Here is a 288358-nt window from a genome sequence, read left to right as displayed (position 1 = left end):
CATGGCATCCTCTAATGGGAATGGCGGCCATACCTATTTAGCTGGGAAAAAGGGACCATTCTAATTTATTTGGGGGTATTAGGCCAATTATTAGTTTATAAGGTTGGAAATGACAGGTGTCCATCAAATTCAATCTGTGTTGATCCAGAGGAAGGCAAAAAACCCTCGTAAGGCAGACGACAATAGCTTCATCACAGGGGAAAAATTCCTTCCCGACTCCATAATGGCGATCAGAATAATCCCCGGACCAACGTGACCCCTGAAATAGGAATAAGGGACAGAATTTAGATAATGTAGAACCCCAATGACGTGTGGTACGCCTTGAAGCGATCCAATATGCAGAGGCCGGGGTGATCAGGACAGGCGTCACACTGGAAATGGTGTCCTTCCTGATCCCCCTGTTACGCCACACTCTGCACTTCTTCTGGGGTCTCCTGTTCTCCAGTGTGGGGGACGTCACCTGGAAAATGTTGTCCTGGTGCGATACGGGGTCCCTCATATCCAGAAGCGCTGGGTCCGCTCCATGGCTGCTAAATATTAGGGCGCTATTACTACTTCTGATATTTTCGTATCGTGCCGCAAGCTACAGTAGCTCGGGCAGCGAGGGACCGGAAGAGGGGGTGCTGGTATAAATGTTATCCCCGTACAGGTGGTGGTGACCTTTATCCAGCAGTGGGAAGATCAGTTCCCGGACGACCTTCCCACTTGTTCCGAGGATGGGGGGGGAGTGGGCATCTGGGGGCTGGATTCGGGTGTTCCTTCCTACATACACTCTAAGGGTACATGCACACTGCGGAATCGCGACAGATAACCCTTCGTGCATTCCGCAGTTGGCACCCGCCGGCGGACTGATGCAGGCGCACGTCTCCGTCCGTGTCATAGACTCCATTCTATGCACGGGCGGATTCCGCTCTCCGTCCAACGTGTTCATTCTTTGGATGGACGACGGAATCCGCCCGTGCATAACATGGAGTTTATGACACGGATGGAGACGCGCGCCTCCATCAGTCCGCCGGCGGGTGCCAGCTGCGGAATGCACAAAGGGTTATCCTTCGCCATTCCGCAGTGTGCATGTACCCTAAATCTGTAAGTGTACCCTGAGGTACTCTCACACTGTTTGTAGAATTTCACACCATACCGTCATCTCTTATTGGGACGGTACTGGCGGAAAAGACGTGTCTGGGGGGCAGCGAACGCTACGCTACCCCCAGACACATCACTGGATGATGAGGATGAATGGAGGAAAGAACGATCCCCCCCATTCATCCTCACTGGCTGTTTCGGTGTCGGAGGCAATAATAACGTATCCCTCTGACACCGAAAACACCCTGGGGGCCATCTTTATATGGGGACTAGTATATGGGGTATGTAGTGGTGTAGTGTCAAACTTTATTCAATGTAGTGTGGTGTAATGTAGTGTTTTTTACGTGTTTTTTTTACAGTAAGTATAAAAATAATCTACGCCAACAAAGGAGTTGCTGATAAATGCCGCACTTATGTGCGGCACTTATAAGCAGACCGTGGCAGTAGAATATAGAAAAAAAACACCCTACGCCAAAAAGGAGGAGTTGCTGATTAGCAGCGCACTTTCGTGCGATGCTAATCAACACTCAGCGGCGATAGGGTGCGGAAAATAGAAAAAAAAAAATTGGGGAAAAAAAAAACACTTTTTCTATATTCTGAATATCCCTGTAGCTGCTGATAAGTGTATTACACTTATCAGCCGCTAGGGGGCAGCAGAGCGCAAAATCCGGAAAATGACGAGGCTGGAGCCGAAAATAGCCGAAAGAAGACGACGAGGACCGCCGGAAAGACCCGAAGACCGAACGGAATGACGGAGGACACCGCGAACCCGGAAGCCGCCGATCAGGAGCCCGGGACAGGTGAGTAATGTACAAATACCTGCTCTGGACCCCTCGGCTACCTAGCTGAGGGGTCCAGGGCAGGTATTTACTATTTTGTGGGACTCTGATCGCCGTGCCACCGGCCCGATCGCCGTGAACGGCCGGCCGGCCGTTCACGGCGATCGGGCCGGTGGCACGGCGATCAACATTACTTTTTACAGTAATGGCGGTCGGTGCCGTCCTCGGACAGCACCGACCGCCATTTTTTTCCGGGTCATCGGGTCACCGATGACCCGGAAAGGTTCCGATCGCCGCTATTGGCTGATCTGAATTGATCAGCCTATAGCGGCGATCGTAAGCACGGGGGGTGTTAACCACCCCCCGTGCCGTGAAGCTACGATGGCCTGCTATCATTTATAGCAGGCCATCTTCCCCGACCGCTGTGTGTGAACACACAGCGATCGGGGAAACATCGGGCGTAAATTTACGCCCTGATGCGCTAAGTACCAGGGCGCCAGGGCGTAAGTTTACGCCCGATGTTGTTAAGGGGTTAAAGCATCTATATGATACGTGGGTAGTGTATTTGGTTGAATTTAGGGCTCTACATGTCAGTAACATCATTATCTTTTCAATATCTCAGTCAATTTTTTTTTTAGACTTCAATATTCACCATTACAGGGTCTATGCAGGAAATTCACCAGTACAGGGTCTATGCAGGAAAAAGGTCACAAATACAGTGAAGGAGCAGTCTCTCCACTACACTCTCGCAAGGGTCCAACTATAGTACTTGTATATCTGTATAGCACTTTTTTTTAGAGTTTTATTCTTCACACATGCACAAGGTATATTTGTGTCTTAGGATAACAGGTATGTCATATACACTCTCAAAAGGATCCAACTTTTGTTCTTGAAATATCTGTAGAGCACTTTTTTTAGAGTTTTATTCTACACAAATGCATGAGGTATATTTATGCCTCAGGATAACACCTATGTCATATACACTCTCGCAAGAGTATAGTACTTATATATCTGTTTAGCACATTTTTGTTCTGTGCACCCTTTGCTCTCCTATGCCTAATCTATCTATCTTTCGCCCTCTCTATTTTTCTCTCTCAATCAATATATGTTTCTCCTCTTCGCTTTCCTAATAATCTTTTGGTCTTTGCTTTTGTACAATATCTTCTCAGTAGTCAGTACAGCAGCAGCAGTGTTTTGTCACACAGTCTTCTTCCTCTCTCTCTACACACTGCGTGGTGCGGTCATGTGACCGCTCCTCTTAAAGCAATACCAACGCCACACAGGGTGTGGGCTAGTGCAAGATCCCTGCTGGGCATCATGGGAATGCGCTTTTCCCGCCCGGAACACTTCCTGCTTTCTAAAATGGTGGCTGCCATTTTAGAAAGCAATGGAAAAAAATTCGGAACAGACTTCCAAAAATCCGAATCTGACCGGACTCGGACTTTTGGAAAAATCGGAACCGGATCCCATACTGGCTGAACCAGTTCGCTCACCTCTATCTGTCAGTGCTTTCTTTTATATATTTAAATGGCATTATCTTTTTTTTTAGATGTTTGTCAGGATTTCCTTTCACCTGTTTAAGCAATGTTTCACAAAGCCAGAAAGTTCCGCTATGAAACTAACATTGCTTTATATCATGTTTGTGTATTTGCTATGAAGTAACACATCCAAGTGACCATCCTCTAAGTGTGAGGGATTCCATATATTTTTTGCCACTGGTTGTTTACCACCCCCTTGACAGGTATCATATGAATTGTTATTCATTTCAGCTGTCAGTGGTTGGCTTGACTGCCTTATACAGTAGTATATAACTCTGCAGCTTTATTACTTTTTTAGCTCTTCTGACAGATTTCCTTGAAACTGCAAACAAATGCTGAGCAAATGAGTTCTGCCTCACAGCAGCAGGTAAGGTCTTCAGGGAACCATAACCAAGGGGCCCACAGAGAAATGGCTGGTAAGACATATAGGCTATGCGTGCACTTCCCCCAAGTACGGACACATCACGCTTGCTTTGTGCATCAATACCTGTTAATTTCACTAGTATATCAGTGTTGGTGAGACAGACGCTGCTGGTGTGACACTGGTACAACACATAGGAATATTTACTTGAAAATAATAGTGTGAATCCCCTTGGGGGTTAAGCTGAGAATTGGATTTAATGTAAATTCTCTGCATAATTTCATCACCATCTGACTAACAATAACAATGTAATCGAATCAAACCCTTTGTGCACTGTGTGATGGATGTGTTTAAGCAAAATTACCATAGAACTACAACATGGAGGTAAGGGATAAGTTATGTCAAGGCGTCCCATGCAGCCTGCTATATCATGTATGTAATATATATGATAATTTAACATCAATGCAATTTAGATGCCTTACATGATAAGGTATTTTCGTATACAAATTTTGCTGAAAAGCTGTATTTCCTATTCTTAATGCACTTCAATATTAATGTAATTAATACTGCCCCCTATGTACAAGAATATAACTACTATAATACTGCCTCCTATGTACAAGAATATAACTACTATAATACTGCCCCCTATGTACAAGAATATAACTACTATAATACTGCCCCCTATGCACAAGAATATAACTACTATAATACTGCCCCCTATGTACAAGAATATAACTACTATAATACTGCCCCCTATGTACAAAAAAATAACTACTATAGTACTGCCCCCTATGTACAAGAAAAAAAATACTATAATATTGCCCCCTACAGTATGTACAAGAATATAACTACTATAATATATATAACTACTATACATATACTGTGTATCAGATACCGGCACGAGGTACATGGGGCAGTATGGCTTGATCAATTCATACACAAAATTCTGAGTGTTTTTTATTTAGCCTAGCGGCACTAGTATCAGCCATAGGTGTGAGGTGCAGCACTCTGTTTCTTCCCTGAACCGCATAACTACTATAATACTGCCCCTATGTACACGAATATAACTACTATAATACTGCCTCCCTAAGTACAAGAATATAACTACTATAATTCTGTGGGGATTGTGGTCGCTGACCGGCACAGTGATGTTTTTTGGTTATAGACTCATGTGTATCAGAAGACCTGCACGTGGTACATGAGGCAATATGGTTTGGCCAAATTATATACTAACTTCTGATGTTGGTTTTAAATGTAGCTAAATTAGCTTTCGTGTCAGCCATGGGTTTGGTGTGCAGCCATTTCTTTCTTTTTGGCTTGTGCATATAACTACTATAATACTGCCCCTATGTACAAGAATATTACTTCTATAATACTGCTCAAATGTACAAGAATATAACTAGTACAATACTACCCCTAAGTACAAGAATATAATATAATACTGCTGAAATGTACAAGAATATAGCTCCTAAAATAGCAGGCCAGGTGAGAAACAGAGACCGGCACTATCATTACTACCTCTTTTGATTGAATAACGGCCACAGAAAACTGACATGTCAGTTTCCCATGGCGCCGCTAGGGATCCCGGACGGAGTGTATACCATGTTTTCTGTACTAATCACGGCTGTTGCAACAACGTCCTTGATTACTGCGGAACTTACATTGTGTGAACATGGCCTTAACTTGCATTTGTATATTGCACTGCCAAATGTGTTTACAGTCAGTGGTCTCTGGAAGTATTCCTGAGTCCTTGAACTGGTTTCCAGTACAGAATCATTCTTGGTTTTAATGCAGTGCCATCTGAGGGCCTGCAGATCACGAGTATCCAATATTCACCATTGTCCGCATCCCTTGTACACATGGATTCTCCAGATTCTCTGAATCTTTTGATGGTAATATGTACTGTACATCTTGGGATATTCAAAGTCTTCACAATTTTTAAATATTGTTTCACAATGTTTAAGTTCAGTTTTCCTCGGATTTGTGAACCTGTGCCCTTCGTTGCTTCTGAGAGACTCTACCCCCATTACGTGATATTTTTTATACCCGGTCATGTAACTGTAATTTTCTCCTCCGTCTGTTTTTTTATTAGTATCACTTATTGTTCCAACCTTTTGTTGCCCCTGTCCCATGTGCTTTGAGATGAGTTGCTACCATCACATTCTAAACGAGTAAATTTTTTTCATGACATTGTTCAAGGTCTTACTGTCAACATCTGATGTGTGTTCTATTGTGAATAAAATATACATCTGTGAGACTTGCAGATCATTGCATTGTGTTTCTATTAGATTTATCAACATTTTACACTGCACCCCCAACTTTTTTGGAATTGAGGTTATAGCTTTTATGTGGAGGGGTGGCATTACACACATTCTCCTCACCAGTCCACAAGGTTAGCTGGGGCCCACTTTTCCTGTGGCACCATCCATAACATCTGCAGGGGCCAACTGCATACCAAGAACATCATTGTGCATTGGTGTTCTGGGATTGAGAACAATATTGTGTCCATCCAGCATCTTTAAGACATAATTCTCTAGTCTCCAGCTTTTCCTGCTGACCCATCAGTGCTCAAATTGTCTTATGCTTTTAGTGTCCCTCATGAGCCTATAAATTCCATCTTGCACTAATCACTTTATAATATCTTCAGCAGTTTGCCAGACGCTTTAGATTGGAGCAGCGCATTCTCTCCTTAGACTCAGGAAGTGCTGAGTGCAGATGGTGTAGTAAGTGATGATAATAGAAGACAGTAAATTATTTCAGGAACATAGTGAATATTTTACTTCCAGGTGCCAACCAGCTCTTTATTCAGAGTTTATAGAAGGTAAACAGTTCTACATGTATGGGATAGGTGTCACAGGATAAAATCCTGCAGGTTAGGAGCCTTGGATGCTGCAGGCTAGGAGCCTTGGATGCTGCGGTGCCGCAGGAAAAAAGTCTGTGATGCTGCTGAGGCAACTGTCAGGGCCAGTGTCACCTTGAATAATAATAGAAATATCTACATGATGATAAGGTACTGGATGTATCCATAAATCAGGGTGGACTTAAGTGTCAGGCAACGGGATAATACCAACCTGTGTAATACATGTCGCCATCTTTCTATTGTTTAAGTTTGTATAGAAGGTAAATGTTACTTCTTATATAAAAGACTGATTGGTATGTTTCCATTAAAAGAATTGTTCAAAGCATTTGGGGAATGTGGGGAATATTTAACTATGATTATATTATGCAGCCTTGGTTATTATTAAATAATAAAATATAGGCTCTTCTGTATGGCGCGTATGTGCATGGGTTGTCTGCCATTTTGATCCCTGTTTACATGACTGTCCTAATACTGATCATTACCTATAACTTCACTGTCTTTGCAGAGACAGTCAGGGCCGTATTAACAGCTGTTGCTGCCCTAGGCACTACACCTGCAGACGCCCCATCTTCACTCACCAATTAGCATCAAGATTTTCTAGTTTCTGAACATTCTGATCAGTCTTAGGCCACGTTACCACATATACTGTACGTCACCACATGCAGTCAAAACCAGACCCTCATGCAGTAACCAATAGGCAATAATAGGCCAATAATCCTGGTAATGGCCCATGCATTTCTCTACATGGAGAAACATGCCAGACCTGAACATTACCGCCATACTGTGACTGGATAACACCGCCATACCAGACCTGACCAATCCCACCATACTGTGGCTGGATAACACCGCCAGACCTGACCAATCCCACCCAGGCCCGCTTCTGCCATGCCATGAATTTGCGGTCCGGCAGGGGGCGGCATTATGTCCCCCCTGCTGTCATTTTTGTTAAGTATCACTTGACAAAAATGACAGCGGCCGCTCACCTGTCCCGTCGCCCGCGCTCTCCACATCCCGTCAGGTCCCGCGATGTCACCCTGCAGCTGTCACGGACCTCCAGGCTGTAGTGAGTGCCCGGGGTCGCTGGGGGACGCGCTGGGGTGATTGGGTCGCGCGGGACCGCCCCGCGCGACCCGATCACCCCACTCACTCACCACAGCCTGGAGGTCCGTGATAGCTGCAGGGTGACGTCGCGGGACCTGACGGGATGTGGAGACAGCAGAGATCGCGGGCCAACTGCGGTGTGGGACAGGTGAGTAGATGGCTGCAGCGGCGGCGGCGGGGGGGGGGGTGTTCCGGGGGGATGCCGGCTATCACTCGGGGGCGGCCGCCTGAGTTTTGCCTCAGGCGGCAGAAACCCTTGAATCGGCCCTGATCCCACCATACTGTGGCTGGATAACACCGCCATACAGAAATGACCAATCCCACCACTGTGACTGGATAACACTGCCATACAGACCTGACCAATCCCATCACAGTATGGTGGGATTGGTCAGGTCTGTATGGTCTGTACAACTTGTCCACTTATATTCTTCAAGTCTAGGTTAAGCCATTTGCTACTAGTGAGGAACTCCCTGATTTTTGTTAATTCAGGTTTTTTTGTTTCTCCAAGAGTAGCCAAAGCCTCCAGATGTCTGGGAGAGTGTAAAATAAGGAATACGATTATCTTATTGATCGGACAATAATGTGATTTTTCTCCGCCTGTTAAACACAATTGCCTCCCTGGGAATATGTATCTTCCAGATGCGAGAGACAGTTTAATTAGCAGTGTGCTGCACGACCACGTTGCTGCCTGTGCTACATCCAGGGTGATAATATACACAGGGAGCAATGAATCCATTACACTCCACATTAACCCCTTCAGTCCCAGCTGTCTAGAAATTGCGCTTCAATTTTTATCCAATAGAAAAAGATTTCAGATAATTAGTTGGCCCACTTTCTGCTGAATTCTGGTCAAAGAGGGAAAAGCTTGACACACGGTTTTAAAGAATATCAATAATAGAAACCTTGCATCGTGCTCTACCCTTTTCAGCTCTGCACAACACACAGGTTTAATTATATCTTAAAGGGGCTCTCTAACTTTCTTCTTGGCTATAAACTCCCTATGGCACCTTAGTTAATTAGTCAGTTATCTGTTATTTGAAGTTCCCTGCCATTTTGGCTTTGCAAAAATCCAGAAAATCCATTCATGTGATTTCCAGAGCAGTCTTATAGTTCTCTTCCATATCAGGTGCTGTCCATCCATTACATGATTTACACTGTCACTGTATGTGATGTCACTGTCATCTTAGGTCCTCCCATATCCTTGATGGGGGGGTCTACAGCCTCATTATTTTATATCTGTCTGTTCACAGTAGAGATGAGGCAACCTCAAGCACACTTGAGTTCATCTGAACCCAATCGTGCAGCATCTGATCTACTATGGTGGCTGCAGAAGTTAGATGCAGCCTTAGGCCATGTTCACGCAACATATAACACTTTTATGCATATAACACAACATGTAAACTGGTATATGGAGAGGTTTCGCCGGCACTACTCCTAGCACTGGGTTAAATGGTATAGCTGGACGTAAAATGGACTAATGTAACACAATGCCGGGGGTGCTCCTTTCTGTGTTCAATATACACCGTTTTACAGTTCAATAGAAGGAAAAGAAGCCAAGGGCACTCACCCGTTAGTTGTGTTGATTCTTTATTTCATAGCGCAATAAAATCACCGGATTTTACACTGATTTTACGCTATAATATAGGATGGCGTCTGCTCTGATCAGTGTAAAATCTGGTGATTTTATTGCACTATGAAATAAAGAATCAACACAACTAACGGGTGAGTGCCCTTGGCTTCTTTTCCTTCTATTGAACTGTAACACAACATGTAGTTACAGAACTGCCGGTGTTACTGAAGATCATCCCTGATGATGAATTCGGATGCAGGCGCATCCGAATTCACAGCTTCTTACTATGGAGCGTGCAGCCAGTGTCACACGCTCCATTGTGTGAACTGACAGGTTCAATGAATAGCGGCCGTAGAAAACTGAAATGTCAGTTTTTTGCGGGGCCGCTAGCGATCCCGGCTGGAGTGTATACTATGTGCATACACTGTCTCCGGGATTCTCTCTAGATGCAGCACAATGTAGGTTAAGTAATAATCACGGCCCTGTTAAAAATCGGCAACAACGGCCATGATTAATACTTAATTTACGTTGTGTGAACATGGCCATAGGCTGTATTTGTGCTTTGCAGGGCTCTCTATGGCTGCATCCAACTTCTAAAGCCACTGGTAATCAAATGCTGCTTGCCTGGGCTTGATGAACCCAAGTGTGCTCGAGATTCCCTCATCTCAAGTGCATTAACAGTGCACGTACAGCTCAGGCAGTATATACTGCCTATTTCATAACATATATAACCTATATTAGAACATCAAAAATTGGTTTTCATCTAAAACATTATATAGGGTCCTTCCCAACTTATTCTCCTATAACAACCCCATAAATAATCCACAATTATTATTTTTTTAATCCAAATTAATTTTATTTATTCACAGCAACCCGTAGTCGCCTAAAAACATAATCACAAATAGACATATTAAAAACAGTCAGGACCATTATTACAAATACACATGATTAGTTCCATTCAATTATTGTGGTATATGTAACATCAATGCACTAAACAGCATCTATACAGTATATTGCACAAACTGAAGTCAGTAGCAGCTGTATACTGCACCCAACAACAAATAGCAGCAACTATATATTACAACAAATTTTGTTCTATAGTCTATAGAAATAGCAGCAACTGTGTATTGCACCAAAAATTACAATAATAGCAGCAACTATCTATTGCACAAATAATATCCCAACAAACTATAGGTATTGCATTCAAATAAAGATAGCAGCACTCTATATTGCACAAAAAGTAATCAAGCTAATCCTATTACACTAGCTATATTGCACAAAACCCACTACCACTACCACAGGAATTGCTGTTGGCAGTATCTAGTATCCCTCAAATAATGTTCAGGGACTGCAACACTCACCCTGCTTGGGCGTCCTGACTCCTCCACTCCACCCCTCCTCCAACCTTGTTATTTCATAACAGTTCATGAACTGTTATAAAGAGGTGTGTGGGGTGGAAGACATGAAACAATGTGGACCTAAAGCCTAAAAGGCACAGCACATGATATTTCTATTGAGGGATCCAACTTGCTAAGGCGGCAAACAGGTCATGGGGTTACGGGACAGAGACATAATATCACTGCTTTAAAAAAACATTAATAAAACCTCATCTGGACATGATAACCTTCTAAATATATAAATGGCCCGCTTTAAAAAGAAAAGCTTATTCATGTACAATCCCCTCAAATGACAACATTGCACTCCCTCTGTCAATAGGAAAAAAGCTACAATTCCCAAAGTCAACTAGCTTTCTTTACTATAAGAATAGGGAACATGACGTACAGATACCTCAGGAGCTGGTCTCAGAAGGAGCAGTTGAGGGTTTCCAAAATGGCTTATATGGTTAAGGAGAAGTCTGGTAAAACTGAGAAAAAGGTGCAGGAAAATGATAAACAAAGTGCTCTTACCTATTCTCATGCCCCATAGTGCTGATCGCTCGGGCAATCGCTCAGTCGGGCAGTGACATTGCAGCTGGAAGTGCCAGGTATGTGATGTACCTGGATTCCAACTGAAAATGACATCTGGCAGCCGGCAGCTGGACCTGGGAGCTGTGCTATGGAGGTACGGGGACAGGTGGGTTTACTTTGTTATCTTCCCCCACCCCCCTTGCCTTTCTCCCTTTTTCAATTTTACAGAACTTCTCCTTTAACCAAATAATGTAACGCTTATGTAGACAGAGTGGATAAAATTTTTTTCTTTTTAGGGCAAATTGTGTTTATTCTTTTCATTTTCCAGTTCAATATGTTTTACTTTATTTTATTGCATAAAGCAAAAGCAAGAAATAAAAACAATGAAAAACAACTCAGAGGCATTTACAAGAACAGGTGCACATGTGGTTATGAGGCAATAAAAGAGGACATTGAGCCAATCTGATATCCTGTAGGAGACAAGTAGAGACTGACGCAATAGAAAAAGATTAATACTGAATATTAAGCAAGGGGGGCATCATCTGGGAGGACAGTCCATTCATACTTGTAACTGTAGCTAGGTGACAAATATTGATCTGTAAAATCTACAGGCAGTGATGGCATAAACTCTTCCAGGTGTAAATGAATGTGCACCGTAAATTAAAGGGTTTTCTAATTAAACTTACTTTTCCCCTATCTACAGGATAGGGGATATGTAAGAAATTGTGGGGTCCAACCTCTATGACCCCTGGTGATCCCTAGATTGGCCTCCCACTCCTTTGTTTTGCATGGAGCCATAGGTCAGCACGTAACCTGCGGCTCCATTCATTCTCTGTGGAGAGAGACAAGTAAAGTATGATCAGCTCGCAAGGGTGCAGTAGTTGTGCAAAGATTAGAAGGCTGAGGAATTTGACTTGTCTGAACATTCAGCTAGGCTCGGACTGGCCCACAGGGGAGCAGGGGAATCCCCCGGTGGGCCCTACCCCTTGGTGGGCCCCTGATCAGGAGCTGGGCCTCCCTGTTTAGCAGCTCCAGGATGACATATAATCCCCCAGCTATGCTGCACACACCTGTCACCCGGTTGTTCATTTTATCTTATTATATATTATTATATCAAGAAACTTAAGTGGCACGCTATGCTGTTTGCATAGAGTGACTAACAAGTTACTATCAGTGAGCTAGCATCACCATTCACATAAACAGCTCCATGCAAAGTCGCTATAGTAATGTGAAAGGTTTGGTGCCGGTTATATCTAGTATATGTAGGGTGGGCCCCTAGAAACAAATTCCCTGGTGGGCCCAAGGTACCCCAGTCCGACCGTGCATTCGGCTATTTTATGCCTTAGAAAAATGGCCCCAAAGAATGGTTAAGGCACTGCTATAGGTGATCCCTGGTCAGCAGCATCCTGGCAATCAGCCCTCTCCATATGTAAACAACTCTTCATTTAAAAGGTATAGGCTACTGATGACCTGAAGTGGTTAGTGCTGGGGAGGTACAGGGTAGAGATGCATACAAGACTAAAGCTCCTACAAAGGAAGACAGAGTGGATTATGTTGCTGGAGTCCTTGAGCCCTAAATGGTTAAATGGATGTCACAGTCTAAGGCTGGGTTCAAACTACGTATATTTCAGTCAGTATTGTGGTCCTCATATTGCAACCAAAACCAGGAGTGGATTAAAAACACAGAAAGGATCTGTTCACACAATGTTGAAATTGAGTGGATGGCCGCCATATAACAGTAAATAACGGCCATTATTTCAATATAACAGCCGTTGTTTTAAAATAACAGCAAATATTTGCCATTAAATGGCGGCCATCCACTCAATTTCAACATTGTGTGAACAGATCCTTTCTGTGTTTTTAATCCACTCCTGGTTTTGGTTGCAATATGAGGACCACAATACTGACTGAAATATACGTAGTGTGAACCCAGCCTTAGACTGTGACATCCATTTAACCAATGTGTAATGTGTTTATAGGATGCTATTGTTCCTGAGTATCTTTGTATGTGTATTTATACTTATATGTATACTGTGTATAGCAGGGAGCATATGTGATATTACAAATTATATATTATTTTTATTTTTTTTGTCTATAAAATTTGTGATAGCTAATTGTAGGCCTCTGCTATAGGTGATGGGTTTTCACAGCCACGTATGCATGAAAAAGGAGCAGGACCCCCAAAACGTTGCAGCCAGAGGCGTGGTTACTAGAAATGAGCGCATGCTTTACTCTGATCATTCGGCATTTGATTAGCGGTGGATAAAACATGGATAAAGCCATAGTGGTTACACTATTTTGTCCACCTCCATGGAATCTCTCTGAAAGAACTCATGTGGTACTCGACCAGTGACGTGCTAAGGTGTTACTAGTGATACCACTTCCATGTTGTTTGGTCAGTTCTGTTGTACAGCTCAGTCAAGGGTGGTAATGTCATGACGCCAGTGCTAGTCCAGCACACAGGTGTGATGTTAGTACCTGCTTTGTATTGGTGGCTGGCTGTACTCCCCAAAATGGTCGGTGACCTGCCGGGTTGTGATGGGTCCCTTGGGCTCTTGTCATAGTAGTCATGAGTGGCAATCGACCTACCCGGACTATAGGTACCGCCACCCACAGAAAGGGAAAAAGTAACCCAAGGTGTGCGGCTAGTGTGTATAGGTGCTGATGCTGAGGAAAAGATGACTGAGTCCCAGTGATGAAAAAATAGAACAGCTTTACTGTACAGTCTGTTGATAGTAAACAGCACTTTGGTAGCAAATAGATAAATCTTTGAACGGGCTTTGGTGCTTGAACTCACTTGTGCTAAGGAGAAACCTGGAAACGTAGAGTAGAGGTAGCTGTAACAGTGCTTGTATAGTTGAAAATAGAGTAGAGTAGCCAAGAGGAATTTGTCAAGGGAGTCCGAACCCAATGTAGTATTGTACTCTGCCAGTACTTGAGAGGATACATGAGAGTGAGAAGTACTTGTGAGTGAGAAGTTTACCTGTATACGAGTTTAGACTATAGTCTGACCATCTACGGCCCTACAGTGTCGAGGTACTTGTCCTGATCAGATGATACAAGCACAGCAATGGTTACCTGGGTGAAGCTGCGTTGCCAAGGGTGTCCCAGGTTAACCTGCACTGTGAGATAGAACACATAGATCTTCTGGTAGCTTTGTTCTATCTAGGCTAGTTGCTCTTGTGCAGTAGGATACTGCTCTGCACTTTGTAGAGTGGTTCTCGGCGTAGGCTAGGATGATCACCGACTTTTCTCCCTCTTGTAGTATCTACAAGACTCTGCATAATAGATATGGTAGATAGACTGGAAGGACTGAGCATCTCTGGTTGTTTCTGCATACTCGTGTCTTAGGCTTAGACAAGACTGTCCTGGACAAGGGTCCTGGCAGAGCCAGGCCCTGGCTTGGCTACAGCAGGGACGTCTGCTCTGTGTGTCCTCTCTCTCTGAGAATCTGGAAAAGACTGAAGCTACACCTCCTTGCAGGGGATATGTAAGAGACCCTGTGAGTGGTGGAAAGGAATGTGTGCAAGAAAAAGAAGAGACGTGATAGGTCATAAAGAAAGAGCATCTCCATTGGACAATAAAAGTACATAAGACATAAGAAATTGTAACCCTTTGGTAGCTTCAGCTGTGCCATACATAAGATCATATACATAAAATACTGACATCTTGTGGTGAAACTATAAAATACCTTCATTACCACTTAACCTGGAATAAAGAGCTTTTGAGACAGGTTTAAGAAACATGAAACACCCATGGTGGGACACCACACTCATGTCCAAGTAATGCTAATTTTGTGACATATCATAGACTTTTTTTTTAAAAAATATGCAAACTATGCAACACCAAATATACATAGAGATCTAGCCGTATCTTGATGCCACTGGTGCCAATTGCCGAACAGACCCTAGCTCAGCACGAAGCTCAGCACGTATTATGGCAGGTAATGCTGTGTTTCAGTGGTGTTTCCCTTTATGAGGTTAGCCGGAGTGTTTCCCTTAATATATTCTTATGCCTTTAATCCTAAGATTCCATTTCTCTCTTATTGATGGCCGAGACTGAAAAGCTAATGGATGAAAGTTATGAAGATATTTGTCCGGTCATACAGCACAAGCTCAGAGCTGCGGAGCCTCCAGACTGGATGGAATTATGTGTGTGAATAATTGCCTGTATATATTTAGAGGCTTCTTGTCCTGGAAATACATCTGAGTTGCCCTTCGTTTTCTGTGTACATTGAGAGACCCTGTAGAGGAGCTGCAATTACAGAGCTAAATATAAACTCAACTGCATACATGAATATAAAGTGACATTAAACATGGCCACAGGTGAGCAGAAGCGTAGGCTCTAAAGGGCTTTTGCTCAACCTCTTCAGTTCATTTAAAGGACAAGAAATGTATTTAAGGTGTACCTAGTGTTAGATTTTTTTTTTTTTTTTCTAAGCAGAGTGCATTATATGGAACAGTCTTCTTACATTCATGATAAGATGCACTGGGCGCTGTACCTCTGTTCCTTCAGGAACACTAGGGGGTGAACTGTGCAGCTCAAAAAGGGTGCATTCAATGAATATCTGTTTACAGATCGCCACCTCGTGTTGAGATTTGTGTGAGAGATAAGAAACTGTCTGTATATTGTTCAGAATGCTTAAGTTCGGGTTGTCCAGTAGTAACTACGTGACCACCATGTGCATCCATCATTCATCATGTGCTGCACATGATCCTGTCTGTCCATGTTACCCAGGACTGTTTAGGATACTCCCAAACAGCCTTTTCACAGCTCCGGCATAATGTCACAATTAGTGAACGAACTTGAAGAACTTTTCAGGTTCGGCAATGTTCTCCAGATCTTCTCGCTCGCCATTTGATTCCCGGCATCTGGAGGAGTTGGATGCTGAAAAACATGGATACAGCTAGAGATGAGCGAATTTAGAATAGTAAAAAAAAATGAAGGGATTCCTTTGCTTGGCTGTTGGCTTGTCAGCCTGCTGCTCTAGAAATCCACTGCCACATACTCCTGGTGCGTGGAGAAGCTGGATGCAAAAGTGGATTTTAAGAGCAGCAGGCTGACAAACCAATGGCCGAGCTTAATGGACCAGTTTGTTTAGTTAAATTTGCTCATATCTAGATACAGCATAGTCTGTTTCCATGTTTTTCTGGCACACCCATTGTGGCATCCAACTTCTCCTAATGCTGGGAGTCAAATGCCGAGAGTCCAGGTTTAGAGAATGTTGAAAAAGGTTGCCAGAGGCAGCATTGCACCGCCAGCCACAAGAGCCCCCCTCCCCCAACATACTTACCTGGCCTTGTGCAGTCCTCTGACATTAATTCTTCCAAAGGAACACCATGGGACTGCATCGGGTGAGTATTTGAGTGTGTGTGGGGCATACAGGATTCATGGGGCCCTGTACAGTTTTTTGCTATAGGGACCCATAAATCCTAGCTACGCCACTGCAAACACATGTGGATCAAAATGCCTAGCTTTCCTCAACTCAAACATGGAGTTAAATAATAAAATTCTGTCTGCCTGTGGCCACCAGCAGGGGGTAGGCAATATCTGTATCTATCTATCTATCTAGCTATCTAGCTATCTAGCTATCTATCTATCTGTACTTTTATGGCTGCAGCTTGGGGGGGGGGGGGGGGAATAAGTAGATGGGTGGAAATGTATAGTCAGAGGGGGAATTTATCAATGAGTTTTGAGTAGGTTTGGTATATATGTTCACACTATGTAAGAGACCGGCCGTTCCGTGACCCGGCCGTTCGGTTACAGAACGGTCGGTCTCTGCGAAGATCATCCCGGCCGGTACTGCAGTACCGTCCGGATGATCTTTATGGACGTAGTGTTCTGATGCGGGCACATCAGCGCGCGACCGCATCAGAACTCCCCATGGGACACAATGAAGCAAGCGGCCGCAGCCGCTCGTTTCAATGTGTGAACTGACAGGGTTTTCTACGGCTGTAATTCACTGAATTGTGGCGGCAGAAAACTGACATGTCAGTTCTTTGCAGCACCGCACAGGATCCCGTCCGGAGTGTATACTATATCCTCCGGCCGGGATCCCATAGAACAATAGGTATTGTTCCACAACGTGCAAAACTTTTACATAGTGTGAACATAGCCTAAAATTGCTTTAAAATTTGTGACTTTTCCTGTGTTTTGTGCCATAATTTACATTGTTGAACTTTTCTACACTGTTTTTTGGGGGGTGAAAACATTTATACCATCTTCTCATAATGTATATACAGTAAAATTCTATCAGCCTGACAATGGATTGTGGTATAGTAGACAACAGTTGTCCTTAGGAAACTTGACCTACTTCATGTTTATTTTATATTCCGGAATGTCCAATAATTTGTCACCCATTAATTGCATCTTTATAAATGACATTTCTGTTATTTCTGTCAGTTCTTCTGCTATTCCCAGGGATTCCATCTTTATGAAGACAAGGATGTGCTTATTTTGCATAAAAGATTTATAGAGAACTTCAGACCTTGTCATTGAATCGTTTTCTCTCCTGTGATCGGGAGACATTTTACTTATTATATTATTCTCACCCCTTATCGAAGCCTCTTAGCAGCTGCCACATGCACGGCAGACTCATTTAGGAAATGAGAGGGGTAATGTATCCTCATAGTGTGAGGCGCAATGATAATGTGGGAGTTATTGTTATTCATATTGGATCTCCCTCTATAAGCCATTTAAAGTTACTGCTCTGAAGCCAATATTGTGAATAAGTAGGATACTCTGTCATCTCTACAGATCCAAGTGCTCAGGCTCGCCCTGTACTTCATAGCAAAAAATATGGCTAAGGGTAAAAACAATGCATCCTGCCATGCATAAATACAGAAGAAAACAAACAATTTCAATTTTTCTGGCCATATGGCTTGTAGGTGGCACTTAGTATATGACATCCCATAGTATATCATTACAATTAATACTAAAGTTTTTACACAACAAATGAAGAAATAGAATACTAAAGATATAGCCACACAATATATGGAAAACCTTGGTATAGCTCACCCAGCTTTTTTGGAGGTTACACCTAGTGACCCAAAGTCCAGGTGGACCCAAGAATAGTGCGCGGACACGAGTCACATTGTCGGCCAAGGAATATCCAGACGTGCTGTAGATAGTCTAGCACTCTGTTAAATAATAAAACTTTATTAGATCCATTGAAATTATTTTGTGGTACGGTGGGCACAACACAAAGTAGTAAAAAGTAAACAAAAAAAAAGATACATTTTGCTGATCCAATGTTATTTTTTATCTTATGGTGAATAAGTAAATTTAAAAAGCAATAATCAAATGACAAAATAGAATTTTTGTCTATTTCCCCCACAAGAAAAACGTCATAATGCCAAGCAGGGAGTATAACATTGTTGTCACTAGTAAGTGGCTCATGCTTACATTAATATAGATTTTTACAAAAAGGCCCCATAAGGCTGCGTTTACACGAAATGATTATCGTTCGAATTTTCATGATAACAATCGCATTTGAGCGATAATCGGCTTGTGTAAACACAGCAAACGATCAAGCGACGAACGATAAATTGTTCATCGTGATCTTTCAACGGGTTCTCAAATCATCATTGATCACTGGAAATTCGCAGATCGTTTTGTGTAAACAGTCTTTCTACAATTCATCCGACGTGTGAGATGGGCTTAAGCAATCTTACAACGATCGCAATAACGATTTTTCCAAATGATATATCATTCCGTCTAAACACTAATTGTTACTTCGAAATCGTTAATCGTTCGATTGGGCGAATTATCGCTCCGTCTAAACGCAGCATTACATGGGCTAATTATTTGCCCAATCAGACAGATATTGCTCCAAGGTATAGGAACAGCAATCAGCTGAAAAAGAGTAAACACTCACTCGTCCGCTGATCATTCACTTCTGACAAGTCAAAAATTACCTTCCATTGGCTGCCCATCTCCCCATGTAATAGGAGATGTTTGCCCGTTGACTGATTAACACTAGGGCCACACAAACAATCTAATAATTGTTTGTGCAGCTCTAGCCAAACAATTATCAAGCTGTAGGCTCTTTAGGTGACTGCTGATCTAGGGGATCAGCGCATGTGTACAGCCCAGCTTGGGCCATCTAATATGTCCTTTAGAAGGGGCCATCTCCCAGTATTAAAATCAGATCTGTCCACAATTGACACTAAGGGCACCCAACAGACCGCACCTATTTATATTGGGTTCCATCATGGTATCCTTCATTTCAATAGAACAGTATTGCATGCTGCACTCTCCTGTATGTCAGATGAGAAGGTAGAAGAAGGCATGAAATAACCTAACCTGGACTATAGGATCATACAGTATGTCCTCTTAGAATTTCAGTAGCTGCCGGTATATTACTACTTGGCAAGTAAATATAACTGTTTTGTTCTCTTTTTGCCATACTATTTGTAAAGTAAAAAAAACATGGATGCTTTATTTTCAGATCCTGGTGTATGCTGAGGATATAATGGAAAAACATGGATGCCGATCCCCAGGGCAGCTGTAATAAGAGGGAAGCTTTTCATTTTTGATGATGCTATAACTGCAGGTGTTATGTGTCCGCTCCTCTCACAGCGCACAAACAGCTTATATCTGCAAATTTCTTAATGAGTTTAGACATAAAAATGCAGAAAATAAAGGACAGGAAAAAATAACAGCACTGACACCAGAGCTGCATAAAAAACTGTGAGGTGACATCATTGGTAAGGGTATGTGCACACTAGGGAATTTGCGGACAGTGGATTAAGCTTCAGAATATCATTAAGTCAATGGGACAGAGAGAACTTCAAGCAGATCCCAGACACCGCTAGAAATTTTGGTACAAATTTCGCAGTGTGGACATACCCTTAAGCATACCTTAAATGAATCCCTCTCTCTCTCGCGCTCTCTTAATATATAGATCAATTGTTTCACTAGTAGTTAAAGGGAAACTCTTTAACATGGAAACACTTGATTCTTTACCAGCTTAACCAGAATATAAATATGGTACTGCCATATTAAAGGGATAGTTCAGCTAAAAAAATCTCAAGTATTCCAGTACTTATCAGCTACTGTATGTCCTGCAAGAAGTGGTATTCTTTCCAACTGGATAGTAGGATAGGTTTTCTATGGGGATTTGCTACTGCTCTGGGCAGTTCCTGTCATGAACAGAGGTGGCAGCAGAGAGCACTGTATCAGGCTGGAAAAAATACACCACTTCCTGCAGAACATACAGTTGATAAGTACTAGAAGACTGTACAATTTTTTATTAAATTACAAATCTCTGGCATTTTCTGGCACTAGTTGATTTGAAAGAATTGTTTTCTTAGCTAACCTACCCCTTTAAGTAGCCTGTTCATTAGACCCAATATACAGCTTATGTTGTATTGTGTGAATATTGTATGCTATTTCTGTTGGTTGGTTGAATGGTTGGATTTGTTGTTTCTTGGTACCTACTTAAGGTTCTTTCTGAATAATCTTTAGCACTGCAGAGTTCTGATGTGGGCGCATCCGTGCGCGCCCGTATCAAAACTCCCCACAGCACACTATGGAGCGTGTGGACAGAGCAGCTCGCTCCATAGTTTGCACTAACGGTTTTCTGTGTTGGCTGGGATCCCATAGATAGCAAGGTAACATATATTTTTGTAATAATCACGTCCGTTATACAACAGCCATGGTTTTTACGAAAATATACGTTGTGTGAACATAGCCTATAGCTGTTTTCCAGGCAGCCTTAGAGCTGCATCCAACTTCTCCAGCTGCCAGTAATCAAATGCCGCATGCTGGGGTTCAGTTCTTGAGATTCGCTCATCTCTTGTGCTGATTAGTGTAAATCCATGCAAGAACTTCCCCTAGTGGTGCGGCTGCTAGAAAGCAGAGCTTCATCGCCTGACTATACAGTTCTGCTGATCATTTTTTATTTGCTTCCGCACAGAATATGTATATATACCTGGCTTTAGAATCCAACACAGTATGTGATACAGTCAAAAAAGTAAGAGAACTACATACTGTACCAGTACTTTTATGTGACGATGTTACTGAGGACTAGACTTCATGGGATTGAAAACAGGCGGAGATCAGACCAAGATTTACAAAGTGGAAGGAGTAGAGTGCACAGTATACATTTTACAGAATTAAAGATTAACATCAGTCACAGTGCTGTAATAGAATTGTATATTAGTATAAATGAAGCAGCGATACCACAGATTAATGTCCGGCCACCTAACTGCTGAGGTGTATCAATGAAAATCCCTGTGTATCCCCTGACTTGAGGAGTAACAAAGTTGTTTATTGCAGTAATTTGGCTGCGGGTAATTCTGCCCCTCAAGGGAATAATTACAGATTTACAATATTCGTGTTCAGTCTCATTCTCTCCCTGTCGGTGACCTAACATGAGAAGTCCTAATGAGATCTACCTCTTAGCAACCATAGCATTTGATTATCTTAACCCCTCTCCTGCTGGCAGCACCAGTACGCAAGGTATTGTCTTCTTCCGTTCTGCAGAGTACAATGTGGTTCTTTGTATTTCTGTATTTCTTTCTCTTTGTTTTTCTGTATGTCTACGAACACAAATAGATGTTTGAGACAAAATGTTGATATTGGAGTTTCAATCAGTTGGAGGACATAGTCTTAGGCTGGAAAGACATTTGACATTTTGCTGCATCAAGTTGATGGCTGGGAGCCAATGGGGAAATATGAAAAGTAATACCTACCTGGCAGTTTTTTATTTTGGCTCAGCTATGGCTTTGGTGTTTTTCTTTTACTCATTTTGTAGTATTTTTCTATCTGCAGACCTTTATAGGCTGAACACCTATAATAATACTATTTTTGGGGAAAAAAAACACCAGAAAAAACTGCTTCCTGGAGGATGGATTGTCACGGTCATGTTGACGCCTGTGCTCTGGGCCCCTGCCATGCCGCTCTGTGAAATTTAAAGAGAAAGTCCCTAATTGGTGCACTAAATGCCTCCCTATAAATTACGGCTTGCCCTGACTGTTGGAGCCTCTGCATGCTTCCCATAGCGTGTGTTCCCAGCTGCCTGTGATTCCTGCCACCTGTGGTTCCTGCCATTTTCCTGATGCCTGCAGTTCCAGCCGTGTGTCCTGCTGTGTTCCTGCCTGCCCATGTGTTTCCAGCTGCACCTCACTATCAAACCAAATCAGGGGTAGCAACCCAGGGGTCGTCTGCCACAGCAAGTCCATTAAGCCTTGCGGTAGGCACGGTTGAAGACCAGCGTCCCCTTAGACTCCGCTCCCTGGTGGGGCTTGCGTCATGGCTAGCAGTGGTACAGCAGATCCACAAATATAGTGACATGGAGCATTTTTTGTGGGTTATTTTTAGTGCCCAATTTGGTGCAGACAAAACTGTCATAACTGTCATTTAAATGTAATTTTTCAGAAATCAATAAATATCAAGATAATGCACAGATAAGAAGTGTGTGTGTGTGTGGGGGGGAGGGGTTGGGAAACAGCTTTTCGAATACAGAAAGAGGGTTTTTCATAGTCCACAATTGGGACAGACTGCATCATTATGATATACATAATTTGTCAGGCTCCATTCATACAGCAGTTGTTTTTTTCTTCTCTGTGGATAATATTAGCGGATCTTTTATACCTCTCCAGCACTAGAATAATTTTAAGGCACAGACAGCCTTTTAATGGTCTCTTCTTCTTTAACAAGTTAATGATGCTTAGACGTGTGACAATGAATACACTTTGTTAGATGTACACTTAATGGTTGCTGACAGCTCATGCATCCAAAGGTGTCTTTATAGGAAGTGGCAGGTCAGTTCTAGAGGCCTAATATTTTATGACATCAGGTCATATTGATTGATCGGTTTGCTTTTCTTTCCCTCCTATGTAATTAGTAAAACTCAGCTCTTTGTTGAGAGTCAAACTCTAGGTTACAGAGGAAGCTATCAGATATTCCCATAAACCGGCACATCAAAGTTCCCAAAGATTAAAAATGATATATACTTTACAGTACTGTGTATGGTCACTGAGATCTCAGTCCCCAGCAGTAAAGGTTGAATGATGAAATGTTGGTTTCCTGGAATCACCACTAGTGGAGCTCAATGATTTAGGGTTCTATAGCCTATAATGAACTTAAGGGGAGCTGTATACATCTGCGTGCAGTAAATTCCCCATTGGAGGTTATTCATATTAAATTACATAGATTAAATGGGTTATATAAAGTTAAATGGTATCCTATATTTACAGGATATATGATATCTAGCTGATTAGTTGGGGATCTGACCAATAGAACTCCCATCATCTAGACAGTGGAGGTTAATTGCCGCCCTAGTAAATGTAGCAGCAGAGTACATGCTTGACCGACTTAAAGTATACCTTGCATTATTAATTTTAAAATCTAAATTAACAGTAGATGTGATATAAAGAAAGTTTGCAATTTACACTCATTATTTATTTTTTAGTTATGGAAAACATGGCAATTCCTGTTTTCTCAAAAAACAGGAAACAGGCCATCTGAGCGCTCACAGAGAGAAGGCAGTCATGTGACTGATGGACACATTGAGCAGTGACTCTCTGTACTGGCCGGAACTCCTGTGTTTAGTCTCTTCTTTTTAACCAGCACAAGTCAGAAAATCTGCCTTCCGGAGACTGGACCTGGATTTCTGGTAAGTTCAGCTTTGTTTTACAGCATGATAACAACAACAAAAAATATTAAATGTATATTGCAAATTTGCTTTATATCTACTGTTGGTTTAGATTTTTAAAGTTATATCGAGAGTGACATGGGGCAAGCGAGTGCCGACCTGTCAGGTGAGAGCTCGCTTGGTCCTGATTCCTCCTCCCGCTGCTGGCACTATTACATGCCGAGCGAGGAGAAGTGGGTAAGAGCTAGGGGGGCTGCGGGGAGCTGTGGGGGGGTTGCCCTGATGATCATCAGATTGTTCGGGCAGCCCGTAGGAGACAGCGGCGGTCTGCTGCCACCAGGGCCGCTTTAACCAGAGGGCACATGGTGCACGTGCACCGGGCCCACTGGTTAAAGGGGCCCACCCTGAGCAGGGCCGGCCTTTGCTCTGTGCGACCATTGCGGTCGCACATGGCTCCGGCCACCAGCCTGCCAGGGGGGCGCCATCGGGATGGGTAAGTTACCCATCCATGGCGCCCCCTGCAGGGCCCCCCCTGCTGCGCTCTGCACTGTAGCTATGAGCGCTCGTAACGAGCGCTCATAGGTACAGGCGGCAGCAGCGGCACTGACAGGTCAGGAGCTATTGGCTCCCTCCCTGTAAGTCATCCCTGTGGCACAAGTGGTATCGGCGCTGAGTGACGTCACTCAGCGCCGACACCGCGAGAGGGGAGAGCGGCCTCTTGTGACCGCAGGCAAAGCACTGCCTGCGGCCACCAGGATGAAGTGATGAGAAGAGGAACGCGCGGACCCAGGTGAGTATAAAGTGTTTGTTTTTTTATTTGCTATATGGGAGGAGGGAGCACAAAGGGGGGCTATATAACGGGGGGCAGCACACAGCGGGGGGCTATACTACTAGTGGTGCCTCAGGAGGGGCCTATATACTACTAGGGGGGAGCGCACAGGGGGGTATATATAACAGGGGGAGCGCACAGGGGGGTATATATAACTCGGGGAGGGCACAGTGGGGCTATATACTACTGGGGGTGCACAGGGGGTATATATAACTTGGGGAGTGCACAGGGGGGGCTATATACTACTGGGGGGTGCACAGTGGGGTATATATAACTGGGGGAGTGTACAGGGGGATATATATAACTGATGGAGCGCACAGGGGTATATATATATAACTGGGGGAGCGCACAGGGGGTATATAACTGGGGGAGCGCACAGGGGGTATATATATAACTGGGGGAGCGCACGGGGGGTATATATAACGGGGAGCGCACGGGGGGTATATATAACGGGGAGTGCACAGGGGGGTATATATAACTGGGGGAGCGCACAGGGGGTATATATATAACTGGGGGAGCGCACAGTGGGTATATATATATATAACTGGGGGAGCGCACGGGGGTATATATATAACTGGGGGAGCACACAGTGGGTATATATATATATATATATATATATAACTGGGGGAGCGCACGGGGGGTATATATAACGGGGAGCGCACGGGGGGTATATATAACTGGGGGAGTGCACAGGGGGGTATATATAACAGGGAGCACAGAGGGGGGCTATATACTACTGGGGGGTGCACAGGGGGGTATATATAACTGGGGGGGGCGCACAGGGGGTATATATATAACTGGGGGAGCGCACAGGGGGGTATATGTAACTGGGGGAGTGCAGAGGGGGGCTATACACAACTGGGGCGCACAGGGGATATATATACAACTGGGCGGTGTATGGGGGGTATATATAACTGGGGGGCGCACGGGGGTATATATAACTGGGGGCGCACAGGGGGTATATATAACTGGTATATATAACTGGGAGCGCACATGGGGGCTATATACTACTCGGGGGCGCACAGGGGATATATATATATATATAACTGGGGGATGCACAGGGGTTATATATAACTGGGAAAGCGTACTGGGGGGAGCACAGGGGATATATATACTACTAGAGGGTGCACAGGGGGGTATATATACTACTGGGGAATGCACAGGGGGACTATATACTACTGGGGGAGCACAGGGGATATACATACTACTGTGGGTGCACAGGGGGAGTATATACACTACTGGGGGAGCACAGGGGATATCTATACTACTAGGGGCTGCATGGGGGGTATATATACTACTGGGGGATGCACGGGGGTATATATAACTGGGGGAGCACAGAGGGGGCTATATACTACTGGGGGCAGCACCTAGTGGTCTATAGTACTGGGGGAAGCACACAAGGGGTCTATATACTAGGGGCAGCACAATGGGGTCTATATACTACTGGGGGGTGCACAGGGGGTATATATACTACTGGGAGCAGCACACAGGTGTCTATATACTACTGGGGGCAGCACACAGCTGTGGGGGAGCACAGAGAGGTGTAACTACTATATAGGGTTACATAGGGGGGTAACTACTGTATAGGGGTACATAGGAGGGTAACTACTGTATAGGGGTACAGGGGACCTTACTACTGTATGTGTTGGAGCCTAAAATGTTTCTCTGGCAGATTCTGGAGAGAAGATTGACAGCCAGGAGAAGACTTCATGGTGGCCCAGGCTGGATGGAGAGAAAGAAAAGGTGACAGACTCTCATCCGCGAAGACGCCCCCTGTGAGTAAATGGATGTAACTGTTATAGGGCTGTAGTGATAGTGGTCATGGTGTGGCGGTATTATGTAATGGGATCATTGGTGATATCGTTATGACGTAACTACCGTATGTATTGGGGCTCTTAATACAGTGTGGGGACATTTTCAGGGGATCATACTGTGTGTGGAGCTCCGATTCTGATAACGCTGGGTTGGCGGGGGGGGGCCCACTTTTGAGGCCTGTGCACTGGGCCCACCAATGTATTAAAACGGCCCTGGCTGCCACCACTCCAATTGCGTGGAGCGACAGCAGCAGATCGTTGCCAGGCTGATTGTTGGTGTTTCAGCCTTTTGAAGGACAACAATCAGCCGACATTGTGCATGTTGGCTGATCATTGTCTTCTATGAAGTGATTATTGTCCGTAACGGCTCTAAGCTCAGCCATGTTCAGAAGGCTCATAGACAATGAATGGTGTGGTGATTGAGGGGATGGAGGAATAACCCCCTTTAAATCACACCTCCAATATGCAGCATATTATAAAAGGGAATGTGAAGCTAACCACATGCTTCTCAATATGACAAAATGATCTCTGGAATATTTTCATCTTCCTGCTGTTGTAGTGAAGCGACATTTGTTGCCTCACCTCACAAAATGGCAGCCACCTTTAACAGCTGTAGGTCTGAACTAGTTGACGTAAGAGGTGAAGAAGGCCAATGGCGGAATCCATCCTTCATTTTACATAGTAAAATTGCTGTATGGAGAGAGCCCTGCAGGAAACAGTTGTATCACTGGAAATCCTGTGGGGCCATGTGCTGCATCCTACTCCAGACCATTAACATGGATGCAGCAGGCAGGGTGCATTTATGAGTCACTATAACAATAATAAAATACTACTACTAATATATATATATATATATATATATATATATATATATATATATATATAGTACATACAGTATACATGATAAGAATTACACTGGTCATATTTCTCATGTTGCTCCCAGTATTGCTACATGCAGTTTTCCCCTAAAGCCTACAGGTGTCATTGTTGCAATAGCTGCTTAAGGTGATTTTAAATGGACACTGCATTAAAAAAAAAAAAGTCATAGAGACATGTCAAAAGTTTCAACCATCAGGTACTCCCAATGTATGTCTACACCCTGACTGACTAAAAACTTTTCATATATTTCGAGGGGTATACTTTAAGTGGATGGCCAAAATTAGAGTGACTCTTGCAGACATTGTAATGGTTATAGACACCTCTAGGATTTAAAAAAAAAAAAAAAAAAAATTTTTTGTTGTATTTACTATTCAAAGATTTTGCAGAGTTTTACCTAAATGTTTTCACATACATTGCGGTCTGCTATATCCCATTTACAGTAAAATCTATCAGAGGATTTGACTTGACTGCTTCCAGCTGTCCTCTAATATTGCTAATTTATACCAGTTAACACTCCTTATAATTTGATTTCATTCTATCACCATTGAAGAGGTTATCCCAGGATTATCGTCTATCTGCAGTTTATAAGTGTCGGAGCTAGCTATAGCTGTACTGGGATTGCACTACTACTTAACTACAAAAACCCTGTACAACTAATTTCCAGTAGGTGGCAGTGCACAATACTTGTTTTCTGGCCCTGTCGCATGGTATCTATTTTTGAATCAGAAGTTTTTTATTTGTCTGTATAATTACTTGTGTTATTATATCACTGGATACGGATCTATGGAGGCACCTGTGCGAGTGTGGAAAGAAACCCCCTGCCTATTCAAATGTGGAGAATGGTAGACATCTCAGAAAAGTCTAAGAGTACTATATAGTGTCACAGAACAATGCCATACAGTGCCATTTAGTTCTATGAGCTGTACTGCTGCTATATTTACAAATGGGATTGATTTTGTTCTGGTTCCTGTTCTTTTTAATATGTTTGTGAGTAACATAGGAGAAGGTTTGGTGGTAAGGTTTGGCTGTTTGTCAGCATAACAAAATTGTGCAATAGGGTTGATGTCCCTGGATGTGTCTGTAATATGGAAAATAAATTTATCTTTAATAGATAAGTGGTTGAAACAAGGGAAGCCGCAGTTCAATGTTTCCAAATAAAAAATAATGCGCCTAGGGAGAAACAATCCTCTATCTGAGTATTTTAACAGTTCTATGTTAGCGAAGAATTCAGAAGAGAAGGATTTAAGGGTAGTGATTTCTGACTAGTGATAGCTAGTGATAGTGGAAAGTTAATGGTATGCTGGGCTGTGTAGCTGGAGGTACAACCAGTAAGAAGAGGGAGATTGTGATCCCGTTGTATAGAGCTCTAGTGATACCACATTAGGAATATTGGGGGAAATTTATCAAAAGGTGTAAAATTTAGACTGGTGCAAACTGCCCACAGCAACCAATCACAGCTCAGCTTTCCTTTCAGCACTGCCTAAAGCTGAGCTGTGATTGGTTGCAGTGGGTAGTTTGCACCAGTCTAAATTTTACACCCTTTGATAAATCTCCCCCATTGTGTTCAGTTCTGGAGATGTCACCTACAAAAATGGTAGGAGGTCTTCACAGGCATAAAACATATCAGCAAAGAGTGATATTGAAAACAATGAGACACAATCTGAGGTTAGTTTTGAAAAAGATCAGAAGCAACATGATTAAATAATATTATACTGAAAGAGTAGTAGATGCTTGGAACAAACATCCAGGAGATATCGTTAGTAAATCTCTGGGATAACTATACACTCACCGGCCACTTTATTAGGTACACCATGCTAGTAACGGGTTGGACCCCTTTTGCCTTCAGAACTGCCTCAATTCTTCGTGGCATAGATACAACAAGGTGCTGGAAGCATTCCTCAGAGATTTTGGTCCATATTGACATGATGGCATCACACAGTTGGCACAGATTTGTCGGCTGCACATCCATGATGCGAATCTCCCGTTCTACCACATCCCAAAGATGATCTATTGTATTGAGATCTGGTGACTGTGGAGGCCATTTGAGTACAGTGAACTCATTGTCATGTTCAAGAAACCAGTCTGAGATGATTCTAGCTTTATGACATGGCGCATTATCCTGCTGAAAGTAGCCATCAGATGTTGGGTACATTGTGGTCATAAAGGGATGGAAATGGTCAGCAACAATACTCAGGTAGGCTGTGGCATTGCAACGATGCTCAATTGGTACCAAGGGGCCCAAAGAGTGCCAAGAAAATATTCCCCACACCATGACACCACCACCACCAGCCTGAACCGTTGATACAAGGCAGGATGGATCCATGCTTTCATGTTGTTGACGCCAAATTCTGACCCTAACATCCGAATGTCGCAGCAGAAATCGAGACTCATCAGACCAGGCAACGTTTTTCCAATCTTCTACTGTCCAATTTCGATGAGCTTGTGCAAATTGTAGCCTCAGTTTCCTGTTCTTAGCTGAAAGGAGTGGCACCCGGTGTGGTCTTCTGCTGCTGTAGCCCATCTGCCTCAAAGGTCGATGTACTGGGCGTTCAGAGATGCTCTTCTGCCTACCTTGGTTGTAACGGTTGGCTATTTGAGTCACTGTTGCCTTTCTATCAGCTCGAACCAGTCTGCCCATTCTCCTCTGACCTCTGGCATCAACACGGCATTTCCACCCACAGAACTGCCGCTCACTGGATGTTTTTTCTTTTTCGGACCATTCTCTGTAAACCTTAGAGATGGTTGTGCGTGAAAATTCCAGTAGTTCAGCAGTTTCTGAAATACTCAGACCAGCCCTTCTGGCACCAACAACCATGCCACGTTCAAAGGCACTCAAATCACCTTTCTTCCCCATACTGATGCTCGGTTTGAACTGCAGGAGATTGTCTTGACCATGTCTACATGCCTAAATGCACTGAGTTGCCGTCATGTGATTGGCTGATTAGAAATTAAGTGGTAACGTGCAGTTGGACAGGTGTACCTAATAAAGTGGCCGGTGAGTGTATATATCCTAAGATAAAAAATAAAGGGCAGATGAGATGCACCATGTGGTCTTTTATTTTTCTATGTTATAACAACTAACAACACCCAATAGATGTGCTACATAGTGATATAGGCCATATACTGCAGCACCACAGTACCGCAATGCTTACATAATAGAGAAATATAGCGCTCTACAATATTTTCATAATACTATTATGTAGTGCTCAAATGACAATGCTGTATATTGCCATATACCCTAACAACATCACGCAGTCATGAAATAGCATATCCCCACAGCAGTGCCTTATAATAATAAAGACAATACTCTAGTGATTTATAACCTTATTACCGTGGTACACTACCACACTTTTTTTCCATTCCTAGAGGAGCTCTGCTCATTCTCAGGAACCATGGTTGGGAAACACTGCCTTTGCTTAATAATAGCCAAGCCCTGTATGTACTTGTCAATAGTTTTGATTAGGCCAGTACAATCCTGAGGTGACGTTTCAGTAAACGCTGCCATAAAGTGGGCATAAGTGGCATTACAGGCTTGTCCCAGAAACTAGAATTTGAAAATGTTGGTGACTATGTATTACTATGCAACATATACCATTGTCCAACTATACAGAGCCCAACCTCAGTACCATTTAGTGCTTAATACCATATATCCCAGTAATATCATATAGCCGCCTACCTCAGACCATATAGTGCTCAATACTATATATCACAGTGCTAAATAGTGCCATATAGTGCTTAATACTTAAAGGGAATCTTTTAGCTGCAATTCATGTTGCAAACTGCTGACACAGTTAGATAGCTGTTAGGTCAGGGAGACACCTGCTATCTTTCATATATTTGTCTGTGCTACTGCAGTGTCCCAGAGCGGGTGTCATAGGCTATTGTAGCAACACATATAGTTCGGTGTTATGTGTTATAGGCTCTGGGGCTGAAGCCTTTAGAATACTGCTTTGGCCACCAGAAGTAACTGCACTGTTTGCACGGCTGTAGGTAAAACTATGAAAAGGGCTAACTGATGTCTCTATTCATTGTGTGTATTCTGTGCCACTGTCTGGTGATTATTAACTTGCCAATCCCTGAGCTAGGTACCTCAGAGGTTATATATAGTCACACTATACCAAGAGAATCTGCCTGAGGCCAGGACCCTGTTGCAGAACTATTCTTTATTCTTTATGTCTGTCGATACTCTAGCCATGTCCAGCTAAAGCACCTCGAGAAGGGACTGCGGTGAAAACCAGGACTAAACCTGTTCAGGCTGAGATGTTGTTTCTCTAGTGGCTACACAAGTTTACTAAGGTATTGTACAAGCCAGTAGTTAAGCTAAGTGCAAAGGCTGAGTCTCTAATGCCAACATGCTAGGTTCCTAAGGGTTACCCTGATGGCTTGTAATCCCTAATCGTGTGTAACTCTGTGCCTACAGGATAGCTCAGGCGGATGTTCATTCCTGTGGATACAGGAGACTCTTCTTATGGCCCCAGCTGGGTAACTTGTGTTATTTTTGTGACGGTCTAATCTATTTCAAGTGTCTATAGTGTACAGAGACTGTGTCAACTCTTATCTTTACTTGTACCAGCATCCACGTTGTGCCTGAAAAAAGTATCCTCTCCTATCTTCTTGTATGCCAGCCAAGCCAGCTAGTAACTTCTAAACAAGTCCAAGTACAAATGTTCCTAAACTGTGAAAGAACTGTTTATTGCCCTCACAGGAACTTATGGTAAAATTAAATATATATATATATATATATATATATATATATATATATATATATATACTCTGACCTGATACCTCTGTATTGCACTACAAAGTTCTTTAGTAAAGAGTTTACCTGTTTAAGTGTCTGGACTCTGTGCTTATAGGTGTGCGACAAATTGCACACCACCAAACTCCTACCTAAAATAAGAGTTTGCGTGTCAGTGTATCCAGGGGTGGCAAAAACCGACCACCCTTGGCCACCGTGACAAGTGCCCTAGTGCCCTAGTGGCACTTCAGCAATCAGCCACATAACACCTGGCCCCCCCATGGTCGCTGAACTTCCAGAACGTAGAAAATGCTTCTATTCTATTTTACAAAGAGGCTTTCCTGAGCTCCCAAAGTGCAGAAAGCTGTAATACCTCCTTATTACCCCTTTCTTACCCAACCCTGCTTGGGACTCAGCTGCCAGGTGTCAATCAAGAAAAGAGGGGGAAAGGAGGACACATTCCACCTTGCAGCTATTCAGGAGCTTGGAAAAGCCTCTTTGACTCTTTGTTTCATGGAATAAAATAATTTCCCTACATTCTGGAAGCAAAGAAGAATATATTATAGGTACTGTGTGTCTCCTTTACCTAACAGCTATCTAACTGTGTCAGCATTTAAGAATGTTAATTACAGTTGACAGATTCCTATTTATCATTTGACACCTATTTATATGGACAATGGACCTAACCCCTTTAGTTTGCAGTATGGCTCTAACAATAATCCAAGCACTGTAACCAATACATGCCACACAAATATAACATTTCTAAATTCTGTGTAACAGGGGGCAGCTGAATCTAAACGGGCGCCTGATCGAGAAATAGGAAAGAGCCAGGAGTATGTTTGAAAAGCAGAATCTGAGCTCCGCTCCAGCACCACAGAGAGAGATGTTTATCTGCAGTTTACGTCAGTATCTGCAGCCAAAAACATAGAATCAGGCGGTGTAGTTACTTTTTAAAGCATTTCCCGACCTTACAAATAGCACACCACCCTCTTGAAGGCGTGATGGAGAAACACAAATAATTCACCACTGGACCTTCACAGTTAACCGCACTATCCTCTAGTGATGCCTGGCTTCCAGTGCCAAAACAACAAGTGATTATATTCTAGTAATAGGCTATTTGCGCAGATTTTTCCTACAGGGGAAATTCCAGAAGTGTTCCACTGATAAGATCCACGTTATGTCAACAGATCTGAACCTGACCCTGGACCCTGAGAAAAAAGATAGAAATTAAGATCCAATCAACAGAATCATTAATAGTTCTGGGCACTGAGTCCAGGCAGACACAATAAAAAAAGAAGTTGGCCGTAGTTTATAATCCTGTTATAATTCTCTGGTTCCATGACCACTTTACTCGTACTGTTTACAACTGAGTAGAGAGGATGGGCTGCCAAGTTTGGTTCTTGCTGTTTTTCATGATGTGTTGAAGCTGATGTTGCTGTGTACTTCATTTTGGGGGTCATATGAAAAAAGGAAACTGTGCTATTTAAGAGGTTGTTAGGTATAATGGGTGATCTGTTAAAGGGGTACTCCGGCCCAGGGGTATTTTTTCAGCTATGGTCGGGGATGGGGGGGTTATGGACAGCGGCGGTCCAGCGCCGGGTCCCGGATTCCTGGTGTGAGGTGCCGCATGAGACGTGACGTCTCAAGGCAGCTCAGCCATTCAGCGGCCGTAGCAAAGTCCCGCCTCGGCTGCTGAATGGCTGAGCTGCCTTGAGACCATCACGTCTCATGCTGTAGCTCACACTAGCAAGCAGCCACCGGACGGGTGGAATGGGGTAGGTAAGTGACCTCCACCGTCCATAACCATCCCATCACTGGCCATAGCTAAAAAATACCCCCGGGCCGGAGTACCCCTTTAAGGGTGGTTATGCGTTCTTGTCATTATAGAGAGTTAAAGGGGTTGTCACACCATTAAGAACTATCCCCAACCATAGAACAGGGGATAAGTGTATGATAGCAAGGAGTCTTGATCCTAGGACCCCCTTTGTTTTTGAGAATGGAGTCCTGAGTCATACATGTGCGCCGCCACTCCATTCACTGTTTATGGGAGCTGCTGGAGATAGCCGAGTGCTCCATTTTGACAGGAGATTCAGGACCTCAGTCTCAAGATTTTTAGGCAGTTCCAGCTGGGAGACCCCCTGTGATTATAAATGTATCCTCTATACCAGGGGTCCTCAACTGGCGGACCGCGGTCCGAACCCGGACCGCGGAGACCAGCTGTCCGGACCCCTGGTCAGACCTCCTAGCCGCCCCGGATCCGGTCCGTCCCGCTCCCCACCGCACTGCCTCCCGCCCCATAGTCGTACTGTCCTTAGGTTGCAGTACGCCTGTGGGGCTGGGGGCAGTGTCGGTCCGGCCCCCGGCTGATACGCGATCTCTGGGGATGTCCCGGGGATTCCCCAGCAGAGCGCGCACCACAGACCTCAGTGTACGCTGCCGGCCTGTCCTTCCCGGAAGTGCAGGCTGGCGGCGTACGCTGAGGTCACTGATGCGCGCTCTGCTGGGGAATCCCCGGGACATCCCCAGAGAGCGCGTATCAGCCGGGGGCCGGACCGACGGGAAGAGAAGAAGACAGCCGCAGCGGGGAACGAGGTGCTAGGTGAGTTGTTTTTGTTATTTTTTTTTTCTGTCTGGGGGGCATCTACAAGGGGAGAGCGCACAGGTGGACTATATACTACAGGGGGGACCTCACAGGGGGCTATATACTACTGAGGGGGCTAAATACTACTGGGGGGAGCGCACAGGGGGGCTAAATACTACTGAGGGGGCTATATACTACTGGGGGGAGCGCACAGGGGGTTATATACTACAGAGGGAAAGCACAAGGGGGGCTATATACTACTGGGGGGGACCTCACAGGGGGCTATATACTACTGGGGGGAGAGCACAGGGGCGCTATATACTACTGGGGGGAGCTCACAGGGGGCTATATACTACAGGGGGACAGCGCACGGGGGGCTATATACTACAGGGGGAGCTCACAGGGGGCTATATACTACTTGGGGGGAGCTCACGGGGGCTATATACTACTGGGGGGAGCTCACAGGGGGCTATATACTACAGGGGGAGAGCACAGGGGGGCTATATACTACTGGGGGGAGCTCACAGGGGGCTATATACTACTGGGGAACAGCGCACAGGGGGGCTATATACTACTGGGGGGAGCTCACAGGGGGCTATATTCTACAGGGGGAGAGCGCACGGGAGGCTATATACTACTGGGGGGAGCTCACAGGGGGCTATATACTACAGGGGGAGAGCGCACAGGGGGGCTATATACTACTGGGGGAGCAACAGGGGGCTATATACTACTGAGGGAGAGCGCACAGGGGGGGGGCTATACACTACTGGGGGAGCAACAGGGGGGCTATATACTACCAGGGCAGTCACCCCCTTTGTACCTAATATCAAAGGCCTGGTGAGAGAGAAAAAAATGCCAGTTTTCCCGCTAATAAGCAGCAATTCTGTATATAAATAATTGAACGTTTGTGACAAAGTAACAAAACACGTTTCCTACTGATGTTCAGCTCGGACCTTCACCTGACAATAGACCCCGGTAAGTGGACCTTCACTAAAAGTTGTTGAGTACCCCTGCTCTATACTGTAGATAGGGAAAAAGTCTTAATGAGACAATCCCTTAAACCATACTACCATAACTGCTTAGTCAAGAGGTTGCATGTAGGTAAGCTGCTGCTGATGGTTCTTTTTATTTATTTCTACACTGAATATGGCAAAATGCAACCAAAAATTATTGAGACCTGAACATTTACAGTTTGGGCCTGTATACACTATGGAATCGGCACCGAAATTCTGCCTGCTATCTGTTTAAATGAAAGGGCTTGTGCTCCTCCACTCTCCACTCAAGAATTCTTTGAGTGGAGAGGCGCGAAGAGTGGAGGCGCACAGAATTTTGTCACCGATTCCACTGTGTGAACGGGTCCTTTGGGTGACACCTGTTTTTTTTTTGTGTTTTTTTTGCTAGTTAAAACTATACTGTGAATCCCACCTGCACCCATCTGCTCGAAGTATCCCTGTCTTGGAGAGAGAGGCAGAAGTAGCACTTGGCTCAGTGCATCACTCCCTTGCTCACCTTATCTTCACCTGCTGCAGGAGACAGGCTCCATGGACTTACAATGGGGACAGTCTCCTGCTTAACAGAGTGGGGTTCTGAACACACAGAACTCAAATAATCAAAACTTTTGATGTGTCTCTAGCAGGGCTGTATTACCAGCTGCTGCTGCCCTAGGCACTAAACCTGAAGACACCCCATCTTCACTCACCAATTAGCATCAATAGTTTCAAGTTTCGAAACATCATATTGATATCTGATCAGTCTTAGGCCGCGTTCCCACATTTACTGTACGTCACTATAAGCAGAGGAAACCAGACACCCAATACGCATATGACAAATAATCTATAATACCCCCATACCGTGACTGGATAACACCACCACACCAGACCTTACCAATACCACCATAACCCCCCTCTCTCGAAAAAAAAACACCAGATTTACTGGTGAGAATGAATGGGAAGTGGGAGACTAAAAAAAAATGAAAACAGAAAAAAAGTTGTTTTCTTCCTCTGCTCCCTGGTGGTGCTGCCCCTCTGCAAGATGCTGCCCTAGGCACCGGATCACGGGTGCCTAGTGGTAAATACGGCCCCGGTCTCTAGTGCCCATTTAAATTCCATAAACATTAAACCTTTTTACGCTTCAGGGAATAAAAAGAGCGCTGCACCTCACACCTATGGCTGACACCAGTGCCTCTCGGCTGCATAAAAAACATCAGAATTTTGTGTATGAATTGATCAAGCCACATGGCCCCCCCTTCCCTGCTCATGCACGCCTGTGGGGTTGGTAGCCACTGAGCGACACAGTGTGGACTTAGTATAGGGACCCATGTGTATCAGATACATGCACGCGGTACATGGGGCAGTGTGGCTTGATCAATTCATACACAAAATTCTGATGTTTTTTTATGCAGCCGAGAGGCACTAGTGTCAGCCATAGGTGTGAGGTGCAGCGCTCTTTTTCTTCCCTGAACCGTATTAAACCTTTTTAACTAAGAACTTGTTTGGTGCATTAAAAAGGATGGATCAACTACCAGGGCATACCTATTTTTGGTAAATTTCTCAGTTATTCCTCCTAAAAATGTGTGGATAAATTAATAACTGTCAATGGGGCATGTCCCTACATACTCTGACACTACAAAATCACATTTTAACACCCTGTTGTCAATTTATTTCTATACATCTATAAGAATTTATTTTTGCTGTTGCAAACATCAGTTCTCAGTATGCTATTGGTGGCCACAGGGAGTTGTTGCAAAAAGGGGACATTTGCTATAGTAACATTGTAGTAGGGAATTTCTATGTAAGCAGTTGCCTGCTCTGTTCCGCACTGGGCTTTATTTTGTCACAGTGGGGGATATTCCCAGCTTCACTGCTTTTTGGTGACAAAGAGCCCTGTTGTGATGGCCCACTTAAGATGTGAAACGTTACAACTTGGCTTCATGTCACAGAGTTTTATACACAATCCAAGTTCCGGATGGTTTTTATACTCATTCAAAACACGTCTCCTTGTCTCCAGCCCCAGAGAACACAAGGTGTATATATATTTAAAGTGTCAGTGACCCCTCCGCTTCCCTTATTGGACAGAGTCTTATTTTGGTGACAAGTGAGGAAGTTGTCTCTCAAACAGCACAACATGTTTTCATACATTATCCATCTGCAGGTCAAATGTGATTCCTCTAAAGGAGCAGGAAAACAGAAAATAAAATGTCACAGAATGAAAATACGCTTACTTTCCAAAACAGCTAAAACACCAGGCGCCAAAAACCTATTTGTGTCAGTTGTTTTTCACTTTTTGATTGTTTTTGTTTCTTTTTTTTCCTTTTGTATAATTTACAATGAAGATAGAAACATCTGATTACCTTTTAGCTACTTTATATCTTACAGGAGCCTTGCTGCTCTAGATGAACCCCTGAGCGTGGAATGTTCCAGAATGGCTTCCATTTCGTTTCATACATGGATATTATTACTTTCTTACTTCTGCAGTCAAATTGCCTTCCATCTGTTCCCTGTTTCTTGCTAAACTAATGAATATTCGGAAGACATAGAGACAGAAAAGAGGAATTACGATAGTGGAGTTAAACTACTCGAAGTTTTATTTGTAGCCTATTACCATGGAGACACTTTGATCTGCATAGGTTTTTTTTAATAAGGATTTGCAGATTTGCTACATTGTTTATTGTAATTCGAAAGACTGAAAAAAATGGATGTAAAGTCAGACATATCCCAGATCCTATTCATTGAGAGTATACAGCTGTCATTGGAGCAGGATTCCTTGCTCCCACCACCAGAGGAACTCATTTTGAGGTCCATCTATACTTAACAAGGCTATGTTTACACTATGTTGTTTTTTTTTTGCAGTAAAGAAGTTGATTGCAATAGAAACAGCATCTGTTCTTTACTGCAGGGGTGGCATTGCATTGAAGTCAATGCAATGATGTCCACTGTATGCACACATTGTTATTTTAACGCCTGTTCTTTAGAACGAGCATTAAAATAATGTACATGCCTATTATTTACAGACGGTGTCTACCAAACAGCACCCAGAAATAATAGCTGTTCACACAATGTAAAGTCGGCCGGCGGCCTCACTATACATTGGAGTAGAGGGCTACTTCATTTGCGGGCACACCCGACAGTGCCTGCAAGTCAATTGTGAAAAAAGGACGTTCCTGCAGCAGATACAGAGGTATTGGCGGCAGGAATGTGCAGAATGCAGCCCGGCGGCTGGCAGTTTAACAGCGTCCGTTGCTATGCAATGGACGCTGTTAAGCGTAGTGTAAACATAGCCTTATATTGTATATTATATTGTATATTAGCCTAATATTTTCATATTACAGAGATTTAGGCTCATGGACACATCTAAGTTTATGGAAGAAGCCCAGGTGCATGGAGATGATCCAGATGTCTCCTGGGGGTCGGGTTACTAAGTCAATAGACAGCTAACCGGGCCCAAGAGAGTAGATCCCATGTCCTGTGACCACAAAGGGAGGGGGGAAGAGGGAGCTGAGCACGGTCAGTGTGGACCCAGAATAGAGGAGGACAACAAGAGTTGATGAGAATGAGAAAAAAACAGGGAAAGGGTGTAAGATAGGTTATACAGGTTATACATTTCTAGACATAGGATGGTATTGGAAGAGGAATTGTTTAGAATATTTTTTTTGTTACCTGGATAACCCTTTTAATTAAAAAAAATTACTTCTATACTGTGCTACATGTGAGCTCCAAATACTCTGTGGCCATTTCATCCTTATGCACCTGTTTATATAATTCTGGGGTGACTTTAAGGCTATGTCCCTATGTTAATTTTTGGCGGTTTTGCTGCCGTGTTTGTGGACGGCCTTCATTTTGGCACCAAAATGCGTCAGTTCTATGCAAATTACATACATAATGTGCATTTTGGCACCAAAATGACGGAAATAAAAAAAAGGCAGCGAAGCAGCCCCAAAAAAACCCATTGTGGGAACATAGTCTAAGCTTATCTTCATGTACCATTGATTGTATGTCAATCCTTTAACAATAAATAATGGTCATTATTTTAAAACAACGGTCGTTATTATTCATATGTTTAACTCGTGGGAACATAGCCTTAAAGAGCATTAACAGACCCTATATACACAATACTACAACACTGCCCCTATTATGATGCTCTGTATAATCAAGAATATAGCTACTATAATACTGCCCTTATATTTAAAAATATAACACTGCCCCCTATAATATAATACAATAATATAATTACTAAAATACAACCAGTATGCACACTAATGTAATTACTAAACTACTGCCCCAAATGTACAAGAATATAACTACTATGACACTGCCCCTATGTACAAGATGATAACTACTATAATACTGCCCCCTATGTAGAAGAATAGAACTACTATAATACTGCCTCCTATATACAAGAATAGAACTACTATAATACACGAACTGAAGAGAATGGAACGGCTGCACATCCCATCTATGGCTGATACTAATGCCGCTAGGCCTATATTAAAAATCAACACCAGAGTGTCTGTATATGAATTGATCAAGCCATATTGCCCCGTGTACCACCGCGCAGGTCCTCTGGTCCACACGGGTCCCTACGCCAACTCCACACCGTGTCGGTCGGCGACCGCCAACCCCGCAAAGTGTGCACATGCAGGGAAGGGAGGCCATGGAACGGCCCTGCAACCCCAATGTCACAGGACCAGACCCAAAAAGCCCCACCAGAACCCAGCCGGCACCACCGGCGGGGAAGGCTGCCCCCAAACGACACCAGTATGGATATGGTATTACACTTACCATTGCTGCTCTCACAGAATGGGGAAGACATAGGGTCCAGACATGTGAGCACAGGCATATCCTGCTAATTTTGGTCATGTGGGTCTTATAAAGGAGTGCGAGCTGTTCAGAGAGGGAGAACTGTGAAACACGAACTGAAGAGAATGGAACGGCTATACATCCCATCTATGGCTGATACTAATGCCGCTAGGCCTATATTAAAAATCAACACCAGAGTGTCTGTATATGAATTGATCCAGCCATATTGCCCCGTGTACCACCGCGCAGGTCCTCTGGTCCACACGGGTCCCTACACCAACTCCACACCGTGTCGGTCGGCGACCGCCAACCCCGCAAAGCTCGCACATGCAGGGAAGGGAGGCCATGGAACGGCCCTGCAACCCCAATGTCACAGGACCAGACCCAAAAAGCCCCACCAAAACCCAGCCGGCACCACCTGAACCGCATTTTGTTTCTCTCTTTTCTCCGTGTTTTTGCACTCCTCCTGGTGAGACCCACATGACCGCAATTAGCAGGAGACACCTGAGTGCACATGGTTTTAATCCCTCCTGTTTTTTCCCATTCTGTCTGTAGCAGCTATGGTGAGTGCAATACCTCATCCAGACTTGTGCTGTTTGGGGGCGACCTTCTCCGCCGGCGGTGCTGGCCGGGTTCTGGTGTGGTGTTTTTGGGTCTGGTCCTGTGGCATGGGGGTCGCAGGGCCGTCCCATGGCCCCCGTTCCCTGACTGTGCGTGCCTGCTGGGTTGGTGGCCACTGACTGGCACGGTGTGGACTTAGTGTAGGGACCCATGTGTATCAGATACCGGCACGAGGTACATGGGGCAGTATGGCTTGATCAATTCATACACAAAATTCTGATGTGTTTTTTATTTAGCCTAGGGGCACTAGTATCAGCCATAGGTGTGAGGTGCAGCACTCTTTTTCTTCCCTGAACCAGAACTACTATAATACTGCCCCTATGTACAAGTATATAACTACCATAATACTGCCCCTTTGTACAAGAATATAACTACTATAATACTGCCCCCTATGTACAAGTATATAACTACTATAATACCGCCTCCTATATACAAGAATAGAACTACTATAATACTGGTCCCTATGTACAAGAATATAACTACTATAATACTGCCCCCTATATACAAGAATATAACTACTATAATAGTGCCCCTATGTACAAGAATATAACCACTATAATACTGCCCCTTTGTACAAGAATTTAACTACTATAATACTGCTCCTATGTACAAGTATATAACTACTATAATACTGCCTCCTATGCACAAGAATATAACTACTATAATACTGCCTCCTATATACAAGAATATAACTACTATAACACTGCCTCCTATGTACAAGAATATAACTACTATAATGAATACAAAAAGAAACAGAGTTTTGCACTCACCGACTTCAAGATGCAGGGGGTTTATTGTAGACACATTGGAGCGAGGTCAGCGGGGAGAGGGAGGGTGTATAGCAGGTGCGTTCACATGAGGAGCAACAAATGTTTCACTCCTACTAAGGCGCTTCGTCTGGCTTGGAAGGTTCCAAGACTTAGTTCCAAGCCAGACAAAGCACCGTAGTAGGCTTAGGAGGCATATTCGAGCAAACAACAGGCGTTGTTATGAAATACCCGTGTTTTTTACGTAGTGAGAACCCGACCTAAAACTGCCTCCTATATACAAGAATATAACTACTATAAAATTACTCCCTATGTACAAAAATATAACTAATATAATACTACACCTCATTGGAATTGGACTGGACTTTCTTTTTTAACCTTGACGGAACACTTGGAGGAATCTTCACAGCATCTCTGCTCTTGGGGTAACACTACATAATGTATTGCTCTAACAGATAAGGCTCATTTATTTACTGAGAAGATTTCATTTACATGTAACAAACAAAGGGAAAAAACATGCAAATAAATAAATAAATAACACCCGAGTCACAAGCAAGGTTGGAGGCTTTGGTGCTACAATTTACTCTTATTTACCAACCCGGAGAGAGCAGGGCACCAGGAGTTAACTCATGTCTTCCAGGCTTGCCTGAGAAATGGTTCCTGGCCTTCAGGAAACCAAAAGGGCCATTTCCTGTTATGAAGGTTGCAGGGTTACTTCACTCCAATCATACATTGCGGACATGGGCAGGAAATGGTGACAGTGCAGGCTCAGTGCTGGCGCTGCAGATCTGGAGGTGGTGGCTGCTTGTAATCCTATCAGTAACTACAGCAATGCATTACCAGGAGCCATATTAGATACAACGTTGGGTGGTTTCATTTTAGCCCTCATTTAACTCACAGATTGACAATTCCTGTACCAATATAACAGTACTGTACAATGTTGACATAGAACTATTAGGATACTACTATACAATACCAGCGTTATAGTAACATGCCAAATAACTACCATATAACGCCTATCTATATACAGTAGTAGAACTATGCCAAATAAATACTGTAAGGCATCCACATTATATTGCCATGCTAACTAAAGACGCCATACACTACTTATCTAAACTTTATTTATTGTTCACCGTTCCCTCCCCCCTCTATGGAGAGGGCGATTATTCATGTGCGTTTTCTGGGATTGTTCTTGTGTTTTGGCAATATTCAGTATAATTGTTGGTCATTGTGTCACTATAAGAGCTGACAGGTGACAAGAACAGCTGCCGCTGCCTAAGAGGTGCATCGTCCAGGTGCCCAGAGAGGCTTAACCCTTTTCTCTCCCTACACTCATATCCTGTAAACTCTGTAAAGGGAGTGTATCATCAGGATTTGTCTTTACGGAACACAAGCAGATACTAAAACATATTCTTTTTAGTCTAATCTGTTTCTTCTTCTGAATTATTATTATTTTTATTACATTTTCTGTACATTATGATAGGGAAGCCATCTTGCCTGAGATATTTTAACAGCATTTTGGAGATGCTTTACATCAAGCCCCATGGATCATAGGACACAATAGACAGGACCTGTCCCCTTCAGATCACCTTGTCCTCAGTCACCTGGTGAACAGCAGCTATTGTGTCTTCCTGTGTTATCTATACACTGCTGTCACCTGTCACTCCTGTCTGTGTTGGTAATGAGGGCACTGCTGGGAAATTATCTGTACAGAATAGCAAGTCCCAGCTTACTTATAGGCTTAGTGGCAGAAAAAAACACTATGGAAACTATAAGATTTTAAGATTATTTTAAAATTTAGATAGTAAGATGCAACATTAGAAAAAAAAAATGAACATAAAAATTTGATTAGAACAAAAGGTACATTTCTAATGACAAACAATGAGAGAGTTAAGGGCACTCACCATTGCGTGCATAATCTTCATTCATGTGATAACATTGGTGAAATGCGCATACACGCTAAACAGCTGTCTAGGCCCATGCTGATGTTTGGCATCCCCGTCTGCAATGAGATGCTTTGTCTGCTTTTAAAGTTTTCACAAGAATAAAGACTATGCTTCTAGTATATAATTGTATATGCATACATATACTTGTATATAGAAATGCAAAGACAGCAGCTCACTACATAATCTAAAAATTGGTGATAGAGAGGCAGACATTGACCATAGGATTCCCAATACAATCTATACAAGACTGGCTTCAGCACTCCAAAAAAGTTGCAATTAATCCAGTGTTTTATTCATCCAAATGTATTACAGGCAATGCTTCACATCACTCCTGAGGCTTTTTTTCAGCAATAGGTTACCTGATTTATACTATGTATACTCAAAGGGGTTTTACCCCTATAGACAGATAGGGCATAAATGTCAGATCAATAGTCTGTGATCTCAAGAATGAGTCTACTAAATGGCACTCTGAGGGGAGTAGCAGTGCCCACACTCAGCTACCACTCCACTCATTGACAACAGGACTGTCCAATAGAGCCGAGTGCATCAGTCATACTGGATGACCTGAGAATCTTCTGGATAATAATGATATATGTACCGCTAGTAAAAGTAATATGTATACTTGTATATAGTTATATGGATGATGCTGGTATATCTTTTAGTATACAATCATGGATGTACAGCTAGTATAAGTTATATATATTTTTGTATACATTGATATAGACCATGCTGGTATAACCTGATGATTTTCTGTCTCTTCCTGTATATAGTGATATACACCATACTGCTCTATCCTGATCATCTTTTAGTATATTATTATATACAGTATGTACAGCTGGTATAAGTTATACATGTTTTTGTATACAGTGATGTAGACCATGCTGGTATAACCTGATGATTTTCTGTCTCTTCCTGTATATAGACACCATACGGCTATATCCTGATCATCTTTTAGTATATGATTAGAGATGTACAGCTGGTATAAGTTATACATCTTCTTGTGCAGAGAGATATGCATCAAGCTGGTATAACCTGTGTATCCAGACATAGCTAACTGTATTTCCACTATGCTGGTTCTGTTGATAAGGGGTTAATATCTTGCCCATTGCCATTCAATCAGCTCTCTAATTCTTTTACTTGTTATTATTCTGCAACTTGTTAGTAAATGAAATATTTATGTCCACTATGTCGGAGGTGACTGATTTGATCTGGGAATTAGCTGTTCAGCTTCAAGTCACTAGCAAGAAACAAGTAATGTAATTCAATGCCCTGTCATTTATAACATATGGGGGGGGGGGGGGGGGGCGGCTTTCAATTAATTCCACCCACTCTCAGTCCCTAACAATATATGATAAGAGCGCAGGCTCCACTTTCCAATCTTCTGCCCAAGATGCAGCTCTGGTAATTACACAGGACCCTGGAAAACCAGACAGAGCTCATATTATCATTTCACCAAGCGACGTCTACATTGGTCTTGTATTCTGTACACAGCACAAAATCATTCTCCAAGGTCCAATCTCCCGTCTCAGACTCCAACACAATAAATGTTACAATATCCGACTGCAACAAAGTTTTAAGTATTCTTCCAACAGCACGACAGAAGTCTAGGTGAAGGGGTTATACTCCTTTACCCCACAGATTTATGACATATAATCAATTCATGTACCTGACTGTAGAGAGCTGTAGCTTTGCACCAGCTGGAAGTCACAGGTTGGAGACCCCCATTGTGGAGCGACAGAAACTGAAGGCAGAGGCATAAAAAATTATATTGAAAAAAACATTTAATAATGGTCACGGGCAACTTTAAAAATATTCTTAATTTAAAAGTTCTTATTGATTTGCATGTACAGTTCTACACACATAGGTGTTTTTATATGTTCATTATTTAGACGGTCATAATCAATTGCAGCTGTTATTCCGAGAGTTGAGGGAACTTCAAGCACACTCGGGTTCCTCCAAACCCGTCCAAACTCGAATTCAAACCCAAGCGTGCAGCCTTTGATTAGTGGTGGCTGCTGGATGCAACCCTAGGGAGTTCTGGAAAAGATGGATACAGCCATAGGCCAGGACTCCCTAGGGCTATGTTCTCACCTTGTCTTGAGGGGGGAGGCACTTGAGGCCAAATAACAGGCATTATTTCATAATGACATCCATTATTGAACAAATTATGGCCGACATTGTGAAATAAAGGCTTTTATTTGGCCTTAAGCGGCCTCTCCAACATGGGGAACGTGGGAACATAGCCTTGAGCTATGCTAACACAACGATTTTCAACGTCCGTTATTTTCAGCACCATATAAGGGCGGTTATTTAACATACTTCGGCGGTCGTCATTGCAAAGTTTAGGTTAAATGATGGCTGCGTTTGTTGAAAAGACGGTCAAAGGATGGCCAAAAAAAAAAATCTGTGTGAACAACTTAAAATAACTGCCCATAAATATCCTGAACATTAATTTGACAGCTGCTGCGAACAGCGTACATTATTCTATGCATTGTGTGAACTAATGGACATTGTTTCTATAGAGCTCATTGGAAGTTATTTTACAAAAAAAAGACAGTGTGTGAACATGGCCTTAGGCTGCATCTAAATTCAGCAGCCACCCCTAATCAAATGCCACACGCTCAAGTTTGGACAACTGTACTGTGTGTGCATTGCCGTGTTCTGTACTGTGTGTGCATTGCCGGCCAATTTCCAACGGACGTCAATGAAGCACATTATTGTATTGAAAATATGTCCATATTTTGACCTTAAAATTAGGTCCATATGTTGCCTTTATTTTGAATATAACCATGTTCACACACTGTATTTTTTTGCAAAACAACAGCCGTTTTTTGGAGGATGCAACAATGCCCGTTGTTTACGAACAGTGCTTAAGTGAATGGCAGTATGCATTGTATACACTGCGGCCGTTGTTCACTGTGGCTGCAGAAAATAATTCTATTTTTTTAAGGCCGCAGTTCGGTGAACAGTGCTCATAGTGTGCTCACAGTGCTCACAGTGCTCACAGTGTAAAGTATGGCTTCTGGCCGTACTTTACACTGGGGTTAATGGTGTGCAGGCACACTGCAGTATCGGCAGGCTGAACATATAAAACAGTGGCCATTGTTTGGCACGGCCGTTGTTCTTGCATAGTGTGAACATAACCTGACGCTCTATTCCCACAATGTAAAAATATGGGAAAGTTCACACGGAGTAAAACTGGCAGAATTCCCCTGCCAGCCTCAGTGTCATACAGGCAGTCTATGGGAGAGCTGGCGGGATTCTGCTGCGGAGAGTTCCGCCGTGGAATTCTGCCAGTTTTACTCTGTGTGAACTGGCCCTAAGGGCAAAAAGCGACTGTTGATGCAACATAACAGACATTATTAATGATCGTGATCATGAATAGCATCCATTTTTTGGGGGGCTGTTATTTTCAGCGTGGTAACATAGCCTCAGGCCACATTCACATGTTCCATAGTTTTGTCTTTAATTTCCCTAGTACGGACGGTAATTGCGGGACAGATTCTCCCATAGATCATCAATATGAACGTCCATAATTTTTTGCGGATCTGTAATTTTTTTTTCCCGGAAGAAACATCTGTAACATAAGCAAATAAAAAATGCGGATGAGTAATCATTCTAAATCATTACCACTTATTTAACTTCACTTTTTTTTTTTACTTAATTATCACCTTCCCTTTTTTTTGCTTATCCACACAAAATATGGATTACGAATGTAACACGGACAAATGTTTTTGCAGATTGCGGATAACGATTCCGGACTATTACAGACATTATATACGGTCTTGAAGAACTACTGAACATTTACACATTCAGGCCATGTTCACACGTTGTATGACACCGGCCGTTCCGTGTCCTGGCCAGGTCATGGAACGGGCGGTGTCAGAAAAGATCATCCCGGCAGGTACTGCATGCCCACATCCGAATTCCCCACTGCTCACAATGCTCCGTCCGCACACTCCATTGTGTGAACTGACAAGGTTTTTTGCGACCCTATTCCCTCACACCTCCTCCAGTCCCTCTCTCCCGCTGTCACTACTCATCTCACTAGAATATTCAACCTCTCACTCTCCTCTGGTAGATTTCCCTCCTCATTCAAACAATCTATTATAAATCTATTACTAAAAAAAAACCTTCTCTAGATCCATCCTGTGCAGCCTGTCCATCTAATCTGCCTTTCATCTCTAAACTCTTGGAACGTCTGGTATATACTCGCCAAACCCGCTATCTCTCTGATAACTCTCTTCTCGACCCTCTACAGTCTGGATTCCGATCCCTTCTTTCCACTGAAACTGCTCTTACCAAGGTATCAAACGACCTCCTGAAGACCAAGTCACAAGGAAACTACTACTTGCTGATTCTCTTGGATCTCTCAGCGGTGTGTGACATCATAGACCACCAGCTCCTCCTCTTCATGCTCAGCTCTCTTGGTCTTAAAGACTCTACCTCTCTGACCGCTCCTTCAGTTTATCCTTCTCGGGCTCTTCTTCTTCTCTCTTACCTCTCTCTGTTGGGGTTCCCCAGGGGTCAGTCCTGGGTCCCCTCCTCTTCACCCTCTATACAGCCCCCATCGGACAGACCATCAGCAGGTTTGGCCTGCAATACCACCTTTACGCTGATGACACCCAGCTATATACCTCCTCCCGTGACATCTCCCCTGCCTTCCTGCAAAATACTAGTAACTGTCTATCTGCTCTCTCTAACACTATGACCTCTCTGTTTCTCAAACTCAATCTCTCTAAAACTGAACTTCTGGTATTTCCTCCCTCTAACAAACCTAAACCCGACATCTCCCTCTCAGTCTGTGGTACTAGCATAACTCCTGTGCATCAGGCTCGATGTCTGGGGGTCATGCTAGACTCCGATCTATCCTTCACTCCCTATATCCAAGCGCTTGCACGCTCCTGTCATCTTCATCTCAAAAACATCTCCAGAATCCGCCCATTTCTCACCACTGACACTGCTCAGACTCTGACTGTCGCCTTGATCCATTCCCGTCTTGACTACTGTCACTCCCTACTAATTGGTCTTTCTTTCTCTAAGCTCTCCCCTCTCTAGTCTATCCTAAACGCAGCAGCCAGACTCATCTTCCTGTACAGCCGTTATACTGACGTCTCCCCCCTGTGCCAGTCACTGCACTGGTTACCCAGTAAATACAAAATACAGTTCAAGCTCCTCACCCTTACCCATAAAGCTCTCCACAACTCTGCCCCTCCATTTATCTCCTCCCTCATCTCCACCTACCATCCTTCCTGTGCTCTGCGTTCTGCTAATGATCTCACACTAACCTCTTCTATAAGCAGAACCTCACACTCCCGCCTCCAAGACTTCTCTTGTGCTGCACCTGTTCTCTACAACTCCCTACCCAAAGACCTCAGACTTATTTCCAACACCCCCAGTTTCAAGCGTGCCCTGAAGACTCATCTCTTCAGGCGCGCTTATAACATTCCCTAATCTCGTCTTCCTCTCTGCTATCCCTTCTCCATCCACTCTATATCCTCCTTGGTGCCAAGTATTTTCTACCTGAAACAAGACAATGGCATTTGACTGGCTTGCCCAATCACCTATAGGCTCTTTGCGATTATGTACAATGACTGGAACATTGGCAAAATAAAGCACTTACTGCCTCTTGTGTCACCTCCAGTCATCCTAGTCTGTAAGCTCTCGTGAGCAGGTCTCTTACTGTTTGTATCACATTCTATTTTATTTTACTTACTTATAGTATAATGTATTATAAATATTACCTGTTTTGTACTTACATATTTAAAAAAGCTCTGCGGAATCTGTTGGAGCTATACAAATAAATATGATTATTATTATTATATTATAACTTTAGGCTCCTTTCATATTAGTGTTATCAGTTTGCTGTATGCTTTGAGAAATCTCCTGACACATACAAAACCCATATCCGTAAACCCCAATCCACTTATGGAGGACAGAAGTGTGTCATTTTGGCATATATGCGCTTTTCTGCTGGATAGAATAGTGCAGACTTCTGTGTTATGCCATAGGGCAGGATCCTGTAAAAAAAACAACATACATTCCGCAGCATGCTAAGTGCATGTATGATGCATGGCATCCATCATAGCTATACAATTGTATATACGAAGTATACCCCTGAGGGACACCATGGTGTGAAAAGAGTCTTAATATAATCCTTGTATTACAGCCACGTGAATCTGACCTTTAGTCATCACCTAACACAGTAAAATAAATGGGCAGGTGAAAACTGCAATGACTGCAATATGTAAGCAAACCAATACAAAGAACTGAAGGAGGTGATACAAGACAATACTGAATATTTCAATCACTTTAAAGTCCATTAGGAAAACATGGATGCGGCCATAGTCTATGTTCATATACCATCAAAATGGTGTTTTTTATTAGACGGTCGATCTTATAACAACAGCCGTCCAATATAAATGGCGGCCGTATTGACAGTGTGTGATTATAGCCCTAGGCTGTATGCATGTTTTCCAGGACTTCCTAGGGCTGCATCCAACTTCTTCAGCCATCAGTGATCAAATGCCGTGTGTTCGGGTTCATACAATTTACACAGCGTTTTTTGGCCGTTATTTTTATATTGTTATTAGAGATAAGCAAACCTCGGGCATGCTTGAGTCGATCCGAACCCGAACTTTCGGCATTTGATTAGCGGTGGCTGCTGAAGTTGGATAAAGCCCTAAGGCTATGTGGGAATCATGGATATAGTCATTGGCTGTATCCATGTTTTCCAGACAACCTTAGAGCTTTATCCAAGTTCAGCAGCCCCCGCTAATCAAATGCCAAACGTTCAGGTTCTGATCGACCCGAACCCGGTTCGCTCATCTCTAATTGTTATATATATTTTATATTATTAGTGGCCGTCTATGTAATGAGACAGCAGCCTTTTCTTCTGCCTACTTTTTATAAATTTTGATTCTTCACAAGAAAGGCATATACAACATGTTTTCAACAACATGAAATAGCATGTATGACCTATTCAGGAAAACATGTATGATAAGCATATAATGAGAACATACAAGAAGGTGGTTTGTCAAAGATAAAGAGAAAAGTAAAAATTGAGACACTTTCAGATTGCCTAGAGTTTCTTGCAGGTCTTGAGTACAATACCATTCTGTGTATTTAACCCTTTAAGGACATGGCCCATTTTCGTTTTTACGTTTTCGGTTTTTCCTCCTTGTGTTTAAAAGGTCATAGCACTTGCATTTTTCCACCTAGAAACCCACATGACCCCTTATTTCTTGCGTCACTAATTGTACTTTGCAATTACAGGCTGAATTTTTGCATAAAGTACACTGCGAAACCAGAAAAAAATTCAAAGTGTGGTGAAATTGAAAAAAAAAACGCATTTCTTTTATTTGGGGGAAATGTGTTTTTACGCCATTCGCCCTGGGGTAAAACTGACTTGTTATGCATGTTCTTCAAGTCGTTACGATTAAAACGATATATAACATGTATAACTTATATTGTATCGGATGGCCTGTAAAAAATTCAAACCGTTGTTAACCAATATACATTCCTTAAAATCGCTCCATTCCCAGGCTTATAGCGCTTTTATCCTTTGGTCTATGGGGCTGTGCGAGGTGTCATTTTTTGCGCCATGATGTGTTCTTTCTATCGGTACCTTGATTGCGCATATACGACTTTTTGATCGCTTTTTATTACATTTTTTCTGGATTTGATGCGACCAAAAATGCGCAATTTTGCACTTTGGGATTTTTTTGCGCTGACGCCGTTTACCGTACGAGATCAGGAATGTGATTAATTAATAGTTCGGGCGATTACGCACGCGGCGATACCAAACATGTTTATTTATTTATTTATTTGTTTACTTTTATTTAAAACCTGGGAAAAGGGGGGTGATTCAGACTTTTATTAGGGGAGGGGGATTTTTACTATTAACAACACGTTTTTTTTTTTTTTTACACATATACTAGAAGCCCCCCTGGGGGACTTCTAGTATATACACTTGGATCTCTCATAGAGATCTCTGCAGCATAGATATGCTGCAGAGATCCATGAGATCGGCACTCGTTTGCTTTCGGCTGCTGCAGCCGGAAACAAACGAGTGCCGAGCCGAGGACGGCGCCATCTTGGACGCGTCCCCGGCCGGCATCAGACAGGGAGATCGCTCCTCCGGGACAAGGTCCCGGAGGAGCGATCTCCCCCACTAGACACCAGGGAAACGTTGCCTCCGGTAATCGGAGGCAGCTGTCAACTTTGACAGCTGCCTCCGATTAGCTAATTAGCGGGCACGGCGATCGGACCGTGCCCGCTAATAGCGGCGGTCCCGGGCTACACGCGGCACCCGGGATCGCGGCACTTCAAAGCGGGGCCGCCGCGCGGCCCCGCTTTGAAGTGCTAATGAGGACATAGGACGTACCGGTACGTCCTATGTCCTTAAGAGGTTAAAGGGGTACTTCAGTGATTTTTTTTTTCTTTCAAATCAACTGGTTTCAGAAAGTTATATAGATTTGTAATTTACTTCTATTTAAAAATCTCATGTCCAGTACTTATTAGCTGCTGTAGAAACTGTCCAGAGCAGGAAAGGTTTTCTATGGGAGTTTGCTACTGCTCTGGACAGTTCCTATCTCGGACAGAGGTGGCAGCAGAGAGAACTGTGTCATACTGAAAAAAAGAATTTACCATTTGCTGCAGGACAAACATAACAAATCTATATAACTTTCTGAAACCATTTGATTTAAAAGATAAAAATTTGTGCTGGATAACCACTTTAAACCTATTCGTCAACAAATAACTCTAATAAACATGTACCAATAAATGGTCTCTATCTCCTTCCAAGAAAGATTTAGAAGCACTTTCTAAATTATGTGGTGTATGAGAAAAATCAAACTCTTTAAGCTCCTTAAGTAAATCTTCCAATTCCAATAAGGTCAGAACATCTTGAACTAACCAATGTCTCAACAAGCATTTCTTAGTAGCTAAAATAGAGAGATTGGAACCTTGTGATATCATATGTCCTTCTGTGGGGTTGTCCCAGGATGACAAAATGAAATAATAAAGAGACAGATCACGTGAGTTTCCAAGACCTCCCTACCCCATACCTTTTTAATAGAGGACAACACCTCAGACCACAGGGATTGGACCTTAGGACAGCTCCACATACAATGGAGTAAGTCAGCTTTAGGCAAGGTGCATTTAGGAAAGGAGATGAGACAGTATAAAGGCCCTATTCCATGAAAAGATTATCAGCCGCATTCGGCCGATAATCAGCCCGTGGAATAGAAGGCAACGATCAGCCGACATCGTTCATGTCGGCTGATCGTTGAAGTCATTTGTCTTTCAACATGCTAAAAGACAAACAACTTATACAGCAGCGATAGGAGAGGTGGCAGCAGACTGCCGCTATATCCTATGGGCTGCCCGGACGATCAGCGATCACCCGGGCAGCCGCCCCGCAGCTCCCCCTGGCCCTCCCCGGACTCACCTGCTCGCTGCAGCTGGGTGGAATAATGGCAGCGAGCAGGGAACGAGGAGCAAACGAGTACTGAGAGCGCTCGTTTGCTCCTCAGAGTCGGGCCATGGAATACGGCCTTAAGGCTATGTTCACTCAACATCTTTTGAGCTCCGTTTAAAATGACGCCTGTTAGTTTGAGTCCAAAATAACGGACGTCATTCAGCTGTCTAGCCTTCCCTTTTGGTACATTATTCTAGTTTGGGTTACTAATTGGCCTTTGGGTGTGTCTTGATTGAAAAGTCTATTGAATTTAATAGTAAAAACGGAGAAAGAACGGTGGAAAAAGAAAAACTGTGTGTGAACAACTAATAAAAACGACCGCTGTTTGCAAAAGACGTCCGAAAATAATCATCATGGACAATATTTTGACGTCCGTCTTCCCGTTGACTTCAATGCATTGCGATTGCTGCCAGTTAAAGTGCAGCAAAAACGGAGGTTATTTTAAATATCAAAATCAGCCGCCTTTTCTCTATTTTTGACGTTGTGTGAACATAGCCTAAGTGGCATCTTTATATGGCATATTAAAAGCTCGTTTTACCCAAGCGAAATAGAGTTGAGTCCCCTCTCAGTCAACCTTGCCCGATATGTTCCCGAAGTGGGAGCATAGCCCCATTCTGCAAACATTGTAAAAAAAACCCACAATCAAACATTTTTACAATGTGTGCACAGAAGGCTGTTTTTTCATTGACTTTAATATAGCACATTCTTAAATTAACCCTATTTTTTCTTTATTTTACAGTCATATTTTTCTGTAATTTTACCGTGTGTGAACCTAGCCTTCGGGTAACAACACACAATGCAGTTGCGTTGTAGTCACCCATGTGTAGTAAAATGTTGCTGTTATACTATGTTCTCGTTTTGGGAACATATGAGGGGTAGACAGACATCTCGTTAAATAGTCGGCCGCTAATAATGTTTATGTTCTTTACTTGCGTTCGTCTATTGACGCCTTCCCCTGATATATATGTGGGAACATAGCCAGGCCCGCTTCTGCCATGAGGCGGAATGAGTATTCCGCCTCAGGCGGCAGATTTTGCGGTCCTGCAGGGGGCGGCATGCCCGGCTGATAATCTGGCGGACCGGGCAAATGCCCACTGGGCCGCCCAGATTATCAGTTGTAGGGCCGCCTGCCGGGCCCCTCCAGAACATACACTACCGCCCCCACCTCCCTGGAACACCCAGGGTCCGCGGCCGCCGAAGCTCTTCAAGGCGGATCTGCCCCTTTAAAAGCAGTGGGCTCCGCTACCACTACCTGTTCTAACCAGTCCATTGAGCTTCCGGGACAGGTCACCTGATGCACGCCGGCCCCGTAAGCTCACAGCTCCAGCCCCGTGCGCCGCACCTCTCCCGCGGTCCTGTGCGGTCAGCTGTTACATGTATGCCACTGAGCAGGAGACTAGAGAGGTGCGGCGCGCGGGGCTGGAGCTGTGAGCTTACGGGGCCGGCGTGCATCAGGTGACCTGTCCCGGAAGCTCAATGGACTGGTTAGAACAGGTAGTGGTAGCGGAGCCCCCTGCTTTTAAAGGGGCAGATCCGCCTTGAAGAGCTTCGGCGGCCGCGGACCCTGGGTGTTCCAGGGATGTGGGGGCGGTAGTGTATGTTGGTGGTGGGCTTGCCGCGGGGGGGGGGGGGGGGGGGGGGGGTTCGAGTGCCAGTGAGGGGGGCGGCAGCCTGAGGTTTGCCTCAGGCGGCACAGACCCCAGAATCGGCCCTGAACATAGCTATAACCTGCGTTTTTTTATTACTTGCCAGTTTTAGCCATTTGGTAGTTATGGTCTTGTTACTTAAACTGGCAGGTATTTAAAAAAAAATAATTATTAGTACCGTCCACTTATATTACGAATCCGCTGCCTTTCCCCGCTATGTTCCCGAAGTGGGAACAGAGTCTCAGTTTGTGTTTTCACTCTTAGGGTCCTTTTATACAGAGTGATTTTGAAGCAACAATTTTGTTTTTATATCGATCAGCGCTTAGACAAAGAGATAAATCGTTTGAAAAAATCTTTATTGCGATCGTTTTAAGATCGCTTAAGCCTATCTCACACATTAGGGTGAATCTGTGAAAGACTTTACACAAAGCAATCTGCAAATTTTCAGTGAACGACCAACAAAGATTTGAGAACATGTTGAAAGATTACAATCGCAATCACAATCACTTGATCGTTCGCTGTGTTTACACAAGCCGACTATCGCTCAAAAGCGATCGTTATCACGAAAATTCGAACGATAATAGCTCCATGTAAAAGGACCATTAGTCTATGTTCCCACAATGTTAAATTAAGGGCAAATAATGGCCATTGTTGCACAACATGATCATTAATATATATATATATATATATATATATATATATATATATATATATATATATATCATAGAAGGTAGTATATGATGCATTATGGAATCCAGTACTGAAGGGGACCTGGCTCATGATCCAGTGATGCAGTCCCTAATTTTGGGAATCAGTAGTGGCTCCAATAGTACTAGCATCTGAAATGCATGGAAACTCCTTTTAAATCATTTCCCCATATCCATCCCCTAAATCTCATCCATTCTGATAAATGATTCAGGCATTTTAGGACTGTTGATACATGTCCCTTTGCATTACTGGCTGTGGCTGTTGATAGGGGTGTATGAGTAATGACATAGCAGAGCACAGTGTGTATTGTCTGTAATAAGCTCAGCCTACAGTTAATGACTTCTCTATCTACTCACTACATTGTTGTGCTGCTTCATTTTGGGGGGGTGAAGCTCTGACTGTGCAGTGAGCCACGTGATTCTCCAGCTGCTGCATCCAGTCACTAGAAGAAGGAGAAGAAGAAGTGGTGTCCCTTTAAATCACAGAGTCCTTGTGTGCAGCAGGAAGGGACATGCCTGTTCCAGCAGCTCAGTCCATAGAGGAGCTGATGCAAGTGCCAGGGCTGTGTGTGCCCAGCAGATGCCAGGGGACCATGTAAATGCTGGGGACAGCTCTGTAGAAGTTCTCTGGAGCAGGGAAGATGAGCACAGGTAGGTGCACAGCAGAGTCTTGGAGCTGACATTGAGATAGAGCTGGATGTGTTGTATACAAGGTGTAGTAGTACCTGTGTCTGTGGTGTGCTGGGCATTGTGTACAGCAGTGTGGGGACTTCTATATGCAATGGCATTATATGCTATTGAATACTCCTGTATATCAGGGCTGGAGACTGGTGCAGATGGCTCACAGTTTGGTACAATGTGAGATCTAGCAATAATAATAAGCTATCATACTGTGCTTAGTATTTATCACATCATCTTCTGAATTATTTTAGTACATTTAGATTGTCAGCTTTGCTGGTTAGTATGTTCAGTGATAGTAGTGTCCATCACTCTCATCCCAAGTTACACTCTATGACTGGTAATAGTTATAAGGACTGTACAGGGGGAGGCTGCTATGTTCTATTACTGCTTTTGTTTAACAGCTTGGATAGGTGTGGAGTGTGCCTGATGCCAGGAGTTTGTAAGATGTAGCAGTGCTGAGTTTGTACAACTCATCTATCGATTAACATAGGACTGCAGGCAAAACCTAGATTGCTTTAACTAGTTTTCAGGGTGTGTATTGAGCTTTACTAGATATCTACACATTGTGAGCTCAGTTAACTGGTGACATAGAAGAGTATATTTTTACATTAAATTACATTGCACTTTAATGTGTAATGGGGACAGTGTGTATGTGTGTGTGTGTGTGTGTGTGTGTGTGTGTGTGTGTGTGTGTGTGCGTGTGTGTGCGTGTGCATGCGCGCGCGCGCGCTGGGGAAAGGGGGAGGGGGTATTTTTATATATTTTAACTCCCAGTCTACAAAACATATAATTCCCAGTAGGAATTTGGGATCAGATTATCCTGGAAGGCAAATTGTCAAAGATAGGTAAATAGATAAGCAGCTAGAAGAATAGAAAGAGAGGTAGGTAATTACAGTAAGTAGGTAGATACTGTAGGTAGGATAGATAGATAGATAGATAGATAGATAGATAGATAGATAGATAGATAGATAGATAGATAGATAGATAGATAGATTATTATATGGTTCATGTTATATTGCTGGTGCTTTAAACCAGGAGGATGCTTGCAAACTATTTTTCTTAAGACATACTTAACATTTTAATTTATTTTTATAAACTTTAAACATTGTATTCTTTCTGGTGAAAGGATACATTATACTTCATATTCCCCTTGGAGATCTTCACAACACAGCCTGGTTTATCCAACTGCACATAGTGAATGAATTCTTAATGACACAGGTGCACTTTGGAAGATAACACCATTAATCCCAATTTCTATAGTAATATCTGGCTGCAAGCATGATGTGTGGCCAGCAGGGGGCAGTGGGACAGCTTTGCAGCATGATTGTACAGTGTATTTAATGTCCTGGGGACAGAGCCTCTCTCTGTGAGTGTGTCCCTGAGATTTGGGAGTGGGTCATAGTAACAGGATGTGGCCTACAGATCCATTTCTTCCTTCCTGCCATTGCTAAAAGTCTCTGGAGTGTTTTTAACCCTGTAGACGCCAATGGTTTTCAAAGTGGGTAGACTATTGTTATAGCGTCTATTTGGGAAGGTAGGAACACATTCTAAAAGCCACAAGTTCTTCCCAGCAGTAGCAACAGACAGATGTGCAGGAGCAAGTTCTCAATATTAAAAGACCATGGGACCCTTTTGTGTATTACATATATATATTTTCCCCTTCTATATGGCGGCATGCAGTCCCTTGGGCTCTGCTGGGACCCCATTCTCTACCATACAGGCAGTCTATGTGCATTTTTGCTGTGTGCAAGAGGCCTGAATCTAACTTAGGGTCAGGGTAATAACTAAAGGGTCCAGAGGCAGTCACACATACCTGATACCTGAGGGGCCCACATATAATGTTCCAAGATCAACCGGCACCCTGGTGGCATCTGTGGTGCGGTGCATGAAGAAATCGTAATGATAATAATGAAGAAATTCCGGCAATCACTAATGAAATGCTTATGGTGAGCTTTATTGCATGAAGCTGCACTTGTTCCAACCACAACGGTCTTAATGCTGTTGATAAGGACCGTTGTGGTCGGAACGCATGCCGCTTCATGCAATAAAGCTAAGAAGTACATTAGCGAGTGCCGGGCCCATATATAATACATTACACATTAGTTGGGGCAGATTTTGTATTGGGGTCCGGATGATTCAAGTTACGCCTCTGGGCCTTGGTATCAGTCTCTCCCTCAATGTAAACACAAGCGCAGGGTTTCCATTATGTCTAGCTATGACTGACTATTTTCCCATTTCCTTTTTAGCTATTACCCAGTGCATTTAACGGACTTCTATTAAAAGTCTCTATCTTAATGTCATATTAAAGCTTTTATTTTTTTCATTATAGCTGATGATTCACAGTGTCAGGGAGGTATAACCAAGTCCGGTGCATGTTCTGACTGGTTTCAGAGCAGTGGTGAAGAATGTCACAAAATGTTATTATAGGCAGGAAGTGACCTCAGTGGCTGATTATTTATTGTCCGGCATAACTTCCTGCCAACAATCAGCCTGAGCCGCCATGCTGTTTACTAGGAAACTAGATCATATGTCCCAGGGGTACAGGAAGGAAGCATTTCCCTAGAGGCTGATGCCTATAAAATCCTCATATACAGTAGGTTTGTGGATAACAAGATTAAGACCCATAGAAATGATAAATCACTTTCTTTTGTAATCCTGACATTAAAATATGCACTAAAACCTCTAAGATGGAGAAATAATGAGGTTTTTGAGGATGAATCATTGTTGAATTGTCAGATACAAAAGGGGGAATTGATTTTGTTTGTTCCACAATACTCATTATTCATATATTTCATGTATTCCAAGTTCTGTTATTTCCGTAATTTTATGTGATGGTCTTGTGTTTGCCGTCATTCTAAATGCTGTTGCAAATACAGTGAAATTTCAAGAATAACTTTTTTTTTTAATAACCGGTCATTGTAAAATTCATGTCAAGTCTTTGATGGTCCTATAATTTGGATGGGCTAATAACTTTGTAAATAACACCAAAAACTAGTACATGTAGAGTGGCCAAGAGACAAAGTTTAGGCACCAGTGGCAAGGTCTCTATATGCGTGGGCTGCTTGGTTCCTGGGATTTGGCTTGGTTTAGGAGGGATCCATCCGAACCCGAACTTTTAGCATTTGATTAGCAGGGGCTGCTGAACTTGGATAAAGCTCTAAGGTTGTCTGGAAAACATGGATACAGCCAATGACTATATCCATGTTTTTCACATAGCCTTAGGGCTTTATCCAAGTTCAGCAGCCACCGCTAATCAAATGCCGAAAGTTTGGGTTCGGATGGACTCGAACAAGCACGAGGTTTGCTCATCTCTAGTAAAGACTATTGCTTACAGAAGATATCCAGGCTTAGACAAAACATGAGATTTTTATCCAGAAACAGCTCCACTCTTGTCCTCACTTTGGGCGTGGTTTTGCAACTCAGTTCTGTCAAAGTTGAATCATAATTAGAGATGAGCAAACCCCGAGCATGCTCGAGTCCATCCGAACCCGAACTTTCGGCATTTGATTAGCGGTGGCTGCTGAAGTTGGATAAAGCCCTAAGGCTATGTGGAAAACATGGATATAGTCACTGGCTGTATCCATGTTTTCCAGACAACCTTAGAGCTTTATCCAAGTTCAGCAGCCCCCGCTACTCAAATGCCGATCGTTCGGGTTCAGATGGACTCGAACCCGAACACGGTTCGCTCATCTCTACTCATAATACCATACACGAACTGGGAACCGAGTTGGTGCTGTTTTTGCAAGAAAGTAGCTATTATTCTGTGAGTTCTTACTTATTTTACTTATTATTCATCTATGCTCTAAGCTGGTTTATATTTTTTTAAAAATTGTCTTTTCTTTTTGTCTTTTAGAAGTCACCAAACCTGCTCTTGCACCAAAGCCACAAGGTCTTGATCCATTCAGTCCCAAGTATTCATCTCCTCTGCTCTCAAAGACTGGTCTTGTCCATCAAGCAAAATCTATGTCCAGGGGTCCCAAGCCTCCAATTGCCCCCAAACCAGTGTTATCTCCAGCTACAGAAAGGAGATGCATAGAGAACGAGAATAATTCCTTAAACAAGTGTTCTAATGGGGATATAGTTTGTCCTGTGGAGATCTATGATGTTGATCACTACAGGCCGATGTTTGATGGATCAGAAACGTTGGACATGACCTATGAGGATTATATTTCAGTTCCAAAAACTCAGCTGACCGATGAGGAATGCACTGACTTTGATTGTGAAAAAAGTTCATCTTCTGAGGGGCCTGTAGACCCTTGGAATCCAACATCTGTGGAAGGGGACATCACAAGCTATAGTGCTTCTCAAGCTGGAGAGGAAGACAGTGGTCTCCCAGATAGTGCACCCTCAAAGGAAGGAGAATCTGGGAACTCTACAGAGGTGGATGACAGTGACAACACTGATGCCCTCAGCTTAAGGTCTTCATCCACTGCTGAGGCGGATAGCTTGGTGTCTCATTCTGGCTCAATGCAATTTAAAAATGACCTTGGAGATATAGATGATTTTTTACCTTTGGACAGCAATGAATGTAATGCAGAATCTGGGGAAGAACATGGGGATACAGACTTAAACAATATTGGGTGTGATGAGGATATTTTGACAAAAGAAACAAGCAAAGACTGTCAATCTGTCAGTGATGGCAACATGAAAGATGAAAATGACTGTGAGGTCTCTTTGGATGAGGCTCCTTGCAATGGTTGCCAGTTGCCAAATTGCAGTGATGATGATGAATCTAATGTAACATCTGAAATTCTAGATGTAGGGTCAACTGAAATTTCTGTGTTCTCAGGGACAGCCCAGTGTCAGGATGAGAAAGGCCAATGTGTGAATGAGACAATCCAATGTGATAATGAGACAAACCAATGTGAGGATGAGACAGCCCAGTGTGAGGCTGAAATAGTTCAGTGTGAGTATGAGACAGTTCAATGTGAGGATGAGACAGTTCAGTGTGAGGATGATACTGTACAGTGTGAGGATGAGACTGTACAGTGTCTTGCTGTAGATATTTTAAACAATGAAGGAGGGATTTTAGAGGATACTAATGCCAGGATTGTCAATAATGAAGAACCAGAGGGTCTTCCTGAAGACTTGGACAACATTGCATTAGATCCTGGAATTACAAAAGAGATTCAGCAAGAATCTAATGAAGACACAGAGCTCAATGATATCACTGAGGCTATTGACAAAACATCAAATGTTGATACTGAGTTTAGCCAAGACACTGAGGAAATAAAGGAAGTATCTGGAGATGACAATATTGATGACAGCTGCCAGATAATTCCATTTGAATGTGAAGGTAATGATGAAGTAAATGAGTCACCAGAAGAAACACAAGGTGTGGGAAATATACAGGACATCACCTTTGCCAAGAATGAACAAATAAAAGACATTATTGCAGCTCCAGATTATGAAGGAAGTAACATACATGATGCTGACCCAGCTGTAGACACTCAGGGTGATGTATTATCTCCAAAGGATGATGCTGACACAGCAGAAGTGTCACCTGAAGACCAGGAAGCAAAGGTCAAGGAGTTTACAGTGGTGGAATCTGAGATCACTGTGGAAGGAGAAGAGGATGACAGCAACCCATATGTCCTGGAGGACAGTGCACAATCCAGGAGCAGGAAGCTGCTTGGTACAGATGAAAGAGCTCCCAGCAAGACAGAGGAAGAGACCATGATAGAAGAATTCAGTCATGATGAGGGCAACCACTTACTTAACATAGACAGAAAAAATATTGTCACAAGGACAAGATCTTACTCGGGAAAAATCCCAGGGAATGTTCCTGAGACGGTGCCTGAGGAGACTATTGCAGAAATGGAGGCACAGCCATCTAATAGTGACCTGTTGATAAATGCCAAGTCTGAAAAGCTTGAATCTAAGCCTACAGATTTCATAAGGGCTTTACCAAGAAAGCCAAGTCGTTTTATAGTATACCCAAGATCATACTCAGTGGAAGGCAGGGAAAACGCAGCCTCAATGTATATAGAGTCTGATGTCACCTTCTCTCCATACATGATTAGTTCTTCCGGAAGCTTTTCCCAGAGAAACTACCATACACACAGTGGGATGTCCACACCAACTTCACTTGTGGATATTCCTCCACCGTTCCAGCTTGCTAGCATTACAAAAAAGCCAATTACTAAAAGCTCACCTTCACTCTTGATTGAAAATGACTGTTCTGAGAAAAGCATGAAGAAGAAGAAGTCATCATTCAAACGGTTTTTAACTTTAAAGTTCAAGAAGAAGACAGAGAACAAGGTCCATGTTGATGTTAATGTGTCTTCTTCTAGGTCGTCTTCAGAGTCCAGTTACCATGGTCCATCTAGGTTAATCGACATGGAGAGAAGAAGTGTTGGGAACTCTCCTCAGTTGCACTGTCGTTCCAGCATGCCATGCCACCCAGATTCTCCAACAGCCATGCTTTTCTACAAGGACATGAAAAGGAAAGGAACATCCAAGGCCTTTAACAGGAGCGTAGCGAGGGTGGAGTCCTTTGAGGATCGTTCTCGGCCACCTTTTATGCCTTTACCTTTAACTAAACCCAGGTCTATTTCTTTTCCGAATGCGGACACCTCAGATTATGAGAATATCCCAGCCATGACTTCAGATTATGAAAATATCCAGATTCCTCCTCGAAGGCCTTGTAGGGCCAGCACCTTCACAGAATTCTTTGAAGATCCCAGCAGAGCCTTGTCTTCTGCAAATGAGAATGATGGATATGTGGATATGAGTAGCTTCAATACTTTTGAAGTTAAGCAGCAGACAGCGGAACAAGAGGCTGAAAGGTACAGTACAATGTCTGAAAAACATGACATTTACTGGGCTCTTGTTATATGTGATTGTTGTGTTTTTAGCTTTACATGATTCCAGGTCCTATATACACAGATGGTTCCCCAGCTCCACCAAGGGCATACTGCAATCACTCTATTCTCTATAGCTATGCCTCTTGGTTAAAATAGTCATAGCAAAATTGTAAGAAAAGTGTTATAATAGTGGGTATTGTACACCCTCTAAATAGCCCCAAATCTTATTATACGGAGGAGAGGGTAAGTCTGAAGTAAAAGCATCTGGTTCATTTAAATCATATGACCCTTACCAGCCAATCAGTGACTTTAAAAGTGATGCAAAATTTAAAGGGGCACTTCCACCTAAAGTTTTATTCTCTGACCTGTTACTAACCTACATTTAATAATTAGAAGTGAAGTTAATTGTGTTACTGGCTCTCTTATTATGGAGCAATCTGCTCCTTTCTGTTCTGTTCCCTGGTTGTACTATGTGAAGCTTTTAGTGTCTATTGGGCTGTTGGCACAGGAAGTCAATACCTTTGTTTATTCCTATGAGAAGTTTGATGTTTTTAGGAATTAATTGAGAAACTGACCCATATGAGATTTAGTAAGATTCAGCAAGTAGTCTTCTAGTGACTATTTATTCATTATTAGCGGCCTTTGTTTGGCAACAACAGTTGATATTTGCACTTATTTTTACATTGTGGGAACATAGCCTTAGTCCTATTCCTGACTGTCTGCTGTTTCATTACTGGAATGAATTGCACGCTTCTGGGCGCGAGCACACACACACACACACACACACACACAAACACACACACGCACACACACAAACACACACACAGTAAAATACAAGCAGGTAATTGTTTGCATTTGTAGGCTGTGTTCAGTTTTTTCAATCCAGTGGGTTATTGAGTTGGCCAGCATACTTTTTGACAGGCAGATTGCTGAAATACTGGTAATATGAGCAAAATAAGCTGTAAATAGGGGTTTTATATGGCACCAACATATGCTACTCTGTAATAATTTTCCTGCTTTCACGTCTGTATTAATGTGATACTGTCATTTGTCATTGCTGTTAGTAGTGCTTGCTTTTGCTACAGATACATTATTATAAGATGTGCTCATGTATGTTATCCATAGAAATTAGGGGAAGTGTTGTTTCTGTTATAGAGTATCAGCTTATTGATATTAGTTAAAGTCCTCCCTGCTCTTTATTTTCTTCTGGTATCGGGGTCCACATTCTGGTGGACTCACAAGTTGTTCCATTGCTGCCCTTCTCACCTGGTGCTTTGAAGCCTGTGTAGAAGCTCATATCTCATATACTTTCTTTATTCACTTCCATAAGATTGAATATGTGAACAGAGAACTAGTACTACACAGAAATTCCGAGAAATATATTGTTCTCTTACAAGCTTATAGAAGTACATGAAGGTAGTATATAAAATTATTGTATAAGATAGATAATTTGGTGGGGGCAGTGGAATAGAAAATTCAGGGCAAATTAGATCCCATAGCACTAAGTATTGAGATCTCTAGAGCCGTGTGTAAGGACTACTTTATATACAGCTCAGTGGAAGGACACAGAGGAAGTCAGCTGTGGTAACTAGTCACAAAGGAATGGACTGCAATCCACTTCTGGGAAATACAGCTACTACTGGGTCACATGATCACACAGGCCCAGAGACCAGAGCTGCAGAGAAGTTAAAAAAATAGGCTAAAAGGAGTGAAAATTACTGTGGGTAGTGGCTATTTTACCATGGAAATTGTTAAAATAGTGATGTGGATTATTACTATTTTTTCCCCAATAGTGATCACAGCATCTAAACAGTTTGACCAAAGGGCCTTCTCTGTCTGCCCTTCAGCACCCACAATCTGATTGTAGGACACCAGGGTCTGAGGGTCCTTTAGGACGGCCTATATGAGGCCGTCTACGGAAGCAAATGAGTGGAGATCAGCAACATCAGCAGTTGTTTTCAGTGCCTTCAGAGGGCACAATCAATTGCACTGCCGGGCTGCACAAACAATCACTGCATCGCTTGTGTGGCCATTTAATCAGTTGATGTTTTTGCCACTACTCGGCTGATCGCTGACACTTTTATATGACCTGATTATCGGTCGGTGTAAAAGGCCTTTAAAAAAAATTTGAAAAAGCACTAAAAATATCAACTTTTTATTTTTACCACACTGTTCACAGCAGACAATTTGGGGCAAAAACAGTAGGAGAATAGAATAGTATGGATTTTTTTTTTTCAACTGCAGGAGCGTTATAGCAGTCATTTATGGGTAGCAACGCAACTCCATTCACTTAAATAAAGGGCTGCACAACACTGTGGATCCTGGTCCAGGAATCGATGTGTAGCCGTAGCCTAAAGGGAACCTGTCAGATGAAATGAGCATCTAAAACACCACCATTCCCACTATGTATTGGCTACTTACATCCAGGACTGTAATCCTGAGATATTACTTCTTACTGCAGCTGGGTGCCGTATACTAATTAGCCCCACGTAGGGATTGGGATGAGATTGATGGGTAGAGAAGCTTCTAAGTTCTGGCTGTGTGTGACGTAGAAGCCTCTCTGCCTACCTATCATTTCTTCTGAGTGTGATTCCCGCCCCGTTGTCAACTTGGGGATAATAAGCATACAGCGTACTGCTGCAATAGAGAGTAATATATTGGTATTACAGTCCTGGATGGAAGTAGTCAATACATAGTAGGGAAGCTGTTTTTATTTCCCATAAGGTGGTGTAAGCAGTTTTAAATGTTCATTCCACCTGACTGGTCCCTTTAAGGTAAAAAAAATTAGGCGGATTTGGGATTGGGGTAGTGAGCACCTATAGGTGGCAATTCTGGCCAATAAACAGTATAAATTGAAGAACATATACTGTATATATGTATAAGTGACGAGTTTACTGATGCAGGATCTGTGTGCCTACAGCTGCTCATGTGTTACAGCTTTGTTAAAGGCGCAGTGCCTCCTTTATTGTACGTGTTTCCCTTGAGCTATGCCTGTTTATCACATGATTTAAACTGCAATTTACACGTGTGACAGCACAACCACCAGATCTAATAGATGTGTGATTTTCCGGGATTCGGGTGTAATGTCTTGATACAATTATCAGGCAGTGAAAGCGTTAGTCGCCTTTGTCGCAGGGTTGATCTGCCTGTGATTGGTTTTTGCAACACAATAATTGCTGAGTATGACAGGCCATGCTGCAGTACTGGAGGCTGAACTGCTGACTAAGCTCCAGGCAACTTTCCCCTTGGGTTTTGTAGGCTGCATTTTTTCCAAGGAGCAGCCAGATAATATCACATACAGTACTACCTATTATCTCCTGCCTGATGTTATGCTGAGACTTTATCATGAAAATTCTGCCTGCTCGATTAGATGTTCTGCTGCGCTACTCTGATTATCCTCAGCCTAACACTAATTGGATAATGATGAGTGATGTCATCGTATGGGAGGAGCCAGACTTGAGTATATTAAGATGCGTTATATTGCTCACTAGATGATAATACATCTGCGGTTTGTAAACCGAACCTTCGGGAGTTTGCTACAGTTAGCTACAGGCCGGGTAATTACATGGAGACATTGTGATTGATTCCCCCTCGTATCAGCCGAGATCTAGAGCAGAGCTGCAATATTAGGGCTTCTTGTGATTTCCTCACTGCCGTACACAGAGCAGGTGGTATTATGAACCACACTTCAGTTGATGTCTGCAGGATTTCCTCGTATACAGTATTAGGATATGTTCCCACACAGTATTTTTGCTCAGCATTTTGGTCAGCATTTTTCAACCAAAACCAGAATTGGATTGAAAACACAGAAAGGCTATGTCACACACTGTTGATATTTAGTGGATGGCTGCCATTCAATGACAAATAATTACTGATATTTTAATACAACGGGCATTGTTTTGAAATAGCAGCCATTTATTGTCGTTAAAAGTCGGCCATCCACTAAATTTCAACAGTGTGAGACATAGCCTTTCTGTGTTTTCAATCCAATTCTGGTTTTGGTTGAAAAATGCAGACCAACATACTGAGCAAAAATACTGTGTGGGAAAATAGCAAAGAAAATGACATATCTAACTACCCCAACAAGTATAAGATCAGTTGGGACTTTTAGGCTGTGTCTGAAAATGGCTTCCATCTTGAAAATCGCCATATTGGATCAAGGGCAAGTATTCCCAATGGCAATGTGGTCATGTAGCATAACAAAGGCCAGAATTGTCTAAAAAATGCAATATCCCTTGTGGTCCAAAAGGTATCAGCACAGATAAACAGCTATTTGATGTGCTGTCCGTGGTGCTGAACCCAGAGCTGAATGAGCTACACCAAATCATAAAATGTTTGTGTTGAACCACAGGAGTTATTGCAAATCTGATTGCAGTAATTGATTTATGAGACAACTCTAGTCTTCGCCAATATGTTACACGACCACCTTCCCATTAGAAAAAAACTTGCCCTTGATCCAATATTGCGGCTTTCAAAATGGCGACCATGTTCAGTAGAACAAGATAGCCCTTTCATCCAAAATGAGGACCAACTATTCACCAAACTGACATACATGTGAGCTCTGAATCATTTTCATTGTATGCACCAGCAGCCTTATCAATGTAAGTTTTTAAGTAACATGCACATTATTTACAAAAAGTTGTACACAGCCTTTATAAATCTGCACAAATCTACACAAAGTCACACTAAAAACATATAAATAACTGCTCAGAGCTGCACAGAGTGTTACTCCATCATACAATCACTCAGTGGACTTTTTAGCACGAAAAGATCAGAGATTTCCATCTGCATGCAGAAAAGTATACTGAAAAACTTTATATAATAGCCATGCAGTTGCCAATTACTGCAGTTACCGTCCTGACTGGCTTGCCCCCAGTAGATCAGGTAAGAAAGAAGTATAAGGCTGTACTAGATGGACTGGACTGAGTTTGTCATTAAATGATCACAAATACAGTAGTACCTCGGTTTTCAAACTACTCGATTCTCAAACTGCTTGGAACACAAACCATATTTTTAAGGAACGTTTGCTTTGGTTCTAAAAGTCTTGCTTGGTTTGCAAACACTTTTTAGGCACCCAGTCTTGAAGTACAGTAATACCACGGTATTCGAATGAAAATTTACCTGGAAGTAACGTTCAGAATTCAAACTTCAATCGGTATCTGAATGTTTTTCTGAGCATGGATCATGGGTTGTATGTGGTGAGTTTAGCACTGGTGAGGTTTCACATACAGTACTGTATAAGACTGCTGGAGTACATTTACAGTACAGTAGTAGTACAGCCAGTGCACCACCATCACCCATAATTTACAGTGCTGGGATGCTGATTTACTATACAGTAAAGGAAGAGTGAGGAGTTAGTGACTACTGTACTATAATTGCTGGTTCTGTTGAATGCTTGTGTATAATGTACTGTACAGTATAGTGCTGCTCTGTAATGTACTGTACAGTATATAGTGCTGCTCTGTAATGTCCTGTACAGTATATAGTGCTGTTCTGTAATGTCCTGTACAGTATATAGTGCTGCTCTGTAATGTCCTGTACAATATAGTGCTGCCCTGTAATGTCCTGTACAGTATATAGTGCTGCTCTGTAATGTAATGTCCTGTACAATATAGTGCTGCTATGTAATGTACTGTACAGTATAGTGCTGCTCTGTAATGTCCTGTACAGTATATAGTGCTGCTCTGTAATGTACTGTACAGTATAGTGCTGCTCTGTAATGTCCTGTACAGTATATAGTGCTGTTCTGTAATGTCCTGTACAGTATATAGTGCTGCTCTGTAATGTACTGTACAGTATATAGTGCTGTTCTGTAATGTACTGTACAGTATATAGTGCTGCTTTGTAATGTCCTGTACAGTATATAGTGCTGCTCTGTAATGTACTGTACAGTATATAGTGCTGTTCTGTAATGTACTGTACAGTATATAGGGCTGTTCTGTAATGTACTGTACAGTATATAGTGCTGTTCTGTAATGTACTGTACAGTATAGTGCTGTTCTGTAATGTCCTGTACAGTATATAGTGCTGTTCTGTAATGTACTGTACAGTATATAGTGCTGCTTTGTAATGTCCTGTACAGTATATAGTGCTGCTCTGTAATGTCCTGTACAGTATAGTGCTGCTCTGTAATTTCCTGTACAGTATATAGTGCTTCTTTGTAATGTCCTGTACAGTATTTAGCGCTGCAATGTAATGTACTGCATAGTATATAGTGCTGTTCTGTAATGTCCTGTACAGTATATAATGCTGCTTTGTAATGTACCGCACAGTATATATTGCTGTTCTGTAATGTCCTGTACAGTATATAGTGCTGCTCTGTAATGTCCCGTACAGTATATAGTGCTGCTCTGTAATGTACTGTATAGTATAGTGCTGTTCTGTAATGTCTTGTACAGTATATAGTGCTGCTCTGTAATGTACTGTATAGTATAGTGCTGCTCTGTAATGTACTGTACAGTATATAGTGCTGCTCTGTAATGTACTGTATAGTATAGTGCTGTTCTGTAATGTACTATACGGTATATAGTGCTGCTCTGTAATGTACTATATAGGATAGTGCTGCTCTGTAATGTCCTGTACAGTATATAGTGCTGCTCTGTAATGTCCTGTACAGTATAGTGCTGCTCTGTAATGTCCTGTACAGTATATAGTGCTGCTCTGTAATGTACTGTACAGTATATTGCTGCTCTGTAATGTCCTGTACAATATAGTGCTGCTCTGTTGTGTACTGTACAGTATATAGTGCTGTTCTGTAATGTACTGTACAGTATATAGTGCTGCTCTGTAATGTACTGTACAGTATAGTGCTGTTCTGTAATGTCCTGTACAGTATATAGTGCTGCTCTGTAATGTCCTGTATAGTATATAGTGCTGGTCTGTAATGTCCTGTACAGTATATAGTGCTGCTCTGTAATGCACTGTACAGTATATAGTGCTGCTCTGTAATGTACTGTATAGTATAGTGCTGCTCTGTAATGTCCTGTACAGTATATAGTGCTGCTTTGTAATGTCCTGTACAGTATATAGTGCTGGTCTGTAATGTCCTGTACAGTATATAGTGCTGCTCTGTAATGTCCTGTACAGTATATTGCTGCTCTGTAATGTCCTGTACAGTATATAGTGCTGCTCTGTAATGTCCTGTACAGTATAGTGCTGCTCTGTAATGTCCTGTACAATATAGTGCTGCTCTGTTGTGTACTGTACAGTATATAGTGCTGTTCTGTAATGTACTGTACAGTATATAGTGCTGCTCTGTAATTTTCTGTACAGTATATAGTGCTGCTCTGTAATGTACTGTACAGTATAGTGCTGCTCTGTAATGTCCTGTACAGTATATAGTGCTGCTCTGTAATTTTCTGTACAGTATAGTGCTGCTCTGTAATGTACTGTACAGTATAGTGCTGCTCTGTAATGTACTGTACAGTATATAGTGCTGCTCTGTAATTTTCTGTACAGTATAGTGCTGCTCTGTACTGTAGGGATTACATTGGGCACTTTGCAATGTAATAAATGAGTTTGGTAGGTAATTATTTGTGGGTGCTGGAACCAATTAAACACATTTACGTTATTTCCTATGGTAAAATACTGCTCGGTTCTCAGACTGCCTTCCTGAACCAATTAAGTTCAAAAACTAAGGTGCCACTGTGTAGGTGATTAGAGCTCCTTCACAGGGACTTCAAAAAGCTAGATCAGTCATATGGCCAGGCCACACAAACAATCGATTGATTTTTCCTTGGGCCCCTTCCTACAATCAGCTGTCAGTTTATACTGGGTACTCTGTTTTCCTCCCATACTCAAAACATACAGATAGGCGGATTTAGATTTTTAACCCTAATGGGAACAGGGACCAAATTGACATGTGAAATGCTGCAGAATCAGTTGGCGCTAAACAAATAAAGGAATTCTTATTAATAAAACTGTCACAAAAAGCTGTGTATTAAACCATCCTAATAGTATTCAAAGGGGCTAAGCGGTCAGGAAACCTTCTTGCTATATGCCCAGGGATTGGGTGATTAAAAATAAAAAAAACTACACTAACCTCCCTGGCTCTGCTGGTATCAGAACCATAATTTTACATTGGATCTTTCTCCAATTTTAAAGTTCCCCCTTGTTCCAGGTGGCTCCAGAAGTGAAGGGGTTACATTCGATTATAACTGTTAATGAGAACAGTGTTGTTTTCTTCTCCATCCTCCCCCTTCTCCCTTACATTTTATCTTTACTTTCCAAAATTCAGCAGTTTTAGTTAAAAATAGATGTTCTGGACAGGCACATGTCAATAATGATTATTGAGAGAAGCCATTGCAAGTAACAACAGCTGCAGGGCTGCCATTGAAACTAAACTGCAACTGTTCCTATTCATTTGTATACCTTATTTAATAGCTGTTTAATGGCATTGCAGTAAGAATGTGATTATTGCACCATATCTCTCCAGGGATAATGTGCTGTACTGGAGCAGGGAAATGCACAGTAAGCAGTAAAGTAGTAGTGGGGGGGGGGGGGGGGCACAACACAAGCCTATAGCCCACCCACCCCCACCCCCACCCCATATATATTACCACTATCTAATGTGTACAGTGTCAGATGTCTCTCAAAGTATTTGCCTCCTACTTTGAGGCAGAGGGATCTTTCTGAACCCCACAGGCTATAAGGACTGGATGTGTCAGATCCATGTTTATTCCTTTTCTTGAAGCCCCATTATAGCGTATCCTCCAGGTGTGGGAATTCAGGTTGCCTAGGAAACACTATATATGTGGCAGTATATAAGGCAACATATTTTTACTATAGTTTTATTTACTACACAGTAGACTGCCTTGCCATGTTACTCAGGATTAGTTTACGGCCATCCAAAATGGGCTTCATAGCAATGACATCAATTGTGTCTGCTATAGATAGAAAAATTGTGTACCACAATTACAACTTTAATGTTTCTCTATGGTAAAAAGTTACTGGCAACCTTGTATTCATTGTAATAAAGGTGCAGTTACCTTATGCAGTAATGCATGTGGTAGCCTTATGTGTGGCCATGTTCACACAACGTGAAACACCGGCCATTCTGTGAGCGGGTCATGTCGCAGAACGGCCAGTGTTAGTGAAGACCATCCTGGCTGGTACTGCAGTACCGGCTGGATGATCTTCATTTGTGCTGAATTGGGATGCGGGCGCATCCGTGTGTGCCCATGTCCCAATTCACCATTGCACACAATGGAGAGTGCGGGCGGAGTGTGACAGGTCAGGCTTGTGCAAGCCCTATTCAATGAATAGCGGCCGCACAAAACTGACATGTTTTTTGTACGGCCGCTAGTGATCCAGGCCAGAGTTTATATTATGTGTATACTGTACATGCTGGTCGGGATTCCCTCTAACTGCAGTGCACAAAAGTTGTGTATTCGGGTACAAACCCACACACCGTATACGCAACAAATACGCAAGAAATACGCAACAAATACGCAGCAAATACGCAGCAGTTTGATGGTGAAGATTTAATGCTGAGTTCAGTTATTTAGATCTAATCTGCTGCGTTTTTGTTGCGTATTTGTTGCGTTTTTGCTGCGTATTCGCTGCGTATCGCAGCAGTAAATACGCTGTGTATACGGTGTGTGGGTTTATACCCTTAATCACAGCCGTTGTTGCACATTGGCAACAATGGCTGTGATTAATACAAAACTTACATTGTGTGAACATGGCCTTATACTGTATTGGTAATCTGGGGACTGTAAGCTTTGCAGACCTGCTTTTTGGGAGCAATCATAGTGAAGTAAAAAAGTGAATTCCCATAGGTGGGACATGCCTGTGATCATAGAATCTCCCATCCTCCATGTTTGCGGTTGCTTTCCCTTATCTTGCCTGAATAAGGTTCCTGCAGTTTTCCTGTCCTGTACTTTGCAGATATAAATACTGTACTGTTTTTGTTTTTTTCTAATTGCCGTTAATACGGGATGGGGAGACGTCTCTTTCATGTCTTTCTAAGGACATTCTATCCTGGACTTGTCACAAAGCGGATTCCTTTTTCCCAAAATAAACTCCTTTTGCTGTTGGGAAAAACAAAGTTCATTTAAAGGGAAATATCATTGTGGACCGTGACGCATATAAAAGATTGGGGGGGGGGGGGCAGTAGCATAGATCAAAAAGGGCCTCCTATTATAGAGTTTGATTTTACCCCATAGGACTAAAGGACCTGGGGGGAAATGAATGAATGATTGTGTAAATCATTCATTCATTTCCCCCCAGGTCCTTCAGTCCTGTGGGGTAAAATCAAACGCTGTACATACAAAAGTCACAAAGTTTTGCACAGTCCTTGGGGGGAAAGTTATCAAATAGTGTACAATATACACTGGTGTAATCTGCCCACACCAACCAATCACAGCTTAGCTTTCAGCTCTGGTAAAATGAAAACTGGGCTGTGATTAGCTGCTCTGGGCAGTTTACACCAGTCTATATTTTGCACCCTTTGATAAATCTGGGCCTTAGTGGCCAGATCATAACTTAAAAACTCACCAAATTCACTATGATTAACGGCTATGACCTGACAGCAGAAATCTATGCCAGCTTGGAGCTGGAAAAAATTGACCTGTGTGGTGCAAGGTCTGTTATTGTGCAGGCACATTTATGTAAGGACTATTGCCTACCAGTTTCCTACCAGTAGCATAAGGAATGGGACCAACAAGGGCCCCATTTCTGCTTCTATCCTATGTATGGATCCGTGCACACTGAGGGAATCCAGCAATCCAGCAGATTCCATTGCTCCCCCCCCCCCCCACTCTCTCTTGCCGTTCTGCCGGTCCCATAGGCTCTATTCTATGGTCCGGTGAAATCCGTTGTCCGCCCAAAGAAGTGACAAGTTAATTTTTTTGGAGGACGACTGAATCCGCCCAACCATATAATGGAGTCTATGGGACGGCCAGATGTTTAAGTGGAATTGCGTGATTTCTTCAGTGTGCAAGGGCCCTATGACCTTGTTTGGGGAAACATAAATCCACGTCATCTGTTGGATAGGGTGGGTTTTGCACAAAAATATCATATACAGTACTATATTATATTATATATACTGAAAGTACATCTAGTTCCAAGTTACAGACAAGAATATTGGATTAGGCTGGGTTCACAGCTGTACTCGAGACTCTGATAGGTCAGTCTGTACATCCCAAGTCCATACAGTGATTGTGTGACCACTATAGATCTAGCACTGAGTTTGTCAAGAGAGATTTGCACTGTCTTTAGAGAATTGTCTGGACTAGATATAATTATAACAAACCCAATGAAGTTATATACACCTGAGCTGAATTGCAAAGTGTAGAGGTAAGACAAGGCAGCTTTACCAAGATGGCTGGTGAATTGTAGACTACTACAGACTCCAAAATACTGTGCCACCAATTACATGAAGAAGAAATAAATAGAACAAGATCATGCACTTGAGTTATCGGGTATATGGCTGATTAAAGCCCTATTATTGATAATCGTTTCATGTAATAAAAGACAACGATCAGCCAACATGAACCATGTTTGCTAATGATTGTGTTTTATTATGTTACCTCCTATGAGATTCCCATTGCCCAAACCCCCCCACCCCCGGCACTGATCGCTGTTGGCGCATGTAATAAGTGGGGAACGAGAAGCATGCGAGTGCTGACCTGACAGGTCGGCGCTCACTTGCTCCCAGACAACGCCTGTGTAATAGGGGCTTTAGATACAGCAATGACAGACTAGAACCATTCATTGCAGATCACTCACTCATACTGGCAAATTTAGATTCTGGGAATTGGGAGCCTTTAGGCAGTTTCCTGTTTACATGTCAGTGTTCAGATCATTGGGTTTTCCTGGACCATCAGGTGCCAGGAATTTTACCATATCTACTTAATAAAAAGTCAATTTGTATTTTCGCTTTATTGGCCATTAAGAAAGTTTTATTAGATGTTTTACAAGAGGCCGATTCTATAGGTTGTTAACTTTGTGACATACATCAAAGCTTTGTATCTTTATAGATCAATTAGAATTAATGAATGGTAAAATATACCTAAGAGGCAGTGTCTGTTCGGCATTGTAGGTGCTCCCAAAATAACCTTTGGATTGTCTTAATTAAGTGTGTTAATTAAGATTTCATTAGATTTAACCCATTTTCTGCCAGGTAAAATTAAACTTTTGTTTCAATAGCCTAAAATGCCTGCCAGCAATGTATGTGCTGGCACTGCCTTTGCCTTACTTATAGTAGAGATTGTAACTTAAGCAGGGGCACATTCTATACATGCTGGGATCCCTAAAGGGTTTGTGGTTGGGTGTAATTTAGCAAGTATCTTGTTTTATATCTGTTTTACATGTTTATTACAAATATTCTTTTTTATTATGTTTGTATTGAAACTGTATTTGTACTAGGTATGGCTGCAAGCAAAAGGAATAACATATAGCTAGGAACATTTCGGAGGGAAGGGAGGAATCTATTCTTGGTCAGCCTCTCTGCTGAGAGAAAAAGGAAGTTGAGTCAGAGTAGTGCAGCTTCTTTCTCATGGGAAGGGTTTGCATCAAAAGAGAAAGGCTGAGGAAATCTTGGCATACATACACCCCCTGCCAAGAATTCCTTTACCAGCTTGGGGGTTGAAGGGTGTTCTTGCTAAGATTACTTTTCTAAGTGTTCCCTTTACTAGTCTTACCTGTGAATTTACTAGACATTAATGACTTAAGTTTTACAGCTGCTTCAGAAAGAACCACATGACACCACATTAAAGAGAACAAGCTCCTAGTACAAACCCTGCTTTAGCCATAAGGGTACTATTACACGGAACGACAATAAGTCGAATCGGCCCGATTCGGCCGATTATGATTCCGTGTAATAAATACAACAATCAGCCGATGATCTATATAGGTTTAACCCTCTAATTGTCGGGCGCAGACCGTGCATCACCACGTGTAATAGCGGTGTGCGGCCGTCAGCTAATGATATACATTACCTATCCAGGCTGCAGGGCTCCTCTTGTGGTCTTCTTCTGCCCGGGTCCCGCTCGCTGCAGCTTTAAAGCGGCCTGTCTCAGCTAAAAGACCACTCAGCCAATCACTGGCCAGGACCGCGGCACGGCCAGTGATTGGCTGAGACAGGCCCCTCTGAAGCTGGAGCGTGCGGGACCCGGGGAGAAGAAGACCGCAAGAGGAGCCCTGCAGCCTGGACAGGTAATGTATAAAGTAAAAGCAAGGGCTGCAAGGACATTGGTAATGATGTCCCTGCAGCCCTTGTTAAATGATAATCGGGTTACAGTTATTATTGGGCCTTCATCAGCCCGTATAATAACACCCTAAGCCTGACTATTGTTGTGTTCGAAAGACTGCATCTCCTTTGTAGAAGAACCTGTTGTTTCCATTACAGAACTGTGAGTTATTGGTGTGTATGGTTTCACCCTCCTTATCACTGTGCCAACCCAGGGGAGTGGGGGAGAGCTAGACTAGCCGCTCAAGCCACTGTGACAATAGAGAACTGTAAAGTGTCCTCAGAAAACTACTATGCGCATCATTTCAGCCATACCCACAAGGCCTCTGGTCTCCACACACACTCTACCTACTGACTGATGGTGACCGGAACCATTGCCCTGGCAACCATGTGCTTGCGTCAGGGAAGACATTAAAGAGCTGGGGCATTGTGTTGTAGCATCCACAGGGTGGGGGATGGATAAGCCATATATATACCTCAGCTCGTCTCCATTATGAGAGCATTAGGGATGTGCACAACCAAGAGCACTCCAAGTCAGAGACCTGAGAGACAGTTGAAGTCTAGGCAACTTCCAAGGGAGACTGCCAGTAGATTTTGGTAAAGCCCCCAGTTTACAAAGTGTGTGGCAAGAGGGACACCTGAATATGTGCTACTGTATATTAGCAGAGGAACAGAGCCAAAGTCAGACCATGTCCAGGGCCAAATAGTCATCAGCTAGGCCCCGGTGGGTGGGTGGTAGGAAGAGAGAGAGACTGGACATTCTGTATAGCCCTATACAAGCCCAGCCTTGAATACTCAGAGAATGACAACTTTCCTTTCCTTGAGAGGTTGAAAGTACAGAGGCATCTAGATGCAAGGACCATGTGTGTGGTAAAGATATCTCTAATGAGTATTGTTGCTTTGAATTCAATCAGTTTCCCATTTCAAAACAGTATACCATCACATTGTAATCATGGGGAGTTTAACATCTGGGACCCCCACCAATCATGAGAATAAAAAGCACATAGGGGGAAATTTATCAAGGGCTTTGCGTCTATTTTTAGGTGAATAATTGGATTTTTCACCCATTTTTGGTCTAAGTTCTATTTATGAACCAGTATTCGACAAGCGAATATTTTTTAGATGCAACTTTTTTTAATCTGCCTGTTTTGAGTATTCACCCAAAAGTTTGCATAGTCCGGGATTAGCGCCCAATTTATCATTTGTGATTTTTTAAAAAGGTTTACGTCTGGTCAGTACCAGGTTAATATGCTTGCGCAATTTTTTTGCGTTTTTGCGACTTTTTCTATGACTTTTTACTTAGATACATTCACTTTGGCAGTGCTACATTTTAATAAATCAGTCACAAGATATTGGAACAAAATATACACCAATCCCTGTTAGAATAGTTGCATACAATAGACTTCTTAGTAAATGTCCCCCACAGTGCTTTGTAGAACTATATCCTCTTCTGAGTATTCCCTTTGTGCTATCTCCATTTATGTCATAAATATATCCTTTTACAGTTAAGATCTTACTCTTCCTCTTTCCTGCAAAGAATGTGGACCTGGACTGAGTAGGTCATTTTGTAGTTCCTATCCCATCCTAGTGATGGACTCTACCTCTGGAAGGCCTGTAGTGTGCCATACTGTCCTTGACATTTGAGAACATGTTTGGTTACTGATTCTGTTTCCTGCCTACCTTGTAACCATCAAGCTTATGTGTCTCTCTTTTTAAGAAATTAAGGGACAAGAAGCAATTATTTGCCCCAAAAATGTACATTGGCAGACGCCAGCTTACCCACCGCTAATCGTACCTGTGATCAGTGTAACAGACAGGAGAAAACTGCCAGACAGACATACTGTACACCAGGGGTGGGGAACCTCCGGCCCGTGGGCCGCATCCGGCCCCTGAGACCTCCCGATGCGGCCCGCGGCCCGCAGCTCCCCTGTGATGCGCGCCGCTCTGGAGGAGGAAGAAGCCGGCATACACAGCATCCTCCGGTGTCTGTGACAGCTGCCGGACACAGGAGGATGCTGTCTGTGCCGGCTTCTTCCACAGCAGAGCGGCGCGTGTCTTCAGTCTCCTGCGGGCCGCGCGCGATGACGTCATTTCATCGCGCGCCGCCTGCAGGAGAAGATCGGCACAGAGGACCTGGGACAGAAGAGGACCTGGACAGCGTGGGAGCGGAGGTAAGGTGAGAGGGATGTTTATTTTTTGGGGGTTAACTAGGCTTTAACTAGGTTTATTATTTGGGGGTTAACTAGGCTGCCAGGGACAAGACTGATGGGGGTGATAACTAGGCTGCCAGGGACAAGACTGATGGGGGTGATAACTAGGCTACCAGGGACATGCCTGATGGGGGTGATAACTAGGCTACCAGGGACATGCCTGATGGGGGTGATAACTAGGCTACCAGGGACATGCCTGATGGGGGGGATAACTAGGCTACCAGGGACATGCCTGATGGGGGGGATAACTAGGCCACCAGGGACATGCCTGATGGGGGGGATAACTAGGCTACCAGGGACATGCCTGATGGGGGGGATAACTAGGCTACCAGGGACATGCCTGATGGGGGGGATAACTAGGCTACCAGGAACATGCCTGATGGGGGGGATAACTAGGCTACCAGGAACATGCCTGATGGGGGGGATAACTAGGCTACCAGGAACATGCCTGATGGGGGGGATAACTAGGCTACCAGAGACATGCCTGATGGGGGTGATAACTAGGCTACCAGAGACATGCCTGATGGGGGTGATAACTAGGCTACCAGGAACATGCCTGATGGGGGGATAACTAGGCTACCAGAGACATGCCTGATGGGGGTGATAACTAGGCTACCAGAGACATGCCTGATGGGGGTGATAACTAGGCTACCAGAGACATGCCTGATGGGGGTGATAACTAGGCTACCAGAGACATGCCTGATGGGGGTGATAACTAGGCTACCAGGGACAAGACTGATGGGAGTGATAACTAGGCTACCAGAGACATGCCTGATGGGGGTGATAACTAGGCTACCAGGGACAAGACTGATGGGAGTGATAACTAGGCTACAAGGGACATGCCTGATGGGAGTGATAACTAGGCTACAAGGGACATGCCTGATGGGGGTTAACTAGGCTACCAGAGGCATCACTGGGGGGGTTAACTAGGCTACCAGGGACATGACTTGGGGGTTAACTAGACTACAAGGGGCATCACTGGGGGTTAACTACAATAGCAGGGGCACTGGGGGAACAATACTTTGCCTTGCCCCATGTGCTGCAAACCCACGCTACTAACTGCCGCGCACAGTATGCGGCCCTCGAATGATTTTATTAATGCCCGACCGGCCCTCGACATGGAAAAGGTTCCCCACCCCTGCTGTACACAGTCAGAGATCCTCTCTGCATTTCTCCTGATAACAAGTTGTGGGTAGAAAGTTAGTATGAAGTTAGACAGCTGGGGGTTTTTTTGTTTTTTTTTAACAACTTTTATGGGTAATAGACTAAATTACAATTTTCATATTTACTACATTATTTTTCGGATATAGATACGTTTATTGAAATGACAACACCCATTTAGATTACATAATTAATTAGCCAATGAAATAATGCTGCCATGATGGTTACTTGGTACAAAAATCTATATAAAACAGTTCATACAGGGCTGTATGATAGTTCCTGAGCTTAAAAAGCTAAAAGGTGATGGTTTCCACGTGGTATAGCAGTTATATACACCTAAAAGAGAGTACTCTGACCAAGGTGAAATTTAGGACACCCTTCTGGTCAAGTGGTGTCTTTGGCAGTCCAAGTCCTGCTGGTCAAGCGCTCTGACAGCACAGATGAGATTTTATTCTCCATTAGACAACCTTTAAAGGGGTTATCCAGCGCTATAAAAACATGGCTACTTTTCCCCCTCTCTTGTCTCCAGTTCAGGTGTGGTTTGCAATTAAGCTCCATTTACTTCAATGGAACTGAGTTCCAAACCCCACCCAATCTGGAGACAAGAGAACGGAAAAAGTGGCTATGTTTTTGTAGCGCTGGATAACCCCTTTAAGTCCTTTGGGGACTTTGTAATCCCTGCTGCTCTTGTGGAGGTTAAAGTTGCTGATGGTGTGATAGGAAAACTAGGTTACATCTTTCTTGGTTTCCAGTAGGGACATTAGCAAACATGTAGCTTTAAAGTACTTGGCTTCAACATAAAGTGAGTAGCAGGCAATCTAACCATCATATATAATTTATAGAGGTATCAGAGTACAGAAGGGAAAGCAACATCTGCTCCATCTATAGCTACACCTCTAGTGGTAGATCTTATTGTTTGCTGTCCAGTAGAAAATAGTTGACCAGGATTACAACTCCATGCATATTAAAATGCTATGGATAGATGCCAGGTTAAAGTGGCTACCTTGATAAGCGAATAATAAAGTAATAAATCTTAGAGTTCCAATGGAGGCAGATATATGCTACTAAATGGTGTGAATATCACTGCATCTGTAAAAAGAAAGGTAACTAGTATCTCCTGGGCACCAGTCCAAAATCTATAACATGCTGACCATCTACCAAAGTATATTCTATTTATTATACTAGTGTCTTCCTGTTGGGGCCATTGGGCCCCCTCAGTATCATGGGTGACTGCTTCCTCTGCACCCCTATATGTGCCCCTCCTCATGTGAAACCTGTACCATCAAGTGCCAGTCAGGTAATTTAATTTACAGAAAGAAGCCTGTATTAATGGTGTGCACAGAGGTAGTACAGACAGGAGCAGAGCCTTGGTGTCCAGGCACAAGGTGATGGATGAAGTCACACAGAAAGCTTCTGATTAATGTCCATGCTGAACACGCTCTCAGTGGAGTAATGAGCGGTCTATGGCCTCGTGTTCTTCTTGCTTCCGTTTCGGACTTTGATTGTAATGCTAACTTGGAACTTTTTGTTTCCTAATCTTGGCACGTTGTCACAAGAAATTAACTGTATTTCTGCTGCTCTCATCTCACTGCTCAGACTCTCTCGCATAGACACACACCAAAAAACTATGTGAAGAATTTGTAGAAATGACTGAAAATAAAAAAATTTTGCCCCATGTAACCAGTTGCAGATGTAATGTTTCTGGTTGTCCTGACTGGTTGACTGTAAGCCCAGTATCATCAGCACAAATTTCTGTTGTGTCCTGGTTGTAATAAGGGATCTTTTACCAGTATCATGCTACGGATGGTTCAGGCAGCATGAAACTGGTTATAAGTTCCCTTTAATGTCTTCTTCAAGCTTAAGAAGGGAAGTCTTTCCGTCATAGTCATGTGGGACAAGGAAATCACAACAGAAAATCACTTTATTGGCTTCTCCCAGGTACTCCCTCGTTGCATCTATTAATACAGAATCAGGGAACGGCTTATTTATGCTGCCATTTATTGCCATTTGTCACAACAAAACAAGTTTAACTCTTGGTTGCCTCAAGGGTTGAAGGGGTTAAGAGGGCATTGTGTGGCGGCCTTGGCGTGGAGCGGTCCAGGGTGTGCCTCCCGCCCAACGTCAGTCTCCTGCGGTTCATTGCCAGGTTATCTCTGGGGAGGAAAAGACTCCCTGTTTACAGGAAATGCAGCACAAGGGTCTCCGGCGCAGTGGGAAAGGCGTGTGCATTAACAAGGACACTGATTGTTTGTAACCCCTTCATGACTGTACCATGATTAGAGGGTTAATCATCGCTGGCTCATGGTTCTACTCTGTACTGGCAGAGACCTGTAACATTTCCTCACTGCCGTTCTAATTACATCATAGTGTTTCCTGATTGGTTTTTATGACTTAGTCATCATTACATTTTTTTCACTTCTACCTTGTACCACATTTTAATCTATGTTATGTCACTTAATACATATGTAAGGAGGGAGGAACCCCTCTTAGGCCAGGTGATCCAGCGGTGCTTCCCTTCCAGCGCAGGTGAAAAGTGCTGGAGGTAAACGGATCTTTGAACTGATCCCATTCATTTCTATGGGACAGTTAAAAGCATTCGGAGTATGAATAGTGACGCTGGATCGCCGAACGCGCTGGACGGCAGAAGGCTGCAAGGGCTTGATGTTTAATGTTAAAAAGTATAGGACAACTGATGACGACTGATGCATTTCTGCCATGAGTTGTGGCATCAGTTGTAACAAAACAAGAAAGCCGGACCACCGGATATATGTAATCCCAGCCTTACAGTATAATGGCAGTATATCCATACTGAATTGTTAATGTAATCTTCATACATGTTATGTGTTTGCCAATATAAATGCATTCACCATTGAGAATGTTTGTAAGTAATTCTATATATTGAATGTATGCTTCCAGTGTTGGCTACTTGGCCATAGGGTATTAAAAACGTTTAAAAGCAGGAATTACACTTGTGGTTAAGACCACATGAGATGCAGAGGTCCCCCGTGCTTATTAGAACAAAAGGCCCAGATGAAGAGCCAGACAAAGGAGGAGCATTAGAAAAGCCTTCAGTAAGAGATGAAGCTGCAGAGAGATGTGATATCAGTGAAATGATTGTAGTGACCTTCAGTTCAGCTCTTCTAAAACAAACCTTATAAGATAAGTGTATGGCACTAGCGTACAGCACACATGGGCCAATGGGTTGTAAAATGTGAGAGGATATGTGATTTTCGTCTTGCTTGATTATAAAGCCTTGTGGACAATACAACACATCTCTTGGGTTTTAGGTCTGTCTACTCTGTGTTCTCTCCAGACCAAGATCATTTCATCACTTCTGGTGTCCAGCAGTTTGTTAAGGATTTAAAAAAAAAAAAAAAAAAAAAAACGCTTAAGATTAAGAATTTATTGTAAATGTAAAATTAAGAAGCGTGCATAATGTGTAAGTTTAGGAAGTGCTAGCCAGAGCTTGTGAGTGAGTAGTGAGATGTTTGTGGTGTGAGCAAGACCAATCCTAGAATTGTATAGAGAATGGGTCTGGATGAAGTTATGCTGTATACTCCTGTAACATGAAGTAGTCTGGGATCTTCGGAGGCACTTGACAGATCAATACAAAGTGGCTGGAATATCGAGTCCATGCAGGTTATAGAGAAAAGTTCCCTTCTGGAGACTCACAACATAATAAGACAGGTAAAAGCCAGAAGACTTGGTGGACCCATGACATATCACATGGTTTCCTGGCCTTGTAAAAGGTCTGCCCAAAAGTGAAGTTCTACAACATTCAAAACCCAGAACCCAGTGACCCCCCCCCCCCCCCCCCTGCTTTATATATACATGACATTACTTGACACGGGTTATGGTATGTATTATACTCCAGAGCTGCATTATTTTGCTGGTTAAGTCACTGTGTACATATCAGATATTACTTATATTGTACTGATTCCAAGTTACAGCCTGCAATATACACCAAAGCTTCATTTATAATTTCAGTCTGCTATTGGAAACACACAAAGCTTATTAACAGAAGTAGCTTTGCAATAACATGTGTACTGTATTTGGCTTAAAGGACAACTCTGGTGAAAAGCTTTTTAGCAGTAATTGAAACACATTACAAAGTTGTATAACTTTGTATTATGCTTCAATCACCTATCTGCCCCCCTTCCCTATCTCCCCCCCCCCCCACATACACACACACACCAGGAAATGAAGTAAACTCGGTCTTACCTAATGACTGTTGCCCCAGGCTGCTCTGTGGCAGCCATTTTGTGACAGTGATGTCATCAAGAGGGAGGCGGGTCTAAGCCCTATTAGGCCAGCCTCTCTTTGTCAGATGACTCAGGTTGCTCAGCTCTGATTGGCTGAGCAAGCTGTAAGCCATCTAACAGTTCTACTCAGACAAAGTGCATCATGGGAAAGCCCAAACCAGGAAGTGAAGAAAAAATGACCAACTGGAACTTCAGTTGTTTTTTTTCTACCAGCACCGGAGTTGTCCTTTAACTGCTCTCCTGCCTTTTATCTACCACTGAAAAAGATGGCAGGTTAGATTCCAATAGTGTCTGGTAGAGGCCTTTGGATGAGGATATAATAAGCCTAATGGACATTGGCATCTGCTGTAAAAACAAAAAGAGAAATCCAAGGTCATTTTAAACCATGTCTCCCAACAATCCTATACAATCATGGTAAATGGATTAAAGTGTTGCCTGTCCTTGATATACTGGTTTATATTGTCCTTAGTGTTCAGTATTCCATTATTCAATTTGGAAGCTAGCAGGAAATGTTAGTTCATGTGCTTACACGATATTATAGTTGTCTTTGGCATGCATTGTCCTGACTGTTCTTATGCATCACTCTGGGTGCTGAAATACACAAGGAAGTGCTGGTATACATACTGAATCTGGGTAGTGGTATGTATTATTTGAGTATTTGGCTGGGTTCACACTGTGTTTTTGCAGTGTGAATCCTGCCTTATATACATAACCCTTGGTGCTGGTATATGTTATTTTGATGCTGCTATACATAATACTAGGCATGGGCGTACATGTGAACGTTATCTGGGTGCCATTATACATTGTGTTAGGTGCTGGTGTACATAATCCCGGATTCTGGTATGGATTGCCCTATGTGTTGGTGTACATACCCGTGGATGCTGGTATACATTGTCCTAGTGGTATACATAAATTACACAAAAAAGTTCTGTGTTTCACTCTGAAATAATCTACTTCTCAGTATATTATACATTATGTAACTCCGTCACCATAAACAATATACTGGAAATCCACTTAAACAATCTATACAAAAATCAACACATGGGCACATATTCCCACATTAAATATTACCCTTTTATTATTTGCAATTAAAAACGTAACAATCAAAGATGTAATTTGTGCTCAACGACAACCCAGTACAGAAAATGATGTCACCACAACAGAGTACATGGGACAAATAGACTTGTAATCGTTTATTAATAATCTATTTGTCCCATGTACTCTGCTGTGGTGGTGTCATTTTCTGTATTGGGTTGTCGTTGAGCACAAATTACATCTTTGATTGTTACGTTATTAATTGCAAATAATAAAGGGTAATATTTAATGTGGGAATATGTGCCCATGTGTTGATTTTTGTATAAAGTGGTATACATAATCCTGGGTCCTGGTATGCTTTACTCTATGTGGTGGTGTACATACTCCTGGGTGCTAGTAGATGTTATGTGGGGTGTTGCCATACATGGGGCATTAGTGTACATTCCCCTGGGTGCTGATTCCCTTTATAGTGGGTGCTTGCATACTGTTCATTGTACTGGGTTGCTTACCTGATTGCTGGGCTGGCAGGCATATTGCAGGGTGCGGGCATGCAGCTGGTATAAATCCTTCTGCTGACATATGCTGTTCTGGGTAGTGGCATGCAGTTGGTATAAATCCTCAGCTGGCATGCAGTTATTGCTGGTCTGATGACTTGGCTCCCTAGTGGATTTTTAGCTTGGTGTTTTCGGATCTCTTGGCCTCATTCAGCCCTCCAGCTGCAATCTGGTATCACTCAGCCATATCATTACTACAAGCAGAAGAATTATCAGGGGATGAAACTATCTGTGGAGAACAGCAGCTTCGGGCACCTCCGCTGGCTGGAAAGTCTTATGTGACACTTCTCCCGTCCAATACTGACCAATTAATTATTAACCCCTTACTGAACCATGTATAAACGATAACCAGAAGACCTTGTGTGTACACTGAACAGTGTATCCTCACAACATCCAGAGGTATATACTGTACTTTACAAATGCTCAGCAAACAGTATCACACAGGATAGACTACAGGTTACAGACACTGGCTTAGCAGACAGTATCACACGTGACAGGCTTTGATGTGGTATCAGACATGATCATAATAGATACTGTAAAATATGCTTTATTTCACCTTAAATTGTGGTTTAGGCAACACCAGGAAGATTGTCAATGATTTTTAAAGGAGAAGTCTGGCGAAACTTTTCATTTGAATATTGTATTGCCCCCCAAAAGTTATACAAATCACCAATATACACTTATTATCGGAAATGCACATGAAGTGCTTTTTTCCCAGCACTACTACTCCATCAAGGCTTCACTTCCTGGATAACATGGTGATGTCACTTCCTGGATAACATGGTAACGTCACTTCCTGGATAAAATGGTGATGTCACAACTCGACTCCCAGAGCTGTGCTGGCTGTGGCTGCTGGAGAGGATGATGGCAGGGGGACACTGAGGGACACAGGGCACTGGAGGGACACTGAGCATCCCACTGCCATCATCCTCTAAATAAAGATGATTGACATCCAGGAAGTAAAATGTGCTGCTGCATGCTTTTCCTCAAACCCCAACTGATCAAAATTGTTTCCCTGACATGTGTAAAAAATTACTTTACAGTGTACTCAGTATAATTGGTTGTAGGACCACAAACTAGTAACTGGTTCTGAAACCCCCAAAATGTCAACACAATCTAAAAAAGAAATGAAAATTAAGAGAAAAATGCTGTTTAATCCACAGGCATTGTGTTATACAGCATGAGGAGCTGAGCAGATTGATATAAAGTTTTGTGAGGAAAGTTCCAGGATAACTTGTCCTTTACGAGATGTAGATGTACACAAATAAATGGCAAGTTATCCTGGATTTTTTCCTGTAAAATCATTCCGCTTAGCTCCTTCTGCTCTATATCATGCTGCCTGCAGATTGGACTGCGTATTTTGACATGACAGCTTCTAAATATTTCCCTTGTCACATATTCATTATCCAGAAACTTTACATATAGAATCAATCTTCATAGAAAGTATAATTGATATATTGCATTTCTGATCCTCATACTCTAGAACTTTCACCATCAGCTGGAAATGTTTAGGAAATACAGCCATGGAGACCATGATAAATTACAGAGCGGATGTTCACAAATTCTGAACTGTGTTCCAGACCTCATCTGCCATTAAAATTAGCACATAACATTGTACCAGGAGCTTCATGGCATGGTTTTTATGGCTGAATGGCTGCATGTAAGCCTTTCATCACCAAGCACAGTACCAGAAGGGATCATTCTACAGGGTTGTTTATTAGGGGGAAATCCTGATGTTTCAGCATACCAAGACATTTTGGACACTTGTGGAAAAATTTGTGGAAAAAAATATGTTCAGTCCTCTACTGTCCCAGAATACCTGGGTCCATAAAGACATGGTTGGGGAAGGTTGGTGGGAGAACTTGACTAGCCGCATACAGTCCTGGCATCAACCCCATCCAACACCTTTGGAAAAAACTAGAACAGAAATTGTGAGGCAGACCTCTTCACCCATCAGTGCCTGACCTCACAAACTCTCATCTGAATGAAGGGCAAATAATTCCCAGACACACGCCACAAACTTGTAGAAAGTCTCCCATTCTGCAGAGGAGGAGCAACTTTATTTTAATTCTTATGGGGTGTCCTTAAAGCTCTTGTAGGTGTAATGTATAGGTATTCCAATACTTATGTCCATATAGTATACATTGATGTAACATTGTATAAATTGATGTATGTTAAGGCAAAAAACAGAGTAGTCCTGAAACATACAATTTATTTTATCTGCGGGAAGAATGAATAAAAGGAACTCCCCCCCCCCCCCTTACAATCTCAATATCCATGGGAATAATTTGCAAAATGTTGGCAACTACCTTTCTAGATTTAAAGCCACAGACCCCCCTCACCTAGTAAAAATGAAGACGATGCCATAAATCACCCTTCCTACCCTCATGACAAGATTCAGACACTCATGGATGCCATGTTCTAATTGGAAGGTATTTTTTACAATACACATCTCTCTGTCAGTAAATCAGCCTCTGCCCCAGGGGGGCAATTTTCTCTATCTCCTCAATAATAAGATTATGGATTGTGACCCCGGATAGCAATAAGCTCACACTGTTTGATTGCCTTCCTTATATCATTACTATTTATTTCCATTTTTCTGATGGCAGACAGAAGCATTCTGATAAAATTATTATCTCCGTTTGTATGGCCGTAATGTGTCTGTCCATCTTCTGAGACGAGCATATAATTGTATTAGCACCGGCGGCAGCCATTATGTCCTGAAACTCTGCGTGTAATTATTAGGTCATGTGACTGGCTCACAGTATTACACCGTAATGTGTTAAATATGGCATTCGTGTAAAAGAGGGCTGCTCAGTGTGGAGCCTGTCTGCAGGCGATCATCAATGAGATTTACTTCTCAAATTGGGGACATTGTTGTTCAGGTGGTTGAGACAATGCTATCAGCCCAGCCTCTCTGCATCTCTGTGCAATGACCATATGTGCTCTTAAGGGTGGGACTAGACATGGTGGGATTTTCAGCTGATTTCCAGCTTGGATTCGGCACTGGAAATCCACAGTACATCATGGTTAATGTGGATGGGGTTTTGAAAACACAATCTATAGAAAATTTGCAGCAATATCTATGAGATGTCAGAAGAATGAAAGGATTCATGGGATGTTACTTTTCTACCTTTTGGATAATATTTTTGCATTCAGAGGTTGGGAACCTGTCCTGACCTAATACTTATATCAAATGAGGGTTTGTTATACTTGTATCCAGACTAGACAATCCCCTGAGAGCTAAACATCAGCAACACAAATGTCTCTTCCTATGGTTTGTTATAATGTGTGATTCTGGAGCACAGGCTGCTTTGCATCCAAAAGACAAATCATGCCTGAATACAATTCTAAGGCTACTTTCACTTACTTTTGTTGCAATGTTCATCAGAAGTATACATCAGCAGAATTTCCCTACCTATACTTTAGTAGCATGCCACTTAGTATGTTTTATGTTCTTACCAGGTAGTGCTGTATGGAATACTGCAGTCTGATGCACAATTCCATAAAGAATAAATAAATCAAAATGTTATCCTAAAATGTTGAGTGAATGTAGCATATTAGGTCGATGTAGTTTTCAGTCTTTGGATGTAAATGGGAATATTTCCACTTGCAGTAGCCCAGAAGCAGTGTAGATTAATAGAAGAGCTGGTGGTAATGCTGAGGATTACAGTCTCCACTTTGGTCACAGTCTGGGTCATGGTGCTTGGAGTGCTGCCACCAGACCTCCCACACCAAGGTTGGCACAGTGAAGAGGGGGTGCGCTATCATATCAGTAGTCCCCCAGAGCAATCATTCTATGAGTATGTATGTGTCCTGGCTGGTGGTGTTAGTGGTGCCCTTGGTGGTAATGTACAAGAACAGTCAGACACAAAGTGCTAACAGCATTGACTCACATTTGTCCTTATGGAAGAACACTGGCAACACTTCAAAGATGGAGGCACATTACTTAAAGCGGTACATCAGTTACATCGTATTAAGATTTTTACATGAATAGACCGGCGCCGGCATGGGGATGCTGGTGCCATTGTCCTCTTTTTGAACCATGGCCCAATTCCCATGCACATCGCCGGTCTATTCCTGGGCCCCGGCCTGAAGCAATGGAGACGGGCCCGTCCACCACCAATGTGACAAAAACCCCTCCCCTCCGTAACGTGGCTCTATAAGAATCAATGGAGCTGCGTCACAGAGGGGAGGGGTTTTGTCACACCAGTGCTTCAGGCTGGGAAGGTGCCCAGGAATAGACTGGCGCTGTGTGTGGGAACCAGTTTCAAAAAGAGGAAAGTGGCACTGGCATCCCTGCACCGGTGCCGGTCAATTTTACATGATTATCAGGCTGTATATGGGCTCAGTAAGCAAGTGCCGATCTAGCAGATAGGCGCTCACTTACATCAAGTCACTGGGGTGTGTAATAGAACCCTTAAGGCACTATTACACACACAGATTTATCTGACAGATCTCTGACAGATCATTGAAGCCAAAGCCAGGAACAGACTAAAAAACAAAGTGTCTGTTACAGCAGAGACCATGTCAGCTTGTCTCATGTAGCTCAGAGGTTGGAAAACACATTTGCTTGGGTCACGGTACTTCTAAAAGGCAGAAGTCCCATTGGTACTGCAATTCCTAACTGCAAGTTTGGGTTATGGTAGCCATGTTCCTCTAGGACTAGCTGACAGCACATGTGGGTCCTCTTGTAGAGCTATGGGGTCCTTGTTTACCTTCTAATCATAGGCTAAGCATCTCTTTGTTCATCTCCTCCTTCACACAGACTTAGGACTTCGTCTAAACAGTGTCCTGAACTAAACTTCCTAGCTGGACCTCCTTAGTCCATGCTGCCCTGAACTATCCGGTCTTCTCTGCGAAAGGTTCCTGCAGCATAAGTGTATAGGAGTTAACTCTTTAATGGCTTTCAGGCTTTTCTGTTGTATAGGTTGAAATGAAAGTCACATAGATCGGTGTAAATCAATAAAAATGGTATGAAACGGAGACAGTCACAAAGTATAATAGAAAATAGCAGAATGTGCTCAGTATGGCGTTATTTCTAGATCTCAGATCTCTTCATGCTCATCACCACTGAAGAAACCTGGGAATATGCTACAGCCTTTTGGGATTGGAGGCCCAAAGGTGATCTGGGCAAACATGTCAGAGTTGTCAACCATATTGGACCAATATGGGACCATATTGGACAGTCTCCAGTCTTGAATAGAATTGCTTATGGTATTCATACATTGTGGCAATATTATAGTTTATGACTTGCAAAGCACTGAGGTAAACTGCAAAAAAAAAAAAAATCCATGATGTGCGAATTTTTTCTCTTATGGGGATATTTGCACCCACTAATTCAGCAGCAAGAATACTCTAATATGAAGAAGCTTGTCTTTTCAATTAGTGGTCTTCCATCAACAGACAACATACTGGTTTAGTAGTTATATACTGTATGTAACTAAATGTAACATACTGGTTCAGCAGTGATGTATACTTACCCACCCCCGTGCCCCCACATCGCAGCATCACCAGCTCTCTGACAGCCGCCGGCCTCCTGCAGCTCCTTCCACTTCATGTCCTGGCTAAAAAAAAATCCTGCTTAGCTAGTCAATGACTGGTTAGGTGGGTATTTCCAGTTAGGAGATGACAATGGAGGAAGCTGGGAGAAACAGAAGACCGGTGACTGTCAGAGAGTTGATGACATTGCGCTGCAGGGGCATGGGGATGGGTAAGTATAGATTTTTATTATGTTCCCCAAACCCCCTGCCTGCATCAGATTTGTCCAGAGTTTCCCTTAAAGGACTGATGTAAATGAACAGCTTATATAGATTATTAGCCTTTGTCCTCTTTCTTGTGTCTTTCTCTACATTATCTTGATTATAAAGAACTGTGCAATGTGTTGGTCCTATATAATAGAAGAGAATTATTATAAATATGGGATGTTATAAATAAATGGCATGAATATATGTATATTTAGTTGCTTGTCTTGAATACAGTATCTCTTTATATGCAGTGCCTACACGGAGCCTTACAAAGTCTGTCCCATCCCCATGAACAACATAGAGGACATCACTTCTGATGAAGATCAGAAAAGCTCTGAAGATGAGGAGTCCAGCTCTGGGGGAAATGGAGGGGTACAGAAGGTACACTATCAGTATTAGTACTAATCTACTGGTCATTGTGGACTGTGTACAGGGGTTCTGTAATATATATCTGATATATGAGGAGATTTAAACTGCCGGACGCTTTTGTCTGTCTGGCAGTGGCTTACCTCTCCTCTCTCTATTCATAGGTGTAGCTAGGTTCCCTCACACCCAGAGCAAAGATTTAGTTTAGTGGTCCCCCACAACATCAAGAAGTGTAAGGGCCCTATTCCATGGGATGATTATCGTTCAGATTATCGTTAAATCGTTCGAATCTGGAGGTCCTGGAGGCTTAACGTTTCTCCACGGCCGCAACAGGAATGCCTACAATTCAGCTTTATCATAGGGTCTGGTGGAAGGTTAGAGACATGTACGGGTTACCTGGAAGCTCTGCATACACCTCTATATGGGATACCCCCTGGTTAAGTGAGCTCTTTTTCCTAGAAGGGTTCACACCATGGCGGACACTTGGTCTTAGACGAATACAGCAGTTATACACTAATGGCCAGCTAAAAAGCTTCCAACAGCTGTGTGTGGAATTCCCCATCCCTAGGACACATTTTTATAAATATCTTCAGTTGCGCCACGCGTGTAACAGTGAGGGGGACATTCTATCTCGGGAGCGAGTTGTTATCCCGCCTATTCAGATAGTGGGTACGTCTGCATCCACGTCTGGTCTAATTTCCATATTATATATGCATTTACATGACAAATTTTTAGAGAAACACCCGTTGACCATTAAGAAGAAATGGGAGGCTAACTTGGGTCCCCTGGAGGATGAGTTGTGGAAGGAAATTCTGGAGATGACTCCCCAGTTGTCTGTGGGGGAGCAGCACCGACTGTCCCAACTGTACCTACTACACCGTGTTTACAGGACCCCCGAGTTTTTATTTAAAGTGGGGCTTCGCCCGGATGCCTTGTGTCCTCGGTGCCGGAGGGATGAGGGAGGGATCCTGCACATGTTCTGGCGGTGCCCAAAATTAATGAGGTACTGGCAGGATGTTGCTTCCACCATTTACAAAGTCTATTCTGTACACATTGAACAGTCTCCCTTAGTTTGTGTTTTGGGCTATGTGGAAGACTTAGTTTTACCTAACCCTGAAAAACTAGCTGTTGCTAGGATATTATATATGGCCAGAAAGTTGATAGCCCAGTCCTGGCTTGATCAGGACCCCCCAACATACACAGCCTTTATAGCTAAAGTTAACTGGCTCATTGCCAATGATAAATATGCCTATGAAAAGCGGGAGGCGATGAAAAAATTTGAAAAAATCTGGTTCCACTGGCTGGATACCCCTGGCATGGCGACATCGTCGCTTACTAGAGGCAGGCTCTCTCCCTCAACGGCCACCTAAGCATCTCTCAGTGGGGGACTCCGTGGTGATGCCCCACTACTATTTTACTCTATATTTACCATTCTGGTTTCTTTAGTCATAATGAAAGACACAGAGTCCATTTACCTGTTTTACAATCTTTATTACGGTGTATTCCCTTTTACGGGGGGGGGGCGTTTTCCATGATATGTTGGATGTTGCCAATACGATTTTTGTACTGTTTGTTAAGCTTTGTTTTGTGCAGGGTCTGGACTGCTGTGATGTCCTCCCCTGTGGTTGTGTGTTTCTAAAATGTAAAATTTTCAATAAACACTATTTGATCAAAAAAAAAAATCGTTCGAATCTGAACAATAACCGTTCGGTTGAATAACAGTTAACGATTAACGACCGAACGAGAAATCGATGATCGTTTAATAAGACCTGGACCTATTTTTACCGTTGCTCGTTCGCAAATCGTTCGCATTGAATAAGATAATGTTCGGTCGTTCGCAGTAGTGACAAACGCAATACTGACAACAAGACGACCGCAAGAATGATCATAAGTAGCGATTATCGTTCCATGTAAATGGGTGGTCGATTTCAGGTCTTTCGCAATAGCGGTCGTTTTAAATGTTTATCGTTAACGATTATGCGAACGATAATCGTCCCGTGGAATAGGGCCCTAAGTGCACACCTGAATAAAGGCAACTATGCAATATTTTCTGAGTAAATGTAGATATGCTGCTTCCCACATAAGACATAAGACATAAGATGGAAGAAGGTGGTGTCATCTTGTAATCCCGCTGCCTTTATCACACAGATACAGCAAAGTGGCGGTGCAGGGAGATGGAGGCTCCTTTCACCGCCAACTCCTAGGACACAGCACCTCTGTCAATAGCTTTATTAAAGTGACAGAGGCGATGTGTGTGTGAAGCTGTGGTGGCCAACCTCTCTATACACAGTTGAGTAAAACCACTGTTCATGAACGCTTTACGAATGACTGTGTGGGTGATCATTGTCTGTATTAGGTAATGCAATCAATTGTTCCCTGTTATCAGCCATATCAAGTGTTCTGCCATTTCAGGCTAGTTGAGAGGTTGGTATTAGGGCAGGTTAATACAATCTAAAGCTTATATACTTTATATACACATATACAGTGAGGTATTTGTGTGTATAATTGGGTAAGAGCAGTTCCCGTCACAATTTTAACAAATGTAAATAACGTAAGTGGAAATAAAGTGGAATTCAATTAAAATCCTGCTACTGCGTAGATACATTAAACATAAGGGAATGTAAAGATTTCCCCAAAAGAGTATGGGATGCGATGCTGTTCTATCCTCCCAAAAACATACTTAGATGTAAAGAAAAAAAATGCAGTCAAAAGTATGCACTACATTTTGCCAATGAAAGTCTAGGGGGATGTTGAGCAATATGTCCTTATGTCTAATATGTCAGTCTGCACTTATAACATTACTGAGCAATGACTATGAAACCCAGTTACACTGCCCTTATATACTGCGATTCTGTTATTAGGGTGTGACTGTGTGACCCCCATAGTGTCAGCACTTCATTCATTCAGCCACCTAGTATGCAGATGTCACTATTTCTCCAGCAGATGTGCCCCTCACCCCTTCCTCCAGCTGCACACGTCCTTGTCTTCTTCTTGTTTCTGAAAGGGCAAGAAAACAGAGGATTTCATTGATGGGCACATCTTTTATCATCGGCAAGGGGCACACTGTGCCTTTATCTTAATCTTGTGTATAAATGTATTGTGTGTGTATGTATGTACAGGATATCTGTATATATATATATATATATATATATATATATATTATATACACCATACAGACAAGGATATTGGGGTACTATATTTAGTCATTTAAAGGAAAAGTCCGGCAAAAATTTTTATCAAAGTATTGTATTGCCCCCCCAAAAGTTATAAAAATCACCAATATACACTTATTATGGGAAATGCTTATAAAGTGCTTTTTTCCCTGCATTTACTACTGCATCAAGGCTTCACTTCCTGGATAAAATGGTGATGTCACGACCCGACTCCCAGAGCTGTGCGGGCTGTGGCTGCTGGAGAAGATGATGGCAGGGGAACACTGAGGGACACAGGGCACTGGAGGGACACTGAGCATCCCTCTGCCATCATCCTCTCCAGCAGCCACAGCCCGCACAGCTTTGGGAGTCGGGTCGTGACTTCACCATTTTATCCAGGAAGTGAAGCCTGGATGCAGCAGTAAGTGCAGGGGAAAAAGCACTTTATAAGCATTTCCCGTAATAAGTGTATATTGTTCATTTGTATAACTTTTGGGGGGCAATACAATACTGTAATAAAAATTTTCACTGGACTTCTCCTTTAATTCAGGATTTCCCTTCAGTTCCATTGCCACAGGTATATAAAAAAAAAAGTAACCCCAACCATTATAGTCTGCTTTTACAAACATGTGAAGAATGAGGCATTCTAAAGGGCTCACTGAATCCTAGCATGGTACTGTAATACAAAAGCATATACATTTAATCAAGTCCCTTTAATTCGGCATCACCAGACCTTGATAAGTAGTGGTTTCTGAAATACCCTTGATTATCCCATAGTCATTATAAAACTTATTTAAAAAACTCACCTATTTGTCCATAATCAGAATTGCTTTTCCATGTTCAGTTTGGTACAATACAGGTGAATGGGGGGGGGGGAGGGGAGGTAGGCCAAATTTGCCAGTAGTGTGTTTTGCCGCTGCAGATTTGAGGGGGTATTGTGGGTTTCATATTGGCAGCCTGCCTTTTAGTTCACTGACTTGTCACAGGTTTTTGTAGGGGATTTCACGTTTTGCAATGCAGTGGGTAAAATCAGGGTACAAGGAACATGGGTAACATAGAAGTGAAACAAGGGAACAATTTCTAGGCTAATATTTACTCAGGATCCTTTATTTTATGGGTAAATACCCATGAGTCCCATCCTCTGTTCTGTCTATGCTGTGTCTTAGCACGATGTTCTTGGCTTTTGGGTCATAACTTGAGGCCTACAGGGGGAGATTGTGCGTCTGCTGTCTGGCAGTGTCTCCATGTCCAGACATGAATAATAGATAGAGTGTATCACATCTTCTACTTATACGGAGCAGTGACCCATCCGTCAGCGGCTGTCACTATGTTATTACATTATTGCTCCACAGTCAGCACTCTGAGGACTCTTTGGAGAAGCAGTTACCCTCCAGGTTAATGCACAATGTGTCTTCTTGTGCCGGGGAAGCATATTTATAAGTGACAGGCAGCCATGACACTTGCCCATCACTAGTTGTAAACCCCTTGTATACTCTATAGGATGCACAGACATATAGCTTGCCCAGACTCCTGCACGACACACCTACCTAGTTATGCAGTCCAGGGCAGCTATAGGGGCGGCTATGAGACTAATAAAGAGAAATGGGGCCCAGTCAAGGTTGGTCCAATCTTTACTACTATTGGGTAGTGAGAACCTGTGAAGGTACTGCGATGATAGCAAACATAAGAGGGAGCAGTAAGAACCAAGGTCATGAAAAGGGAATGGCAGGCCCTTCTATGCTGGTTGGCATTACCCAACATATATAGGGGCCTATTTAGATCTGTTAATGTCCAGTGGTACTTTCCCACCCCCACATTACTGCATATAATGTTGGACATATTTATTGTCACTCAACTTTCCTAAATATATCTAAATGGAAAGGAAGGACTCAATGATTTATTTAGTATTAATATTGTAAGCTTCTATGACCAGGCCCTAGCACAGAAGATGCTCTGTTACGATATCTGCCATCAGCGAAAGGGTGGAGAGACACTTTATTTTTAATAAAATGTTTTCATCCCCTTTCCTGTCTGAAACTGATAAACAGGATTATTCTTTGCTCTCCTTTCCTTCTCTCATATATCATACAGCGCCCCCCAGCTGCGGTCTTCTACACAGCTGTAAATAGCGCAGTCACACACAGACAATGGGCGGAATTTAATGAAATGTTCCTTTCACCCTCTTAGGGCGTGAATTCCTTTGTGGCTGTTTGTAAATACAAAGCAAATTAAAGAAAAGAGCAGCGACAGATTTACCAGCCCCTGCGACTCAACCCTCCCAATGGGCTACAGTGTAGAATAGATATCTGGGCCTGATCTCCAGGGAAGATATATGTGTTTTATATAGGGATGAAGCAGAAGTGACTGTGTTATAGATTGGATATAGCAAAAGTATTTATATGTCAGATGTGACAGAACAGGGTTGGTTATTATTAATATTTATTTGAGATATTGTTACCACCTTGTCTCGTATGATATTACAATGTTTGATTAAACATGGCAGTTTAATGATTCAGTGTTGAGTTTAGGTGATCAGCTCCATTTGTTTCTCTTGTACTGGCAGCGGCTGTTTTTAGCTAAGAGCAATCACTTTGGGTTATTTCCATCACATATATCTGTACTTAGTTATACATTACATTTCTGTTTTTACATGGGACTGTCCTGGGAGGTCCTGTGATAAAAAAAAAATATATGGTTTTTTTTGCATACCTGTGGAATAGGAATAGCTATTTCTTCCAAAAGTAATACCACCTCCTCACCACTATGGAGCTGAGGCCTAAACCATATTTATCACTTTTATCATATAACTAATAACAGAGCCATGAAATGGTGGTATGCACATGGTCGAGAAATGTGCATCAAAACCTTTTCATGCAGTAAAATGGGTGAAGTTTCCCTCTTGGTTCTCAGATCCGCATGCACACCCCTGCGCTGCAGCTACAACATGTGAACCCATTGTCCTCTTATATCGATTTATGCAATAGCTATATCAAGTTTTAGTCATACTTGTGTCCTGCAAAGGTGGGTGAAGGCCTCAAAATATGATTCCTGTATCATCAAACAGCAAGGCGGATCAACCACTCAGGGACCTGGGAAAGCTGGATGACAATCTGTACTTAACAATTGTTTCAAGAGAAGAGTAAATACTTGCAGAGAGGGTAAAGCTCCCAGGCCCAATGGATGCTCCTGTAAGGGTTAATTCTGGATGATGTCAGCAGTGCTAGCTATTTCCTTTCCCAACATGCCATTAAGACTACTCGTGGCTACATGTGATCTGTTGGGCACTAAGGCACATCAATCAAAGGATTATGTCACATGTATACAGGCGGTGGAAGTGGGGCCTCCCCAAGAACTTGGCACAAACAGCACTGGGGATATGAGGACGTGCGGAGTGCCCAGTGCGCGCCTCATTATTACGCCATGCCAGCCTGGCTCTGCTAAGCTCCATTGTTTAAGCTTCTGCATACTTGACATGTACTGTAGAATTCCGATAATCCGTCATCACTAGATCATCTCTGTCTGTCTGTGTCTATCCATTTATCTATCTAGTTTATGTCCATCTGTCTTTTTCTGTCTTTTTTTCCCCACAACATCAGCAGACTGTAAATTCTTCTTGCTGAGTCCACACAGCGTTTGCTTTACCTTTACTTTGTCTCCTTTTCCTAATCATAAACCATGGATTTATTGTTTGCATCCTGGGAAGAAATGAAATTTGCCGTCCATACAAAAGTCATATAATCTGTCATATGGCCAATAAAGGATGCTGTTCCCTGAGATGGCCCATAAATCTCCCCCTAGTCTGATGGTTCTTAGATGTGGAGGCAGAAATGGCCAGACAAATGTGGGAAATGCTTTTTATATGCGAGACCCTAAGTAAATTATCTGTTCAGAACATATTACAGTATCTCAAGATCTTAAAGGGGTTATCCAGGGTTAGACCATACTTTGCTGCTTTCATCCAGAAATAGCGCCACTCTTGTCCTCAGTTTGCATGTGGTTTTGCAGCTCAGGTCCATCGAAGTGAATGGAGCTGAGTTGTAATTACACACACAACGCTGTTTTTGGAGGAAAAGAGGCTATGTTTTAGGTTTTTTTTAATGGAGGATAAGCCCATCCAAAATTTACTATTCAGCACTGCATGTGAGCCCAAAGGTTGACTGCAGCATCACATACATAGTGTAGGGGGACATTATTGAGGCCCAAGGGACAAGGCATTGCTGAATGGGAGGTGAGCAGAAGGGTGAGTATAGTTTTTTTTGTTGTTTCCCCATTTCTTGACACTTTGGCACAAGACCCGAAAACAATAGTATGCTATGAATGATGTGTATCTAAGCCTATCTAACCGTGATACTTTCTGCTGAGCTGTTGTGTCTATGCCTGTGACTTGTCATACTCTTTGCTGAGCCACTTTAAATAAGCTCATCTTCTGTGATATTTTCTGCTCAGCTTCTACACCAAAGTCTGTTGTGTGCAAGATACAGTTTTAAATAAAGTTATTAAATATTTCATCGTAAATTTACTTGCAGTTCTATGGGGAAAAAAAAGTGTTCCGGGCGATTAAGGACACTTTAGTGTCTATCCAGTAACTCTCATGAGGATCCTTGCTCAGCGGCTATTGACAACAATCGGGGGTCAGTCAGGGGTCATTTACAGCGCAGATAGCAGAAAATCCCTTATCCATAAAAGCACAGTGTAGGATAAGATAGCAATGCATGCCATGAGAGGGTCACGTCTGTCAGATATCAGATCTCATTCTCAAACATTTTTCCCTTTCAGGGAAAGCTGAATAGCAGCATCCACATGAGTTGCAGTGGTGTCCATGTTGGTGCTTACTCAGCTTTCCCAGAAGCAGAATTAACATAGAAATTTTTATCCTTGTGACTCTTTTTTGTTCTCTGATTTAGAAGGATGGTCCAACCAGAGCTCTGAATATTGTGAAAGAGCTGGTGACCTCAGAGAAAAAGTAAGTATACAATGTGTAAATGTGTACTGTATAGGAACCCTTAAAGCACATATACAGGATGCATGAGGTCATGCTGGAAGTTGTACTTTTAGGCCATGTTCACACAACGTAAGTTTTGAATAAATCACAGCCATTGTTGCCGATTCACATAGTATACACTCCGTCCAGGATCCCTAGTGGCCGCACGACAAACTGACATGTCAGTTTTGTGCAGCCGCTTTTCATTGAATAGCCGCCGCACAAGCCTGACAAGTCACACAATGGAGCATGCGGATTTGGCCACACGCTCCATTGTCGGCTACGGTGAATTGGCATGCGGGCGCACGCGGATGCGCCTACATCCCAATTCAGCACAAAGGAAGATCATCCGGCCAGTACTACAGTACCAGCCGGGGTGATCTCCACAAACACCGGCTGTTCTGTGACCCGGTTGGGTCACAGAACAGCCAGTGTTTTACGCCATGTGAAGCTATATTCACACACATTATTTTTGGTCAGTATTTTTCAACCAAAACCAGGAGTGGATTAAAAACGCAGAAAGGTTATGTTCACACACTTGAAATTTAGTGGATGGCCGTCATTAAACGGCAAATAGCGGCCGTTATTTCTAAATAACGGAAATTATTTGTCATTAAATGGCGGCCTTCCACTAAAAGGAGAGCAAAAAGTTGTAATTTGCTGATTATGTATGTATCTAAATATATTAAAACAAAATAAGAGTATTTCCTGGAAACATTTTGCTTTGTTAAAAATAAAAAATTTTTTTTAACTGTCCATATTTTCTTTCAGGTATGTGGAAATGTTGCGGCGTCTGCACATGGTAAGTACATGAATTATAAAACTATGATATAGCACTCAGTTATGTTGAGATATTCACTGTACTATTTGCTGTAGGAAGGTTAGGACCTACTAAAGGGAGACGCAGTCCAATTTGCAGGCTTCGCGTTATAAAGCTGAAGGAGCTGCAGAGGTTGACATATAGTTTTGTGCTTTTTCTATTAAAAAAAAAAGAAAAGCACCACCACTGTCCATGGTTGCATATGGTACTATTGCTGTGATGCAATACCAGATACAGCCCGTAGACAGGTGTGGCACTGTTTCTATAATTAAAACTCCTTTGCTTTAATCTTGCTGTGTGAAGTTATCTTACCTTATGGATATAATATATAATGCATATAGATTGAATAGCTCATGGATGGATACGTCAATGATGGTTATATGGGAGGACCAGGTGCGATGAGTGCACCTGTTTAACACTGGGACAATACATCTGACTCTATTCTAGGAACCATATGCGTAAATAGTATAAATTTATCAATTTAAATTTATCAATACTAGTACAGCCCCTGTGTACAGTGCTGTAGCATATGTTGCTGCCATATAAATAATGGGCAATGAATAAATAAACGGAATAGGTTTACTCTTTAGAAGGTAATGCTGGAACCTGATGACCAGAACAATACACAGGAGATGGTGCATATAAATAATCAATGGTAAAACACATTCATCAGCAGCTTTAATGTGCTTGAAAGTGTGAGTGCTAAACACATTGTCACATACATAATTGAACGTCCCACAAATTGCAGCCGTTACCATCGGCCGGCACTATCATAGGGCTGAGTGAAGGACGTTCACATTAAGCAGGCGCATAGTCACGGATCTGGGCCCTCAAGAGACGCTTCGGCATATTGTGCTGGTAGCTGGGGAAAGATAAGAGACAGATATCAGCACTGTTGACGGTCATTTTAAAAGAGAGTAAAACGCACGCTGTCCTGAGGATTGGGATAAGGAAGATCAATGGAGCTATAGAAAGACACGGGCTCTTTCCTAAATAATGTGACCATTGTGTTTCTGCAATTAAGACTAAAATAATGAAGGCTCTGAAAGCCACACTACTAGAATACTGTGCCCAATATGTAAGAATATGCCCTAATGTATACCACTAAAAAGCTTTGTTCACACAGCTGTCATGGAAACCGTTATTGATATCAATAGTGCCCAATGGACCCCATTTAGTCTGGCAGGTTTCTATCATGGTGTCCATCAGTCTCAAAGGAAGAAAAGCCCAGCATGCTTTGCTGTTCTTCCTGACAGATCCGACAGCATTTCTGATAGCGGCTCTGACAGGAATGTGAGCCATAATTATTACTGCCTTCTATGTACAATGATATACTATAATACTGCCTATGTACAAGGATATATGCATAATACAGACCTCTATGTAAGAGAACATAACTAATATAATACTGCCTTCAATGTACAAGAATATAACTACAATAATACTGTCCCCCATAAACAAGAATATAAGTATTATAATACTGACCCTATGTACAAGAATAAAACTACTATAATACTGCCTCTCTATGTACAAGAATATAACTCCTTTAATACTGCCCCCTATGTACAAGAATATAACTACTATAATACTGCCCCTATGTACAAGAATATAACTACTATAATACTGCCCCCTATGTACAAGAATATAACTACTATAATACTGCCCCCCATGTACAAGAATATAACTACTATAATACTTCCCCCTATGTACAAGAATATAACTACTATAATAATGTTCCCTATGTAGAAGAATATAACTACTATAATACTTCCCCTATGTACAAGAATACAACTACTATAATACTGCCCCTATGTACAAGAATATAACTACTATAATACTGCCCCCCATGTACAAGAATATAACTACTATAGTACTGCCTTCTATGTACAAGTATATAACTACTATAATACTGCCTCCTATGTACAAGAATATAACTACTATAATACTTCCCCCTATGTACAAGAATATAACTATTATAATAATGTTCCCTATGTACAAGAATATAACTAATACAATTCTGCCCCATATAGCAACTAAAATATAATTACTATAATATACGATTTCCTGTATACAAGAATATAAATACTATAATATTAAAGGTACAGGTAATATAATAGTGTTTCTATGTACAAAAATATAACCACTATACTTCCCCCTATGTACAAGAATATAACTGCTATAATACTGCCCCTATGTACAATAATATAACTGCTATAATAATAACGCCAATAGACAAAAGTATAACTACTATAATACTATGCTGTACAGACATGTGTATATTTCCTTGCACCCAAGTCCTAACATGAAGGAATTTCTATGCTCGTGAATACTGAATTTGTAATGCATTTCCTACGCAGTATATAATGTCACATTATCATTGATGTAATGACTGGACACAGGTCTCGACACCAGGGGCTGACGCCTGTCGGCTCTGTGGGTTGTTGCTGCGAACCAGCTGTTCCATGCTAATTTGCGGAGCTGGATCTCCGGTCCTGTATCCTGGCAGAACAAGTCCTGGGTGAGGATTTGCCAGACTATCAATGGAGGGCTTATGCAGCTAATAGTTCCTCTGTCTATTTTGGAATTTCAAGCAGCTCGGACATGTCCCTTCCCCTGACCTCCCTCATTCATCCCTTTCACCCCTTAGATCTGAGCCCAGTTATTTGTTTTTATAATAGAATCAGTCATTACACCCCAACGAAGAGGAACGTAGGCCGCATATGGTAATGAAGATGGCAATAATGGGGCAGTGACGGATGATGGGCTGTCATGGTAACAGAAGCCATGTCACAGAAAGTGTGTGTGTAAGGGGGTTCCAAGGCTAATAGGAAACCAGCAGAATTATGAGTGCAGCTCTGGATGTGACAGAGTTTGATGTCACCCAAGATCAGTCAAGCCAAGTAAAGCAAATTAAATCCATGTAATAATTGCTGCAATACTGTGTAACATACTGGGTTGTTGGGGTTCCCATGAGATCTTTGAGTGGAGCTGCTTTGGGGCTTCTAGTTATTATGCAGTTAATGGGTGTGACAAACTATCTAATAAAGTAAATTGAATGTGGTAATGGCTGGTAGCAGGTTTAATGCCACATCCCCTCCCTGTCCTTCCTATGAGCACCAGACGTGAACAGGAGAAAGCTAGTTGTCTCGGTTGAATGGCACAGCGTGGGAGTTGGAGGTGCCACTGAACTGGCATGTTTCCAGGCAGTCAGGTCACGTCTATGGTAGATGTGTGTCCTGCTTGGCACACTCTCATCTGCACTGATGTAAGGAGGACTAGTGACCTCACAAGGCCTTTCTGTATGAAAACATTTACAGTTCCCGCCATTCACCTCTATGTACATGGCAATTCCAAATACGCATATACACAATCTGCCATGGCAGGGTTCCCACCATATAAGCATTTGCAAAATCACTTCAAGACGTTCATGTTTTTTTTTTTTTTTTATAAATGTACAGTGATGTGCATAATTAAAGAAAACCATCAACAAAATGTATTAAAACAAAATATATTTAACATATAAAGGTGTTTAAAGTTTAACATAGGAAATGTATACAGTATATAATTGTTCCATGACACATTTCCTTCAGTTGATCTGATTTCAGCTCTGACACCAGCAGAATAATAAACAGTATATTACAGGCTGTAAGGGAAGATCAGTACATGATAAGTAATATAAGGTGCTGTATGTACTCAGTGGCTCCACTGGCAGAATAGTGAGTGCAGCTCTGGAGTATAAAACTGAATATGGCTCACTCATAGTTTACACTTAGTACACTTAGTCAACCAAAACCAGGAGTTAAACAGACAGGGCAAAATTATAATGGAAATTTTCTCTGTGTTTTCAACCCACTACTGGGGGAAATGTATGAAAACGCGTAGATGCCTTTTTCAGGCGCAGATGGGGCAGATCGGCGTAAAAAATATTCGAAAATTGTATTTTTGCGAATATTTTTGTCGCATCTGCCCCATCTGTGCCACCTTCGCCAGTGGGGCAGAGAGGGGGCGTTACGGGGAGGGGGGGTGCGGCTGTTCTCCGAGGGGGCACAGCCTCTGCGTTCGCTGCATTTATAATTTTTCCGGTGGAAAAATGATAGCGAAACCCACGCCAGCTCTGAGCTGGCGTAGGTTTCAAAATTTTTGCAAGGACGTGCTCCTTGCGCTCAGGATTTATGTAGAGGTAATGCGCCTCTACATAAATCCTCTGAGCTCCGGAGCTGTGGGGACATTTGTAAGCCTGGCGTAAAAAACGCCGGACATCATAAATGTCCCCCAATGTCTTTTTTTGGCCGTTTCGCAGTGACTGCACCTCTTAGGAACAAGACAGGATGTAACTCAGGATAAGTAATATAATGTACACTCACCGGCCACTTTATTAGGTACACCATGCTAGTAACGGGTTGGACCCCCTTTTGCCTTCAGAACTGCCTGAATTCTTCGTGGCATAGATTCAACAAGGTGCTGGAAGCATTCCTCAGAGATTTTGGTCCATATTGACATGATGGCATCACACAGTTGCCGCAGATTTGTTGGCTGCACATCCATGATGCGAATCTCCCGTTCCACCACATCCCAAAGATGCTCTATTGGATTGAGATCTGGTGGCTGTGGAGGCCATTTGAGTACAGTGAACTCATTGTCATGTTCAAGCAGAAATCGAGACTCATCAGACCAGGCAACGTTTTTCCAATCTTCTACTGTCCAATTTCGATGAGCTTGTGCAAATTGTAGCCTCAGTTTCCTGTTCTTAGCTGAAAGGAGTGGCACCCGGTGTGGTCTTCTGCTGCTGTAGCCCATCTGCCTCAAAGTTGGACGTACTGTGCGTTCAGAGATGCTCCTCTGCCTACCTTGGTTGTAACGGTTGGCTATTTGAGTCACTGTTGCCTTTCTATCAGCTCGAACCAGTCTGCCCATTCTCCTCTGACCTCTGGCATCAACAAGGCATTTCCGCCCACAGAACTGTCGCTCACTGGATGTTTTTTCTTTTTCGGACCATTCTCTGTAAACCCTAGAGATGGTTGTGCATGAAAATCCCAGTAGATCAGCAGTTTCTGAAATACTCAGACCAGCCCTTCTGGCACCAACAACCATGCCACGTTCAAAGGCACTCAAATCACCTTTCTTCCCCATACTGATGCTCGGTTTGAACTGCAGGAGATTGTCTTGACCATGTCTACATGCCTAAATGCACTGAGTTGCCGCCATGTGATTGGCTGATTAGAAATTAAGTGGTAACGTGCAGTTGGACAGGTGTACCTAATAAAGTGGCCGGTGAGTGTATATACATACAGTGACCCAACTTTGATGTATACGTATAAACTTTACAATGGTGAACAGAAGCGGACATCCCATGTAAGGTGTCCCTAGGTGTTTCCAGCAGTTAGAGATGACCATATTGTCTCTTGTGTGGGTGAATGGTCATGTGGTTAGTTCTGTGGTCGCTAATCATTTTATTCATAGCTTCAGCTGGAGACTTTTTTTTAGCACATTCTCATCTGGTTGATAAGTACAACACTAATTTTCACCTTCACACTCCAATTGTGAGACATGGTACAGAGACTGGGTTGGTTAAATGCTGTGTGTGGGAGGTCAGGACATCCATTGTCCTAGATAATCACAGGATGAACAGTATCTGCCCTGATAATTCAGCTTCCTGTCGTTGGCCCTTTAACTGTTAAGACGTTTTCCCATGTCTGGGATAGTTCATTCTAGTATTTAAGGAAATTACTTTCCATGTAGTGGAATTCATCATGTGGCGTCAATGGCTGAACATTAGGACTTTGTCACCATGTAGCATATATAGAATAAGGTTTCATGTTGATATTGTGATAGTCTGTGGAGTGTCTGGCATATAAACAATGGAGCCTTACAATTTGTGTGACATCACCAACCAGCAATACTTATGACAACTTAGTCTACTGTCTCTGGCTGCACAAGCGCAGTGCCATATTTTACAGTTCTTTTGAAGGAAAGTAGATTTTTTATACCAAGATGCACACAGTCACCTTTATCATGGGGCATCTTGTGAGTCTTGCTGCATTGGTTGTATTATTGCCTTCTTTTCTTCCATCTGTAACAACATAAGATAGGTTCAGGAAAGGTCATTTTGTCCAACAGTATTTTGCTGAGAGGGGATAAGCAGCAGTTTCATCCAATCAGCTTGCTGGAATTGGGTGATTGATGGGAAAGTCTGGGGCCGACCATAAAGAACAAGGACAGCAGAGTTAATGCATAGAAGATACAGAATGGCTTTTTGTCTTATGCTAAAGAAGGAAGAAGGGGCCAAAATATGTGTCTATATAAAGGGACCATTACCCTATGAGAGTCTTAGGGTCCATTTACACAGAAAGATTTGAAGCCAAAGCCAGAAATGGATTTGAAAAGAGAAATCTCAGGCTTTCCTTTATGACCTGCTCTCTGTTTATAGTCTGTTTCTAGTTTTGGCTTCAAATCTTTGGCAGATAATCTGTCAGATAATCTTTCTGTGTAAATGGACCCTTAGGCTATGTTCACACTACGTATATTTCAGTCAGTATATTTCAGTCAGTATTGTGGTCCTCATATTGCAACCAAAACCAGGAGTGGTTTAAAAACACAGAAAGGCTCTGTCCACACAATGTTGAAATTGAGTGGTTGGCCGCCATATAACAGTAAATAACTGCCATTATTTCAATATAACAGCCGTTGTTCTAAAATAACAGCAAATATTTGCCATTAAATGACGGCCATCCACTCAATTTCAACATTGTGTGAACAGATCCTTTCTGTGTTTTTAATCCACTCCTAGTTTTGGTTGCAATACTGACTGAAATATACTGACTGAAATATACATATACTGACTGAAATATACGTAGTGTGAACGCAGCCTTAAAGGGGTTATCCAGTGCTACAAAAACATGGCCACTGTCTTCCAGTGACATCACCACTCTTGTCTCCAGTTCAAGTGTGATTTGCAATTTACACAGATAATCTTTGTGTGTAAATGGACCCTTACATCAGATAATGTAATATTCATTGCCATGAGTGTTAGGCAGAAATGCAAAGGGTAATTATTGGAATTCTATACAAAGAATACCAGTTGTCATTGCCAGTGAAAATAATCAAATCAATTAAATAATTAAATATGTTGAGAATAGGTGTGCTGGTAAGCGATCCTATAAATCCGCTGCACAACCCATAACCGCTACGCTAACTGCCTTTATTATTCCCCTAACTGCTTTTATCATCAGGCCAATTTTTTTCCGCTGATTTAACTTTTGCTCATATCGTCACATTTAACCACTTAAAGGAGAAATCCACTTTAACAAAACAGACATGTCAAAGGATTTTTAAGGACCTGCATTGATTTGTTACATTAACCCGTGAGAGTGGTGATTTTGGTGCTCTCACTGTTAGCCCCCTCCATGGTGCATTCTTTCACTCTCTCTATTTCATAGGACAGGACAAGAGCTGGGCACACTCACTGTTGCTTCCTCCTTTACTCGCCAAGCACAGCCCAAAACATCTCTACTGTGTCATGACATAGTGCTAATGGAAGAGAACAGGACTTAAAGGGGTTATCCAGCATTAGAAAACATGGCCACTTTCTTCCATAGACAACATGACTCTTGTCTCCCGATTGGGTGGGGTTTTGTAAATCAGTTCCATTAAAGTGAATGGAGCTTAAAGTATACCTGCCGTTATAACTTTTAACATCTAAATCAACAGTATATGTGAAATAAAGCATGTTTGCAATATACATTCATAACTTACTTACATTACTTACTTTTTTTTAGTTATCATGCTGTAAAACAGAGCTATACTTATCTGAAGTCCTATGTGGTATCTGAGGGCCTATGTGGTAAACTTCAGCACCATAATGTGGGATCCACTTTGAATTCTGCTGTGAGCGCCCCTCTCTATGTACACTACTTGACTGCTCCAATCCTACTGCACTTGCCTCATTCCCAAGACTCATGAGACGACATGAGACATAAGCTGACACTACACTTCTAACTAGAGATGAGTGAACTTGACAAAAGAATGGTAGGGAACCTTTGGTCTCCAGCTGTTGCAAAACTACAACTCCCATCATGCCTGGACAACCAAAGCTAAAGCTTTGGCTGTCCAGGCATAATGGGAGCTGTAGTTTAGCAACAGCTGGAGAGCCAAGGCTCCCTATTCCTGCTATAGTGCCTTGCTCCAAAAGCAAACAATACATTACATAGAGGGAGGAGCTGTCCATTTTTTAATCAGCATCCATTGCACAGATTTGTATCATTGAGAAATGCAAATGACTTCCTCACCTGTGTACACTAAGATTAATGGAAATCAGTGTGAGGGTCAATTACAGATTTAATTATATTTTTATCATTGACTATCATATGTGAGCGCAGAGCTTTTGCCCCCTTGTTTACAATATTGCACATCCAGGAACCAATTACAATTGTTGATTGATTAAGACTCCGAAGATTCTCACTTGACCCCTAGACCAGAAATCCTCAGGGACATTAGACCTGAAAGCGACAGATACTGTGTATCTATATTAATAAAGCAGGAGACACTTCGTCTTTAATACTTGTTTTTGTGTGAGGGTCAAAGGTCGTCCCTGCACAAATCTTACTATATTCCAGGAATAACCAAGCGTGAAGGTCGGTAAATTGAAGAGTTACATTATTACAGCCTCCACCTTACATTCCACTAGAAGCACTAGAAAGAAATGTATAGCAGGAAGGACGGCAGCTTCCTGAATTCCATGCTGGTCATGTGACATTTCCGACCGATTTTGTGGATCTGCATTCAGGACAATGGACTGTTCTCGATAAGATGAGGGTTACACAGTGACTGGTTGTATCACTTGAAGACTGCAGTGCAACCACACTGACATTGCATCTAATGGTTGTCAGTGTTACCCGGTACTGTGACTGGTCTGACACTGGTCACAAGTGGTAACACACTGACACTTAAAATTCTGGCACATTTGCAGTGTTAAATCTGGGCCATGTCTTGACTGATTTTTAAAGGGCATGTATACCTTTTTTGTATAATTCCCAGAAAACTGGCACCATGATGGTTTTTCATTACAGTAGGGGGGTTCTGCCCCTGAAATGTATTGATATAACACAGTCCACAAAGCAATATTGCAGCGACTGAGGTCAGTCCTGTTATTGCTCTTTATGTGCTGGTAACAGCTGCTTTTTTATGATATATTCACTGTCTTTTACTGTAAGCAAGGTTTTTCCATGCAGATAAAACGTCTTTAAATGCTCTGTACCTATCGCGTCCTGGGGGGAATTTGTCAGCTGTTTCTTGTTCTGCCACTTAATGCTTTATAGATTTCTTGAGCAAATTAGCTGCGAGAGAGAAGAGCAGACATAGTGCTTGAATAGACTTTGAGGGACATAAGGCCAGGGCTACACTGCAACTTTTTGTAGCACCACTTGATTGGTTTTAACTATTGAGTGGCATCTGCAGTCCACAAGATTGCTTACAACCCACTGTATTGCTTTGCCCTGCAGTTAGAGCTCATTTGGTTAAATCAATCAAGTAGCCATACTAAAAGTCACAGTGTAGTGCTAGCCTAAAGGACCTTTTACACAGGCTGACTATCAGCCAGGAACGTTTTTAGATAATCGGCCCGTGTAAAAGAGTCAGCTATCAGCCGAAGACCTGGCAGTATGAGCTGATCATCTGTTTAGAACCGGCTTTAGGCTATGTTCACACAACTTATATTTTTGTAAAACCACGGCCATTGTACAACGGCCGTGATTATTACGAAAATATATGTTAATTTGCTGCCTATGGGATCCCAGCCGGAGCGTATACACATAGTATACGCTCCGGCCGGGATCCTTAGCGGCGCCGCAAACAACTGACATGTCATTTATTTATTTATTGAATAGCGGCCGCAGAAAACCATGTCAGTGCACACAGTGGAGCGAGCGGCTCCAGCTGCTCGCTCCATAGTGAGCTGTGGGGAGTTCTGATGCGGACGCGCATGGATGTGCCTGCATCAGAACTCTGCGGCTGCAGTATCGGCATGATCTTTTCAGAGACTGTCTGTTCCTTGACCCGGCCGGATCACGGAATGGCCGGTCTCTTACATAGTCTTTACATAGCCTTAAAATGTATCTTTTTTGGCCGCACATCTTCCTGTGTAAACAGGGTTTTGTGTGGCCGATGACGATAAAGGGAAACGGACAGCACAGATGTGCATATATCAGTGCTGTCAGTTTCCAGATCATAAGCATCAGTTCATACTTACCATCCACTCTGCTTGTGTAGCAGCATCTTGTTTAACAAATAAACTAAAAAAGGTATTGCATGGGATATCAGAGGGAGTGAATATTGAACAACCTGTTTATATTACAAGTGGGGGAAATAAGGCATGTATAAGATTGTAGGAATTCCTTTAAGTTGATTATACTCATAAGATACCCATCAGTAGACAATACTAATATTAGCAGGATCCTCATCATTCTGATGTGTCATGCATGTTGTATTTTAACCATTTTTTTTACCTTGAAGATAAGCAGCCATTAATGTCTGGCAGCCGCTTGTCCTTTCCTCCTTGTAGCAATGAACAAGGAGGCCTCTAGATGGCAGAATCTGACCCTGAGCTAGCTACCTTCTGCTGACAGGTATACCATGAAGGTAGATCACTATGGTTTCTGAAGAGAGTGATTCTAGTCAAGTATTATGGAACTGCTATTTATGCAGTTCTTTGGGGTCTACAGTTCACAGATGGCACTAAATGGCAGGATAAATCTAGAGCCTCTTCAGATACATACAGAAGGAGTAGCCTAATAGGAATAATTTATTTTGTTTCCTTCCAGGAATTCCATGCATCAATGCTCAGGGTGCTCGGCAGTGAGGAGGAAGATGAGGAAGAAGAGCTGAGGCTACGGCATGGACTGAGCCAATTGCAGTATGTCTACCTATTACATGAAGAAATTCTGGAAGAACTGGAAGAAAGAATAAAGCACTGGTAAACATAATTTGGTAATGGGGAAGAGTAAGAACTGCTCAAACCCTGCTATGTTATGGAAGCAGACAAGTGAAAAAGAGTGCAGTGCCTGTTTATACACATGGCAGACACTAACATTCAGGCCATGTTTACACAACGTATGTTTTGTACAAATCACAGCCATTGTTGCAGATATACAAAACATACATTGTATGTGCATGAATGGAATCCCAGCCGGAGCGTATACACATAGTATACGCCCCGGCCCGGGATTCTAACCAGCCACACGAAAAACTGACAAGTCAGTTTTGTGCAGCCGCTGTTAATTGAATAGCAGCCGCACAGAACATGTTAGTTCACACAATGGAGTGTGTGGCTCTGGCCGCACGCTCCATTGTGTGCAGCAGTGAATTAGGATGCGGGCACATCCCAATTCATCAGAAATGAAGATCATCCAGACGGTAACTGCAGTACCGGCCAGGATGATCTTCAGTAACAACGGCCGTTTACAATGTGTGAACATGGCCTCACTGGGTTTTAGTCATAGTGTTTGTCATTTTACTATTCTGCTGGTGTAGTCACTGTGTATGTACATTACATTACATACAATGTATCAATCCTGTCTTACAGCCTTATTATACAGCCGTATTATACTCCAGAGCTGAACTCAGTGTTTGGCTGGTTTCATTAGAAGTATGGCTATGTTCACACGCTCTCTGGGTCAGCCCATTCCAATGGCTGCAGAGGGGGCAGGGCCTGGATGATGATTATATCATTAATGGGGCAGGCCTATGGCACAAATGTGGACGGAGAGATGGGTCACCAAGGCTGTTAAGCCCTGCCCTTACGATACTGTTCACCAAGAATAACATGCATTTTTGAGGGGAGAGACCACTAAGAAATCCTATATACAGTAAGATATGAAATATCAAAAATATAAGCCTAAGAACGGTGCTCCGAACTCCTTATATGTGACAATATCACTTTAAGCACGATTGGTTCATTTTCTGTGCTTGTAGGGAAGCATGTATCAGGTCAATTATATTCGATACTGTGTGTAGTGTGTTATGCTATGATGATTGTTGTTACTATTAATAATAATATCAATTATTATTATTATTATTATTATTTATTAAATGTGCAAAGCTGAAGTGTTAATAACAGTAAATGTGGTTGTTAATAAAGTGATGTGTGTTTGGTGTAAATGAGCCTGAAATAGCTAAAACATTAATTGACTTTAATTACTAATATGGACTCATTATATATATATATATATATATATATATATATATATATATATACTGTATATATATATTTTATATTGTCCGTAATATAACATATCTACACAGTGATTTAATCAGCAGAACAGTGATTGTAGCTCTGTAGTATACAGCATTTATCTCAGGATCTGTACAGAGTAAGTGATATAATGTATGTACACAGGATCTGTACAGGGTAAGTAATATAATGTATGTACTCAGGATTTGTACAGGATAAGTAATATAATGTATGTACTGAAGAATTTTACAGGATAAGTAATATAATGTATATACACAGGATTTGTACAGGTAATTAATATAATGTACAGTACACAGTGACTGCCACAGCAGAATAGTGAGAGCAGCTCTGGAGTATAATAGCACACGCTGTAACTCAGGATCAATAATGTAAGATCTGTTATACTTTTTATTAAGATTGATTCTGCAGTCTATGTAAAGTAGTGGTCCTGGACAATTTATATGAGATAATTGAAATACTTAAAAAGAAACAAGTCACAGTGAAAATAAAGTCCAGCCTGCAGAGAGCATGATATATATCAGGATGGGCTGAACAGATTGGTGTAAAATTTGTGGTAAGATTTCCATGTTGTCATTCATATACTTCACTGCTCATTCTAGGCTAAGTAGTCATGTGGGCAGTCATACTCTGCTATTGACAGCTGTCTATATGCACACTTATATACATATAGCTGTCAATAACAGAGTAGGATCGCCCACAGGACGACTTAACCTAGAGTGACCAGAGGTTTACCAGAAAAATGAAAAGTTATTCTCACTCTGCTCAGCTTCTCCTGCTATATAACATGCTGCCTGCAGATTGGACTGTATTTCCCCCTGGGTTGGGGCTTAGAATGTCTTGCCTTTGGGTTTAATAATACATGGTATAGATCTATTAATCTGAGACAAAAGCTGATTTTTTCAATGCAATCAATTACGGCCCAATCAATAATGTAAACGAGTGCCAATCTGCTAGATCGGCGCTCATTTACTGAGCCTATTACACAGCTTGATGATCATTTAGCAAGGGCTGCATGGATATCATTAGTGATGTCCGTGCAGCCCTTGCCCTAAACTGTTATACATCACCTCTCCATGCTCCTGGTCTTCTTCTGCCCTCTGCCTCACTTCCAGCGCTCCGGCTGCAGCTTCAGAGCGGCTTGTCTGAGTTGACAGGCCGTTCAGCCAATCACTCAGAGACCACTTTGAAGCTACAGGCGCGGCACCAAGACAGAAAGCAGAGGGCAGGAGAAGACCGGAGCATAGAGAGGGGATGTATGACAGTGTATTCAATCATTAGCTGTTGGCAGAGCATCATATCTATGCGCAGTCATTGGACGATGATTTTAGGCCCGGACCTAAACGATTGTTGTCAGTGACTGATCATTGTCTCTATTACATGGAGAGAGATAATTGGCCGACAGCCTTTAGCTTTCATTTTAACAGATCAGTTTGAGAAATGAAAACTGAGCTTTAATTGGTTGCTTTGGGAAAACCACAGAGTTTATGTCCCAGAACAGAATAATAAATCTGGGCCTATATGCATATAAATCTGAAATTATATCTATAGTCATGAAATAATTGAACAGAACATTCTTCTTCTTTACTTTAAGGGAGGAAAATCAGAAAATCGCAGATGTGTTTTTAAATCGTGAATCCAAATTCCAGCATCATACGGCCTTTATTGTTGCTTTTGACAAGACAACAGCTGCCCTCGAAGATTGTAGCTTCAAAACCCCCCAGGTCACTGCCGTCATAAGAGACTTTGAGGTAAATTCTGTATATTGTATGATCATTGACTGGCAACAATTACAAATCCGACCCCCAGAGTAGTAGTAGTAGTAGTAGTAGTGTATTTCCCAACTGGTCATTCTTTTATCTTCTGAAACAGACCTAAAAAATCTTGGCATGCTAGTAAATATAGGTCCTTTTATCAGAAAAGCTTATTCTGGATTAAATAAACATAGCTGCTTTCTTCTATAAGTAGCGCCACTCTTGTTCTCAGTTTGCATGTGGTATTGCAGCTCAGTTTCACTAAAAGTAAAAGGAGTCAAACAGGACAGGTATGGAGCTATTTTTCTTTGAAGAAAACAGCTATGTTTTGTTAATCCTGGAAAATCCCTTTCTTTATATTTTATTTATCTCTCGCTTGTTGTATCTGCTTATAGAAAAATTGGATAATATCCAATAATTGTTAAGTACCTCTGCTTGTATATGGCTGCATAACAGGACATATTTGCCATTAGAAACTGTGGGAAAGTTGTGTAAAACTTGTTTTTGCTTTATGTGTAACTTTATTTATTGTTACTCAGCATTTCTAAATGGCTTTTACAAATATCCAGACAAGAATACTAGAATTTTTCATTTTTATTCCTTTATGCTGGGAAGCAGAGGAACTTCCAACATGGACAGTCGAGTGTTAAACACGAATTGGTGAAAGTAGTGCAGAGAATCTTCCAGTATCACATGATCCTCACAGGTAAGACCTTTTTTTTTTTTAAAGGGGAACGATCAGCAGATTAGACATATCTTACCTGCTGATAGCCCTGTATTGCACACAGGGCGCAGAGGAGGACTGTATGTCTGTTACCTTCCTCCTCAGCACCGTTCCTGTACAGTTAGCAGCGTAATCCTCAGCAGGGCAGTTTCTAGGCCATTTTGGCAACAGGGCGAATCTGAAAAGAGCTGGCCGGTCTCTGCAAAATTATCCCAGATGATCTTTCCTGCCGCAAAGTTCTGATGCGGGCGCATCAGTGCACGCCCGCATCAGAACTCCCCATAGCTCACTATGAGGCAAGCGGCTTGCTCCATAGTGTGCACTGACATGGGTTTCTGCGGCCGCAATCCACTGAATAGCGGTTGCAGAAAACTGACATGTCAGTTCTTTGCGGCGTCACGAGGGGTCCTGGCCGGAGCATATACTATGGGGGAGATTTATCAAACATAGTGTAAAGTGAAACTGGCTCAGTTGCCCCTAGCAACCAATCAGATTCCACCTTTCATTCCTCACAGACTCTTTAGAAAATGAAAGGTGGAATCTGATTGGTTGCTAGGGGCAACTGAGCCAGTTTCACTTTACACCATGTTTGATAAATCTCCCCCTATGTGTATACACTCCGGCCGGGATCCCATGGAAAGCAAAGCCCCCCTCTCCCACGGGCCCCATAGCAGCTGCCTACCTTGCCTCTATGGTAGCTACTCCACTGATGAAGCGGATGGGCCAGCTCGGCTCTATGGGTCGGGGCAGTGCTTATAACGGTGCTTCGGACCGAGGATTACACTGCTAACTGCATGGTGTCGAGAAGGAAGGTAACAGACATACCTTTCTCCTGCATAATAGGGGTCTATCAGCAGGTTAGATTTGTCTAACCTGCTGATTGTTCCACTTTAAGGTAGAAAAAGATGTTCACTTTTGTGGTCATATGTTTTAAAAATTTGTTAAACGTGTACCAAACTCCAATGTGTTGCCATAGTTACAGACAACAAACAAACCTTGTGTAGTCTGGTCTTTCAGTCTTGAATTGCCACACGTATAATCATAATTTGTATATAGGCTGTTAGGCTGTTTTTTTCTTCCAAAAGCCTTTATGTATAAGGCCATGTTCACACAATGTCTTTTTTAGTAAAACAACAGCCATTATTTTCCATCTTCAACAATTTACATTAAAGTCTATGGAAACCATGGTCTAGTTTGCGCAATGCATAGAATAACAATTATTTGCAGTGGTTGTCAAATTAATGTTCAGGACATTTATTGGTGGTCGTTATTTAGCAAAAAACAGACATTATATTTTAGTTGTTCACACATAGATTTCTTTATCTCTCCTTTCATCATTTTTTTTAACAAAATTAAGTCGACCTTTAAAAATAGCCACACCCAAAATGGTGCTGAATGTGGCCATCATTCAACCTTGAATAATGTACATTACAATGATGGCCGGCAAAGTATGTTTAACAACAGCTGTTATTCGGTACATAAATAACAGTATCAAATAACGGCCATTGAAAATCGCTGTGTGAACATAGCCCGAAGATCTAAATATTTAAGCAATGTTTTACTTGCCCTTATTATCAATTAGAAACTGTAGTTAAAGGTAACATTAGATCTAGGTAGCAAAGCTGTTCTGAGGAGAAATGACCATAGCTTGCCAGCTGACAGATCATTCCCAGCGGAGATGAAAAATTAATTTCTTCCTGGCTTCTGACTGGAAATATACTTTTTTTCCGGGTCCAGCCTCTTTCTTATATTTGCAGTTACTGACATAATTGTGTCTCCTCATGTTTGGTAACAGGGTGTATTTACTGTTCATAAAACTGCCTGCAATGGAACATGGTACTTCTAAGAACTGTATCCCAGAAGCATCACAGCCTAAGGAATTTACTTCACTCACATCTCACTTCAGCACTCAGTCCTTACCCCGTACATGATCATAACTAATATAGTATTGTACAAGAATATAACTACTATAATGTGCAATGGCGAGAGAAAGTAGAGAATGGGGCACTCACCGATGCTTCCAAGCTGATATCTTTAATACCGATGTTACAAGTTCATGGTGGAGGGAGGACAGATGGAGTAGCGAGCGCCTATACCCCGGGGTATAGGCGCCCGCTACTCCATCTGTCCTCCCTCCACCATGGACTTGTAACATCGGTATTAAAGATATCAGCTTGGAAGCATCGGTGAGTGCCCCAGTCTCTACTTTCTCTCGCCATTGCACAGCATACTTCTGTTTGTCTTTTGTCTGGGAGCACCACTAGTACAAGCACTTCAGGCTGGTCCGTTCTATCATACGTCCTTCTATTGCTAGCGTTGCTGGCAGTGCCGACTGCACTCTTCAGTTCCATAACTACTATAATACTGCCCCCTATGTATAAAACTATAACTACTATAATACTGCTCCTATGTACAAGAATATAACTCCTATAATACTGCTCCTATATACAAGAATATAACTACTATAATACTGCCCCTATATACAAGAATATAACTACTATAATACTTCCCCCTATGTACAAGAATATAACTCCTATAATACTGCCCCCTAAGTATAAGAATATAACTACTATAATGTGATAGCGGGAGAAGAGAGAGACTGGGGCACTCACCGATATTCCAAGCAAAAGTCTTTAATCCGATAAATCCATAGTGGAGGGAGGACAGATGGAATGGCGGGTGCCTATACCCTGGAACGATGTTTCACGCCCACTCGGCGCTTCCCGGCAGGAAGAAGCGCCGAGTGGGCATGAAACATCATTCCGGGGTATAGGCGCCCGCCATTCCATCTGTCCTCCCTCCACTATGGATTTATCGGATTAAAAGACTTTTGCTTGGAATATCGGTGAGTGCCCCAGTCTCTCTCTTCTCCCCCTATCACATTGCTTACTCTTACGCTTTAGTCTGGGAGCACCACAAGTACAAGCATATCAGGTTGGGTCCTTCACTATACGTCCCTCATTGCTAGCATTGCTGACAGTGCCGACTGTACTCTACTGCCATATAACTACTATAATAATGCCCCTATATACAAGAATATAACTACTATAATACTTCCCCCTATGTACAAGAATATACCTACTATAATACTTCCCCTATGTACAAGAATATAACTACTATAAGGGTACAAACCCACACACCGTATACACAGCAGATACGCAACAAATACGCAGCAAATACGCAGCAGATTTGTTGGTACAGATTTGATGCTGTGTTCAGTTATTTAGCTATAATCTGCTGCGTTTTTGCTGCGTGTTTGCTGCGTATCGCAGCAGTAAATACGCTGCTTATACGGTGTGTGGGTTTATACCCTAATAGGACAAGACAGACTCACACAATAAAAGAATAGTCAGAGGTCAGGGTCGGCAACAATCGGGCAGCGTAGGTACAAAAACAGAATCCAAAAAGTGAGGTCGAGTTCACGAAATCCAAAGGTCAGAATCACTATAACAAATGGTCAGAGAAATGCTTGGTCAAGGGACAAGGCGCTATCACAGGCAGACAACTTGAGACAAGGTGAAAGACTTATAGTACTAGAAGTCCCAGCCCAGCCCAGTTACTGACAGCTAACTGGGCGAGTCAGTTGTCAATCAAATTACTGATTGCACACACCTAGTGCTGATCAGGAGGTGGAGTGCAACACTGGATACTGCTACAACCAGGAGCAGCAGAGCAGAGTATGTGAAAAATAAACATTCTGGTTGCTATGGTCGCCGAGCCGAACGCACGGCCCAAGTCCTAACAATAACTACTATAATACTGCTCCCTATGTACAAGAATATAACTACTATAATACTGCCCCCTATGTACAAGAATATAACTACTATAATACTGCCTCCTATGTACAATTATATAACTACTATAATACTGTCCTAAATGTACAAGAATAAAACTACTATAATACTGATCTTATGTACAAGAATATAACTACTCTAATACTGCCTTCTATGAACAAGAATATAACTACTATAATAGATCAGTGCAGAGGAAACAGGTTCAGCATCAATATCCAGCATACACCTTCTAAACCAGCAAAGGAAAAAGAGGAAAGCAAAAACTTGACATTTATTTTCAATAGTCCATAGCAGGGAGGGAGAAGAGGGATCAGTGCAGAGATAAACATAAATGTGGAAACATAGCCTTTCAATATTTTCATTGGGATTAGAGATGAGCGAACCTCGAGCATGCTGGAGTCGATCCGAACCCGAACTTTCGGCATTTGATTAGCGGTGGCTGCTGAAGTTGGATAAAGCCCTAAGGCTATGTGGAAATCATGGATAAAGTCATTGGCTGTATCCATGTTTTACAGACAACCTTAGAGCTTTATCCAAGTTCAGCAGCCACCGCTAATCAAATGCCGATCATTCGGGTTCGGATGGACTCGAACCCGAACCCGGTTCGCTCATCTCTAATTGGGATCTATTGGTTGGTGTCTTTATTATTGTCATCACAGATTTTATTATAACGGAAACCATGACCTTATACATTTTGTATTATTCTCAGCAGACATATATGGCTCTGTAAGTTGGTCTGCACCCAGGGGACACCTGTGTCTATGACAGTAATGATTTTAAAGCTGTGATTTGAGCAGAGTTTGCACTCCTTCATCTGTCCTCTGACAATAGAGAAATGTAATATTGCTCCATCAGATTATCCGCATGATGTGGACCCAGGAGCAGATATATGGGAGGCTCGTCTCACTGTGACATATTGGTGTCATGCTCCTGAGTTTAATAAAAGATAGAATGTAGATTATTACAATGTAAAGCTTCTTCCGCCAAGCGCAGGAAATGTGCAGAGATCCTGAAAATGTTCATGGGAACCTGTCATGTTACAGATGCAGCCCAATCTGCAAACATCCTGATTAAGAGCAAAATGACCGAAGCATATTAAAATACATTTTTATGGGGAAGGAATAAGTAGAACTAGTAATTTATTCATTTTTATCTTCCCTCATTCTGTGTTTGTAAGACTAAAGGTCAGTTCTACCCAGTGATGGAATATAATCCAATGGCTGTCTTACACACCCCCTCCAAAAAAAAAAGCCAAAAAAGAGTGTGTGCAGATACCCTTAGGCCGGATTCCCCCGTTCCATGCATGGATGTGCATTGGGAACTCCCGGCATCATCTTTCATCATGCATCGAGCTCCAAAACAGTTACTGTACTGACTTGGCCTCATTCTTTACAGCCAGGGGTTGAACACCCCCTTTGCTGATCTTGTGCTCCCTACAGCTGCAGGTTAGTTACATGTGGAACGCGGCCTAAGGAAATCCTCAAAACACGGTCTGGTAATTGAGGGCAGGAGTTGAGAAATATGGGCCTATACTATGCAAGCTAAAGACATCATCTTAGGGCCAATCTAGGGCTTAGGGCTTCCTATTTTCATGGGCCTTCTACCTAAATGTTACCTATGTGTTATGTATATCTGTGTTAGACAGAACAGATAAAAATGTATGTGCGATTAGTTAATATATATTTTATTCAATGCTGACTATTTGTATTGATTTGATCTGCAGATTATCTAAACAATCTCTGTCCCGATCTGGTGGAATATGAAGATACTCAGGGTGAGTAAAACAAGTTACTCTGGACGTTACTCTGAAATGTGCCACCTAGCTAAATATTGATGCAGACCAAGTACTCGCCTTAATGGAAACAATATACCCTTACTGGCAGTGGCTTCTTTTAGCAGGATGATGTGCTCTACCACACTGCAAAAATTGTTCTGGAATGGTTTAAGGAACATGGCAAAGAGCTAAAGATGTTGCTAGATCTTAAATTGGGCATCAGTGGGATGTGTAATGCCACCTTCCCACGTGCAGAAAAATGCATAAGGCCGAAATCATGTCCCCATCTGTTCACCAATAGCCACACAATGTTACTGGGATTATTAGCAACATTGCACAGTTATTGGTGACTGTATAGTTACAGCCGCATGCAATAACTGCAAAAGTGGGGAGAGGGCCTTGGAGAGTGGCACAAGGGGGAACTACCCAATATTTGGCAGGTGGTTTCATTGTGATTATTGTTTATCAGTACATACTGTTTATGGGCTGTGCATGTGCTATCAGTGTATATACAGATCAGGTATGTGCTATATGGGTGAATGCTTTACACTAATGGTGCAGGGCTCTATACAGTTGACAGTCACAGAGGTTAATTAATGCCTGCATGTCAGACGCTGCCACAGTCTCTTCATCAAAGTCACACTTAAGGAACTTCCAGACGGCCGCCCTGCTCATCTGTGCAAATTTTGTTCCAGTCAATTCATCAAGCTCAAATGTGTGCAGAGAAAGGCAGACGGGGGAAAATCTGAGTTGCAAAATTGTTTCATCACGTTGACACATAATCAATGGCAGTGATGAAAATTCATGGGACGTGGAGTTAAACCCCGAATAGTAAGAAAAATAGTTCTCAAAATAAAGAATTGAAATAACCTAAAAGGCAAAATACCTTAAAAGTCAACTGCAATTTTACAATTGTGAAGGTGACAAACACCCAGATTTGGAGGAAAAGTTGGTTAGAGTTTGAATGCAGCGCCTTGCTGCAAAGCATTAGGGTTCCGTATTCCATTATGCAATATTAATGAACTGATCGTAATTATGTTTCACACTATTAAATATAAGTCTAGCTATAGTAAAAAAAATATATATATATTTTATTACAGCGGCCCTACTCATTGTCTCAGAAGTTGCAGATCGAGCGATTGAGAGTATGCGTCATGGGGTAAGTGAAAGCTGTCTTTATAGTTCAGGCAGCCATATGGCCTAGGTTTTAGCATTATTAGCACACTATAACTTAAAGAGGAAGTCATAAATTCTAGGGTGCATAGGGACTGATGTATGGACTTTTCGACCTCTGTGCTATTTTAAGTTGAAACAAAAAGCAAAAGGATTTGTCTGTAATAATCATGGAGAAAGGAGGGATAAAGGATAGGAGAGAAATCATCATCTCTGTATATTGTTTCTCTGCATGCACAGTGACCCCGTGACCAGTAGGTAATAGTCTCCAAAACAGCTCCAACAATTTTACAACCAAATACAGTAGGTATTTCACCTAAGAGCAGATACCTGTTTTTGAAATACAATTTCAAAGGGAGGCTGTCTTATTGTGCCCGGTCTGACCATGGGGCATCATACTATAAAGCAGGAAAAGCTGAGCAGATTGATATATAGACTATTTAGAAAATATTCTATATAACTTTTGTTTTTTAATTAAATTCGTGCATCTAACGGCTGCTTAGGAGTCCAGTGGGCGGTTCTTATCAGTTATTGACATCTATCTATTTATGCACACTCAAACTTGACTCCTAAGCCCACAATGAGCAGAAGTTTAAATGAATAAAAGACAAGTTTGTTTTTCCACCAAGATATAGGTCAGTCTATTCAGCTCCTCCTGCTCTATAACATGTTGTCCCAAGACTTTACAGCATCTTCAATATGACAGGTTCAAGGTTGTGTCCTATGTCCATTTGACAAGACCTCATACCATGGTACTGTACCTACTACTTTTAGGTGTTCAGCAAACCTTTTTTTCCTGTGCTGTGGGAAATTGAGTATTAGGCTATTTTCATACACTCTAAAATAAAGGTAAGATAATTTTTGCGGTAAATATACAGCTGTATTATTAAAATAATAATGAGCTGCATTGAAGTCAGTGGGAAATTGGCCGACTGTGCACACAATCTATAGAATAATGTCTGTAATTCAACTGCCCAGATAATTTACATAATTAATATAATAATGATTTACGGTCATATTTAGCCTTTTTTGGTTTGTAAATGGCCCCTTAGGATACTTTCACATGTACCGCATTGCAACGGTTTTCACACTGTGCTTGGTACAGTTATGGCATATGGCTCTGCATTTAGGCAGCAGATATTTATTCTGCTGCAAGAATGTAGCCACTGTCTCCTTAACTAATTGGGTGCCAGGCTATAACAAGCTAATACATTACCTGCCCACGCTCTCGCCTGCATCTCCTGCTCCGGGTCACTGACTGGCTGAGCGGGACCCGGAGATTTTGCTGCAAAACTTTCAATGTGAAATCTGCAAGGGTAATGCAAGGGTGTGCAGGGTGACCCGGCTAATAGAAGCTCCCTCTTTTAGACCTAAATGCCCATCTACAGTGTACAGCTCCTTTCATTGGACCCTTGAAAGTAATTTTTGGCTCCTCCAGGTGTCTGTGCTTTAGCAACTTTCTCCCATCCCCCACTCTCTATTACTTAAGATTCTCTGGTATCTTTAGATCTTCGGCTTCACTGCTTTTATTATGATAGGTTTGTTTTTATCTTTAAATAGTCCTCAGTCAGAAAATCCTATCAGTGTTTTCTCTAGGGATGACTTGTCAACATTGAGAAATTTCATGACCACTAACATGTCAGCCCCTGTGGGAGCAGGGAGAGTTTTCTTCTCCATCTGGACATTTTCTCATTGCTGGATCGATACAAGCCGAGATCAATAAGTCCATCAGATATGGTCGGAGAGGATGTAATGCGTTTCTTACAAGATACTAAAAAATACTGCTGTAGCTGTGAATTGGCTTCATCTTCTATAGACAACAATATCACTTATACATAAAGCCGGGGAGAGACTCGCTGCTGTGAGTTCTATTTCACATAGGTTATTCTGCGTTACCTATCTGATAAATCACACCTTTATATCTTCTTATATAGAGTATATACAACTCTTGTTTGATTTAATGTATAAATCATGATACAATAACTACATGATGTTAATAGAAAGTTCCTGTACACTTGGTGGTCACTGGTGGTACTGTAAGAATTGAGCAATATTAGAGATTCCAGGCACCTGATAGTGTCCCCCTTATCATATATAATACTTCATTTAGGGACCTGGCTTTTCTCATATGCTCATATTATACACAGGTAGTATTGTCAATTGATTTGTTAGGAAGCAATAGTGCTTTTATGGTAGGGGGGAATAAAGTGAAATTCCACTTAAACATGCGCCAACCATTACAAACCTGCAGCATAAATTAATAGTGGCTTTACCTTAATACGCTTGATAAGTGGTCTGTTTCCTCCGTTCAGGGGAATTTCACCTGCCTGTTGCCACCACTAGGGGTGATTTAGAGGCAGGAATTTAGCAGAGAAAGATTTTAGCAGAGAGGATTTGGACAGCATCATAATTACATAAGTTATATGTGCGGCCAGGTGGTAGGGAAAGCTAATGGTATGCTGGGCTGTATAGCTAGAGGTATAACCATTAGGAGGAATGAGACTGTGATCCTGCTGTATAGCTAGAGGTATAACCATTAGGAGAAGTAAGATTGTGATCCTGCTGTATAAAGCTCTAGTAACACCACATATGGAATACTGTGTCCAGCTCTGGAGGCCTCACCTTTAAAAAAGGTTCAAATTCTCTTTGAGGAGAGTGGACTTGTGGAGGCCTAAAAGCCATTCCTGTACCACGGAGAAATATGGGAAGAAGAGATATGCCACGCCACTTTAAGAATGCAACCTTTTTTATAGCCAGCCAACACCTTGCTCTGTACTGGCAAGGGGCAGTCTCTTTCAGAGACAACACGACTCTTGTCTCCAGTTCAGGTGCGGTTTGCAATTAAGCTCCATTCACTTTAATGGAACTGAGCAGCAGAACCATGCCCAAGCTGGAGACAAGAGCGGTGCTGTCTCTGGAAGAAAGTGGCCATGTTTTGGTAGCGCTGGACCCCTTTAAAGTATAACTATCATTTTAAAAAATGTCTGACATGTCATAGTGACAAAATTTGCATAGGTGGGATCCGGATGCTGAGACACCCACTTACTGCTAGAAGGAAGGGGCAGACGGGTGCCTCTTTATCTCTGCTATAACTGCTAATATGAGCAGTCTACAGAATTATAATGGGAGCTATGGAACTCCCGGCAATTCTGCATACCGGAAGTTCCTTGGGTTACCATCATAACTTACACCACACCATGTCGCTATGACATGTCAGAAGTTTTTTCTTTAATGACAGTTAGATTTTAAATAGCTGTCTACAGATGGGTAAGCAATGTGAGAAATTATTATTTAAGTTTCTTCACTGCAGAATTCCACTATATAACATTAACCATTAACCAACCAAACCATTAATAAATTCCGTCTAAGATGTATAAAGAAAGGTATATTTACATGTTTATAAAGGAATTGCTCCAGAACACTCAGTACTAAACAGGATCTAATCTGATCATATTGTTATTTGTTCCATAAGATTTTTGCATAAACCTGAGCAGAAATCCTATATACTGTCTGTACATACACATATATATGGTTTGATAAATACATATTTATGATTTGGATTCATTTCAGTTGTTATTGTCAGGACAATGCAAAACTAGTGCATTACCAACAATAGCTTTATGTTTATATTTCTTGCCCTGATAACCTAGATAGATCCAAATTAGGTTACTGTCTCTTTAAATAAAGACACTGCTCTGGAAACTAATGTCCCTTTATCACAGCACATTCATAGTAAGTGGTGGCGGGCTGAAGCTGCTGAATAAACATTAACAGGCATAATGACGCGTGTATATTTTTGCAAAAATTCGGCGAGTGTTGTCAGTGGCAGTCGCTCCCTGCACTGCGATTCACACCAGCGTCTTCCTGCTCCGCCACCTGCTGAGCTCCCAACGCAGTGTGAACGCTGCTATTAATCAGACGCTAGAGATGAGCACAGCACACTCTACTGTCAGCTCCAGATTATTACCGCCTCTGCCCGTGATTTATACTTCACACAACAAAGCAGAGCAATTAAAATAACATTTGTTGATGTGACAATAGTAAAGAGTCAACGACTCGTCTGTTCTATTGTCTGTTAAAGGAGAATCTACAGAAATTGGTACAGATCGAGTACAGTGTCCGGGGACAGCGCAGCCTCCTGCAGCCTGGGAGAGTAAGTAATGTACCTGCACAGACTTCACCTCATCATCATCACTCATGAAGATATGTGATATTCTGGCTCAGGTTATCATTGCCCTTCATTTGAGAAAATATAGATTCAATAGTAAAGGAGAACGCCAAAATGATATATTTATTACAGCTTGATCGCTCTAGTGATGTCAAATTATCAGAGGCATAATGCTGTTATCTCTAGAGACACCTGGGTATAGGTCTATGACACACTGACACTTGGGGTACAGGACCATGACACACTGACACTTGGGATACATAACAATGACACTTGTGGTACAGGACCATGACACACTGACACTTGGGGTACATAACAATGACACTTGTGGTACAGGACAATGACATACTGACACTTGGAGTACATAACAATGACACTTGGGGTACAGGACTATGTCACTTGGGGTACAAGACAATGACACAATGACACTTGGGTTACATAACAATGACATTTGGGGTACAGGACTATGACACACTGACACTTGGGGTACATAACAATGACATTTGGGGTACAGGAGTATGACACAATGACACTTGGGGTACGCAACTATGACACTAGTGGTACATAACTATGACACTAGGGGTACATAATGACACTAGGGGTACATAACAATGACACTTGGGGTACGCAACTATGACACTTGGGGTACATAACTATGACACTAGGGGTACATAACAATGACACTAGGGGTACATAACAATGACACTTGGGGTACGCAACTATGACACTAGGGGTACATAACTATGACACTAGGGGTACATAACAATGACACTTGGGGTACGCAACTATGACACTAGGGGTACATAACTATGACACTAGGGGTACATAACAATGACACTTTTGGTACAGGACTATGACACTTGGGGTTTAAGACAATGACACAATTACACTTGGGGTACAGGATGATGACACACTGGCACTTGGGGTACAGGAGTATGACACACTGACACTTGAGGTACATAACAATGACACTTGGTGTACAGGACAATGACACAATGACACTTGGAGTACATAACAATGACACTTGGGGTACAGGTCAATGACACATTGACACTTGGTTTACATAACAGTGAAAGTTGTGGTACAGAACAATGACATTTGAAGTACAGGACAATGACACACTGACTCTTGGGGTACAGGACAATGACACTTGGGGTACAGGACAATGACACACTGACTCTTAGGGTACAGGACAATGACACTCTGGGTACAGGACTGACAGTTGGGGTACAGAACAATGACACTTGAAGTACAGGACAATAATATGCTGGCACTTGGGGTACAGGTCAATGACACACTGACCCTAAAGAGAGAGGACAGTGACATACTGACATATGGGGGGGGCAGGACAGTGATGCACACACACTATAGGGAGAGGACAATGACCCTCTGACATATGGGGGGGGGGCAGGACAGTGAAACACACACACTATAGGGAGAGGACAATGACCCACTGACATATGGGAGGGGGGCAGGACAGTAACACAATGACATTTGGGGGGCAGGACAGTGACACACACACACTTGGATTACATATTGATGATACAGAACAGTAAAAGATATGTTTTTCTACAATTGTCTTACTCTTCACCCTGATTTGCACTCGCTCATCTTGTAAGCACCTGTGCAGCAGGCGAGGTGTTTCTTGGCATGGGTTGAGTGTAAATGATCCTATTTTTAGCAGTAATTGGGATTGTCTGGAGCCGTCAGGTCATGTGATGTCAGAACACTTCATTTTCCGCCTTGTTATTCTCCTCATTCCGATTTCTCTATCCTCACAGGAGTTTGTTAAGGAAGGGACGTTAATGAAGGTCTCTGGGAAAAACCGTCATCCTCGACACTTGTTTCTGGTAAGATGATCCATGTCTGGGGCGTGTGGGGTTGATCAGATGGAGAATTGGAGACATTGTACAACATTTCATTAATTAATGCACCAAAACTGTGCCAGATCCACGTTTTCAGGCCATCTCAAGTCTGATCTGTTCTTTTTTGCATACGGAAATGAATAGTAAGCTATATTAGCATTCAGGGAAGGGGGTGAGATCTCTTTAAATAAAAATAAGTCATTGTGAAGCACCTGTAATGTGCCAAAGATGGCTGCTACCTCACAATACAAATGAATGCATCTGCATTATTTAATCATTGCAAAATTGCAGGCAGACACACGCCTGTTCATTTCTATAGGACACGTGCGACTTTGTGTTGCTCGCCATCGATTCTGCTGCAGCACATGACATCTTCTTTGGATATTTCCTGGCTATGGATGATGAGAGGACACCGTTGGCTGCTTTCCTCTCTGTCTATGTTATGTGTCTGTTTAACATGTCGCCAGATCCCACTGATTTGGACCATCCTGCGCTCTGTAGTCCCTTTCCAAGCGTTCCTATGTGAGAGAGCATCCTGGCAGGAAATTTACATAGCTCCTGCTCCTGGAGCCTATTTCCTGATTCCAGCCTATTGTTTACAGGGATGTTAAAACATCTCAGATAGAAAACAAGGACCCTTCCCTGACCCCAGGAATTCCAAGCCGGCCCCAGCCCCTTATCTAACACTTCCAACAATCTTTCCACAAAGGCGGCTTATAGCTGCATATGACAAGTAAAGACTTTAGCCTTGAAATAAACATCAACTGTGATCTTATCGTAGATGAAAGCGCAGTAATCGCCGCCTTAAAATTTGACAATCAGATCGGATGTATTTCTAGGTGGCAACATCGCAGCTTTATAGTTCAGGATTGTGGATTAGTCCATGGCATTATCTGCATAATAAAATAAAATATTATGAGGAAAAGGAACATACTGTATGTAAAAAAACTCTTTTTGGTGGCTTTATACTTGTAAATATAGGATAACTCTGCTCTAAAACACTTCACTTTTAAATTCATGCAAAAGGAGAGTAGCAGCTTACTGCTAATATTACTATTGAAATAACTCAACGTACAATCAGTATGCAGTAAGCTCCCCCTAGTGGTGACTGTTTGCAGCAAGAATTTTGTCATGTAGCTCTTATGTCTATGCAGGGGCTATATAATTCAGTACAGAATTTTGGAGACTAATGAAAGGACGAATTTCCCTCCTCCCAAATGACATTATCTCCTCTACCACGTCCTTTTGTTAGAAATGTCTCCTTAAAATAAGCTAAGCTCAGGTTGTCTGGCTGTTGTGACCCACAGTCCTATTGGGCAGCGTTTCCTGGTGTAGGTGTTAGAATAAGCTGCAGCAGTGATGTTCCACCACAGCCAGTAATTGGCACAGCAGGCAGTTCCATATGCAGACACCAAAATAGGGTAGTGCTGCACATCAGGAGCAGGCGTCACTAGAATATTGGTGGCAGGGGAAGGTAAGTACAGTTTAAAAAATAAATGAATAATAATTATATATATATATATATATATATATATATATATATATATATATATATATATACACACACACTGGAATACCCCTTTAGCTCAGAATTCCCCACTCTCTGGGAATTCATTTGTATAGAGAGGCAAAAAATAGTGTGTACAGTTAATAACAAAGATAATCAAAAGAATAGAAATAAGAAAGAAATTAAGGTAAAAAGATAAAAAAAAAATACTGTGGACACCCATTATCTTCCCTTGAAAATAATTGAGATGTTATCACAGCTCTCTGTTTTTTAATAGCATTTCTAAATAATTGTTAAGAACATGTAAGAATATGCTTTTGTGGAAGGTTTTTGTGAATTCACAACCATCGCGTCATTCATAACCCTGCAGCCGATGACACACTTATTAGAATAATCCGACTCCCTCCTGTATACACCATGAAAAATGGACTCAATTAATGCAGGATGACATGTACCTCATGCAGACCTGTAAAGAGACCAGATTACTGCTGAGCTCCACAATCTGGTGTCATGTAAGAGGCAAAATATGCAAAGCAGTGGTTTCCAGCTGTTGCAAAACTACGACTTCTAGCATGCTCTGACAGACTATGAGAGTTGTAGTTCTACAACATCCGTAAAGACTAAGTCATTACAGATAACTTCTTTTTATGTCAGATGGGCCTGGCATTACAATTGACTATTTGTACTTTCCAGGCCCTGCAGAGGATATGAACCTTTGCTGCAAGTTTTCTCTAATAGACAATTGCTGTTAACAGGGACTCCAAGCAGTGGGAAACTCTTTGTCAACTTGTACCTGTCTTTTAAAAATTTTTTTTTTTTTATAAGCGTACGTGGTTTTGTTGGATTAATCCTTTAGAGTAGTGACAAGGTGATTTTTGGTCTCTCACTGTTGTTGTTGAATCTCTGAGAGTTCCCTCTATGGTGGACAGTTATTCTTCATTCTATCCATTTTAGGGAGCTTTTTGACAGTGACACAGGAACATCCTTTTCCTTACTTTCCCTTGACTATTCAAAGTATATTACTTACTTCTCTGTCACAGTGTGGGTCTATGTGCAAAGAACAGACTGGCACTGTGCTGGGGGATGATTTACACAGTACAATACTTTTGATGGCATGTGGAGGGAGAAGGTGTTACTGATGCACTGGTTAAGCAGAAATCAAATAAGCAGCAGCACAGCACTAAAAGTAATTAAAGTAAGCAGTTACATAGGATGGAAGCCTTGAGTTATCGTTCAGGCAGAGCTTTGATCCTGCTTGAGCAGGGCAAATCACAGATTGCAGGTACACAGCCCACACTCACTCTACTTTTCTCCTACACATAGCATTACCTAAGCCCCGACTCCACTTCCTGTATTCTGTCCTGATCTACTGTTGGAGTTACTAGGTACAAAATTCTCAGAGCAACAGGCAGTAAACAGCAGATTGCAGATAAGTGATTGTCCCAATGACAAAGATTTCAGTACTGTTTTTCTTGGGTAAAGCCTTCTGGGGCAAGGCTAAAGCCTTCTCCATCCTGACGCTCACTTCTTGTGATTTTATTTCTTAAAAGTATCTCTTCCAAGGTGCAGGTCTAATGCCTAGTCACCATGTGTGGGCAAAAACAACATCCACATGCAATGTCAAATATCTGCACAGTGTTTCTGATGTTGCAGCAACACTGTGCAGCTATTGGGCATCACAAGCAGTTTTGGTTTAGCTGCACATGATAATCAGCCGCTTTAGCCACCTTCTGCTCCCTGGAAAATCCCTTTACGTGATATACAAAAATGTTACAGATTACCTAGGCCATAGGCGTAAATCTTGTGGCCCTTCAGCTGTTGCAGAACTACAATTCTTATCATGCCTAGACATTGTGACCTGTGAGCTAGAGTATCACAAGAAGCTGAGTTGTTAGAAACTACAGTAACCATTTAAGGTTATCGTTGAGTTGAGGCAAACCCTCTAGAGCTTCCTCTAGGAGAAGAAAAAAGGGTCATAGGCTTTATAAGGGGGAACTGGTTCCATTGTCTTAGTTAAGATTAAGAGCCCTATTCAAGCCAGCATTTCATTCTGCAGCATTGTAAAATGTGAGCATGTCTTCCAGTTGAAGTCGATAGGGGCAATGTATATCTCAGGCTTATCTCAAGAGATAGAATGTGACTAAAACATGGTTGGTGCAACGTACACAGTGTTGTTACCACAGATTCACTGCCAGTTCTGTATCAATGACCTTGCTAAATAATTTAGATTTATCTACATCTAAGGCTTTACCCACAGTTTCATATTATTTATGTGAATGTTCGTAAAATACAAATGGCGACAATTTATGTGGTGCGCAGATCATTAGTTGTCTATTATATGATCTATATCTCTGTTCCAGCCGGGGAGGGTCATGTGATCAGCCGGGTAAAGATGTCACTGATCAGATTAATGTGAGCAAAGAATGTAATTCATGAAGCAATAAGTAAACTGAATAAAACCCCCATCGACCCGTCATCTGTCACCAGCCAGCGCATAAATCCCTTGGCCCCATGGCAGAAGGCAAAGAGGGCTGACAGCGACCTGCCCGGAATGATTGACACACTGGCGAACCTGCGATTCTATGTTCTTATTAAATACATATGAGGAACATACATTATTTATATACAAAATATTGTGTATAATGATGTAGTGGCTGCGCCATCAAGGTCACAGATTCCGCCCGTGCTGGGGGTGGAGCCGCATGGATAAAAATCCACTTGTGACTTCTATAATAACCCAAATTTCCATGACGCCGTCCATCACTGCCGGCGCTGGTGATAGCTCAAGGAGTCGGTGCTCATTGTTTTCATGACATGTCAGATCACAGGAGCCAACACTATAGCAAGATGGAGGTGAATGTTGACAGCTGCAGGGGGGAGTAATATATGGTTATGAGTTTTATTTATGAAAAGTCAGCTTTTGCGGGGTAAAAAATAATAAGTCATAGCAAAGAGGCTGACTGACTGAACAGTTCTGTGTCCTTAGAAGCTAAGATACATCATAGGACAAGGAAATGCAATTCTGTAGCATCACATGATGGGGGATGTAGTGCTGTGTATTACACATGATAGGCTTAGATACAGCAGCAGACAGTATCATACATGAAAGGCTAGATACATAACAGGCAGCATCGCCTATGATACTGTTAGATATATAACATATGATAGGTTTACACAAGATGACAAGTCAGCAGAGAGCATCATACATGCTAGACCTAGATATAAAAAGGTTGGTATCACACAGTAAAAGCTTAGATACACCAGCTCAACAGGACTCTGCATTTATTTGATACATTATGCAAGCATATGTATTTGATACAACGTATTATAGTCATGTATTTTCTTCCTTAGATGAATGACGTTCTGCTTTACACGTATGCACAGAAGGATGGAAAATACAGGTTAAAAAATACGCTCTCCATCCCAGGAATGCGGGTATGTGGTCAGGTATCCATGTCCAAGTGAATGTGAAGCAGATTTTTAGCCTGTTTAGTTCTATCAGACACATTTATTGTTGCACAAACAGTATAAATGTCACACAAAACATACCCTGTAATAAAAGAAGACACACACACACACACACACACACAAAATTACAGTCATTACATTGAATGATAAATTCTCTCCATTGTGTATCAGATTTTGTGAATCAAGTTTTTATCCAGCGGCTAAGAACTTGTACAGACTTCATATTTTTGAAAGCCGAAGGTTTGTTAATATTTTACCCAGACTGAACAATTTTTGGGTCTTTCCTAAATTACTGCTATAATATCAAATTATTAACAATCTTAAAAGGTATTCTCCAAGCCAGACATCTTCACACATGTCTGTCAGTGTATATAAACCCATATACACATAATAGTATGTCCTGGACCTTGACTTTTCCATCTCATTTCAGTGACCTTGAATGTGCACTGTACATGGTAGATATCTAATGTCTTAATTTTTTCTCCCTGTAGGTGAGTCGACCAATTGTGGAGAACGCCCAACATGTCCTAAAGATTGAGTGCATGGAGTGCTGCCTCATGTTGTCAGCCAGGTATTACAAGTTAATGCAATAAGAGTGTACTTCGTAGAGGTATACACTAAATGGCGCTGCACTGCAGGTACCTGGCTACTGTGCTGCTATATAGATCTCGAGGGTTCCGTGTCCTCTATGGTGGTGTGAAAAAATGATAGCAAAAAATGGTGATCTAAAGCGCTGTAACTGGTACAAGGGTAATATATTACAGAACAATATATATATATGTGTCCTGTTATTCACCATGCTCTCCTTCTATGGTGATCTTGCTGTAGAGTCCATCTTGTAAAGTGTAGAAAGGAAAGTTCTTGCTATCAGGGTTGGGAGCGAGCCCCGGCCGGCGGCTCTGCTGCTACCTAACACCCGGCGCGGTGGAGTTAGTTCAAAGGAGTCCACGTTTGAGTGACGTCACTGTAGTGGATACAGAGGCCGATGTGTGGCAAAAAGACATCTAACGCGTCCGCGTTGTTTGCGGACCAATTTAATTTAAAAACGCAAACAGTTCCAGATCCGCATTTAGACCATGAGGGATAAGACTGTTAAGCCTAAAGATCCATTCCGTTTCTGCCCTTGACATCTGTTCAATAAAATTTCCACCTCTCCAATTCGGGACCAATATCTCTATACCTGCAAATTGTGCATTTTTAAATGATCCAGAGTGTTGCTTTACGAAGTGTTTAGACAGAGGGTGGCCCATAAATTTCCTTTCAATGTTGTATATGTGCTCTGTCATGCGTGTACTTAGTTGTCTCTTAGTTCTCCCTATATAAAATTTACCACATGGGCACTTAATATAATATATAACCCCCTTACTTTTGCATGTGATATGTTTCCTAATTTGAACTGTTCTATTATCTTCCTGGATCGAAGGAACCATGATCTGTTTGCCTGCTATTTTGCAGGGTTTACACCCTTTACAAGAGAAAAATCCATTTCTCTCTGCTAAAAATCCTTGTGTCTCTCTAATATTCTCCCGTCCTTTGTTTTGACGTTTTGTAGTGGGAGCCACTAGATTTCCTAAATTCTGCGCTTTTTTGAAGATAAAATTAGGTTTCTCGGACAGTTTCTCTCCTATTATTTTGTCATTTTTCAAAATATCCCAATGTTTTAGTACTATCTGTCTAAATCTATGACTTTCTTTGCTATATGTGGTGATAATAGGGTTTTTTATCCGTTCTTCCTTAATCTCTATGTTGTCTTCTGTATTTGTGTCTTTGTCTTTCAGGTATTCTTCTCTATTTAAAAATAGTTGTGCGTTAAAATGAAAGTGATACAATTCCCTAAAAAATTAATTTGTTCCTGTTTAAAACGTTCAGATTTTTCCAGAAAAAATTCCACGGCCTCTCTACCTTTATCATGTTGAATGATTGTATATAAAGAAGTGACATCTAAAGTGCATAATATAAAGTGCTCCTCCCATTCCACTTTCTCTAAAAGTTGTAAAATATGTTTAGTATCTTTTAAATAGGCTGGGAGGTTCTGAGTACAGGTTTGTAAAAATGTATCCACATAGCCTGATAAATTAGCTGTAAGGCTGTTTATTCCCGATATGATGGAACGTCCTGGGGGGGATTCTTGTGACTTGTGGATTTTAGGAATATGATAGGAATGTAGGGGGCAGCATTTAATATATAGTTCTTCTCTGTGATGGAAACTATCCCCTGATCCACACCTTTAGTAACTAATTCTATAAGTTCCTTCTTGTATACAGAAGTTGGGTCTTTCTTTAATTGTTCATATGTTTGATTGTCTCCCAACAATCTAAGAGACTCCTTATGGTAGTGTTCTCATTCCATAATTACTATGCTGCCCCCCTTGTCTGCCGGTCTAACGATTATTTTGTTTTTCTCTTGTAATGATTTATTTGCTTCTTGTTCACTCTTAGTTAGGTTGTTTCTCCCTCTTTTGTTTCCATTCTGCTAATCATTACTTATAGATAATTGTCTTATGTCTTTTATAACCATCTGTTCAAATGTAGTGATGGCCTCTGATGTTTCGTTTTGTGGATAAAATTTTGATTTATTTTTAAGTTGCGTATGAAGATACTCATTTTTAGTTGAAGGTGAACTGTTGGTTTTAGGATTTTTTATAAAGAATTTTTTTAACATTAAATTTCTCGTAAATTTTTTGATGCCTATGAATGCATCAAACTTATTGAGTCGTTTTGTAGGCGCAAATTTAAGACCTTTACGGAGTAAATTTTCTTCCCCCTTTTTTAATGTGTAGTTACTGAGGTTGTAAGTTTTCTGCTGTTGTTCTGTTGTATCTTGTTCTAATCTTGCTGTTGTCTTGTTTTTCTTTTTTCTTTGGGTGAGTTTCCCTCCCCTAATCCCTCTACTTCGTCTCTTTTTCCTATCCGCTAAAAAATAGGATAGGAAAAAGAGACGAAGTAGAGGGATTAGGGGAGGGAAACTCACCCAAAGAAAAAAGAAAAACAAGACAACAGCAAGATTAGAGCAAGATACAAAAGAACAACAGCAGAAAATGTACAACCTCAGTAACTACACATTAAAAAAGGGGAAGAAAATTTACTCCGTAAAGGTCTTAAATTTGCGCCTACAAAACGACTCAATAAGTTTGATGCATTCATAGGCATCAAAAAATTTACGAGAAATTTAATGTTAAAAAAATTCTTTATAAAAAATCCTAAAACCAACAGTTCACCTTCAACTAAAAATGAGTATCTTCATACGCAACTTAAAAATAAATCAAAATTTTATCCACAAAACGAAACATCAGAGGCCATCACTACATTTGAACAGATGGTTATAAAAGACATAAGACAATTATCTATAAGTAATGATAAGCAGAATGGAAACAAAAGAGGGAGAAACAACCTAACTAAGAGTGAACAAGAAGCAATTAAATCATTACAAGAGAAAAACAAAATAATCGTTAGACCGGCAGACAAGGGGGGCAGCATAGTAATTATGGAACGAGAACACTACCATAAGGAGTCTCTTAGAGTGTTGGGAGACAATCAAACATATGAACAAATAAAGAAAGACCCAACTTCTGTATACAAGAAGGAACTTATAGAATTAGTTACTAAAGGTGTGGATCAGGGGATAGTTTCCATCACAGAGAAGAACTATGTATTAAATGCTGCCCCCTACATTCCTATGTTCTATCATATTCCTAAAATCCACAAGTCACAAGAATCCCCCCCAGGACATCCCGTCATATCGGGAATAAACAGCCTTACAGCTAATTTATCAGGCTATGTGGATACATTTTTACAAACCTGTACTCAGAACCTCCCAGCCTATTTAAAAGATACTAAACATATTTTACAACTTTTAGAGAAAGTGGAATGGGAGGAGCACTTTATATTATGCACTTTAGATGTCACTTCTTTATATACACTCATTCAACATGATAAAGGTAGAGAGGCCGTGGAATTTTTTCTGGAAAAATCTGAACGTTTTAAACAGGAACAAATTAATTTTTTAGGGAATTGTATCACTTTCATTTTAACGCACAACTATTTTTAAATAGAGAAGAATACCTGAAAGACAAAGACACAAATACAGAAGACAACATAGAGATTAAGGAAGAACGGATAAAAAACCCTATTATCACCACATATAGCAAAGAAAGTCATAGATTTAGACAGATAGTACTAAAACATTGGGATATTTTGAAAAATGACAAAATAATAGGAGAGAAACTGTCCGAGAAACCTAATTTTATCTTCAAAAAAGCGCAGAATTTAGGAAATCTAGTGGCTCCCACTACAAAACATCAAAACAAAGGACTGGAGAATATTAGAGAGACACAAGGATTTTTAGCAGAGAGAAATGGATTTTTCCCTTGTAAAGGGTGTAAACCCTGCAAAATAGCAGGCAAACAGATCATGGTTCCTTCGATCCAGGAAGATAATAGAACAGTTCAAATTAGGAAACATATCACATGCAAAAGTAAGGGGGTTATATATTATATTAAGTGCCCATGTGGTAAATTTTATATAGGGAGAACTAAGAGACAACTAAGTACACGCATGACAGAGCACATATACAACATTGAAAGGAAATTTATGGGCCACCCTCTGTCTAAACACTTCGTAAAGCAACACTCTGGATCATTTAAAAATGCACAATTTGCAGGTATAGAGATAGTGGTCCCGAATTGGAGAGGTGGAAATTTTATTGAACAGATGTCAAGGGCAGAAACGGAATGGATCTTTAGGCTTAACAGTCTTATCCCTCATGGTCTAAATGCGGATCTGGAACTGTTTGCGTTTTAAAATTAAATTGGTCCGCAAACAACACATCATATTTTAAGCTTCTAACAAAAGAGTAGACACTTTAAGTATATGATAACTGCATTTCATACACTAGCAACTATGTTTTTTCACCCAGACAGTAAAAGACATAGGCAGCAATAGTGATATCGCAGCGCAGCACAAACGGCAGCGAACACCTATGAACACTACTTACTCCAACATGATTGCAAAAGGAAGAGGAATGATAGGTGGAGTAGTCCATATAAGGAGGAAGCATAGGAGCCTGTATCATCTCTGACGAGGGCGACCGCAAGTTCGCTGAAACGCGTTAGATGTCTTTTTGCCACACATCGGCCTCCGTATCCACTACAGTGACGTCACTCAAACGTGGACTCCTTTGAACTCACTCCACCGCGCCGGGTGTTAGGTAGCAGCAGAGCCTCCGGCCGGGGCTCGCTCCCAACTCTGATAGCAAGAACTTTCCTTTCTACACTTTACAAGATGGACTCTACAGCAAGATCACCATAGAAGGAGAGCATGGTGAATAACAGGACGCGTATATATATATATTGTTCTGTAATATATTACCCTCGTACCAGTTACAGCGCTTTAGATTACCATTTTTTGCTATCAGGTATTACAAGTTACTGGATAGAAAAAAAAAAACATTTTACAACTTTGTATTTAATTTATTATAATCCAGTTAAAACCCACTTGGTTGCTGTAGGAAACAGACAACAGCTCTAAACAACTCTGTTGTCAGTAATGTGACCGAACAAATGATCGGTAAACAGGTTATGTGCACACATTGTATTTTGAGACTCATTTTAGGGCTCATGTTACAGGCACAATATTGACCAAGATTTTTTAGTCTGCCTGAAGCTAAAACTGGTTGGTTTTGCCCATAGCAGCCAATCATAGCTTAGCTTCTATACCTTTTGGACTACAGCAAACCTTGAAGGAGAAGTCCATCATGGGGCAAAAAAATCACTATGGGCAGGGGGTGGAAGGAGAATAAAAAAGCCAAAATGGTTACCGCTCCCCCAGCCCGCACTGCGGCACATCACAGAGCTCCTAGACCCCTCTGTCTGTCATCTTCTCCCGGGTTCCGGGTATGTCACGTCCCTGGTTTAACATCACAGAGGGGTGGGGTTTAGTGTGCTCAGCTAATCAGTGACTGCAGCGTTGTCCTGCTCCAGTCACTGACTGGCTGAGTGGGCAAGAAGCCGGCAAGAAGCTAAGGAGACAGATGGCTGGGTCCAGGCGTGGGAGACAGCTCTGTGCGGGCATCGAGACACGTGAATATGACTCCTTTTTTACGTTCCCCCAATCCCAGCCCGAAATGATTTTTCGGCCTGATGCCAGACTTCTCCTTTAGGCTATGTTCACACTACGTATATTTGAGGCTGTATATTTGAGGCTGTATAGCAACCAAAACAAGGAGTGAATTGAAAACACAGAAAGGCTCTGTTCACATAATGTTGTAATTGAGTGGATGGCCGTCATTTAATGGCAAATATTTGTTGTTATTTTAAAACAACGGCTGTTGTATTGAAATAATGGAAGTTATTTACTGTTATGGCGGCCATCCACTCAATTTCAACATTATGTGAACGGATCCTTTCTGTGTTTTCAATCCACTCCTGGTTTTGGTTGCTATGAGGACCAAATACAGCCTCAAATATACAGTGTGAACCCAGCCTTAATATACAATTTTCAAAACAGCCATTTTTGAGTCGTAAACATGGGCAAAAAATGCCAAGAATGGACATTTTTAACAATAATTTGAAACAAGTCTCTTGCACTTACAATTTTATAAATGTTTAAATTGCAGTAAAATGACATAAGAGCTGACATTGAATTATATGAAAAAAAAAAAAACTGCTTTTTAGAAACAATTTTTAAGGGGTAAAATGTCCAATGACTATAATATGGAGTTAAAAGTTTAGTCCATGTAGAATGTAAAGTTATACAACTTTAAACGCGTATTCCGTCGAAACTAAATTTACATTTTTTTCATTGACTGGCAGCAGTTCTGCAGTCTTGGTGCTAATTTCACACCTATAATTCTTCTGTTCAGAAGCAATGATGTTACCGTTTATAATTAATAACATATTGTAATTTCAGCGCTATAAATGCGTCCCTCATTTGTAAGCATGAAGACATTTCTGGTGCCATTGCCTCTTATTTATGAATATTTCTTCAATAATGAGGGTTGTAGTTCCGCTCCAGGGCTTGTCGCTCATTAAGCTGCTGAGATTCTTCCTCTGGAACATTTCGTGTGTGATCCAGCCGCCCTGATCGCCATTACATTGGTGAAAAGGTGGAACCAATTTGCACATAACTCACCTTCGGTAGCTGGGGGACATGTGTTTGCCGCACGCATTGGCAGCTTACGATGTGCGATTATCACCCTGAGCTGTTAAATGATGCAGGGACGGCTGCGGACACCACGTATAGTGCTCTCTGCTAATTAAATTTATAAAATGGCTCTGAAGGTGATTGTTAAACCGCACCATATGTTTGTCCCCATGAAGCCACTGACAGATTACTACCCTGCTATCTTGGCTAGTGAAGATTTTTCCTTATAAAATTTAAAGAGTCCTTACAGACTGAAGCCACAGATACAGCATTGTCTAATGATATTTTATATAGCACATCCATCCTTTTATTCTGATTTTATCTGATATTACATTATATGACATAAATATAATACAGATAGATAAATAGGACATAGATAGCTATAATATAGATATAGGCCCACAAGAATAATTTGTCACCTTTAGGGAGGGTGACAGCACATTTCATCACATGTAGCAGTAAATGTATTATGTAACATTGGAGGTGACAGTATACAGTAGATGACACAGATTCTATCCCTGTATCCTATCACAGGGGATTGTCAATCAGCCTTCCTAGACTTCTCATCCGTCATAGGGAGTCTTTGGTTCTAAATCTGTAGGCTGGTTGGATAATGGCAGGGGCTCTTTGCTGTCTCACCATTCTGCGTTATTCTCCTTGGCAGCTCCTGCTCAGAGAGGGACGACTGGTTCAGTTGCATCAGCAGGACTGTTCAAGAGTATTACAAGGCGCCGACTGTGTCCGTCTATAACAATGTGGAGGTAAGCGACAGATCAGAGTCTAAGTGCAGGAAATGTGTGGACATAGAAGAAACAGGCAGGTTATGCTATAGAACTTTGTTTCTAGGCCTTATATCTTTCCTAAGACACCTGCCACACTTTATGAGCAGCAAAGACTTCATAATCTCTCTTCATTGCAGGTTCGGTTGCTTGTAGTTTATAATTATTGTATCTTTCCAGTACTGTCTGTACCATCATCCCTCCATGTACTGACTTCCTGCTGAGCTCATGTTTATTCCTAGCAGCCAATCTGAAAAAGCAGAGCTGCAGTTGGGAGCATTTAGGAGGAACAGAGCAGCCTGAGCCATTGATGAGACTATAATTAAAGTGCACCTGTACTTTCAAAAGATTTATTTTAAAACCATCATGCTTTAGTCACATTAACACTTCAGAGTGACGTAGCGAGTTGACTCCTCCTACAGCTATTGGTATTGCGCCCCTAGGAATTCTGTACAATTTAACAGCTATTTGTCATTTTATCCATTTTAAGGGTTAGGACTAGAGCGGGGCTGTTTGCCAGCCATACTGACATCTGGATTTCCTATCCCTTGTCAGTAGGGTTGGACTGCCCATCTGGCAAGTCGGGCAAATGCCAGATGGGCCGGTGTGCTAAGTTGGCTAGTCCATTAACAGCTTGATGGCTGGTTTTCCCCAGCACAGCATCCTCCCTGCACTTCACAACATAGTAAGACATTATTTATAGAAATTGTATAGTTTAGACAGCTGTCAGATTGGAGCCCTGTATCCAGCCATCCCCACATCTTTCATCTACTAGTTCCCAGCAGGCCCAAGGCAGGAGTGCAAATCAGAAGGACAATTTAGTGCAAAACCCAAGGGCCTAACCCAAGGAATGCAAACAGAGCTTAGTGATGGCCAGAAATCTTAGGTGCAGGGGTCCTGCCATCTGCAGCTTGTCTATTACAAGGTTCATCAGTCAACAACAACAAAAGCAGATGGGAATAGTAATGTGTGTGGTGTGTCCTGCTGACTGATATGTGTAGTGAGATGTGTAGTGAGATAGATTGTCGATAGTATATGTCCATTCTACTTTACATTTTTCAAAATTTCTAGGATGCCATCCCTTTCTTCTGGGTGCCTTGCTTAGTCTGGCCTCTCCCCATTGACCTGTCTGGCACGGGTGACCCCACCAGGAGTGTTACTCCCACCAGCTTAGCTCATTGGATCATCAAGGCACGCAAGCTCCCTCACCACGTCAAGGTGAAGGCACCATGAGGGAGCCCCTCCACCCTAACTCGATTACTCACCCCAACCCTTAATTTACCTGTCATTTGCTATAATGTGGACCCCCCCCCCATGCCCCTTGGAGCTCTTTGAAGCCCAGGCCCGCCCCAGCCCCCTAACGCGGACCCTCCCTGCACCCTTCCCAGCACAGGCCTGCCCCAACCCCCTAAAGCGAACCCCCTGGCGCCCTTTCCAGCCCAGGCCCACCACAGCCCACTAACGCAGACCCTCCCTGCTCCCTTCCCAGCCCAGGCCCGCCCCAGCCCCCTAAAGCAAACCCTCCTGGCACTCTTCCCAGCCCCGGCCCACCCCAGCCCACTAACAGGGACCCTCCTGGTGCCCTTCCCAGCCCAGGCCCGCCCCCTAAATCAGACCCTTCCGGCACCCTTTCCGTACCAGGCCAGCCCCAGCCCTAACGCCCAGTAAAGCGGACCCTCCTGGCACCCTTCCCAGCCCAGGCCCGCCCCCAACCCCCTAAAGCGGACACTACCAGCGCCCTTCCCATCCCAGGCCCGCCCCAATTCCCTAACGCAGACCCTCCTGTCACCCTTCCCACCCCAGCCCCCTAAAGCGGACCCTTCCGACGCCCTTCCCAGCCCAGTCCCGCCCCAACCCCCTAAAGCGGACACTACCAGCGCCCTTCCCATCCCAGGCTCGCCCCAGCCCCCTAAAGCAAACCCTCCTGGCACCCTTCCCAGCCCTGGCCCACCCCAGCCCACTAACACGGACCCTCCCGGCGCCCTTCCCATCCCAGGCCCGCCCCAGTCCCCTAACGTGGACCCTCCCATCACCCTTCCCAGCCCAGGCCCGCCCCAGTCCCCTAACGCGGACCTTCCCTTCGTCCTTCCCAGCCCAGGCCCGCCCAGCCCCTTAACATGACTCTCCTGTTTATCAAGCAGCCTTAGAGCAGGAATGTCCTTTGTTTACCATAGAAATCAATCACAACTCAGCTTTCATTTTATCAGAGCTCATGAAAACTTGAAAGCTGAGCTGTGGTTGGTTGCCATGGGCAACAGAGAACGCTCCTACTGGAAGACTGCTTGATAAATCTTCCCAATACTTCTAATATCCAGTCTGTATAGAGCAGCACAATCTGTCATTGAAGAGGCTGCAGACAACCCCATGTTACTCTATGGGCCAGATTAGAGAGCTATGTATGATCTGAATGGCGGCCATATATAACACTACAGGTTACTGGCTGCTGTGTCTTGGAGATGACAGTATCTCCTAACAGATGTCCATGGCCGCCATTACTAATGCCATCTGTGTCCTGTACAGATCAGTCATATAAATGTCAGCTAGTTACATGACCAGTCTCCCCCAATCTGTCCTCCTCTGCTGTGCTGTGTGCGGTGTATACCAGTAACACTTACCAGTAGATGTTGTGGGATGATGTACCGGGGAGCAGTGCCGTCCACCAGGCTTCTCTAAAATAACAAATAGGATGAAAAATGCCCCAAGTCCCCACAAGACTTGTTTACAGCTCCAATGATTGTGGCCGTTGGTCATAACATTCTGTGATTGGACAATAACTTTTTTCTTACTGCAGTAGCTTTATTAACAACCATTTTTAGGACTTTAGGAGTTCACATTGGAGTTTTTTGAAGAAACTGTGTCCATTAAGTTTTAGGTTACATTAACCCCTTAGCGACCCATGACGTACCTGGTACGTCATGGTGCCGCGGGGGTGTTCAGAGAGGGGTCCCACTGGGACCCCACTCTGAACGGCACCGCTCCCGACTGCAATCTGCAGCCGGGGAGCGCCTCTATTGGCATGCCGCGCCGGGTAATTAAGCACTTCAATGCAGCTGTCAAACCTGACAGCTGCATTGAAGTGCTTCATTCATAATCTCCCTGGTGTCTAGTGGGTCGGATCTCCCCCCGTGATGCGATCGTGGGGGGGGAGATCCGTTCTTCTGCCCGTGCCGGGGCTCAGCGTCACAATGATGATGATCTCGGCTCGGCAATAGATTGCTGTGATCTGCAGCAGGCCATAGCAATCTATCACCGATTACAATGATCTTTGCTGTGTATATACACAGCATTGATCTCTATGAGAGATCAGTGCTGTGTATATACAAGTCCCCCAGGGGGACTTACAGTTAATGTAAAAAAAAAAGTTAAAAAGTTTTTTTATTAATAAAAAGCCCCCTCCCCTAATAAAAGTCCATATCACCCCCCCCCTTTTCCCATTTTATAAATAAATAAATAAACAAATAAATAAATAAACATGTTTGGTATCGCCGCACACGTAATCGCCCGAACTATTAATTAATCACATTCCTGATCTCGCACGGTAAACAGCGTCAGCGCAAAAAAATTCCAAAGTGCAAAATTGCGCATTTTTGGTCGCATCAAATCCAGAAAAAAATTTAATTGATCAAAAAGTTGTATATGCGCAATCAAGGTACCGATAAAAAGTAAACATGATGGTGCAAAAAATGACACCTGACACAGCCCCATAAACCAAAGGATAAAAGCGTTATAAGTCTGGGAATAGAGCGATTTTAAGGAACATATATTTGTTAACAATGGTTTGAATTTTTTGCAAGCCACCAGATAAAAGAAAAGTTATACATGTTACATATCGTTTTAATCGTAACGACTTGAGGAACATGCATAACATATCAGTTTTACACCAGGGCAAATGGCGTAAAAAAAATACCATCCAAATAAAAGAAATACGTTTTTTTTTTCTCAATTTCACCACACATTGAATTTTTTTCTGGTTTCGCAGTGTACTTTATGCAAAAATTCAGCCTGTCATTGCAAAGTACAATTAGTGACACAAAAAATAAGGGCTCATGTGGGTTTCTAGGTGAAAAAATGCAAGTGCTATGGCCTTTTAAACATAAAGTGGAAAAAGCAAAAGCTCAAAAAAAAAAATTGGCATTGACCTTAAGGGGTTAAACTCCAACAGACAAGGCATATAAGATGGAATAAAAAAGGTAAAGTAGATTTAGAATAACTAAATGTCCCCATACAGGTTATAACTTTATCGACAGCACTTGCCACTCACAGTAAGTGTGGCCATCAGTTTAGGTATATGAGGCTCTCCCAACATCCACTGACAAATGCTGTTGGTAGAGATGGGGATTGGGCATGATGGAAAATCACTGCCTGACCCCTTTGTTCTCACAGAGATAAGGTGCAGTCAGAGGAGTCTGGCTGCACCCCCCCCCCCCCCCCCCCCCCCATCATACATAACACAGGAACATGACAAATGTTTCTGTGTATGGAAAGGACTGGGAGAAGTAACTGATGGCTGAAGGTTCAGCTGTCAGTTATTGAAGCTGTCAGTTATCGTCACCTTAAGACCACAGCTGGATGTTAGCTTTACACTGGCCATAGATAGAGGATGGACATTTGTACAGGATAATAGATAGAAGATGGACATTTGTACAGGATAATAGATAGAAGATGGACATTTGTACATTATAAGAGTGTTGCACATTCAGGCCTCTTAGAACATGGCCTATTTTCTTTCCTTTGTGCTTTACACTGCAGAACTGTTTGTTCTGGAGAGAATATGATAGTAACTTTGGTTATTGTTTTGTTGCACCTAAAGAGGGTGCCACCTTTCTTGACACACATAGGAGGACTGATGTGAACAGTAAATTTATTACACCAATATCAGAAGCCATCTTCAGTAGGGAGCGATGACCGATCCTCATTGCAGAATCTGAAAATCCTCCTAATCTGTGGGTTCACACAGCGTAACAGCCAGTCAGGAGATGCGTCTTCAGTTATTAACCTAATGCCGGGTGGAGAGAAATTTAGCAATTAACAGACATAATTTTAGGTTTAGAGCACTGCGGGCACAGCCGCCTGCTGAGATTTACATTTGTAGTGATATATAATAAAATACATCAGGTTCTTCTCCAGTCCCAGGCTTCAGATTATCCACTGTGATCAGGACTTATTATGTTGCTAAGATTAGAGAATGTGCGCTCTCAGTGGGCACTTTAGTGGTAACACACTGTTCATATATTATTCTCTTTCCAACACAGACTGTAACAATTATCTCTACCTGTCCTGGATCATTACTGGTGGTGGGAACAAAAGGCTTTTACATAGGATGTAGTGTTCCCCATACACGACCTAATGTGAGTAAGGGGTGAGGATCAGACATCACAGGGACAGATATTGAGCTGTTCTGCCATAGATAAGGGAAGGGGCTATCTTACATTGTAGCTAGTTGACAGGGGACATTTGTGCAGCTGATACAATGTGCTATACTTACTGCAGTGAGGCTGTGGACAGTATGTCTGGACCCATTGAAGTGTAGCATCCCAGCAGGTAAATGCAGAGCTCAGACTGAAATGCACATAAGAACCTGAATGTCCTTCTGATTCAAGTATTAGTATTAGTGTAATCCCAGCCTATATGCAGCAGTAAAATGTTTCTTTCTCGCCTCATCATCTTCTCCCTATGTGTGCAGCAATGCTGATCCTGTCTAACATCGCCACCTAGTGGCTGAGGGAGAATATTAACATCCTTTGATTTGGATCTTGGAAGAAAAAAAAGCTTCAGAAATAAACTGATACACCGAGACCAATTTACTATTCTCTGGCACAATTGCTAAAAAAAAAAAAAAAAAAAAGTTTTTATGCCGCAGTAAGCAAAGGTGCATGGCTTAAGATGCAACAGTTTGCACTAAAATTGTGTCAGAATTCTGGTAAAGAGTCTGTTTTGTTCTAGAGAATTTTGTCTACTTGCTCAGGGCACAGTTAAATAAATGGGGGGGAAAAACACTCTACCCTTATTTCTCTGCCACTGTGATCATGTTGATTTGTGTTGACTTCCTTTCTATATTATTTTTATTTTATTTTATTTATACAGATAGAAAGAAATCTCTCTTTCACACTGGTGGATTAGTGCAGACAGGGACCCTCATTGCTTATAATCGTCCTGTGTAGGGGCCAGCTATCAGCAAAAAACAAGAAATCTCTTGTCTCGCTGATCAGTGCTTTGGGACATGTAAAAAGGCTCTTAGATTACACTAAGATGCATCAGATTTATCAAACAGCCTGGGTCACTGTGATAAATCAAATGCATTCTTAGATGATCTAACTTAGGTTTACACTGTGTAAGAATTAGACAGTATTGGTACTTGTAACATTATGTTGTATATAGTGCAGGGCTTGAAGAAGCACAGAATGACATGGGGCTCAAATAGGTCCCTGTCACCTCCCACCCCATCAGGCAATGCGCTAGATATAACCCCAGTGTATTCCAGTCTTAGGCTATGTTCCCACACCATCTCTTTTGGCCATTTGATGGCTGCCTTTTAGGACGTCATTATAGAAATAATGGATATCATTACAAAGTAAAAGCCATTATTTGGATTATTTGTGGGAAGATAGGGTTAAAGCTGTGCTCCTATCCCATAAAGTGTCGGCATATTGCTGGGATATGCCATTCATTTATGATCAGTGGGGATCCCTTCACTGCAGCACAGCTCTGTTCAAGTCCTCTGGATAGCCAGGTGGCTGGGAGCACTGCGGTACAGGAAAAACAATGGAGGAGCCACAGTGCTGCAGCCTTGCCTTTGTCAGGATTGATGAGGGTCCAGTAGGCCATCACCTTATCAGACAGGAATACCCCTTTAAGATGAATTGCTGTATATTACTGCACTTTGTTATATTGTATTAGTGAAAGGCAGTAGAGGAAATTTTTTTTAAGCACATTTCACAACACCCCCCCCCCCCTAAACTGGAGCACATGCCATGGCCATGTGGCATAGATAGATAGATAGATAGATAGATAGATAGATAGATAGATAGATAGATAGATAGATAGATGTGTAATGGGTCTCTAATGATGGGCCACATCAGACAGTGTGTGTGCCACTGGAATAAATACTTTTTTTTCTTGTGTCATCTGGTTTTATGCTGTTTTACTAAATCCCCAGTATTGTTTTTCTGCTGTGTTCGGCTCCCAGAGGAAATAAATGATTAATACATTGTAACAAAATGTAACTGTAAAGATAGGTCAAGTTTTTTCAGCCTCAAAGCTTGAGCAGGAATGTTACTATTCACTAACAGCAAGCAGAGACCTTGACATCAGTAAGAAACTGTAACATGAAATATATTAGAAAGTTACAGTGATTTTGCTTCCCTTTCATCAGTTGGATGTCTCCTATCACTTTGGTGGAGCTAATACTGCAGCCCAGCTCTATGCTGTGAATGAGACCTGCCAGGAATCAGAAAAAAAACAACTTAATCTTGTTTTCTTCTCTTGCAGATGAGGGAACGATTAGGAATATTCCTGGGGGAGAGGCCGCCGAGTATAGCTCACATGTCTCACGTCATGATGTGTATGAACTGCGGCAGCGATTTCACATTGACCCTACGACGTCACCACTGCCATGCCTGTGGCAAGGTGAGAGCCCAGCAATCGATAACAATTATCTCACGTTGTACAAAGGTCACATTCAAAGACAATCAAGTATCTGTCTCCAGATATAGGAAAAAAATATCCTATACTAGATGATTGTTCTTGTGGGTCAAGAACCCAGGTGTTGAGCTGTTATTACAGTAAGATATCTGTTAGGTCCCAGAGCAATGATGAATTCTCACCTGGGATCATGGGAAAATAACATACAGGCAACTGGAGAAAAATTACTGTAACAACCCTAAACCACTATAGAGGGGCTACAGAGACATATATAGCACTACATAAAACTACATTATAACAACTCATATGCAAGTTACTCTTCAAGTGCCCACTCAAGGTTTCATTGACAGCCGAGTGTCCTTGGCGCCATCCTCCCCATCTAGGCTCGATTGACACTGGAGGCATCAGACACACTAGTGAATCCTAGACATTGCCACCTCTATTTACTTGAACACCCTGTATTTCATTGCCGGTGGCTAATAAAGTTGGATGCAGCCCTAAGGAGTCCTGGAAAACATTGAAACATCCTATGGCTACATAAATGTGGTATTGTTGCAATCACACTGACCTGCAGAATAAAGTTAAGATGTAATTTTCCTTGCATGATAAACTTAGAAATAATAAACGACATGACATAATAATAATTATGCCATGTCGTTTCCCAGTTTCACACCACAAATCATTGTTTCGGTGGTTTCAGAATAAATTACCGGATAATTGAATGTTGCCATTAAAGGGGTTGTCTGGGAAAAAAAATCATACTTAGCCATGCTGCCAGGGCTGTGGGGATTATGACAGTAAGGCTTTTATTATAAAGAACATGGATCAAAATGGATCCATTTTTTTTTTACGTACACAAAAATGTAGTTGACCTCATTTTTGGATCTGTTTTGATCCGTTTTTTTTTTTAATTTTTTTATTGGAAGTCAATGGAAAAACGGATAAAAAGGGATGCACACAAATTCATCCCTTTTTCTGCAAAGAAAAACGGATGAAAAAAAATGGATTGTGAAACTGTAGTGTGAACCCAGCCTAATCTATACTTACCTGTCCCACTCCCCAACTTTGCCAGTTCTCAGGCCGCTCACTCTGCACTGCTATCAGCGTTTTAAAAACATCTGATGACATGCTGCTCCCACCGACTGCTCAACATGGACTCTATGCTTAGGATACTGCTGGACTCATTGCACCAAAGGCTACAACATGATATAAAACACAACATTGTTCATACTGACAACAGGACCTGACCCACAAAAACATAAGTCCATATGCGGCCCTTTCGTCAGAAAAGTGAAAATGTTACGGAGGAAAAAAGCAGAAACCAAAACACAAAAATTGCAGCAGCATAAAGGGGTAAACTTTGCTTTGTATCATATTTGGGATAAGTGTATTTACTGTGAAGGAGAAAAGCTGGGTGACCGTCCTCTAAGTATGGGGATTCTATAATCCTGGTCAGGGATGGAGGAAGAGTCAAGGTCAAAAATTCACTTTCTTGCCCTAGATCAGTATTTAAGAACCAAAACTAAGGTAGTGTGGCTTGCCTGCAAGATATAGATACATATCAGACATAAGAAAGTTTTATATATATATATATATATATATATATATATATATATATATATATATATATATATATATTATTTCCTCCCCCCCCCCCTGACAATTACCATGAAAAATTAGGGAAGAAAAATGAGCACAGAAAGCTGTGGCATGCGACAGTCCTTGTCTGGGCATTCTGAAACACATCTTATCTCCATCCTCATCCTACAGTAGGCTCTTCCATTATCCGCCTGTGTATTCTCTGCGCTCCCACATCCTATCATTGCTGCCTGTGCCAGATAAGAATTGTATTATGTTTAAAATACTTAACTCTACAGAAAAGCTTCAGGGCCTTCTCCCTGTTTTGACAGATTGTTTGCCGCAGTTGCTCAAGAAACAAATATCCGCTTAAGTATCTGAAAGATCGTCCGTCTAAAGTCTGCAATGGATGCTATGCGGAGCTGCGCAAAAGAGGCAAGTTGTCTGTACCATATCACCACCTAGTGGCAAACTCTGGCTGCTGCACGTTATATCTGATAATCTACACTGTATACTTTAGGGAGATACATATATTTTTTTATTTGTTATTAGACTTGCAAGCAAACAGAGCATACAAACTCCATGGTCATTTTGCCTTGAAATAAACCCACCAGCTCCAGTACTGCAGTTGTTCTGTTTGCTGTAGTTTTGGTGGTTTAATTTGATGTTTTTGTATATATATTATAAGTCCTATCTTCTTTGTGTAATGTCTGACTGGTCCTTTACTTCAATAGAGCTTGCATCAGCCAACACAAATTCCTCCCCGCAGTTGCCGAGGTCCACCAGCAGCACTTTGACATCAATGTTCCACAGTTTTCACCCGTCGGCCTTCAAGAGACACAAGAAAGTACCGTCAGCTCTGATGGAGGTAGGGCCAAGGCTGCCTGACAAAAGGCAAGAAAAGAACGTGTGTTGTGATATCTCTGTTCATACTCTGACATCATGAAAATGGTGGATGTTAAATCCAGGCTTCCATGCAGTGCAGGTATAGACAGATAAAGACACTTCTGTCCTGAGAAAACTGAGCTGCTGGGAATTATGGTTCTTCCACCATATAACTGTCTGTCACACTGTACTGTGCTGCTAGAGAACTTTGTTTATTCCACTATACAAATTACTATCTGTGACCTCAACACAAGAAAAGTACATTCTTCTCCTAATATACTCTGTGCTGCTGGGGGAACCCTGCTCCCCACTGGGTAAGGCTAGGGATACATAGTGACTTTGGTTACATGATCATAGTGTCGCACTGGAGCATTGTAATTTTAGTAAATATTTTGGTCGCATGACTTACTGTTGTATGAGACATGTCAGCATGTAGCAGTAGCCAAAGGGTGCGTTTACACAGAAAGATTTATCTGACAGATTTTAGAAGCCAAAGCCAGGAATGGATTTGAAAAGAGGAAAAATCCCAGTCTTTCCTTTGTGACCTGATCCCTGTTATTAGTCTGTTCCTGGCTTTGGCTTCAAAGATCTGTCAGATAAATCTGTCTGTGTAAACGCACCATAATGCTCCATGATCTACCAGCTGTCTCTATTTCCGTTCTCCAATCATACCTCTGTTCTTATGACACACAGCCCTGTCCTTTCTACACTAGAAGAGATTGACCCATTCTCCTTCTGAACTACTTTGTTCTTCTGGGGACCCTGCTCCTTTAACATAAGGGAGGTTCTCATTCAGTTTTTCAAGCCAAAGCCAGAGGTGTATCCAGCAGGAATAAAAGTCCTTCCTTTATAGCCATCATATCCCAATTCCTTTTTGATCCACTTCTGACTTTGGTTCATAAACTAAATAAAAAACTGCCCCAAACAGCTGTGTGTGAAACCTCCCTTATACTCAAGAAAGTAACAGACCTCATATACTGTATGTAAAGCATGTGAATGTCGGATATAGTGGTAGTATAAGCATCCATAGATGGCTTGGCCCTGAATTCTGGCACATGGTATACAGAAAGGTTATTACACTAATGAGAAGCTCTCACTGAAACATAAATCACAGTTAAAGTATCATCATAAACTTGCAAAAATTTCATGGCAGCAATGTGTGCAGAAGATTCGATGTCCTCATAGATCTTCATTTTACAATGCTGTAAAATATGCTACTTACTAATAATGACTAATATGGCTTCTCTGCTAGTCACAGTACACAGACTCAATATATGGTACATTAAAAAATGTCACCTTAGAGCACAATATTCCACATATCAAATCTACATAAGTGGCATCACTATATACATTGCTTATCCTGTGTCACACATTGTATCATACTCCAGAGCTGAAGTCACTATTATGCTGGTAGAGCCACCGTGTATCCACCTTACATTATTCTTTATTGATCCAAAGTTAATACTACAGAGCTGCATTCTCTATTTTGCTTATCATTTAGTACTTACATTGTACTAACAGCAGGGCGCACATTAAGTACCCATACACATAAAGACTAATAGGCAGCCCTGACAATTTTGCACTCAACAGTTGGTCATGATGGATTTCAACTCTTTGTTTCCATAAGTGATAAACCACTGCAAGAGATGGCTAGCAGTGATGTTCTTACCCCATTGAGAATACATATTCTCTCTGCTGAACGGAGCATGCAGTCAGGTATTCTTCCCACAGCTGTTGATAAACCTTACACATACACATCACATGACAGTACAGGGACTAAGGCCTGCAGAATTGTGAATGCAGCTCTGAAATATAATGGAATGCAAGCAGTACTCAAAATTTTATGTAAATTTAATTAAATGAATGACACGTTTTATATGTATATCAGTTGTACACGTAAAGTGTACAGCGGTACTGAGTATGCTAAAAAAAATTGCATGCCTAACCATATTACTAACATAAGTTTTGACCACTTACTGCAATGTAATTACTGTATAATCTGCATTGCTAGCTCTCATGGGATGTAGGTGGGCTGTCATGTGCGCCCCCCCCCCCACACACACACACATTAGTATTGAAATGTCTTCTCTAATCCATGTGACGCCAGATTGTCAAAGACAAAGGAAGCAGGGAACAATCTATGTATGCAGGTTGGCGACTGTGTGACACTTTGCAGAGTAGCTGAGAGCTGGAGCTACATCATAAGCAGCAGCCACATTTGTGAGGTTAGTGTGCCTTCAAGGAGCGCTCCGCATTGCAGCTATTGTGTGGTGGAGATGTAATCTCAGTTCTGTAAGGAAAAAGCAGGGCCGATAAGAGGGAAATAATGATTTAAGTATAGGTTGCCTCATCCTTCTGTAACAGCGCACACCTAAGCCTGCCCAGCAGGGGGCAGCAGCTAATATTTATATCCACTCGCATGGCTCTTGATTAGCAGTTATACAAATTAAGTACCTGGCAAGAATGCAATGCCAAATTAGCATATTCATAACAGCAGACTGTAGGAATCTATGTAATCGCACCCCAGGGAGATATGTAATTACACGCCTATGCATTTCCAAGTGTAACATATGACACGTCTCACAACGGGTTTTTTAGTACCACACACATTGCGCCATTGTGTGGGAACAGCTGTAAGGGAGAAATATGGAAATGATAAAAGATGTTACCGTCAGCATATGATGTGTGAAGTGTCATGATGTACAGGACATTTATATAAAGCTTAATCACTGTACAAGGAAAATTCCGGAAACCTTTAAATATACTTGATGTGGATTAGATCCAAGGAATGGAGCCAATCCACATATAATACTGCTCTTCTACACCCTAGGGCACAACGGCTCGAAACCCACAGGTTGGAGAATTGTAACTAGACAATCCTCTGTGAGCCAAAGGGCTCTTGTAGACATAAGAGAAAAGCAGCCAATCCCATCTATTTTTGCATGGCCAGCTGACCATCTTATGGTGGCCTTCCAACCCTTCCCTGACATCAAAAATGCTGAATTATGACTTGTTTGTGGGGAGATAAGCCACCATCAGAGCTTAACTCCCCTCTCCCCATTTAGAACATATGAACAGTAGAGATAACTGTCAGATGAATGAGTACACCACCAACAACGGACACCGAAACACATGAGCATCACTCTCCTGTTGTGGTTATTTGTTACAATGTATCCGTTCAGGTGGAATATATGAGTATGGGATTCAGTCTGTTTAGCTCAAAGAGTAGTGTTGAGCAGACTTGCTGAGTCCAAACGCTCAACATTTGACTCCCAATGGCTGAAAAAGTTGAATGCCACCCTGAGGGTGCCAGGAAAACATGAATACAACCTATGGCATCCAACTTCTCCACTCACCAAATAACGGAGCATTCGGGAGCAATTCAGCAAGTCCGCTCTACACTATCAAGGAGGGTTGTCTAACATTTGGTTGGAAAAACAAGGTATGTGAAACATGGCGCTATGTTTCATATACAGTATAACTGGCCATAGTTCTAAGATAACTGATGGTTAAACTTCATGTTAATAGTAGCCACTAGTGATGAGCGAATACTGTTTGATCAATTAGATATTCGATCGAATAGTAAGGTATTCGATAGTATCAAATATTATCGAATAGTATGCCGAATATTCGATAAATATTCCATAAGCGTTCAATTCCCCTTTCCCTGAGATGTCATTGTGGACTTGGTGAACCTCCAAGTGGTCGAATAGATGTTTTTCAATAATCGAATACCTGTTCCCATAGACTTTAATGGGATCGAATATTCGATCGAGTAGTCAAATACAGGGAGATATAATCGTACGAATATTGAATATTCGAATATTTCACTATTCGCTCATCACAAGTAGTCACTAGTCTACTATGAAGCCACCCCAGGGCAAAATTCATGTTGAAATTCAGAATCAGTCGGGTTTTCCACATTTGAAATATGTTGTATAGTATAGTATAGGTGTTATAATTTTTAGTGACTACTGGTAGCCCCTTGATTTTCCTCCTTTACATGAACACTACACGGAAAATCGATTGCCTGGTGCAGAGTAAGACATAAGAATTCTCCCTTTGATGGTCTTTGAATCTGCCCCATAGATCCTACTCTATCTTTTCCACAATGTTCCAGTAATAATGGAGCAGTATTCCCATTACTAAGGTGACTGCTGCACGTAAAAGTAAAGTCTGCACAAGTGATCACCTGACTGAACCTTCACCAGTGACAGCAAATTTTTAATAATGTGTAACACTGTACCATCAGCAGGTAATCGTCAAAATCACAAAACCTTTCATTCTCTGTTTCTCCATAGGCTGCAGCATCCGGAGAAAGTGCCTCCATTAGTGGTTATTTACATCGGTGCAAAAAGGGCAAGAAATACTGGAAGAAGCGCTGGTTTGTTATTAAAGGCAAAGTGCTATACACATACACAGCCTGCGAGGTGAGGGGCGCTCATCATCCAGCACAGTACAGAATGGCTTGCTACATATTCTATCCATATTAGGTCTGTCAAAATGGGAGGCCAACATATATGTGCACACACAGTCATGGGGCCTCATTGACTTTAATGGCCCAAACATGGTGAGCTCATTAAGTAAAATGGGGTATCCTGGCTTGTGCCAAAATTACCACATAGCAGGGAAAGGGGGACAAGAAAAACATACTCACCCTTCCACTCTCCTCAATAAGACCCTATGTACAGAAACATCATTGGTCCACTTTCGCCAAGAACACTAGAGTGGTGGAAGCGAGGGGTTACGGGGTTGAACAATAATGCATTTAGAGTGTTTAAGGAGTCAGTCTAGGCATACTGTCCTACACAATGTGCCATTAGGTGCTGAGGAGGACACCCAAACACTGTCAAGAATTGGTCCAATATTTAGTATAGGACCCATGTTTATATATACTGGACATCATATTTTTTCATTAGAGCGACCATGAATTCTGCAAATGGCATATGTTCTAGTTGATATGACATCTGAATATATCCTAAACAGAAAAAACATCCTTAAAGCTTTTTTAGATGGCCAAAAAGGCCCAAGGATCAGCCGAGCCTGCTGTACTTGGCCGCATATCGGGCCATGTGAAAGCTCCCTTATGTAGTTATGTGCAAGATATCTGCTTGTTACCAGTGATCGGGAAACATGCCTGTATTCATCCAAAGACTAAAAAACCTTTCTACAGTTGTATCTAGTCTTGGCAATCCTTGTTTTGTTATCAGTTCAGGAGTCCAGTCTGTTTAGCTCATAGAGGATTGTCTGGACTGCATACAATTGTAACAACCCCTCAGCTATGAATAATTGATATGTATATAAATGTTCAGTTTCTGAAAGTGAATATTAAAGGGTTACATCAATGAAAAAAAATTTTTCAAATGAACTGGTGTCAGAAAGTAATCCAGTACTTATCAGTTGCTGTATGTCCTGCAGGAAGTGGTGTTTTCTTTTCAGTCTTACATGGTGCTCTCTGCTGCCACCACTGTAACTCATAGGAACTGTACAGAGCAGTAGTAAATTCTTATAGAAAACCTCTCCAGCTCTGGACAGTTCCTGACATAGACAAAGGTGTCAGCAGATAGCGATGTGTCAACTGGAAAGAATACACCACTTCCTGCAGGACAAACAGCAGCTGATGGGTACTTGAAGGCTTGAGTTTATCTAAAGACAAATAATGAACAAATCTGTACAACTTTCTGACACAGGTAAATTGAAAAAATATATTTTTCTTATCTGGAGTACCCCATTAAATTTTTGACTCACTGACAGCAAGCAGCAGTAAAGAATTAGTGAGTAATCTTGATAAGTAGGGATTAAGCAGCTACTTGATCCCAGGATGGAGTCCTCACACTGTTGCGATTATTTGGCCTATGGTAGCATTGTATCATGTTCATCTATCGCTCATCCCTTCATTTTGTGGTTTATGTTGTGTTCCTCTCCATTGACATCTGTGTTGTTTTATTGTGGCCTCCAAGGAAATTTTGCAGCAGCCAACCTGGTCTGGAGCGATTCACATTTGTTTTCTTTATCCTTTCTAGGACAAAATTGCCACAGAAAGTTTACCCTTATTAGGTTTCCACATTGTGCCTGACAACTGGGACCAGAGCCCCAAACTGGGCACAGTGTTTCAGCTTTACCACAAGCAAACCCTGTTCTATAGCTTCAAAGCAGCAGACACCAATACAGCCATCAGGTACCAGCGCTCCCTCGGCCATCTCTGGTCTGCTGCTGCCTCTCAGCCTTCCTTATCTAGTCTATCCTTATCTACTAGACCACAATGGGGCAGATGTACTATATGTCTGCCTTCTTTGTGTTTTCTTGACTAGGTACAATTAACCTAACACTAGGGATGGTCCAAACCGAGTTCGGTTCGGGTTCGTACGGACCCGAACTCTCGGCAATGATTCCCGCTGTCTGCCCGCTCCGTGGAGAGGGTGGATACAATGGGAGGACCGCCTGGAAAACTGGCATACAACCATAGCCATAGGCTGTATCCCAGTTTTCCAGGCGGTCCTCCCGCTGTATCCACCCGCTGCACGGAGCGGGCAGACAGCGGGAATCGAATGCCGAGCGTTCGGGTTCATACGAACCCGAACCTCGGCAGTTTCGAACCATCCCTACAACACACGTAATTCTAAGAATCTGGAACATTGACCACTGTGACATAGAGTCTTTAGTATGTTGGCTTCAAGACGTCACTGGTATCTTTTACACTAAATATCTGCCTCTGAAACAAGCTAAACTAGTACATGTGCTAAAAAGTCGTGCTCAACATTTGTCCGCGATAAACGTCAGGCAGAAAAGTTACATAAAAAAACGAATGCTGGGAGTTGACAACCGCTGAAGTTGTGGATTATAAACCATTTTTATAGACTACAAAGCTCCCAAGATGCCATATTAGTGGTGTAGGAAGCAGAAGTTGCATATGACCTGTGATTTAGAGGAACACCCAATACTGATGGAGACATGTCATCATTTATACCATGCACAGTCTTCAGGATACTATGCTGCAGGTTCTTTCTGTTTCTTCCTGATGTGTCGTTTTCAGGATCTTGTCATGGCTTATGTATGCACAACTTAGGCCTTCATCCTTCATCATTGTTCTTCCTTCCTCTTATTTTTCTAAATTATTCTCTCTTCATATTTCCTTGTTTGTGATGTTTGTGTTTGTTGCATATTTATGCCAAGTATAACATTAGAGGGATATTCCCATCTTAACTAACATAGTTTTACTTGTAGGACTCATCAAGTTAAATATTTTTGCAAATACAATCATTTAGCAAGCTTGTCTCCTGCTCCTGATATGCTGCTCTTTCCCTCTGATTGTTGACAGATTTTTGTCTAGGTTACAGTCCACCACTCTGCTCTAAAAGGAGCAGTCTGGCTGTTGTATATAGCTATATAACGTAGATATAGTTTATAACTATAGCATACATATTTATATATTTTATACAGTATATATATAGATATAATGTCATTATTGCATGTATGTGTAAAAATATTTAAGAGGACGAGTCCTACAATTATAACTATATTAGCTAAGATGGGAATACCCCTTTAAAGAACTGTGATATGTTCAATCCTACAGGGCAAAACCAAAACTCCCAGTTTACTTTTCTATGCTTGGAGTTATAGTTTTGCAAAAGCTGGTGAACCACAGGTGAAGCACCACTGCCCTCAGGTTATAAAAGATAGGCAGACCACAACCAGTGTTGTTGCCTTCAGACAATAGCAAACACCAGTCAAATATTTAAAGAGAATCAGTCAGCTGTAATTCATGTTCCAAGCTGCTGACACTGTTAGATGCTGTTAGGTTAAGGAGACACCTGGTTCCTTTCATATATCCACCTGTGTTTCCTGAGTATATAAAAATGCTGTTGTTCTGTTGTACAGAGTCAGAGAAGCTTTCCCAAGTTTCTGAAGTAACACCTCCTGCCATACCTGATACTGCTTGGTACTCAGCTTCAATGTGTCATTCAAGTTGGGGGCGGGGAGACATTCCATCTTATTGTTTTTCCGGAGGTTGGAAAGGCCTCTTTGACTCTTTGTACCAGGGAATAGAAGCATTTTTCTACAATATGGAAGCAGTTTAAATTGTGAATTACATTTAGCAAAGTTCAATTGGGTCTTATACGCTAGTCACTTTCAAAGCTGTATTCAGAATTGAAGCAAGGAAAAATGGAGAAATGAGGGTAGATTCACGCATACTGAGTTTGCAGCAGATTTCATGCTGTGATACTCTGTACTGTTATGGCCTATGGTTCGGCATTCTGACAGCGGATTTTCATTGTGCTATGAGAATGTATCCACTGCCTACTTAAAGGAGAAGTCTAGCGAAAATTGTTAATCAAATATTGTATTGCCCTCCAAAAGTTATACAAATCACTAATATACACTTATTACGGAAAATGCACATAAAGTGCTTTTTTTCCCTGCACTTACTGCTGCATCAAGGCTTCACTTCCTGGATAACATGGTGATGTCATGACCGGTCTCCCAGAGCTGTGCGGGCTGTGGTTGCTGGAGAGGATAATGGCAGAGGGATGCTCAGTGTCCCTCCAGTGCCATGTCTCCCTCAGTGTCCCCCTGCTGTTATCCTCTCCAACAGCCACAGCCCGCACAGCTCTGGGAGTCGGGACGTGACATCACCATTTTATCCAGGAAGTGAAGCCTTGATACAGAAGTAAGTGCAGGGAAAAAAAAACACTTTATAAGCATTTCCCATAAGTGTATATTGGTGATTGGTATAATTTTTGGGGGGCAATTTAATACTTTAATAAAAAATTTTGCCGGACTTCTCCTTTAAACCATTAGCTACCGGGCCTTAATCAAAATAATGCTTTACCTGCCCACCCTCCTGCCTGCTTCTCCAGCTCCTGGGTCACTGACAGCCCGCTCAGCCAATCAGTGTGCTGTCCCTCCACAGCCCTCTGAGCAGGCTGTCAGTGACCCAGGAGCTGGAGAAGCAGGCAGGAGCGCGGGCAAGTAAAGCATTATTTTGATCATGGCCCAGCAGCTAATGGGTTAAGTAGGCAGTACATTCTCTTGGCACAATGAAAATCTGCTGCGAGAATGCAGAGCCATAGGCAAAAACAGTACTGAGTATTGCAATGGACCTCACTGCGAAATTCGCAGCATGAAATCCAATGCAAACTCTGTACATGTGAATCTACCCTGAGTTTTTTACCTGTCTTTTGAACAAAATAAAATCTGGATCAATTCCTTTTCTAGCTCTGCATTGTGCTGTTCCTCTGCAATTCATACACAAAACCTATTACCCACTGGGTGGTACCATTTGGGGGTATAGAGAATAAAAGTATTTGCTAAAATAAATAAGGCAAGGGTGTTGACAGGTTCACCTTGCATTACAGCGGCATTCCAGGGCGAACTTTTTATAAACACTTAGGGGGAGATTTATCAAATGGTGTAAAATTTAGACTGGTGCAAACTGCCCACAGCAACCAATCACAGCTCAGCTTTCCTTTCAGCACTGCCTAAAACTGAGCTGTGATTGGTTGGGTAGTTTGCACTTATCTAAATTTTACACCCTTTAATAAATCTCCCCCTTAGGCTCATTCTAGTGAAGAACAAAGCCAAAAATACATCCCAAAGAAAAAAAACATTTTGGCTGTTTTTTTTTTTTTTAATGTTTTTGGACCAACATACTTGCCAACCTAGGTCCATATATTGCTGACTTAGGGTGGGTTCAGACTGAGGAATTCTCGCGGAAAATGTCCATGGAATTCCGTCAGCTGTCCGCCCGCACATCTGGGCGCCTTTCCGCCAGCCCTATAGACACCATTCTATGGGCCGGCGTATTCCGCTATACGCTGAAAGAAGTGTCATGTCACTTCTTTCAGCGGATTGCAGAATACGCCGGCCCATAGAATGGTGTCTATGGAGCCGGCGGAAAAGCGCGTGCCCATGCAGGCGGACAGCTGACGGAATTCCGTGGACATTTTCCGTGAGAATTCCTCAGTCTGAACCCACCCAAACTGACAAAAAAGCACATATGGGAGCAAAAGACAGTTTTACATCCCAGAACAATGGCCCAAAAACCTGTGTGTGAACATAGCCTGAGCGTCCAGCAGAATTGTGAATGCAGCTTTAGGTATGATAGGAGTAGAGGAATATAAGATATGATTATTTTATGTAGTATTTACCTGTTATTCATCTCTTGGAAGTGGCAATCTGCATCCAATAAAAATACAGGCTCCTTCACCCACTTCTCCTTCTTGGCTTTACAATCTATTTAATGAGCATAATTCTGAAAAATTAAAAAAAATTAAAATATTGTGTCAGAACGTAAATGACAAATACAATACCATAAAAGCCTTTTACAGCGGCAGGCACACTTTACTGCTCATCGTTCGTTATTAGAATTACCCAATAAAATTCTCTCTTATTGTCTCTTTCAGGTGGGTTGAAGCCATTAAAGCTGCCTCAGTATTATAGCATTCGCTCTCCACAGACTTTCGCTAAACCAATGAACATTATGAGAATGTACATACACCAATTTCAAGTAGCAAAAAATGTTTTTGCAAGAAGAGAAGTTTGGCCGGTACCACATGCTGGCTGCAGACTGGAGGGTTTCTTTCTCCTCAGCTCTCTATGAGACTTGAGGTTTATACAATTTCCAGTGGAATGTATTGTGGGTGTCCATGGCGCTCGCTTCCTTGCAACTTAGGGCCTTTTGAATAGCAAAAAGTCTCAGTCTTACCTGAAGGGCCAGTCTGATGACCCCTCCAGATGGCCCCGTTTACAGTTTCCTGATGACTTACATTTAGCAGGTAATTTTATATTGTTTTTATCAGCCTCTATGGAGGCAGGTGCTTGGCAGTTGTATCAAGAAGGAGCAACAGAAGAGACTATATATACGTCTTTGACCATTATGGGGGAACTCCACCAGCAGAGTCCATGATCCGCACATGACGGCTTATTTTATAGTCCACACAGGCAGTTGGCAAACACCAGTCTATGCACTAAGATGATCTGTTGTTACATGCTTTTATTTAAATGGTGGAGTTCCCCTTTAAGCAACCTAATTAACCTCTGAGACAAGTCTGTCAACCTCATATTGCATTCTCTCATATCAGTGATATGTAATGGGGGAGTAGGGAATTTGAACAGTTTTCCTGGGATTGCTAGCAATAAGAGACTAGCTACTAAAGGGCAGTTCTACTCCAAAAACAATTGGCCTGGACATATAGGTCCTACGTCTTCCTCTAAGACACTAACTAGCAAATCCCATGGTGCCCATAGTAGTTTACCCAGCTTTCTACAAACCCTAAATGGAATGTACATCTGCATTGCTATGCAGTTATATCATCCATATTCATGAACCAGGAAGCTCAGGATTATTCCCACAATCCCACAGAGAGAGGAGTGGTGCAGTGCATGTAGGAGGACACATAACACAATGCTGAATCTGTTACTGCAATCCATGGGGCACACTGACCAGTAAAGGCATGCTGGCTCTAGTAATCCCCCTCATGTTTCTAGAATCCATCAGCTGTATTCCTATGATAAGTGCATTGCAAACACCCAGAATTTTTCCATTATAAAGGCAAACTATGCTCTTCCATTGTTTACAGAGAACTTGCTATTCTTTACAATATGAAAGCCTTAAAATGACTTGTTGGTTCTTTGCGTCAGATTCAAAAATAAAATAGAAAACCTACAGCCGGGTTCACCTCGTAATAAGAATCTGAGAGGATCTGTAAGAATTATCTGTATAAATAAATGTTTAACAGTGTTGTCATTATAAAGAATGTGTGAGCGTGGTTCTTTACATTTACATATGCAGTGACACCTCTGCACGCAACCACAAGCTGTTCTGGAAGGCTGGTTGGGTACCCAGCAGAAGTAATGTCAATGTGTTTATTTGGTTCCTGCATCCACCCAGTTAAAGGGAACTTATCACCAAGACAATGCTATCTAATCTATCACCATCATATTATTGAGAAGGAAGACCTGAGCAGATTGTTATATATCTTTGCGGGAAAAGATTCAGTATAACTTGTAACTTGTTGATTGCAATCCCTGTTCATTCTTTGATAAGGAGTCCAGTGTATATTGTCACTCAATGGACTGGACTCTTTAAAGTGACTGTACCACCAGGCCCAGGCTGAAACACTGGAGGCTGAAACACCCCCAGTGGGAAGAAACCCCAGCCCCTCAATGACGTGATTCCATTAGAATCAATAGAACCCTATCAGAGGGGCTAGGGTTTCCTCCCACTAAGGGTGGGTCGGCGCGCCTCCAGTGCTTCAGCCTGGGCCTGGTGGTACAGTCTCTGTACCCACAATCTGTCCCCTTCAAACCGCTTGTACCTTCAGATAGCTGCTTTTAATCCAAGATCTGTCCTGGGGTCCGTTGGGCAGGTGATGCAGTTATTGTCCTAAAAAACAACTTTTAAACTTGCAGCCCTGTGCCAAACTGCCGTGGCCTAGAGCAGTACTTCTCAATTCCAATCCTCGGGCCTCACCAACAGGTCATGTTTTGAGGATTTCCCATACAAACAACACCTGTGCTAATACCTGATGCACTGAGTATAATTATATCACCTGTGCAATACTAAGGAAATCCTCAAAACATGACCTGTTGGTGAGGCCTGAGGACTGGAATTGAGAAGCACTGGCCTAGAGTATCTGTGCCCTAACCTTGCGCCAGCCCTCTGTCCCTCCTCCCTACCTCCTTCATCATTAGGAATGCCACTGGCAGGATTTTTCCTATTCCTCTGCAGTGAACACTGCACAGGTGCCTTAACGATCCAGCCCATGTGCAGTGTTCACACAGATGATGAATAGGAGAATACCTGGCTAGAGCATTCCTAATGATGAAGAGGGTGGTGGGGAGGGAAAGAGAGGTTGTGCCAGCCTAATGCACACACACTCTAGGTCAGTGTTTCTCAACTTTTTCAAGCCAAGTACCCCCATGTGAAGAGATGCTCCAGCCGAGTACCCCAAGGAATGTGATTGATTATAAGCCTTGCCTTATTGAGATTACATTGTCACCATGGGCTCTGTGAGCAGTTGATTCCCAGATCAGATCCCCCATAACAATGTGACTGATCTGTATGATGCTTAAAGGGGTAGTGCGGCGCTCAGAAATTATTCACAGAATAACACACATTACAAAGATATACAACTTTGTAATGTATGTTATGTCTGTGAATCGCCCCATTTCCCGTGTCCCACCACCCCCGCACGTGTACCCGGAAGTGTGTGGTGCATTATACATTACCTGATCCGTGTCGAGGGACGTCTGCCATCTTGTACCAAACGTCATCTTCGGATGGACGGCCGAGTCGCTGCCGCCCGTCCCCCCTCCGCCGCGTCACAACTGTGCTCAGCCGCAATTGGCTGAGCACAGTTATGCTCAGCCAATCGCGGCTGATGATGCGGCCGCGTCATCAGCTGCTCAGCCGCGATTGGCTGAGCACTGTTATGCTCAGCCAATCGCGGCTGAGCATCGGATGACGCTGCAGAGGGCGGCCGGCATTCGGGACAGTCGGAGCTGTTCGCCGTCCGCCCAAAGAAGACGTCACTCGCTGAAGATCAGAGACGGGTGTCGGCACGTGACAGGTGAGTATAGCGCACCACACTTCCGGGTACACGGGCGGGGGTGGGGGGACACGGGAAGGGGGCCATTCACAGACATAACATACATTACAAAGTTGTATAACTTTGTAATGTGTGTTGGTCTGTGAATAATTCTTTACCGCCGCACTACCCCTTTAAGTTAGTTTGGTATTCACAGGATTTTTTAGCCATTTTTTTTTTTTACAGAAAATTTATATTATTCATAATTTACCCATAAGTGAGGTGCCCTGAAGAGAGTGCAGTTGAAAATGGCCCAAACTTTGGGCCCCTGATCTCACACTGCCAGCACACAGAGAAGGGCCCCGTATCACACTGCCAGCACCCAGAGAGGGGCCCCGCATCACACTGCCAGCACACAGAGAGGGGCCCCGTATCACACTGCCAGCACACAGAGAGGGGCCCCGCATCACACTGCCAGCACACAGAGAGGAGCCCCACATCACACTGATAATACACAGAGGGGGGACCCCGCATTACACTGATAATACACAGAGAGGGGGGACCCCGCATCACACTGCCAGCACACAGAGAGGGGCCCCGCATCACACTGCCAGCACACAGAGAGGGGCCCCACATCACACTGCCAGCATAAAGAGAGGGGCCCCGCATCACATTGCCAGCACAGAGAGAGGCCCTGTATCACACTGCCATCACACAGAGAGGGACCCCGCATCACACTGATACTACACAGAGAGGGGCCCCTGATCTCACACTGCCAGCACACAGAGAGGGGCCACTGATCTCACACTGCCAGCACACAGAGAGGGGCCCCACTTCACATTGCCAGCACACAGAGAGGGGCCCCACATCACACTGCCAGCACACAGAGGGGCCCCGCATCACACTGCCAGCACACAGAGAGAGGGGCCCCGTATCACACTGCCATCACACAGAGAGGGACCCCGCATCACACTGATACTACACAGAGAGGGGCCCCTGATCTCACACTGCCAGCACACAGAGAGGGGCCCCTGATCTCACACTGCCAGCACACAGAGAGGGTCCCCACATCACACTGCCAGCACACAGAGAGAGGCCCCACATCACACTGCCAGCCAGGGCCGATTCTAGGTTTTCTGCTGCCTGAGGCGAGAATTGAAATGGCGCCCCCCCCAAATTAACGAATAGTAGTTAAGAAATCTATGTAGCCAACTGCATAAACAGATATATACATACATAGATATATACTAGCAGCAATATACAGCACATATATACCAATAATGAATACATTGCAGGGATATATTCTTTTTATAGCGTTCACCGTGCAGAGAAGTAATGCCGTTTTTGTTTAGTTCAGATATTTCTATAGATATATATAGTTTCTATAGTCTCAGGGTATGTTCACACTATGGAATACACTCAAAAATTTCACTTGAAGTTCCCCCTGTCCCATTGAGCTTGAGAATATCATTGAGTCAATGGGACATATGGAACTTCAAGTGGAGTCTGCCGCACTGTCTCTGCGTGAAATTTCCGAACGTATTCCATAGTGTGAACATACCCTCATAGTTATATACTGTATATTCTTGTGTAGATTTTTTTTTTATTTGAAAAATAGGGTAAAGTAGTTATTTGCATTTTTTATACAGTCGATTCTTTTAAATTTTTTTACAACTTTTTACAGTACACTGCACTAATAATGTAAGTAGTGTATAGTAATTTTTATGGTATTATTACAGTGTGCGGCTATAACTATGGCATCTAAGGATTTTCTATTGCTTCCCCATCAAGGTGACTATGTGTACAGGCTGTGGGGGAGCTAATAATACAACAGAATGCCAGTCACACTGGTGACAGATAGCAGCAACCCTGGGCATAGACTGGGCTCAGCTACTGAGATCACTCCATACTTATACAGGGCACATGTGCTGTACATACAGGGCAGATTAGATACACACACACATACACACTCACATATAAATATATATATTTATACACACACACACACATATATTCTCACATACACACACACTGTATACACACACATATACTGTATACACTCACACATATATTGTATACACACACATATACTGTATACACACATATTGTATACACACTCACATATACTGTATACACACACACATACACACATATATACTGTATACACACACATATACTGTATACACACACACACACACACACATATACTGTATACACACTCACATATACTGTACACACACATATACTGTATACACACATATACTGTATACATACTCACATATACTGTATACATACTCACATATACTGTATACACATACACACACACTAACCTCCTGTGTCTGTCTCCTCCAGCAGATGTCACATCCCAGGCCAGCAGTGGAGGGCTCAGGAGATGAGGCTGTATGGGAGGGGACAGGGCACACACAGCTTCCAGTCAGCTCTACTGTGGTGCTGGGCCTCCCTCCCCTTCTCTCTGCTCCGACAGAGACAGCCAGCCAGCTAGGAGACAGCCGCCCCCAGTCCAGTGACAAGGCTGTCCATCACTGAGCTATGGAGAGGGGGCCTGAGGAGGAGGCAGAGGTGCCAGGTGATGTGCCTGCAGACCGGGTGAAAGTGAAAGTGAGGGATTGTGCCGCCCCCTAGTGGAGTAAAGAATCTGCCGCCTGAGGCAGAAAGCTCAGTCTGCCTCATGGCAGAAACGGCCCTGCTGCCAGCACACAGAGAGGGGCCCCGCATCACACTGCCAGCGAACAGAGAGGGGCCCCATATCACACTGCCAGCACAGAGAGAGGGGCCCCGCATCACACTGCCATCACAGAGAGGGGCCCCGTATCACACTGCCAGCACAGAGAGAGGGACCCCGCATCACACTGCCAGCACACAGAGAGGGGCCCTGCATCACACTGCCAGCACACAGAGAGGGGCCCTGCATCACACTGCCAGCACACAGAGAGGGGCCCTGCATCACACTGCCAGCACACAGAGAGGGGCCCTGCATCACACTGCCAGCACACAGAGAGGGGCCCTGCATTACACTTCCAGCACACAGAGAGAGGCCCCGCATCAGACTGCCAGCACACAGAGAGGGGACCTGCAACACACTGCCAGCACACAGAGAGGGGCCCTGCATTACACTGCCAGCACACAGAGAGGGGCCCTGCATCAGACTGCCAGCACACAGAGAGGGGACCTGCAACACACTGCCAGCACACAGAGAGGGGCCCCGCATCACACTGCCAGCGAACAGAGAGGGGCCCCGTATCACACTGCCAGCACAGAGAGAGGGGCCCCGCATCACACTGCCAGCACAGAGAGGGGCCCTGCATCACACTGCCAGTACACAGAAAGGGGCCCCGCATCACACTGCCAGCACACAGAGAAGGGACCCGCATCAGACTTCCAGCACACAGAGAGGGGCCCTGCATCACACTGCCAGCACACAGAGAGGGGCCCCGCATCAGACTGCCAGCACACAGAGAGGGGCCCCCCGCATCACACTGATAATACACAGAGAGGGGCCCCACATCACACTGATAATACACAGAGAGGGGGGACCCCGCATTACCCTGATACTACACAGAGAGGGACCCCGCATCACACTGATACTATACAGAGAGGAGAGAGGGTACCCCGCATCACACTGATACTACACAGAGAGGAGAGAGGGGACCCCGCATCACACTGATACTACACAGAGAGGAGAGAGGGGACCCCGCATCACACTGATACTACACAGAGAGGAGAGAGGGGACCCCGCATCACACTGATAATACACAGAAAGGGGCCCCGTATAAAACCAAACAGAGTCCAGCCTGGCCCAAAATGGTTGCGGGTGTAAAAACTGGCATTAAAGTGGGCATATCTGAATTTTTTCCTGATTTGAATAAGTAGCTGGTGTTTTCAAAGGGTTAAATGATTTTTGACATCCTTTACTTTATAACCAGTTTTTACACCCAGAACCACTTTGCACCAGGCTGGACTCTTATTGGCTGTGATAAGGGCCATCCCTATGTGTGCTTAAAGTCCTGTAAATAAGAAACTGCTGAATAGGAAACCGACTTCAGCCTCGTCTGATCTGTAGGACCCAGTAATAATGCGCCCAGGGTTCAGTCATCCCTCCTGTCACTGCGCCCAGGGTACAGTCACCCCACCTGTCCTATCTATCTCTTTATCACTTATCTATTATACTAAGCACAAGATACTAGGAAAGCTGGGTGACCTCCATCATGCTGACTACAAGATACTAGGAAAGCTGGGTGACCTCCATCATACTGACTACAGGATGCTGAGAAAGCTGGGTCACCTCCATCATACTGACTACAGGATGCTGAGAAAGCTGGGTAACTTCCATTATACTGACTATGAGATACTGGGAAAGCTGTGTGACCTCCATTATACTATGAGATACTGGGAAAGCTGGGTGACCTTATTATACTATGAGATACTGGGAGAACTGGGTGACCTCCATTATACTGACTATGATATACTGGGAAAGCTGGGTGACCTCCATTATACTGACTATAAGATACTGGGAGAACTGGGTGACCTCCATTATACTGACTATGAGATACTGGGAAAGCTGGGTGACCTACATCACACTGACTACGAGATACTGGGAAAGCTGGGTGACCTCCATTATACTATGAGATACTGGGAAAGCTGGGTGACCTCCATTATACTCACTCCAATAGATGATGCTGGAAAGCTGGATACTCTAACAGTCAGTGATAGTTAATATACCTCCCACTGGTGGCATTGGGGGTGGGGCTTATCAACAGGGGGTGGGGCTTGTCAGGAGATACTGAGAGCGGCTGGAGGTAAAAGCCTGTAAGTGTGCCCCCAGCCCTGGACCATCTTCCCCCCCACCACCATACATTACATACATCTGTAGTGAGTGTGGCCCGTGCTCCCTGGCCTCCAGCAGCTCTGCCCAGGGAGACACTTATCAGCCAGATGCCTCCTCAGCTCCCCCACAGATGTACTGCGGTGACTGGGTCACACAGGAAGCAGCTACAGCCCGGGCACCGCAGCACACTGACTGTCTCCTCCATCCACATCACCACCAGCCCCCACACTGCCACTGGGGACACAGAGCGACAGTAACATGTGAATCTTCTGCTCCTCTCTGCTGCTCCGCACCAGATCCCACAGAATTTTGAATCACCCCGCCCTCCCGCATACCCCCTCAGCCTGCGCCACGTACACGTACCGCAGGTTGAGAAACCCTGATCTAGGCCACGGCCGTTTGACACAGGGCAGCAAGTTTAAAAGTAGTTTTTTAGGACAATAAGTGCATCACCTGTCGAACGGACCCCAGGACAGATCTTGGATTAAAAGCAGCTATCTGAAGGTACAAGTGGTTTGGGGGGGGGGGGGGGGGGTAGATTGTGGGTACAGAGTCACTTTAACATGGAAACATCAGAAATTTCAATCAATAAATTACAAGGTATTCTAAATCTATTCCCATAAGGATATATATCAATCTGCTCAGCTCCTTCCGCTCTATAAGATGATTCCAATAACTTATGCTGCGTCTACACGTAACGATTATCAAGCGAATTTGCGCAATAACGATCAAATTCAAACAATAATCGTATGTGTAAACGCAGCGAACGATTCAACGACGAACGAGAAATCGTTCATTTTGATCATACAACATGTTCTCAAATCGTCGTTCGCAAAAAATTCGCAGATTGTTCTGTGTAAACAGTTGTTTGTCGATTTAACCAATGTGTGAGATAGGCTTAAGCGATCGCAAAACGAATTTTCCGTACGATGTATCGTTCCGTCTAAACGCTGCTCGTTATGAAAAAAAAACAGTTACTCCGACATCGTTAATCGTACGATCGGGCCAATTATCTGTATGTTTCTCTGAAAATGTACAGTTTAATCAGCACAGTATATAGCCCTATACAGTGCACACAGGAATCCTCTCCTCACACCCAATTCTTTATTGTGCAGGAACATGGCGTCAGCAGGAGGAGCTGACCAGTGCACATGATACAGTAGAGGGAGAGGACTGATGGAGAAAGCGACACAGGGCAAACCAGCCACACAGTGATGCCAATAGCGCCTGTACTATGTCATTATCACTGTGTGCAATCTGTGGTGTGTTGCAGCATGACTTTACTCAAGAATGCAGGACTGGGTGCCGAGAATCAAAGCAAAAATATTGGTATAGAACTGTAGTAAAATGCTTTACACTGCAGCTGTCAGGACTGACAAGCACAGACAGGACAGAGACAGTGGGCCCTGGATCTGAACCCACCCACTGACCCTACCTAATTGCCTCGGTCGACCCTAAACGGTCGCGGACAACCACGAAGACGTTCCCTACGCTGCGTAAGTGAAACACAGAACAATACGGACAGACAAAACACAATATAGAATAGTGGAACAAGCCGAGTCAAACCACACGGGCAACGCAGTACAAAGTCAGTAACACAAGGGATAGTCAAAAGTCAGGCGGAGGTCAGAACACGAGTAAGTCAGGCAGAAGGAATTAGGACGGGGTTCGCAGTAGACAAGGGGGAGCAGGGACCAGGAGAGAACCTAATAACCAGCACTGGAAGGTGATACTGACTAAACTTTATACTAGATCAGGAGCCTGGACCAAAGGCTGATTGGTCCGGCCTCCTGAATCCAAATACACTGCAGCTGGTGCACTCCAGGCTGAGCGGGAGACCTGTCACTCAGCCTGAGTGCAACAGCACTCAGCTGCTTGGCCGGGCGGATCTGACTGACGCGAGACCCGCGACTCCCTTGGTTGCTAGGGACGCCGTCGGGTCTCCGTGACGTCACCCAGCCTCGGCGAGGAGGGCGGTGCTGTGCTCCGGCCGGGACAGACGCCGCTGGATCGCGGTCAGGTAAGTTGCTGACAGCAGCATTGCTTATATGCATAGACTGATCTGCTTTACTGCAAACCTCCAGACTAAAATTCCACATTGGTCAATGTGTAGTAGATTTGTGAGGTTTTCCTCCAGCTTTGCTACAGGGAATCTGTCAGCTCCAGGGTCCTACCTGGGGTGCTGTAGCTGGCAGTAGCCTAATAAGCATGGTTTTCTGTGCGGTGGATTATGTACAATCTCAGGTCTCCTACTGTAATGAAGAGTCAAAGAGTTGTTTGTGCCACACTCTGGCACGCCTCATCACTCCTTACTCCCTCTTCATGAATGATCAATGCTGCCCGGCCTCCTGCTTGCTCAGCTGTCAGCCAGTGTCTCTGATTGCAGATCAGTCCTCGGTAGGCAGTTAAATCTCTGAGCCCAAATGTGTTGGAGCTGTGGTCTAGGGGTAACTCACCTGTCTAGAAACCAGCCAGCAGTTCATTCTCTTGTTCAAATTCCCTGATGAAAATGAAAGAGGTCTTTTTTTTCCTTCTCCTTACTGTATAATTTTTAAGGCTATGTTCACACACAATATTTTTGCTCAGTTTTATGCAACCAAAACCATGGTTGAATTGAAAACAAGAAAGGGTATGTTTACACACTGTTGAAATTGAGCGGATGGCTGCCATTTAATGCCAAATAATTCTACTTTACACCAGTTTGATAAATCTCCCCCTCTTTGTTTTCAATTCACTCCTGGTTTTGGTTGCAAAATACTGAGCAAAAATACTGTGTGAAAATAGCCTTAAAAATGATACAATAATGAGAAAAATAAATAAAGACCTCCATTTCATTTCTATCAGAGGATTTAAACCCCAAGTCCTGTCCTCCCCCTGCATGGAGTGGCCAGCCTAAGGGATAAGGGCGCAGACCAGTTTTGCTTTCTACGAAGCAAAACAAATCTGGTTCACTCATCTATAGCTAGTGGTATAACCAGTAGGAAGAGGGAGATTGTGATCCTGCTGTATAGAGCTCTAGTGACACCACATCTGGAATACTGTGTCCAGTTCTGGAGACCTCACCTACAAAAAGATATTGGTAAAATAGAACGGGGCCAAAGATGGCCTATAAAAATGGTGGAGGGTGTCAGGCATAAAACATCTCAGGAAAGGGAATTTATCACCTAGATTTTCCTTTATTAAGTAGAGTCAGATACTAAAAGCTGTTCTTTTATTCTATTTTTCTTTCTATTAGATCATGTTACAGCAGACTCCTCTTATCACCACAGAAAGAACAGAAAGTCTCAGCTTAGTTTTAGCCCCAGTGGTGAGAATGAAACCTGCAAGATTTTAAGATTTTATAATATAGATAGAAAAAATGAAAAATCAGAAAAAAGTCACCAAAAATTCTTAAAAATGTAACATAAAACCATTTAAACAATAAGTCATTTTCTGACGACATTCCCTTTAAGCATTTAAATCCGTATAGTCTGAAGGAAAGGAGGTCACGATTGAAACCTTTAAATATGTTAAAGCAGTGTTTCTCAACCTTTTCAAGCCAAGTACCCCCATGCGACAAGAAGCTCCAGCCGAGTACCCCCAAGGATACGATTCATTATAATCTTTGCCCTAGGGTAGATACACACATACATTTTGCAGCAAAATCCACTGCAATACTCTGTACTGTTGTCGCCCATAGTTTTGCATTTTTGCAGCAGATTTTCATTCCATTACGAGAATGTAGCCACTGCCTATTTAACGTATTAGCTGCCTGGCCTTACAGATCATACTTACCTGACAATGCTCCCACCTGCTTCTCAGTCTCGCAGGTCACAGATCAGTGGCTGAAGCAGGCAGTCAATAAGTTGGGAGCTAGGGAAGCAGGCAGAAGCTTGGACAAGTAATAATATGCCCCTTTCAGCTAGATATGTCCCTGCAGCCACATATGCCCCTTTTGGCTAGGTATGCCTCTTGCAGCCAGGTATGTCCCATGGAGCCAGATTTGCCGCTAGCCAGATGTGTCTCATTGAGCTGGATATGTCTCCCTACAGCCAAATAACACCTCCAACGTAGCAAGATACCTTCCCCATGTAGCCAGATACCTTCCCCATGTAGCCAGATACCTCCGCCATGTAGCCAGATACCTTCCCCATGTAGTCAGGTACCTCCCCCATGTAGCCAGATACCTCCCCTATGTAGCCACATACCTCCCCCCATGTAGTCAGATACCTCCTCCATGTAGCCAGTTACCTCCCCCCCATGTAGTCAGATACCTCCCCCCATGTAGTCAGCTACCTCCCCCATGTAGTCAGATATCTCCCCCCATGTAGTAAGATACCTCCTCCATGTAGCCAGATACCTCCCCCATGTAGCCAGATACCTCCCCATGTAGTCAGATACCTTCCCATGGTCAGATACCTCCTCCCATGTAGCCAGATACCTCCCCATGTAGTCAGATACCTTCCCCATGTAGTCAGATACCTCTCCCCCATGTAGCCACATACCTCCCTCATGTAGTCAGGTACCTCCCCCATGTAGCCAGATACCTCCCCTATGTAGCCACATACCTCCCCCCATGTAGCCACATACCTCCCCCCATGTAGTCAAATACCTCCTCCATGTAGCCAGATACCTCCTCATGTAGTCAGATACCTTCCCATGTAGTCAGATACCTCCCCCATGTAGTCAGATACCTCCTCCCATGTAGCCAGATACCTCCCCATGTAGTAAGATACCTCCCCATGTAGTCAGATACCTCCCCCATGTAGTAAGATACCTCCCCATGTAGTCAGATACCTCCCCCATGTAGTCAGATACCTCCTCCCATGTAGCCAGATACCTCCCCATGTAGTAAGATACCTCTCCCCCATGTAGTCAGATACCTCCCCCATGTAGTCAGATACCTCCTCCCATGTAGTCAGATACCCTCCCATGTAGCCAGATACCTCCCCATGTAGTCAGATACCCTCCCATGTAACCAGATACCTCCTCATTTAGCCAGATATCTCCATCTAGCCAGATACCTCCCATGTAGCCAGATACCTTCCCATGTAGCCAGATACCTCCCCCCATGTAGTCAGATACCTCCCCCCATGTAGTCAGATACCTCCCCCCATGTAGTCAGATACCTCCCCCCATGTAGCCATATACCTCATTTAGCCAGATACCTCCCCCATGTAGTCAGATACCTCTTCTCATGTAGCCAGATACCTCCCATGTAGTCAGTTACCTCCTCCCATGTAGCCAGTTACTTCCCGATGTAGGTAAAGATACCTGCCCCATGTAGTGAGATTCCTCCCCCATGTAGCCAGAAACCTCTTCATGTAGCCAGATACCTCCCACGTGTAGCCAGATACCTCATCCCATGTAGTCAGATTCCTCCCCCATGTAGCCAGAAACCTCTTCATGTAGCCAGATACCTCCCATGTAGCCAGATACCTCCCCCATTGTAGCCAGATACCTCCCACGTGTATCCAGATACCTCCTAATGGAGCCAGATACCTCCCCCATGTAGTCAGATACCTCCCCCATGTAGCCAGATACCTCCCCATGTGGTCAGATACCTCCCCATGTAGCCAGATTCCTCCCCCATATAGCCAGAAACCTCTTCATGTAGCCAGATACCTCCCCCATGTAGCCAGATACCTCCCCCATGTAGCCAGATACCTCCCCCATGTAGTCAGATACCTCGCTATGTAGCCAGATGTTTTGATGGTTGATTTGATGTTGCTATTGATTAATGCTGAACAGAGAGGTCTGTGATGGGGTCACCCTTTGGAAATTTCTTTTTACCTTGGGGCACCCCTACTAAATAACTTTCTACGAAAAAAAAAAAACATTATTTAGTGACTCACAAGTGACGTCTTTTTTCATCTCAGGGGTCACTTGTGAGGAGAATGAAGAGAGGGTGGGGAAAAAAAAGAGTAGAAGGGGGGGGGGGGGGAGAGAAGAGTAGAAGGGGGGGGGGAGAGAAGAGGAGAAGGGGGGGGGGGAGAGAAGAGTAGAAGGGGGGGGGAGAGAAGAGGAGAAGGGGGGGGGGAGAGAAGAGTAGAAGGGGGGGGGGGAGAGAAGAGTAGAAGGGGGGGGGGGAGAGAAGAGTAGAAGGGGGGGGGAGAGAAGAGTAGAAGGGGGGGGGGAGAGAAGAGTAGAAGGGGGGGGGGGGAGAAGAGTAGAAGGGGGGGGGGAGAGAAGAGTAGAAGGGGGGGGGAGAGAAGAGTAGAAGGGGGGGGGAGAGAAGAGTAGAAGGGGGGGGAGAGAAGAGGAGAAGGGGGGGGGAGAGAAGAGGAGAAGGGGGGGGAGAGAAGAGGAGAAGGGGGGGGGAGAGAAGAGGAGAAGGGGGGAGAGAGGAGAAGGGGGGAGAGAAGAGAAGCGGAGAGAGGAGGTGAAGGGGGAGAGAGGAGTAGAGGGGGGGGGGGAGAGGAGGAGAAGGGGGGGGGGGGGGGGGGGAGACGGGGGGGGGGGGGGAAGAGGAGGAGGGGGGGGGGGGAGAAGAGGAGAAGGGGGGGGGGAGAGAAGAGGAGAAGGGGGGGGGGGAGAGAAGAGTAGAAGGGGGGGGGGAGAGAAGAGTAGAAGGGGGGGGGGAGAGAAGAGTAGAGGGGGGAGAGAAGAGGAGAGGGGGGGGGGGAGAGAAGAGGAGAAGGGGGGGGGAGAGAAGAGGAGAAGGGGGGGGGAGAGAAGAGGAGGGGGGGGGGGGGAGAAGAGGAGAAGGGGGGAGAGAGGAGAAGGTGGAAAGAGAAGGAGAAGGGGGAGAGAGAGGAGAAGGGGGAAGAGAAGAGGAGAAGGGGGGAGAGAGGAGGAGAAGGGGGGAGAGAAGAAGAGAAGGGGGGAGAGAAGAAGAGAAGGGGGGAGAGAGAAGGAGAGAGGAGGAGAAGGGGGGAGAGAGGAGGAGAAGGGGGGGGGAGAGAGGAGGTGAACGAGGGAGTGGGGGAGGGAGAAGAGAGGGTTTGTTGGAGGCGCAATCGCCCCATAGCACCCGTGGGTGGGTGGTACTGCTGGGAGGGAGGAGAGTAGTGAGAGCAGTTCCATTTAGGCGGCGACCACGCGATGCACCGGCAGTGACATTCCCCGGAACCCACTCAGCTCGTGATAGGATCCAGACTCCCCTCTCCTCCCGGACCCCACTCTGCGGATAGCGGCAGCCCGCCCTCCCCCTGGCTCATTATCGATCGTGTCCCGGGATGGAGGGCGCCGGACGCGCTATGCGGCGCTTGGTGCACCCCCTCAACCTGCGCCGCGTACCCTCTGGGGTACGCGTACCGCAGGTTGAGAAACCCTGTGTTAAAGGACTCAATAAGGTTCAGAAGCTAAGTGTTTTTAATACGAAAAAACACACAATAACACAAAAAGGTCTGAAACAACACAAGTATATATAGAAGTAGATGCTTTGAACAAACTTCTCGCAGATGTGGTAGGTAAATCCACAAGGACAAAGACATTTTACTATAATCATTTACTTCATCTGATCTGAATGATGTGGAATTACACTGAAAGATTGGTGAATGAATTAATGCTGCGTTTACACGGAACGATTGTCGTTCGAATTTTCGCAATAACGATCGCATTTGAGCGATAATTGTTCCGTGTAAATCATTCATTTTGATCTTTCAACATGTTCTCAAATCGCCGTTCATCATTTGCTAAAAAATCGCAGATCGTTTCGTGTAAACAGTCTTTCAAAGATTCATCCTATGTAAAAGATGGGCTTAAGCGATCTTAAAAACGATCGCATTAACGATTTTTCTTACGAATTTTCTTACGATTTTTTCGTCTAAACGCTGATCGTTATAAAAACCAAATCGTTGCTTCAAAGTCGTTGAACGATCGATTGGGCGAATTATCGCTTAGTGTAAACGTAGCATAAAGCAACTGAATGTGCAATAACAGCAAACAATTAACAATGATTTTAGGTTCAGTTCAAAATATATGATCAATGACACAAACAAATGATTTTTTTGATACTTCCCTGCATTAACACGAAATGATTATCGTTTAAACTCAAACAAAATTAAGATTTTTTGCACAATAATCGCCCCATGTAATAGGGCACTTAGAGAAGCAGAATAGTCATTTTAACAAATTGTCTGCCATCTATTCTGTTGTGGCCAAGCTGTTAGGTGTTGAGAGCAGTGGTTACATAAGAGCATGCATACATGGCAAATAGTCTCCGAACAGCCCAGATAGACCACCAGTACATTGTTTGATCAGCCTACATGCATGAGCAGCTCCAGCATATTCTTTGTCCACCATCTAAACACAGCTGACACCTTTATTACACACTTGTCTCTGCCTGGACCCTTTCTAGGCACTCACCAGAAGAAAGTTTGGTGTCACAGCACTCGCCATGTGTCCTGCCATTGACAGTCAGCAATCATCTTCTTTTAAAGCGACTCTGTACCCACAATCTGCCCCCCCTCCCCCCCCACAAACCACTTGTACCTTCGGATAGCTGCTTTTAATCCAAGATCCGTCCTGTGGTCCGTTCGGCAGGTGATGCAGTCATCGTCTTAAAAAACAACTTTTAAACTTGCAGCCCCGTGCCCAAAGGGAGTATCTGTGCCTTTACTTTGCACCACCCCTCTGTCCCTCCTCCCCACCCTCTTTATCATTAGGAATGCCACTGAAACATTGTCTCCTATCTGAACATTGCACAGGTGCTTTAACGATCCAGCCCATGTTCAGTATTCACACAGCTGAGGAATAGGAGGCAATCTGCCTGGAGCATTCCTAATGATGAGGAGGGTGGGGAGGAGGGACAGAGGTTGTGCCAGCCTAATGCATACACAATCTAGGCCACGCCTGTTGGGCATGGGCGGCCAGTTTAAAAGTAGTTTTTTGGGACAATGACTGCATCACCTGCTGTACGGACCGCAGGACAGATTTTGGATTAAAAGCAGCTATCCGAAGGTACAAGCGGTTTGGGGGAGGGGGGGGCAGAGTCGCTTTAATGAACCAGTGTCATGAACCAGTAACTTGGACTGCTACAGCCGAGAACTGTATCATCTTTAGCAATTAATCCAAGTTCTGTTTGGACCATCTAATGATGGTCGGGTTCCAGTATAGAGACCTTGTGGTGAGTGCTTTAATCCTGCCTTTGCTGTGAAGAGATACACTTCCCCCAACAACCAGATTTTCTTATGAATCGAGCATTTATGGGACCAGCTGGGATGCCATCTTCAGAAATCTATGACTGTGCAAGATCTACAGGCCCAACTATAACATCTGTGGGCAAATGTGCTGCAGGATGTCATACAAAACCTGTATGCCCCTATGCCCAACCGTATCTCACCTTGTATCTAGGCTAGAGGCAGCCCAACAGGGCACTTGAGCTGTTGGACGCAAAGCAGGGCACAAAAGTAACATTGCTTGTTTTTTCATTGCTGTTTTGATCATTCCCCATCAGAGTCAATGAAAGCCAGAAAGCATGCAATATATTCGTGTTATGGGATTTTTTTTTTTTTTTGCCACAAACTGCACCAGAAGGTTGCCTTTTTTTTTTACATAGTGCTTTACTATAGATCTTAAAGAAGCATTCCACTTTTTTTTTTTTTTAATTTCCCTGGGCTTTCTCATAGAGATGCATTGGAGACCTTTACTTCTGGCCTTCATTAGACCTGGAGACAGAGAGGGGATCAGAAGAGCCGTGACGTCACCGCACAGGGTTTGAGTAGCGCCGCAGGACTGGAGTGAAGCTGGGGCCATGGGTATATGCACTGTGTTTTTATGTACAGTATATGCACCAGTCATACTGCCAGAGGCGCTCCCACAATCCTGATACAGAACACTTGCAGTGGGCTGCTGCTATAAAAAAAATCCCAAGCCTAGCTTAAAGCCCTTAGAGACCCCTTATAAACACACAGAGGGTGGTCACTAAGAGGTTAAAGGGGTAGTTCAGAAACCACAATACATGCGGCTAACAGTGTTCATGTTGTTGCAAAAAACATCTGACATGTCAAATGTTTTGATGTGAGTGTTCAGATCTGTACAGATCGCCTGTTCTAAAGATTTCTAAAAAATTAGGTTCTTAGCAAACCGTTTGATCAAATAGAGTGTACCCTCTGATCTCAGAGAGAGATGTTTCCTAAAAATGGCCTCTAAGAACGTAAATTTACAAAACTGGGCATAAAGGATCCAGCTAAACGGCCAGCAATGCAATACCACTGTTCACACTGAACCCTGTTAGGAACCATCCTTCTGAGGTCACCTTAATGTGGTGAGATGGTACACTATTTGATCAAATGATATGCTAAGAACCTAATTTTTAAAAATCTTTAGAAAAGGTGTTTATCATTTGTACGACAGAGGAAGCATATACCGCGAGAGCTGACACTTGCTGGTTGCTGCAGCATTTTTTTGTTTCGTCTGTAGCTATGGCAGTGGGCAACCTGCACAGTGTGAACAGTGGTATTGGAGTGTTCTTTTTTTTTTTTTTAAACTTATGTCTGTAGGACAGGCCAAAAGCTTTTTTTTTTTTTTTTTTTTTTAATGACAGGTACAGTTTAATGTAAATTGCCAACATGTACATCCCCTGTCGATTATGAATGACAGTAACACATAGGGGATGAGTTTAGCACCCCACTTTCAGGAATGTAATGTTGTTTCTCATCTTCCCCTAAGTAACCTCAGATAGTGTCCCCTACACCTCTATCCTGTTCCAGTTACATATATCTCTCTGCTGACCCCTGCAGGTTCACAGCAGCATGATAACCGATCGTCCAAATCAAACATGGCTACCATCAGCAGTGTTTGTTCTTTCCCTATAAAGTTTATTGACTTCCCACATCCTATAGTGGCACAGCTGCTCTACCAGCATCCTGATAAAGTTTATTCAAAAGAAAAAAACCCACACAGCTCTCAGCTATGGGTGGGTGGAGCACAAGCAGGCCACACCCACTGCCCGACTATCCAATCTTCGCTTTTCTTTGGGTGACGTCAACTCCGCCTGCAATCCGAGCGAGAGGGAACAGGAAACAGGAGAGGGGGGGAAAGAGGCGGCGGAGTGCGGGGTCACGACCTCTGACCTCTCACCGAAGGGAAAAACTCAAAACAACCGAAAGAATCGGGGTTCATTGGCGATTCCCGGGTTCGGGAAGCTGTGGGGGCCGCCGGGAGCTGAGGGGATGCGGCTGTGACAAGAACCTCCGCTGAGGTGAGGTAAGGCGAAGCCGCGTCGCTGCTGAGGCCTCCCCGGAGCGGTCAACCTAACGTAATAGTGCTGCAAATAAATGTCTGCACGCCTAACCGGACGCCACTAGCCCTCCGCTCACACTGGGCGTACCTGACAACCGTCTTCATTTTACCTGACGGCGCTAACGACCTAGTTACTGGACATCCTCCTAAGCCCCGGCTCTACCGTACACCCCTCCAGCGCGCCCTGACGTCCGGGAGATAATGACCCTCGCTCGGCGCTGTGCGTACCCGCCGTCTCCCGGGCTGGCAGCTCGCCAACAACCGCCATATTTCTCCACGAAACGCGCTTCCTTTATTTATTTATTTTGTGACGTGACGTGTGGGCGGTTGCAATCGTGCAGCCAATGAGCTTTCGGGATTGAGGAAGTAGGCGGGGTCTCTTAACAACTGACGCTTCTGTTGACCTATCCGCGTACTCTATGGGCGTGGTATGAGCGTTGTGTCTGTAGTATTATAACTGCCTGAGATTACCGCCATCTAGTGGTGGCAACTTTCATTGCAGGAAAGGTTTTGTAAAAATGTTCAGCTTTTTTTACGTCCGGTAACCTCAGGTGACCTGTCGGAGCAAGACGGGGAGGAAGGGACGTCTTGTGTAAGACCATAAGTTCCCACCGTCCAGTAAGTGTGACAGTAGGGTTAGGTATCAGATCTGACTAGCCACACAGGGAGAACCTTGTCATCAACTCCCCCCCCCCCCCCTCAAAATAAAAAGTCACGGTTACATGTCACTTAACCCTTTCACTGCCAGGGTAATTTTCATATTTTTAAAAAGCACAAATAAAAATTAAACTTTTCATTCCTGGACGACCATCTACTCAAGCTTTGAGCATTATTAGTATATTTTAAGTGACTTTGTGTGGATATGTGCAGTCATCATGCTGTGTGCAACTTTTTGTCAATAATTCACACGCTACACAAAAAGTCTGGCGGTGCAAATGGTGCAGGTAATGAATTGCCTCCTGAGGGTGCGTGCACACTACGGAATTCCCGCGTATTACCTGCGGCGGATTCCGTCGCTCGTACCTGCACGCGGCGGCGCACATCTCCGCCCGTGCCATAGACACTATTCTATGCACGGGTGGATTCCGCATTCCGCCGGGTCATACGCGGGAATTCCCTAGTGTGCACGCACCCTATGTCTGTAGTGAAATGTTGGCTTTCGAAAAGAAGTAATAAAATAGTTATCCAGGCGAAATTAAGAGTTGTAGGACAAGTTTGTTTTGGACGGTACTCAATCCGTACCAGACTGTTGTCTATCTGCTCCAAATTAGGTATGCTTATATATATATATGCATATGCGTATGAAGAACCACTATGACGCCATGTCAAGGTAGAACTCGTTTATTATAAGCGTTACAGAAGGTTATATAGCAGCAAGAAGTCAGAACAAAGAGGCCAGTTATATAGATAAGATGCCAGGCTATTATTTGCCATGGACAGGTTCCTTATTTGCATAGTGGATTGTATTACATAGCTCATGGATTACGTAGTCATACACAGACTTTCTCCTTTAGGCGTTGTCCAGGATATAGGGGCCATCTTTAACAATAGAATATACAGAATTGTCTTTATTTCCACAACAAGTTATCCCCCTGGACCCCCGCTGGTCTCCTCTATCTCCCAGTTCCTGTGATGACTTCACCACAGTAAGTGCCTGCTCAGCCAACCAGTGACTGAGGCCGGACACTCAGCCCTAGGAACTCAGCCCTGAAGTGGAGACCAGGTAAAGTTACAGGGCGGGCTGCCAATGCACATAGAACATGAAAGTAACCAAAGGGTGTAAATATACACCTGGTGTAAACTGCCCACAGCAACCAATCACAGCTCAGCTTTCAGCTCTGGTAATATATAAGAGGAGCTGTGAATGGTTGCTGTTGCCAGTCTACATCAGGTGTATATTTACACCCTTTTATAAATCTCACGCTTAGTGTCGAGCGGATAGGATGAAATGTATGGGTTTGGCAACATTCTCTGAACCTAAACACTCGGCATTTGGCTCCCCTTGGCTGCAGAGGTTGGATGCCTCCCTAGGGAGTCCTGGAAAACATGGATACAGCCATTGGTGAATGTTGCCAAGCCCAAACAATTAGGTCTCTCTGCTCAACACTACTTATCTGACATTAAAATGAGCACAAAATCTGTGCCCTGTTGAAAGCTTCAGGGCATGGGTTTTTATGGCTGAACAGCTGCATGCAAGCCTTAAATCACATATAGATAGATGTCAGGTGGAGTGGTGTAAAGCACATAGCCCTGACCTCAACCCCATTCAACACTTAGGGGGTGAAGTATAAGTGTATGAACACACACACACCGTATGCGCAGCGTATTTACTGCTGTGATACGCAACAAATACGCAGCAGATTAGATTAACTGAACACAGCATCAAATCTGCACCATCAAATCTGCTGCGTATCTGCTGCGTATACGGTGTGTGTGTGTGTTTGTACCCTAATAGAGAATTTGAGCCTTGCCCGCTTATCCAACATCGGTGTTTGACCCCACAAGGTATCATAAAAAATTCCCACAGACACCTCCAAAATATTAAAGGGAAGCTCTTACCTTGAAAACAGCGATGAAGCTGTTGCCTCAGTTGCATAACTTTGTTAACATAGAGAGTGATGTTAAAATTTTAGTTAATGTCTGTGGCGGCAATGCAAGAAAAAATAGCTTTCATCTCCCATCTAAAGGGTCAAAGAGGCATGGCCAGGACACTCAATGACCCAGGCTGCAATGCCTCTGCTTCCTCCTTCACCACGCTCTCTGCCTCCTCCAGCTTTGAGTGACAGGCAGTGCTCGGAGGGGCAAGGCACCCTTGATCCACACAGTGCCCACGACTCTTTAACCCTTTAGGCGGGCAGTCAGAACTGTTTTTTCTTGCTTTGCAGCTACAGACATAAGCTACAAAGGTTCTGTTCTGATGTATATTAACTTTCCTGTGTAATTGTGTGGCGATTACATAGTTGTTTCCATGGTAACAGTGTCCCATTAATGCCTATGCATTTAGGATGTTTTTTTTTTTTAATCCCAATTTCAAATTTTTTCCTCTTAATAAATACACCTCTTTCCAGTATAATAGTGTTGTTCATTTTAGTGATAAATTCTTGCACTGTGGGGGGGGGGTCTGTCTGAATCCACCTGGAAGCTATGACTTTATGAGCCTGATAGAGCAATCTCTGTATTGCTATCCTGTCTGTATCCTCAATGTTTGGAAAATTAATGATCCCGAGTATGCATGTTTTTGGTTCCCTGGGAGAAGCAAAACCATATATACTATTAACTATATCTATTACTCCCTTCCAAAACTCCTCTAACTGGCTACACTTCCACATCATGTGTAGTAGAGAGGCATTTTCTGATTTGCATCTCGGACAGTCAGCATTCAGCCAGGCGCCAATTTTATGTAGGAAGATAGGCGTCTTATAGACCTTATGCAGTAGAAATAACTGTGACAACCTTTGCGATTCACTCAATGACACTATAGTAGTAAGCTCTAATGCATGGGTCTCAAACTCGCGGCCCTCCAGCTGTTGCCAAATTACAATTCCCATCATGCCTGGACAGCCAAAGCTTTAGCTTTGGCTGTCCAGGCATGATGGGAATTGTAGTTTGGCAACAGCTGGAGGGCCGCGAGTTTGAGGCCCATGCTCTAATGCTTCGTTCCAGTGTTCATCCGACAGACTGCCCACATCACCTTCCCATTTTTCCCTTATTGTTAATGGAAATCCATTAAGGTACTCCTGTAAGAGCTGGGTATACAGTGTAGAAATTAGACCACTAGCAGAATCTCCTTTGGATATGTAGTCAAGCACCGCATGCGAAGTAACTGTAAACCTTGTCTGCCGAGCTTGTGCTTGACAGGCATGGCGTAGTTGAAGATACTGATAAAATCGAGAATCTGGGAGGTCAAAGGCAGTACGTAAAAGCAAAAGTGGCAATCTCAGCATTTTGTAAAATCTAGGACAAAGACAGTACACCAGTGCTTCTCAAACTGTGAGGCGGGCCTCACCAGTGAGGCGCCCCCTAGTTGTTGGTGAGGCCCAGCTGGGGAGCCAGTTTTCACAAAGTAACTATGATCTGCAAAGTTCTTTGGCTGTTTGCAAAATCTTAATTTTACCAACATTATTAATTTATTTCGTACTTGCTTTATTAGTATCTAGAGCTTGGGAGATGGATAAAAGCTAGCCCTAGCATTATTTTCAGCTTTTTAAATGGACTTTCACCACAGATAGTGAGGCCCAGCATCCTCTTGGTCAGTCTGGTGAGGCCCAAGCATTGCCTTGATCTGTTGAGTGAGGCTCCGGTAGAAAAAGTTTGAGAAGCACTGCAGTACACCTTTATCTTCCCATGGGGAAAAACCTTCTAATTAAAAAAAACTCTGGCAATAGAGGGTTACGCCACAGTGGTGTAAAGATAGTAAAACCATCAAGGCTGAGCAAAGACTCAGCCTTGGTCCAAACCTTAGTAATTAATGTTAGTGTCGGAAGCACTCTTCCCCCCCAGTTGGTCTCCCCCGTCTCCAGGGCCCTGTGTAACCTGTGTCTGCTCAACCACCTGACCAGCTGTCCCCCCTGTCCACAAGAGCCTATAGTGCCTCATCCCCTAAAGTGTTGTAATTGGGACGCTAAGAAGTAAACTTAAGGGTTTGGGAGAGCCAAGCCACCTGCATTTTTGTGTCTCTGAAGTGTCTCAAGTTTGATTCGCGTTGTCCCTTTGCGCCACACTAAGTCTCGAAATATGCCTTGGATCCTATGGAAGCAACGCAGAGGTATCCAGACAGGTGAGTTGTGTAGGATATAAAGCAGTTGGGGCATCAAGATAATTTTTAAAGATTACCCCTCCCTATGGTGGACAATGGAAGCCGACACCATGTATCCACCTTTTATGTGAATTTGGAGAGTAAGGGCAACAATTTTTTTGCAATAAAATCTGTAATGTATGGGGTAATTATTATTCCCAAGTATTTAAACTCAGTGAAAATTTGTAATTTAGTACAGGTCAACAGACTGCTACCCGGGAGTGGTTTAAGAGGTAAAATAACTGATTTAGTCCAGTTTATGGAGAGTCCAGATCGTGTCCCAAACTCTTCAATTATGGACATAATATTAGGAAGAGAGGTGTGCACATTACCAACATACAGGAGCATGTCATCAGCGTACATTGACACACGCTCTTCTAGGTTACCTCTAGGAAAGCCCCGAAAAGCTACGGACTCGCGCAGTATACATGCAAGATGTTCAATAGTGATCGCGAAAAGGAGAGGCGATAGGGGGCAGCCCTGTCTCGTGCCCTTCCCTTGCGTAAACCCCTCAGATAGGCTTCCATTATCCCGAACTCTTGCCCTAGGCTGTGAATACAAGAGTTCTACCCATTTTAGGTAAGTTGGTCAAAAGCCCATCTTTTTCATAACAGCCCATAAGAAGGCCCACTCACTGCTGTCGAAAGTCTTTGCAGCATTGAGTGAGACCACCGCCGTGTGCTCTGCGTCACCCGCTCCTAACTGAATATTCATATGCAGCCGGCGTAAATTAAGGGTCGTTGACCGTTCCGGCATAAAGCCAGATTGGTCACAGTGTATCAGAGACGTGATTACCTGTGTTAGTCTATTATCCAGAGCACGGGCCAGAAGCTTGACATCAGTAGTCAGTAGGGAGATGGGCCTATAAGTTCCCAGCTCCCTAGGGTCCCTGCGGGAACCACACATAGAGTAAGGGGGGAGGGTGACAGTATCACTTTAAATCAAGTGCATCATTATTAGCTGCATATCTCCCTGTGTAAACAGGAGACGTGGCTGAAAACAATGAATGGTAATGGCCACATCATATATGCGGCAAGCCTTTTTGTGGCTGCGGGATTTATTGTGGCATATAAAGGTACAGAAAATGCTTAGATACTCTCATGCTTAGGAGCAAGCGAGCGCTGACCTGTCAGATCAGTGCTTGCTTGCTCCTCGTTCCCTGCTCGCTGCCAGCGCTTTTACACGCGATCTGGGGAGCCCATAGGAGATAGCAGCGGTCTGCTGCTGCCACTCCTATTACACAGAGCGATGGCCAGTAGACAGTCGCTATTGTTTTAAAAAATTTTAACATGTTGAAAGACAAGGATCAGCCAACATTGTGCATGTTGGCTAATCATTGCCTTGTAACAGGAGCTATTACACCAAGCGTTTATTAGTGTAATAGGGCCTTTAGGGTTTATTCCCAAGTCCCATATTCCATGAATGCTACAGACAGGGAAGCCCTGTAGTGGACTCTTTCACCCCCGGCATAATGTATTAATATAATGCCAGGAGCGTGGAAAATATTAAATCTTCACAGCACTGTACTGAAGCAGCCACACAGCTGTGTCATTACAGTGCGGCGAAGATTCTGACACTTTCCCAGCGCCCTTAGAGACCCTGAGAAATCCTTGTCTGGACAGGATACAATTGTAACACACCCTCAGCTGTGAGACATATTAAGTCAGGATGGGACAGAAGCAGAGATCCTGAAACTTAAAGACCCTCAATGAGGAGACAGGAGAGGGCTGCTCCTACATACCAGTATTTTTGGGGTTTATTTTAGGGTATTAGTCTCCGGTCTGTGGCTCTCCAGCCATTATGATAATTTCTAGCCCTTAGTGCTATTGCTTTTGTATGGTTTCCTCCACCCGAGCTCAGACACGTCCTTGTACAGATCTGGAGGCCACGTGTCTATGTGGTTAATCAGTTGTGTCTGGCGGTCCCGCTGTCCTCAGGTCGTGCAGGATGGATGAGCAGTAATGAGGCGTCTTCCGATCCAGGGCCTATAATTATCTTCTCCCTGATCAGCTCCAGGGTCCCACAGGCTTTATTAGAAGAGTCCCAGTCTGACGACCGCTCTCTGCTCATTACGTAGATGTGCACTTCTCCCCCAACTCGTCCTACATTCTCTTTATCATTTAATAAAGCATCTATATGGAGCCGGGATACAGTTATGGATTACGCAGGTTGGCGTAAGCTCCTTCACAGAGGCCATTTACATGGAGTCTGGAGATTCATTGTCACAATTGGCATTTCTCTTCTGTTTTTCCATTAGAAGCATTTCATAAATGCAAAAGAGACCTGTCCAATGTGATAGGTTCCCGAGGCCACTATGGATTGTGGTGGCACAGCCCATGCCTGGAATATGCCCTTTGTCCTGATTATGTTGAAGTGGTTTTAGAAATGGAGTTGGAAATTGTATTGAAGCAAGTTTGGAAATAGCCTTATGTCCTATCAGGGCTGTGTCGGAGTTGTGGAGTCGGAGTCGGAGCTAGTTTTGGCTGGAGTCAGAGTTGGAGTCGGAGCTAGCTTTGGCTGGAGTCGGAGTTGGAAAAAAATGTTCAGACTCCAGCTTTAAAAAAATCTTAAAAAAATGTAGAATTGAATTTTGATATGCATTTTACAAGTTTTGCTCATGAATATATATTATGAGCAACATTCTAATAGGACACTGGCCCTATTACATAAGGGGGGTCAGGGAATATATCAGTAAAGGACACTGGCCCTATTACATAAGGGGGGTCAGGGAATATATCAGTAAAGGACACTGGCCCTATTACATAAGGGGGGTCAGGGAATATATCAGTAATAGGATACTGGCCCTATTAAATAAGGGTGATCTGGGAAAAGTTGTCAGTCACTATTTGGCAGTTTGTTTCTGAGCTGGAAGAGTCCATTTGTGTGTGTGTGTGTGTGTGTGGGGGGGGGGGGGGTTCTGTGCTGTTCTCTTCCTGGATGCTGGATGACTGTATATGAGCAGCAGTGTAATATGAAGATATCCTATGTAATATAGAGGAGGAGGAGAAGAAATAAGTAGTGTAGCAGTAACCTCTGTCCTCAATGTGGTGTTTTCTCTCTGGGAGAAGATTGTGTGTTTGCAGCTGTGTGTGTGTGTGCGCGTGCTATGGCTGCAGTAGGTTGTGTGTGTGCTATGACTGCAGCAGGCTGTGTGTGTGTGTGTGCTATGACTGCAGCAGGCTGTGTGTGTGTGCGTGTGCGCATGCTATGGCTGCAGCAGGCTGTGTGTCTATGCTATGGCTGCAGCAGTCTGTGTGTGGGTGTGCTATGGCTGCAGCAGGCTGTGTGTATGTGTGCTATGGCTGCAGCAAGCTGTGTGTGCGCACTATGGCTGCAGCAGGCTATGTGTATGTGTGCTATGGCCACAACAAGCCGTGTGTGTGTGGGGGGGGGGGGGTGCGCTATAGCTGCAGCAGGCTGTGTGTGTGTGTGCTATGGCTGCAGCAGGCTGTGTGTGTGTGTGTGTGTGTGCTATGGCTGCAGCAGGCTGTGTGTGTGTGCTATGGCTGCAGCAGGCTGTGTGTGTGTGCTATGGCTGCAGCAGGCTGTGTGTGTGCTATGGCTGCAGCAGGCTGTGTGTGTGTGTGCTATGGCTGCAGCAGGCTGTGTGGGTGAGTGTGTGTACGTGCTATTGCGTGCCCCCACAGTGACCTTCTATATCACTGTGTGACCTCTATATCCCTATGTGTGACCCCTCTCTATATCACTATGTGTGACCCCCTGTATATTACTATGGCTGACCTCTATATTACAGGTATCTGCCATTGTTAGCAGTGTATCTGTGTGTATCGTGAATATTTAGTTAGAAACATAGAAGACTGTCAGCAGGAAAAGATCACCTGCTCCATCTAGTCTAGTTGTGAGTAGTTCAGGACATAAAGGCTGGAGACTGGCTGCATCCACTGCACACACAGGAGAATCTGCTTTATATACAGTATTCCCTTATTCCCTCAAAAGTCGCCCCAGGATCATGTAGGACAATAGGGAGAAGCTGCTGAGCCAGTGTGATAAATAACTCCCCTGCTATATGACTGGCCATTTATGAAGGAGCAGGAGTCAGAGTCGGTCCTGATAAAATTCAGGAGTCGGAGTCGGTCCTTACCAATTCCACAGCCCTGTCCTATTGTTCTGTGCATACAGCTCCTATGCAGAGTTATGTGTCTGTGTCATGGCTACAGTCTACAAACAATCCCAGGCGTGCAGTGTTATCCTGTAATCGGAGAAGAGAGATTCTTGTGATGTATGCATTTAGTGGAAGCATAGGCTTCTAGAAGAAGATGTGTGGTCACATTGCCGGTTTCTGTTGCCTTATGTTTCTAGTTGGATAGGATAGTGTAAAAGGGGTGCTATTCTGCACAGCCAAACAGTGGACTGCATGACGTAGAATTTTTGCTTTCTCTGTCTATATAATCCCCTCCATTTTTTCATATTTGGTTTCCTACAAAAAACAACAAATACAAGAATACAAGTTAGGATGTTTTTTTGTTTTTTTTTATGGATTTGTCTAAAAATATATACGCAGGCTCATTTTCCAAGCACATAGGGGGTTTGGCTAAAATGTAGCATACTACATATTTTAGGGTCCAATGCCAAATATGTGTCTGGAAAATGACCCAAACATAGTCACTAGCTGACTACATACGCTGGCATCCTATTTTTACAGGATGCTGGTATATGTGGAAGGTAAGCAAATTGTGGTGTCAATGCACCTCATTTGCGTCCTCCCCACTATCTGCAGCTGGTCAGACAGAGGCAGATGGAGTAACACAGATACAAGAACACAGCTGGGCATTTTAGATGTATTGGAGCCAAAGAGAATGTTCAAAAATGTTCATACCCTTAGAGGTGTTCTTAAAAGGTACATTCACACTGCATTTTGCACAGTGAGCCGTCAGACCTCGATCGTTTGTAATCTTGTTGGGTAGGGGATTTACACAATGCATTCTCTACCCGTTGGTGATATCCAGAGTTCTAGATGTCTTATAAAACACTATATTTTCTCCAGGTTCAGGAATCTTCAGTGATGACCAGCTCCTCCCAGCGTATCCAAATAATCTCCACTGACTCTGCCGTATCCACTCCACAGCGCATCCAGGTATTTTAATAAGTGCATTTAGTAAATTCTAGATGATTGTAAGCGAACACTTAAAGGGTTTAAATAAAAACCAGCCAGGATTTCAACTAAGCAGTTGTTAGAAAAGCCACCACAGCGCCTCTCCTGAATGTGTCCCTTCACAAGTTTTCTTTTTCTAACTATTGGTTTAGTTGCTTGTGGTTTATACAGTAATGAAAGTTTCTCTTACTCGAAACGTCTGTCCACATGAACAAGTAGAGACGTAGTAAAAAGTATGGGGCTTGAGCAGAAAAGGAATCTAAACCTTGGAGACAAATTTTACATAACTTTAGATTGCATTTGCATAGACATTGCATCTATGCTGTAGTCACAGACTGTCCATCGTAGCGGTATCCTAATGAAGCAAAACTGCAGTGTGAAGCATGGCATAAGGACATGACAGCAACCTTAGCCTCTGATGATACCAAAGTTAGATTTTAGACTACCAAAGCCTCTAAAGGCGCCCATACACTTTCAGATGAATAAGGTTGGTTTAGTTGACACCTGTCTTTCAACCCCTCCCCCACTTTCCATACACATGTACAAACAGTCAGCTCATATCTTTTGTTGAGACACCTCTGGTGGGGGGCTTATCTCTACAAGAATAATAGGGTCAGGCAGTGGAAAACCAACATGTTCAACTTTTCTTTCCCCAATATCTTTTGGTGGAGAGTTAGGCCTTATGGACACGTTCAGTATTTTTTTCTGGTCCTGAAACAACCCGTGAGAAATTGCGGATTGGACATCCGTATTACATCCGTATTTCCGTAATTCCATTTTTTTACTACTCATTCCTTTTCAATGCACTTCATCCGGATTTTTTTGCGGAAATACAGATGCCAACATGTTACAATCCGTAAACAATCCGTAACCAATTGATTTCAATGAGAGGATCCGCAAAAAAAAATGGGTCCGCATCCGGACATGTCCTTTTTTTTTACGGATTGATTTTCATCCATTTCTGCTACTGATCGTGTGAATAGCCCAATAGACTTCAATGTGCACTAACTCGGATACGGAAATATGGATCCGTAAATTACGGAACGTGTGAATCAGGCCTTACAAGGCTATCACACACCTTAGATGCTTGGCCTAACCAGCTGCTTCAGATGACTTTTGTCTAAAGTGTAGCGGCACCTTAATAGTCAGTGCAGCAAAGCTTTAGTCGCTGGTCATTTCAGTTCAGTTTCTACATAAGGATTAGAGGCTTGCCCCTCCATTATGCCGCATGTCCCTATGTAATCATAGTGTGTTTTAGATTCTTTAGCATTGTATATGATCTATACTGTAATTTTTTAGATTGTGACCGATCAGCAGACCGGGCAGAAGATTCAGATAGTGACAGCTGTAGACTCCTCTGTATCTCCCAAGCAGCAATTCATCTTGGCCAGCCCGGATGGATCTGGAGCAGGGAAGGTGATACTGGCAACCCCAGAGTCCCCCAATGCCAAGCAGCTCATTTTCACCACTGAAAACATTGTGCCAGGGAGGATCCAGGTATGGAGAAATGTTCAGTAAATCGGTGATTTGCCTCTCTTTTTTTTAGGATTCTTATTCTCTTTCTGTTGCTCTTTTGTTCTTCTAGATAGTAACAGATGCCGCCTCTGTGGAGAGACTGTTGGGCAAGGCAGAAGTACAGCGGCCACAGATTGTAGAATATTGTGTAGTCTGCGGAGACAAAGCATCAGGTAATTGTGGAGTAGTTATCATGGTTATAATGTAGGGTCTGGTTGTTTGCTCCATGATCACAAGTAAAATCACAATTACACAGAACTGGGGGTGGGGATGCAGGCATTTATGCCCTCTACCTCTAGCTAACATTAACCCCTAGACGACCCTGGACGTACAGTTACGTCATGGAAGTCTGTTACCAGACGACCCTGGACGTAACTGTACGTCCTGAGTGGTTCTCCCGCTTCATAGGAGGTGGGGGCCGGCTGCAGTGAGCAGCCGGGACCTCACCGATAATGACACCGGTAGTGTCATTAACTCCTTAAACGCCGCAATCCGTCCGCGGCGTTTAAGTGTTAAGTATCGTTGAAATGGACCGCCGGAGGTCTCTCACCTGCCTCCGTGCGGTCTGATCGGCGATCTGCTACACTGAGCCTGCACAGGCAGACTCAATGAGCAGATCGCCGATCACACTGTGTGAGCAATCAAAGTACTGTATGTAAAAGTCCCCTGAAGGGACTTCGAATGTATAAAAAAAAAAAAGTTAAAAAAAACTATTACACTACCCCAAAACCCCTCCCCCAATAAAAGCTGAAATCACCCCCCTCATCCCATTATATAAATAAAATATATAAAAATAAATAAATAAATATATAATATACCGTAGCGTGCGTAATTGTCCGATCTATTAAAATATAACAAGCGTCATTGCGACCGGCAAACTGCGAACAGTGTACAAGAAAAGAGGGGAAAAAGTGCGCGGATTACCGATTTTATGTTACATTATATATTTAAAAAAATCAATAAAAAGTGATCAAAAAGTCTGATCTTCACAAATATGGTATTAATAAAAACTAGAGATAATGGCGGAAAAAATTACACCCCATACAGCCCTGTAGGTGAAAAAATAAAACCGTTATAAGCGTCACAATAGGTCCATTTTATTAATAATTAATTGCCAAAAAAAAGGATTTCATAAAAAATATATATTTAACATTAGAGAATCTGTGTAACCTGCATATGGTTGTGTTCGGACTGACCTATAGAATAATAGTATCATGTCGCTTTTACCATATAGTGCATTACGTAGACACAGGAACCCCCAAAACGTTACCATATTGCATTCTTTTTTACGATTTCACCTATTTATATCTTTATAAATAATAATTTTGGAATTCCGTCATAAATGTTATGGTAAAATGAAAGACGCCATTACAAAGTACAACTATTCCTGTAAAAAACAAGCACTTACATGGCTTGTAGATAGAAAACTGAAAGTGCTAGAGCTCTTAGAAGGGGAGGAGGGAAAAACGGAAACACTAAGATCAAAATTTGCGCGTCCACTGGGTCATTTTGGGCCTGGTCCTCAAAGGGTTAATAGATTAGATACATATGGGAGAGAATGTGACTACTGGTTCAGGCTACGCATTGTTTTCATTTAGTCTGTTACCATGGAGACACAGTTGTATACTGAAAATGGTAGCAGATTTTTAATGAAGACTATTTGTTTAAAGTATTTTTAATCTTAGATGCATTCAAGCAATAAATAAACAGAACATGTGAAGATGGACGTGTCATTTCATAGTTTTTAGTAGAGATAAGCCCGGCCAAAGCATGGGTTCGTACAAACCATTGGCTTTTAAATCTTGCTGTCTGTCTTCTCTGTGGGGAAGGTGGAGACAGTCTGAGTCCTGCTTGGAAAACATGGACACAGCATAAGTCATAGGCTGTCTCCACCTTCCCCAAGGACCAGGCAGACAGCGAGATTCAAAAGCCAATGGTTCGAATTCGTACAAACCCGAACTTTAACTCGGCTCGCTCCTCTCTAGTTTTAAGGCCTGTTTCACTTTGATTTTTGTAAGACTCCACACAGACACCTAAAAGAACTTTAATTCTGCTCTCACCCGCAGGTCGTCATTATGGTGCAGTTAGCTGTGAAGGATGTAAGGGCTTCTTCAAAAGAAGCGTCAGGAAGAGCCTGACTTACAGCTGTCGCAGCAGCCAAGACTGCGTCATCAACAAACACCACAGGAACCGATGCCAGTTTTGCCGGCTTAAGAAGTGCTTAGAAATGGGCATGAAAATGGAATGTGAGTTTGGCTTGCAGGGAACTGCAGAATGCCAGGGGGGAATCTGCTTCTTATAGCACAAACATTTCTGTGTTTCTTAAAATGTTTGATACAGATTGGAAGGATGTGCAGCTAAAACGTACATAAACCACCACTGCACTCGCAGTCAAGTTATTGTATTACACACATTACATTAGTATTTTGTATGTTACATCACTTATCCAGTACTGATTCTAAGATTCATCCTGTGTTACGCTCACTAGGTTACTATGGTGGAGTCACTGTGTACATACATTACATTACTTAAAATAGAGTGATAGCCTGTATTTTACTATCTATAAATTACCATTATCCTTTATAATTTATTTGAAAATCAAAAGACAACATAAACACAAAAAAAGCCCACATCTGTCAATGATCAAATAAAATAATTGTGGATTAAGAAGGAGTAAGAAAAAAATTAAAATAGCTGTGGTGAGAATGGGTTGTATTGCTTTACCATAGACCCATGTTTTTTTATTTTTACATTGTTGATGCTTGTTCCTTTTATGTTCACCAAAATTTAACATAGCTGAGAAGCAAACATCATTCTTTTATTCATTACTATGAAGTAAATATATAAAGATACAACTGTATATCTAGAGCTGAATCATGCATGTTCCTATAACAGTTTAATATTTTCTCTCCGAATATTCCACCCTCATCACTATCTCTGGTCTCTGCTTAGTAACATTATTTTCCTTATTGAGCTTTCTTTGTACTCCTGCTATTTTAATTGGAGTCTGTATAAAAAAAAAAAAAATTCTGCTAATTTCACCAAGACAGATTCTATTTGCCTCAAATTGTCAGATGGGACCAGTTCCCTTCAGCAGCCACCGCTAATGAAATGCCGCACACTTGGGTTCGGACGAACTCAAGCATGCTTAACTGTACTTGTGACATCTCTTACGTTACCTGCGCCGTGACTACTTTTCCTAAGAGTGTCTGGTCGCTGTTTGTTCTGATTTAAATATTCCATTTGGTATTTTCTTATCTCAGCGGTGCAGAGCGAGAGGAAACCCTTTGACATCCAGCGGGAGAAGCCCTCAAACTGTGCAGCTTCCACAGAGAAGATCTACATCCGAAAGGACCTTAGAAGCCCTCACATAGCAACACCAACATTTGTAACTGACAAAGAAGGAGGAAGGTAGGTGTTTGGTGTAACATTTGTTGTTCCCTGTGTTCCAATAACTGTGTTAATATCCATTACTAAAGGAAAAGGACACAGTCACAGTGAAATTCTTCTTGCACCTGAAGTTGGTCATTCTGCTTATATTTGCATAGAGGTACCCCAGAAAAATACAAAACCAATTGGTCTTTGTGACTAGCAATTCAAGGAGAAATTAGCTACAAACACATGAATCTTGCAGCTAATAGCTGACCCCTCTCAGACCCCCATCTCTCTTGAATCTCTACCTCTAATGTCACACACTCAAGATCATATCATTTTCCAAAGAAAGACGCCCGCTTGGTCTTACCAACTCTGTAGCAACTACCACTTATGTTTGTCTGCTCAGTGTCGCTAAAGTTATGACTTGATCAGGTTGCTATTTTACCTGAAAACTTCATTACTTTGTTATGTCAGTTTTACTATTGCAGATATGTTTCACTAGTTCAATGCTGACCTAATACTCTCATGCTGGTTGTTTCACACACTGCAGTTTTTGTGCTAAAACAAGTAGTGGATTCAAATTAGTTGGAAAATATTAAGGAAGGATGTGTACTTCTCTTTTCCGTAGGATCCACTTCTGGTTCTGGTACAAAAACTGCAGTGACTGTTTTCAAAAAACTGGGTTTTTTTCCAGCATCGTAAGACATACTTGCAGGATTACAAATGCATGTTTTTTACCAATATTGCACGTAATATATCAGTGTTCGACCCAATGTCTATATGGAATTAAAAGTGCATTCTGCTTTCTGTCATTGCATTGATGCTTTGCTGCTATAGGCAAGCAGGACTTCTAGATCCAGGGATGTTAGTGAATATCCAACAGCCTCTTATACGTGATGATGGCACCGTGGTTCTATCTGCAGATTCCAAGGTGGGGTAAATCTCTCACTTGTTGATATTTTACTTGGTTATTTTATTATAAGAATTATAATTATATTATAAGAAATCAATTAACTTGCTGTGTGACTAACAGACAGAGCCAAGTCAGAGTGGACTGGGAACCCTTGCAAACGTTGTAACATCCCTTGCCAACCTGACAGAGTCGTTGAATAATGGGGACACGTCAGAAGTCCAACAAGAGGACCAATTCTCCAGTGAGATAACCCGGTGAGAAATTCATTATTTTCTTGCATCTTGACTACAGACGGTATTGTCAAGATATGACTGCAAAGAGAATGGCAGCTCTGGCTTTCCAGTTTTTGCTGTGATTAGTGGAGGAAGACTTTGCATAACTTGATATCATTGATCTATCCAAATGTGCTTCTAGAACAAATGTGCTGGTGAAAACAGTCAGAAAGACTTTCCCAAAAAGCACCTGAAATGCTGCAAGCTTGAATGCCACCTCATTCCACCTACCATCCTTAAATAGGCTTAGGTCTCAACTTGTTTGTCAATTCTTTGGGTGAATGGCGGATCACGCATGAGAAGCCCTGTTGAGTCAATGGGACAGGCATAATTTCAAGCGGAGTCCACGGTGCTCAACTTCGCCACCTACTCCATAGTGTGGACATACTCTAATACTGAACATACAGCTATACAGCTCATTAGAGTATTTAGTTGTGATGCAGACAGGCCCGTATCTGCCATGAGGCGAAGTGAAGTGTTCGCCTCAGGCGGCAGATAATACAGCCCTTGAGGGGGGCGGCATCAGCGTCCTGTGTCCTTATCATTACAACTAGTTACGGCTCAGTGCCCAGCCATGTTTCCTGTCAGTTGCCTCATGAGAAGCGCTGAGGAGGCTGGAAGCCTCGTATTCACAGGTATTCACATCACATAAGACATAGATATAGTGTCTCCTGCTATTAACCCTTTCAATAATGCAGAGTTACTATACTCTGCATCACTTACACACTATAGAAAAGAAAAAGTTAACAGCAGCGGGGACGCTATATTATGTCTTCTCTGCAACTCCGAGCTGACCTCAGCATAGTGCAAGAGCAGGAGAAGAGGCATAAAAGTAATGTTCTGCTCTGCTGTTAACTCTTTCTGTATTGCAGAATGTAAGTGATGCACAGTAATACCCTACATTCTGCAGTACTGAAAGAGTTAACAGAGCAGCCCGTTTTCTGGCTCTTCTCTGGCTCCTGAGGTCAGAGGTCAGCAGTTGCAGATTGTTGTTTGTTTTGAAGCTCTCAGAGGGCCCATAGTGGCTCAGACAGTTAAAAAATCTGGTCACTGCATGGCGCACAATGTTATCTATAGTGCTGTCCCATACACACTGCGATGCTGCACTGTGCCTGGGGGGGGGGGGGGGGCGCTTTGTCAGTTCTTGCCTCAGGCGGCAGAAAAGCTAGAATCGGCCCTGGATGCAGAGTAACAAGTCTCCAAGCTGACATGTTTGACTTGATACATTATAACAATCTGCAAAGACAGGACATGTGTTAAGCACACAGATGGATTGTCTAGACCAGTGTTTCTCAACTTCAGTTCTCAAGTAACCTCAACAGGTCGTTGTTATGAGGATTTCCTAAAGCTTTCGCTGATAGCCATGTAATTTTGCAGCCAATCCTGGCAACATTATTCAGCTGTTGGTTAAGAATTGGTAGTTTGATTTTGGTCATGTTCAGATAGCATTCTAAATGCAAATATGGAAACACAGCCTTAGAATTTCACAGGTGATATATTTATAGTCAGTACATCAGGTATCATGAATAGGGATACCCTAAAGTCATGACCCGTTGGAGGGACTTGAGGACTAGAGTTGAGAAACACTGGTCTAGTCTGGATACAACTGTACAAACCATCAGCTGTTAGAAGTCTTAGGTCTGTACAGGTTTGCAGCCTCTGGATGTAAATAAGAAGGCTCTTATTGATAGCAAATAAAGATCTTGAAAATTGTGATAAATTAAATGTATCAAATAGATAAAAAAAACTTTATTAATTGATAACGTTATATAAAAGCAGACATTTATTTTACTGTGAAGAAACACACTACTTAAATCATGTTACATGTTCTGTTCCCTCTTTCAGGGCATTTGACACCCTAGCAAAAGCACTTAACACAACAGACGCTGGACAAAACTTGTCGGACAGTCTGGATACGGCGGCAGGAGGTAACATCCATGTAATCAGTCGGGATCAGGCTACACCTATACTTGAGGTTGAAGGGCCACTCCTGTCAGACACACATGTCACTTTTAAGGTTGGTTTAACAATGTCATATGAATAATAATAACATTTTTGTCCATGCACTATACAACCTTATACACCTGTTTTCTTTTCTCTATAAAAACTGGTAATTTTCTGATATGTCTGCTCTCTTGCAGCTCACAATGCCCAGTCCAATGCCAGAATACCTAAACGTACACTATATATGTGAGTCGGCTTCACGTTTACTTTTCCTTTCGATGCACTGGGCTCGGTCTATACCTGCCTTTCAAGCCCTAGGGTAAGTATTTTGTTCTTTCCAGCTCTGGAAAATGTAGTCACTGATAAAAAAAAAATAATGCACCCACTCAGAAATGTTGGATTGCTGCAAAACATAGCATCGCTTGATTAGACACTGGGTTCTTCCTGAAAGTGCTTCCCCAATGCCCTATAAAAAGGCTCTCAGAGGCTTCTTTTGGGTAGTGTACTTCTTGATGAGAGATTGTTGACTGCTAGTCATTCCTCTGCAACATACTTAAAGACATTTTTTCCCAGTCGACAAACTGAAAGGGGGCATGATTAGATTTACTGAAGCAGAATAGTCATTTTGATATATTGTGCTCCATCTAGGCCATTCAGACCAAACTGTTGGGTGATGTTGGGAGCAGTGGTTGTGTAAAGAAACACACATGTGGTGAACAGGCGACCCAGGCAGACCAGTAGAGAGGATCATTTGATCAATCACCAAGCCTCAGCAGCTCCCACAGTTTTCTTGTCCACAATCCAGACACGCAAGCATCTTCATTACATGCCCCTGTCTCTACCTGGATCATTTTCTGGTGGTTATTAGAGATCCATGTCCGGTTATGCACAAACCTGAATGAGCAGCATTTAAAACCCACTGTCTGGAGAAGGTAAATGCAGCCTTAGGACTGCCTGGAAAACATGGATATAGCCTTTCGGCCGTTTCACTCATCTCTAGTGGTTAGCAAAGGAAATTTGGTGTTACAGGCTTTTTACTGCATTGACAGCCACTGTCATCTGGCTTTGTTTTGTCTTTAGCAACAAATCTAGTTTCAGTAAGGGATTCAGTGATGATAATAATGCTACAGCAAGGGTTTCCCAAGAATGTTCCCACCAGACATTCCTTGACGTGATGCCGAGTTGCTGGATTGAGCATTTATGGGATGAGTTGAGACGCCAGCTTTGGCCACCTTCCAGTATGAAGGATCTACAGGCCCAATAAGATACTAGAGCCTCCTTTTAATTGTACAATTTTGGCAATAAATGTATTTTTTCTCTTTAATCTTACAATCACTTAATATACCATATGAATGATGATATATGTAACGTTTCTTGCAATTCCAATAACACTCTCTTGGCACATTATTTTTTTTGTCATTGATTGACAAAGCCTGATAATTACTAAGAGCTTCTACATGTACAGAGCTGAGCATTCGAGGTGCCATATTCTGAAATATCAGTTTTTGATAAGTGGCCCCATCCTATTTCATAGATAGCCTGGTGTTAATAAATGTCTCCACTAGACATGTATTATTAAGTGACTCCACTAGAATTACAAAGAAATCTTTGACAAAAATTGTGAATCATTTTCCCAACTTTCAATCGAGGCTTTTGTATCTTGTAAAGTGATGACATATGACTAGGACCGACCTCTGGAACCTCCACTCATTTTGAGAATGATTTGTGCTGATTTAGCCTTGCATCCCATTATGAGTTGATTGCAGACCTTACATTCTCAGGATAGGAAGGAGACCCAAAAGTCAGACCCCCAGTTATCATAAAGTGATGGCATAATCCAGAGCTAGGCCATCACTTTATGAGATGGGAATACCTTTTTTAGGTTCCACTCCACAGTGACATCAAGGCTTCTAAACTAGCATGATCACAACTTGTTAAAACTTGAACCTTACTGACGAATGAATTCCTCCTGTGTTTTGGAGACACCTTCTGATTCAGGCCTTGTTCACACACCAGAAGAGACCGGCCGTTCCGTGACACGTGTCACGGAACGGCCGGTCTCTGCCCGGATCATCCCGGCCGGCATTGAATTGCGGTGGCAGAAAACTGAAATGTCAGTTATTTGCGGGTCCTCACGGGATCCCGGCCGCAGCGTGTACGATATGTATGTGCTCCGGCCACGATCCTATAGAAATTTAGGCAATGTTCCACACTGCATAAAGTACAGCCGTTGTTGCCGATGGCAACAACGGCCATACTTTTACGTAGTGTGAACATAGCCTAAGACTCACTTAAAAATGTATTCCCAACTCAGCTTAAATAGTTATACTTGTAAGACTCACCCTGTTAAATATTTTTGCAAATCAATCATTTTGCAAACTTGCCTCCTTCTCCTGATATGTTCACTCTTTTCCTCCTATTGTTGACAGCTTGTTGTCTAGGTTATCGCTCACCACTGTGGTGGTCTCTCTGGTGTGTATTTAGTTATATTATGAATATTTATATATATTATAAAATATACATACACTATACCTATATATATATACATCTACATCATAGCTGTAAATACACCAGCCAGACCACTGCTTTTAGAGCAGGGTGGGGATTAGTAACATAGACAACCAGCTGTCAACAATGGGAGTGAAAGAGAGTTTGTATATTTAACTTGATGAGCCTACAAGTTTAACTATGTTAGATGAAATGGGAACACCCCTTTAAAGGGGAACGCAGGCAAATTTCTTTTTTTCTTTCAGATCATCTGGTGTGAATAAGCTATATAGGTTTGTAATTGCTATTCTATTTAACTTTATTTAAAAATCTCCAGTCTTCCAGTACTTATCAGCTACTGTGTGTCCTGCAGGAAGTGGTGTACTGTCAGTGACACTGACAGAGGTGGCAGCAGAGAACACTGTGTCAGACTGGAAAGAATACACCACTTCCTGCAGGACATACAGCAGCTGATTTTTAAGTAAAAGTAAATTACAAATCTGTATAACTATCTGGCACCAGTTGATTTTAAGAAAAAAAAAATTGGCGGAGTTCCCCTTTACCACAATATATAGAATTTTTTGTGTGGTAACCACATGCCTTTTCTGATTGTGCTCAATGTTTCTTTAGCCACTGTCATATTTCTCTGCTACCACTTCTGCAATTTTTCATTCTACTGTATCTGTGACCATGATATCTTATCCGGACTGTCCATTTTTTCCAGGCAGGATTGTAACACAAGCCTTGTACGTGCCTGTTGGAATGAGCTCTTCACATTAGGCCTTGCACAGTGTTCACAGGTGATGAGTCTCTCCACCATTCTTGCCGCCATAGTCAACCATCTACAAAACAGCATACAGGAAGGTGCGTACAACCTATCACTGATATCATGTGTCAGCCCCACCTGAACAGTCAATCATTCCTTTTGATTTTTTTCAGATAAACTTTCTGGTGACAGAATAAAGCAGGTGATGGAACACATATGGAAGCTTCAGGAGTTCTGCAACAGTATGGCAAAACTGGACATTGATGGCTATGAATATGCCTATCTTAAGGCAGTAGTCCTCTTCAGCCCAGGTTAGAAATGTTCACATTGACCTCCAGGGCCGCTTCTGCCATGAGGCGGAATGAGCATTTCACCTCAGGCGGCAGATTCATCTTGGATAATCTTGGAGACCTGAATAATATATTTGGTCTTTTTTTTTTCTTTACAGATCACCCAGGTCTCACCAGTACAGCGCAAATAGAGAAGTTTCAGGAAAAGGCACAAATGGAGCTTCAAGATTATGTACAGAAAACATACCCAGAGGACACGTACAGGTAAACACATAATCAACCACAATATTTAATTCCAAGGCTGGGTTCACACACAGTATATTTCAGTCAGTATTGTGGTCCTCATATTGCAACCAAAACCAGGAGTGGATTGAAAACACAGAAAGGCTCTGTTCACACAATGTTGAAATTGAGTGGATGGTCGCCATGTAATGGCAAATATTTGCTGTTATTTTACAACAACGGCTGTTGTATTGAAATAATGGCTGTTATTTACTGTTACATGGCGGCCATCCACTCAATTTTTAACATTGTGTGAACAGAGCCTTTCTGTGTTTTCAATCCACTCCTGGTTGAGGCTGCAAAATACTGACTGAAATATACTGAGTACACAGTATATTTCAGGCAGTATTTGGTCCTCATGTCAGGTCCTCATAGCAACCAAAACCAAGAGTGGATTAAAAACACAAAAAGGCTATGTTCACACAATGTTGAAATTGAGTGGATGGTCGTCATATAACGGTAAATAACTGCCATTGTTTCAATACAACAGCCATTGTTTTAAGATAACAGCAAATATTTGCCATTAAATGGCGGCCATCCACTCAATTTCAACATTGTGTGAACATAGCCTTTCTGTGCTTTCAATCCACTCCTGGTTTTGGTTGCTATGAGGACCAAATACTGCCTGAAATATACTGTGTGTGAAGCCAGCCTTAGGCTATGTTAACACTACGTATGAGACTGCTTGGAAAACATGAATACAGCCTATGGCTATGTTCACACGCCAGAAGAGACCGGCCATTTCGTGACCCGGGTCACGGAACGGCCAGTCTCTGCCCGGATCATCCCGGCCGGTACTAAAGTACCGGCCGGATGATCTGTCTGGCCGCAGAGCTCTAATCTGGGCGCATCAGTGCGCGCCCGCATCTGAGCTTCCCCATGTACACAGTGCATGACGCGGATGCAAAAAACTGACATGTCGCTTCTTTGCGGACCCCTGCAGGATCCCGGCTGGAGCGCATACGATGTGTATACGCTCCCGCCGTGATCCCTCAGAACAATAGGCATTGTTCACCCGTACAAAGTACGGCCGTTGTTGCCGATGGCAACAACGGCCGTACTTTTACGTTGTTTGAACATAGCCCAAAACTGTGTTCCCAAATCAGCAGGGTCCAGAGATGCAATCCCCCAGAACCCGTTCAGTGTCTGTACAGATCTTCCTATGGTGATTTGCTATAAATATTGACATAATGTTATTGCGTGTAGGAAAATTAATCACCCCCTCTATAAGGCTTGAATAATATGCCATATTCCCCACATAGTTTTTATTTTTTTGGTAAAAAAATCTTCAGTAGTTATGTCACATGACAAAAGAATCACATGGCTTGTACTGGAAAATAACGCAGGGGATAAAACTGCAAATTACAGACGCCTATACTAATACACACAATTAAAAAAAGAGCAGAAAAACACCAAAACGCTGTAAAAACTATGGGCAATGTTTTGGACATTCTTTGTGGCATTTTTTAAGACCAAGGAATCGCCCTGCAAAGTGTCTGAAGGAAGCCTGGTAGTGGCTCAGCTAAGCTGTTAGGGGTTTGCCTGCTCACATGCTTGCTGACTGCTGGCAGCTTCATAGCAACTGATGATATTATTCCCTTATTTCTCTCACTTTTTCTTTGCCATCATTGTCTTCCCTAACCCATCCACAGACTGGCCCGAATTTTGGTGCGACTCCCAGCTCTCAGACTTATGAGCTCCAACATCACAGAGGAACTTTTTTTTACCGGCCTTATCGGCAATGTTCCCATTGATAGCATCATCCCATACATCCTCAAGATGGAAACGGCAGAGTACAATGGGCAGATCACAGGGACCAGTGTATAGCCGGAACTAGCACTTGTGCACGGATCAAGCACTTTTCAGCGTACCCTTCCTGGTCGTGAGAAAGCGCACTAACATTTGGGGAACACGTACCTAGATCCCATTCAGGGGTAAACGCAGACCCCACTTCTCTATTTCCTCAGCCAGTGAACATTTCAGTAGCCTTTTCCCTTTTTCCATTACCTGAGACACAGGTTACAGCCATAAGCAGATTATCAGGTAGGAGCGTATATCTGTTACACTTCAATGTTTTCTAGCTGTGTACCGTCATCTGTCCTAACAGAAGCGGCAGCAATTTCCAGGTACCCCCCCTTTTTTTATATATGTTGGGCAGGATGCCAGGGACTTTTTATAAGAAGGCAGCTAAGGTGTATCTATCATTTCACAGAGGGAAAGCAGTGCTATTGTTCAGTGAATTATCTAGGCCCGAGCCAATGTTTATCCAGTCACATTTCCACCTATTCAATGCATTATGAAATGTTCTGCAACGTCCTAATATATATTGTGCTCCAGCTCCTAACCAGTTTCAAAACCACTACTTGCTGTCAGTGAATTGATTTCTTGTGCACTCACAGAACCTGCATAGGCCTAATACTGAGAGTTTGCATTCATTGTATCCAGTGTAGACATTACTCTTTGAATTAAACACACTCCAGGCTGATGTATTTTATCTGCACTGATACATTGTTAGAAACAGAACAGCAGAAATCTATGGTGCTGCTGCTGTGACAGGGGAGGGTTGTGTAGACTGGATACAGTTCTAGCAGAACAATATCTTTCAGGCTTATCAGGCTAAGGGTACAAACACACACACCGTATATGCAGCAGATACGCAGCAAATACGCAGCAGATCTGCAGCAGATTTGATGGTGCAGATTTGATACTGTGTTCAGTTATTTAGATCTAATCTGCTGCATATTTGCTGCGTATCGCAGCAGTAAATACGCTGCGTATACGGTGTGTGCGTTTGTACCCTAAGGATGTTTTTTCTCTCTTATACAAGAGTGTTTCAATCACTTATGGCAGGCAGCAATCTAGATCCATAATGTATAATATGATGTTGCAGAACCTATAGGTTGTCTTCTTGTGTATGGGTTGAGACTGCCCCGAATTGTACCCAGACCTAGCGTCCATTGGGCCAATCGCTTGTTGTAGCAGTGACCTATGAACAGCTTCTGTCTGTTGAGACAAAACCAGGAACCAAGTATTTGTTTCTTCTTTTAATGGGACTGGACAACCCCTTTAAGCCTTATTGGTACAAAATTGGGCAAATTCTGTAACTGATACAACTTCATTTCAGTTTATTGCTTTAGATCCTCCTGTCTATAGGGAGCACAGTAGGGGTGGGCAGTCAGAGAATTGTGACACCCTGGGTATGCCCGGCACATACTCCCTGTACTGGGGAGCATACACCAGGGGTGGTACTGCAACACTCTGTGACAAGCAACATTCATAGTGAGTGCCCACTTGGTTGCTGTCCTACCTTTGCTGCATCTTCAGTTTTGATCTGTGGTGTCCTACCTTGATGAAACATTTCCAACAAACATTGGTCGTTCTCATTTCAGTTTGGTTTAGACATTTCTCAGAAATAAAGTGGCATTGCACTTTGTACTATTTACTAACCTGCGAACCAACTTAAAGAGGCACTGTTGTGAAAAAAAAAAAGGTTTTAAGAAATCACCAGTGGTTGTTTTCTATGCTTGAATCAATGTAATACAAATGGCCAAATTGTGGTCCATGCTCCTTCAGTGATGATATTTGGTCTTTTCTCTGTTCAAAAAAAGAGACGAAACAGAGAAAGTCCTAGTCCTATGTGTACTTACACAAGAATATATGCAACGGGGTTAGAGAACCCGTGGTTAGCTGAGGGTAAGTATCCCAGCAGTCCCAGGTGTTAGTATATGAAGCAAATAGAGGAACTGTGGTAGATTAGCTATAATACGTCTTAGGGTGCCTTCACACGTACCGTATCGCTGCTTATTTTTCGCACAAAACTCGCACCAAACTTGCATAAAAGTAGCTGCGTTTTTTGTGGTGTTGAACTCACCTGTGAAAATCATATGAAAATCAAAACTCGCATGTAAAAATCGCTCCAAACACGCAGTGAGAATATGCATACATTGGCTTGATAGCAATCAGTATCACTGTGGATTTATGAGCGAGAAACTCGCAGCGATAAATACACAGCGATACGGTACGTGTGAAGGCACCCTTATAGAGTGTATTTATTGTAGACATAAAATGATGTCTGGCCAAATCTGTTACATTGTTGTCCAGTATGTCACAGATGTATTCAGATACTCAGTCAGTTGTAGATTATTTTCCAGTGTGCCTTTTCTATCACTTTCCGGAGTCTATAGATGAGGAGATCATGTGTTCCTAGTGTTGGGGCGCATAGTTGTGCACTACAGTTCTTGTACCTTATGTTACTTTTGTGCATTGTGACATAGAGGCTCCTAGATACATGTGGAGAGGACGCTTGATCTCAGATGCTGGGAGTGCAAAGTGATGCGCTGCAGAGAAGCGTGCTTCAGGATAGGAATGCATAGCTACCTGCTTTGTGTGAAACATCACTATTGTTCTTTGTTTTTTGTCTATAATAAATACATGCTATAAGACGTTTATAGCTATTCTACCACAGTCCCTATATTTGTTTTATGTACATACACTAATAAAGACACTTCATGCAAGTTGTATATCAACTGAGGGCAATTAAACTTAGGCTAATTATATTATTACTTTTTGCTAAGTTATAATATCAGCTACACATGCTTTACCAGGAGATAGTGCTCTTTGTTATGCAACGGTTCAGTCAGCATAATGTCACTGTGTGGTTACAGAGGTTTTGGTGCTGTGTGACAGGAGAGCTGACCATACAATGCAAGCACCCCCAGGATTCTCTGCTGCTGAATGTGGACATGCAGCAGCTATACACGTGTGTTGAACACTTGTCTTGTTACGTGCGTGCTCATCAATGGCGATCAGTCAATACCAATGCATGTTTGTGAGCGTTTAAAGGACTGAGACTTCCTGTTTGGTCTTCTTTTTTGAACAGAGAAAAGACCAAAAATCGGTGCTGAGGGAGCTGAGAGGAAGGGAGACCTCTAGTGGCCATATGTATAATAGTGATTTAAACATCAATAATTACTAAGACACTTATCAGTGAATATTGACATATCCTGTGGATCAGTCTGTTTTGCCTGGAAACCCCCTTTAAATCTGACATTAAAGGGGTTTTGCCTGGAAAACCCCTTTAAATCTGACATTAAAGGGGTTTCCCAGTTTTATGTAAATTTTTTACGACAGCGCCTCTTTAAAACAAGCAAGCAATTGTCCAGCATAGATTTGACTGCCAACATAATGCACTTGGCACTCGCAATTTTAACCTTTTATGCACACATCAGAGGTCTGTAAACAAAAGCACTTATGACTTATATGTATACATAAATTTTAATAATGTATTTTAACATTACTTGTTTGTTTAGGATAAAGAGAGAAAAACCAATTTGTTGCTAGAGTTACTACATCCCTATATCATGTACACAATAAAATTCCTTAAAGGGGTTTTCCAGGGAAAACAGATAGATGAGCTAGCCACGAGATAAGAATTCAGTCGCTGATCAGCGGGCACTGAATAGCTGATTGGAGGAGGATGTGAATATGGTGAGATCCCTGGGTTTGGGGATCATGATCAATAATTACTATGACACCGCTTATCAGTGAATATTGATCTATCCTGTGGATAGCTCATCAGTCTGTTTTGCCTGGAAAACCCCTTTAAATCTGACATTAAAGGGGTTTCCCAGTTTTATGTAAATGAAGCTCAAACATTGTATAATGCAACGTTCCCAGTCTCTCTAATAGACTTTATATCCCATGCTGTCAGTGAATGGCGTCATTCTGGTTTATATCTACAGTCATCACCTTTTTCTGCTCATACAGGTACTAAGCTCTGGTACATTTACTTTCTGTTCACATGATTTCTGCCACGAATGTACAGCAGATCTGCACAAGGATTAGCCCTGGCCAAAATAAGTAATGTGCCCTTAATCCAACACTGAAAGTTTCCATTGCATGTGAACAAAGTTGTGGAAGCCTCATTCACGTGTGCGAGTGCAAGACTAGGTTACAATGGCTTTGGATGTAAACAAGAGGTTTTATTCACTGACAAGAAACAGAACTAGTAAAATGTTTAAGAAATGAATACACAAGTTTTATAAGGCTGAAATCACATCACATTATGCCAATATGTTCCCAAAAGGGTATGCCGACCTATACCACAGTGTACTGGCATCTGGCCCATTGAGTTTAATTGGCCAAACATAGTAAAGTAGTGATTGTTTGCTTCATTTTGCTGGATTCAAAACCATAGAAGATCAGTTCTGCAAAATGAGCATATAAGTGTAGGAGATGGACCTGTCAAAATGGTGTATATTGGCATACCTATTTAGCACTTTGGTGGTATATACCAGTTACCTACTGGTACAATGTGATGAGAATCCAAAGTTAGAAAGACACAGAATGTTTCAAATGGGACATATTTATTTGTAAAGAATCTTCTGGCTCAGTCTTCTGCTTCTGGCCTTGCAGAATGCAGGATTATCTGTGCTGGTATACGTGCCATATTATTAGAGGCTATGGCTTATGAAGTGCCGGATAAAAGGAATTTCACTGTATGTATGGTAATCAAACAAGTCTGTTACTACGAGCTATATGATGCTCTTTTTGAGATATAGCACCCACTTCATTGCAGCTTTGAAGCAGTTGGAAAACTACAACTCCCAGCATACCCTGATGAGCCACAGGTTAGAGACTATGGATCTAACAGATGCTTCACCTTTGAAGGGGTTATGCAGGCTTAGAAAAACATGGCTGCTTTCTTCCAGTAACAGCACCACTCTTAGGTGAAGTATGGCAGATCAGTTGCATTTAAGTGAATGGAGCTAACTAGTAATACCACACACAACCTGTAGACAGGTGTGGTGCTGTTTTTTTGTGGGGAAAAAAGTAGCTATGTTTATTCTAACCCAGTATAACCACTTTAAAGCTGCTGGGTTGCGTGAGAGATTCCTTTTACTTTTCCCACAACCCCCTGAACCATTTCACTTTTTCCCTCTCCCCCTTCCCCATTTCTATGGACTGTTATTAACCTTATGACTCAAGCACTTTTGTAAGACGGCTTATTGTGCGGCTTCTATAATCCAGACCTCGCAACAGACAAGTTACCACAGGAGTAAACTCTATATACAGCAGATCATAAAATGCATCAGACAATCATCAGTCCATTATGGGTAAAGACAAGAACCTGCGTTTGTACCTGAGTCCAGTATAGAAAGTGCATTGTATGTAACCATCCCCAACTGGTGGCTTTCCATCATGCCCTGATATATCTGCAGTACATTTAGTATCATTTTGGCTGTTGGCTCGGCTAAATTGGTGAATTAGTCATTAAGACTGAAAAGAGCCAATGGGAGATGGCCTCCCAGCAAGAGTGGAAGGGTTAATGAGTAGAGCAGCTCAATGTATAAGTGAAGGAGGAGACGTGCAGTGACCGTTTCTGTTCGAAGCACATTGCCGAACCTCAACAATTGGCCAAGTCCGCTGAACACTATCAGCAGCCACTTTTTCAGAATAGGTTATGGAAAGGCCTTTTAACAGTTATCCCCTATACACAGGATAGGGTATAAGAATCTGATTGGTGGAGCCCTAACTGCTGATACCCCCAACCTTCAGGTGGGAATGCCCCATTAACATCATATAGTTGCTTTTGTCAGTCTCTGACTTATTCTGTGGCTACAACTAGTCTGGATCTGCACTTACAATTCATCCCCCACCTAGCACAGCCAGCAGGGGGAAGTAAGACAGCAATGTGCCTTATATGCTGCTGATGAATGGTGCATTACACATGAGGCAGCAGAGGTAAAGCTTTGCATTTACAGAGCTAGAGGCTTTTTATACACAGCTTTCTGGTTACTGTGTAATTGTAAGGACGTGCACTGTGCTACACCACCAAACGCTGGATAGGCCTGTAATACACACGCTCTGGAATCAAGGGTGCTTTAAAAATAAATAATAATACTACACATGGCGAGAACATCTGTAACACCTGGGGAGGACCAATTTATTATTATTTCCTACCGTCAGATCATGTACTTAAAGGGGGGGTCCCATTTATCTACAGGATATGTGATGGGTGAGATCTGATGAGTTAGGACAATGCTTGCCATTCTCGCTGTCTCTGCATCAGTGCATTAGCCAAAGCTTCCAGAAGGGGGCTCAAGGTACCCCTGTTCTTCTGTTTTAGGAAACCTGTCATCACTTTTATGCTGCCTGAACCACAAGTCACTGGCCACTTCTCCCCAACACACAGCTTGGATACATAGATTTTGTCCTGTTTTAGGTATAGGGAGTGATTTATAAATGAAACAGGCGGGGTAGGGAGAAGTCCCTGGGTGCTGCCCTAATGGCCTCCAGACGGTGCTTTAGGAATATATGATTCCTCAAAAGAACGCAGCATTTCAGGGTGAATCATACAACTCTGTACAGAGAGAACCTCTCAGTGTTCATGCTGCCCGTGGTTCAGATAGCATGAAACTGGCTTTAAATGGTTACATTTAGAAAGTCCCTTTAAGGTTCCCTCTTTAATTAATTTATTTTTATTAATGCTTCAGTGCAGCTAAGGCTTTTTTTTTACTTTGTCTGTGATGTACATTTACTGCATGAGTCAGGCATCTCCCAACAGCAAATGTATCCATAGACCTCCATCACCCAACAGAGGCCAAAAATGTGTCATTGAGATGTCCATTCTGGAGTTTCCTTACTGGATGAGATAGCACAGACATCTGTGCCATTCCATAGAGCAGGATCCAGTAAAAGTAACATGTCTGGTGCAGTATACTTCAGCCTGTGTATGAGGGATGTCACTAGGTGACCTCCACCTCCACCAGACCAGGCAAAAAAACCCTGAAAAGAGACGAAAAATGAAGCAATTTGTAAATAGAGACGATAAAATGACCTGCTACCGTTCAGTGTATACGTGTCCTATGTAGAGCTATGTATTTCCATAGTCACAGGCTAAAAATTCTATGTACTCCAATGCTGCAGACTATGGGTTCAGGGTCAGCTGGTAGTTTATATGAGACTCTCCCCTACAGAAGAGGCCTAGATGCTCATATACCTTCCAGTACTAGGTTGTGCTCTCCATCAGCCATGCCATGACCATCCAGCCCCAGCCATAAGGACACATTAGTTACCGTTACCTTTCTTACCCCCAGACAGATTGCACTGAGGACTCCTGTCCTGTTATTTTCACTTCTTACTCTTTCTACTATACTGAGCAGAAGATGTTTTCTAAATTCCTTCCCAAACATATTAGCTGGCAGAGGTTTTGCTCCATTGGTATTCAGGGGTTTTGGCGCCCTCTATTGGTTATGTGATCTGGAGGACTGAACCATTATATCTTAGACTATGTGTTGTATAAGCTGCCAGGTCTAATTGTTCTCCCTGATTCAGAGCTGGATACTGAGCGCCACACCATTGAGCCAACATGGCCGCCACTCTGGCTCCTTTGCCCCATGTCAGTCCTCCTCTGTCACCAGCCTTGTCTCTGTGATGTTTTAGAATACGGCATGAGTGTTATTATTTTTTACCTGAATTTTCTATCTAATCATGGTCTTCGTCACGGAGAGATTTGCATTGTTGTTTTGTATATAGAGTATTGCAGTGCATGGACTAGCTGATGCATTTTATTAAATGCTCTTTCCTTGTGGCATTGTTTTTTTTTTGTTGCTTCATAATAACTCCCTGAATGAGGTTTATACTATTAAAGTGAATAACAAACTTTCCCAAATCTCGGTGTCTTCTTCTTTATTTCATGGTAAAAGTGACTGGCAGGACACCAGTATTCTCCATGGATCCATACATGACCTGTGTGACTGCAGCTCCATACACAAAATCCATAGTGGAGGTCAGTGGTCATTCAGACCAAACACCGGAGATGCCACAGGATTTGTTGATGCTGGACGTGAAGACAGAATTCCTGTGGAGATTCCCTATGCCCTATCTTGTAGTTATGTCCTGTAATATACTCCAGAGCTGCACTCACTATTCTGCTGATGGAATTACTGTATACATACATTACATACTGTTTTGCTGGTAAAGTCACTATGTACATACAGTATGTTACTGATCCTTAGTTATACCCTGTATTATACTCCAGAGCTGCACTCACTATTCTGCTGATGGCAGTAGCAGATTATAACAGGTCCTTTTCGGGTGGTAGCCCGGGGCCCTGAGCTCCTTGGGGGGCCCATGGCTACCCAAACAGACTTATACTTTTAGTGGTGAAATGTCTTCTGGCTACAGTTCTGCCAAAATTTGCAAACAATAGCAGCTTTTTTACCTTGATTTTGCACAAATCAGGGCATCATGACATTATGTATCCTGTACTATGAAGACCACACTAGTGCTGCCATAGTTACAGTGGAGTTGGGGGGCCCAGGCTTGGTGAACAGCCCGGGGCCTATGGTAAGATGGGGTTACTGTATACATACATTGCATGCTGTTCTGCTGGTGAAGTCACTATGTACATACAGTATGTTACTGATTCTGAGTTATACCCTGTATTAGGGTGGGTTCATACTGAGGAATTCTCGCGGATAATGTCCACAGAATTCCGCAGAATGTCCGCGCGCCTTTCCGCCGGCTCCATAGACACCATTCTATGGACCGGCGTATTCCGCTATCCGCCGAAAGAAGTGACATGTCGCGCGCGGACACACGACGGAATTCCGCAGACATTGTCCGTGAGAATTCCGTAGTATGAACCCACCCTGACATGTCACTTCTTTCGTCGGAGAGCGGAATACGCCGGCCCATAGAATGGTGTCTATGGAGCCGGCGGAAAGGTGCGCGGCTGTGCGCGCGGACATTCAGCGGAATTCCGTGGACATTGTCCGCGAGAATTCCTCAGTATGAACCTACCCAAAGAATGACCTTGAATGGAGTCTATGACACCGGCGGAGATGCGCGCTAAATTACTCAGTGTGCACATACCCTGGGTTCATAGTCAGAATTCCTCAGTATAAACCCACCCTCATACTCCAGAGCGGTACTTACTATTCAGCCCACACTACTCTTCAGAGCTGATACCATGATCTTCACACCGGTCTGTGCAGTCACGTGATGTGGGAGATCAATGTAATTGTCAGCTAGGTGACCCCAGTGTCAGGTAAATACTATTGGATTACAGACAGTCCTCTATGCTCGCGCTGAGATCAGGCTGCAGCACAGGAGAGGGTTAACATACAGCAAAGTGTACATCACGTGACGTGATAGGAGCGAGGATGTGTGACGGGACTACACTTCCCGGCGTGCAGTGCGGCAGCTAGGACAGTTAACTCCTCCCAGCCAGCGACGGGTCCTGTGAGCCTACAATTCCCAGCGTGCTGTGCGGCCATGCTCCTGTGAGTGTCCCAGGCCTGTCCTCAAAATGCCGATGAAGGGTCCCTTCCCGATCCGCCGCACCCTGCAGTATCTGCAGAGCGGAGAGATCGTCTTTAAGAGCAACGTCAAGATCATGACCGTCAATTACAACACCCGCGGCCAGCACGGAGAGGGCGCCAGGTGAGAGGGAGACCTGACAGGGGGCACAGGGTGAGACCTGACAGAGGGCACAGGGTGAGAGAGAGAGACCTGACAGAGGGCACAGGGTGAGAGAGAGAGAGAGACCTGACAGAGGGCACAGGGTGAGGGGGGGGGGACTGACAGAGGGCACAGGGTGAGAGGGAGACCTGACAGAGGGCACAGGGTGAGGGGGGGGGACTGACCGAGGGCACAGGGTGAGGGGGAGAACAGATACAGAGGGCACAGGGTGAGAGGGAGACCTGACAGAGGGCACAGGGTGAGAGAGAGAGAGACCTGACAGAGGGCACAGGGTGAGGGGGAGAACAGATACAGAGGGCACAGGGTGAGAGGGAGACCTGACAGAGGGCACAGGGTGAGAGAGAGAGAGAGACCTGACAGAGGGCACAGGGTGAGAGGGGAGAACAGATACAGAGGGCACAGGGTGAGGGGGAGACCTGACAGAGGGCACAGGGTGAGGGGGAGACCTGACAGAGGGCGCCAGGTGAGAGGGAGACCTGACAGAGGGCACAGGGTGAGAGGGAGACCTGACAGAGGGCACAGGGTGAGGGGGAGAACAGATACAGAGGGCACAGGGTGAGAGGGAGACGTGACAGAGGGCACAGGGTGAGAGGGGGGGGGGGACTGACCAAGGGCACAAGGTGAGAGGGAGACCTGACCGAGGGCACAGGGTGAGAGAGAGACCTGACCGAGGGCACAGGGTGAGAGAGAGACCTGACAGAGGGCACAGGGTGAGAGAGAGACCTGACCGAGGGCACAGGGTGAGAGAGAGACCTGACCGAGGGCACAGGGTGAGAGAGAGACCTGACAGAGGGCACAGGGTGAGAGAGAGACCTGACAGAGGGCACAGGGTGAGAGAGAGACCTGACAGAGGGCACAGGGTGAGAGAGAGACCTGACAGAGGGCACAGGGTGAGAGAGAGACCTGACAGAGGGCACAGGGTGAGAGAGAGACCTGACCGAGGGCACAGGGTGAGAGGGAGACCTGACAGAGGGCACAGGGTGAGAGAGAGAGAGACCTGACAGAGGGCACAGGGTGAGGGGGAGAACAGATACAGAGGGCACAGGGTGAGAGGGAGACCTGACAGAGGGCACAGGGTGAGAGAGAGAGAGAGACCTGACAGAGGGCACAGGGTGAGAGGGGAGAACAGATACAGAGGGCACAGGGTGAGGGGGAGACCTGACAGAGGGCACAGGGTGAGGGGGAGACCTGACAGAGGGCGCCAGGTGAGAGGGAGACCTGACAGAGGGCACAGGGTGAGAGGGAGACCTGACAGAGGGCACAGGGTGAGGGGGAGAACAGATACAGAGGGCACAGGGTGAGAGGGAGACGTGACAGAGGGCACAGGGTGAGAGGGGGGGGGGACTGACCAAGGGCACAAGGTGAGAGGGAGACCTGACCGAGGGCACAGGGTGAGAGAGAGACCTGACCGAGGGCACAGGGTGAGAGAGAGACCTGACAGAGGGCACAGGGTGAGAGAGAGACCTGACCGAGGGCACAGGGTGAGAGAGAGACCTGACCGAGGGCACAGGGTGAGAGAGAGACCTGACCGAGGGCACAGGGTGAGAGAGAGACCTGACAGAGGGCACAGGGTGAGAGAGAGACCTGACAGAGGGCACAGGGTGAGAGAGAGACCTGACCGAGGGCACAGGGTGAGAGAGAGACCTGACCGAGGGCACAGGGTGAGGGGGGGAAAACTGACCGAGGGCACAGGGTGAGGGGGGGAAAACTGACCGAGGGCACAGGGTGAGGGGGGGAAAACTGACCGAGGGCACAGGGTGAGGGGGGGAAAACTGACCGAGGGCACAGGGTGAGGGGGGGAAAACTGACCGAGGGCACAGGGTGAGGGGGGGAAAACTGACCGAGGGCACAGGGTGAGGGGGGGAAAACTGACCGAGGGCACAGGGTGAGGGGGGGAAAACTGACCGAGGGCACAGGGTGAGGGGGGGGAAAACTGACCGAGGGCACAGGGTGAGGGGGGGAAAACTGACCGAGGGCACAGGGTGAGGGGGGGAAAACTGACCGAGGGCACAGGGGGAGGGGGGGAAAACTGACCGAGGGCACAGGGTGAGGGGGGGAAAACTGACCGAGGGCACAGGGTGAGGGGGGGAAAACTGACCGAGGGCACAGGGTGAGGGGGGGAAAACTGACCGAGGGCACAGGGTGAGGGGGGGAAAACTGACCGAGGGCACAGGGTGAGGGGGGGAAAACTGACCGAGGGCACAGGGTGAGGGGGGGAAAACTGACCGAGGGCACAGGGTGAGGGGGGGAAAACTGACCGAGGGCACAGGGTGAGAGGGGAAAACTGACAGAGGGCACAGGGTGAGAGAGAGACCTGACAGAGGGCACAGGGTGAGGGGAAGAACAGATACAGAGGGCACAGGGTGAGAGGAGGAAAACTGACCGAGGGCACAGGGTGAGAGGGGGAAAACTGACCGAGGGCACAGGGTGAGAGGGGGAAAACTGACCGAGGGCACAGGGTGAGAGGGGGAAAACTGACCGAGGGCACAGGGTGAGGGAGAGACCAGACAGAGGGCACAGGGTCAGAGGGAGAATAGATACAGAGGGCACAGGGTGAGAGGGAGAACAGATACAGAGGGCACAGGGTGAGAGGGGGAAAACTGACCGAGGGCAAAGGGTGAGAGGGAGACCTGACAGAGGGCACAGGGTGAGAGGGGGAAAACTGACCGAGGGCAAAGGGTGAGAGGGAGACCTGACAGAGGGCACAGGGTGAGAGGGGGAAAACTGACCGAGGGCAAAGGGTGAGAGGGAGACCTGACAGAGGGCACAGGGTGAGAGGGGGAAAACTGACCGAGGGCAAAGGGTGAGAGGGAGACCTGACAGAGGGCTCAGGGTGAGGGGGGGAAAACTGACCGAGGGCACAGGGTGAGAGGGAGAACAGATACAGAGGGCCAAGGGTGAGAAGGAGACCTGACCGAGGGCACAGGGTTAGGGAGAGACCTGATAGAGGGCACAGGGTGAGGGGGAGAAAACTGACCGAGGGAACAGGGTGAGAGGGGGGAAACTGACAGAGGGCACAGGGGGAGGGGGAGAACAGATACAGAGGGCACAGGGTGAGAGGGAGACCTGACAGAGGGCACAGGGTGAGAGGGAGACCTGACCGAGGGCACAGGGTGAGAGAGAGACCTGACCGAGGGCACAGGGTGAGAGAGAGACCTGACAGAGGGCACAGGGTGAGAGAGAGACCTGACAGAGGGCACAGGGTGAGAGAGAGACCTGACCGAGGGCACAGGGTGAGAGAGAGACCTGACCGAGGGCACAGGGTGAGAGAGAGACCTGACCGAGGGCACAGGGTGAGAGAGAGACCTGACCGAGGGCACAGGGTGAGAGAGAGACCTGACCGAGGGCACAGGGTGAGAGAGAGACCTGACCGAGGGCACAGGGTGAGAGAGAGACCTGACCGAGGGCACAGGGTGAGAGAGAGACCTGACCGAGGGCACAGGGTGAGAGAGAGACCTGACCGAGGGCACAGGGTGAGAGAGAGACCTGACCGAGGGCACAGGGTGAGAGAGAGACCTGACCGAGGGCACAGGGTGAGAGAGAGACCTGACCGAGGGCACAGGGTGAGAGAGAGACCTGACCGAGGGCACAGGGTGAGAGAGAGACCTGACCGAGGGCACAGGGTGAGAGAGAGACCTGACCGAGGGCACAGGGTGAGAGAGAGACCTGACCGAGGGCACAGGGTGAGAGAGAGACCTGACCGAGGGCACAGGGTGAGAGGGGGAAAACTGACAGAGGGCACAGGGTGAGAGGGGGAAAACTGACAGAGGGCACAGGGTGAGAGGGGGAAAACTGACAGAGGGCACAGGGTGAGAGGGGGAAAACTGACAGAGGGCACAGGGTGAGAGGGGGAAAACTGACAGAGGGCACAGGGTGAGAGGGGGAAAACTGACCGAGGGCACAGGGTGAGGGGGGGAAAACTGACCGAGGGCACAGGGTGAGGGGGGGAAAACTGACCGAGGGCACAGGGTGAGGGGGGGAAAACTGACCGAGGGCACAGGGTGAGGGGGGGAAAACTGACCGAGGGCACAGGGTGAGGGGGGGAAAACTGACCGAGGGCACAGGGTGAGGGGGGGAAAACTGACCGAGGGCACAGGGTGAGGGGGGGAAAACTGACCGAGGGCACAGGGTGAGGGGGGGAAAACTGACCGAGGGCACAGGGTGAGGGGGGGAAAACTGACCGAGGGCACAGGGTGAGGGGGGGAAAACTGACCGAGGGCACAGGGTGAGGGGGGGAAAACTGACAGAGGGCACAGGGTGAGAGGGGAAAACTGACAGAGGGCACAGGGTGAGAGAGAGACCTGACAGAGGGCACAGGGTGAGGGGAAGAACAGATACAGAGGGCACAGGGTGAGAGGGGGAAAACTGACCGAGGGCACAGGGTGAGAGGGGGAAAACTGACCGAGGGCACAGGGTGAGAGGGGGAAAACTGACAGAGGGCACAGGGTGAGAGGGGGAAAACTGACCGAGGGCACAGGGTGAGAGGGGGAAAACTGACCGAGGGCACAGGGTGAGGGAGAGACCAGACAGAGGGCACAGGGTCAGAGGGAGAATAGATACAGAGGGCACAGGGTGAGAGGGAGAACAGATACAGAGGGCACAGGGTGAGAGGGGGAAAACTGACCGAGGGCAAAGGGTGAGAGGGAGACCTGACAGAGGGCACAGGGTGAGAGGGGGAAAACTGACCGAGGGCAAAGGGTGAGAGGGAGACCTGACAGAGGGCTCAGGGTGAGGGGGGGAAAACTGACCGAGGGCACAGGGTGAGAGGGAGAACAGATACAGAGGGCCAAGGGTGAGAAGGAGACCTGACCGAGGGCACAGGGTTAGGGGGAGACCTGACAGAGGGCACAGGGTGAGAGGGGGAGACCTGACAGAGGGCACAGGGTGAGAGGGGGAACTGACAGAGGGCACAGGGTGAGAGGGGGAACTGACAGAGGGCACAGGGTGAGAGGGGGAACTGACAGAGGGCACAGGGTGAGGGAGAGACCTGACAGAGGGCACAGGGTGAGGGAGAGACCAGACAGAGGGCACAGGGTCAGAGGGAGAATAGATACAGAGGGCACAGGGTCAGAGGGAGAACAGATACAGAGGGCACAGGGTGAGAGGGAGAACAGATACAGAGGGCACAGGGTGAGGGAGAGACCTGACAGAGGGCACAGGGTCAGAGGGAGAATAGATACAGAGGGCACAGGGTGAGAGGGAGACCTGACAGAGGGCACAGGGTGAGGGGGAGAACTGACAGAGGGCACAGGGTGAGAGGGGGAGACCTGACAGAGGGCACAGGGTGAGAGGGGGAGACCTGACAGAGGGCACAGGGTGAGAGGGAGACCTGACAGAGGGCACAGGGTGAGGGAGAGACCTGACAGAGGGCACAGGGTGAGGGGGGGGAACAGATACAGAGGGCACAGGGTGAGGGGGAGACCTGACAGAGGGCACAGGGTGAGGGGGAGACCTGGCAGAGGGCACAGGGTGAGGGAATGACAGAGGGCACAGGGTGAGAGGGAGACCTGACAGAGGGCACAGGGTGAGAGGGAGAACAGATACAGAGGGCCAAGGGTGAGAGGGAGACCTGACAGAGGGCACAGGGTGAGGGGGAGAACAGATACATAGGGCACAGGGTGAAGGCGAGAACTTGACAGGGCATGGGGGAGGGGAGAACTGACAGAGATGTCACAGGGTGATGGGGAGAACTGACAGAGGGTACAGGGTGAGAGGGAGACCTGACAGAGGACACAGGGTGAGGGGGAGACTTGACAGGGCATGGGGGAGGGGAGAACTGGTACAGGGTGAGGAGGAGAACAGATACAGAGGGCACAGGGCGAGGGGGAGATGTGACAGAGGGCACAGGGTGAGGGAGAGACCTGACAGAGGGTACAGGGTGAGGGAGAGACCTGACAGAGGGCACAGGGTGAGGGGGAGAACTGACACAGAGGGCACAGGGTGAGGGGGAGACCTGACAGGGCATGGGGGAGGGGAGAACTGCCACAGGGTGAGGAGAACAGATACATAGGGCACAGGGTGAAGGGGAGAACTGACAGGGCATGGGGGAGGGGAGAACTGACAGAGATGTCACAGGGTGATGGGGAGAACTGACAGAGGGTACAGGGTGAGGAGAAGAACTGGCAGAGAGAGGATACAGGGTGAAGGGAAGATATGACAGAGAGAGGGTACAGGGTGAGGGGGAGAATTGTCCTGGCATAGGGTAATAAGGATAACTGACTGATGGCACAGAGCGAGGGGGAGACGTGACAGAGGGCACAGGGCGAGGGGGAGACGTGACAGAGGGCACAGGGCGAGGGGGAGACGTGACAGAGGGCACAGGGCGAGGGGGAGACGTGACAGAGGGCACAGGGTGAGGGGGAGACGTGACAGAGGGCACAGGGTGAGGGGGAGACCTGACAGAGGGCACAGGGGGAGGGGGAGACGTGACAGAGGGCACAGGGCGAGGGGGAGACGTGACAGAGGGCACAGGGCGAGGGGGAGACGTGACAGAGGGCACAGGGCGAGGGGGAGACGTGACAGAGGGCACAGGGCGAGGGGGAGACGTGACAGAGGGCACAGGGCGAGGGGGAGACGTGACAGAGGGCACAGGGCGAGGGGGAGACGTGACAGAGGGCACAGGGCGAGGGGGAGACGTGACAGAGGGCACAGGGCGAGGGGGAGACGTGACAGAGGGCACAGGGGGAGACGTGACAGAGGGCACAGGGGGAGACGTGACAGAGGGCACAGGGGGAGACGTGACAGAGGGCACAGGGTGAGGGGGAGACCTGACAGAGGGCACAGGGTGAGAGGGAGACCTGACAGAGGGCACAGGGGGAGAGGGAGACCTGACAGAGGGCACAGGTTGAGGGAGAGACCTGACAGAGGGCACAGGGCGAGGGGGAGAACTGACACAGATGTAAGGAGTATATGAGGTCACTGGGAACATAGTAGGGTGATATAAGTATATATGTAGAGTATAGACACATGCTGGTTGTACTGGTGCTAGTGTACAGCATGGTATAGAGTCGCACAAGGTAGGGGTTGAGGGCACAGGAGGCACAAGCTACAACTATGAGTAGATGGGTGGGAAGGACACTTGGGACAGTCGGTGTGATGAAGGTTAGTGTGCAGGGGTTGTGGGTGTGACATAGGGGCACAGCTCACTCCCCTTCAATTCTTACCTTATTCTTGCAGGAAATTTGTATTCTTTAACATTCCTCAGATCCAGTATAAGAATCCCTGGGTGCAGATTATGCTGCTAAAGAACATGACCCCATCTCCTTTCTTAAGGTTCTACCTAGGTAAGTGCACCATGTTTCATGTCACCACTTATCTCAGCCATTGTGGCGGGGAGAGCTGTGGTAACATTTACCTAATAATCAGGTTTTACCCCCTAACATCAGCTATGACCTGAGTGACCTCACTGGTCATGAACCAGGAGACTCAGGGGTGACCAGAACTAAGGGTGTCTTACAATCACTACACCCACTGATCATTCTAATGTCCATACTAAACCTGATTGTCCCCGGTATTGATGCTGCAGTGTCCTGGGCCGGTGGTCTAAGTCGGAGCATTCATGGCTTTTATCGCTCACAGTCCACATGCCTCTTTTCTGGCAGATGATGGGGAGCAGGTCCTGGTTGATATTGAAGAAAAAAGCCGGACGGAGATCTTAGAGCATGTGAAGAAAATCCTGGGCAAGACAGAGTAAGACCACTGCAGCCTCTGTGTGTGGGTCATGTGATGTCTCCATTGTGAGCAGGGGCACCTGTCATGTGTGTTCATTCAGCTATCTGTAGAGTCTGTAAAGTAGTCATTCAGGGCCCACAAGATTATTATTTAATAGGTCAGAGTGAAGCAATTGGCTGGCTGGGCTGCACGATCTGACGGGATGGGTGCTGGGGGAGGAATGCTCTGATGGGGCTGGACTGGCTGGACGTGTGGGTTTGATAGCACTCTTACGGGCCAGGTGCATGGGCGCTCTGACAGGCTGGGAAGATCGAAATATACCGCAGATACCGTCCTGGCAAAGTTGAAGTCGGTTAACCAAAGCCAGAGACGGTATCAGTATTTTTGCGGTATATCGCTCTGCCCTACCTTCGAATTAAAGTATTATTATGTAACTATGGCTATACAGGGGATTTTGTGCTTTTTATCAGAATAACATCGCTCCAAATCCTACAAGAGATAAATCGGCACAGAATACTGTGATTTTCTTTTTTTTTTTTTTTCTTTTTAAAGCCCCTGTTGTTGTTTTTTTTTTCTCCTCACAGTGAGACCCTAAAAGCAGAAGAAAAGGCAAAAATGGTGTTATCCAATCCTGCCAATTTTGGTCCCAAAAAGTACTATCTTCGTGAATGCATGTGTGAGGTAGATGGGCAGGTCCCATGCCCCGGACTGGTGCCGCTGCCAAAGGAAATGACTGGGAAATACAAAGCTAAACTGAGAGCCGGGACAGAAGTGTAAACCCCATGATGTATGCCTCCTAGTGGTGGGCCTCCAGACTGTCATCATTGTTGTGTTTTTTTATCTTTGCGTTAAAATGTTTTCTATTTTTTGTTAAATTAAAATACCAATATTATTTTAATGTCTATTTTGTTCTCTGTATTCCAGCACATCCCAACAGACTGGAAGGACCCTTACTTTTGTTCTGGACTGTGAGCTCCAGTGATTTGTACAGCCATTGTAGACCTTTAGCATCTCCTGATAGCTGTAGGTTTAAAGGGGTTATCCAGTGTGGGGGCACTTTTTGGGGGGGACCGGGGAGGAGGTGGCTGAAATAAAAGACGTCCACTCACCTCCCTGGTTCCAGCGGCGAGTCACTCATCGCGGCACTCCGGTTCCCGGCCGCTTCCTGGTGTCTGACGCCGCCCGAGACGCTACGTCTCAGGGCCGCTCAGCCACTCAGTGAAGGAGGCGGGATCCGTTTGAAGTCCGCTCGGATCCTGCCTCCTTCACTGAGTGGCTGAGCGGCCCTGAGACGTAGCGTCTCGGGCGGCGTCAGACACCAGGAAGCGGCCGGGAACCGGGGACCGGAGCGCCGCGATGAGTGACCCGCCGCTGGAACCGGGGAGGTGAGTGGACGTCTTATTTCAGCCACCTCCTCCCCGGTCCCCCCCAGAAAGTTCCCCCATGCTGGAGCACCCCTTTAAAGTAAGGTTTAGTAAGGTGACCAGGAAACCAAGGCTGCAGTTTGACAGGTTCGTGTGCAGTTGTAGTTGGGTGACAGCTGGAGAACCTCTGGTTGGAGACCACCAATTTAGTGTGTTAGGAGTTAGTCTTATTGATTGGTTGATTTTAAATATCAATCTCCAGGCAAAAGAAAAACATTAAAAGGGTTATCCAGGAACAGAGAAACATAACCATTTTCTTCCATGTTCTTCTTGTATGTGGTATGGCAAGAGTTGTAATGTCGAAGACATCCTGAGGACAGATGTGGAGCTGTCTTTGCAGCTGCATTTTTCTAATCCTTTAAATCTCTTCTCACCCTGGTTGGTTGCTATTCTTCTGAGACAAAAATCAGACATATTGATGAATCTGGGCCACTGTTTTTGCAATATGAAGCAGAAACACATGCCATGGGAATCGCTGATGTATACTTAAAGTGACTCTGTACCCACAATCTGACCCCCCCCAAAACCACTTGTACGTCAGCTGCTTTTAATCCAAGATGTGTCATGGGTCATGGCAGGTGATGCAGTTATTGTCCTAAAAACAACTTTTAAACTTGCAGCCCTGTGTCAAATTGGCGTGGCCTAAAGTGTGTATGCTCTAGGATTGCAACGCCTCTCCATACTTCCTCCCCGCCCCTCTTTATCACTAGGAATGCCCCTGGGCAGGATTCTTCCTATTCATCACCTGAACACTGCACAGGTGCCTTAATGATCCAGACCATGTGTAGTGTTCACACAGGTGGATGCAAAGGGGAAATTCTAGGGGCATTCCTAATGATGAGGGTGGGGAGGAGGAACGGAGGCGCGGTGCAATCCTAGAGCATAGACACTCTAGGCTACGCCAATTTACATAGGGCTGCAAGTTTAAAAGATGTCTTTTATGACAATAACTGCATCACCTCCCTACCGGAACTTAGGACAGATCTTGGATTAAAAGCAGCTATCCTATAGTACGCTTTTTGGGGGGCAGATTGTGGGTACAGAGTCGCTTTAAGAGGCATCGTCAAACATAGACCATGGTCATACATAAAGTATGGAAGAGTGCAGAAGTCTGATCCATTTCATCATCTGCCTCAACAGAGCTAAAGTGAATGCTTGTGGCATGTGTCAGGTGATCTCCCGATGTATACAGCAAGCCTACACCACTTAGTTGTATCCTGTGGACTGCAGCTGTCAAAATGAATCAGTAGCACTACCAGAAGTGTCTGCGTAGCCCCGGCCTAAAATATATATTATTATATTATAGGGGAAATAATCCAGAGTCAAATGTAATTAAGGAAGTTTTCAGAGATTCTGTCAGTTGTTCCCGCGACACCTCAGACGCCATCGAGCGCTTGTGTAATGGCAGGTAGTCCGGGGTGATTTACATATGAATTCTCCAATGCTTTTGATCAGCCAACTTCTCCCCCTGTTTCTGGGTCTTTTGATGTAGGAGCGAGCAGTAATTACCAGCTCATTTCCATGCCTGCCTCTCAGTGATTAGAGTAAAAGGGATCGCAGATACGGAAGTAGATCAGAGAGATACGTTCTGTCTCCTGCTCTAAGTAGGGCAGCTCTTTATTCCAACAAATATACTGCTCCCATTAACCAACTTCTATTAATCATAGAGGTAGAGTATCAGCTCCTGCAAAAGAACTACAAGTCCCAGCAGATCACCAGTAAACTAGCACTGCTTCCTCTTTAGAGTTGGGGATAGGAGGGAGGGTCCTATAGTCAAAGCCCCTCACCAATTATAAAGTGGTGGCATTTTAGCCTAGCCATATGCCATTAATCTATGACGATCCGGCATTCATAGAGCCTTTTGAAGGCACTTGCTGACCGGCACTCGTCTGCTGCTTCCCCTAAGGCCATGTGAAAGGGTCCTTAGCTGCAGATCTTCAACATGGAAAATCCATACAGAAAATACTCCACTTGTGACACTACCATTTAAAGTTAATCTGTCAGGTACAATATACATTCTAAACTGCTGACACTGTTAGGTCAATAAAAACACTCCACTGCAAAGTGTCTCCTGAAGTGCTTAGGGCTGGAATTCCTCCTTGCTCCCTCTCCCAGCCCTAACCTTGCTTAGGGCTCAGCTTCAAGAAGTCAATTATGCAGGGTCAAGGATGTAAGGGGGGGTGAGAAGGCATTCCAGGAGCTTGGAACACCTCTTTACACAATAGAATAAAAGCATTTTTCTACATTCCAGAAGCACAGATGGATATTTGAAAGGTACCATGTGTCTCCTTGACTAACAGCTATCTAAAAGTGAGATTTGAATTGCAGCTGACAGATTCCCTTTGAGTTGGAGTTAGAAAAGCATGGCTGAATCTTTCCAAAAACACCACACCTATGGGTTGTGTCTGATAATACTGTCCAACCATTTTACATATCATCAAAGAGGTGGCTGAGCGGTGTTCCCATTGTACATTCTGATAACCTGGTGCAGAGGTTATTATTGTTTGTTTGTCTTTTTCATCCAGAAAATGATTGCAAAAACATGATACAAGTGAACAGTCAAAAACTTGTTTGTCTGTAATGGCGGTTTTATTAATGATCACATAAAGTACGGTCTGTTGGCATTTATTTTATTTTTAATTATATATAAAAGTTCCCGGCAGTCACTGACGGATGAGAAGTTATTACATGCATCGTCTGCTCCGCATAATCAACAGCAACTCTGGAACATCATTAGCATAAATACATGATCTGCATTCAGACTCTCACATCGGCGGCTGCGTCACTAGCAGGCGTCTACTGAATGTTCACAGCACAACAGGAGAGCCCACAGCGTTACAGTGTTAGTTTAGTAAAACTAGATATAGGGCTGTTCCTCTCACATACAGGGAATGTGCCGATGGGTCACGGCAGTCCAGGATTCTGCAGCTTTCTAATATACTTTGTATTTCAAGACCTCTGCTTGCTGTGAGTAAATTCAAACATTTGTGTTTATACCCTGAAGCTGAATACATAGTTTTGACCTAATACCCCTCACAGCAGAGTTTCTGTTACAGTTGTATCCAGTCTGGACAACTGGCTGTGACATAAAGCAATGTCCTGACATTTTACTACAGTGTATCAGTCCAATTGCCTTAGGTCAGGGGTACGGGAGCCTTGGCTCTCCAGCTGTTGCAAAACTACAACTCCCATCATGTCTGGACAGCCAAAGCTTTAGCTTTGTCTAGACTGGATATAATTGTAGCAACATTTCAGCGGTGAGTCTGGAATTATTAGGTCAGGAAGGCAGATAACCCCTTCAGTTAGCATGGACCGGATCCACTATCCTCTAGTGTTCTCTTTGAAGCTTACAAGCTAGCACATATATTTGGGTAAGGCCTAATTCACACGTCAGTATTTTTCATACGTTTTCCCAGACCAGGAAAAACGGAATCCATTACAGCCCATTATTTTGAATGGTGCTATTCATACATCTGTTTTTTTTGCGGATCCGCAATCCGTGACAAGAAAAAAACGGACATGTTGTAATACGGTCCGTAATTACGGAACGGACACCCCAATAGAAGTCTATGGAGAGCACAAAATTTGCGAAAAGTACATTGCAATCCGCAAAACCATCCGTATCACGGATCCGTTTTTTGTGACATCACCAAGCTCCTCCTGCCAGAAAATCCTGCTGGTTGAAATGACTGTAGAATGACCCCAGATGAGCAGGCGACTTTTTTCGGGGGGTTGGGACAGCTTCTGACATCATTTTTGCCATCCAATCTTTTTTTTTCTCTACACCTTTTTTTGCGGATCCGCAAAACACGATAAAAATACAGAACACAATACGGATGCAAAGCTGATGATTTTTTGTGGATTGCGGATGAAAAATAGAGGATCCAAATTTTCATCCAGGAAAACATACTGATGTGTGAATAAGGCTTAGGACTTTGTTCACACTGCGTTTTCGTAATCTGTTTAACGTATAAGTTTTATGGAAAAACGGATGCAATTGCGTGTCATTCGTTTTTCTATTGACTTCCATTATAAAAAAAAAAAAAAAAAAAAAAGGAGGATTGAAATGGATGCATTTGTTTTTCACGGACACAAAAGTAGTGTTGGCTACGTTTTTCTGTCCGTTAAAAGTAACCAATTAAAAATGAATGCGTTGAACGAATTGCAAAAACGCAGTGTGAACCCAGCCTAACTGCAGCTCCCATGTACACTGCAACTCCCACCATCAACTTACATTGTGGCTCTATAGAGAACTATACTCTGTAATACTTCTAGTATTGCAACCCTGATAGTAATGGGGAATCAATCATTTGGTTATACGGTAGTGTAGATCTAGTTAGTAATTTTGTTTCTATTAGTGATCAGCTGATTGGTTAGTGAGCAGTGGAGCGGCCTGACCATCAGCAGGCACTGTTCTAGATTAATAGAAATAATACACAAAAAAAACACAAGGAAAACTTCCCTGCTTGGGCATTGTTCAGGTTATGTAGCTTTTGTGCACTTAATTGCAGCATTTTCTTCTCACTATTGGGTCTAGAAAATTGCCTGGCATTTGACAGTTGCATGTTTTTTAGCTGCAGGTTGTTTGCATTGCTGTTTTTCTTAACAACTGACTTCAATGGGGAAACCTCCGCTAGTTATTATATTGTCAGGTTTCTATAGCAGCAGTTCTACATGCAGTGTTTGCCACTTCCTTAAAGGGAAGCACAATTGTGCTGATATGCTGCCCAGCATTACAGTATAGATCTACTTTGCAGCTTGTAGAGCATACCAGCTGCGGCTACAGCATTAGCTTTACAAAATGGGAAAAAGATGTCTCTCTGCCTGTCAATCATCCCTGCAGAGTGCGCTTACAGGCAGAGTAGCATGACTAGTCACAGGCGTTTCCCGCCCAGATGACTAGTTGCCGCCCCTCTCCTGGCCTTGTGCAGCATAATAAGTCATCTTTTTCCCGTTTGTATAGCCTTAGGGAGCTGCACAGTAGATCTATACTGTGCTGCTGGGAACCATATCAGCATAATCATGCTGATTTGTTCCCTTTTGAAAGGATTATCTGGGTTAGAAAAAAAACAACATAGTTGCATGTGTTCTGGATGGGGAGAAGGGCAATGCAAAACACCTCATTTACCAGCATATCTACTCAGAAAACAAAAGGATCAGGAATGTTAAAATCCAAATGTCCAATCCCTCTTTTCTTTGACATCTGGCTTTAGACGAGAGGCGGTGGGCAGCTTTATTTTTTAGATCTGCTTTCTCTCACCTTCTGCTGGTGGAGCTGCAGGCTTTGAGCTTAGTGGGTGTTCCCAGTTCCTTCCCTGTTTCTCCCTCCTCTATCAGACTGACATGGCTGGCAACACTAAGATATTGAGGCAGTACTGTAGCTCTGAGGTCTCCAGCTATACATTTATCAGCCATAACATTAAAACCACTGACAACGGAATAACATTCATTATCTCATGGCAATGACACCTTACAATAGTAAGGATCTAAACAACGTTGACAAGGACATATTTTGACGTATAGCTGACTGGGTCACAGCATTTCCAAAATGGTGGGTCTTAAGGGTGTTCCTGGTGTGCAATGGTTTGTATCTACAAAAGTGGTCCAAGGAAGGACAACATGTAAAGCAGCAGTAGGTCATGGTTGTGTAATGCTTATTGATGTACTATAAGACAAAGGCTAGCCGCTTCATTCCTGTCTTACAGAAGAGCTACTGTAGCACAAATTTCTAAAAAGGATAATGCTGGTTATGACAGAAAGATGTAAGAACATACAAGGCATCACAGATTGCTGCATATGGAATGGTGAAGCCGCAGATTATTCATAGCTTTAATGTTGCGACTGGTCAGTGTATAACCAGCATTAACCAAAGAGGTCTCAGCAGGAGAATTACAGACTACAGACAGCTTTTGTTTGTAGTCTGTAACCATGGAAACACAATCCTTTGTAGGAGCTGTATACCTAAAACAACACAGTGTTCTATATTTATTTATACAAATTAAAGCAGAAAAAAATGGAATAGTTGCAAAGGTAGATACAACCTTTACAGCATATCAGTGAAGAAAGCAGTGCCCCAAGCACAGCTCAGCATCATCCAATATATACGACATAGTAATGCCCCATAATAAAACTCAACGGAATAATGAACTGACTGATGTCTTCTAATCTTTTACTCAGTGACCAGTCAGCATCAGCTTGGACCTTACATCATTCTGCTGACTGGTTGTAACAGATTGTGAGGTAACGAACAGTCACCGTGAAATGTGGACGTGCGCTGGGAAGCAGCATAGCAACAGGCAGCAATGGCTATAATATAGAAAGGCAAAAATAAAACTCAGGTTATGTTTTCGCTATGCTCCTTGAAGTTGGCTTGAAGCTGGCAAGATCTGCCAGACTGCATTATATGCATTAGGCCAAATGGATAAACCAAGGCAAAAAAAAACACACAAAAAAGTATTCCCTAATAGTGGAAATTAAGAAGGGGGTGCAAGTTTCTTAATTATGCCCTTGTTATATTTAGCAGGAGAAATTAAGGGTCTAGAAAGATCATGTGCTGGCCCTTCCTATATGAAGAGGTGCTTGTGTTATAGATATTGCACTTAGAAGAATATTTGCAGGAGCACACCTCCAGGCTTATGTACCCCCCACTCCACGGGGGGCTTTGGTCTGTGAGCATGACAGACCCCTTCTTCATCAAAACCCAACATCGTCCCTGCCCTCATCATTTTGCAGCAGACTCAGAGTGATTCTCTAAAGGAGAGCAGATCTCTGAGCCAATCAGGATTATATACAAGGGGGACGACAGGCGACACAAGATTCGACAACGCGCACCGACATTACACGCACTATAATACTGGAGCTTCTATAATACAGTCTTAGGCATTGTTAAAAATACTGATGAAAAATTGTGCTTTAGATTAAAATCACTAAGTAGCACAGGTAGTAACGTGTATTTACTCCTGTATCTTCTGACATGACGCTCAGCACAGGGCAGAGACCCCTTCATGTTAGCACTCGGTGGGGAGTTTGGCTCAGGAACCCCATCAAGTATCTAAATGACACCCGACATAAAAATAAAGGGAAACCTTCAATTTGTTAACTTACAGAAAGCAATGACTTATTAGAATGGGTTCACACGTGTGCTTCACTGTTTTTGTTACAGTATTACAGTTTAATTTTACTGTATACAAAAACGCAGTCAACCACGCTACTGTATAGGGCAAAAAAACAAACAAATTTACGTTGCAATCCATTTAAATTGTAAGTCAATGGAAAATAGATTCTGTTCTATGGTCTGTTTAGGATCCGGTAATGTGCACATCTTGCATGGATCAGTGAACAGCCAAACAGGCTACCCAATGTAATAGCACTAACGCTTTTTTCAGCTGATCCCATCTTTTAGGCCACATTCACACACTGCAGTGATGTGGTTCGACCAACAGTTATGTAAGTAAAGGGGCGACATAAACGTTCCAACAACATGTCTGCATGATAGTTGGGCCCTATCGGGTAACGGCCTGCCTATGTACTATAACCCTTGCAATACCGTTCTTGTGTAGTTATCATCAGGACAAGTCGCTTAAAGGGAACCTGTCACCCCCCGTGTCGGGGTGACAGGCTCCCAACCCCCCGTTAGAGCCCCCTATACTCACCTAATCCCGCCGGGTCCCTCTTCTGGATGCGGTCGGGTCCCGGAGATCTCAGCCGCTGCAGCCCGGCGCGCGCGCTGAGAGATGAGTCCAACGCTCATACAGAATGACGGAGCGCTGGACTCTCCTGTCATTCTCTATGGGTGTTGGACTCATCTCTCAGTGCGCGCGCCGGGCTGCAGCGGCTGAGATCTCCGTCACCCGACCACCTCCAGAAGCAGGACCCGGCGAGATTAGGTGAGTATAGGGGGCTCTAACGGGGGGTCGGGAGCCTGTCACCCCGGCACGGGGGGTGACAGGTTCCCTTTAAAGGGAACCAATCCACTCTCTTATGGATTATAACTAGAGATGAGCGAACCTGGAGCATGCTCGAGTCCATCCGAACCCGAACTTTCGGCATTTGATTAGCTGGGGCTGCTGAAGTTGGATAAAGCCCTAAGGCTATGTGGAAAACATGGATATAGTCATTGGCTGTATCCACGTTTTTCAGACAACCTTAGAGCTTTATCTAAATTCAGCAGCCACCGCTAATCAAATACCGAACGTTCGGGTTTGGATGGACTCGAACCTGAACCCGGTTCGCTCATCTCTAATTATAACATTCCCCAACAACCTCTTCCTGCCAATTCAGACTTGACTGACACTAGGCTTTGGGGTCGGCACTCCAGTACTCATAGTATCAATCAAGTGGCTGTGTTGAGGGTGGGGTGGGGTGACTACAATCTGCTGTAGCTCTGCCCCTATGACAACTTACCAGGCATAGTAATTAAAGTTGTTTTAAACCTTCTAAACAGTGCCTGACAGCTACATGTTACTAGGAAGCGTTTAGAAACCATAAGGAAGCTGACTAGTTCCCTTTAACATGAGTTGTATAATGTGTATAGTTCTGCAACTACGGGTCCTTTTACACAGATATCTGACAGATTTTTGAAGCCAAAGCCGAGAACAGACTATAAACAGAGAACAGGTCATAAAGGAAAGACTGTGATTTCTCTCCTTTTCAAATCCATTCCTGGTTTTGGCTTCAAAAATCTGTCATATCTATGTGTGTAAAAGGACTATAAAGGGCTAACAACAGACATTCCAGTCCTGGGGTATGTTCACACTGAGCAAATGTTGCGGGTAGGTTCACATGGGGCAGACACACTGCACTTTTCTTTGACTGGGTTTACAGGCAGAAAATAAAAAAACAAATCCAGTAGTGGAATTTGCTGCAGATCCACAGATGAATTTCATAGTTGTTTTTTTTTTAATTCCCTATCAAGTCAATAGGGAAAATGCTTTACATAGACCAACAAGCTATAGAAGCTAAATCTGCACCACAGATCAATTCTCATCTACTTTGCTTGTCCTGTAATATGCTGTGGATTTTCTGTCTGTACTGCAGATCCCTAGCATATCTGCCATGTGTGAACGTACTCCGGGTAGGCAAAATAGCCTTTAACTGCTACAATGTTGAAAGTATACCGTAGCAGCAAATGTAGGGAAATACAAAAGGAGGGAATCGATTAAGGCTCTATCGTGCATGAAATTTTACTTTCCTGTGCCCTCTATGCCAAAAAAAGTTGGTGGGGCTTAGCAGAGGGGAAATGGCCTCCCGTGGCCGAGCAGATTTGTCCTAGCTTAAACCAGAAATTGGCGTAAGTTAGTCCAGCTCAGAGCCAGTCTGATTTTCTCAGTCTGGCTTCTGGACTGTAGGAAAGAGATAAGTCAAATGTATTAGGAAGCATTTACCCCTAAATAAATCTGGCCCATTTTAGGCCAACCTTCTTTTACTTTAAAGCAGAGTCTGAGACGCCAGTGTTAATAGACTCCCCCAAAAAAGTGTTTGTACATAATGGGTATATATACTTTCCATTACCAAATTATAGATTTGACTGGTGGTTAGGGTGAGTAATATAAAGATAATCACAAGATATAAGACCCTGGTTTAGTGTTTGAGATGCTATTGAATATAATATTAGCCATTTTATTGTATGTTCACCTTTAAGCTTTGATTTACAGTTTACATGTTACATAATTACATAAAAAATGTCTGATTCCAGCCTAAAAAGAATTCCACAACAGCACTCGCCATTCTGCTGAAGGGGTCACTGTATACATACATCACATATCCTGTACTGTCCCAGAGTTACATCCTGTGTAGAGATGAGCGAACTGGGTTCGGGTTCGAGTCCATCTGAACCCGAACGTTCGGTATTTGATTAGCTGGGGCTGCTGAACTTGGATAAAGCTCTAAGGTTGTCTGGAAAACATGGATACAGCCAATGACTATATCCATGTTTTCCACATAGCCTTAGAGCTTTATCCAACTTCAGCAGCCACCGCCAATCAAATGCCGAAAGTTCGGGTTCGGATGGACTCGAGCATGCCCGAGGTTCGCTCATCTCTAATTCTGTGTTATACTCCAGAGCTGCATTCACTATTCTGCTAGTGGAGTCACTTTATCCATACATTACATATCTTGTACTGTCCCTGAGTTACAGCCTGAAGTCACTGTGTACATACAAGGTCTAGAGCTGAAATGGCACCAGCCATAAAACAGTAATCTGATGTGCTAAAAAGTAAATGCCCCTTTGTATTATAGGAGCTTGAGTTGTGAGGGCAGCTCTGGATATAATACTTGACGTATCTTAGGGCCCTATTACTCGTAGATCAGCACTCATTTAGAGAGCCTATTACAACGCTTAAAGGGGTTGTCGGGGAAAAATGAATACTTGGCGGGGCTACGGGAGGCATGTCTGTTATTTATACTTACCTGTCCCATTCCCAGCCGCAACTGCCAATATTTTCATAACATTTCTCCCCCCGGAAATGGCCGTTTAGCTTAGACTCTCTACTGAGCGGCCGTGTCCTATGGCAGTGCAACGTCATGGGGTGTTCTGAAAACTCAAGCAGCGTTGCAGAGTGGGAAGCCCAGGAACCGATAGTGGTGGGGAACAGGACAGGTAAGTATATATCACGGACATATCCCCCATAAGCCCGGCAGCCTGGCCGAGTATTCATTTTTCCTGGACAACCTCTTTAACTACCATCATTCCATCAGCCACTCATCTCCTTGTCTAATAGAACAAACAGTAGTTTCTCAGCAAGTGAAAGCTAAGCGCTCAGCTTATGAATAAGCTTGTTCATTTGGCTGATAGCTGGCCAATATTAGCCTATTCAGCCAATAACTTCTGTGTGTAATAGGGTGCTTAGGATCAGTACAAGGTGTACACAGTGAGTGCAGCATAGGAAAATACAGACTAACTAAGGATCAGTACAGGAAAAATAATGAAATGTATGTACATAATGGCTCCACCAGCAAAATAGTTAATAGGGTTATCCAGGCTTAGAAAAACATGTCCGCTCTCTTTCAGAAACAGCATCTCTCCTGTCCTCCAGTAGTTTTGAAGCTCAGTCCTATTGAAATGAAAGGAGCTGAACTGCAACACAATCTGGGGGCAGGTAAGGTATTGTTTTTGCAAGAAAGTAGCTGTGTTTTTTCTAACCCTAGATAAGCACCTTTAAGGCACCTCTGGAATATAATATAGGATTTAACTCGGGATGAATACAGGATAAGTAATATAATGTGTGTACACTCACTTAATATGTACATTTTATCTATATGTAAACATTGAGTTCAAAGGTGGACATACCCTTTAAGTGATGCAATACCATTCTTGTAACCCGGCGTCAGGCTTTGCCAATAATCAAACATCCTTACCAGAAGGCTCCCCATTTAGAGACCAGAGCAAGAGGCCAACAGCTTCCTTATATCTAATAAAATCCTCCACTCTTATCCTATGTAGTGTAATAAGCTGTAACAGATCATTCTGCTGAGATCACACCATAATATGGTCCGTGTAGTATTGTTTCTATGGGCAGTGGCTTATTTCCACAGGGGTTAACCCATGTAATGGGCTCAAAAGATTAAACAGAACATTCACATTCAGTGGCAATTCAGTCAGGTAGCATAAGGGTTAATAGAAGTTCCAACCCACCTATTTTTATTGACCTGTCAAGTCCATTCTGTGATCTACATTTACCAGAGATATACGGCTGTGATAAGCGGCTCCGCTGGTCATTTTGAAGCACACTGGCAGAGTCTGGTTGATGCTTTTGATACCATAGGCTTTGCTGGTAAGAAAGTGGTAAAGTATAACTTGAATATGACACACAAGCAATCGATCTTGGGTCACTTTGTCTGTCCTTTCTGCTTGGCCAATGTCTTCTTTAGTTCTCTCAGGTTCTCAGTTAGGAGTTCCACCTCATCCAGCCGTCCACTGTGCTTGGCATCAAATATATATGCCTTGATGTTATCAATCTGTTGTAGAAGCAGATCCTCCTCAATCACCTCCTCTTCTTTTGCTCCCAAATCATCAGGCTCCTCAAAGGGATTCCCGGTACAGGCTCCTTCATCCTCCTCAAATGGGTTTTTAGGAACCTGTGGTGTATAGTCATGTTCTGGGGAAGTTTCAAAGGGATTGGTAGAGGCTTTTGTGACCTCATGAGTGCTCCCTTCAGGTACTTCTGGATTCTCCTCATCATCCTCATCAAATGGATTGTATTCCTTGTTGCCATTCTGCTGGATCTGGTCTGAAGGGGTCGGTTCTGACACATCATCTTCACCCTCAAAGGGATTTAAGGGCACAGGCATGCTCACAGTTTTGTTTGGGAGAACAGGAGAGATGTGTAAGGGGAGGAGCGGTCTGGTGTCTGGAGGACTTTGAGGTGGAGAAGGCTGCACAGGAATAACATTTTGTCTAGGAAGCTGGAGATCTAACGCTGCTGTGTGTTTATCCTGCCATCCTGTCATCTGCCGATGGTCTCGAAAGTCCAGGGAGTGAGCTCTATTGTGCTGTGACAAACTCTTCTTCTGCTCCCTGCTTTCCTCACGTTTTCTAAGCACCTCTAGCTGTTCTCTCTGCATTGCCTCCTCTTCTGCTAGCTTTTTGGAAATCCTTATGGCTGTCTCCACCTGCTGCTGGTCATATTCATCCTGCAGCTGTCTCAGGTTTTCTTCTAACATATGAACTTCATCCACACGTCCAGCCATCTGAGCCTGCTGGATGTAGGAAGTGATGTTTTCGATTTGTTGGAGGAGAGGGTCAGAGGTTTGTCGATTTCGAGGAACACCAGATGTCGGTAACCATCCTTCCACCTTCCGAATACGGCCCTTCTGCTGAAGCTCTCCATTTAACACATCAGAGGACCGGTCGAGGGTGTCTTTTTTCTTCTCATCTCTTCTCTTCTGTGCCTCAAGTGCAGCCTGACAATAAACAGGATCTTAAAGGGGGGTTTCACTTTTATGGCAATAAAGTTATGCAACCAGTTCAGCATATTTTGTGCAATATTTCCCTACCATTTACAAGATCTAAGCTTGCTGTCAGTATATCTTAAGGCCATATTACACATCCCAACTCTCACTGTAAGCAAGCGCTGATCTGCTAGTTCTCTTACTAAGCCTATTACATGGCTCGATAATCACGTGTGCAGGACTACATGGACATCATTAGCTATGTCTGTGCAGCCCTTGCTTTAAAGTTGCAAAGTAATAAAGATGTGTTACTTGCCTGTCCATGCTCCCCTGGTGTTCTCCTGGCTTGTTTCTGGGATTCCTCACTCACTACAGCTGCCACTGACACTTCTCAACCTGTCTCTCTCAGCTACTCACTTACCGAGACGGGACAGCACCGTGATTGGCTGAGCGGCCTGTCACTGCAGAGGTGGTGAGTGGGAAATTCCAGAAACAAGCCAGAAGGACACTGGGGGAGCGTGGACAGGCAAGTAAAACATCTTTATTTTCTATACCCAATCAGCCGTCGGACAGGCATCAGCTATTGCACGGAACAATGCGTAGTTGGTGGGTGATGATTTTTGAACATGTTAAAAGACAACGATTAGCTGAAGACTGGCTCCTCGGCTGATCGCCGTTTTTATTGCATGGGGCGATATCTGCCCAATTCTGCCAATAATTGCCCCATTCAATAGGGCCTTTAGTTTGCAGGAACAATTTCATAAGACAGATAAATCCAACAACCCCCAATTTGTGCATTGGATATGTAATCTCACCTGTCGTTCTCGTTGTAGTTTCTGCTCATTTTCCTGTCTCCGTTTTTCCTTTAACTCTTCATACATTTCCTTAGTTGGCAGGGACATCAACCCCAACAGCTTTTCCTAAGGAAATAAAAACAGGTCACAAAAACTAACATTATACTAACTGATATAACATTGCTGCAATTTTTAATCAACTTGGAAATATTGAAATTCTGCATCATATTCTGCCTCGTGTAAAGGTAGATTACCTGCACAAATAATGTCGCAGAGTATCTTATCATCTTCTGCAGCTGTAGGTTTTTAGGGTGGGGTTTGGGTTCTTCATTCAGTCCGAGTGTTAGTATTTTCTTACTGTGACAACAAAAAAAAGTATGATAAATTATAATAAATGTTTGATATTAAATTATAAAATTTAATTAAAATAAAATATAAACAATTAACAATTATAATTAAATCAATCTTAATATGTTTTATTTTTTCCTAATATCATACTGACACAATGCATTAATATAAAGGGGTTATCCAGTGCTACAAAAACATGGCCACTTTTGCACCACTCTAGTCTCCAGTTCAGGTGTAGTCTGCAAATAAGTTCCATTTACTTCAATGGAACTGAGTTTCAAACCCCACCTAATCTGCAGACAAAAGTGGCCATGTTTTTGTAAGGCCATGTGCACACATCGTATAAGACTCTCTGGAAACATCATCCCGGCCGGTACTGCAGTACTGGACGAATTATCTTTCCTGACGCAAGTACTATGTGTATATGCTCTGGCTGGGATCCCATAGGAAACAATCTAACGTATATTCTCGTAATAAACACGGCCGTTGTACAATGATTTTACGAAAATATACGTTGTGTGAACATAGCCTAACACTGGATAACTCCTTTAAAGTGGTTGAGGATGCGCACACACACAGCTTTAAAGTGAATCTGTCAGCTGCAATTTACAAACTGCTGACACTGTTATACAGCTGTGGAACCTTTCATATATCTGTATGTGCTTCCAGGACATAAATTTTTTTTAATTCTCCAGTGCAAAGTGTCAAAGAGGTGTTCCCAAGACCCTGAAGTGCTGAAGGCAGTAATGCCTCCCTATTCCAGATTGATTGACAGTCAAGGTCCGGCTTTTAACTAAAGGCTCTATTACACAGGCCAATATTAAAGGTGCAAGAGAGCGCCAACCTGTCAGGTCAGTTCTCACTTGCTTTTCAGTCCCCACTCACTGTCCGCACTCTTACACGCACCGACAGCAAGTGGGGAGGAGCGGGAGGGCTGCCCAGATGATCTTTAGATCGTCCGGGTGGCCTATAGGAGAGAGCGGCGGTCTGCTGTCAGGGACAAGGTGAACGGGATGCTTCCTAAAAGGGGCCCAGGAAAGAAATGCAAATGAAATAGAAAAGTAGTCTGGAGTCTTACAGTGTCAGTGCTGCCCAAAGAGACTATGCAATCTCAAAGTAAAGTAAATCTTTTTTTTTCAAAATTTATTTATTACCGAAACGCTTTATATATAGGTTTTAAATAAATTAAATTTACTTTACTTTGAAATTGCATAGTCTCTATGGACAGCGCTGGCACTGTGAGATTCCAATACTTTTTCTACTTCATTTGAAGGTGTCTTCTTGACTTAACAACTTTCTATCAGTGTCAACAGTTTGGAACATGAATTGCAGTGGACATATTTACTTTAAAAGGGATGGACTATGAATGTTTAACTGATGGGTGATCGACCATGGTCCCCACTACTGAACAACACAATCCGCTCAATTGTTTATATAGGCACCGTAGCTTGACCACACCAATGGCTGTACCTGGTACTGCTGCTCAGTTCCACTCATGTCAGTGTGACTGAGCTGCAGTACAGACAAGCCATTGCTTGGCTTCTACATTCTGCTGATAATTAAAGGTCCCAGTTATCAAACCCCCTACCCTCCACTGATCAAAAATCAATGGCCTGAAAAATTCCTCTAAGGTTACGGCAATAAACACTAATCTGCAGATCTAAATTCCTGAATTCTATAAATTCTGTAGTTGTCCATTACTAATCTGCAGTGTTAGGGTATTGGAACATGTAAATATACCATTATGCTCATCAAATCAGCAATGACCACTAACAGTATAGTCACACATTCAGGTTTGTTGTCTATATATCTGTCTATCTATCTATCTATTTATCTATCTATCTATCTATCACCAAGAATAGAGACAAGAATTATAAAGGATTAAAACAAATATGCTAATGTGGGTCATGCATGGTGCAATACCAGAACCCATGTCAGGCCTTCCTGGCAAACAGCAACCTCCTTGCATTAGGATAGGATATGGTTCTCTGCCTGCCAATGACAGGCCCTAATATGTTGTAACTTCTCACCTTAAAGCATCTATTAATTCATAAAGTTTCTGGACCTCCATTCTCAGGTTGTTGGCATGGTCCAAATTGTAGGTTGTCTCCCCAGCGCTGCAGATTAAAATAAACACAAACCATTTAGAAGAATCCTTGTCAGATAATTACGCCCTGTCACAGGCGCGCACAGAGAGAAATATGGGAGGAGAGCAGGAAAGATGCCGCACAGCCTCCACTCTCACCCACGTTCATTTCATAGATTATTTTATATTCACCACAGTTTGGTTTGTTAGTGCACAAAGAAACAAAACAGATCTGAAAAGGAAATGCTTTTACCACAGTCCAAAGAGCAAAAATCTGATTGTTAAAGGGAACCTGTGATTACTTTTTCTGCTGAGATCACAGTGGTCTGCAGAGACTTCTCCCCACTCCACCAGTCTTGATTGATCTCTTTTTACTAGGGTATAGGGAAAAGCTTGATCAATGAAGGATGATGATGAAAAGCCACTGAAGCTGGAGTTTCAGGCAGCATGAAAGTAATGACAGGTTCCCTTTAAGGCACCTGCAGCAGAGATGGTAACAGGTTTTTTTTTTGTTTTTTTTTTTTATCTCTGAACCAATGTACAGTCATTCTCCACTGAAATAAATGTGAGTTATGGAAACCTCGAACAGCTCAAAATAAATGAATGAATGAATCCCATATGACTCATTACTGGACATACTTTATAGATTGTGCCATCCGGATGTATTCAGGAGCCTTTTCATCCACCCTCTCCATACAGAGGCGGAGTCTCTGCAAGAAAAATAAAAAAATGCATCATTGTCTTGTAGCCTCATCTAGTTCAGTGTGCCATTGTCCTGTGCTCAAAGTGCCAGCATGACAAATGACACAATTACAATGGGGAGATTTTCTTCAATAATATGAACTGCATCCACATGACCTGAGTCTAGTGAATACAGGAAGTAATAAGGCAGTATGCTAAAGTGTCTTTATTTAAGCAAGCAGAAAACTGAACAATGATGTCATCCTTCTGTATCCTAAGCGTAGTGTATCCAATGGTAAAAGTATCATAACTCCCATAACCCCAAAGTGTTTTTAAGTTAAAACACTGTTTGTTCATCTACATATCTGACATGTAAAAGACCCAAGCTGAGATTTACCTGGTAGACCTTGACAATTTCTGGTGTGTGGTCTTTCTCATCCATTTGCATTTCCCTCTTTAGTAGTGTGTCCTTACAGTGCTGACAGCAGCGGATCTTATCATCATCTTTCTCCTCCAGGACGGAGCTAACACTGCTAAGGCTGCTGATGCTGCCCCGACGGGAGGTCTGAGCACTAGTGTTTGGGGATAAGTTGGGACTGCCATGAGTAGAGATGGAGTGTTTGCTGGCGCTAGTTAATTTACCTGTGAAGAAAAAAAAGCAGGAGACAGATCTAAAGGGTTTCTTTTATTACAATCCTGAAATATGCAGAACCTCAAAAGTGTGATACACATGATAATGTGGATACAAAGTAAATGATTCAGTATCTCTACTGTATTTCTTAGTTACCCAGTAAATGAGGACGGTAATTAGCCTACGGAGAAAGAAAAATAAACTATTCATGGAGTGAGTAATCTGGAGGACAGTAAGGCTACGTTCACATCAGCGTTTTTCTTTTTTTCTAACGGATCCGTCCATATTAATTAAATGGATGAGCATAAACTGATGAGCAGACTGATGCAAACTCATTGCAAAATGTTAATTTTTTTTAATGGTCCGTTTGTATTTTGGCTTAAAAAAAATGACTTTTGTACATCAGTTTGCATCCGTTTGCATCAGTCAGCATCCGTTTTTCTATCAGTTTATTTTTCTTCTTTGGTTTCTTGCTGCTTCTGCGCATGCTCAGTGCATAAACGGATGAAAACAAACGGATGTGAACGGAAATACCTTCCGTTTTAGATCCGTCCTCATTGACTACAATGTAAAAAAAAAAACGGAAGTGCACTTTCCGTTCGTGATCCGTTTTTTGAAACGGAAAGAAAATTACTGCAAACACTATTTTTTCCTCCGTTCAAAAAAACGGATCTTGAACGGATTGCATGCAAACGGAGCACAATTAGGGCAAACGGAGCACACTAAAATATCATGGGAGTCTATGGGGATTTTAACGGATCCGCCAGTTTCCGTTTTGCTTACTTCAAAACGGAAAAGGTAGACGGAATGGTGCCGGATGGTCAAACGCTGATGTGAACGAACCCTAAGAAACATGAGATATCCTCCTTGTTCAACTTACTGATGGATAGGCAGGTTGTTTGAAGAGTGAAGCAACAACCATCTACACACAGAGCACAGTAAACAGTGCCAATGCATATCTTACTGGCAAATGGAATGGTGATAAGCTCTGTGCATCGCTTGCACATAATGGACCCACAAAGTCGGCAATGGTGTCGCCTGTTGCGGATGGTGAATTTGTTCCCACAGTCTGGACAAAAGGGCACATCTTGGTCGCTGACCCATGGCACCACGGATCTCTCTATGGCTAAGGGAAAAAAAACATTAGTAGACAGAGTCCCATGGATCAGAGATTGATGTTTTTGTTTTTTTAAGTATGGGAGCCAAATCACTAGGTGAAGCCCAGCAAACCCTCTGGGATTATTCCTACAAAGCCCTACTCCTGATTCGGCACTAAATGTTCTATTGAATCAGAATGTGTAGCAATAGAAAATGCAGAGCCTGGTAGGGGCGCAGCGCTGGAGATCCCAACGGTCAACACTGATCTATTATACGGCTTTGCCATCAATATTAGTCATTAGAATAACCCTTTATGGATTGCAGCAAGTCATTACAGAAGTAGATCTGACATACCTCTTATCTTGGCAGACTCAGTATTAGTGCGATCAAATGATGTTAACTGTGGACAAGCAGATCGGGACAATAATTACTATATCTGCTGAAAATAAAAAGTCACATTTATGACTGGTAAAGAAATGTAAAAGTATTCGAAAGGAGCAAACTGGTAACATCTGGGGCATGAGCAGAGTGCAAAATAATCCTTTTTCTTTGCATTATATTTGCAGCGAGGGCAAAACATTGGTATTCAAAGACGTATGTATGCTGTCCAGGATGACAGCAATATCAGCCTACAATACCCTTCCATTATGCTTTACCCATCAAAGTAAGACACTTTGTAATAAGACTTAGGGCCCTATTTCACGGGACGATTATCGTTTGGATAATCGTTAAGGATAAACGATCTCAAATTACCGCTATTGCGAACGACCTGAAATCGTTCACCTAATTTCACGGAATGATGATGGTTTACTTTTGATTGTTCTTGTGGTCGTCTTGTCCTCGCTATTGCGTCATCGCTACTGCGAACAACATCTTATTCCATGCGAATGAATTGCAAACGAGCAATGATAAAAATAAGTCCACGTCTCATTAAGTGATCAATGATTTCTCTTTCGTCGTTCAATCGTTAACTGCTATTTAACCAAACGATTATTACTTTGTTCCGAACGATTTAACGATTATCAGAATGATAATCGTCCCGTGGAATAGGGCCCTATTATGTTTCGGTTTCCTATTATGCTGGTGAGGGGGGGGAATATATCTTATCATGATCTTCATTTCTTCAAGTCTTCCGCTGATGTCATGTACACAAGTAAGTCAGCTCCTTTGTATGTACAAATTGGCTATACCTCATACTGAGTATACTAGAACAAGAATGAGGCACAGCTTATTTCTACATAGAATGTAGATGATATACCTGTACACTGTGCAGTAACATGTGCTGGATGCAGTGTACATTGCTTCAGTGTAAGACCAGAAGAAATGAAGAACTACACAACAGGACATTTTTAGAAGTCTATTACATAAAGTGACTTACTGTCATATTACAATACAATAGAATTTAAAAAAAATATGAATTCCCTTAAAATCTATGTGCACCATTGCAACCATATTTGTTATGGTCTCAACTAGAGATGAGCGAACCGGGTTCGGGTTCGAGTCAATCCGAACCCGAACGTTGGGTATTTGATTAGCTGGGGCTGCTGAACTTGGATAAAGCTCTAAGGTTGTCTGCAAAACATGGATACAGCCAATGACTATATCCATGATTTCCACATAGCCTTAGGGCTTTATCCAAGTTCAGCAGCCACCGCTAATCAAATGCCGAAAGTTCGGGTTCGGATCGACTCGAGCATGCTCCAGGTTCGCTCATCTCTAGTCTTAACACATCTAAAATAAGAAATAAAGTAACTGTGCAATAGGTCATGAATAAAAATACCTAACCTCCAGATAGATCTTTATAGTGCCTCTAATATGGTACTCATAGTTTATATTAACATGGAGTTATATTAAGAGTATGTTCACACTGAGGCATAGGCAAGGAATTGAAGAGGAAAGTTTTCTGCTTGAAATTTCCTCTTCTTCAGCTTGTAAATTCAAAGCCTCAATGACTGCTATGGGCATCCATCTGCGGGGGAACATTCTGTGCAGAAATTCCACCGTATAAACAACAGAGCAGAAATCCCATTGAACATTATGGGACATTGCTCTGTACATATTTTACAAGCAGAATTTAAAGCGGAATATGCATAAAATTGAGCGCAGATTCTGCTTGAAATTCCTTGCCTATTCCTGAACATACCTTAATTCCCTGCACCTGCAAAAGGTTGGATACAGCCCTAGGGAGTCCTGGAAAACATGGAAGCAGACCTCATGGGTTGTGTAAAGACACATATACATTCAGGAAATGACTATTAAAGTAAATGGGACCCGTGCCTGTCCATGCTCATATACTTTGGCATCCCGTTTTGACAGGTTTTAAAAGTACCCAGAAAAAAAAGTACCTTTTCTAGGCGTATAATCAGCTTATTGACTTCAACCACATAGTGATCAATTCTAGCAGCTCGGTGCCTCTTGAAGTCAGACAGGTGACTGCGCATTGCCCCTGAGAAAAAGCCAAAAGAAAGTTAAAGAAGAAAGGGTTCAAGAAAGCAACACAATAGCAAAAAGGGGTGTAATATGCTTAAATACAATAATCCTTTATTTAGGGGTCACTCACACTGAGGAAAATAGGTGGAAATTCCAAGCAGAATCCTCGCCGTGGACTTCGCTCGGAATTCCGCCTGCCTCAGTGTCTCAATGCTAAGTATAGGGCGCCTTCACTCTCTGAGGCAACGGAGAGCCGCGGAGAGCGAAGGGCCCTATACTTAACATTGAAAAACTGAGCCAAGTGGAATTTCGAGTCCGCTGCGAGGATTCCGCTTGGAATTTCCATTTCTTTTTCTCAGTGTGAATTATTACACAGCACTGTATACTTCCTAATGGCAGCAGTAAGAAGTCATAGCTGGAACTCATCCGCCTGCAGCAGAAGCTCCAGCTATACAGCAGTAAACTAATATAATGGTACGTTTCAAAATTACCTATTTACTAGCTCCCCAATTTTCACAAGGGGCACAAGCAACCATTTTTGTTGGCACAGTGGCACAGGATATTGTTCAACTTTAAAACATACACTGCCATCTATTACAATGGAGGGATGTATACCAGGTTGCACATATTAGAAGGTTGCACTTGATTCCAATTTCAGCCTCTAAGATTACATTGTGTAATAGTATAAAACCCCTTTAGGGTAACTTCACATGTACCGTATAGCAGCTGATTTTCTGCTGCGGATCCGCAGCAGATTTGACTAATGAACACAGCATTAAATCCGTACTGTAAAATCTGCAGCAGAAAATCAGCTGCGATACGGTACGTGTGAAGCTACCCTTAAAGTAATATCATTTCCAACTTACCTATTTCTTGTGGGTCCCACATGCAAGGGTCCACTCCTCCATAGCTGTATGCTTCATAGCGATCCTGGGATCCACCCTCAGCCCGCTCACCTCCATCCTTCTTTAGTAGTTTGTTCTTTGCCTTTTTAGCAATTTGAACCAGATCTTACAAATGAGAAGATATATATTTTTTATAGACATGCAAGGATTATGCCAAGATCCGTATCTTAGAAACTTCTGGTTAAATGTGAACTGCTGAACTGTAGGTGATAGAGACTGTGTAAAATAGAATTATGATGAGGGCCCTATAGAAGTGCTGCTATACAGAGTCCCGCCACAGGCAGGTGTCCTGTAGAGATGTGCAAACTTGCAAAAAGTTCCGGATTGCACTAACATGAGTGATTGCCATTTAAATCCTGCTACCTGGAGAAGTTGTGTGCAGCCTTAGGACTGCCTGAAAACAAGGATAAAGCCATGTTTTCCAAGCAGTCCTCAGGCTGCATCCACCTTCTTTGAACAAGCTTGCTCTTCTATAATGCCTTGTAATATGACCTCTGGTAAAAATTATGGAATCACCACATGGGGGATTGTCTGAGCCTTTTATTTTATAGCCCGTACGCAAATGACATATATGACACATAACAATGTTTAACAGCTGAGAATTCTGGCTTCATGAATCATCATACCTCACACAAATTAAATTATTTTAACCATGGCGTTTTCAAGATCAAGTAGAGGGAAACATTTTGGAATCACAGGATGTAACTAAAATTCCTCAAACAAATTCTAAGTATAAAAAGTGTAAAAATTATAAAGAAGCGAGTCCACAGTTAAAATGAAAACTGCTTACAGATGTTACTGAGCTGTGAGACTTCAAGGAGAAGTCCAGCAAAATTTTTTATTAAAGTATTGTATTGCCCCCCCAAAAGTTATACAAATCACCAGTATACACTTATTACGGGAAATGCTTATAAATTGCTTTTTCCCCTGCACTTACTACTGCATCAAGGCTTCACTTCCTGGATAAAATGGGGATGTCACGACCCGACTCCTAGAGCTGTGCGGGCTGTGGCTGCTGGAGAGGATGATGCCAGGGGGACACTGAGGGACGCAGGGCACTGGAGGGACACTGAGCATCCCTCTGCCATCATCTTCTCCAATACAATACTTTAATTAAAAAAAAGTTGCCTGACTTCTCCTTTAAGATATCTGAAAGAAAACATATCTGTGATGTGTATTTGCTATAAAGAAGGAAGTTGGGTAAATTCACCCACCACAAGTTTTGCCAGATGATCTAAAAGAGATATGAAGCTGTTCTTGAAGAAAGCAGCCATGTTCTTCTAATCGTGTATAACCTCATGTACTGAAAACAACACTCACTTTTGAGTTGCCCCTTGACATCCCTGTCCTCACTGGAGTGCTCCTCCTCATAATGGGAGTGCAGCTGGTAGAAGGACTGAAGATCTTTCAGGCACAGAGGGCACAGGAATCCTTCTCGCACTTCACCTTGTTCATCAAACGGAGCATTGTACTGTGCCGCCATAGGTGACCGGGCACACCCAACCTCTAAAACGAGGCAGAAATAATTCAAGGTGGCAGAAACCCTGCAGCTCCTCAGGCGTGCCTGTAAAGACAGAAAGAGAAATCTTTAGTGACATCTCATTGTCAGATCCCTAAATGTTACATAATTCTTCATGAGCGGCTTCATCACGGGGTCACCCTCTATGACGCCCTCTTATACACGTCATATCTTGGCACAGCACCCCACTGGCATATTAATAGTCATATGTGCTGGAGATGCTTGGCTGCGGGTACACATAATCTGATGTGGAGGAGCTCCCCGCAGATCTCAGGGGGTCCTGGACTCCCGCTATCACCTAGCTGCAGGGGGACATGTGAGGAAATGTCAGTCTCAAGTACTATTAGGTCAAGCAGTAAAAATTACATTCAGCAGACAAACAATATGGCCGCATCACTGCTCCCAGGGATGTCGCCACCCAGCTGACCTAAAGAGCATACCTGCATGAATGTGAGGAGCTATATAGTGTAACAAGGCGGATTACCCGTGCAGGACTGTGGGAAAGCTGGGTGACCGATGTGACAGCACCCAATGGGTTAATTCCCAGACACAGATATTACTATAGATTATTACATGTCTAGCAGGAAAATGAGAGCAAAGGAACCCCGGAAATCTGCAACACTGAGGGGATTCAGTGTCCCCCATAACAGGGTGATCATACTGGGGAGACAGGATCAGACCCTCAGAGCTGCGCTGCTCATCACTATCTCTCCCATTCTATGTCCCTCCATACACCCTCAGTCTCTCCAGTCACACAGCTGTCTCTCCATACACCCTCAGTCTCTCCTGCAACAGGGCTGTCTCTCCATACACCCTCAGTCTCTCCAGTCACACAGCTGTCTCTCCATACACCCTCAGTCTCTCCTGCAACAGGGCTGTCTCTCCATACACCCTCAGTCTCTCCTGTCACACAGCTGTCTCTCCATACACCCTCAGTCTCTCCTGCAACAGGGCTGTCTCTCCATACACCCTCAGTCTCTCACATGGCTGTCTCTCCATACACCCTCAGTCTCTCACATGGCTGTCTCTCCATACACCCTCAGTCTCTCAGAGCTGTCTCTCCATAAACCCTTAGTCTCTCAAAGATGTCCCTCCATACACCCTCAGTCTCTCAGAGCTGTCTCTCCATACACCCTCAGTCTCTCCTGTCACAGGACTGTCTCTCCATACACCCTCAGTCTCTCAGAGCTCTCTCCATACACCCTCAGTCTCTCAGAGCTGTCTCTCCATACACCCTCAGTCTCTCCTGTCACAGAGCTGTCTCTCCATACACCCTCAGTCTCTCCTGTCACACAGCTGTCTCTCCATACACCCTCAGTCTCTCCTGTCACACAGCTGTCTCTCCATACACCCTCAGTCTCTCCTGTCACACAGCTGTCTCTCCATACACCCTCAGTCTCTCCGAGCTGTCTCTCCATACACCCTCAGTCTCTCCTGTCACAGAGCTGTCTCTCCATACACCCTCAGTCTCTCCTGTCACACAGCTGTCTCTTCATACACCCTCAGTCTCTCCTGTCACAGAGCTGTCTCTCCATACACCCTCAGTCTCTCCTGTCACACAGCTGTCTCTCCATACACCCTCAGTCTCTCACAGAGCTGTCCCTCTATACACCCTCAGTCTCTCCTGTCACACAGCTGTCTCTCCATACACCCTAAGTCTCTCAGAGCTGTCTCTCCATACACCCTCAGTCTCTCCTGTCACAGGGCTGTCTCTCCATACACCCTCAGTCTCTCCTGTCACACAGCTGTCCCTCCATACACCCAGGTATCTGTCTCCCGCTGTCGCTTGATGCCCCCTCATTCTCAGTATCTTACCCCCGGTTGTCGGTGTCCCTCCCTCTTTCTCCGCCGGACGCCATAGCTGTCACTCCCGGAATCGATAGCTCGGCGCTCTTTCCCTGGCCGCCTGACACAGGCAGAGAGAGCGGAGCGCCGAGCAGTCGATGGTCTGGGAGGCGCGGGGGAGGCTGCGTAGTGCGGATTATAAGGTTGTTCTTGTAGCAGTGGCAGCTGCAGTCATAGTTATTACTGTATGTGATTGTTACTGCACAGTCATAGCTGATATGTTTCCTTATATCAGTGCGTGCCACCACATCTGTATCATTGACATGAGCGAGATGGATAGAGATATACTGCAGTCCACCAGATGCCTAGCAGCAGCTGCAGTTCTCTATCGCAGTGATCTCCAACCTGTAGCACTCCAGCTGCTGCTGAACTACAGCTCCCTGCAGGCCCGGAAGGCTGGAGGCATGCTGGGAGTTGTAGTTTTGTCACAGCTGGGTGATCAGTTCTCCATGGTAACAGACGTGTTGCAGCATTGCAGTTCTCATCAGGCATGTACAGTACACACAGGGCTTTTGGATTTGGCTGTCCAGGCATGCTGGGAGTTGTAGTTTTGCATCAACTGGAGGGCTGCAGGTTTTACACTTGTGCTTTAAAGGGGTTATCCAGCCTTAGAAGAACATGGCCACTTTCTTCCAGTGACAACACAGCTCTTTTCCCCAGTTCAGGTGTGGTTTCCATTCACTTCAGTGGAACTGAGTTAGGCTCCGTTCCCACTGAGCAAAGGTAGCGGAATTCCGCTAGCTTTGCTCAGTGGGAACAGGGCCTTACACAATCTCACCCAAGCTGGAGACTGGAGGAGCTGTCTCTGGAAGATAGTGACTACAGATGAGCAAATCTACAGTATTAGCAAAGTGCTTCGCTCCGCTCATCCGTCATCTTATCAGCTGGCTACCTTTGAACTCCGCTCTGGGTGCCTGGAAAAATAGATCCAGTCCTGGGAAACTTCACCCAGGACTGCATCCAGCTTTTCAGGCACCAGGAGTGGAGTCCAAAGGCAGCTGGCTGTGAAGCCAATGGCCGAGCTTAGCATATCACTTTGCTAATACTGTAGATTTGTTCATTTTTAATAGTGACCATGTTTTTCTAATGCTGGATAAAATCCCTTTAAGCGTCTCAAACTGGTGCAGGTAGATTTCCATACATCTTCGTTACATCTAAGATATAAGAGTGTGTGCACAAAGTCAAATAAAAAATACCGCTGGCATAAATGGCACGTCCCTTAAACAATCACTGGACAATGGAGGCGTTTTGCAGTTCGTATCCATGAACTTTTCCAGGTCACCTTGTACGTGCCCAGCTTGTGTGTCACCACTTGTAGAGATGAGCGAATTTACAGTAAAAGTGAAGTGATTAGTAATCCCTGCAATCCGATCATCAGCCGGCTGTCTTTTAACTCGCTGCCGCTCCTCCCTGAATGCAGGGAAGAGCTGGATCCAGTCCTGGGAAACTGAAAGAAGGTTCCCAGGATTGGATCCAGCTTTTCCCAGTACCTGGGGAGGAGCGTTACGGAGCGGCAGTGAGTTGAAAGGCAGCTGGCTGATGAGCGGATTACAGGGATAATGAAGCGCTTTACTTTATTTTTACTGTACTTTGTACTGTATTTTTACTTCGATCATCGGTAGACCAGACTACAGCTCATTCTGATGCTGTATGTGATGTTATATGTCATAGTTTCTTATCTAAGTTTGGGCCTTGGGTGTCTCAAGCAACAAAGTGAATGTGGTGAACTTCATATGCCATGTGTAAGTATGTCCCTGCACCACTTCTGGTGGTTATGCAGAACAATACCCCATGCCCAGGTGCTGAGATTGACATGTACACAACCCCTTTTTGTTTTGCAATGTGTCATTCGTAGTGTTACATAGACTCCTGCATAGCTACATCTGGATGTCTCACTGCAAGGTCATTCCTAACCAGTGATCAGCATCAGTTATCTGCAGGGTCTATATTACATTCTGACAAAAGATGGTGGCTGGCCATCATTTCCATATTAATTTGTGTCCCCGACCATTATCCTTTGTGTTATATTCTTTATCTGGCGTATATGGAGCAAGATAAATGCATCAAAGTCCAGCACATCGACAGAAGACGATCCTGAACGGTGGGTGGTATAATGTGAACTGTAGGAGGTTATAAGAAAATTACTGCGGGGGTTAGGGGGGCACCCTCTTATTCTTGAACTTGTAATTCTATGTTTGAAGATACAATCTTTCTATTTGTATTTTTTTATAATATTAATCTGAGGCTTCAATAACTGTTGGTAATAATAGCATGAATAGATATAATTACTATTGGTTATTTAAAGGGGTTATCTATCAGTCAGAACCCCCCCTGCAGCATCCTTAATTGACAAGACATAGTATCCTGTGTAATATACATAGTATCCTTGGTGATATACTTTTAAAACCCTTCTGGTGTCCTGTTACTTGGCCACAGCAAGCAGTAGGGCATTGGTCTCCAAACTGCGGCTCTTCCAGCTGTTGCAATACTACATTTCCCATCATGCCTGGACAGCCAAATCCAAAGCTTTAGCTGTCCGGGCATGATGGGAATTGTGGTTTTGCAACAGCTGGAGGGCCGCAGTTTGGAGACCCAAGCAGTAGGGTCTGACCTCTGGTACCTCCATCTATTCCTAGAATAAAGAACCCTTTTTTTATACTTTATTGGTTTATTTGCATAAAATAGAAACAAAACAAACATACAAAGGTGCCAGCCTGTAAATGGGTTTAATAAGCAAACTATGGCAGACAAAGCATATAGATACTAGCCATTAGGATATTCTTGGACTGAGCTGTCACAGTTGACCCAAGTGGTACCTTCAGCGGTGCTCACCAACTGTCCATGAAAGGCCCTTTCTACATTTCATTTTAGGGGAGACCAGATCCCCACCAACAGTAAGCCCCTGTTCACCTCTTGTTACTGGTCTGTGTTTTCATTATATGTTGGGTATCATCAATGCTCATCATGTATACTGCAGTGTAGCCATAGCAGGCCCATCAGTGGGTCCAGTTATGTATATTCCCTCAGCATGTACAGCAGCAATGTGGTATTGGGAATTTATTAGAATCACCTGAATTAATATACAGCACATGGCATCCGAATGTAGTCTGTTATTTCCTAAATGTATACTTTTTCTTTTGCAGGACTCAGAACTGTAGACGACTAGTGATGAGCGAATAGTGAAATATTAGAATATTCGAACCCATTAAAGTCAATGGGAACAAGTATTCGATTATTGAAAAATATCTATTCGACCACTTGGAGGTAAAAACCGGAAGCTGAGGGATTTGAACGCTTAGCGAATATTTAGCGAATATTCGGCGACCTATTCGATAATATTTAATAGATCGAATACCTTACTATTCGATCGAATATCTATTCGATCGAACAGTATTCGCTCATCACTATAGACTACCATAACTTTAGGTCTTGCAAAAGTATATGCATAATAAATATTATTTAAAAGACTGATTGTAGATACTAGATATGAGTGGATGGATTTAGCACAGATTGAATTCAGTTTGAATAGACCAAACATAGACCAAAAGTGAGAAGTAAACAGGGCTGTAGTTATTGCTATAAATGACTAAGGTGAGAAAAACCAATTCCCTAATACTGTACATCGTGCAGTGTGGGCTGTGTTCCAAAGCATATTCCACATATATCAGGCCATTGCTTAGCAACAGATGCTGCAGGAAGTGGGTGACACCATCAGATTTCCATGTGCCTTTTTAGAACTGTTGGTGCCACCTGCTATACTACAGGATAGACACCAGCATTTATACTGAAAGAGACAAGGAGAAAGGATGACGCTGCTCCTACCTCCTGAATGAAGGTTTATTATCTCTATATTCTGAGTTTGACTCTCCTTTTAGGCTATGTTCACACTTAATATTTCGGTCAGTATTTTAGAGTAAAACCAGAATAAAAAGATTGTCACTTTTTCTGTGTTTTTGACCACCACCTTAAAACACTGACTGCAATATTATGTATGCAATATTACATAGGAATCTTTTTTATATTGTATTGACCCAGAGAAATGGTTCATCTGCTCTTGGCTGTAACCTTGGGAATTTCCAGCCCTGGCCAGGAATGTTCATTTCTAACAAAATCCAGATGGGATAGTTTTGTCTCAACTTACAAACCAAGTTATAACTTTAGGTGTGTCATGTCTACATAAATCTGGTGTCACATTGTATGGGACCTATATGTCACTATTCCATACCCAAGGCCGTGTCTTATAACTTTCAGTGTGTCATTGTTCTTTACCCCAAGTGTTAGTGTTATTGTTCTGTACTCCAATGACCAGTATGTTATTGAATTATACCACAAATCAGTGGCGTAGCTACTAGTGATGTCACGATACCAGAATTTTGAGTTCGATACCGATACCAACTTTTTTTTTTCAATGCTCGATACCAATTCGATACTTAAAAAATTATATTTAAGAAAAAAAAACAAAAAAAAAAAAACATAAGAATAGAAATGACCCCCCCCCTCCCCCAGGTTCAGGTCAGTACGAACCAATTTATGTTCCCTAATTTTATTACTTTAAAAATAAAGTCCCCATTATTTAAAATAAATAAAAACTTGCCCAACTCTGACTCACTTTTTTTATCTCTCCGCCTGTCTGGCTTTTTATGGGGTACATCTTTTTATGGGGTACTGAATTGGGTGGTTTCTGCACTTGCTCGGTTTACCGTGCGTGATCAGGAAAGTGACAGGTAGTATGGACAATAACACTTCAGCTGCCAGGGATGGGGATTGTAGTCATGTAACACACAACTGCTATCAGGTGGGAGGATGGGGGTTGTAGTCATGTAACACACAACTGCTATCGGGGAGGATGGGGGTTGTAGTCATGTAACACTAACAATCAGAGGGTGATGGGGGTTGTAGCCATATAACAGACACCAGCCAGCAGGGGGATGATGGGGGCTGTAGCCATATAACAGACACCAGCCAGCAGGGGGGATGATGGGGGTTGTAGCCATATAACACACACCAGCCAGCAGGGGGGATGATGGGGGTTGTAGCCATATAACACACCAGCCAGCAGGGGGGATGATGGGGGTTGTAGCCATATAACACACCAGCCAGCAGGGGGGATGATGGGGGTTGTAGCCATATAACACACCAGCCAGCAGGGGGGATGATGGGGGTTGTAGCCATATAACACACACCAGCCAGCAGGGGGGATGATGGGGGCTGTAGCCATATAACACACACCAGCCAGCAGGGGGATGATGGGGGTTGTAGCCATATAACACACCAGCCAGCAGGGGGGATGATGGGGGTTGTAGCCATATAACACACCAGCCAGCAGGGGGGATGATGGGGGTTGTAGCCATATAACACACCAGCCAGCAGGGGGGATGATGGGGGTTGTAGCCATATAACACACCAGCCAGCGGGGGGTTGATGGGGGTTGTAGCCATATAACACACCAGCCAGCAGGGGGGATGATGGGGGTTGTAGCCATATAACACACACCAGCCAGCAGGGGGGATGATGGGGGCTGTAGCCATATAACACACACCAGCCAGCAGGGGGGATGATGGGGTTGTAGCCATATAACACACACCATCCAGCAGGGGGGATGATGGGGGCTGTAGCCATATAACACACCAGCCAGCAGGGGGGATGATGGGGGCTGTAGCCATATAACACACACCAGCCAGCAGGGGGGATGATGGGGGTTGTAGCCATATAACACACCAGCCAGCAGGGGGGATGATGGGGGCTGTAGCCATATAACACACCAGCCAGCAGGGGGGATGATGGGGGTTGTAGCCATATAACACACACCAGCCAGCAGGGGGGATGATGGGGGTTGTAGCCATATAACACACCAGCCAGCAGGGGGGATGATGGGGTTGTAGCCATATAACACACACCAGCCAGCAGGGGGGATGATGGGGGTTGTAGCCATATAACACACACCAGCCAACAGGGGGGATGATGGGGGCTGTAGCCATATAACACACACCAGCCAGCAGGGGGGATGATGGGGGCTGTAGCCATATAACACACCAGCCAGCAGGGGGGATGATGGGGGTTGTAGCCATATAACACACCAGCCAGCAGGGGGGATGATGGGGGTTGTAGCCATATAACACACACCAGCCAGCAGGGGGGATGATGGGGGCTGTAGCCATATAACACACCAGCCAGCAGGGGGGATGATGGAGGCTGTAGCCATATAACACACACCAGCCAGCAGGGGGGATGATGGGGGTTGTAGCCATATAACACACCAGCCAGCAGGGGGGATGATGGGGGCTGTAGCCATATAACACACCAGCCAGCAGGGGGGATGATGGGGGTTGTAGCCATATAACACACACCAGCCAGCAGGGGCGATGATGGGGGTTGTAGCCATATAACACACCAGCCAGCAGGGGGGATGATGGGGTTGTAGCCATATAACACACACCAGCCAGCAGGGGGGATGATGGGGGTTGTAGCCATATAACACACACCAGCCAACAGGGGGGATGATGGGGGCTGTAGCCATATAACACACACCAGCCAGCAGGGGGGATGATGGGGGCTGTAGCCATATAACACACCAGCCAGCAGGGGGGATGATGGGGGTTGTAGCCATATAACACACCAGCCAGCAGGGGGGATGATGGGGGTTGTAGCCATATAACACACACCAGCCAGCAGGGGGGATGATGGGGGCTGTAGCCATATAACACACCAGCCAGCAGGGGGGATGATGGAGGCTGTAGCCATATAACACACACCAGCCAGCAGGGGGGATGATGGGGGTTGTAGCCATATAACACACCAGCCAGCAGGGGGGATGATGGGGGCTGTAGCCATATAACACACCAGCCAGCAGGGGGGATGATGGGGGTTGTAGCCATATAACACACACCAGCCAGCAGGGGCGATGATGGGGGTTGTAGCCATATAACACACCAGCCAGCAGGGGGGATGATGGGGGGTGTAGCCATATAACACACACCAGCCAGCAGGGGGGATGATGGCGGTTGCTTACCGGTGACCTGGATTTGTCTGTGATCTGCAGGTTAAAGCCCCCCTCCCCCTCCCAGTCAGAGTCAGGCCGACTGTAAACCCCCCACATTGTGTCTGCTCCGGAGTCTCCTGCCGGCCCCGGCCTCCCGCCTCCTCACACTCCTGCCGCCCCCACCACCTCATAGTCCGGTGCAGATGTAGTGGCTGCATCTCCTGCCGACCCCTGCTCCAGCCTTCTCCTCTCCCGGACACCGCTCTCCCTCTCCAGCCCGTGACTCTGCTCTGCCCGCAGTCATTAGCAGCGGGGGTCTGCTACACACAGTAGCCGACCCCTGCTGTATATGGAGCGGGCTCAGGAGGGGGGTAATGCCGCTGTCAGTGTGACAGCGGCATCTATATAGTTACATAGCCGGCACTAGCAATAGCTATGTGCCGGCTATTTGAATTTGGTGTCGACGGGGGAAGAGGGTGCGCGCTGAGGAGGTGACAGGTGGGAGCAGGGGGCGGCACACAGAGAACACGGCCGGCGCTCATATAGCTGCCGGCCATGTTCTCTGCGCTATACTTTATGTTAAACTGCATAATAGCGCAGTTTAACATAAAGTTTCGATACCAGGAAATCCTGGTATCGAACTGTTTTTTGGCCCGGAATATCGATAGTAGTATCGATATTTCGGTGCATCGTGCAACACTAGTAGCTACCATAGAGGCAAGGTAGGCAGCTGCTATGGATCCCGTGGGGGAGGGGGCCCAGGGATGCACAGGGAAAATAAGAGCTGTCCTGTGTCTTTCTGCTTAACCCCTTAAGTACTGCAGGGTGTAAGTGACCCAGTGTTTACTTACATGCTGCAACACAAAAAGGGTAATAAGCAGAGGACAAGGAGATCTCGGCTTCACTGCTCTCATAACCTCTGACCTCTGTTCTCCCTGCTGCAATCAAGTAGGAAAATGATCTCCGTCCAGAGGTCAGGGGTTATCAGAGCAGTGAAATAGAGATCTCCTTTTCTTCTCCTTTTCACCTTTTTTTTGTGTTGCAGCATGTAAGAGAACATTGGGTCACTTACACACTACAATACATAAGGGGTTAAGCAGAAGGTAGTCTGCTCCTGCACCTACAGTATGTATTTAACCCTTTAAGGACGGAGCCAATTTTCGTTTTTGCTTTAATTTTCTCCTCCTTGTGTTTAAAAGGCTATAGCGCTTGCATTATTTCACCTACGGACCCACACGAGCCCTTATTTTCTGTGACACAGGCGTGGAATGCCTGTAATGGACTCTCCCCCTGCCCAGGCAACATCTGTGATATGCTGCTGGGAGAGGGGAGCTGTACAGATATGCGCCGCGCTGTAATGAAGCAGCCACGCAGCGCTGTCATTACAGTGCGACGCATATCTGTACAGTTCCCCCGCTCCCAGCATCTAATTAGAGATGCTGCCCGGGCGGGGGAAGAAGTCCGTTACAGGCATTCCACATCCGTGTTCCGTGCGGAACACAGAACGTGTGAATTCAGCCTTATAACTGGGTTCACACTACGTATATTTCAGTCAGTATTGTGGTCCTCATATTGCAACCAAAACCAGGAGTGGATTAAAAACACAGAAAGGATCTGTTCACACAATGTTGAAATTGAGTGGATGGCCGCCATTTAATGGCAAATATTTGCTGTTATTTTAAAACAACGGCTGTTATATTGAAATAATGGCGGCCATCCACTCAATTTCAACATTGTGTGAACAGAGCCTTTCTGTGTTTTTAATCCACTCCTGGTTTTGGTTGCAATATGAGGACCACAATACTGACTGAAATATACGTAGCGTGAACCCAGCCTAATTGTACTTTGCACAATTTTGTTTTTAAATTTGGGAGGGGGGAAGGGGGGGTTTGACACCATTTTCCCCATCCATGGTAAAACTAACAAGTTATTTATGTTCCTCAAATCGGTATAATAACAATGAAATGTAATGATGTATAACTTTTATTTTAGTTGATGGCTTTTAAAAAATTTAAGTTCTTTAAATTGCTCTATTCCCATCCTTATAACACTTCTACTGTTTAGTCTATGGAGCTGTGTGAGGTGTCATTATTTGCGCCATGATCTGTACTTTCTATCGGTACCTTGATTGCATATATGCGACTTTTTTTTATCAGTTTTTATTGCAATTTTTTTGGATTTGATGTGACAAAAAAATCAGCAATTTTGCACTTTGGCAGGTTTTTGCACTTATGCAAAAATGTACCTGTATGTTAGTTTATTTATTTATTTATTTATTTATTTATAAAATAGGAAAAGTGGGGTGATTCATACTTTTATTAGGGGAGGGGATTTTTTATTAATAAAAAAAAATATATATATATTTTTTTTTACTTTAACTCTTAGTTCCCCTAGGAGACTTTTATTGTTACTGCAGTGATCTCCCTTATGCTGGGCTAACACGGAACAATTATCGTTCGAATTTGCACGATAACGATCGAATTCGAACGATAATCGTACGTGTAAACGCAGCGAACGATCGAACGACGAGCGAGAATATCGTTCATTTTGATCTTTTATCTTGTTCTTAAATTGTGTTCACAAAAAATTCGCCGATCGTTCCGTGTAAACAGTCGTTGCGCGAAAGCCCCTCCGCCCGCAGCCCGGCCCCCCGCTCGCAGCCCGGCCCCCCGCTCATCCGCAGCCCGGCCCCCCGCTCATCCGCAGCCCCTGCGTCGGCTCGATCGCCACCCCCGCCGCCCCGATCACCGCCGCCGCTCCGATCGCCACCCCCGCCGCCCCGATCGCCACCCCCCGCCGCCACTCCGATTGCCACCCCCGCCGCCGCTCCGATCGCCACCCCCACCGCCCAGATCGCCATCCCCGCCGCCGCTACGATCGCCCCGGCCTGCGAGCATACGTTACCTGCTCCGCGTAGCAGGTCTTCGAAATTCCCGGCTCCCCTCTTCAGTGCATTGATTGGCTGAAGAGGTGAGCCGGGAATTTCAAACGGCTCCTCTTCAGCACTGATTGGCTGAAGAGGAGCTGTTTAAAATTCCCGACTCCCCTTTTCAGCAAAACGATCGCAAAACGATTTTTACGTACGATATATCTTACCGTCTAAACGCTGATCGTTATGAAAAAAAAATTGTTACTCCGACATCGTTAATCGTACGATCGGGCCAATTATCGTTTCGTGTAAACCCAGCGTTAGAGATCACTGCAGTATACTTGATAGGTTGCTTAGGGCTGCTGGAGCCAGAAGTAATCTATTACCGAGCTGGGATCAGTGTCAGACGCCCCTGGATCAGCGTCAGAAGGTGATCTTCCCCACTAGACACCAGGGATGGGGCTGTAATGCTACTTAGATGCAGTTGTCAGCTTTGACAGCTGCATCTAACTAGCGATCTGCTGCGGCGGCTAATGCGTGCTGTCCTTGGCTGTACATAACAGCCAGGTGTCATGCACTGCAGAGAGGGACAGCGCTATGAGCCCTCTCTGCATCTCCTTAATGGCGGCATGACAAGTATACTCATCATGGGTCGTTAAAGGGGTATTCCCCCCAAAATTATTTTTGCATTAATCCATTGCCCACCCATAGCTTTCCATCTTTCCAATATCAATTTATTATGGATTGTGCACAGTTTTGCAGTTATCTAGATTCATTCCCCCCCACCAAACACATAGAATCATCAAATCTCCTGGCCCTGTAGCTGCCAACCCCCCACCCCCTCTGCGCCTGGAGCTCACCCGGTGAGTGTGTATCCCCACCACCTCCCGGGCGCACAGTCTCCTGGCCCTGCAGCTGCCAACCCCCCAGTCCCCCCTGCGCCTGGAGCTCACCCGGTGAGTGCAGCCCCCCTCCCCCAGTGCGATCTCTTGGTGGCGCCCGTGACCCCCCCCCCACATCCCTCCCTCCCTTCCTCAGTAGAGCCCGCCCCTCACCCCGGAGCTCCTGTGAGTGCAGCCCCCGGATGCACGATCTCCCGGCCCGCAGCGGCCACCTGCCCGGAGCTCACCCTGTGAGTGTAGTTCCCCCCCCCCCTCCCCCAGCGCAATCTCCTGGTGGCCGCCCGTGCAGCCCGGCCCCACCCGTTCCGTCCGTGCAGCCCCCGCCCCCAGTGCGTAATCTCCCCCCCTGCAGCTCACCCCATGACTGCAGCCCCCCGGCACACAATCTCCCGGCCCCACCATACCCCCCCCCCCCCCCCACCTCAGAGCACCCGGCCACCTGACATCCGCACCCCCCCTGCAACTCACCCAGTATATCACTATTTCAGCTCTGCTACATCGTTATCACTATATCACTATCTCAGCTCTGCAACATCGCCATTCCTATCTCAGCTCTGCTACATCGCCATTCCTATCTCACCTCTGCTACATCGCCATCACTATCTCAGCTCTGCTACATTGTAATTCCTATCTCAGCTCTGCTACATCGCCATCACTATCTCAGCTCTGCTGCATTGTAATTCCTATCTCAGCTCTGCTACCATGCCATTCCTATCTCAGCTCTGCTACATCGCTATCTCAGCTCTGCTACATCGCCATCACTATTTCAGCTCTGCTACATTGCCATTCCTATCTCAGCTCTGCTACATTGCCATCACTATCTCAACTCTGCTACATTGCCATTCCTATCTCAGCTCTGCTACATCGCAATCACTATCTCAGCTCTGCTACATCGCCATCATCCGGCATAAGCATTGCATGATAGGAAATGGAGTTTCCTATCTTGATTATAGACCATCTTTTAGAACAGAGGTGGGGAACCTCCGGCCCGTGGGCCTCATCCGGCCCCTGAGACCTCCTGATGCGGCCCGCGGCTCCCCTGTGACACGCACCGCACTGGAGGGGAAGGAGCCGGCACACACAACATCCTCCGGTGTCTGTGATAGCTGCCAGAAGGATGCTGTTTGTGCCGGCTCCTTCCCCACTAGAGCGGCGCAAATCTTCCGTCTCCTGCGGGCCGCGCACAATGACGTAATTTCATTGCGCGACGCCTGCAGGAGAAGACGGGCACAGGCTAGAGGGGAGAGAAGAGAACCTGGACAGTGTGGGAGCGGAAGAAAGGTGAGTGGGATGTTTATTTTTTTTTATTTGGGGGTTAACTAGGCTACTAGGGGCATGACAAATGGGGACTACAGTGGACTAACAGAACAAGCAGCCATTGGCTCTCTGCTCTGCCAGTAACTTTTGTAGCTACAGGCAGGATTCTGCCTCTGGTCACAAGAGATTTTATTTTTTGGGCACATTATTAAGCCTATATATATATGCAGTGCTTTGTGTTGTGCATAGGGAAGAGGGGCCCCGTTCATTTTTTTACTATGGGGCCCCATGAATCCTAGCTACGCCCCTGCCACAAATGACAGAATTTCACTGTCCTATTCTCCATCTGTCATATTGTTCTGTAGCCATTGTTCTGTACCCACAAAAAGAACTGAATCCACAGGTGCAAGTGCTTACCATACATACTCACCCCCCCCCCCCCCCCCCCCCCCGCCCGGCATACACACAATGAAGACCTGCTCTATAGATATTAAAAAATTAGGATCTTAGCAAACCATTGATCAAACAGAGTGTACCATGTCACTACGTCCTCAGAGACATGGTCCCTTCTCTAGCATTTTCACACTAGCAATGGCCTCTCCTGGGCTAACAATAAGCCTACAACTGGGCAGATAGGACCTGAATCTCTTTTTAAAGCACCCACAAGACATGTACTGTAAGCACTTGCACCTGTGGGTTGCTGTTGCGCTTTCAGTTTTTTTTTTTGTCTGTACTTAAGCCACATGCAGAGTGCAACCTGTAGTGTGAACAGAGGCATAGGGGGGCTACCAATTTTTGCTTTTTTTTGGTTGTATATGGGGGGTGGCTACCTCCTGTTGACTGGCACTCCACCCATGTCTTGTAAGTGCTATAAAAAAAGATTTGGATCCTTTCTGCCCAGTTGTAGGCTTATTATTAGCCCAGGAGAGGCCATTGCTAGTGTAACAATGCTAGAGTAGGAACATGTCTCTGAGTACACCTTAACGTGGTACACTCTGTTTGATCAAATGGTTTGCTAAGATCCTAATTTTTTAATATCTATAGAGTAGGTTTTTATCATATGTACGCCGGGGGGAGTATGTACAGTAAGCACTTGCACCTGTAGGTTGCTGTTGCACTTTTTTTTTTTGTCACATGCAGCGTGCAACCTAGTGTGTGAACAGAGGCATAGAGGTGCTGCCAATTTTTTCTTTTTTTAATTGTCCTGTACCCAGTCTGTCAGTGTGCCATTTTCCTGTATCTCAAGTTTTTAGTTTGACAGTTCTATTCTCTAGTTGCCCATTTTTCATTGTTCTGTATAGCATTTTATACCTCAAGTGTTACAGTGTCATTGTATTGTAATCCAGTTATCAGAGTATAGAAACATATTAGACTATCTGGATAGTCTGCCCTTATAGTATTTCCATTATTATTATTATTATTATTATTATTATTATTATTATTATCATCATCATCATCTTAGGATGGATACTGGTATATGTTTATACAAGGCATGTGTAAATTCAGTTACTGTAGATTTACCAGCCACAGCTGCTAGAAGTTTGTTCCAAGCATCTACTACGCTTGCAGAAAATTAATATTTTCTCACATTGCTACTGTTCTTTCCCCAAACTAACCTAGGTCAAGCCCCCTTGTTCTTGAGTTCAGTTGTTCATTGTTCTATACTTCAAATGTCAGTTTAGCATTTGTAACAGGGACTTCCAGGATAAGTCTGCATTAAGTGAAAATGATCTGTATCGTCAGTCATCTGTTGTCATTCTCCTCCTGGACAGTAGGTGGAGTATGAAGACTAAACAACTATAACTCATTGTAATTTGTGCACTTTGATTTTGAGTGTTAATAATTAGAAGATTAATAAAAATTATCTTGGGCCGGTATAAAGGGGTCTCTTGAGTCCATGTGTGCTCTGTGGTGTTTGAGATCCAGGTCAGCTACCATGTCTTTCCTTTTTTGCTTTTACTGGTGTCAAAAAATGAACAATATCTCTGATATACCAAACTGTGCAAAAATAGGCTATGTTCACATGATGTTTTTTCTTTTTTCGTTTTTATTTATGTTTTTAAAAGACATCCCTCATTTTGAGGTGCCCATCATTATAATGACGGCCGCTGGAACATTATTCTAGTTCAGGTAGACGTATTGCCCTTTGGGTGTGTCTTTATCTGAAAAATCCATTGAATTTAATAGTAAAGACAGTGAAAAAACTAAAAATAAATACCACCCGTTGTTTGCAAAAGATAATTGTCATGATCATTATTTTGACCTCCTCTCAAACAACGTCCATTATTCAATACACTGTTTGCATTGGGTGGCCTTCATTCCATTGACAATGCATTCCACTGAGGTCAATAAAACGCTGTAATAAAGGACATCAATTTAAAAAAGAAAAAGTGGCGCTCCAGTGGTACATTTTTTCTCATTTACTATTTTACGCTTGTCCTGATCCTTTAATAAATTTTACACATTTTTCAATGTAGACAAGGGTGGGATTTTATTTACTCCTTTTTTTGGGTGGTGTAATGTGTGCCAAAGTAGTTCGTGAGTTTTCTAAGTAAGTAAATGTAGTGAACACTCCAAGGTTGGTCAGAAACAAGGGTTAAGTTTTGCATGCAGACTTTGTAAGTTCAGGAAAGAGAGTCGGTAATCCAGCACTTGAAGCAGAGAGATTTGTTTATTTTTCAATGCCAAATTTACAAACAACACCTAAGTGCAGTGAGCCCACAGGACGCGTTTCAAGCGCATGCGCGCTCTTGATCAAGAGTGCGCATGCGCTTGAAACGCGTCCTGTGGGGTCACTGCAGTTAGGTGTTGTTTGTAAATTTGGCATTGAAAAATAAACAAATCTCTCTGCTTCAAGTGCTGGATTACCGACTCTCTTTCCTGAACCGTAGTACCACGCATCTGCCAGATGTGAATCCGGGGCACCAGAGAGTTCCTGGTCGGTGAGCTGACAAACATATATCCAGACTTTGTAAGTTGCATGACTTAGCTGTAAGAGAAAGTTTGTCCACAAACTCTGGCCCATAGTATTTTGGTCAGTGTTTTTAGCCAAAACCAGGAATGGGTCCAAAACAAAGAAATCATTGCAAATCTTCCTTGTCTGTTTTTAGTTAAAAATACGGATCATATACTACATGTGAACCCAGCCTATAGTGTACCTTTAGAGCACAGGTGTCAATCTGTGAGCAAAGATGCTCTATTGCAGGAGTGTGTCCAGGTATGATGGATGATTTGAATTGTGGTTTTGCAACAGCTGGAGGTCCTGAGTTTGACACCCCTGCTTTAGAGCATCTTTGCTCACAGATTAAATGCAAGAATTACAGCGGTGACTGACACAATGGCGCCTGTAGTGACTCCCCATGTGGCTGCGCACCTAGCACCTGTGGTTCTGGATTATGCTCTAGAATGTGGTCATTATTGTTTTGTTACGGAATAAAGACGTAAGAAGAACCTTTGTATTTTTCTAGATGAAACTGGAGACACATGTGGGCACATAGCGGACAATGGACACTGTATTTAAGGTTCTGTATAGTGTATACGTGGTCACTACTGATCAGCTGTACTAGTGGATTTAACCTGTAAGCACCCCGGCAGAAGAGGGAGGAGTGGTGAGCAGAGGTGAGCGAACCGGGTTCGAGTCGATCCGAACCCGAACGTTCGGTATTTGATTAGCTGGGGCTGCTGAACTTCGATAAAGCTCTAAGGTTGTCTGGAAAACATGGATACAGCCAATGACTATATCCATGTTTTCCACATAGCCTCAGGGCTTTATCCAAGTTCAGCAGCCACTGCTAATCAAATGCCGAAAGTTCGGGTTTGGATCGACTCGAGCATGTTCGAGGTTCGCTCATCTCTAGTGGTGAGGTGTGCTAGAGTGTGGCACAAACACTGAGCCACAACTCCTGTTTGACACTTCATTACAGTAGGAGGCACGAGATTCTGCATAATCCATTCAACGGACAAATTACCAAAAGGCACCATGTTCACAAGGGGACTGCCAACTACAGCACACTGTCAGCACCTCAGGTAGGGCCCGGGTGCTGACAGATTCCCTTTAAGTGGATGGCATTCAAAATTTGTTACTAATGTAGGGTCTCAGATTCCAGCTCATTTTCTCCTTCCCCCAGTATAAGTTTCTAAACAACCATAGATAACAATGAGCTGGAAAGTTTGTATTAGACATGTTGGTTTTTTCAGGTTGCAGTGACCTTGCTTATTATTTCCGGCGATCCTCTCTCACAGACTCCCTGACTTTCTACCCTCATTAGGACTGGATACAGAAAAATTAATGAAAACACGAGGGGCCACAGTGCATGGGAGGCCAGGCTACCCTCCAGCTTTGATGTGCCTGCAGATTACAAGTACCTGCTCGCTGAAGTCTAGATTAGCAGGCAATGTTTGAAGATTTGCTCTCAAGCTGCTAATTGCCCGAATCTTTTCCATGAATTGATTGGGCATCTAATGAGGAAGACATTCATGAATCAGGGTCCCCAATGTCCTGAATCTCCAGAGCCCAACCGAGTGATCATTCAAGCTCATGGTAAATGAACTATTTTTCTGTGTTTGACCAAGTGGAGTTAATGGGGGTAAAAATAGCCTTAAAGAGGAATTCCACTAAGCTTCTTTTGGGCTATTAAAAGAAGCCCCTACATGTATACAGCTAATGAGTGGTCTACTCATGTCTACCTAATGTCAGTGATGTGTTACCACCGATAGGTGGCTGTGACCCAACATTCACAAGAAATCCATCTCATGGTTTTCGTGCCAATTTTGGGTCATGAAATCATGATGTGACTCCATTTACTTAGCTTAGCTACAATGCAGCTCAATGCTCACAGTGCAACACGGCAATCTTTGATTTTCATGGGCAAAATTGCAGTGTAGCCTAATTTACGTTCTCAGCCACATATGTTTACCCACCATGGATACACTTTAAATTGTCACTAATCAGCCTGGTTACCGCCCACAGATGTCTCCAGAAAAAAGTGTCAGTAAACCTGGTGGATTGTATTCAGATATAGCAAGTATAGACGTGACACCACAAGAATGCCTGAAAACTAGTATAATTGAGGGGGCATTTACTCTTGCAGTATGGATATAAAATAACACGACTTGCTTTCTTCTAAAAAGAGGCCACTCTGGTCCTTTGGATGTGTCTGGTATGGCAGCTCATTGTCTCTAAGAATAAAACCCGACCCAAAAGATTATAATGAAAGTTCGGTTTTAGAGGACCATGTGCCCTGAACAGACGTCAGTCTTTCGATGCAACCTTTATTGTATCATATACAGGCAGTAGAAGGACTATACTTCTCGTATGTACAAGCTTTCAATATCAATAATAAAATAGTTCTGTACAGAATACACAGATATTTAATGACAACACACAAAAAGTTTTCGCCAATATAAAAATAATTTTTCACATTCATTTAATTTCTTTAATATCCAGGACAAATGTACGTATATAACTACTCCTATTTCATCCTCTCTCCAGTATTTCTCCTTAGGGTTTTCCGAGATTAAAAAAAATTTGAGCCTACTTATGGTTATATACTATAATATAAATATACTATAGTCACCTGTCTTCTGCTTTTTGATTCCAGCCCATGCTCTGGTCATTACCCCTGCTTCTATTTACTTTAGTTTCCGAACACCCTACATATGGCTCAGTGACTGGCTGCACCAGGCTCAGTGACTGGCTGCAATGGGCTCAGTGATTGGCAGCATCAGGCTCAGTGATTGGCTACATCGGGCTCAGTGACTGGTTGCAGTGGGCTCACAGTGACTAGCTGCATCGGGCTCAGTGACTGGCTGCATCGGGCTCAGTGACTGGCTGCATCGGGCTCAGTGACTGGCTGCATCGGGCTCAGTGACTAGCTGCATCAGGCTCAGTGACTGGCTGCATCGGGCTCAGTGACTGGCTGCATCGGGCTCAGTGACTGGCTGCATCGGGCTCAGTGACTGGCTGCATCGGGCTCAGTGACTGGCTACACCGGGCTCAGTGACTGGCTGCATCGGGCTCAGTGACTGGCTGCATCGGGCTCATTGATTGGCTACACCGGGCTCAGTGACTGGTTGCAGTGGGTTTGGAGTGTGATCCAGGGAAATAAATAGTGGCAGTGTTGGAGCTTGACTCAGAAAGCAGAAGACAAGTATAGTGTATTTTGTGTTTTTATAATTATAGCATAGCAATTTAGAGTTACTAACTCTATTCAGGCATCTCTAGACTTTCAGAATTTTTCAAACTTTCAGACTTCTAAATGGCAAAACTATGTGATCTCACTGTACAGAGGCCTTAGGCCTAGTTCACACACTGTATTGTTTAGTTAAACAATGGTTGTTGCTGCAGCTTTGCAACAATGGCCCTTGTTAACAGTGCTTGATTACATTGAAGTATATAGAACATCGGCCATGTTGTATACACTCTGTATACACTACGGATGATGTTCTATGCGGCGCACAAAAAACTGACGTTTATTTAGTGCGGCCGCTATTCAGTAAACAGCGGCCACACAAAATAGACTGTGCACACAATGTAAAGTGTGACTCTTGGCAGTACTTTACATTGTGTGCTATGGCAAATTGTAGTGCAGACATGCCCGAATGTGCCCGCATTGCAATTAAAATAAAGTGATGTTCACCGCTGTTTTGCCCTGTGTTAACATTGCCTTAGGAAGCATTCACATGTTCACAAACTTGCGGACGTGACGGACAGGGAAGGAATATAATGGATTTGTTCCCTGCCCGGTATCATGCCAGCAGTGGGGAAACTCTTTGAATAGCCAAAGCACTGTAGTGACAGAGTCTCGGCAATTAAAAGAGTTTCCCCGCTGCCAGCATGACATTGTCACGTCATGCTGGGCAGGGTAAGAATACATCACATTCCTTCCCCGTCCGTAAGGTCCACAAATTTGCGGACGTGGAAATCTAGCCTATGGTTCTACAGAGTCACACAGGCTCCAGGTGCAGCTGCTCTCACAATATTTTTTTATACCTTCGTAGCTTATACGGCACTCTGATTTATTTTTATCCGATTTGTATTCTATTAGAAATACTATTACAGCTCCTAGATATGTACGTAGGTTGCCATTCAGGAGACAGGGAAAGTAAAACTAGTTTTGAATGAAGGCTGCAATAGCCGTCATATTAGTTGTCACCCATCTGTTACAGATAGATATAATGGAATGGTTGACAAGAATTTACCACAACATGACAGAAGAGGGCGACACAAGGCTTTATATTTGCTGGGAATTTATCAGTGGAAATTTTAATATTATTACTAATTTGCACTTCAGGAAGGGAAAAGTAACCCGCTGTAAAGTAACACCCAGACTGTATACGAAGGGATACGAAATGGAGGAAGTGAACCAAGAAAAGCAGAAAATCTAATGTCATGAATAAACAGCAGAGGCGTTGCCCATAGCAACCAATCGGAGTGCAGCTTTTATTTTCCCAGAGCAGGTTAGTTTATGAAACGCAGAATCTGATTGGTTGCTTTGGGCTGCTGCTGCCCTCACTGTCTGCACGGGATTTATACACCTAATCCCAGTCAGCTACGGGACACCACTAAGGGAGACATTTATTAAGTCTGACGTTTTTTTACGCCGGGGTTACAAATGTCCCCGGAGCTCAGAGGATTTGTGTAGAGGCACACTGCCTCTACATAAATCCAGTGCGCACGGAGCCCGTCCATGCGAATAAATTGAAACCTACGCCAGCTCTAAGCTGGCGTAGGTTTCACCATCATTTTTCCCCCATGCATTTATCATTTTCCTCCGTAACGCCCCCTCTCCGCCCCACTGGCGCAGGAGGCGCAGATGGTCCCAATGCAAATAAAATAGTTGCAAATAGAACATTTGCAAATATTTTTATGCCGATCAGGCCCGTTTGCGCCAAAAAAAGCCATTTTAGCCTTTTAATAAATTTCCCCCTATAAACAATGGATTACACGCAGTTTTTCAGGGACCGGCTACCATAGCTGTTTTATTAATATTGGTCTCATTTGTCGTAATGTTATACTATTTTCTATTACTGTAAATTGTGGGCTACTCACAGTGATTGTGTGATCGCCAGTCTGGATGCAGGTATCCATTAGAGATGAGCGGACTTTTCGGACGATCGGCGTCGGATTCCCGCTGTCTGCTTGCTCCGTGCAGCGGGTGGATACCTCCTAAGGTACGCCAGAAATCCGAAAAGTCCGCTCATCTCTAGTATCCATATGTCACCATATGTTTCTTAGCTCTGCTCTGATCAGTGACCACAGGGCCGCATTCGCATCACTTTTAGGGTCTCCATAATGGGTATATGTCAGAGTAACATCAACAAGGTATTCAAACGTATACCACTACAAAATAGTTTGTTTCATTGTGGATGTCCAAGAAGTAATGTAAATGGGTCGACATACACCTCCTCTTATTAGAGGTCCAGGCAGCCACCATCTCTTTCCTCGATGCTTTACAATCCAGCTTTATCTGTTCATACAATCAGTGATATTCATTACAGTAAGGACAACATAAACTACTAATAATCCATAATAATAGGGGATTGCTGTGTATATGTATCAAGTCTTATAGCTAAAAGTAGGTACTAACAAAAAATCTATCCATTTTAGTAGCCAGGTTAGGCAAAAGGGTATTGCTACATAGCTACTGGTTACATGTAGTGCCCCATCGCATGATTCCAGGATGATCTTTCCTGTGACAGCTGATGTAATGTCATGTGACTCGTGCGGTTATGTAGTTGTCATGAATCTAAAAGCCAATGAGAAAAATATGAGACTTTGACTGTAAGGCTATAAAGGGCTTGGCCATTCTACAGGTGAGTGAGCAGAGACAAGACCTAGGTCTTGTAAGGAGTTTAATGATGCATAAAATCTTAAAGTAACCATTGTATCAAAACTTTTTTACCACATCATAAGGATGAAAGGTGTTACAAATACATTTTCATTAATAAATTCAATGGGGAAAAAATACATGCCTCCCACCACCCCCATTTTCAGGAAAACAGTCTCCAAATATGAGGAGGTCCGAAAAGTGTTAGCCAAACAGTGTACCTTATTAGTAAATGGCGTGTACATGACGTGCACTAAATTATGGCCCATGCTCCAGGGAAAATAAATATGACGATTTAGGAATATTAAATTCATCCCATAGTCGCTTTCTTCCAGAAGCATGCCTCACCTTTAAAGCCCAGCTTTAATACCACACACAACCTGTGGACAGCTGCAATGCTGTTTTTAAAAGAAAAGAGCCATCTGCTTCTAATTTTGGACAACTCTTTTCATAAATCCAGTCCAGGATTTAGAATAGAATGAATAGAATCTCTAAGCAACTTGACCAAGAACCCCTCAATGACAAACAACCTTAAACATTGCCTGCTGTCATTGCAGTTGTTACTGGATTGCCCATGTGGATAGGTGGACTATTTTGCCATTTTGCCCTTGACTTCTCCTTTCACAATAGACCTCCATACATTAATCACTTAAAGAAGCCTGGTGAATTACTACTAATGTCTCCTTACCCTTTTTAGCAGGGTCTGCCCTGCCCCACCAAGATATGGAGGTTTGGTTCCTTTTGTGAGTGCTCTAACTACTGTTCCCCTATAGCCACCTATATAACTTTAAGAGATGAGCTTTGTGAGCATGCCTGTAGTTTTATGTGCGGAGCTGGCGGTTTTCCTCTAAACTGAAAGGGATTAGGACAAGAAAGAACAAGAGTTAAATTTTTTTATATTTTATCTCCTTTGAGACAACATTGTCATAGCAATATATGCAAATATATACTGTAGACAAAGCACAGCAAAATATAGTATGCGAAAATTAAGTGAAGAAATGCGCACACAGAAAAATGTATTAAAAAAATAACTTTTTTATTTGAATTACAACCACAGAAATTCCAATCACAAAAGTTTAAAATATCTAAAAACACACAACCTGCAAAACGAATAGGTGTGTGCTTTTAGATGTCTTTTTACCTTATGTGATCGCTTTCTCTAGTTGTAGTTTAAATAAAATGTGATTTGTTCCATATTTTTCCGTGTGTACATTTTCACAGTTCCATTTTGATTGGTATTTTTTTTCCCTTTCCTGATTTATATATAATTGATGGTACGCAGAAATTGTTGCACAAAGTTGTTTATTATGGGTGCGTGCTCAATTTATAAGTGACTCATTGTATGCAAATATGCAAATATAGGGCATACTGAAACAGTCTAATTTGCATATAGTGCCAGTCTGATTATGATGACATGTAATGCCCTGCAGCTTATGACCGCTTCTGCTACTTACACACAACACACGGAAGATCCAGTAAAACCCAATCTGTATTAAGAGACCAAACTATTAGTACAGCATGAAAACGAATAATAATTATATTGGGAGTCAAATGACAGAAGTATATTAACAGTGATATATCGTCTCTGATTGGGTACATTGGTTAGTTGATAGAGACTGGAGGAAAGTTTGACTTTCTTACACCAAAACTTGTGTTGAGATGTAACATACGCTGGTTCCCTGTAGACATAGTGCCGGTTATAATTTGAAGGTCATGGGGGGATCTCACTTGGACTCATGGTTGCAGGTAGAGTGGACTTGGTCTACAAAACTGGAGGGGTGAGTTGAGGTGCTACTTGCACAGGTCTGAGAAAACGTGGTGCCATTACTCTTGGACAACGGGGACTTCTGCATCCCAAGTTGACCTCCTGCCCGGGTGCTGTCTCTTCTCTTCCATCTTTCCCCTGTTCACATTATCTAGAAGCTCCAGCAGAAGACTTCCCTTGCTGCAGTTGAAAGGGTCTTGCCCCTCACATGGGGGTACATAGTCAAAGTTCTCCGATTCTATATACCTCTTACCAGGATGTTGTCGTTTCTCTACATCTTGGAGGTCACCCATGTCAGCATTTTCATCATCATCCCAGCCTCTTTTACCGGGATGTTGGCGCTTTGTATAAGCTAGGTTTCTCTTGCCTGGGTGTTGTCTCTTTGAGACATCACTTAGGAGACCCAAAGAAGGACTAGAGTTATCGAGAAACTGATCACCTATTGTTGATCTCCTGCCTGGGTGCTGCCTCTTGGGCAACTCCAGATACCAGTCACCTTCTTCTCTTTTGCCTGGGTGTTGTCTCTTCTCCACTTCTTCAAGAAGCCTTTTACCTGGATGTTGCCTCTTAGAGATCCATTCCACTCCTGGAAAATCTGTGTCTGAAAAATTTAAAACCAGGCACAGATTATTTATAAAAGAAGACAACAACATAGCCAGCTCCTGTATGTCAATGGGGAGTACTGTAATGTCTCAATAGATATTATTTTTAATGGGGTGGGTCTAATTATGAATTATTTTGGTGGCAACTGAAATAGAAGAACAGTGATTTCCATAGACAATGAAGAGCTCGCCATAAAAGATGGGTCTGTTGTTGGTTCTATAAACCAATGACTGCCCTTGCCACCATTGTAAGAAATATAAGTTTGCCATTGTAGTTGCCTCCACAGTGACCATAGTGGATTTTAACAATGAAGATGATGAGTAAGGAATAGACAGGACCTCCAATGTCTTTTAGGCCCATCCCTGGAAAGGTGTACTGGCAATGATACATTGGTCTCCACTGCCAATGAAGAGGCTGCCATTACAACTGCCACCATGTATATAGTTAGGGCCAACCAATAACAAAATACACAAATCTACCCCAAGACAAGTAATGGCCCATTTAAAATCATTACCTCTGTTATTCTGCTCCTCTTCAATTCGTTGGATAAGACTGTGAATTAGTGCCCCTTGGGCTCTCTTTAGTACATTGCTGAGGTCCATGCTGTCCTCGGATACATCCTCTTCCTCATCGGGCAGAGGTTGTTCTTGAGCCACCACCAAATTGGATAACACTGCTCCTAGAAGCAGCAACCACCAAGTAGACAACATCACAACTGCAATGCAGAAGAAAGATTGGGAAATTAGTTCTATGTCCCCATAAAGTTCCAATATCAGTCTTATTGCTGTACAGAAAGCCCCATATGCACATTAACACATCATATTACAAATAATTATCACCGCTAGGCAGTGTTGGATTTTGCAGGTAGCATTACAATCTACTTAACAACAACTCCTTGTGTATCAAACAGAAAATAGCAGGATGTGCGGATAATTATTATGTATCAACACAATCATATACAGCCCGAACCTCCAGGCAGCAGCGTGCTCTGTAATTTAAGCTGTTAAGTGATAACCCAAAAACTCCAGATAACAATGCCTTTTAAACCAGGTTTTATCTAAATGTTAACCCCTAAGATGAAAAATAATTTTTGTATATTATGAACAGGGAATGTTCCACGTATACAGTATAAAAAATAGGAGAGCCAACATCAACACCCCCCAATGCTGTATGGACACTGTGGCTCACTACACTTGGAGGAGTCAGCATGGGTATTCCTCTACTACTACTACTACTACTGGGAGGGGTCAGCACTATAGTTGACCTTTAATGGATGTGATTTACAGTAGAATAATTAGTAGGTATCTTTAAAGGGAATCTGTCATCACTTCCATGCTGCCTAAGCCACTAGTCATTGCGGTGGACCCTGGATCGATCACTCCCTCCATGAGTATAGGGAGAGTTCTATCCATCACAGGCAGTAGGGTAGGGGGAAGCTGTCGGGGACCACCTCAATGACTTATGGTTTAGGCAGCATAAAAGCAGTAATAGGTTCTCATTAAGACAGAGAAGTAGACTATAACTATATTGGTCAAAAGTCTATATAAACTATTTTGAAAATATAATTTCTATTTTGTACTAATATCCCTATTTAAAGTAAACCTGTCAGAGGTTTTATGCTGCCCAAATTATAGGCAGTATGAAAAACACACAGGCTCCCTTATTACAACCAGCTTTAGTTTAAGGCTATGTTCCTCAGCATTCAGCTGTAATTCTGAAATCAAAATACGACCATATTTTCAGTCTAATAATGTTCTCCATTAAAGTCAATGGTAGAGCACACATCTTATAGAATACGGACACTAATTGATTTCAACTGTCCAAATAATGAAAATTGTGATATACAGGTCTAGGTCCAAGGAAGGACAACTGCACTGATTGATGTACATGGATAGCATGGACTACTCTACCTGAACCAGTCCAACAGAAGAGCTACTCTAGCACAAGCGGTGGTTTGCTGGCAGTGGTGTGGAAGGGAGAGAGGTGAGTGCAGTTTATTGTTTTCCATTACCTCCTCCCTGGACACATAGCAAAAAAGTCCCCTGCCTGGACAACCCCTTTTAAGCTCTAAACTGTTTCTACAGCCCAGAAGCTACAGGAGTTAGAGCTTAAACTGCAGCCTTGTGGAGATACAGCACTAGGTACACTGATATATACACAATGGACTGCTGCCCAGAACATTGTGGGAGATGAGAGGAAAGCCTTGATTTACCTTTCAGAAACAGTTTGAATTCTCATGGACTGACATACTGGTTTACTGGTCTCCTCTTCCCACACTTCCTGTGTGCTGTCCAGCTGTTACTAGAGACAGAATTTCCCTAAACATCAGCAGTGTACAGTAGACTGCAGGGGAGGGAGTCAACTAGTGGCAGAAAATGCTGTAAGTAGTCATTTTTTGCAAAATTAAGTGATTTAGAAGCATGTTAGGAATCACATAGATTAGATCGAGGGAACCTGTTTAAATAGGCAGTGACCATTCTAAGGATCCACTGTTAACATTTTGATACCACACACTGCTGGACACTTTTGATGGAGGATTTTTGACTGCAGGAACTGGGTCATATGCCATACTAGGCAGAGGGTTTTAATGTTTTGACTGATCAGTGTATTACGGGATTGCATTACAGACAGCTGTGCTATATAATATCACAATATTTCCACATCTACATGCTGCAGCGTCTCTAATTGCTGCATAATGAAATATAGCATGGCTAACATGCCGGAATGAAATGATGTAGAAGAGCTGATGGAAGCAAGAAGTGTGGCTGTGCTATAGATGTCTTGCTCACTATCCCTTTGATCAATATGTTTAGATAACACATAGAATCATTCATCAGGCATATCCCTGCATGTATCTCTGTGGATTGAATTCGTTTGGAACCTGAATTGTCTCCTAATTGGACACCATGCCTATAATAAGCACAGCACAAGGAGTTCATAAGTTTTCCTTGCTTACGCAATGAAGATTAAATCCACTAACAGATCATGAATTTTGGAAGTATCTCTAAAAAAAAAAACATTTTCCTTCCTTTCCTTGATGATAATGACAAAAAAAGTAAAATTCCTTTATGGCATCAATGGGACTTAATAGGTCCTGGATAAAGGTGAGCAAATCTCCCGCAACTTGTTTTAGTTCCAATTCACATCCTTTTTGTATTCATATTTGGATACAGATTTGACCTGATCACATTGTAATTGCCCATATATGTACAGTAGGAACTTCTGTCGAAGATAGGTGTCCCCGCTCCTGTACAGAACACTGGGCAGTGCAACACAGTGAGTTAAAACTGAGATGCATATTGCTGCTTACCTCTGCGCCACTTGTTGTATAGGAACAGAGATTCCTGCCTTTGACAAGAGTCCCTTTTGTATAAGTAAATCATAAAAAATTCTAATAAATCTGAATTTTTGGTAAAATGTAAATAAATTAGCTCATATGATCAGATAATATGGATAATATGACTCATAAACCAAAAATAGTAACATTTCCATAACAAATTCCATAAGAGAATTACTGTCACCTTGAGTATTCATGCTGTGCTGACAGTTGGTTGTCTCATGCAAAAGCCCTGTCTTTGACCCTATAATTTCCCCAAAATCTCCAGAACTTTTTTTCGTTTTAGCTTTTTAATAAAATACGACTATTTAACTGTGGCTTTTATCGTTTTTTTATCTGGCAGTGCTTAGGTCATCAGATGTAGTAGTATTTAGCTTGTCATGTCGCAGAACTTAATTTACTACATATAACACAACTGAACTTGTAGCTGGGCCATGTAGTACTGGTTTATCAGACAGGGAGAACGTGACTTACAGCATGTCATCACCCTGGGTCAATTAGATGTAACAGAGCTGATGTCATCCATTTAAGTAAAATATAGTTAAAGGGAAACTTTATACCTAGGACTCCAAGATACCTTTACTTACATTCAACAAAAACAATTGAGACACAGCAAGTATAAATTCACATCTGCAACAGCTCTATGTTACCATTAGGGCACAGTTTTCATGTTGCAAACGTGATGTTTCAGAAAAGCCTGGTAGCGGCACCCACATAATAGCAATACATGGTACAATATACAGGTAGAATAGTATAATAGTCTGCAACATGGGGCACAATTGCACTGTAACATCTGTTAGGATATTTTCACACGGTATCTTGCAGTGTCTGCTGTAGGTATAGGTCAGATGAATTTCCCAATGTATACTTTTGACTATACGTAGAGCAGATGCCACATTTTATTTCCTGTATACTGCTCTATAGAACAAAACAGCAGCCTATGGGCACCAAAAACACGCACGTCAGTAAGGCACAAACCTTTTACTTTAATAATGTGCACTGTTTGGCTATGTTAACGCACAGTATTTTCTTCTTTTTTCAACCAAAATATGGAGTGGTTTGAAAACATAGAGACTGTGCAAATCTTCCCATTTTAATTTTTCCCTGTCAGTTCCACTCCTGATTTTGGTTGAAAAAATATTGACCCAAAGACTGACGGAAATACTATGTGTGAACATAGCCTTTAGGTGACACTTTTTCAATCTTTAAAAAGGGGGTATTAATAAAAGAATGTATGTTTTCACAATTAATTTACTAATGGCAGGCCGACTTCTAGTGTCATTTCCAGCCCAAGCTACACAAAAATAAATTGAGGTGTGAATCACTTTGCATTTTGGATCTGGGCAGGATATTTATTAACCAGTGCACACCAATATATTAATGACACAAAAAAATTATCCCTGCACAATACAGTCAACATGTCAGAAAATTTGAAAAAGAATAGCTACCCAATGTAAAAAGAGCTATAGAGATACAAATTGCATGAAGGGCACCAGTCACAATTTGCCCAGGTGCCATCTCTATAAGATGGTAAGTCCGGCATCTATTCAGTCTATGTAAGAGGTTTCCTATAAATATTAGTGACAGTTGAGTAGAATTTGTTGCACTTATGTAATTCATAACACACAGTATAACACATAACAAAGCTGGGTTTATATTATGTAGAATGTGCCAAAGATGAGAAGCCAGACTTAAAATAACCTGAATCTGCTATAAAAATATAATACATGTTGGCATTGGCTTGGGATACTAAGTTAACTCTGCTACATCAGCTATCGCCCACATTACCATGAATGTGGGTGATACCAATTACCATGTCAGAAGAAGTGGACACAGTAGTGTAAAGTATGGTGTCCTTAAAATTAATTAGAGTTAATAGTTGTACCATTTGCAACATTGGTAGCTTAAAAATGACTGCACAAGAATATGACTAGCTATAGTGACATCTATTACATTGAATATTTGCTTTTCATGGTGATTTTGATATGGAAATACAGCTCCTGGCACATCTCACAGCATATGATGAGAATCACATGAACTGGTGTCCCGTCAGCCATCAGTCAACAAAACCAGGCATGTACTTCAAACTCAGCTAAACATGAATAACAGGCATCATCTGACATGTCAAAGCTGAGTATGTAATTCTGCAAAGTGACTTTTAAATCTTGACTGTGATTATCCAAGAGCTGCAAATAATCCTCCTAAATGACCAATTCTGCCTCCTCTATATGTAACTAATAACATAACCAGCAATCTCTATAACTGTCTATTGGAGATGAACTTCACCAAATAGCTCCCCTGATGTTACTTTTTTTGATCCTGTTCAGCTAAATACATATAACACAGAAGAGTCTTGCATATCTATGGCTAAAACATGTCAGGGCTCAAAGATGTTTCTCCAGGATTTATATAATGTAAAGAGACAAAGTACCAAGAATGTTCTGCCATTCCATTGCTTATCTATCTATCTATCTATCTATCTATCTATCTATCTATCTATCTATCTATCTATCTATCTCCCTCCTATCTATCTATCTATCTATCTATCTATCTATCTATCTATCTCCTATCTATCTATCTATCTATCTATCTATCTATCTATCTATCTCCTATCTATCTATCTATCTATCTATCTATCTATCTATCTATCTCCTATCTATCTATCTATCTATCTATCTATCTATCTATCTATCTATCTATCTATCTTCAATCTATCTATCTCCTATCTATCTATCTATCTATCTATCTATCTATCTATCTATCTATCTTCAATCTATCTATCTCCTATCTATCTATCTATCTATCTATCTATCTATCTATCTATCTATCTAATTTCTACACCTCTAACCTATGATATCTAATTCTTTGCTAGCCAATATTTGTATACCCTTCACTTTCTCTGTCACTTTTTCTTAGCCTAAATTTGTATTTCCCTACATTTCAGCATTTCTGCAGCCTCTTTTTCCCCTCAGGTCTGACCCTTCTCTCAAGACTTTTGGAGAAGAAATACCCTGAGAGCTAAGAAAAGTTGTATCAGAGCAGAAGGAAGGTGAAGCAGTTACCTGTGTAGAGTCAGCTGCGGGGCTGTGCCTGGTGTCTGGGTGGATGTTACCTCCTGTGTGGAGCACGGTCTGCCTAGGATCTGTCTCTGCTCTCTCTGTGCTGCTCCTGCTGCTGCCTTCTCCAGCCTCCTCTCTTATACCCCTCCTGGCCCAATTATGAGGATGCCTGTGATGTCATTAGGGTACGTCTTTGTGTTTTTTTCTAATATATATATATGTATTTGATGTCAGAAAAGAAAATTTCAAATTGAGCTTAACCTTTAACGCTCCAGATGAAGAACATATGGACTACTGAAATCCAGAATGTGTGATCGTATAAATTACATTGAGAAACATAGAAAATATAGAGCTCCCATAGCATCATCAACTATTTCAGTAAAGTAATATTTTTCACATTTTCCCTGATCAATCAGCAAAGGGGAGAACATCTACAAAAAAAATCTCATACTCTGGAGGATCCCACAGACATTACATGGCCAGTCCATTGATTTCAATAAGAAATGTTTTTGCTTTTTATTACCTGTGATGGTGCTGCAGAACATTTGCACAACATGTTGCTGGTTTTCCCAAGATTTTAACAAAAAATTATTGTGAATAACACTGAACCCCTTCCCGAAACAGGTAACTGTACCACTTCCTGGTCCCATCACAACACTCAGGGAATGCCCTCTTGGCCAATAACTGGCTATGGTGATGACCCTCTTTGGCCAGTGATTGCCTTAGGATAGGATGCCAGAGCTCTGCAGTATGTAACACTGGCACCTGGAGAAAGCTGGGAGTTGTGGTCTATTCAGAGCACAGGTGAAACAAGAGTTAAAGGAAGTTACATAAACAGGCCCTTTACAATATGGGATTATAAAGTAGACTTAAAGTGTCCTTTATAATAAGCGACACTCAGGCTGACATTTTATTCGTTGTGTATAATAAAAGCCATTGTGGACATTAATATTCATATATTGTCAACAAACTAACATTGTGTCAGGCTGAATTTCATCATAAAGTGGCAGCCTACCCAGGAGGGCATTGATTCAGGGATTGTTTGTTCTAATGATGTATAAATTGTTGAAATAGAGATAATAGCGCTTGTAGACCTGAAGGGTCAAACATGGCAACATGCATCTAATAATGAGATGCTAACAATGTCATGTGGGACTTACAAGCATTAAAGGGGAGTTCCACTTTATACTATCTTCATAGAGACTGATTGGTAAGTCACAAGAGAGCTGAGAGTCTATATTTCGAGTGTCTCCAAGTATAGATCCAAAATCACTTCAACACTTGCCAGATGTCTGTGTACCCAAACAAAGTACTAGATAATAGATGGACCCCATCTCCTTGTAAACATTTTTACCACAACTAGGAGCACTATTTGGCCTCTTAAAGGAATTATCCAGAAAAACATAGCACCACTCTTGTCCTCAGTTTGTTTATGGTATCGCAGCTCAGTTCAATTGAAGTGAAAGAAGTGTACTACCACACACAACCTGAGGATAGATGTGGCATTGTTTCCAATCCTGGATAACTCCTCACCAGCAATTTGCCAAAGTTCACCATACATAAGAATTTATCTGATTTTTTACAACCTCTTAGTATGTAGTAGTGAAGATGATACAGTATAACCTGTGTAATGGGGATGTAGCGCTGTCCTAAGGCCACTGCTTTAATTCTATTACAAACATGAATGCTGTAACCTGATTGGTCCTTTTCAGTAATGTTTTGTTATTTCCATTTTTTTACTTTTTGCCTTTACACTGGATGTTATATTTGCAGGATTGGTGCAAAATAAGATAGATAGATAGATAGATAGATAGATAGATAGATAGATAGATAGATAGATAGATAGATAGAAAGATAGATCAACAGATAGAAAGATAGATAGATAGATAGATAGATAGATAGATAGATAGATAGATAGACTTGGCATGAATAGAAAGGTGAGATCTCATACATATGAATTGGTAAACTCACCTACAATAAATGTTGCTCCACCACCCTTCTATTGCCAAAAGGTCTCCCTACCGAATGACTATTAGTTTTCTTGTCCCCCACATTACACTTCTGTGGGGCAGTTTGCTGCTGTCCATGGTGCTGAACTGTCTGGTACGGTCAGTCACAATCTTTCATGGTGATTACACTGGGGGCGGTGGTTTGGGTAAGATAGTAGATGGTTAAACCTTGAATCTTGCCTTTGTGCCCCATCTCCTGATCATCCAAGTTACTGACGTTTATTCTGGTTAGTGCACATTATAAAGCAGATTTCCAGTGATTATAATTACCCAGTTTGTATATTCCTGGGCATATCATAAAGCTTACAGGTTTATTTAGAGAAACTCCTGGGTCTACCTTGTGCTGCTCTAGGGCTCTATTACACAGGATGATTACTGGATGATATTGCCCATATAATAGTGTCCATCTGATGAAGGAGCGAACGCTTGTTCATCAGATGATCGTATAGTTTAGCATACTAAAAAAATCCACATTTGTTCGCTGCACATATCCCCGTATCGCTCATGTTGCCCTACCTGCACGCTGGTTAAATAGTGTATTGATTAAATGAGTGCCGATCTATGATATCTACGAGACTGTGGGTGCAACTGCATGATATATTACATTTTTCCCCACACTTCCACTGGGATTCCCCTCCAACAAAAAAATTGGCTACTGTGAAGGTTGCTATAGGTTTGTTCACCAAAGTTCCCTAGACTCCTGCCTGGCAAATCTGCCTTGTTAAACAAGTAGGAATATGGGAAATCTATAGTTGTCAGACCGGCAGGAGCTAGAACACCAGCCATGTTGGTTATCACACAACTACAACTTTTCTAGAAGTAGACATGTGAATATCTGTACAAAAACCGATAGAAGAGCATCTTGTGGCTGCTGGAAATTTTAGTCGTTGTGGGAAATAATGTTTATTAGAGAAGAGAAGTCCATTAAAAAAAAAAACGAGGAAGGAGGAGTCCCGTCCTCCGAAACGTCCGGCGGGAGGCCATAGTCTTTGGCATGTGTTCATGGAATTACTCAGCCTGTGAGCTATGATTGCGATATACCTTGCAAAAGAAAAATAAAGCAATGGAAAGTATATACTGTGAGTATGTGTCTTTCTAATCACAGAAGGACAAATTTATCCTGATGGAAGTGCTGCAAGAATAAGGTAATATCGTTGGGTAGATCAGACTACCGATTATACCACACATTTTTTCTTATTATGGACTATTGTATTACCGGATTTGTGGAAGTCTGGACTGTGTGGATTTGGATCAGTATCCTATGAAGTGCGATGTTGGTTGTTTGTTTATTAGAGAAGAGAAGGAAGTGTTCACATTGGGTCCTGGTCACTCTCAGGAGACTGCAGGCAGCATTGGGGATATGTAGTTGGAGAGTCTGCTCTCTCTTAGGGCCCTATTCCACCGGACGATTATCGTTCAGATTATCGTTAAATCGTTCGAATCTAAACGATAATCGTTCGGTTGAAATGTAGTTAACGATTAACGACTGAATGAGAAATCTTTGATCGCTTTATAAGGGCCCTATTCCACCGGATGATTATTGTTCGCATAATCGTTAACGAGTAACGATCTCAAACGATCGCTATTGCGAAAGACCTGAAAATGTTCACTCATTTCCATGTAACGATAATTGTTACTTATGATCGTATTTGCGATCGTTTTTTCTTCGCTATTGTTTTGCTATTGCGTTCGTATCTACTGCGAACGACCGAACAACATCTTATTCAATTCGAAAGATTTGCGAACGTTTTGCGAACGAGCAACGATAAAAATAGGTCCAGGTCTTATAAAGCGATCAACGATTTCTCGTTCGGTCGTTAATCGTTTACTGCATTTCAACCGAATGATTATCGTTTAGATTCGAATGATTTAACGATAATCTAAACGATAATCGTCCGGTGGAATAGGGCCCTAAGACCTGGACCTATTTGTATCGTTGCTTGTTCGCAAAACGTTCGCAAATCATTCGCATTGAATAAGACATCGTTCAGTCGTTTGCCATAGATACGAACGCAATAGCGAATAAATAGCGAAGAAAAACTATCCCAATTACGATCATAAGTAACGATTATCGTTCCATGGAAATGAGTGAACGTTTTCAGGTCTTTCGCAATCGTTAATCGTTAACGATTATGCAAACGATAATCGCCTGGTGGAATAGGGCCCTTAGACACAGAAGCAATATTAGGATTTAATAAATTTCAGCAACACTAGAGGGACTCACTGGCAGAAGTTTCTGAAGTTAATTTAAGAATGAGTGGTGCTGGCGTCTGATCTGTAATTCAGTGCAGCTGTCATCACTAATAATATTCAGCACAGATATAAATATTCCACACCAGGTTTTGTATTCTCTAACTTTCTTATTTGTAGTAATGAGCCTGCGGCCACCTCCTGGGTGTTCAGTGGATGGAATCTGAATAGCTAGCAATTTGTTACATTGTGCACTGTAATATTGTCTGCACTTCTAGAGGGCTAGAGGAGATTTTACAAAATATTTATATAGCCAAGGGGAATCCTCTGAGAATTCTTCACGCTGTGAATTATTATTTCCTGTTTTTGAGTGTTTGCTCTTATACTAAATGAACTACAGAGAGAATGTAGTCACTGACACCATATACTAAGCCACAGTACATGATATACATCTCAGCTGTTTATCTATCTATGAAGGAAAATTACAGGAGCATTACACATTTTGATTGAGTGCTGTGTACCTTTCTCTTATGTCTATCTATCTATCTATCTATCTATCTCCTATCTATCTATCTATCTATCTATCTAACTATCTATTTAGCTATGTATCTTTCTGTCTATAAACCCACATATCTTTTTAACAGGAGGGCATATCAAGAAACTGTAAAAAGGTGAGTAATCAGGGAACCCTAAGCTATTTAATAGTAGTAAAATCATTTTTTAAAGTGACTCTCTACCCACAATCTGCCCCACCCAAACCGCTTGTACCGTCAGATAGCTGCTTTTAATCCAAGATCTTATCTAGGGTCCATTCGTCATGTGATGCAGTTATTGTCCAAGAAAACAACAGCCCTTGATGCAGTTATTGTCCAAAAAAACAACAGCCCTGTGTCAAATTGGCTTGGCCTAGAGTGTCTGTGCTCTAGGATTGCGACACCCCTCCATATCTCCTGCCTGCCCACTTTACCATTAGGAATGCCCAGGCAGGATTTCAGATGGGTGATGAATAGGAGAAATCCTGCCTTGGGCATTCCTAATGATGAAGAGGGCGGGGAGGAGGGACATCACAGGCCTGGGGCACAGACACTTTAGGTCACGCCAATTTGACACAGGGCTGCAAGTTTAAAAGCTGTTTTTATAGGATAATAACTGCACCACTGCCGAACATACCCCAGGACAGATCTTAGATTAAAAGCAGCTATCCGATGATACAAGCGGTTTGAGGGGGCAGATTGTGGGTAAAGAGTAGCTTTAAGGTCCGGGCACAGGTCGTCTTTAACCAGATGTACACATAGGATGAGCATACTCATCTTGATAATGTTGAACATTAATGGCGTAGACTCCAATCCATACCTGGCTATACCAATAGCCAGCAACGAGCGATTTCCAATGCCATCGATTTTCACTGTTTAGATGCCACTGTCAAACAGACTGCTGCATTTAAACAATATGGCAGTCCATCATTGGTGGTTCAAGGTTCAGATCAGCTCCCCAATACTGAATAAGCAATCAAATCAAATAAGTAAAAAAAGTATAAACAATACAGATTATAGCACAAAAAAAGGATCCAGAATTTATAATATCACCTTTCAAGTGTTATAGAGGCAGTGACAAGCTGTTGAAGTGCCACAGCCTGGCCTGCTTTCTCACTACCCCTCCTCACCCCTCATTGATTGATAGTGCTCAGTTTAGTGCATGCACTGTGATATTCACTGCTTAGGGCACCAGCGTCTGGCACTCACTGTATGTGTGTTGCTCTTGGTTTCTATGACACTTGTGAGATTTCCAGGTAGAACTCATAGCTAATCTGAGCCAAGCTGTGGCACTTCAGCAGTCACTGCCTATTTGACACTTGAATGGGGAATAAAAAGGTAGTTAAGGTAGTAGGTAGTATAAGGTAGTATAAGTTGTGAACCTGCCAAGAGCTACATCAAAGGTACTATTAGTTTTATTGCACAGCAATTCAGCAGTGTATGTGGCTCTATGCCTAATATACAGCCGACATGTTCCCTTTAAAGCCACGGTTTATTCTTCTTAGCCTTCTTGTAAAAAGCTCCTTGGAAGAGCTAAAATTTTGCACATCTGTTGAATAAACCATTATTTTCTAATATTACTTTGGAGTGCTCCTATTTATCCATATGCACTTTTATCTCATATCCATCTATTCACCTATCCATAGCCCTTTCTTTTTCTCTTCTCCAGTCTTGCAAAGTTGTGTCCAGAAAAAAAAGTGACATGTTGAATATTTCTAACAGTACGATTATATATATATACTGTATACAGTTGTGCTCGAAAGTTTACATACCCCGGCAGAATTTTTGCTTTCCTTTTTTTCCACTCCTTCTTAGTTGTTGGATTTATTGTCAAGCTTCTGTGTTTACTCTTTTTAAATCATAATGACAACCAAAAATATCCAAATGACCCTGGTCAAAAGTTCACATACCTCAGTTCTTAATACCGTGTATTGTCCTCTCTAACATCAACGAGGGCTTTGTGTCTTTGAAGTCTTTTGTGGTAGTTGTGGATGAGGCTATTTGTAAAGCTGCCGATTCTTCTTGGCAAAAAGCTTCCAGTTCTTGTAAATTCCTGGGCTGTCTTGCCGGAAATGCACGCTTGAGATCTCCCTAGAGTGGCTCAATGATACTGAGGTCAGGAGACTCAAGTGGCCTCTCTAGAACCTTCACTTTGTTCTGCTGTGACCAATGACAGGTCGCCTTTGTGTTCCTTCATCATAGGCCTCGTTGACGCCTCTCAAAATGTAACTTTATGATTGTGGCCAAAAAGTTAAATTTTGGTCCCATCACTCCATGTTACCTTTTTGTAGAAGTTTTGAGGTTTGTCTCGGTGCTGTTTGGCTTATTACTTTGTGGCATTTGCACAAAGTAATATGGCATGGATTTGTTCTGGTGACTTGACCTCGCAGCCCATTTTTCTTCAAGTGCCTCCTTATTGTGCATCTTGAAACAGCCTTACTGCTAGTTTTCTGAGAGTCCTGTATTTCAGCTGTTGTTATTTGGGAGTTTTTCTTTGCATCAAAAATTTTCCTGGCAGTTATGGCCGACATTTTTGTCAATTTGTGTCAACTTCTGTGCATATTATCAGGTTATGGTGTGTGTGAACTTTTAATCAGGGTCATTTGGATGTTTTTGGTTGTCATGATTGACCTGTCATTGGTTACAGCAGAACAAAGTGAAGGTTCTGGAGTGGCCATTTGAATCTCCTGACCTCAATATCATTGGGTCACTCTGGGGAGAGTGCACAGTTCATGCAAGACAGCCCAAGAATTTACAGGGACTGGAGGCGTTTTGCCAAGAAGAATGGGCAGCTTTACCATCTGAGAAAAAACAAACAAAAACAACCCTCATCCACAACTACCACAAGGTCATTTGGATGTTTTTGGTTGTCATTTTGATTTAAAAAGAGAGCAGTAGTTTGACAATACGTGGCTTCACCCAACCACTAACCATGAGTGGAAAAAAGGTTTTTGTGTTATCATTCATATTCTCTGAAAAAAAAGAAAGAAAATAATCTGCCTGCGTATGTAAACTTTTAAGCACAACTGTACATTCTTTGAGTCTGTAGCCAGCTTTCATTATCTGTTTGGGGCCCAGAGATTTTAACACTTGTACCTGTACCTCTCCATCTTTCAAAACACACAAAGCACACTGACAGCATGAAAATGCAAAGTCTATTTAACAGAGCAGATAGACAAGGTTATAAATGCACTGTCACTTTTAATAATTGGAGATGTCAATAATACCGAGTGTGTCAGAAAAAGCGCAGGACTGCTGTAGACAGAGGGTCGTGAGAGGGGACTGTGCAGCTGGAGCACATCAGCCAGGTCCAGACATAATATGTGAGGGGCTTCTCTGCACATACAGGGCAGTAGACGTCTCATTCACATGAATACTCTTTCCCAAGGAGAGATCTTCACATTCTCATAGTGAATTTGTTCTGCTGAATAAATCAAGACCTTCCATACAATGAGCGCAGTAGCGTCTTGTGCACAGCTATCTCCAATTCTTAACAGAAAAGTGATCTTAATGGGAAAAAGCTCAGTCCCTAATTTATTGCCTCACAAACCTTCATTCTGAACATATTGGGAAAATTACTTGGCGAGATTGATACTAAACACATTTATATATCAAACCTGAGATGTCAGTGCAGACTGACGTGATACAAATACCAATCAATGTGTGATGCTATAGACCTTGCACCTTCTCAGAAGGAATGGATCTGTCCCCATCATCTTAGATGTAGGCAGGTCCCTGGCTCATACAAGTAGAGATGAGCGACTTTTCAAAAGTTCACTCCGACCGGACTTCCGGATTTTTTTGAAAGGTTCGGTTCGACCAAATTTGGATTTCTTTGGATTTCATAGTTTAAAGCATCTATATGATACGGGGGTAGTGTATTTTGTTGAATTTAGGGCTCTACATGTCAGTAACATCATTATATTTTCAATATTCTCAAAGTAAATTTTTTTTTTTTTAGACTTCAATATTCACCATTACAGGGTCTATGCAGGAAACTCACCATTACAGGGTCTATGCAGGAAATTCACCAGTACAGGGTCTATGCCGGAAAAAGGTCACAAATGCAGTGAAGGAGCATTCTCTCCACTACACTCTCACAAGGGTCCAACTATAGTATTTGTATATCTATATAGCACCTTTTTTTTTTAGTTTTATTCTACACACATGCACGAGGTATATATTTGTGCCTCAGGAAAACACCTATGTCATATACACTTTCACAAGGGTGACAGTATAGTACTTGGATATCTGTATAGCACATTTTTGTTCTGTGCACCCTTTGCTCTCCTATGCTTAATCTATCTACCTATCTATCTATATTTCGCCCTCTCTATTTTTCTCTCTCAATCACTATATGTTTCTCCTCTCCGCTTTTTGTCTTTGCTTTTGTACAATATCTTCTCAGTACAGCAGCGTGCAGCAGCAGCGTTTTGTCACTGACGAGCTCTGTGCACTGCCAACAGTGTCCTTCCTCTCTCTGTTCAGACTGTGTCCTGCGGTCATGTGACTGCTCCTCTTAAAGCAATACCGACGTCACACAGGGGGTGGGCTAGTGCAACATCCCTGCTGATTGGATGTGTTCCGGGCATCATGGGAAAGCGCTTTTCCCACCCAGAACACTTCCTGCTTTCTAAAATGGTGTCTGCCATTTTAGAAAGCAAGAGAAGAAAAAAATTTGGAGCGGACTTCCAAAAATCCGAATCTGACCGGACTTTTGGAAAAATCCGAACCGGATCCCATACCGGCCGAACCGGTTTGCTCATCTCTTCATACAAGATCCGCAAACTCCTCTCTGAAATACTCTGTGCTGCTGAGGGACCCTGCTGCTATGTAACTCCGCCATGCTGTTGTGTCCTCACTAACAGTGGAAAATTCATTGCCTTACACATGATCAGCATACTCTCTCCTTTAATAGTAGATGCTGATTGGAGAGCCCTGGTCCATTCTGCAATATTGTGACACCAACCACTTTGTGAAACTCCTTCTCGACCTCCCACCAGATCAGCATGCTCATGTCCGCTGCTGTCACTTTTGCCATGATCTGATGCCTTACACATTGCTGCACTCTCACTACTTAGGGGAAGTAATAAACAGAATGACTCGTCCAGTCTGTTGTTACATACATTTTAGATCTTGGATGTAAATGTACTAATTAAAAAATAATGAAGCAATCTTTCTCTAAGACAAAGGGCTTCACGCGTTGAGATCTTAATAACAGGATTTACATTTTCCAGCAATTTCTGCAAATTGTAGAAGTGCCTCATGAATCATTATTACAGCAAAATGGATACCATTTCATACATGTCGGATTAGAGACCAATCATCATCCTAAACCATTGCTAATTGCAGTGCCCAATTAAGTCATTGACTAGTGGATATACAGTATAGTTGTTTGCTAACAGGGTCGTTGAGCTTGCGCAGAGTACTCCCCATTGATGGCATCTATTCTAATGGCACAAACCATTACCATTACCAAAGTAATGCTGAACAGATACTATATTCAAGGGCCATTTGGTAAGATTATTAAATGTGGCTATAACATACTGTCCATATAATATGACTGTTATAGAGAGTGGCAGCTGCCTGGAACCTGCCATAACAGCCACGTCGGAAAGCCAATAGAAAGAGCAGCTCTTGGCTTAGAGTACCCACTGAGACTACGAATTACCTGGTCATCCCTCAATGGGTGACATAAAATACCATTTTTTTAGATGTATGGTCCCCAGCAGGCTCAGACAGAGCCTGACTTGAACCCAGTTGACCTCTTGGTATCTTGAAAATGGCGTCCACCAGTGGTCCCCATCCAACCAGACTGAGCTTGAGAGAATCTTTAAGAAGAATGGGAGAAAATCCCCAAATCCAG

The 288358-nt window shown here is 43.4% G+C and overlaps 5 protein-coding genes and 1 long non-coding RNA gene across 13 annotated transcripts; 3 read left to right on the top strand and 3 right to left on the bottom strand.

Annotated features, from left to right (window-relative positions):
• Positions 1-56025: 56025 nt before the first annotated feature.
• FGD5 (FYVE, RhoGEF and PH domain containing 5) lies at positions 56026-162792 on the top strand. 3 transcript variants are annotated; one of them, XM_069966684.1, is made up of 21 exons: positions 56026-56255; positions 60139-63073; positions 91504-91633; positions 99675-99733; positions 100523-100553; positions 111386-111537; positions 114407-114563; positions 115182-115272; positions 120808-120858; positions 121959-122017; positions 126113-126184; positions 127981-128049; positions 132923-133006; positions 133531-133610; positions 140843-140939; positions 148446-148583; positions 150509-150611; positions 150911-151044; positions 155363-155491; positions 157085-157239; positions 161465-162792. In XM_069966684.1, the coding sequence occupies exons 1-21, from the start codon at positions 56246-56248 to the stop codon at positions 161499-161501; spliced, it is 4773 nt and encodes a 1590-aa protein (XP_069822785.1). In that variant the 5' UTR covers positions 56026-56245; the 3' UTR covers positions 161502-162792. The 3 variants fall into 3 exon arrangements, with proteins under 3 accessions (XP_069822785.1, XP_069822784.1, XP_069822786.1); XM_069966683.1 differs by lacking the exon at positions 56026-56255 and having other exon boundaries at positions 115185-115272; XM_069966685.1 differs by lacking the exons at positions 56026-56255; positions 157085-157239.
• On the bottom strand, positions 150692-180808 carry LOC138788630 (uncharacterized). Of its 2 annotated transcripts, none has more exons than XR_011362627.1 (4): positions 180691-180808; positions 161210-161313; positions 158988-159117; positions 150692-151060 (listed from the first exon to the last, which is right to left on the bottom strand). It is a non-coding gene; the product is annotated as an uncharacterized lncRNA (long non-coding RNA). The 2 variants fall into 2 exon arrangements; XR_011362626.1 differs by having other exon boundaries at positions 150692-151004.
• On the top strand, positions 180324-212781 carry NR2C2 (nuclear receptor subfamily 2 group C member 2). Of its 5 annotated transcripts, none has more exons than XM_069966687.1 (14): positions 180324-180561; positions 190403-190492; positions 191810-192007; positions 192096-192198; positions 194092-194271; positions 195289-195436; positions 196238-196331; positions 196434-196567; positions 198431-198602; positions 198727-198848; positions 201741-201880; positions 201956-202093; positions 202231-202336; positions 212062-212781. In XM_069966687.1, exons 2-14 carry the CDS (start codon positions 190421-190423, stop codon positions 212258-212260), a joined length of 1806 nt encoding a protein of 601 aa, XP_069822788.1. In that variant the 5' UTR covers positions 180324-180561; positions 190403-190420; the 3' UTR covers positions 212261-212781. The 5 variants fall into 5 exon arrangements, with proteins under 5 accessions (XP_069822788.1, XP_069822787.1, XP_069822791.1 ...); XM_069966686.1 differs by having other exon boundaries at positions 180324-180566; positions 212062-212780; XM_069966690.1 differs by lacking the exon at positions 212062-212781 and adding an exon at positions 204007-212027 and having other exon boundaries at positions 180326-180566.
• A 753-nt stretch (positions 212782-213534) lies between these two features.
• On the top strand, positions 213535-222410 carry MRPS25 (mitochondrial ribosomal protein S25). Its single transcript, XM_069966691.1, has 4 exons — positions 213535-213802; positions 221018-221124; positions 221443-221530; positions 222097-222410. Exons 1-4 carry the CDS (start codon positions 213669-213671, stop codon positions 222287-222289), a joined length of 522 nt encoding a protein of 173 aa, XP_069822792.1. The 5' UTR covers positions 213535-213668; the 3' UTR covers positions 222290-222410.
• A 10489-nt stretch (positions 222411-232899) lies between these two features.
• On the bottom strand, positions 232900-248263 carry RBSN (rabenosyn, RAB effector). The gene is made up of 12 exons (XM_069966680.1): positions 248132-248263; positions 246118-246361; positions 244759-244902; positions 243808-243908; positions 241817-241862; positions 241329-241490; positions 240131-240375; positions 239692-239762; positions 238997-239083; positions 236873-236975; positions 236640-236744; positions 232900-235836 (listed from the first exon to the last, which is right to left on the bottom strand). Exons 2-12 carry the CDS (start codon positions 246278-246280, stop codon positions 234763-234765), a joined length of 2301 nt encoding a protein of 766 aa, XP_069822781.1. The 5' UTR covers positions 246281-246361; positions 248132-248263; the 3' UTR covers positions 232900-234762.
• A 21951-nt stretch (positions 248264-270214) lies between these two features.
• On the bottom strand, positions 270215-277878 carry TRH (thyrotropin releasing hormone). The gene is made up of 3 exons (XM_069966681.1): positions 277764-277878; positions 271879-272079; positions 270215-271362 (listed from the first exon to the last, which is right to left on the bottom strand). The coding sequence occupies exons 2-3, from the start codon at positions 272072-272074 to the stop codon at positions 270821-270823; spliced, it is 738 nt and encodes a 245-aa protein (XP_069822782.1). The 5' UTR covers positions 272075-272079; positions 277764-277878; the 3' UTR covers positions 270215-270820.
• Positions 277879-288358: the final 10480 nt, after the last annotated feature.

The sequence above is a fragment of the Dendropsophus ebraccatus genome, chromosome 4 (assembly GCF_027789765.1).
Source record: "Dendropsophus ebraccatus isolate aDenEbr1 chromosome 4, aDenEbr1.pat, whole genome shotgun sequence".
Classification (NCBI taxonomy): domain Eukaryota; kingdom Metazoa; phylum Chordata; class Amphibia; order Anura; family Hylidae; genus Dendropsophus; species Dendropsophus ebraccatus.
Note: the sequence above shows the minus strand (reverse complement) of the source record. Positions and strands in the feature narration are given on the sequence as shown.

Coding starts and splice junctions, on each gene's coding strand:
- FGD5 (XM_069966684.1), top strand. Junction 114,564..115,181: donor CCGTCATAAGAGACTTTGAG/GTAAATTCTGTA, acceptor TATGCTGGGAAG/CAGAGGAACTTCCAACATGG. Junction 133,611..140,842: donor TGCCTCATGTTGTCAGCCAG/GTATTACAAGTT, acceptor TCTCCTTGGCAG/CTCCTGCTCAGAGAGGGACG.
- NR2C2 (XM_069966687.1), top strand. CDS start 190,421: ATGACCAGCTCCTCCCAGCGTATCCAAATAATCTCCACTGACTCTGCC. Junction 195,437..196,237: donor ACTGACAAAGAAGGAGGAAG/GTAGGTGTTTGG, acceptor TTGCTGCTATAG/GCAAGCAGGACTTCTAGATC. Junction 196,568..198,430: donor TTCTCCAGTGAGATAACCCG/GTGAGAAATTCA, acceptor TCCCTCTTTCAG/GGCATTTGACACCCTAGCAA.
- MRPS25 (XM_069966691.1), top strand. CDS start 213,669: ATGCCGATGAAGGGTCCCTTCCCGATCCGCCGCACCCTGCAGTATCTG. Junction 221,125..221,442: donor TTTCTTAAGGTTCTACCTAG/GTAAGTGCACCA, acceptor CTTTTCTGGCAG/ATGATGGGGAGCAGGTCCTG. Junction 221,531..222,096: donor AAAATCCTGGGCAAGACAGA/GTAAGACCACTG, acceptor TTCTCCTCACAG/TGAGACCCTAAAAGCAGAAG.
- RBSN (XM_069966680.1), bottom strand. CDS start 246,280: ATGGCGGCACAGTACAATGCTCCGTTTGATGAACAAGGTGAAGTGCGA. Junction 241,863..243,807: donor TGATTATACGCCTAGAAAAG/GTACTTTTTTTT, acceptor GCTTGTCCACAG/TTAACATCATTTGATCGCAC. Junction 236,745..236,872: donor CTGCGACATTATTTGTGCAG/GTAATCTACCTT, acceptor TTATTTCCTTAG/GAAAAGCTGTTGGGGTTGAT.
- TRH (XM_069966681.1), bottom strand. CDS start 272,074: ATGTTGTCTACTTGGTGGTTGCTGCTTCTAGGAGCAGTGTTATCCAAT. Junction 271,363..271,878: donor AGAGGAGCAGAATAACAGAG/GTAATGATTTTA, acceptor TAAATTTTTCAG/ACACAGATTTTCCAGGAGTG.